Raw genomic sequence first — 287,556 nt, 5'->3', positions numbered from 1 at the left:
GACAATGAGGATGGTCCTCCTAAGAAGAAGAAGAAGAAGCAGGTCAGAATCGTGGTGAAGCCTACTCGGGTGGAACCAGCTGCTGAAGTGGTCAGAAGGACTGAACCTCCTGCCAGAGTGACTAGATCATCAGCACATTCAAGTAAGCCTGCACTTGCTTCTGATGATGATTTGAATTTATTTGATGCACTCCCTATATCTGCCATGCTCAAACACTCCTCAAATCCCCTCACTCCTATTCCTGAATCCCAACCAGCTGCACAAACCACCTCTCCACCACATTCCCCAAGATCTTCATTCTTTCACCCTTCCCTTACTGAAGCACCTCTCTAGAATTTGCTTCAGAACCAACCCTCTAGGTCAGAAGAACCTACCTCTCCCATCACCATTCCATACAACCCACTCGAACAACCAGAGCCTACCCACACAGAACCTGAGCCCAGAACCTCTGATCACTTTGTCCCAAGAGCATCAGAATGTCTGGCTCTCAAACCCACGGATACAGACTCTTCCACAGCCTTTACACCTGTATCCTTCCCAACCAATGTTGCTGATTCTTCTCCCTCCAATAACTCTGAATCCATTAGAAAATTCATGGAGGTCAGAAAAGAAAAGGTGTCTACCTTAGAGGAATATTACCTCACTTGTCCAAGCCCTAGGAGATATCCTGGCCCTAGACCTGAACGTCTAGTTGACCCAGATGAACCTATCTTGGCCAATCCTTTACAAGAGGCAGACCCTTTGGCTCAACAAGCTCACCCTGCCCCAGACCAACAAGAGCCTATTCAACCAGAACCTGAACCCGAACAATCAGTGTCTAACCAATCCTCGGTTAGATCACCCCATCCTCTGGTTGAAACGTCAGAACCTCACCTTGGAACCTCTGAACCCAATACTCAAATGATTAACATTGGTTCTCCACAAGGTGCCTCTGAAGCTCATAGCAGCAATCACCCAGCCTCTCCTGAAACCAACCTCTCCATAATTCCTTATACTCACCTCCAACCCACATCTCTCTCTGAGTGCATCAATATTTTCTATCATGAAGCCTCTTTGAGGCTCCGCAATGTGCACGGTCAGACTGACCTCAGTGAGAATGCTGAACGTGTGGCTGATGAGTGGAACAATCTGGGCACTTGGCTGGTGGCTCAAGTTCCAATTATGATGCATCTCCTGCATACATAGGGAAGTCAGAGGATTGAGGCTGCAAAGCAAAGGTTTGCTCGAAGGGTGGCTCTTCATGAACAAGAACAGAGACACAAGCTTCTTGAAGCTATTGAAGAAGCCAAGAGAAAGAAAGCTCAAGCAGAAGAAGCTGCACGTCAAGCAGCAGCTCAAGCTGAGGCTGAGGCAGAGCGACTTGAGGCTGAGGCTGAAGCTCTTAGATGCCAAGCACTTGCACCAGTAGTGTTTACTCCTGCTGCTTCTGCTTCCATTCCAGATTCTCAAGCTGCTCAGAATGTTCCTTCCGGTTCTGCTCAGTCAAGCTCATCCAGACTCGACATCATGGAACAGCGTCTTGACATTCATGAATCCATGCTGATTGAGATGAAGCACATGATGATGGAACTTCTGCGACGAACTGATAAACCTTAGTTTTTAGGATCTCTTCGTTTTTCTTTTTCTTTAACATTGTTTTATTTTTTTTTGTTAAACTCTGTTTCCTTTTATTTATTTATTCTACTTTATTCGTTTGTGATTCTATATGCATATCTATATATAATTGTGTCACATATGTTTGCAAAAACCCTTTTATTCATAATATTTTCTGTTTACATCATACATTCTTTATGTTTACATCATCCATTCCTTCCCTAAGTCTAGAATGGAGGATCCCTCCTCATTCTTCTGCACTCCTGGCGCTGCTCTGACCTATCCTTCTCCAGACGCTCCAGTGCATGCTGGATGTTGTTGAGCCTGTCCTTTAGCTCATCCCTCTCCAGAATCTCTTCTGCAGTCTTGAGCTTCACTTCCAAACTTTCTTTTTCTTCCAGCAGCTTGAGTTCAAGCCGGCTGAGTTCTTGCACCTCCTCCACGAAGGCAAGAAATTCCCTCAGGTCTCTCTTCACCTCTGGACGCAGGTCCTCTTCCATCAGTGTCTGTGTCAGCTCCGCGATGGTCGTTGTACCCTCTGGATGCCTGATGTTCAGGAACAAGTCCTCCTCAAAGGCCTTCTTCCTCAGCTCTTCTAGTGCTACGATGTATGATGCCATTTTCTTACTGAAACTTGTTCGCGGTGTGAAGCTTACCTTTCCCTCCAACACTTTTTATAGGCTTCATTTTCTCTCTGAAAGTTAATGCTCCTACGGTTTCTCGAGGTTAAGTTCTTGGTAACTGACCCTTCTCTTTACTCACTTGACCGGTGGTAAACGTTCTTCTCTTGCATTAACTCTTCTATTTATTTCGCCTAACTCTGATTCTTGCATCGTTTTCATTTCCTTTAAACTTAGACCTTCTCTAAGGGGGAGTACCTTGTACTTCAAGCTAAGTTTTTCACACCCCAAGCTTTTTGCTTATGACAAAAAGGGGGAGTAAACCCAGTTTTTGATGTGTAAGATGTGTTAGTGTGATTTATTTTTCTTTTGGAGATTTTAAGAGTTCCACCTTCATGACCATAGATGTGTCACTGGTCAAATACAAGGAATACATTTCACTTCTTCTTAAGTGATTATAAGTTGACTCTGATACCCAAGACTCTGATACCTTGTCCATGACTCTGATTACTTATGCGCTCTGATTACTCGATTTTCATCTATGTCATAAGTTTTTCACTCTGAACTCTTATATTATTTAGCTCAGAATCAAGACTTTACTAACGTTTTCATCAAGTATTAGATTCAGGGGGAGCTAAGCTCAGAATCAAGCAGTGACTTGAATTCAGAATGAGCAAGATAAACTATTCACATCAGGATAAGTCTTATTCTATATCTCTAAACTCTGAGTGAATTCAGTTTAATGTTTAAGAATTGTTCATCAAAAATCTTAGTTTTGTCATCATCAAAAAGGGGGAGATTGTAAGATCAAGTTTTGATCTAGTAGTACAACTCTATGTTTTGATGATTACAAGTTAACCTTTTGATATGAACAATTGTGGTACTCTAACGTGTTTTTCTGAGTGTGCTATTTGCAGGTTCTGACCTCAACTCAATCTCACACAAATCAGAAGCACTGTGTATAAAGAGTGACCCAAGCAACGCTTTCGCATTCACCATGTTCAGTATGAACAGTGGAAAAGCTTCAGAAGTTCTGAAGTTATACAAACTCTGATGTGGACTCAGTCACTAGAAGCTCTGAAGATCCAGAAGTTCTGATAACCAAGAAACACTGAAGGTTCAGATGTTCTGATGGTGTAGAAGACTCTGAAGATCCAGAAGCTGAATAGTGGAAACTCTGAAGTCCAGAAGCAAGAAACTCTGAAGGCCATGTTCTTCCCTCTGAGTTCAGAATCAGAAGATACAATGGTCAGAGGATCTGTGCTTTCCCTCTGACTCTGATCAACCGGCTTCACAAGTTCCAATATGAAGCATTCCCCTGATCAGAAGTCTCCTAGGTTTAAAGGTCGCGTCGCTATCCAAGTACAAAAGCTACTGTACCTTCCTGACGACCTACCTAACGTTCTCAGCCACAGCAGAAGTTGGATTTTCCAGAACTGCCCTCCAACGGTAGCATTTCCCATGCATCGCTCAACCCTAATCCTTGGAGTATATAAAGAGGCTGAAGACTGAAAGAAACGGCTAGAAGCATTCACATACGCAAGACATATTCAAAAATCTTCTAAGTTTTCTTTCATCTGAAATTCATTGAGTTTACTATTAGCTTTTTAGAAGCAAATCTCTTGTAAACAATTCTTTGATAAACAGTTTGTTTAGTTCCTTTAGGAGATCAAGGTTGATCGGATCCTAGAGAAGACTAAGAGAGTGAATCTTAGTGTGAGCTAAGTCAGTGTAATTGTTAGTCACTTGTAGGTTTCAAGTGCAGTTGTAACTCTTACCTGATTAGTGGATTGCCTTCATTCTAAGAAGGAAGAAATCACCTTAACGGGTGGACTGGAGTAGCTTGAGTGATTTATCAAGTGAACCAGGATAAAATCCTTGTGTGCTTTTCTATCTCTTATCTTTAGCACTTAAGTTCTCGAAAGATTTGTAAAAATCTTTAAGGTGGAAGTTTTATACTGAAAACGTTATTCAAACCCCCCTTTCTACCGTTTTTCATACCTTCAAGTATGTTTCAAAGGAGATGAAAGCATTCTATGAAGAAGCTGGAATCTATCATGAAATAATAGCTCCATATACTCCTCAGCATAATGGAGTGGCTGAGAGGAGGAATAGAACTATTGCTAACATGGTGAGAAGTATGTTGAGTAGCAAGAATTTGCCAGTGAAACTGTGGGGTGAAGCTGTATCTACTGCCACTTACATTCTCAACAGGTGTCCTACAAAAAGATTGAAGTCTTTGACACCTGAGGAAGCTTGGACAGGTCTGAAGCCAATTGTGAAACATTTTAAGGTTTTTGGATCTGTGTGTTATAGACACTTGCCAGATCTAAGGAGGAAGAAAGTGGACAACAAGAGTGAGAAGCTACTTCTAGTGGGGTATCACTCTACAGGTGCTTATAGGCTACTTAACCCTGTGACTAATGGTATAATCATTAGTAGAGATGTTGTTGTTGATGAAGAAATAACATGGGATTGGTCTGATGATGAAGCAGTGGGATCCAGTGCAAAAGTTCAGTTTAATTTTCCTGAGTTGTTACCTGATGCTGAAACAGATGTGAATGGAGGATCAGGTGAATCAGCTGTACAAGGAACTGTGAATCTTCCTACTGGTAATGTGGTTCAGAGGACTCAAAGATCAAGACATTTTCCTGCTAGGTTAGATGACTATGTGCTATTTCCTGACAATGAGGTTACACATGAAGGTGATCTGGTTCATCTAGCTTTGAATGCTGAGATTGAGCCAGTGAGTGTTGAAGAGGCTTTTCATCATGATAATTGGATCTTAGCTATGAAGGAAGAGCTTGGTTCTATTGAGAAGAATAAGACTTGGAGTCTTGTTGATTTACCAAAAGGGAAGAAGGCTATCTCTGTGAAATGGGTCTATATGACCAAGTTAAAGTCAGATGACTCTATAGCTAGGTATAAGGCCAGGCTTGTAGCAAGGGGTTTTCAACAGAAGGAAGGACTTGACTACACTGATGTTTTTGCTCCTGTGGCCAGAATGGAAACTGTAAGGATGGTTGTTGCTACTGCTAGCCTGAAGAATTGGAGGTTGCATCAGCTCGATGTTAAATCTGCATTTCTCAATGGACCTCTTGATGAAGAGGTATATGTCCAACAACCTCCTGGCTTTGAGGTTAATGGTGATGAGCACAAGGTTTATAGGTTGCATAAAGCCTTGTATGGACTCAAGCAGGCTCCTAGGGCATGGAACAAGAGGATTGATGGTTTTCTGAATCAGTTGGGATTTGTAAAATGCATCTCTGAGCATGGTGTATATGTCAAGAGATCAAAGAACACTGGAATGATCATAGTGTGTCTGTATGTTGATGATCTCTTGGTTACTGGGAGCATTGAAGATGAGATAGTTGAATTTAAGGAGAAGATGGAATCTGAATTTGAAATGAGTGACATGGGAGAGCATTCATTTTTCTTGGGAATTGAATTTCTCATAACTAAGCAAGGAATTTTCATGAGCCAAAGGAAGTATGCGGCTGAGGTATTGAAGAGGTTTAATCTAGCTGAATGTAATGTTGTAACTTCTCTAGTGGATTGTGGTACTGTTCTGACCAAGGCAGATACTGGGAAGTCAGTTGATTCTACATTGTTCAAGCAAATAGTGGGTTCTTTAAGGTATCTATGTTGTAGTATACCTGAAATTAGCTATGGTGTGGGACTTGTGAGCAAGTTTATGGAGAATCCTAAAGAGTCTCATTATCTAGCTGCCAAGAGGATACTTAGATACATTAAAGGAACCCTTAGTCATGGTGTGTTGTTTCCAGGAAAGGCTTACAATGTGAAGAAGAAAGTCACAGGTTATGTCGACAGTGACTGGAGTGGAGACAAAGATGATAGGAAAAGTACTACAGGCTATGTGTTTTTGTGTGGTGATGCACCAATCTCATGGTGTTCCAAGAAGCAGCCAATAGTAGCACTTTCATCTTGTGAAGCTGAGTATGTTGCAGCTTCATTTGGTGCTTGTCAAGCTCTATGGATTAACACACTGATGGAGGAAATTGGACTGAGAACTTATGGAATTATGAAGTTGCTGGTTGACAATAAGTCAGCCATTGATCTTGCCAAGCATCCTGTGGCTCATGGAAGAAGTAAGCATATAGAAACTCATTTTCATTTCTTGAGGGATCAAGTCACAAGAGGGAAACTAGAGTTGGTTCATTGTCAAACTGAGGACCAGCTTGCAGATCTGTTTACAAAGCCATTAAGGCCTGAGAGGTTTGCAGCTTTGTGTAAGAAGCTGAAGATTGTATCTGCTGAGAGTATTTTGAATTAAGGGGGAGTGTTGGAATTAATGGTAATTCAGATTAGGTCCTTGTCTTTTCAGAGAGTTCATTAGTTGGTCCTTATGAGTTTGTATGTTGTTAGTTGTGATCCCCATGTAATGAATAAAAGGCACTCACTGTGTGTGAGTGCGAAGAATCAATAATATTCATTTTTCTTCATTCAATCTGAGTCTCTTCTTTCTAAGATTTACTCCAAGATTCATTCTCTTTTTCTTGCGTTGATTGTTCCTAACCCTAGCATTGATTGTGATAATCAATTGTTTTCAAGGTGATTTCTGAGATTGAAATCCAACAAATAAAAGATAGTAATAGAAAATCAAAACAACAAAAACACTCATTGAATCAATAAATTCATCAAATTCATCAAATGATTCATGATCCATGATCTATAAAACCACTCGTTTTTAATTAATTTATATTTCTTGATTTCATAGTTCACACTTTTTAGAAAAAAGGCTTTTGTAGGTAATTTTTCAGGAAAGCCACCAGCTGAGTCGTTAGTATATATTTGATTTTTTGGTCTTTAATACAATAAATATTTTTTATTTTTGTGTCATTAACTAATACTCTAAGATATTGGTTGGAAGACAAGTTAGAGCAAAACATAACATACTATATGAATTATTTTGGTAAAGTCTGTGGTACCCATAAAATATTTTGGGCATGGTACCCGCATTGAGTAATTTAATAGATGATTATTATATTTTTTTTAGGTAAATTTTACATTTTCGCATTTTTTTAGGTACCATATATACCTTAATTTGAGTTAAGGTACCATAGCAAACACCATGAATTTTTCTATATTTAATGCATATTAAAAATAAAACAAAATGAGGCACAAGGTAAACAAAATGTATGTGTTGGTTGTAAAGAAAAAAGAGAAATCAAACAAAACAAACAGAATAAGTAATTATTTTTCTTATTTTCCTATGCCAAATACATAGTTGTTGTTAGTGCTCTTCCAAAATAAATACTGGACATTCACCAAATGTCCCTTTTTTTATCTTACTCATTTAAAATGTGAATTACTTTTCAAAAGGAAAAAAAATAACGAGTTACTATTATCAAATAGAAAAAAAACCAACTGTTATCTAAATATATTTATAGTTTATTATGTATAGATCGACATCTATACGATTGCAATACCACCATTTTTTGTATCAGTGCTTATACTCTTAACTTTCTCCTCTAAATTGAGTCATTTTTCAGGAGTTTAATTTTTTTAAGGTCTTCTGAAGAATCATTATTTCATTAGCTAAGGAATTATCTGTCAAATATTTTCAATTTCTTACTAACAAAGTATTAATTTTTTTTTTTACAGAAAACAATTATTTTCGAGTCATGCACATTTTCATCTTTATAAGAATAGCTCTCCCAAGGAGTTCCGTACACATAAAATAGTGTTAGCATGAAAACTAGTGTTCCTAGCTTTTCTCCCTTTTGGTAATCTCTAAGTCATTAACTTTATTTAATACAATCAAGGCCATTGAAATAAAATAGTGAGTTTGATCTTGATTATTGAACAGTACAGTACATATGTACAATTGAGTTGTACATGGAAACCAAATCATGCAGTAGCTGTCACTAATTGAGACATACAAAATATGACCTGTTTGATAATTGATGAACCCAGTCATCCTTGGTTTTAATTAATTAAAACCACATGGACTTAACTTCTAAAACAAAGAATGATGAGAGAGAGGGAAAGCTCTGACTTGCACTAATCACTCACATGTGAAGAAGGCCTAGGAGACCCAACTTGATGTTTAACTTGACTCATCCTAATCTGGACAACATTTTTTTGTTGCTTCTCTGATCTCATGCATGTGACATAGGAGAACCAAGTTTTCATTATAATATTCCTTGTTAACAACATAGTTTGAACCTTTTAATATTCAGAATCCTCAAGGTACAAGTCTTCTATAAATTGAAGGCATGCATAATGCACCAACTCAACATAGCTAGCAAGAGTTACATTGATTAATCCCTCAAATAAGCCAAAAAGATTCCTTAAAGGATCCAATATGGATCCACCAAAGAGGCCTAACAAGATCAGAGAAATTGTCAGGCTTCAACAGATCCTTAAGAAATGGAGAAGGGTAGCCAACTCTTCAAAAACAACCAGAAGTAACAGCAGCAACCACAAAACCAGCTTTCTCAAAAGAACACTTTCTATATCTGATAGAGCAGAGGGAGGATCAAGCAACTTGGTTCCCAAAGGTTATCTAGCTGTTTGTGTTGGTGAGGATCTCAGCAGGTTTGTTATACCAACTGAGTATTTGGGTCATCAAGCCTTTCACATGTTGCTCAGAGAAGCTGAGGAAGAGTTTGGGTTTGAACAAACTGGTGTTTTGAGGATTCCTTGTGATGTTTATGTGTTTCAGAGTATTTTGAAGATAGTGGAAGGAAAGGACAGGTTTTCTACTCAGAAATGTAGGTTTAGCATTGAAAAGATGATGGGGTACTGTTCCTCAAACCATCTTGCAGCTTATTCTCATCAGCCTCAAAGTCCAATGTGCAGATAGTCTGGATTTTTGACATTTTTATTCATTTTTGCTCTTTATGGAAGCTATTCCATGTACGAGGATGACAGTTAATCCAATAACTATATGTCAGATAACCCATTTGGGGATTATGAAGCAAAGAATACAACTTTCATTGTACAAATATGTTTAATTAAGATTTAGGACTAAACTGTTTGGTAACATTGCTACTTTTTTCTTTCCTCTTTTTGCACTAGATCTTGGCAACAAATATGTAAAACCTTTCCTTTTTCTTTCTTTTCACGGTGAAGTTTGTTGTTTTGCATTTGTCCACATCTTCAAGGAACACAACTCTCTTGCTGATAATTTAGCAAAGGCGGGGTGTTCTAGAGCTATTGATATGTGAGTTGTATTGTAGTTGTGTCTCTCTATTTTGTTTCAGTCCAGTATTGTATTTGAGACTTTACAACTATCTAATATTCTACAACTTGAAGTTTTGACATTATACAGTTCAAAATATAATATCTACTATCATGAAAAACAAGCATTACCAAACAAGTCCAGCGTTTTACATCCCAGAGGGAACTAGTAACCATGCACTATTTTGCAAAGTTCTCTTTACAAGCCCCCTCCTTTTCAAAGTGATATAACTAGATCAGTTATTGGATTTGGAGGATAAAACTATCGAATCAATAAAAAAACGTTTGACTTAAATGCATCAATAGAAATCTGAGCTGAAAGGTGACTTAAACATCCAAAGTTGAGTGTAGTTTCAAAACAGGAAAAGTTAAAAGCTTTTTGTCCTTGATTCTGAATAATACATGGTCTAAATTGTTAAGAGTTGCAGTTTTCTTTTTCATTTTTAAGAGCAAAATCTGCCTAATATTGATAAGAAACTTGACAAAACGGAGAAGGCCAAGCCAAGAGTTCAATTTGTTGTAATTGAAAAGGCAAGAAGTGTACTGTAGCTTAACAACCTTATATAGGAGAAGATTCTTTGTTAGAGATGAATTTAATAGCTTTAATGGTCTATAGATAGTATAGGAGAATAGAAGTAATCGTCTAGGAGTGGAAAATCTTTGAGATCTCAGAATGCCAAACTATGAGATAAACTGGACAGTAACATACTATTAACATATGGATTGTCCTGTCATCGTTTCCCTTGAATTGGATTCTCCCCCCATATGAACTTTGCTCTTGTAAATGCCAGTACCTAAAAAAATACTAAACTATAGTAACTTGCCTTGAGGTCTTGACATATAGTTTAAAATTTCTAAGTTACACTCTACATCAACAAACAACCAAGCATTTTCCCATTATATGGGATTGTTTGTATGAATTGCAAGATCCATAATACTCTGTCTTGTATTCGTTTCAGAGATAAACTATTTAGAATTGCATCTCATAAGAGTTTGCCTTATATTTTTCTTTGGTTTTCCTCTATTTCTAACTACTTGACTATCTTCTATCCGCTCAATCATTCTCACACCCTTTACAAATCTTCTTCAAACACGTCCAAAGCATCTAAGACAAGATCTACAACAAAATTTACAATAGTACTTACCTCAACTTTCTCTTTAATGATTATATTTTGAATCCTTTTCTCTTTAGTGATTATATGTTGAATCCTATCTTGTCTTACATAATCGCTTATACAAGGGAATATTCAAATATTTTCAACACCAAGTTTGCCCTATTCTTGACTTTTAACTGTCCAACATTCTACCTCATATAACATTGCATATCTTATACCTTCGCAATAATTTTTTCCTTTGTTTGAGTGGTAATTTTCGGGTAATTTTCCTCCACATATACAACCCAAAAATCCTCCTTTCATCTACCCTAACTATCCGAATCCTATGCTTGAAAAAATCTCCCTGTCTGCCCACATACCTTGTATGATGGACTCATGTTTTTTAAAATTTCTGATAGCAAGTTAGAAAACTTTCTACCGTTGATTTTAAAGGCAAAAAATCAACCATAGAGAAAAGCTTTAATGAGAGAAACTTCTACGAGTAGCTTATGAGTTTCAGAATTGATTATTAGAAAAAATAAGTTAATCCAAATATGCTAAGTGACATTCTATGTAAGTTAGGTTTTGATATACCAACAAAGTAAAAATGTTCACATTGTCATTTAATAATTTATTTTCACATTATTTACTAAATTTAACAACACACAAATTCTTCAAAAAAAAAGTTAACACTAAGAGGGCATACAATTTAAATTTGATTCACAACCTTCTGCCACGTAGTGTGTGTTTGGTTTCAAATCTGGAGAGGCCAAACGTGGATCCAGAAATCCAAAAGCAACTATTTCTTGCTTCTGCAAACGTGGATCAGGGCCAAACGTGGATCTGCAGAAGTTTTCCAAACACACACGTAGCTCACATGCGAGCATTCATTTCTACCCTAAAATCACATGTATATAGTGAAACTCGAGAAATTAGCCCTCGTTATCAGTGGTACATCACAGGACAAGACTTAAACTACAAGCTAGTGCAACATGTGGAATCTTAAATCTTCTATTAAGATGAAGAAGACTCTGTTAATCATAATGCAGCACATGGTTGAATAATCAGTGGCATAATTAATGTGCTCTGCATTCATCAATTTAGCTGCAAACACATTATTTAAAGGTTACTGGCGTTTATGTTTCTCAGGAAACTGTACTTTTACTGCATGCAAATCAGACATGTTGTCAATGAAAATGCAATAGATTCCATTCAAACAAGGAACAATAGTAGAGAAGTCAAATTCCCATGCTTAGATCCAAATTCAAGCACATGATATCTGTACATGTGTCCATTTGTAATCAGCTGGGAAAAATCCAAAGTTGTTCTAGAAGCTTAAAAGGAGATCACATGTTGCCTCCATATTTAAAAAGGGACAGAAGCACAAAAATGGTTAAGGAGGAGAAAATTTAACATATTAAGAAAAATCAACAATGTAAAATTGGAGGAGGCAGTATAAAACTTTTAAGGAATCAAATACAACATTCAAATACTATTCTATTAAGGAAAATTTTCTGGACAAGCAAAAAAATTCTCTTCAGAGGTGAGTGCCTCATTTATAATGCACCTGATTCCATTCTTGTTGCCCATTTTATGTGGGTGAAGAGGTCCTCCAAAAGTATTGACACAATAGAACTTTGAGTATCTTTAGGCATCAGTAGTCACCAAACTAGCAACCCTTAATTTCTTAAGTCTTAACCAAGGTTGCGCTCATGATTTAACTAGGATCAGCGTTATTTATTACAGCACATCTACTCTCTTCAAGATGGCAAACTTCAACTTTTCACAGGCTCAAATAGGAAGTTACACAACAAGTCAACAACATAAAGGCTATGTTTGGTTATCCATTTGCATATGTTAAAAGGGGCATTCACATGTACTTCAAGATAAAAAAGTGAAGTTCTTTTTATGGATAAAAGTCTATTCACATTACACTTAACTGTTATCCAAACACAAACTAAGCAAGACTTGCACAACCAGAAGCTACAAGCTTTCAACTATACCAAGTACTAGTGATTGAGAAGTTAGCAACACAATCAAGTCTGTTTTGTAACAAAAAACAACTGTTTTAAAATGTTAACATAGGATTCCCATAATATGCAGTTTATTGTGTTTCCTTTCGAGTATGGTTTTTAGTGTTTATTGTGTTATAACCAATTCAAACTGTCTATTTATAGAGCTATGAGAGTATCTGCTTTTTCTTCTTCTAAGTTTTGCTCATGCTACAAGGGGATTAGCTTCCAACTTAGGATTTCTAGGGCGTTAGGTACACGCGAGAACAATTTCCACCATGAATCCAGATTTCAACTTGGTTATATCTTTTTACCAAACTACAAAGTAAAATACAGAAGAGCGAAGGGAAGAAGAAAGAAAATTAAAAAACCAAGAAAAAGTGAATTACAAAGAGGCATTTTTATCACCTAAATGGTAGTTGTCATCACGTCATCATGTTCTACACAATCTTAATACGATGCAATGGAGGGCAATATAAATGTAACCTAAAGCAGAGTTTACCAGTATTTTACAGCAGGAATTTAATATATGAACCTGAAAAGTACAAGCTCAGTTGCTGAAGAATGGGGAGGAAAATGGGAGGGCTCAAAGATTTATGCAGTAAGATCAAGCTCTAAAACAATTACAAAATTAAAAAGGAAAAACAGCTGCAGGAACAACATGCAAACTGTAGCACATGCAAGTGATGAAAATTGAAAATAGAAACATAACTATAATGGGCTAAAACTTCAACTTTGACCACTTACTAAAACTTCAAGTGGGTCCAAATTTCGCATTAGCATTTAAAATTTCAGTCATTCCATTTACCAGGAAGTAAAAGCAAAGAGAGCGAGTAAACTGAATGGGGATTTTGATGAAACTAAACAGAATGTACTCCTGGATGAAAATTCTATCAACCTTCTATTATGAGCATTTATCTAGTTTCTAGAGTTGGAATTTTTTTGTCACATGTTAGCAGTTTGATAGAGAAGCATTTGCAAGATTCAAACCGCCGAGGGTTATTAGCCAAGGGGCCAACACTGACGAGTTACTCAGAATTTCTTTTCCACACTTGAAAATTGTGAAAACTCTACTCAGAAGATGTAATAAACAATAGGTATTCAAACAAGATTTTACTCTCCGTCTGATATCTATGGACTGACTGAATTAAATTCATTAAGAAATACTTAAAGGCTGGGGACTGCATAACAGATATAAATATATATATACTCTTACATCTTAAGTTATGTTTGTTTTTCAATTTACACATTTCAGAAAGTCAATTCATGTTCTCAAGATAGTCAAATCACATTTCTCAAGACTTGAAATGTGAAAGGAGCAATTGACTTGGAGAGCTTATTATTAAACAACATACATAGAACATGCTTGTTTTCCATTGGTAAACACGTGAAAGGACCAAGGCACTTCTTCAGCATTCCTTGCATTGCAAGAAATTGAATTTCAAACATGCACTTATTGGCTCACTCCTCTTACCTTTAAGTAACAGTACAGAATCTCATCCTCAACTGATCATTTTCAAATTATTCTTAAAAATGGAACAGAGTAGATCCAAAAATTATGGCACCATGACTCGGGACCTCTACTTGTGATCTAAACAACAACAACAAAAGTCTCATCCCACTAAGTGAAGTCACCTATACTTGTGATCTAAAAACTAAATAAATAAAACCCACAAAACTTAAACTGAAAGTTACAAGTGAATACTAGTTAGTATACCAACTACAAAGAGTGCATGGCAATCAATGAAATGTACAATTTATAGAATCACATTAGTTACACCAATGAGAAATACAAGTAAAATACATGACAATGAAACATTGAAGCTGTGAATTATCTCATTCTTCAACCTCATGACAATTAAATGCAATATAAGATATAAAAAAAGAAGCACCTCAGCGAGCACATTATATTCAGAATCTTCTCTCAGTGACTTGAAGGAGTGAAAAAAGCGACCCATTTGAAGGAGTTAACTTGATAAACTCTGAGCATCATTGAAATTTGGGAAAGTAACACATTTGAAGACCTTGCAGCTTGGACACAATACATATCCAACCTGCACCAAAAAGAGAATGAAAATTCAGTAAAGTGAATTCTGTGTATACATGTTGCAATGAGGAGTAATGTGATGGTGGCGGCGGTGGTGGCGGTGGTTGCTTACGGCTCTGCAAGAGGGACACCGGCGATAAACACGCTTGTTATCAGCTTTGACATTGGTTTTCTGGCCTTTACAGAAATCACAGAGTAACCATCCTTTTCCGTTGCAAGGTTCACACACGATGGTTGCATCTGAATCTGCATCAAACTTTGAAACAGATGAACAGTGTTAATTGTGAAATTGGGAATGAACAATTTGAAATTAAACCCTAATAGTAATTGAAGACAGATAGTTAGTACCTCACGATGTTCTCACCTGTTGGTGAATCGGAACGCAGTGGAGTGGTTTGATGAAGGAAACGCGGTGGTTATGGCTATGCCTGAGATTGGGAATTGAAGGGAGGGTGAGAGTGAGAGTGAGAGAGTAGGGTGAAAATGCAGTAGCCATTGATTTTTCTGTTGGATTGTGGAGTGTCAAGTGTGAAGGAGAAGAAGATTGGATTGTTTGATTCTCTTATCGTTTATCAACAAATTTTAACCTTGTTTTTCCCCAATAATAACAAGCCTGCCATTCCGCCATTATATGGGGTGACCGCCGCCGCCGCCGCCGCCGCCATTCCACTATTTCGGCCGTCATGATTTCGCCGGCTGCACCCTATGGTAAAACAGAGAGAAAGTAGCTCCAAACTATCCGGCAGGGCGCCAGTGACATGCTATGGAGACCAGCAGAGATTCACTCCTGCGCACCAGAATCTCCCCGAAGAGGGTTTTCACCAACTGAGATTTTACTGACCTTAGCGATTCGAACCTCAAACTTATAGGGAGGTGAGAGTTAAACCCATAAACTAAAGTCAGTTGTGTCAACCCATTCCAAAGACTTTCTAATTATTATCTAGAAAAAATACGTTTTATATAATCTAATAATGAATTCCATAATTTCTCGTTAATTATTTCATATGAACATGATGATAATGCTCTCCCTGTCAACTCAATCTATGGGCTGGAACGTGCGGAATTATTTTGATGGATTAGTATGAGATGGAATACATATTGTGTTCGTTGTATTAGATCATGTTTTAACTCTTGAGAACAATAAAAATAAGAAGTGGTTCTAATCTAACTATCTCCAATATAATATTTGATTTCCCGAATGAATCGATGGTTTTGTACAATGTTGACCTACGAGTCTACGACGGTTGTCCTGTTACCATTTTCGGTTGAACTTTCTTAGGCTGCTCAATGCTCATACTAAATTAGGAATTCAAAACAACTAGTTAGCATCCAAACAACTCTACATGTATCTACCATCTTCTTGTTGCCTATAAAAAAACCATCTTCTTCTTCTTTTCTTCCCAATTATTCAGCAATACCAAATCTCTCACATTGCTTTGTGAAAGTGTGTGCGTGGGGTTTTATGTTGGTACTAAGGGCTAACTAAAGGTGCCCACTAGGGTGGGCAAGTTTCAAAACCGGTCCACCAGGGTTAATTTTGTAATTCACAATATATTAAAAATTAAAAATATATAAAAAATAGAGATGTTGTCCCCCATGAGCATGAACAGTTGTCTTCATCACAACTCTGAACCCAGATTCAGGTAGTTGAACAACCTTCACGCACGGCCAGCGCCGCCGCCGTTGATGTACGGCCGTGTCGCTCCTCCTGCGTGGGAGCCGACGCCCTTCTTTCATGCCTTCGATCTCTCTTTCCTTCCTCTCTCCCTCTTTCTGTCGCACGTTTTCCCCTTTCCAAGATTGGGGACTTTTCTTTTTCCTGGAACTTCAATCCGTCACAACCGTTGTTTTATGGAGCTTCAAGTCGTTGATGCAGATCCATCAACAAAAATCGCATCTGTCATTTTACACAAATCTGAAATCCGGAGCTTTGGCATGTGAGAACCGCATCGTCTATTTCATAGATGTGAACTTTGATGGAGAAATTATCACGTTGTATCCATATTCGTAAAGTTTCATCACATCTCGCTCTTAGATTTACAGATCTAGAAACATGCATCAATTGGGTTTCTATTGTTCTTGTTCCTTTTTGCTGTGTTCTTTGTGAAAAAAAAACTAAGTTCACATCTTGCTGCATGTTTCCATTTATGTTCAAGGTTGTGTTTTGAGAACTTTGCCATTAGGGTTGGAATGTCACTTTACGTTTATACCCTTTAATCATCAATTTAATCCTAACCCTCCATCTAAAGAATATTCTAAGAATCTTGAATCCAATGGTGTTTAGTCACTGGTCCACCGATGGACCAGTTTGAAACTTGCCCACCCTAGTGGGCACCCTAACTAAAAACAAGTATATTGTCATTTCATTGACCATTTTCTAAGCTTTTGCCTTTTTGTTATTTGTGTTATTAAATAATGATTATTGTGTATAAACATCTCCAATGAACTTATGTTGTACTATTTTTTTGCAATTAAGTTTCATACACACCAAGGATGGAAATATGTTAGGTAAAAATAGGTTTTGCGCGGTTAAAATTTGACATGCGTTCTAATTTCACAGCCCAGGCCTGATCCGTTCTCTATCATGGGCTAAATTTTTAAATTTAATCTGACCTTTTCGATAATATGATTATGATTTAACCAACCAACCCATTTACGAGCTTAATATAAATACATCTTTTTCTCATGCACCTTTGACAAAAAAAAAATACATCTTTTTCTTAGATTATGAATGATATAATCGTGATTTGAAATGGCAGAAAGATATAATTTATGCGCTGGCAAAAAGATACAATTAAGAATTAAAAAAATAATAAGTATTGGTTTAGTGATAAAAATGTTAGATTCTAGGATAATAATATAAGTCTAAATTTTAAAAAAGTCATTTCTCGAGATGAACGGTTACCGCTTTTCAAACGGGTGGGGAAGTATAAAAAAAACTTGAAAAAAGAATCTATTGAAATCAAATTAATATTATATTCTTTAAGGCCCCTAAAAAAAAATTTATATTCTTTAAGAAAAATGACAAAAATTGTAATTAGTGAACAATTTGTCCATATTGTAAAGGAAAGTACGAAATGCCCTTAATGAGGAAAAGGCAATAATTATTTGTCCACACCTCTAAATTGAGGTGGAAAGAGGTGGAGGAGGAGAGAGATAGGAAGAAAAGAAAAAGTAAGAGAGAGAAAGTATAAGATGTGATAGATGATAAGAGGAGAGAGATAGAAATAAAAATAGGTGAAAATGAAGTGTATAAATAAGGAGGTGTGTATATATCATTACTTAGGAAAAGGAGTAGAGTAGGAGATGAACATTTTATGGATGATGTGTAGGCTTTGAGTAAACTACTCGAATATCCCTGTTCATATTTATAATGATAAAAAAACGGATTGTAATTTTGAAGTCTATATACTCAAACATTAGCTTTATTTACACATGTTTTCCATTGAAGTGACACGATATAAATATACACATATATTATATTATATTATATATTAAAAAATAACAGAATTTTATTTAGTAAACTTTTTTTTTGTCCCTATAACATTATGGGGCCTTTTGCTGACGCCAATATCCTATTAATTTTTTTTTTGAAAAGAATAGCCTATTAATTTTTTAGTTTGAGTCTCGTCAGTCTTTTATTAATGTCATATAAAATATGGTATGGTTACCTAATTATTTACTTGATCATCATGCCAGCTTGCTATCTTATATAATGGAATTACATATACTTTGTTGGATTATTCGTTTTAATATGATTTTGGAGCCTTGAGGAAATTACTCATGGGTGTCGATTGTGGGATAAAAAACAAGTATACTTTGTTGGATTAGTTGAGACTTGAGAGAATGATGCGAAGCGTAATTAACCACACCATCATATGCCACCTAGCTATTGTGATCACCAGGTAACAATATTAACAGCAAAAGTTACTGCGAACCTGCAACTTTCCCCTTGTTCTGTTGTTTTCATTCATCATAACACAACACGGTGAAAAACAGGTTCATAGCGTTATCAGACACTGGTCATTTATAAGGGACAGGTGTTGCTTCTTCTGCAACTAAGTTTCATGCAAAACAGCCACGACATGCAATGCAGCCTCACCTCCTGCCGCGTAATCTGCCACCAACACCACCTACACTGCTATCTATATACCACTCTCCTCTCTCAATCCTCACAACAACTCATTCCTCAACCTTCAACTCTCAAAACACAACCCCATCATAGTAGCATTGTTTCACAATTTTGGTTCCAACAACATGACTGATCAGGCAAGAACAGGTTCCTACGGTTCTTCCTATGGTTCCTCCTATGACACCAACATGAACATGAACATGAACATGAACAACAACCCTGCACCCTCACGCCAAACCATCAAGTTCTTGACTGCTGCAACCATTGGTATCACACTGTTGCTCTTGTCTGGTTTGATTCTCACTGGGACTGTCATAGGGTTGATCATTGCAACCCCACTTCTTGTTCTGTTCAGCCCCATTTTAGTCCCTGCTGCCATAATCCTGTCTCTTGCTGCTGGTGGTTTCATGTTCTCTGGTGGATGTGGTGTGGCTGCAGTTGCTGCATTGTCATGGATTTACAACTATGTCTCTGGGAAGTACCCTGCAGGTTCTGACACTCTTGACTATGCTAGAGGGATGATTGCTGATAAAGCTAGGGATGTCAAGGAAAGGGCTAAGGATTATGGGAACTATGCTCAGGGTAGAGCACAAGAGGCCACACATGGGTCTACTTATTAGTCACTCTTCTCCATGGAACATGCTTTGAGCATTGTTGTCACCCTTCTTCTCCATCTGCATGTTCTGGCCTTGTTCAAGTCCTGCTGTTTCTGTCTAGTTTGTTGTGTTCTATATATGTTGTTGTGGTTTCTGTATCCTCTGTTTGTTTTTGGGGCTAAATCTTTTCATCTTAATTTGTGTAATAAATCCTGTTATTAGTACTTGTAGCTAGCATATCTGCTCTTATTAAGATATGTAATGGATTGTTTCCTCGCTTAATGTTGCTGTATTTTTATGTCACTTTTTTTATTTCTCTTCTTTTGTTTAGAAGTTTCACGTTTAAAAATGGTTAGAGTAGCTCTCATCCTGAACTAGCTTTTGAGTAGAGGCCTAAACCGTATTTTCGAAGTCTATCACAGATCTGGTTATTGGAGACCATCTATATCTATATCTGAGCAACCAGCAGTAGTTTTATGCTCTAGATTAGCTTCAGCTCCTAGGCTCAAGCTTCAGTTTGGGTTTAGCAGATAATAAACTCAAGCTCGGGTGTAGCAGATTTGTCTACAATGATTGTGGTAGAAGGCCCAAGCTTCAGTTTATTATTATCTAGAATAGATAACTAATGAAACAGATTTCTAAAATAACAGCATAAATGAAGTTTTTAACATCATCACAAGCTGATAGAGAATGAGACAGCAAATCCTGGACTTCTACTTCTATTCCATGTAGACACCTCAACATTATGAAAGAGAAATCAGATAACATGCAAAATTAGAAGTTACAAATAATTTACAAAATTTTAACTTCAAATGCCCACATGAATTGACAGCACCGAAATATTAATAGGTAGCTGAATATCTATCTTAAATCCAATGCCATTTTGATGTCATCATTCGGTGAATGACATTAACACATGAATTGGAAACCATAAATATTCATAATTTGTGCTCTCCTGATCCTGAGGCTTTTAGAAGAATGGAATTGACACATGAATTGGAAACCATAAATATTCATAATTTGTGCTCTCCTGATCCAGAGGATTTAGAAGCCTTCCATTCTTTTATTGCATATTTGAAGGTCTGAGAGGATTATTGCTCTGTCTGAGACAGTTATTCCAACATTTATTTGTGATTGCTTTTGTCGGTGGTTGAAAGAAATTGACAATGTTTTCATGACTTCATTTTGGATTTGAAGTATAGATTTAAAACTTTATTGAATTATATAAGGGTCAGTTAATTCATCTAGACCTATAGACTACCAGATTTTAAGTTGTCAGCATTCAATCCCATCCATGAAATTTATGATAGATTTCTATTTTTAACTCCCATCTTAATAACAGAAGCAAAGCCATGGATGGTTGGTTAGTGATGGAAATAGGGGATGAAGTATATAAGCAAAATTGATGGAATGAAGATGGCATGCCTAAATATTTCCCTCAGGATGATACGCTAGCTGGATTATTGAGTTTCACACAATGTATCTCTCACTAGAACTTCGAAAATAAAAAATTAACATGTATCAATTGATGTGCAACTCTTTTCCATTTCATCTTCTCTCTCAAACATTTAAAGAAAAGCTTAGGGAGAAGGGGTCATAAATGAGGCTTCAGGAAATAATCTGAATTTGCTCATAAATACATATGCTGAAACCTTGTCATTGTAAAATACATAGCATGGAAATGCTTATTATATCAACAAACTAATGATTCTAAGAGAAAGTATAAGAGTGACTGACTAGTATGACTCTTAGTTGAATCATACATCAATGCACAGTGCACACAATGCAGAGTTTTTACAAGTTATAAGCATCAAGGTTCATGTGGCTTATCGTTTTCCTGCTTGTAGAAGGTTTCATACGTCTGAACTCTTGGCTTTGATTCGGGCAATTCCAACTGTTCCTTAAATTCATCGGTCATCTTGACAAAATCTTTCATGTGAACTTGTTTCCATTCCTTTCAGATAAAAAAATCAGAATATCAGAAAGAAAATAAGAATTTACTTCTGGAATAGGGAGGGATGCATGGAAAAGGGATTTAAGATTGAGTGTATATCCAAATATATATGCAAAGTCAGTAACCATATCAGCAGCAAGTCTTGTAAGTATGAACCCTTGAAGAATGTTTTAACATTAATATAATGAAATTGTGTCCATAAGTTAATTCACTCCTTAACCACAACATCAAACTTATGCTGCATTACTTTAATGAGCCAATAGCCTCGAAGAACAGAACAACCTATTCCATTTATGTTTATTAGCCATGAATAGAACCTGAAGTTTCAAGTACTTACATAGTCATAATTCTATAATAATTAACTAGCTTCAAAATCTCCACAAAAATGAAACATGAGGAAAGTAAAGGGAAACCATAGATGACGTTGGTCAACAGTGTACAAACAAATAAAATGTCATCCACCTTTAATTTGTTTGCACAAATAACAATTCCTACTTGTTCATCAAGGAACTTCAATAATTAGGTATCACTGCTTATTCAACATGTTACACAAGGTTTTAGACAAAACAGTTACATCTGATTTGGAAATCTCTCTACCTCCACCTACCCTAACAGGCTAACAGTATTTCTATGTCATTAGTGATACTCTGCCCAACTTAACCCCCTTTCCCTTTATCTGAAGCTCTTCATAATGTAAACATGATACATTTATAGCCAACAAAGGCTTGGGACTTGGGACTTGGGACTTGGGTCATAGTTAGATGGCATAATGAAACAATTTTCACAGCATAATGAAGAAGAAAACAGAAGAATAAATGTATTTGAAGATCATTTTATAAATTAAAAAAAGGCAAGCACACCTCAAATTCCCACTCTCCATATAAGTCAGGATCATCTTTGTTGCTCCAGACATAGGCGTAGACTTGCATCTTTTCAGAATTATCCTGTAGAATTAGTTTTAGCCTTTATATTTTGGACTATTCTGGAAGAACAGAATATAATGCCTTAGTGAAATGCAATATGACCATCATTTTTCATGAAAATTTGAGTTAAACATCAAATTAGCCTTCATCTTTCTAGCAACACTAATGTCAATTCTTCCATGCATGCAGGATTATCCAATTACCTCTTGAATGAATAGAAAGCAAAAAAAAGAAATTACTGAGTTAGACTCACCATCAAGAAAACCTCCACATCACTTCTAGTGTATTCAACATCCTCAAACTCATCTAATATATCTAATTCCAATCCTGAGATACCAAGAAGGACCTGAACAAAAACAAAAGTAAAAAAAAAAAAACACTATAAGCATGTTTAGAAATCCTTCTATAATTGATTCTTAAGCTAGCTTCCGAGTGTCAAAATTGATTCTGAGTAAAAATAAGTCGATCGAAACATCTTATCTAGCTTGAATAACCCTTTTGAGATTTGATTCAATAACAGGAAACTATATAACACAGAAAAATCTAAAAATTCAGATACATGCATCCATCTGTATACAATTAGATAGAGAGAATCACCCACCCTGCCAGTAACTTTGTTGTTATTCTGGACTGGTAGAATAGCGGGATAAACGCGACCTTTGATCTTGAACCTGTGACTGAAAAACAAGTAGTGAGATTGTTAGAGAAAAAATGGAATCAGATATGAATTGAGAGAAGGAAATGGAAAGAGAGTGATTACTGACTAGTCGGGGAGAGTTGCGGGTGTGGATGGAGGAACACGCTTCAGGAGAATGCGAACAACCTCATCGGCTAAGAGGCTTCCATAGACGAAGACGTTGTGATTATCGCCACCCATTCTCACTGGATTTCCACTACTCATCTTCACGCTCGTCATCTTCTCTTCACTTCCCAGCACAGCACTCACTCTGCTTCTAACAACTCATTCTCTATTATTTTATTTATTATTTTAATTTTAATTATTATCTTTTTTTTTTACAAAAATGGTTGAACTGGGAGAAAACACCTCCAAAATAACAGGCAGGGCGTCAGTGTCATGCTGGGGAGGCCAGTAGAGGTCCACTCCTAGAAGGAGCGCCGGAGGATCTCCCCGGAGAGGGTTGCCCATCAACTGAGATTTTACTAACTCTAGGTGAATTCGAACCCTCGACCTTTGGGAAGTGAAAACTAAACCCGAAACCTGAAGTCAGTTGTGTCAACCCATGTTCACATTTTAATTATTATCCAAAAGTGGCAAAATCACACTTGTAACTCATTTTAGAGTATAATTTTTATGCACTTTAAAAGAAATTATATTTACATCCAATCTAAAAAATAGTTACTTTTTTTTTTATGATGTATAAGAAATTTGAAATTAATGATAGGTCATCTATAATATAAGAACATTATCCATCATGGACTATGAGTGGACCCTTTTAGTAAAATAAGGTAATTGACCAATCATTTACAAGTTATAGAGTCATTAAAATATTTAGGAATGCCTCATGAGACATAACAAAATATAAGTAAATAAACATTTTTTTATATAATTTCCTCCATCAGATACGTGTTGATCATACAAGAATTTTTCTCATGGAAAAAAAAAAACATTAATGAAGAAAACAATTGCTTTTGGATTATCTTGCTTCTCTATGAAAATAATATTAAAAATATGCCATTAAGCATATTCTACTTTCACAACTAAAAAAAACTGACTTTATTTTCTTAATAACATATGTTAGGCACAAATCACAAAGAAATCAGGCAAATCGGTGTGCTGACCACCTAGCAAGAATTGGGCATGGGTTACAAGGGCTTGAGTTTAATCAGGAGCATGTTCCCTCTATTTTTCCCTTCCTTAGAGATGAGATGATGATGTTGGGGTTGTTTTCCCCAGATTAGTCCCCTAGTATGTTTGTTCCTTGGGCTTTCGTTCCCCTCTTGAATAAAAAAGAAAAGAAATCAGGTAAATTTTCTAATTTGTACTCCCTCCAATCCTTATTAAGTGTTCACGTTGAAGAAAAAATTGTGTTCCTGTATCTGTCCACTTAGAGTTTCAAGAGAGTATTAATTGATGTTTTTCCAAGAAATGCTCTTACAGAAACAATAAATGAAGAAAGATAAAATACATATTAAAGGGTTATATAAGAAAACAAATAATATTTTTATGAAAATCAACACAATTAATTACTTTCCTTAATTTGTGTGAACTTTCTCTTCCTGGACAGATAAATAGGAACGGAGGGAGTAAGACTTAAGATTTTAGAGCAATTCATGAAAAAATCACTACTTGCGTTTTCTATCATCCTACAGTAATAGGGGAATAATGTTGTATATACATCTCATTTCTACCCCTACCTTATGCAAATTGGAAGAGAAAAAAGATAAATGAGTGATATGATTTGTGATTTAGCCGGAAGTGCATAGAGAGATAAAAAGAAAAATGTATGAAAATGAGATGAAAAAGAAAGTAAGGTGTATAAGTATCATTACTCTTAATACTGACCACTAAATCTTGATACTTTTGAATTTTCAAAAAACATGTACCCACTTTGAATTTATGCTACAGAAATGAATCCCCAAATGTTAGGATTGTGAGCTTAATCATACGTAGCTTCCACTTAATGCAATCCTGCTTGAGCCAAGTAAAACACTAATATCGAGTACGCGCATGTTTGGACATAGGTATATTTTCACGTTGAAAGAATAATTGATTCTAAAAGATCTGAACACTGAACTCAAACATGCTATGCGAGTGTTTAGCACAACTACTGCCCAGGGTTCAAATACGAACTTACAGTTTAACCATATGCTTAAAAAAGGCATCAATGGTACATATCACAGGGATATAACAGGAAAGCAATATCGGACCAAACAATATAACCGATTAGACAAATCCGATAAGATTAATTCAGAAACAAGATGAACATAGAGGTATAATCTAGCCGAGCAAGATTCTTAATCATGGCAACTTCTCATATGTTCATAGGCTCTGGGGCACCGAGAATGTCCAGCAAAGAGTTTTGAGGCTCCAGCTCCTCATGCCATAATGGAAGTTGATCGCCAGGGTAGAAGTTCCTGGTCACTCCCTCTGAGTTTATCTACAAGGAATTCAAAATCACGGGGTGTCAATTTATCGTGAATGTCCAGTTAATACAAGGAATTCCTGGTCAATTTATTGTGCCAAGATGTCTTACTATGACGGTTCGGACCACCCCACCACTTGCACCATCTCGAGCAATGGCCAGTGAAACAGCCTTTTTCACCAAGTCCTGCCATACAACATCAAGTAGACTGTCAGCAATAAGTATTGAGACACCAATCTCACCCAAAAATAAAAATCATCCTCAGTTTCTAATAATAGCTTCTGAATTTTTAGACATCATCCATGTGGGCATAATAACAAAAAGAACCAGATAAGGTCCCAAATAAACGAACACCATAACAATTGTTTGGGCACACTAGGATCATTATTAGTTAACTTTAGGAAGGCAGAGGCAAGAATCAAGACCCATACCTCAGCTTCATCCTTGGTCATTCCATCTTTCCAGGCCTGGTCAAAAAACCCATACAAGTAACTGGAACCAGATCCTGCAGAAGACAACTTGCGTAAGCCATAGCTTAATAAACAAAAAATCAGGCATCCAAAGGAAATAGTTAACAGGATAGCAATGAAGGATTTAAGAAGAATAAGATGTATAGCAAGAGAAAAGCCATATAAAAGTTTGCAAGTCACAACAAGCTATGCTCCAAGCTATTCCAAATTGACATACAAGACTAGCAAGGTGATAAAACTAAATCACCAAAGATTCAAAATCTACCGCCTCCAACAAAAAAAAAACACACACAATTCTACAAGCCTGAGCAAACAGTAGAAGGATACATATGGAGGTGGGAAGAAATTTATCAAGTTCCATAATAAAATTAATAAAGAAATTTCATATAATATCTTCCATTACTTTTCTTCTTTCCCACCACATCAGAACAAAAGAGGAGAGTGGCCTATTAAGGGTTGCTTGGGTTTTTTTATCTTCTATCTTTTATTTCTACAAGTCTATAAACAACCTAGATTAACTTTTTCAAAGGTTACCCTGCATTAGTGATTCTAATTTCTAAGGAGCTATAAAGATCTACCCATAATCAAATATCGATATCAAGGTAGTCTGGGTAAGCAATATATACAGGGATCAGCGATGCTAAAAATAATTAACAAGAAAAAGCCTTATAGTTGTAAACATGTTTTCATAGTCAAATACCTCCAATAGCAAAAGGTTGTTGTACAATTGTTCCACCAAGTGGAACTCCAAAAATTTGACCACCTTCATATTTGTCCCAACCACCAACAATTAACCCGGTCTCCAAGAAATTCTGCCAATGAGAGTAGATTTAAAACAAAGCCATGTAATAATAGATTAATATATGTCAAAAAAAGCATAAAGAAACACTAAGAGTAGATCAGGCTACACAATGTGAATACACCTGTAAATTTTTCTTTTAGCTTAGATGTAAGCAAGACAGAAGAATATCATAGTAATACACATGTGATACTCAGGAAAAAAAATTAAGGCACGTGATAAAGTAACTTCCCCGTCCCCCTGTGCTGTAGGAAGACAGTAACCCGAAAAAAGTACAAGTAAAATCCTTAGAATGGAACCTTGTTGTTATAAGAAAGAAGTCGGACAAGGTTCGCAGCAACTTTGACTGTTGCAGGTTGTCCGAGCTGTATCCTACACGAAAATAAAACCAACAATCATGTAAACAGACACAAACATAGTCTAAAACTTAAGCTTACAAAAGAGAATTTCCCACTAGAATATACACAACCAAAGTCACTTACGTGTGTTGATGGAGGAAGTAGCGCACATAGTCAGAGACAACCTGAGAATCTGCAGCCTGTAATAAGAAAGCAGATCAGCATTTTCAGTACATAAAACTATGGTATTCAAAATCGCGATTAAAATCACTTAATAGCACGATTATGCGATTAATGGTGCCCTGGGCAATTTAAATCTAATCTATAATCGTTATCAGGCTTAATAGAGGCATAATCATAAGATTAATCGCACAATCACAACATAATCACTCCACATTTGTACCATAACCACACGAGAAAGTGTTTTTCTTTTTGTTATTTATGCTACATACATGAATTTATATGCATATAAATATAGGAAATTTGCTAAATCTTATGATTATGCGATTTGAGATTAATCCCCCCCCCCTCTTTCTGATTAAAGTCATAATCCCGATATGGACTACTATGCATAAAACAGTAACAGTTCATAAGAGATTCCATTATCATCTGCTGCAGCATTATAATACTAGAACACAGTGAGGGAGGATATCTAAAAAGAAGAAACAAAATTAAATAGCCAAACACTATGTTGGCCAATACATTCAGCCAAACATTTGGGGAAAGAGTATGCAATATCAACATAATGGGGAGTGAAGTGCATAATTGCATGAAATACATCACCAAATGTAAATATAACAGAATCAGAAAATCAAATTCAAGCAACTAACTAACTATATGGGTAAAGAGTAAAGCACCAGAAAGAACCACATAACAATTTGACCTAAACGCAATAGCCTTAGGATAGAAAGAGCAATACCGATCCAGAGCGACAGACATAGACATTGTCAGTTAGCTGTGTGATTTTGTCTGATGCTCGGTTAGCAACATACACTCCTGAAAGTGAAAACAGATCAATTGTTATTCCCAAAATTCACAACAACGAACTAATCAAATCTCAAGCAAACAAATTATAATGTTAACCTAAGGATTGAAGCAGTTAAAACCTAAATTGATTGAAGTTCGGTGAGTGAAAGAGTAGAGAGTGTTGTGAGAAAGAGAAAGGGAGGTTAGTTACCGGTGCTGGTACGAGAGTCGGCGCCGAGAACGACGCCGCCGTTGTAGGTGACGCCGATGATGGTGGTTCCCATGGAATGGGGAGCGGAGAGATCGAAATTCTGATCCATGATTGAAGTTAACTGCACAGTGAAACAGAAACAACTAGTCGAAGAAGAAGAAGGAGAAAGGGGGAAAAATAGTTGGATGCCCTAGTTTAGCTTGGGAAGAAGGAAAGGAAAAGCTAATTTCACGACTTGCCGCATAAGTTTTTATTTTCCTCAAAAAATTATAAATTACCTTATTTTATTTAGAATTTTTATGCTAAGATTCTTTTTCTTTTTTATCTTTATATAAAGTCGTTCTGAGCAAATAAATAATATAAATTCGTCTTTTTTTAGTATATAAATGTTTTTTTTTGTCAATGGTTTTGAATTGATTAGAAACAAAGTCACATACAATAGAATGCCTAAGCCCACCTTGACCTTACTCTGCTACAAACTAGTGGAATTACCCGTGCGAGACCCGAGTTACTTTTGTTATATGCAGTTTTATTTTCGTAATGTTGCAGCCAATGTATTTGTTTGAAATATACATCCAATTTTTTTAATTTTTTTTGAAATTTACATCCAAAATTGATATTTTTGTTTGGGTTTTTACCTTTCCAAACAATTCAATCGTGGGGGTCAAAATGGATCTTTCCCTGAAGTATTATGAGCTAGACATGTTCCGCAACAAATCAGGGTAAGTAAAATTGACTAAATATTCAAAACCAGATTCTGAGTTTTTATAAGGATTTCATCGGGTATTTGTATTTCAGATTCACCATTAATTGGTTGTCCAACCTTGCCATCACCAATAGCCAACAGCCATTCTGAAAATTCTGCTATATCTTTTGCACTTGAGCATGAAGATGCAAGAGTCTCATGTTCTTTTTCAAACAAAGAACTTCACGAAAAGGTCATAGATATGATGAATTTATTGTTGCATTGACGATATCTTGCCTAGATGCCCTTGGAATTACAGGTAAGATTTGCCTAAAATCACCGCCCAAAACCACAACTTTTCCTCCAAATGGCATGTTGGAGTCATATACCGAGGTAAACCTCAAAATGTATCTCAAGCACTTATCAAAAGCCTCGTAACACCATTTGCTCATCATATGAGCTTCGTCCCAAATGATCAGTTTCGCCTTTATCAACACTTTAGCATGAGGGATGTTATGCTTTATGTTGAATCCTCGGTTATAGGTATGAGAATATTGAACCTCAAATGTGTCATCCTTCCTCATGGCAATAAGAATGCAGCAATACCACTTGAAGTCACATTAAGAACAATATCACCTCTTGAGCGAATTGATGTTAAAAGCGTGTTCCAGACAAAGGTTTTACCCATACCACCTCTTGAGCAAGACACGAAGAAAAATCCACCTTTGTTTCCATAGACGGCGTTAATTATTTTGTCATACGCATGCCTTTGTTCGTCATTTATTGACGCGAGACATTGGTCTAAGTATTCACGCATTGCATTCCTATCATAATTCAACTCCTCTACAATCAGTCTTTGTCCAGCGTCTTCCACAACAATGTCTGACGGAACATGGAAACAAAATTGTGTAGACTCCTTCCATTGTTTTGTAGCATGTTCTCAATCTCAGCAAGTGCCAGGTTTTTTTTCTGATCATCTGTTAAATTCAATCCTGCAAACATATAAGTTAGATCAGTTTGGCAGGTTATGTGCAATTTAGAAAGAACCAAAATGAAGGAGATTACATGGGTAATCTAAGCGTCTTCTTTGTCTGTATAGAATATCAAGCTCTTGCAGCACTTATCCCAAACCACCTCAGGATTTGACATGTTGTTAGACATCAACAATACCACAAACAGTCTTCTAAGGTATTCTCCTGATGCCTAGAAGCTTGCCTCGTTTATTGCGTCTACAAATCCTGTATCATCTTGTAGCAAACTAAGAGCACAACACGCATCCTTAAAAGTATTGTAAGTCACTTATTTCACAGTGAGAATATCTTTATAACTTGTGCAACCTTTTTGAACATTTAAAAGAATCCTTAAGTAATAGTCTTCACGCATGATGGAGGCACATGTGAAATTCTACCTTTTGAGAAACCTTGTTTTCTAGGACGTCATTCTCTTGTATCATCTTTCCAAACAAATTTGGTGGGATAAAATATTCATATATAATGATTTTTTGAAATATGAACAATATTTATTGCTAAAATAAAAAATGGATGATGCAATTATAAGCCAAAGATAATTATACATACCTCATTGCAGTTTTTTAACTCTGCAATTGTCTTGTAAATTAATTCATTAAACACATCATTGCTCAATGAGTACATTGACGCCGCATGAGTTGTGGAAGAATTTCCATTAGGATTTTTCATGAGATATTTGTTTATATGAACATGTAGATGATAAAGCAATATCATTAACAACATTTAAATTAATAACTCAAAATTTTGCTAAGTAATTTAAATATATACCTTCTCTTAAGGTCTTGAACCGCAGGAATATCTAAATTTATCAACAATTTAGAGTTTTAGTTTGCGTTCGATACTCCCATCTTACCTGCAAGTTTCAAACGTTTAAATATATTTGCAAGATTTTAACTTTTTTTCAAAACAAATAGCCCAGTAAGATTTATAAATGTATATCTAAATATATTCCTTTTTTTTTCAAATCAATTAAACTAATTAATAGGTATTCTTGCTAGAATAAACGCAAATCACTTTTAATTTTCATCTTAAGTAATATTCTTTTTTTCATAAGATTATTTACGAATAAATGAATTTTGCAGTGAGGAGTAATTATATGTTTGTACCTTTGAACAGTTTCATTTTAGCCAACTGTAGAATAAGAACAATAAAACCATCGTGTCCCTCAGCAACATATTGTAAAAATTGTTGAGCAAAATCTTCTCATAGTATACAACTCAAGATTTCACTAGGTCCAAAAGAGTCAAAGGCATTGCAGCCAACCTAAAAGACTTGCAACTAAGCGGTGTCATAATGGCAAATTGCATGACTAAGAAAAGGAATATCACTCCTGATGAGTGTCCGAGCGGCCGTGCACTAGCAGATATACAATGAACAAAACATGTTGGTGATAAACCAAATATGCGTTTAAAATCCTCACATAAGGACTCTGATCTATAAACACATGTTCAGTCGTTCATTTACATACTGTTAATTCTTAACATTCACCTTGAGTTTTTTAAAGCTCTTGGATTCTTCTCACACACATTGACTTTCGCGTCAAAATATTTTCTGCAGATACCCTCAACACCTGCAATCAGCACCAACGCACTCTCCCGACACTCATGGTCGCGCCCCACCACTAAGATTGAGAGGTCATCATGTCTAATCCCAGAAGGAACAAATATATATAAATATACTAGCGAGGTCACCCGTGCAATGCACATGTTACACAAGTTATCATTTGCGTGATATTATATTTATGCAATTTTGTACAATTTTTAATTGCACAAAATATATAATTTATTATTTAATGAATTTTGATTTTAAAAAAATGATAATGTTAATTGAGAAAAATCTTTTGGATAGTAATTTTACAAAAGATTTTTTTAGTTTTAAACCATAATAACAAAAAATGAGACATCAAGCCAACTGGGGTCGGCACCACTGACTTTAAGTTTTGGGTTTAACTCTCTCATTCCCACAGGTCGAGGATTAGGATCTCCTACCCAGCTGGCGAGCAACCCACCTAGGGGAAATCCCTCGGCGCTCCTTCTAGCAAACTTTCGTGCAATGCTTGGGTACTTTTGTTTTGTGAGATTGAAAAAAAATTAAATTAAAGATAGAACAAATAAAAATATTTGAAACATCTAATTTTGAATTTTTTTAAAAATTAAGGCTTAAATGCACTTTTGGACCCTCATGTTTTAACTTTTTGCGATTGTCAGCCCTTATCTTTTCTTTCTACGAATGGGAACCCTATTCTTTCAAAACGCTGTACCGTTTACCCTTCCGTCCAAATCCGTCAAAAACTTGACGGAACACGCTGATATGGCCTTCCACGTGGATAAAAGGGGTATTTAAAAAATTGCTTAAATGCACTTTTGGACCCTCAAGTTTACATTTTTTGCGATTGTTGACCCTGATCTTATTTTTAGTTTGAATGGAGACCCTAATCTTTCAAAATGTTGCACCGTTTACCCTTCCGTCGGAAGGCCAGGTAAGTGGGTTCCGTCAAGTTTTTGACGGATTTGGACGGAAGGGTAAACGGTGCAACATTTTGAAAGATTAGGGTCTCCATTCATAGAAAAATAAGATCAGAGTCAACAATCACAAAAAGTATAAACTTGGGAGTCCAAAAGTGCATTTAAGCTAAGATTTAGAAAAAAAGATAGCTTTGTAACCTATGTTATTAGATACACACTAGGATTTTGACCCGTGCTATGCACGGGGTCTTTATTCATAATTTTTTCAGTTTGTAAACAAATGTATTGAACCTATCTCCTTTATCAAGTGTCATGTATTTCTAGAACACCATTTTTTAAGGCAAGCATACTATAACTACATTGTTTAGCTAGCATAACCCAAGTGCTAAGGCAGAATGTCGAAGCAAAAAATATTGATGATGAAAACAAAAATAATAGACTTGCATTGCGTTTAAGAGCTTAACCTTAAGGTTCATGCCATAATTAATAAAACATAAAACACAGCCAATAATCCATAATAGAGTGATACGAAAGCAGCTTGGTACATGTCATAGTCCAAATCTGAAAATACAGTCATTGTTTTAAACATATGTGTACATGTTATACCCGTGCGTTGCACGTAGGGTATAGTGTTTTCATTTCGAACATGATTATCTTGCTAAACACAACTTAATAGTTCGTTCATTGCCGGGGAAAAAATGTCACGTAACCTCATTTCTTCACATTGGAATGTTGGTAATACAACATCTAATAATTTTTGTTATTCATAATCACGTTTTATTGTATGCTACTATGAAACAATGGGAGCATAGTTGGTACACATCAGTTTAGTGAGCTCGTTCGCCCAAGAAAATAGAAAATAATATAAATGTGTGTGAATGCTAACTGAAGAGCTGGAGCAGGGATATATGGGGTCATTGAGTGCCTGCCTATTTGTACAAGAGATAAATCCATCATCAATAAGACCACATGCATTGATCTGTTCTCTAACTTCTCCATGAATGCCACTAAATTTCAACGTTCTAACCTCAGAATGTTGATTATAATGGTTAGGCAAAGGGTTTCTTCAGCTATACTGCAGATGCAAGGGAAGACTTTGTACATCTCTACCTCTTGTATATTTACTCCCAGCCTAGTTGTTGTGAATGGCAACACATCCAAAATCAATGGAAAGGAAATATGACCCTGCATTACCATCATTAATAAAAACAGCAAACCTCAATGAATATTCATTAGCAATTATATATGTTAGGACTGAAGAATTTCTATTCTCTTCTTTTTTGGGAGGATGGAAAAATGAAGGCGTCGAGGAAATTGAAGACCCAACATGCATTCAAGTACCTGCAGTTTGAAGGGCTCTCTGAAGTTACTCATATGAACTCTTTTCAACTGGATGCATAAAATCTGCAACCAGACAATGAAATGCATCAGCAGTTCAAAGATTAAACTACGAAATTGTATATTCTTGATAAAAATAGTGATACCAGCTCAGAGAACACAGTATGAATACCCTTGGGCACTGAGCAATACTTAGCTGCTTCAGAACATGTGAAAACCTATTTGACCAGGGTAGCTTCTTGAGATTAAATTTATTTCGCCAATTGCAGAGTTCTTGTTGAGAACATCTCCTTAGTCTTTCAAGTTCTACCTGAGTCAATTGCTAGATTAAGCAACCTAAGTCTATGCATCCCTCGGATGCTTTTACCTATCTCTAAATAAACAAAAGATTCACATAGGGATTACCTCATTTTCTTCCATTAAGGAAATATACTTGATTGCAACATTATGCCAACAGTGGCTACAATGATAGTTTTCAACATGTTCAGCAACAATGAACTGCTTCAGAAAATCCACCAGTGTACAACCAACTCTCTGTAATATTTCACATTTAATAATCAGGATTCAGGGAGCTACATGAGGCATGCAGCACATCAATTATCAAAGAAAATAACACCAAAACTCCAACATAAGTGACCAATTTTTTAACTTACTATGGTAAAACTGTCACTACAGGTGAAAGAGGCAAACAATCAAAATGTTCAAAGTTCATTGAGATCTACAAAAAGAATAAATATAAGTTAAAAGATTATCACAATTCCATTTAAAATAACAATAGTGGAATATTATCTCAGAAAACAGAAAACAATATTAATGTAGAGCAAAATTGAAATCAAGAGAAAATTATGCAATAACCAGCCTAAGAAAATCTATTAAAATAGATGTTTCATGTCCCACACAGACCAAGAACCTGGAACAATCTAAAAGTAAACTATGATGTCATAAGTAACTTGAATTGCATATTTGAAGTAACTAAGTGAGTTAACTTTAGTCATTTCAGCAACCTGCAGGCACAATAGGCCATGCCAAAGTCGTCTAAGCATGTGAGCTAATGAACAATAATTGTGACCAAAAGATTCATCCTTCATACTACTACCATCATTAAATCTCTCAACATGTCAACACTATAGTGCCAGAAAATCAAAAGTCACACATAAAACAGAACAAAAATTGAATTTCGTTTTCTTAGGTTGTAAAACCCAAGTGGCCAATAACTCCAATCCCTATACTTCTATTCATTACTAACCATTTCGAAATTACTAACTTTATTACTTCCTAGAGGTTTTACCAACCAGTTGTAAAGTTACCCTACAACCATTTCTCTCCAAATGCAACAGCATGAAATCAAAACTGCAATGCTCCTTGTAGCCAGTTATAGAATAATTTCAAACATAATACACCTCGGACAGAGATGCAGAATTGCAAAGTCATAGTTCCTTATGATTTATGAAAGCACTCTAATATCACAAGGAAGAACCATATAGTAAAGATGCAATGCAAATAAGGAGGAAAAGTTTATTACATTGAATTGATGATATTCTTTTGTACCTGAGATGAACAACTTCGACAGGTTAAACTGCTACCAAGAATCCCATCAAAAGGACCAAGGAAGAGTTGCTTCCATCTTTCCTGACCGCTTTTCTAGTCCCTCTGTATGGGAGCAATAATTCTATTATTAGAAGCAAAAACGTCTACTAAAGAACTCACATTTGGAGCATAGCAACCTCCAAATTCTTCCCTCAAAGAGCATAACAGATGAAGAAACACTTCAGCAGCATCCTACAAAAAAAACTAAGCATGAATGAGACAGAGAACCAGAACATAGTCAGTTGCTAAATGATTAAGGGGAAAAATAACTCTACCCGCTGGTCTGTTAGATTAAAGTCTGGATTGTAAAGGGACATAGCAAGTATTATGTCTCCAGACATAGTATGAACTAAGCTCTGCACATAGAGAACATTAAATTCAACTGCAAGCATATCACACAAGGATTCCCCAGATCTTGATAATCATAATTTAAAAAAAAAAAGTGAAAAACTCATTTCAATTCCAAGTACAAGCATCATTTATCAATTTAGGCTGCATTTGAATAAACAACTTAATTAGGTGCTTATGTCAATAAGCATTGATCGCTTATTCATAACCTTATTGAAATAATATCAAAATAGGTTATGGGTAGACATAAACATATATTCATAAGCTAATCTGAGCAGCTTATGAAAATAAGTTCAGAACAACTTATAGACAGTAGGTCATAAACTATTTACATAAACTACTTGTCTAAGCATCGATATTTGATACTATAAGATAAGCTCAAATGAGCTCTTTAAATCCTTCAAAAATAAATTTCAATCATTAAAATTTGAAATGCCTAATTTTTTGGTCTAACTAAATGAAGGGAAAATGTTAAGGGAACTCCATTCAAATCTGAAACGAACTACAATGACAGAAAAAAGGGTGCTACCTTGCAACAAAGCAGCCAAAGAAGCCGCAAGGGGCATGCTGTGATCGGTTTCGCTTTCAACCATGTCCTGAGTCCCACATTCTGCAATCACTCGGTGAAGAAACCCGTGAAAGAAAAAACAACTAGCGAGAGCCTGCAACAAAGAAAGAAATTCAAGATTTGCAGAATCCAAATTGAAGGAAGAAGAAGAAGAGAACGAACCTAACCTACAAAACAACGTTGAGGAAGAAATTGTTGCGGAGATTGTGCAAACCAGGGACTAAGGGCGGTTTCTCATTCTCTAAGTTGCTGCTATTACTACCTCTTGCAGTTCCAGAGGACCATAGCAAGGATTTCGCTTTGCCTTCCTTCAATGCGAATATCCCTATCGCACCAACTATGCTCCCATTGAGATCAATACAGTAGACTCAAGACCACACAACAAAAACAAATAAAAAAAATGAACTGATGAACGTATGAACGGATCAAAGTGTGAGTAGTTATATTTATAGACGCGAAGTGCAAGCTGTGGCCAGCCAAATTACAACTGTAAATGACTACGAAAATGGATTATAGCTAATAGCTGATAGCCTATGTGGTAGAGCAGGGACTAACAGACTATAAGGCAGCAGAGAAAATGAGTAGAAGATGGTTGAGGGGGAAAGTACCGTTGATTATAGGAAGAGCTGTCGGAGCATAGATAATAGACCAGCTCCTAAAGGATCGTCCTTCGATGCACCAGCACAGCAACAGCTGGCCGGTGGGATGTGGAACCTCCTACATCGGTGAAATAGTGCGCTGAGCAATAGGTGAAATAGGTGAAAGGGATAAGGATGAAGTATGGAGGACGAAGGGGGAGGGGATTCACGCGAAGATGAAATCTGGTTTCTAGAGTAGTACAGCTGCTAACCCTACTTGAAAAGATAGTATCCATGTATCCTAACGCAACCCATGAAAGAGCCAGGCCCCAAAAGCAACCTCAGTTGTAACAAAAAAAAAATGGCACTGATGAACAGTGAAATTTCATCTTGCTTTTTAAGTTAGTAGATAAGAGAAGTTAAAGAGGGTAGGTGACATTATTGCTTCAGATGAGCTTCAATGCTTATTTGTTGAGTACGGACTTAAAGATGACACATTCTGTTTCATTTTAGTTGCGCAAGATTTGTTGGAGTTGAAGAAGCTGGGTATAGAACAGAAACTTTGGGAAGCATCTCGGAAACTGATCAGCCTCCAAGCTTACCAGCTGATAATCATAAGCTTTCCACCGAACTGGAAGCATCGCCCTGATTATGGGAGTGATTTTGTCATATATGTACATTAACTTTTGCTACATTAGTTTATTTTCTATACACCTCTTGGGTCTTATACAAAGAAAGCAAAACTCTTCACATTGCAAGAGAAAAGTGGATTTTGTAATATCCAACTTCGTGAGTCTCAATATATCTTCAGTCTTTTTATTAAAATTTGCACTTCTGAAATCCCAGGTTATCAAATGAAAATGCCAAAATGCTCTAGGTATGCATAATGAGCAATAGAAGTTAAAATTCCCACAACGTACATCCCATAAGAGAGAGGAACTGGAAACTAGAAAGTTGAGTTACCAAAATCTTCTACTTATGAAGAATCGAAATAAGATAAATGACATATTATCTGTTGCACTATGCTATGCTCTCCGTGAGGTTGGAATTTGTGAATGAAATCATGGGGTGGTCACTGAACTTGATGGGAGAAAATCGATAAAAGCCCAGCTCTGTAAACTATCCACCTCTTTAGAGACAGTTATATATTAACCAAGATGATGTAGTTGATAAGAAATTAAAAAAGGATCAATTTTCACATCGACAACACAAGAGCACAAAGAAACCTTCTTTGAATGATTGACTTTAAACAAGTTAACTCAAGCATGGATACCCTTTGCAAGGAAACACATTTGCCAATCAAGACCATAAAAAATTGTTTTGCTTCACAGCATCGAAACCAACCTGTATGTACACAACTGGGAAGAGGGAAAAACCTATCAGTCATCCAAATACAAAATATGACACCAATACATAAAAATAAAATGCCAATAAATTATAGGTAGCACTTTGCAGCCTCGAAGTCAAACTGCCTTGGAATGGATTCACCTACTTCGTAGTTAAAATCATAGAAATCTAAAACAACACTTAAATAGTAAGGTGTAAGTGAATCAAATGAAGAAGAGACATGATTGGAGAGCACCCTTTGAAAACATTGAGCAAAGGATTAGCAAAAAACAATCAGACACGAGGAAAGTCATTTATCGGAAGACACAATTACAATTTTCCGGTACAAGCTTACACATGCCAAAAAAGGGGGAGGGAAATACTAATAAGAAGATGGAAACTAGGTGTGTTGGACCTGGTTGAAATGTTGAATGGACCATAAACCACTGTACCTGGTCCAGTTCAGATAGAAGGAGGGAAAAATTATGAATCAGAACAACGGCCTTTGGATTTGGATAGAAGGTCCTTTCCTATTTCTCAAGATTAACAAAAAATGTCGAATATTTCCTCAGCAAACTTTTGCAAACTCCTGTCCAAATCCAAAGGAAAGCAAATGTTAGAAAATAAGATTATCTTTTCTGGGTCATCAGGGAAAAGGGATTCCCTCACAAAAGTTTGCAACTTTGAACCTTAAAATCCAAAATCAACATGAAAAATAGACAAAAATAAGTTTTTACCCACGACCCATTTTCTAAAATCAGACTATTAGCATAAACACAGGACACACAAACCAAAGTTTTTACCCATTAAAATCAATATCTTCACATAAACACAAACATAATCAACTTAACAAATATTTCAAACAAATAAGGTCTAAAGCCACTGCTTTTCCCATCAGGTTCTCTCAAAAACCTATTCTTTAATCAACAAAGTACAATCTAGTTCATCCTACTAACAAAAGAAATCTAATGGAGAAGACAATCCCAAACTGAAAACAAAAAACTTCATTCAGAGGATCAAATTCAAAGGCAACTCATCTTGATGAGAGGAACAGATTGCATTAACGTTTAGGTTCAATATGAATTAAAAATGTATGCACCACAAAAATTTCCAATGATGCCACTAATACTCTATATACCAACCCAAATGAAACTTAGTTTCTGAATTCAATTTAAGTTCAGACAAAAAAAACTACTAAGATTTAGTACCTTGAAAAGTTGCAAGAGGCATATGAAAAATTAACAAAACTAAACTTAGATTGAGAAAAATTAAAACTTTATTACAAAATAAAACAATTATAGTATTAGAACCAGCAAATCAAAATTACTCAAAAGTCAAAATGTATGTATTAACAAATAGGCCTAGACAGATTCTTTATAAACATATGCAAAAGCCAAGTTTCAAGTCATGATACAGATAACTAGAAGACCTTGCAATTTTTTAAAAATAAAATGTGTGAATTTCATTTATTACCTCTTATTAGCGCTCCGATATGTTAATTTCAACTCCTTGGAAGAAATTGCATCTCCTATCATTGCCCCCCGTATTGGCCTGCCGGCCCTGCCCTACATGCCGATCGCGATCATCGGTACGCCTAGAAGATCTAGATCTGGATCTGTAAATTACAATATTAAAAATTATGATGTAGCTGATAGAAACTGAAAATTATGCATTGACAAAAAATATGGAAGATAAATGTTACCTAACTTTTTTTTTAATTTGTGCATCATAGAAAATGAATTGAAAACACCATTTCCAAAAATTATTTTCACCAGAAAAAACACAAACCAAACACACCCTAACCCTTTCAAACATGCAATTGAAAACAACCATCATCACCACTACATATGCTTTCAGTATATTACTCTAAACAACTTTCTCTCGAGACTCCTGATACAACAAAATTGGATTCAGCATGGTTACTTATCAATATGAAAATTCTAGATGAAATGGAAAAAATATGAAACTTTACCAAACACTATACGCCTTTCTAGTTGACACTATGATGCAAGCAAATAAAGAAAAATTGCAGCAATATGGTTCTTATACCAAAAATCAGCAGCACAATCGTAAGATAAGTACAAGGTATGATCGAATAAACTGAATTCTAGAAAGTCTATCACAAGAGTGTGGAGGAGTATTGTAGCCTAGTCTTTTTTACTTTTTGTCAGACATATCAACTTAAAACCCACCAGAAAACAATAATACAAAAATCAGCCTCACCTGCGCCTGGGCCTGGGAATTGGGCTTGGCTCACGCCCTCTACCATTAACACGGTAGCAGCACCTCCCCGTGATATGGCCACATTCACAACAAAGCATGTCATTCACCCCAGCCGCCCCTGGTCTAGCTAACTGCACACGGCTACCCTCAGCGCCTGCGCCATCCAAATTTTTCAAAATTAATCAATTTAAAACAACTTTCAAATCAGAGCATCGTGTAGAAAATTATAAATGTTTTAAAAAGTAGAAAATTTGTACCGTTCAAAGCCTGAACAACGGCTTGTGCGTGTCTCAGTTCCAGGAAGTCAGCATATGCGAATCCAGGAGTTACGATCCAAACACTAACATTATGCAATTAAACGAGTCTCAAAACCCAAACAGGAAATCTAGATCAAACCTAATTTGTATTAAGAAACAAGTCTCAAAACCCAAACAGGAAATCAAGATCAAACCTAATCTCATGTATGTATCAAGAAACGAGTCTCAAAACCCTAACAGGAAATCTAGATCAAACCCAATTTTATGTATGTATCAAGAAACGAGTCTCAAAACCCTAACAGGAAATCTAGATCAAACCCAATTTTATGTATGTATCAAGAAACGAGTCTCAAAACCCTAGAGCAAACCTAATTTCATGTATTATGGAACAAAAGCTTACTTCTATATAGGACCGAAGAAATCAAAGTTAGTATACAGGTCCTCATTGTAACGTTACGAGGAAGATTAGTTACGTATACACGATGCATAGTACCTGAAAACAAAAGATGAAAGCGCAATGAAGAATCTGACCAAAAAAGAAAACAAAAGATGAAATCAAGAGTAATGGAAGAATAGCTGTACCGATCGAATTCGTCTGAGAACCTGACCTATCCATGAAGAGAAAACGCGATGAAGAATCTGACCGATCGATGAAAAATCGCAATCGAGAGAAGATTGTCTCAATCGCAATCGAGACAAAAATCGCAATCGCAAACGAAATAGGGTTTTTCACAATAGCATTCGAGACAAAAATGGCAATCGCAAACGAAATAGGGATTTTCCCAATCGCATTCGACCAAAGTGACTATTTACCATGGTTTTTAAAACCGAACCGGTGATTGAACCGGTCAGGGCACCGGTTCACGGTTTAGTGGTTCAACCGAGGTTGAACCGCGGTTCTACTCATAATAATTAAATAATATTAATAGTTTAACAATTTGAATATAATTGAGTTATGTTAAATAATAAAAATAGCACATCACTATTGGAAGCGCTAGTTACAAGGTTTTCACCTCCCTTTCAATTGTAACCTCCATTGGATCTGGATAGTTTTCGTCTGTATCAGACAATACTGTATGTGAATCCGTAGAGTGGAGGAATTCTCATGAATTTCCTGGAGATTGGGCTTGATCGCCTTTAGCTTGATATCCCTTAGATTGTATAACAATTATAAAGGTTATTTTCTTCTCCAACCTACAAAAATCAAACTTCTCCCTTGTAAGAGGCTAATAAGAATGAGAAGGAAAATAATTCTGTCAGTAACATAATTGATTATGCTAACAGAACCGCAACTGAAGATATGAGTTGCTATGATAGATGTTTCAATTTGTAGTTTAAATCTCTAAGATAGACTTGTATTTTGTAATTTTGTTACCTTTTTTGTTATCAGATTATCAAGTTGTTAGGAACTCTTGTGCATAAATATAACTGGAAAGATCTTTCAAAACTTGCTTGTTCGAGGTTAAAACATAATAAGGTTAGAAGGCTCACAAAAATTCTAAATACATAAATCTAAAATGTGAGATGTGAATTAATAAAACTAGATGTTGACCTGCGCGTTGCGCATGTGCAGTAAAATAAAAAGCAGTATAATTTTTAGTAGTGAAATAAAGTAGTATGAATTTTTTTTATAGATCCCTCTTGAAAGTATTTTTAACGATCTAACATCTATTTTATGTCTGTCTATTGTGTCCCGAGAAATATTTAATTTTAAAAGGAACATATAAATATAAATAATATATACTAAACGTAAAAATGTGGTTTGTGATTGTGGGTGGATCAGATTTTAGCATAGTCCACAATAGAGCTACGTCTATTTTAGGTCAATTTATATATTATTGTCATCCTATTTCATGCACTCATGATATGTTAGTGGTTAAATAAAATGCAATTGTTATTTCAATCATGATAATAACATGTATGTTAAATAATTAACTATTTCGTAGTCATACTAAACAAAATATTATAATGAAATGTAAATGTGTTACATGAGATAAAATGAAAAATGAAACAACTCTTAATTGCGTTATGAAGTAGAAAATGAATTTGATGTTAAATAATAAGCTTAAATGCACTTTTGGACCCCCCAAGTTTATATTTTTTGCGATTGTTGACCCTGATCTTATTTTTCTACGAATGGAGACCCTAATCTTTCAAAATGTTGCACCGTTTACCCTTTCGTCCAAATCCGTCAAAAACTTGACGGAACCCACTTACCTGGTCTTCCGACGGAAGGCTAAACGGTGCAACGTTTTGAAAGATTAGGGTCTTCATTCAAACTAAAAATAAGATCAGGGTCAACAATCGCAAAAAATGTAAACTTGAGGGTCCAAAAGTGCATTTAAGCCTTTTTTTTTAAATCCCCCTTTTATCCACGTGGAAGGTCATATCAGCGTGTTCCGTCAAGTTTTTGACGGATTTGGACGGAAGGGTAAACGGTGCTGCGTTTTGAAAGAACAGGGTTCTCATTCGTAGAAAAAAAAGATAAGGGTTGACAATCGCAAAAAGTTTAAACATGAGGGTCAAAAAGTGCATTTAAGCCTTTTTTTATATGCATATGAAAAGATAGTTAACCTTATGTTTAATAATGAAAAAGAAGCATAATTTTTATACTTTTGCTTTAAGCCCGTAAAAGTATTGAGCTTCCCTAGAGGCAGTGGGTGAAGATTGGCAGTTGAGTCATATATACATGGCTACATACATTCATAATCAGTGTTCTGAAAACCAGATCGGACCGGCCGGTCGAACCGGTTCAATCGGGAATCGGATCATTGGCCGGTTCGGTTAGGGTAATTAAACCGGGATCACTGAATCGGTCTCTGGACCGGCGAACCGGTCAAGAACCGATAAAACCGATCTAAACCGACCGGTCTAAACCGGCTGGTCAACGGTTTGAGAAAAAATTATTTTTAGAAGGCTTAATTGCAACTTTGGTCCCTGACGTTTACCAATTCCACAATTTTAGTCCCCCACCTAATTTAATTACACAGATGGTCCCTTACTTTGCTGCCCGTCTGCAATGTTGGTCATGTCGTTTATTTGTTAACGGAGGAGGCTTACGTGGATGTCCAATTGAAGAGAGAAAGAAGGACTGAAGAGAGAGGGAAGCACGTGAGACCTGCAACAGTCATCTTCTACCCTCTTCCTCCTTAAAAAACAGAGCACCGTGAGGAAGATGTTTCGAAACTTGAGATTTAGCGAAAAGGGAAGAGATAAAGAACGAACGAGTACCTAGAGGCGAGGAAGAAGGTTGAATCAGTTGCTGGTCTCTTTCTCTCTCCAATTCAACTTCCACATCAGCTAAGTGACCATCCACGTAAACCTCCTCCATTAACAAACAAACGGTAGGACCAATGTTGCAGACTACAAGTAAAGTCAGGGACCATATGTGTAATTAAATTAGGTGGGGGACTAAAATCGTGGAATTGGTAAACGTCAAGGACCAAAGTTGCAATTAAGCCTTTTTAGAAAAAAAATTGTCCTCACTATGGGTTGAACCTGGGACATTGGAGTTCCAAAAAGGTTTGTATACCACTAGGCCACAAGTTCTATTGGGATAAATTATGTGTATTTTTATATTTATTATAAGTACATAGTGACTGAGGAAACAAATCTTGCATTCAAGGCACATATTTAACTTAAGTAACAATTTTTAATAATATATGCATATTACTTAACATTGTTATGAATAAAGAGTAAGCAAGTAAATAAGAGAGGAGAATAGAGGAACAAGAGATAGAGAAATAGTGTGATGGGGATGCTCTGCTAGTGCAAACTCCCTTGTATTTATACTATTAGGTTTAGAGTGTTGAACAAGTATACATGTGTGTCTGGCCCATGGACTCCTAACTCTGATGGGCATCCAAATGTTCATAACACTCCCCCTTGGATGACCATCCCTTGAGAATGTGTCTCATTAAAACCTTACTAGGAAAAACCCAGTGTGGGATAAAAACCTAGTGAAGGAAAAAGAGAACATCATTCTATAGTTCGTCTTTGTACATCGCCTCATTAAAAACCCTACCATGAAAAACCCAATGGGAAAAAACATGGTTAAGGAAAAAAGAGTACAATGCATTTTAATTGAAATCTTTAAGCCGACGAACTCCCACATTCTGCACAAGCTTTTCATATGTTGTAGTTGGAACTTGGAAGAGTCTTCGTAAATAAGTCTGCCAAATTATCACTTGAACGAATTTGTTGGATGTCTATGTCACCATTATTTTGTAGATCATGAGTGAAGAAAAGCTCCGGTGATATTTGCTTTGTCCATCTCCCATGATGTATCCTTCTTTTGATTGAGTAGTGCATGTAGTATTATCTTCATATATAGTTGTTGGCGGCATCTTTCAAGAGGACAAATCACCAATATCAAGTACGCATTGAATCACGAATCTCAGCCAAACGTATTCTCGTCTTGCCTCATGTAATGCTAATATTCCTGCAAGGTTAGCAGAGGTGGCTATCATAGTTTCTTTCACAGATCTCCATGAAATGGTTGTTCCTCCACATGTAAACAAGTAACCTGTTTGAGATATTTAGACAAATATCCAGCATCTGCATAACCAATTAGATTAAGCTTGGACATAAAGGGAAAAAATAAACTCATATCTAATGTGCCTTTAAGATAACGAAACACTTGTTTTCCATTCCAATGTCTTTGTGTAGGTGAAGAACTATATCTTGCTAATAAGTTAATAGCAAATGATATATCAAGTCGAGTATGACTAGCAAGATACAATAATGCTTTGATAGCACTAAGATATAGTACTTCAGGATCAATTAATTCTTCATTCTTTTCTCAAGGTCTAAAAGGATCTTTATTTACATTTAATGACCTTAAAATCAATAGAGTACACAGTGGACATGATTTGTCCATATAGAATCCTTTTAGTACCTTTGCAATATAAGTCCTTTAGTACATAAATACCTCATCCTTTAGATACTCAATTGATAAGGCTAGACAAAAGTTTCATTCTCAACTCTTTTATCTCAAATTCTTTCTTTAGCAAATCTACAACTTTTGTGAGCTCTTCTAGAGTCTCAATAAATCATTGTCATAAACATTAATTATGACATAAACAATCTCATATCTCATCATAAATATGCATGAGTTTGTTGGGTCATTTTGTGACCGTTCTTAAGAAAATAATCATCTAGATTGCCTCAATCTACTAATTTGTTCATTGTTGAGAACATGAATTGTGTGCTTTAGGCATCTTACAATCTTCAAGGAGTTTTATAGAGATATCAATCTCAAGTGAGCCATACCAATAAGTTGTAACTCCAAGTATCCACCACGATTGTCACTTGTTTGTCTTAAATATGACAACATTATTTCACTTTACTACAAAGACTCTTTAAGCCTTATCGTCTTTATACCTTTAGGGTATAGATATGAGGTCCAAAGACCCTTAAATTCAGCAAATGAATTGCTTCTTTTTATTTATGGTCAATCACACCCATTCATTTTCGGGTTCAAGATTCTCGCACATATTTCTAATATTGAGCGCTACTTCATCATGTCGACAATTCTTCATGTTCTTGGTTCATTGTGTTAACTTGTAGAGACATAATCATATGAGATCTCTTAAATAAATAATTACAGGTACCTGAACCTCTTCAGGAGGAATAAACATTTTTGTAGTCTCTACACTTTTCAAGATAGTTTGCCTCCTCAACAAGACCATCATCCTTCTCTAGGATATATATTTTTGAACCAAGTTTTAGGCATGCCTTAACCTAATAATAATGACAAATTTTCCAACTGGAATATCAAGTTAGAGAAGGGTATTTGCAGTATATAAGGAATTTAATAATTCCTTTTAGGTCAGAGAATGCATCTTTTGAACTTCTGGTTCATAATGCGAGTATACATATGCATTCTTTACAAATTTTCAGAGCTGCTTAATTTCCTCTCCCCCAATGCTGAGAAACAACAAGTAAGATATAAAATATATATCGGTACTGGCTCAAATTGATTACATAATCTCAGCTTTCCTCATGGTCCCACCTTAGTGCGTTGTGGTGGAGCGATTCAAAATATATAACGTACATTGAAAATTCTTAGATGAGAGATATTAGGTTCCTGATTATGAACCGATTGCAATGGGGAGAATTCTAATGAATTGTTGGCTTGATGCGTGTCAATGCTGCTAATTGCAATATCACATGTCCATAAATAAGGATATTTGTTCTCATATGTAATTGTCTAGCTATAAATATGAGGCATTTAATTAAACAAATCAGCAAGATAATTTGAATACGAACATGTGCAACTAGATATTCAAAATCATGTCATTTACCAACTTGATCAAGGTTGGAATTTTCACTCTATCAATATTGAGAGTTGATGACATATATTTGGTCATTTAGTCGATGCATCGATAAATTTATGAAATACTTAAATGACCCATAAAAAGAGTGAATACATGCACATGTATCGCATCTAATATACTCAAGAGTATGCGGGATTCAAACTCATATATTTTACCAATTATTAATTGGTAATGAGAACAAGATATAAGAATTCATTATATTGAAGAATCTTTAGGTTCTTTGATGGGTACTCATATGAATTCATATACTTTCGCATCATAAGACTCGGGATGGTCTAACCGGTCATGCATGCCAATCACATTCAATTTGTTCCATATATAGAACTTTATCATTCAAAATAACACTTCAATGTTTGAAGTAAAATTTTCTGGCATTTTAAATCCTTCAAGGATTTTCATATTTTCAACCCATAGTTTATCGTTACATCAATTAGATGTAAATAAAGTCCTCAAGACTTTCAAATTAATAAGGAATATGTGTACATGACAATTGTGTCACAAGATGAGTATTACATCTCATAATTTCCTTTAACTCATATCCATCGCATGGAAAACGCAATAGGTTTGACATATTTACATGTCTGGATTACTACCGATCCAAGCAATATCTAACAACAGTTTTTATATATCTCCTTATCTTTCTATACTTTGATACCAATTTAGGGGAAGATAAAGGGAGCAGAAAGCATGAGATCATGCGCGAATGTGAGACTCTAACTCACACTTCAATTCTCAACATTCCCCCCCTAAGTGTGAGTCACAACCATATTATTATGCTCCCCCTCAACAAACTATTAGCAGTTGCACTGCAATTCGCTTCATCTCCGTGTCAATAGGACATGTTGTCTGACCAACACATTGTGTCAAGAAGACTTTCGATATGAGGAGTCATTATCATTGTCACATCAACCATTAATTCAAATACCATTTTTAGGATTGCAACCGCATCTGGGGTTGTTTCTTCAAAAGAAAATATAAGATTATTGATCAATAGATCTTTTCAAGAGTGTCAATGATCCATTTTAAGATATTGCTTTGAAATTTCATAGGCTTCTTCTAGAAAGCCACCACAAAAGTTTTATTTCATGAAACAATACCGTATATGCCATTGGATGCCCTTCAGGGACATTTGACCATGCGTTGATCTAAATGATCACAACTTTTGCCATGTTTGTTGGAATATTCACTTCAGGAAATATCTCAATCCTTCCTTAATATAGCTACTTCTGTAGCTTACATGATAGACACATGTCTTTCAATCAACTTGATCATTTATAATGATAACGATATAGTTCTTCAGGAACTACAATATAAATATTGACAAAAGACTATAGAGTCTTCTTCTTTTGTTTATTTCAAAAGGCTAAGTTTGTTTAACTATTCCTTTATGATACAAGAAGGAAGTCCAAATATATGTAAATAAATTTGTTTATAAATAACTAAAATAATTTTATCACAAACTCATAGATTTATTCCTAAAATACTATGTTCATGATCTCATAAATATTTACACATATTAAAAAAACTTTAAATTCTAATTTTATTAAGAGTCCCAAAATCAATTGATATTAAATTAACTCTTCCCATATTATCTAGCCATAAATCAAGCTTTGCAATGTTCTGCATTTTTACTAAAAAAAATTAATCAGTTATTATAATGAAAAGACTGGAAAAAGCACAACTCATGTAAATTTTTATTTATTTATTTAGGAACCGTATCTAATTTATTGAAGATAAAAATAAACTCATCATGATCATATATCTTTTAAATATATATATATAATTTGAATTGAATTTAAATTGATTATAACAGAAATTAAATAAATGATTATATAAGCATAAAATTTTCATGGAGATAGAAAAAACTGATATTGACACCAATAAAAATACAACCGTGATCTAAATTTTTTTTTTAATTAGAAGATAGTATTTCACAAATCAATTATCATAAGAGAATTTATGTAACAAATCATATGAAAAGTAGTAAATTCAATAAAGAGATCAATTTAATAATATAATATATTTTATGAATCTTTTCTTGATCTCTTCCCATTATGATATATCTCATGACCTTTCTTTATCTCTTCCACTTCAGGTGGCAAGATTCAATAATATTTCATTCACATCAAGGAAGGAATGAAGAATGATCAAGTCAACTAAATCATAGAGTAATTTCTCTCAAACGTATCTAATAAATCGATTGAATCTTTTTGGGATTTAATATTCATATAGATTTCTAGTTCTCCAAGAACTGTTGTTTGTGTATTCATGCTATGGTACTTCTGGACTCATAGCTCAAAGAGAATATATCTTAATACAATTCTTATGGATTCGTAGGATACAAATCTTCATGATTCATATTTTAAAAATTCTACTACGGTACTTTCATACTCGTAGGTTACAAATCTTCAGGATTCGTATTGTAAAAATCAACTACGGTACTTCTGGACTCGTAGGTTATGAATCTTTAGGATTCGTAGTGTAAAAAAAATCAACTACGGTACTTCTGGACACATAGGCTATGAATCTTTATGATTCATTCAAAATAATTCAACAACTACAATGCTTTTGGATTGTAGGCTATGAATCTTCATGATTCTTTCAAAATAATTCAACTACAGTGCTTCCGGACTGTAAGCAAGCCTGATTCATGCAAAATAATTCAATTACAGTGCTTCTGGACTGTAAGGCTATGAATCTTCCTGATTCATGCAAAATAGTTCAATTACAGTGCTTCTGGACTGTAAGGCTATGAATCTTCCTGATTCATGCAAAATAGTTCAATTACAGTGTTTCTGGACTGTAAGACAATGAATCTTTAGGGTTCATGCAAAATAATTCAATTACAGTGCTTCTGGACTGTAAGGCTATGAATCTTCAGGATTCATGCTTATTACTATGGTACTTATGGACTCATCGATAAATGATTCGAAGAAGAAGGAGAAGGAAGAAGAAGAAGAAAAAATAAAAAATTATAACCTTCCACATGGATGTGGTACTTACTCTGAAAGTGGTACTTACTCTTTCACTTAGAAATTATGGAGAGACTATGGTGCTGATAACGTGTTATGAATAAAGAGTAAGCAAGTAAATAAGAGAGGAGAATAGAGGAACAAGAGATAGAGAAATAGTGTGATGGGGATGCTCTGCTAGGTGCAGACTCCCTTGTATTTATACTATTAGGTTTAGAGTGTTGAACAAGTATACATGTGTGCCTGACCCATGGACTCCTAACTCTGATGGGCATCCAAATATTAATAACAAACATATATTTGTTTTTATTTATCAAACATTAATATATATTATTTATTTATTAATATATAGAAGAAAAATAAATTTACAAGTATGTACATTTTAATGACATAAACTAAGTAATAATTTGAGTAAATTTGTAATATGATATTTCTTTTATTTTTATATTTAATAAAAAGTATTTTATTATAATTTATCAATAAGCTATTCATTATTCACTAAAATAACATATATTATCTATATTAATATATATGTAATGTATTATTTATATTACCACGGTCGAACCCCTGTTTGATCCCGGTTCGACCTTTGAACCTTGAACCTGTGCCTCGACCGGTTTGATGACCGGTCCGGTTTTCAGAACATTGTTCATAATAGATTGGCAACTCCTATGGAGCCAAACTTTATCACATCTAAATTGTTAGGGACAAATAAATTGAAACTAGATTAAAGTTGCGTTACTCAGAGGGAGAGTTTTGGATCCCGTAGTGGTTCTATTTGGCGTGAGAGAATAAAAAAGAAACTAGAATAAAGCATCACACGCATGGTTATTTATATAGAGTAAAATATTATATTTTTCATTCACATTGTTGGTGACTTCATAGCTAACACACCATGAATTTAAAGGTCGAATCTATCTCTAAAATTAAGATTACCTCCGACAGAAATGCTTCGAAGATAGTTGTCAGGATAATACGTCTATGGAGGGTCTCCAACGCTAAAGATCCTCATCAACCTCACTTTATTTACATGCTCCTCATGGATGGTAATGTCTATTTTATAAAATTTCATGTTGAACGTTTTTAACCTTACTTTACCGAAAAAAAATACATATTTGTATCAATATCTATGTATGTCAACATTTTTCCCAACCAAAACAATGACTAACTTTTTTGGAAATAAGTTTTAATGATTCTATAATATTTTTCAGGGTGACAAAATTCAGGCTACAGTCTGGAGTAGCCACGTTGCAAAATTTGAGTTATCCTTGAAAGATGGGTTTTGCTACGAGATCGGGGGAGCCATCGTCACTATCAATAATTACAAATATAAACCTTGCACTCATTCATGCATGTTGTTTTTCAAGTTGACCACCTCTGTTAAATTAGTTGAAGGTTTGCAAATTCCCTTTTACTGGTTTAACTTCACACTGTATCTGGTTATTTTTCTGAAAACTGCATATCCATATCATCTTTCATATTTTCATGCAGATGCCATAGGTGTTGTCGTAGCTAAAGGTGAGCTATCAATTTTCAACAAAGGAAATACAACAGTCAAGTCAAGTATATTATTGTTGATCTCGATGCTCTAGAGTAAGTTTTATAATTTTATCTTTTTGTGAATTTTTAAATTTTAAAACTATCTATTTACTTTAGCGATTACATTCCAGCGAAAGTGAAATCTTGAGTTGTACGCTGTGGAAAGATTTTACTCAACAATTTATACAGTATGTTACTGAGGGACACGATGATTTTGTTGTTATTATTCTGCAGTTGGCTAAAATGAAACTGTTCAAAGGCACAAATATATAATTACTCCTCATTGCAAAATTCATTTATTTGTAAATAATCTTATGAAAAAAGGAATATTACTTAAAATGGAAATTAAAAGTGATTTGCGTTTATTCTAGCCAGAATACCTATTAATTAGTTTAATTAATTTGAAAAAATGAATATATTTAAACAATTAAGTTGGTCACCGTTGCTGTAGGAAGAGGCGACGAAGAGCAAGATTGTGGTCGTACATAGTTTCCTACCAGGGGTCACCGTTGCTGCCAACTCTGCGTCAAGGAGGAGGTGAAGATGAGATTGTGGTCATAGTAGAGAGCTCCTGGCCTCTGTTGGGAATGGTCTGAACACCACTCACTCCGTTGTCGCTGCTGTTTTACGATATTTCGACGTCTGTAGGAGGAGTTTCTCCTCTTAAAAGGTTTGTTGCTTCGAATTTACAAGTTTCTAAAATTAGGTAAAACTTAGAAATTTGAAGGACCAACCCCGGCGAAGGTCGTGAACTCTTTGGTATGACCACAATCTTGCTCTTCATCATTACCTCCTCTTGAGGTTGGGGTTGGAAGCAACGGTGGCCCCAAATCTTGCTCTCTATTGCCTCGTTCTTAAGGTTGGGGCCGGCAGCATAATGGCCCCAACGGAGGTTGGGAACTCATAACGATCACATAAAATAAAGTAAGAATAACAAAAAAATATGGATGCACTTATTATGTTTTTAAAGTATAATGATTTTTTTTTAAGTATGATCATATATTTAAATCATTAAACCGTTGTGATTATACAGTGTATTTTAAATTTAGTTAAAGCTTTATGTAAAATAGTCAATAAAATACATGATTAAAAATTTATTTTAATAATTTCTAACACTATACAAAATAGGAGAAAAGTGAAAATAATATGACTATTATTTAGGCTTAAATGCACTTTTGGACCCTCATGTTTAAACTTTTTGCGATTGTCAACCCTTATCTTTTTTTTTTCTACGAATGAGAACCCTATTCTTTCAAAACGCTGCACCGTTTACCCTTCCGTCCAAATCCATCAAAAACTTGACGGAACACGCTGATATGGCCTTCCACGTGGATAAAAGGGGGATTTAAAAAAATGGCTTAAATGCACTTTTGGACCCTCAAGTTTACATTTTTTGCGATTGTTGACCCTGATCTTATTTTTAGTTTGAATGGAGACCCTAATCTTTCAAAACGTTGCACCGTTTAGCCTTCCGTCAGAAGACCAGGTAAGTGGGTTCCGTCAAGTTTTTGACGGATTTGGACGAAAGGGTAAACAGTGCAACATTTTGAAAGATTAGGGTCTCCATTCGTAGAAAAATAAGATCAGGGTCAACAATCGCAAAAAATATAAACTTGGGGGTCCAAAAGTGCATTTAAGCTAACTTTTCATAATTTTTCTTGGGTTTTTATATTTATTTTTTTATACCGATACAAATTACTTTTAATATTTATGGATATGTTTTTGATTTTTTGTTTTTTCAAAATTATTATTTCGTGAAAATATATACTTTTTGTATAATATGTGGAATCAAATTAGTTTTAATATTTGCGGATATTTTTTTTATATAGAGTTTTTTTAAGAAATCAAATTAGTTTTAATATTTACAGATATGGTCTTTTTTATATATAGGATTTTTTGATTTTTTTATAACAATACAAATGACTTTTAATAGAATTTGCTTATGTTTTGTGATATATCATGGTGCTTGTGGTGTAAAATTTTTGAGAGGGAAGGTGTGGCTTGGTGCTGCCCCAGGAATTTGCAAACGGTTTTATTAGAATGGGGGGAGTTGCGGTCCAAATCTGATCCCATTTTGTGGGCTTTGATTCCATATTCTTTATGCTGGTCTATTTGGTTGGGGAGAAACAAATTAATTTTTCAGAATCAACTGCTCAGATTTGAAGAGGTTTGAGATATTCATATAATGCGTATTTTTTGGTGGGTTTAGAGCTGGAAGCGCAATTGTCCGTATGCTGCGGTTGATTTTATTCAAAACTTTGTGGAGGTGCGTGTGGAGAGGCAGTAGCTGCAAGGCGTTCGTGTTCATGGGAGCCTCCTTGTGTTGGGTTGTATAAATTTAATGTTGATGGTTCAGCTAGGGGGGCGCCTGGGGTGAGCGGTGTGGGTGGTGTTTTGCGGGATAGTGAGGGGACTTTTATTGGACGGTTCTCGAAGGCTACAAGCTTATTGTGGGCATATGAGGCGGAAGTTAAGGCGATATTATCAGCGCTGCAATTCTGTAAGGAGCATGATGTGACGAATGTTTTGATCGAAAGCGATTCAACGCTTGTTGTTGGTTGGGTGAGTAGTAAACAGAATAGGCTCTAGAAGCTTCTAAATGAATTGCATATGATAGACATGTTGATGGTGGATGTGGGTTGTGTGGGTGTGGTCCACATTTTTCGTGAGGCTAATGACGTGGCTGATCTTTAAGCAAAGTCAGGTTGTGATAGAGATGTCAAGTTGTGGGAGAGGTTGGCGTAATGGATGTTTAGGTGGTCTTTGGGGGTTCGTGGTGTAAGCTCATTTGTGCTGGTTCATGCTAAGACTGGTTGGTGCTGCCATAGTTTTGGTGTTTTTTTTTTCTCTTGTTGGTGTGTGCTGGTTTTTTTGTAGCAGGATGCATTCCTTTCTTAAACTGGTGGCTCTTAAGGGAATTCAATGTTTTTGCTGTCTCGCTGTTGCTGCTATTCCGTTAGCTATTGTTGCTGTTTTACTGATGTTGTTGTTGTTGTTGCTGTTGCTGTTGTGTTGTTGCTTCCTGTTGAAATTTGTTGCTGTTGCTGATATTATTGTGTTGTTGCTGGTGTTGCTGTCACTGCTGCGAAAATGGCTGCTGTTGCTGAAGTTTGTTTATTGTTGTTACTGCCGGTGCCTATGTCTGTTGCTGCTACTTTTCATAAACCTTCTTGGGCCTGCTGTTGCTGCTGATTTCCATGGAAAATGAAATAGTTTTGTGATGTAAAAGTCCTTGTTTTGAGCTAGTGTTACACTTGTGATTTAAGGTTTATAGTGCTTATTTGTACTTGTGCAGAATGACTACTCCATGTGGTACTCTTTTTCCTTGCTTGGTTTTTATCCCGTTGGGTTTTTCCAAGTAAGGTTTTAATGAGACTCCTTCTTGGTTTTTTGCCTAAGTCATTCTGTGGGTTGGTGGTGGGTTTTTAGCACAGTTCAGGTCTCTTCGCTTACTTCTACTTCTGTCAGTTCAGGTTGTACTTGACTCATGCCTAGAGTGTTTACTCAGGCTATTTATTATAATATTCATTCCATTTTCAAAAAAAAGAACAAATGACTTTTAATATTTACGGATATGTTTTTTATATATAGGGTTTTTTAAGGAATCAAATTAGTTAATATTTACGGATATGGTCTTTTTTATATATAGGGTTTTTTTTTATATTTTTGTATGCGAATACAAATTAGTTCCAATATTTACGGATATTTTTTTATATATATATAGGTTTTTTTGAATTTTTTATACCAATACAAATTACTTTTAATATTTACGGATATGTTTTTTTATATAGAATGTGTTATTGGTTTTTCGTTTTGGAGGGAATTAAGATGATATGAGAGTGCCACGTGGCAGAACATTTTAGAAAAAAAAACATTCTTTTAGTATATTAGATAGATAGATAGATATAGATAAATAGATAATATAAATAATGAACTTAGACACGTGTAGACAGAAGTCAAGGGCGAAACTAACAAGGTTTTAACGGAAAACAAGCAAAGAACAACGAGGATCAAGGAAAGAAGGAGCGTCCTGAGGCGCATATTAACTTGTTCTAAGTCATATATGTTCTTGACCCCTAGAGGCTGCCTGAGCTAGGTTGTGGGCCTGCTCATTACCTTTGCGAGCCGCCCATGTGAAGGTTGTCCCATGAATTTGGTCTGAATGTCTTGGACAATATGAGCTACTTCCCAATCCATTCTCCTCCCTCTTATGAGCGAGATTAGTGTTTGACGAAGGGGTCAGGATTAATCTTCTTAAATGAGTTATAATTCTTGTGCTTGAGTCACCCCTTGCAATGAGTGCTATTGCTCCCCTTTTTGTTCTAGAGTCATACGCTGCTACATCCACATTGATTTTTGGGGTGGATGCCAAACCCTGGACGTTGGTTCCCTTTGTTCCCCTCTAGTAGTGGTATTGGAGGTGGATTCGTCATACTCCTCATTGAGCGCCAATTGGACTTTTGTGACTACTGTTGTTGGGTTTGGGGACTTGTCTTGGAAGATACATTCATTCCTTTAATTTCTTTCCAAATGGCCCAAGCCGTGTGCGTAATGATCTTTAACCCCAATTGCAAAGCATTTGGTTGTGATCTTAGCCTTTCAATCATTTGTCTTATCCAATCTTCGAAGCTTTGTTGCTCATCCCCTTCCCTGACTATTTGAAGTTGTGATGCAAACCAGACAGGTGAGGTCCATGGGCAGTTCAAGAGAGCATGAGTAATAGTTTCCGGTTGAGATTGGCAGAGGGGACAAACATTGCTCGGGCAGATGTTCTTTTTGTTCAGTTGCTTCTTTCACAGGGAGGGCCATTGAGCAGCATTTCCACATAAAAACTTTGATCTTCTCTGGTGTTTGGATGCTCCACATTGTCTTCCACATTTTTTCCTTGCTCCTCACTGATCTGCATTTGGGCTTCTTCAGCAATTTGAAAGACTTCACTGTGGCCAACTTGATATCCAGTCTTAACTGAGAATTCTCCGGCCGTCTTTTGAGTGTGGCCAATATAATTGGTCCTCGAGATTCAAAAGGGTGACTGACACTTGGCAAATCTGGAAAGCTTGTTGCCTCTGGAACTGTTGTAGAAGCTTGGCCTGTATCACTATCTCATTTTTCAAACTTACACTAATATGGGTTATGCAGCACCAAAGTATAAATATTGAAGTCCACTCAAGGAACAAGTATAAGAGGCAGCCCGTCAAAATCTCCACTGAGCAGGAAAAACAAAAGTCCATCAAAATAACACGTACAACACATCCCCAAACAAAAAATATCTCAAAAAATCAATAAAAGCTACACAAAAAGGACTCCCAATAGCTGATAAAACGAGCACTCAGATCAACACCACTAGGATGCTTAAAAAGAGAACATCATTCTAATTTTATTTACTGCCCCTCTAAGCTTGAACATCGTTGCCCGTAACACCTCAACACAAAACGAACTCGTGAAATCTTTGAAGTTGGACACGGAGTCAAATAAGGATTTTTTCAAGAGGAAGATTCCAAAAATAATGGGATAGGTTACTCATATTCACATTTTGTGACTAGGAAAATAAATTGCTACATAAGTGATCGGGAAGACCAAGCCACTTGGAGAGCGGGAGTGGTGGAAATGGGAGTGAAGAGATGGAGGGTTAGCGGGCTGGACGATCCCGGGAGGGGCTCCTGCAAGGGACTCCGATGTCAAAGTAAGTATGGGAATCAAGTAAGTGTGAAGTGAAGTGAAGAGAATAATGTACCTTAGTGTGGAGAAGGAGCCTCCTTTATATACACGCAGGGATATTAGGATTGGAGCCATGCAACGTCATGCATGGTCCGTACAGGTAGATTCAGGACCGTTGGATCCTCTGCTTCTCCTGCTGCTAACAGTGATCTAACGGTCTAGGATTTCTTGGGATCCACACCCAACCACCCTAGTTTCGTAGGGTGGTGGGCCTAGGTTAACTCCTAGGTGGTGGGGTCCCGGTGTCAGGGTCCCGGTCGTCCGGTATGTGGTCAGGCCTTACCGGGCACTAGCCTCGGGTCGTCCCAGTTGGACGCTCACCCAAAGTCGTCCTAGTCGGGCACTAGTCACGGTCGGTGAACGTCCCGTACTATACCGAGGCCGCGGTTGGCCGGTTCGAGCGGTCTCCTAGTCGTCCATTTCCGGGGTTTCTCGGAATAGTAGTCCTCCAGCTCTGGTCCACTGCCTTAGTGGAACTTGAGTTTGGGAGGGGCTCCCCTAGAAAGGGGTTGTTTGGGCGGCGTCTTGTTGTCTTAGCCGCCCTCTGTTAGGCCTCACCGGAACAATAAGCTTTAGGACACCGTAAGGACCGTTTTAAATGAAACATTTTTTTTCAATGACTAAAACATTTGCATTTTATTTTCAGGTACCATTTTATATTCATGTGTATAAGTTCGGGATCAAAAACATATTTAATCCTAAATAATTTAATAAATAAAATATAAAAAATTCAATCAATTGATCTTAAATGTGATTGGTCCACATAAACCATGGGTTATTTAACCCAAATTTTAGCATGGGTCATTTACACTACCTCCAAATAATGTTGGTTGAGATTCAAACTTATTTAAAACTGGTGGGGAAATTGTCTCCCAAACACATCAAAATCTCATCTTCGAGTCATTTTACTTGCTAACGACTTCCATCCCACAAAATTCCTATGAACAAAGTGTTAATAGATAGATACTATTTGAATTTCAAATATAAAATAAAAATAATAAAATTTGGGTAATTGATATGTTAAGGGGAATCGTAGATTCGTAATGATATATCCGCAGTCAAATAGTCTATTAATTAAAAAATGTAACTAAATTTTAAATATGTGATTAGTTAATTTTTATAGTAAAAAAAACTTCAACCTGATCATAAAAATTTTAAATGTTGGATTAGTTTAAAAAAGTAACTGAATTTTCAAATATTTGATATTTGTTGTATAAAAATTAAGATAATTTCTCAGGGTACTATCTAAATTCTAAAATTGAGTTTCATACATTTTACCTTATTTTTTATGTTTTTTTATAATAAGTTTTTATAATTTGAAATCTAAGTATATTTCACATTCTAAATAATGAATTGCAGAGATCCAAACCTCTAATCTTTTGGTGTAACGGAGCAGAAAACACTGAAAAATAAATTGATAGAATTTTATAAGGTAACTAAATTAATATCAGACACAATCAAGAAAACGAAAAAAAAAAATGTGTGTTTTATCATGAGTGGATACTCTTATGTTGTATTTCGTATGAGTGATTTCGAAAGGTGCGGGTTACGGAAGAGAGAACTTAAGACCATCTTTAACCATGATATTCACTAAAGTATTTACATTTTACATTTTACAACTCTCAATAATGACACACCATCTACATCATTTTATTAATTTTTACTCAAACTCAAGTACCCAACAACTCTTAAAAGTTTATATAAAAAATTATTTTATTAATTGCAAGTTTTATTTAAACATTTTTCATTAAGCAATAATAAATGCAAACACATTTTTCATGACTAAATTGAGTATCTACTCTCACTAGCCATGTTGGAATTAAAAATATGCTCAAATGGTAATAGATATTGGTGGGAGCATGTATTTGACATTACACAGGGTCGTGTACAGACATTTTGGGGCCTAAAGCGAAAAATGTTCAAGAGTTTATTTTTACAAGAAACTTAGAATAATATATAAAATATTAGTTTGTATATTAATCTTTTAGCTTTTTGAGCTGCAAAATCATTTATCTAAATTTTATAATCAAGCAATTCTAACATTTCGCTTTCAATACATAAAATAGCTCACCAATTCAATTTCAATTTTGAGAAACTTTTTCAACAGTAACTATTACAAGAATTGTTAATAGAACTCTATTGGTAATATATAATTATGGGTATCAATTTTAATAGTTAGTAACCCAAAAATGCATCCATTATGATTCCTTATTTTTGGTATAGGTATTCCAATTTGCTCATTACCCAACTCCATTCACTATCCATTACTTAGTTTGTACCAAAACCATAGTAATTAAAAAAAAATTGGGGCCTAAATTTTTTTTGGGGCCTTAGGCTATTGCTTTTTTTATCTAATGACTTACACGACCCTGACATTACATACTCCTATTGGAGATGCTCTAAGTGCAATGATAGTTGGTGTTGTTTGTCATGGGAAGTGAGAAAGTGTGATATTCCACAGGATTTCCACCACTTTTTCTAATCTTCTCAACTTGAGAAAAAATGTTGGGAAGTATGTTGCATTTTTCACATTTTCATTAATGCCCATCATTAACTTCAATCCATCTCACTTTCCATTAGCAACATAGCATGCTGTTAAGGAGTTTAGGGCCAGTATCAATAGAAAGCTCAAGCCATGCTGTGGCAGGCCAATAGCAATAACAAAATTTAGCTTTGTTGGACCCCAAACTTTCCTATGATATACTATTATACTATGTACCAATCCACTCACCCATAGTATAACTATTGGTTTATCTGGAGCAAGAGTTACTAGTAACGTGCTGTTAAATGCACTATTAGGGAATTGTTATTCAGAACCCCCTCAATAGCTATTTAGACCTCTCAAAAAGTGCAAAAATATTAAACTACCTTTAATGAAAAAAAAAATCTTCACCCCACTCCTTACATTCTCTCTCCTCTCTCCTTACATCTTTCCTATTTCTTCCACCCACCACCACCACCCACCATCTCCGCCACCACCACAGCCACCACCGCCGCCGCCACCACCACACACTCCATCTTATGTTATTTTTTAAATTTTCAAACATTATGGAGTTGATTATGTCGTTTTAAATTTTTTCTATAATTAAACGCACTTTAAAAGTGTGTAGTTAAGACACTTTAAAAGTGCGTGACAAACCCCCCTTAAAAGTGCACGCACTTTAACGCACTTTAAAAGTGCGTTTTTTACGCATTTCTAAAGTGTGTGAGTCAGGCACTTCTAGAGTGCGTTTAATTGCAGAAAAAAATTTAAAAAGACAGAATCAACTCCCTAAAATTTGAAATTGTAAAAATTGACATAAGATGAAGGTTGTAGTGGTGGTAGCGGTGGTGGCGGCGATGGAGGTGGTGGGTGGTGGTGGGGGCGGAGGTGGTGGGTGGTGGTGGTTGGTGGAAGAAAGAGGTAAGGAGAGAGAATGTGAAGATTGGGGTTAGAATTTTTTTATATTTTTTTCATTAAGGGTAGTTTAGTATTTTTGCACTTTTTGAGGGATGTAAATAGCTGTTGGGAGGGTCTGAATAACAATTTTAACAGGACACCAGGGGTAGAATGAAATTGCATGCTCACACCACATTTTGGTAAGGATGCTAGCCAACCATTCATATGCTTTTTGACAACAATTTTCTCTATCTCATTCATTTTGTCCTCTCCGACTTTGAAATATTTAGACTTAGCAGCTACCATCATAAAATCCCTCATCAATGTCCCCCCTCCCCTAAACTTCTTTTTGAAGTTGGCATACAATCACCCTCCATTCTACAAACACCGACAATAGACCCTACAAAATGGGACTCATTTTACACCACACTCATCACTGCTATCACTTTCAAGTTTCATCATTATCCTTCTCAGTGCTGACACCACAACTCATGCATTTAGTTATCAACTACTCCATTCACCCACCCCAGCACTAACCACTAGGTCGAATTATTCCTTGACCTGTAGTATCCTCCAACTCATCACCAGCAACCTCACCATTCCCAGCTCCATCAAAAATCCCATCACCAACACCAATCCCACCAACCTGAACATAGCTTACAAAATTATCAACATTTCCACCAGATCGACCATTCAGTATTTACATCTCCATCACCAGTGTTTACATATGAGTGCTGTATATGTTCCTGGCAATTACTATTACTATTGATAGACAAAAATCAGTAGCTCAATGGCTTGCTTATCACGCCGTATTTTGTTTGAGCTCATCATCCAAATTTAACCGCACATATTAGATCAAGTAAACAAAGCTACCAATAGACAAAATCAAAGATTTACTCAACAAAAGTACGCATAGTGCAATTCAGTAGCATTGCCGTTAACTAGATAGAAAGAACAACTTAAAATTTACTCAACAAAAGTATGTGTTGCGCAATTCAGTTGCATTGCTGTTAACTAGATAGAAAGAACCAACATTTTTAACTTCTATGGTGTAAAATATCAGCATACATTCCAACTCAATACATCGTTTCTCTCACTGAAGCTAAGTAACATCTCAGGGAATGACTGACAAAGCCGTCAAAACTAGGGGTAGTGAAACATCTATGTTTTTATTCAAGTAATGAATGGGTTAGCAGGTTCCACAGTGAAACAGTTTAGTTGTCAAAGTCTGCATCAGATTCCAGTCATCTTAGCCTCTCAAGTCTCAACTATCCAAAGCAATAGGTTCCGGCATTGGGAGCAATTGAAGGGCTGGGATGGGTGCATGAGGAGAGTGTTGAATTTGCACTGGTCCGGACAATTTTTTGTCGTTTGGAAGTACATTCCCCACTCCAAGTACTTTCCTCACTTCATGGGCAAGTTCTATCACCATATCGTCCTCATGGCCTGCACACCAAACCTCTCAACTCATCAGAATGCATATAATAACAAGAAAGTGCTTGCAAATTTAGATGGGAAACCAGATTGTATTGGAGCAGCATGTATAGAATAATATTGACTGTAGATGCTAGTGACTAGTGAGAGAACTTACCAATATTATGCATGGCCTTTTCAAGAAGGAAAAGGTAGTCCCTGTTGTTTCCACAAGGGCCATGAGCAGTTGCTATTTGCCTGAATGGATAAGCAAAGATTAGCGGAACTGAAGGATAGGCCACCACTTCAACATAAAAAAGGGGTAGGAAAGTGTAGAGAGTGTAAAGTTATAAAATTACCTAGCCATGACATCCAGTGGAGCAGGTCCCAGGTAGTATTTGTTGTTAACTTTGTCTGGAGTAGATGTGAATCTGTATGAACACAAAAGATCTGTCAGCAAACTTGCCTTACTAAGTATGAAAATACCGTTTATGTAACTTAATATCATCAACAATAAGCTGAAGAAAGTTGAATACAATGTCTAATAACTTACACTATGACTCCAGTAAGAGCAGGGTGTGATGAATCTCCTTCCTAAAGAAAAGATACCAAGGATACCAAGTTAGAAGAAATAACTACCGAAGATAAAATTAACAATCACTTGCAAGTAATAAAAACACAAATTCAATTGTCTTGTGCAACTCACCTTGTAGAAGTCTACCAGAGTCTTATGATCATACTCACATTCTCGTCGCTCCAAATACTACACAAAATAAAAAACAAAAAAATTGAAGCCAAAAAGTACATAAATCATCAAGGTTTAAAAAAGTATGTGGATAATCAAAGTGTTGATTGCCATATTTGGTCTAACATCAGTCCTGTAAGGACATTTACATTTGGTATAACTTGTCTGGAAAATCATACAAAAATGGAATTGTGATTCTAAAACCCTGGACCAAATAATGCCCATTGCCCAGAAAGATAAAATTACAATTTACATTTACACCCTCCGGTCACTATTATAAGCAAAAAAGAAAGAAGTCATTCAATAAGTGATATGTATCTAGTTTATAATAATGACTAGATACATCATTTATTAATGAATCTAAAAACTTGTTTTTTTCTTATAATAGTGACGGGAGGGTGTATGTCATAGAGCTGATTTGGAAATTGTTTAAAGTAAAAATAGATTTACCTGCATAACCAATTTTTCCTTCTCAGGGCCTCCTCGAACACAATAAACTGCTCCCCACTGAAAAAAGGAACAAAAAATTGTAAAAAAAGTAAAGTCAACTTATATAAGAATAAAGCACTTTAAGACATAATCATCCATGAGAAGAAGCCTAGGATTCAACAATTAAATTACTAACACACCAACAATGGGAAAAAAACAATCAATTTCATAATGAGGAGTGGAAAACCTATATCTACAAAGTCCATAGGAATAGAATAAACACTCACGCAAATTTCTCCTTCTTTCTCCTCCAATGTGCAAGTTCTAGCAGGGTGTTCAGGTGTACCTCTGTGATCAATGCACGCTGCAAAATAAAACAGCACGATCTAAGCACCAGTGACAGCAAATTCAAGATGAATGAATTCAACACACAAAAAGTAGCCTTACCTAAATCAAACACACGTCTGTAATCCTTTATGTAACCAATAACCTTCTCATCATACTCAAATCCTGGGTTCCACACCAGTGAACCATATCCAAAAACCCAGAAAACCATGGCTGAATCTTACTTCTGAAAAACAAAGATTATTCACGAATTAAACGCACAAAATCATCAAACAATGCAGCAGGAATCAAAATCGATCAGCAATCAACGACATTGTGAGATTAGGGTTCTTACATGAGGATCTGGAAACTTTCCCGAGAAAACGAGGAAGAATTAACGGTGGAAAAGCACAAGAGAGTGTGGGAAAACGAGAGGAAATCGATGAATGAATAGGGTTTATTAGGGTTTCAGATCTTCCTCTCTCTGTTTCTCTCTCTAGCACTTTCTCTCTCTATAATACTCTTCCTCTTTCTCTCTCGGGTGATCAAGAAGGTGTGTGAGGCTTTCGACGCAGAAAAGCTGGCTATTTATGGCGTCAAGATTTTAACCAACGGCTCAACTTGTCTGTCACGTGACTCGCATTGATAAAATATAAATAACCCTTGATTAACTTAATTAGTTGCCAAGTTAAAAAAAGATAATTAGGCGTTAATTACTGAATTAACTGATAGATACATTGAACCTGGACAGAATGGGAGCGTTAGTTATGATCTTTCTATCTTTGGAATTGAATTAAACGTGAAAATTACTTTACCTGTTTTGCTGCCTCAAAGGCAAAGTTTGTTGGGTTCAATGAACCTGGACCTGTGGTGGGAATTTACTGCTTTGTGGCCTTTGCCTGTTTGGTAGGTAGTGATTAGAATAGATTGGATTAGAATATTGCAGCTAGCCGTGACCACTTTGTTTGAAATCCGTGTTCAATTGGGACGCCTAGAATTCAAAATTGTTAGCTCAATATTGCTTTCTAGCATCAAACTATTTGGTAGTAGTATTGCATTTGTAAAATGTGAAGTAATTAGCGTCCGTTTGATATATTTTTCATTGTTTCTATCATATCCTATCAATATCTTGTTCACCTCAAACGCATGATATGATAAGAGTTCTTATCATATCATGTCTTTATCCAATCATTTATCATATTTTGCTTTTATCATATCTAACCACCAAACGAGTCAAATGGAAGATAATCTGACAAGAATTTTATACTTTTAAACATTAGTTTAACCCAAATGACAACATTTGCATTGTAAGATTGATAGGATGACCTTTTAATCATTTATCATGTTTTTTTCCCTAAATTTTCATCAAAATTAATTTATTACCATGTTTGTGTGTGAGGTTGTGGTGGTCCACCAAGTTATTTGATTGATGATGTTCCGGTTTCTATTCAATTTTTGAATTTTTAAAATTAACTAGTGTTTTTTTACCCGCGCGTTGCACGGGGAATTTGTCTATTGTATTTGATAAATCGATCGATATTTTAAATTATAAAAAGTTTAAGATACTAAGGTAAGAATAATCATAATAAAGATGTAAATATTTAAATAGCATAAATTCAGACACTTAATTCTAGTGTTTTGTAAAGTTTTGTATATATGAGGTATAACTGAATTTTGTTTGTGAAGATGTATACCCGTGTTACATAAAAGATATTGTTTTTGTGTTTTAGATATGTAACAATACATAAATATATAATTATTGTTTACATTATTAAAAGTACACTTAAGTTATATAAAAATGTTTTTTTTTCACTCGTACAAATTTTCATTTTTCATGTAAAATGTTCTTTCCCGTGAGATTTCGTAACTCAAATATGTTAGCACTAATAAATTTATAGTACATATGTATTAATATTTTTTATTCCTCATACTATTCTTACTATCAAATTATTATAGTTATATACATATATAAATATAATTACTCTTAACTTTTCTTTACCTAATCTGAACGGTTCAACTTTTAACTATTCTTCTTCTTCCACCTCTTCCCTCTAATAGTATTGGATGACTCCAAGCTCTAAAATTCACTCATTAATATTCGACATTTCATTAGTGAATCATCAAATATATTCCATAAGTACTAATTGGATATGACATCATACCATCTAAAAATTCACATTTCACCTACTTCTTTGATCCCCTTGAAGTGCTACTGCATGAGATGCTTTTTTGACCTCGTAAAAGTGCTTTTATATGAGAAACAAAGGATCAACCTTAGTAAAACTTTGTTCTCATAGCAGTACTTATCCCACAGGTACCAAGAAGTATTACTACAATGTTCAATGCAGAGCTTGGTATATTTGGCAAAGCTCTGCTAACAACATAGGAATCAACCTTAATAGTCAAATTCTTGAGCCTCACTTCCACAATTGGAGCTTTACTCCTAAGTCCTAAGACAATAGAAATAATCAATCAGTTCAAATCATCTATATATTATATTGGGATCAAATACATGATTCAGTGATTTGATTTTACCTTAAACATAAATTTGACTGATTCTTCTAAAAGTTGATAAGAGGCATAAACAGTGGCTAAAAGCTAGGTTAGTCTCAAAGTAAAATGCTTGATTAGAAGGTTAGCCTCAAAGTGACACACAACTGACATAAAAGCAGTAAAAATGAATCTTTGCTGCCCTAAACCACCTTCTTAGAGAAGGAGAAAAGCAATGTAAGCATACTTGGAAAAAGGAGTAGACTTGAATCGGGACGGAACACAAACTTGACATCAATTGCGAGCATGTATGGTTTTAATTTTAACCATTCAAGAATTACCTCTCAAGTTGCTTCTAATAACTTATTTCTTAAACGGGAAATCTAATTCCCAAACCTCCATTGAAACAATGGTTAATCAGGGAATAGAGTTCCAGAAACTTGACCAAAATACTAAACATCAAATTGTTTTCCCATCTTAAGGGTGGAAAAGAAAATTTCTTCAAAAGGTGCATAATTTCTGAATGCGATCACTCCTTCAATTACACAAAAATAGTACTCCAAATACAACAATAGAAGGTTTTATATGAAAAGAACATACCTTTGTATAAGAAATAAGATGCATAATCAACAATGGTACAATTATCAAACTGACAAAGGTAGCATAGTCACTTGTTAAAAATAAATTAACTAACAATTATTGATCGTGAGAGATAGAATTTAAAAAATAAAACCAAAATAAACTTGGATGATCACTATTTCTCGCCATCCCATAAAAAAATGCAAAAAATCAGTTTGAAATAACATACCTTAGGTACAAACATAGTTGTTAGAGCCTTTAAAAATCCTCCAATCATCTATCCATCTTCTAATCGTGCTGAAACAAAGAATCCACACACACCTTTTAGGACCTTGCTGGGAGCAAGCAAGATGCATCCTCCAATCCAAAGAATATAGTTGAAGAATGTATCCAACATCAAATGCCTAAATCACCACAAACTACATTCATATCCAATCTGTTTACATCCAACATCAAAATCCTTCTCCAATAATGGTTATAATACACTGTTAGTCATATTTGTTTAAGAACCTAGTTGTATTTGAGTCCATGTTTCTGGAAAACTCATGCTTCGTGTACATGTTCAATTGTCCATGTATCTTGGTTGAGTGTGTATTTTAATATATTTTGAGTCGGTTATTGCTTTCTTTTATTGGTTATTAAAATTATAATGGAATTAATTAATTTATGATATTAGGAGATTGAGTTTGTTAGAAATAAGATATGATAGTTATATGTTTGCCTTTTGAATTTTAAGTCGAGTTGCAGGTACATATAAGAGATGAGATGGTTGATGCAGTATCTTAGTTAATTAGGAAAAATATTTTAAAATTTTGATATTTTATAATCTCAGCGCTACATATTTTATTTTTATATTGTAGATCATGAAAAAAATAAAAGGAGAAATCAGGGGATTCCGGTAAATATGCAGTAAATTAGCCTAGAGAATTTTCCTCATTTGAAGAGATAATGAAAACGGTTTCAAAATTTATTTTGAAAATAAATTTAGTAATGAGTAATCTAGGTAAATCTTAGATAATTAGAGCAAATATTTTGAAATATGGAATGACACGTGTCAACAGAAGAGAAACTTTCTAATGGAATAACACATGAAATTTTTTATAAACAAAAAATAATAAATTACCTAGTTTATCACCTAAAATAGAACGTCTCAGAATCAAGAGATGAGGAATTTAAAATTTTCATTTACATTAAATATAATGTTACATGGTGGCTGATTTTTTTTTAGTGATTTTTGCTAGTTTTTACTTTGATTTTACGTAATTTCTAGTCAAAAAAACGTTGATATTTCATGTTTATTTTTAATTCATGAGTGTATGATATATTTATTGAATGAAATAAAAAATATGAATTAAAGGAGTGTGCATCCTAGTATTTCCAGGTCGAATTTTAGAAAATATTTTTTTAATTAAGATAAAATCAAGAAATAAACAATCTAAATTCTAATCAAATAAAAAATTTAATAAAGTACTAATTAAAGATAAATAAAAACTACCAAAATCTAACAAATCCCAATAAAAACTCATAAAATTTCTCTCTATTTATAGTTCATCTCATCCTAGTACTAAGGAACTACTATAATAACATCTAACTAACCTAGTAGTCCCTGATTAATTTCTCCTTCTGTTACATCCTTACATGAGTTTGAAAATTTAAGTAAACACATTTCTCTTAGGTGATAAGTGGAAAAAATGTAGAAATAATCGCAGTCCGCAGCTAATGAGAAACTCTGCCAAATTCACCTAGCAACCATCAAATCTCTGTGTGTCCATGGTAGCTCTGTGGACCCTCAGCACCAGATCAGCTTCCTTTTTCCCGGAATTAACATTAAATAAAAATAAGACAAATAAAGAAAAAATCAAGAAAAACAATCTCAATCCTAATCAAATCTAAAATTTAAAAAGGTACTAATTAAAGATAGATAAAAACTATCAAAATCTAGCAAATCACAATAAAAACTTATAAAATCATAAGTTAAATAAAAATCCGAAAATTCAATAAAGACACCATAAAAAATTAATACTCTCAAAATAAAATAAAAGACCCAAGATAAAATCAAGAAATAAACAACCTAAATCCTAATCAAATCTAAAATTTAAAAAGGAACTAATTAAAGATAGATTAAAACTACCAAAATCTAGCAAATCACAATAAAAACTCATAAAATCCTGAATTAAATAAAAATCCGAAAATTCAATAAAAATACGATAAAAATTAATTAATACTCTAAAAATAAATCCAAAATAAAATAAAAGACCCACAGATAAAATCAAGAAATAAACAAACTAAATCCTAATCAAATCTAAAATTTAAAAATGTGCTAATTAAGGATAGATAAAAACTACCAAAACCTCACAAATCAAAAATAAAAATTTATAAAATCCTGAATTAAATAAAAATATGAAAATTCAATAAAAATTAATTAATACTCTAAAAATAAAATAAAAAACTCACAACATAAGAGAAAAACAAACATAAATTTTTCCTTTAGATTCAATACAAAATTGTTGGATGAAAAATTAACTTTAATTTTTTGTTTGAATTAAAAAAAATTGAAAGTTAATTTTTTTTTGAATCTAAAATTATTGTTCATAGAGAAATAGTGCATTCAATGTGTTGAAGAAAACTTTGTAAGAATGCAAGAAAAATATGATAAAATCATCCAAAAACACGACAATATGATTGACTGTTTATAGAAGATGCATATAAAGGACCAAACAATCAATCAATATAAATGGCCAGAAACTCAAATCAAATTCTCTCACATGTGCTAAGGAGATTACTACTGTGAAGGCATGACATGAATCTAAAAACTACACAGTAAATGTCATGTAAAGTCCAAACCTTTCAATGATAGCATCCCATGCTCCTTCTTCTAGATATCCCCATCAACCTTGACCTATCTTTGAGCCATCAAAAAAATTTGAAAATAGGAAGAGAAAATGATATCACTTTCCAGAATCATAAATCTAAAAAAAAAAGGAAAAAGTAATAAATGATGAGAATCCATACATCAAATTTTTCATCATAGATCGTAGCACCAACCTGAGCAATATCGTGAGTCTCAAAGGTAATCACACCGCTCTGCCATGAGATTAACCCCGTCATTACGAATATTTTCTTCAACCTACAAATCAAGGAGAAAAATCACAAATGTTATTTAACCCAAAAGTCCTGAAAATGTATAGAAGCCAATGTATAGAAGCCAAAGATATATAAGGACTCTGTTGAATATCTGTTAAGATTTAGTTTATTATTAATCTAACAAAGAGATAAAAAGAAACCAAATCTATCTAAACTTATCCCTATTTAAATAGATATTATCTCTATTTTAAAAAATTCAATAAAAATACCATAAAAATTAATTAATACTCTAAAAATAAATCAAAAATAAATTAAGATAAAATAAAGAAATAAACAACCTAAATCCTAATCAAATCTAAAATTTAAAAATGTATTTTTTTGTATTAGAATTCACCTTAGAATGACACGTGGAATTTGTTTTATGAGAATTAACGTGAGAATGACACGTCACTAAATTAGCCTGATGGAAGTTCTTCTTTTCTAATATATATTGATTGATATTGATTGATGTTATTATTTTCCCCCCACTAATATCATAAATCATTTTTATGGTCGAATATGTGTGGACCAACTCTCATCCCTCTTCCACTCGCAAATATTCTTATCGGCAGAGCTGCTAAAGATGAGGTTCCCAGCCATCGCAAGGCCCAACATCATGAGCTTGTGGCCTCCAAAGCGTTGTCGTCGTGTGAGAGCTTGATCTTCTAGCCCCACTCTCCAAAGTTCACCAGCCCATTGGAGGTAACGTATTAAACCACCGTCAGCGTCATCATGACATTCTTCTACTTTAGCAAAACCATGTCCAACATGTGCTTCATCTTCTTCCCCTCCCTCGCATTCTCCCTTCTACACGCCTTCACCGTCCCATCAACAGAGCCCGTGAAAATGAATTCCCCGAACGCTTCACTACATTAAGCTGTTGTGCGCGATGATGGAGTCTAAGCACTCAAAATTCACCACGCGCCACACCTTAACCGTCTGGTCCCAGGAACTAGAATACAACAACCTTTCTTCACCGTCGAGGCTCAAGATCTCAAAATTCCTCCTCCACCAAATTCTATCTTTGCCTGTTTAACTATGCAAGAGTGAATTGGATAAATCATTGAAAAAAAGGAAGGTGGTATACATTTATAATCTTGAACAAATAACAGTTAGTTAACAATTATTTGAGACAATGCAAGGACATAAAATATCCCCGCCGTGCATGACCTGGAAAACTTGTCAAAGCACTCTATCAAATCTCATCCTTTGTCGTCCACAACAGTGAACCTGGTGTACGTGGCAGTGGATAGTCCCCTCTACTGCAACTGCAACCCTCAAGGTGGGTTCTTCTCATCCAGGTGCATATTGGTCCTGCGGATTTGGAGGAGCAAGTGGAGGGTACTGATTGGTGGGAGAATGAGGACAAGATCTGGTGGTGGTAGTGGTTGTGGCAGAGGGCATGAGGGTTGGGGGAGGGACTAGTGAAGAAGATTTGTTGCAATTGTATAATTATAAGAAAAAAGAAGAACCTTAGTAACCCTTGTCAAAGATGGAATTGGCATGCGGAAGCGATCTTTGAAAGATTTGTTAATCCCTATTCCCTCCGTTGCTAATTATAAGACTTAGTTTTACATTTTCATGTTCATAAATATAGGACATTTTACAATTATTCAGCTAAAAGTATATTGTAGTATTGTACTCTTCCATATATACACCTTACATTAATTGTGTGTTTTCATTTCCAAATTGCTAATTACCACTTACTATTAATGCAATGATTATTAGTAAAAGAAAATAACAAAGGGTGAATATGGAAGAATATATGCATTTTTTTAAAATCAATATACCAACTAGACACATTTAGTATTTCCTTAATAAACGCAATTTTTTGTATTATGTCTTATAATTAAGAAAGAAGTATTAACTAAAAGTATATCTAGGGGTCATGCCGGCATATTACATAATTTATGGTCAAGAGTATAAAAAAAACACATTAATTTTAATTTTGTTATGAGAAAATAAAAAAAACTGGATTAATGTATCAAAAAATCTTATAAGGTTACCCAACTTTTTGTGTGTGTGTGTGCATCGGGTCTGGATCCTCTCTAGTGGATTTCTCTCGATTTTTCTCCAGTTGACATTTGTGGACCGCCACAAAATGTTTCCAGCTACCACAAAATGATGCTGCAAAAAATTGACAGAATTTGTGGCAACTGGCTACATTTTGTGGGGGTTCAAAACGGCCAGAAATGTCCACTGGAGAAAATTGAGAGAAATCTACTGGAGATAATCCCGGCCCGTGTGCATCTGATCCAAATTTTTAATCGAATTTTCACAAGACACCAAACAAGATAGACGCCAACTGGCTTTTTTTTTTGAACTCGACGCCAACTGCCTACTACTTTTGATCTGAGAAAAAAGTGACCAAAGCACCATGAAATTTTGGGTTGCTAGAAAAAATTGATCATATGATTAGTTTTTTATGAGACAATAATCAGTGACGTTGTGACAGTGTCGAAGCACGAGAAGCGGGGGATAAGGTGATTAATGTGATTGTTCTGTTTTACGTGATCTTGGAAATGGTAGGCATCGTTTTTATTGTGGGGGTTAATTTTAACACCCATCACTCAATTTAACACCCCACCCAAACATTTAATCCCCACACTACCTCCATTTTAAAGTTTAAACCTCACCTCTTTGCCTTTCCACGTTCCCCTTCCCTCTCACTCTCACTCTTGAAGCTCTTCATTTTTTTCTTCTTCCTCAGAACTTCATCAAGCTTCATCTTCATCTTCTTCTTCATTTCTCATTTTCCTCTTTCCCCTTTTTATTGTGTTCTCGGCGAAGCTTTCGCCACTTGGGTGGAGATACGTCGTTCTAGGTTTTAAAACCCAAAATATTATTTACCTTCTGAGTTTTAAACACCAGAATAAGTTGCATGCTATTTATGGTGATGATAGGGTCGCATCCTTGGCGCAGTGGTTATAGTCGTAGACGAGGATGGGGACAGAAACGTCGAAATATGGGTCACACCTGGTGGCCATGTAGGTAGCGTGATGAAGGGGGACCGCGTGTGACCCCTACTGCATCGCACTGGAAACATTGACGAGAGGCTAGTGAGCATAACGTACATGATGTTGGTCATGTGGAACAGGACCCGACCAAGTGGCATCTCCTTAGCAAAACCCAGAAGCACCACATGTACATGATGTTGGTCATGAAAATGTGTATGGTAATAGGCAGGGACGGATCTAGGTTATAGATGACTATGAGGGCAGGTGCCCTCACTTGATTTTGAGAACAATCTTTAGTAAAAAAATTGAGTGGTAAAAGTGTGTGGTTTTTTATGGCCCGCCCCTTTGGTAAAAAATGCCCTCACTTATGTTCCACTTTACTAAATGTCCTCACTTAGCAGTAAAAGTATGTGGTTTTTTATGATCCCTTTGGTAAAATATGTCATCATTTGTGTCCTCTTTGGTAAAAAAATTGTCCTCACTTTTAATTGTATATATTAATTTTTTTATGAATTAATATGTATATGTTGCCCTCACAACAATAAATTTCTGGATCCGTCACTGGTAATAGGTAGGGTATATGCAATGTCGCATTGAATTTCCTAAAGCCTACAAGCTTATTTTAAATTATAATTAATAGTAGGTTTTATAAATCTATCTATATATATGTAAAGAAGACTTGAACTTTTTTGCATTGATTACTTTACCTTTGTGTATTAAATACATTAGATAATAAAATACAAACTAAAAAAATAACTACATCTACTTTATTATTCATTATATTAATTAATAATTGTTAAACCTTTCAATTTCCAAATTAAAAAAAAAACTTTTCAATTTCACATATTGTAAAATGATTTTTAATAAAAAAATTTAAACTCTAATATATTAAAATTAAAATTAAAATTAAAATTTTAATTATTAATCCTAAGTTGATGAATTTAAAAAATTAACCAATTAAACTTATTACTAAATTTTACGTATAAATAAAAAATTAAGTACTAAAGATAGATATCATCTTAATAAATTATATATATATATAAGACATGAGCTCTACATTACTGGCAAGATTACATAAATTTTCATTTTCATATCAATTTATTATCGACATAAGGTTGAAAAAATGAAAAGATACAAAAATAGGACAAATAAATATATTTTAAATAAAATAAACATGTTAAATACTGAAATTTGTTAATGGTTGAATGCTTTTTGTAAATATATATTTTGGAATTTAATTTTAAAATGTGAAATGATTATGCATGTTGTTTAAATTAACTATAATGTAGTTTTTTGCTATTTTAAAATATAATTTTAAATTAACTTGTGATTTTTCTTAATAATGATATTAATAAATTATTGATGGATATTTTATGTTATTAACATTATTATTAACTATTAATTGTCAACTTTTCATTTTCTTATACGAAAGAATAACTTATTACGTAGTACTTAAAATAGTTAGAATATTAATTATCAATCATAAATTGAGAGAAAAAATCAAGAAATATATTTATATGCAGACAATTTTAATAATTTAAACTAAATTAAATAGTAGTAAAGATAAAACTTATTAATGAACAATCTAGAAAAATAGTTTCAAAATTAAATGAATGTCTCGATAAGATATTTACTATTAAATATACTGCATGTGTGTATTATTTGAAAAATAATTTCAAATATTTATTTTGATCTATTATATAGTACTAAAAATATTTTCTCAAGCTTTCTTATATTATTAATAATATTTTTTCTTTTCAAATTTTTTATTAAATTTCAGTAATATCCTTTATTTACATAAAGAGAACTCTAACTAAGTAATTTAATGCATCAAAAAAACTCTAAAACTATCTATTTCGATGTCTAAGAACAATAATTTTTTCTGTTATATTTTTATTTACGATATTTTTTAATATTATATGAAAATTATTATAGTGTGTTGCACGGGTATAATATCTAGTTTCTAAATAGAATTATATTCTTAATCCTATATACGCAGGGGCATGTCTAAAAGGGTTGGGGGGTGATCAGAATTTTAAATTCTTTGTTGATTATAAATATGTTTACAGAAAAGAATTTATTCTTAGTCCAGACCCTGAGATTTTATAGATTTTTTAATTTCATTTTGGCCTCTAACGGAAAAATATTGGATATGCTCTCGTATGTATATAACTAGGATAATAGCCCGTTACCGTGCGATGCACGGACGAACGATTCTATGAGTTATAATTTTTAATTCAATAATTTATAAAATAAATAGATTTATTTTAATAATGTTTGCAGCTATAAAAAGATAGGTGATATTAAATTATTCCTTAACTTCAGTGTATATTAGATAATACATGAACATTTGATTATTTAAAATGATTATATATTATTAATCTGAAATATAAAACAAACTCGTTTCAAACAAATAACAGAATATACCTAATTTGTATTTTTTTTTCCTTAGTTATAATAGGAGAAATAAATTATAGTGAAGAAAAAGTTTGTTTTTAGAATATTTAGTTAAATTTTATGATATTTTTATTGAATTTTCGGATTTTTATTGAATTTTCAAATTTTATGAGTTTTTATTGTGATTTGGTTGTTTTTATAAAAAAAAATTATAATATTTTTCTTTAATTTTTACTTTTTTATTTAATCTAGGTATATCTTAGATAATTTCGGTAAATCTTTTAAAATTCTCATATTTAAAATTACCTTTTAAAAATCGGTTTCAAGATTTGTTATGAAATTAAAATTTAGGTGAAGAAAAAGTTTATTTTTAGGTACATAAATGGTTTTTTTTAAATATTTTTAATATCAAATGATAATTAATCTGGAAGTGACACCTCATCAAATTGACATGAGAATTAATCTGAGAGTGACACCTCATGAATTGAAATTTAGAAATAAATTAAGATAAAATCAAGAAATAAACAACTTACATCCTAATCAAGTTTAAAATTTAAAAAAGTAATTTTTTATGAGAATTAATGTGAGAATGACACGTCACTAAATCAGCCTGATATAAGTTTTTCTTTTCTTATATATATTGATATTGATATTGATTTATCGCACGACACAGGTAATTTTTTAATAAATTAATTTTTAATTATAATAATTGAGTACTTATATATATATATATATATGGAATAATACAAAGATTTATTTATTGAAACATACAATTTTAATTAGTGAAACACTTATATGTTGTTATGATCTTCTCGTGTCCGTGCGATGCACTGAGAAATAATTTTACAATGGGATTGTCTAAATGACCCATGAAGAAGATGATCATTCTTCGAACTTAAGGTGTCATCTTATATGCCCCCTTCTTGCCTCTTGGACTGCTAGAGGGTTCTCTCCATCATTATGTGTATTTGCCTTGTAAATATGATGGTAATGGCTTTTATTACTTTTGGGGTAATTGGCGGTTATTTACGGCTAGAATCACAATGTAGGACATAGTCAATTACTGGTGGGTTTAATGCTTGGGGACCTAAGGGCAAGTCATTGAATGTTCTAGGGAAGGAAGATAAGAAGGATCATAACTCTCAAAACTCTTAAACGTGTGCGCTTATCGGGATTTAAGGCCAAAATTCGTTCGGGATGATCACATCCCTCCAAGCCCATAAGCGTATGCACTTATTAGTCATTGATGTCCAAATTCATTCGAGGGATCACCCAGCATCCTGCAAATCTATAATAATGACTAATTTTTAATTTTTGATAGATTAAGGGGCTAAAGCCCAAAAAATCAATTACATCAGTCTTGAGCGTATAACTCCATTAACAACATCTCTGATAAGAGAAAACAGAGTAAGGCATATTATTACTGCTAAAATTAAAACTTTGCATACTATGCCTGAAGAACAACCAAGTAATCTGCTCATTTATTCTAAAGACCAAGTGGAAACGCACATCCCAATTCAAACCAGTTATATGTGTTATTATTTGTTCTTATTGCATAGAAACAATTTTGAATTGTATTACAAAATATATTAAAGACATCGATCAAATATGAAAATGAGATTGTAAACTTCCATGAGAACTATTCTTAATTAATGTTTGATTTTTGCAAAACTTATAATGAGATAAGCATTTTTATATCGATTGTATTGATTCATAAGATTAAATTAACATATGACGATCTCTTTATATGTTAGGCCGTGAATAAAAACTCAATTAATAATTTAAAGATTGTAGAAAATTGCCAAGGGAGGATGTAAAGGTTAGGAAAAAATTAGAAAATAAATGAAAACTTGGTTGTGTATATAACTAAATTATAGTTTGAATCTTTATTATTTAGAGGTTGTACAAACACAAAAAGTCTATTCTTCTTCTAATAATTAAAATCTTAATCTACTTTAATATAAGTATAAAATGTCCACTCTCATTTGTTATATTTTAGCTTTAGTTTGAACCTTTGCATTTAGTTATTTTTGTATTTCATACCCTTGTGAATCCAGAGCACAGGAAGTAGTTAAAACATTGATCTCAAACAATCCTTTTTTCACTGTTATCATAGAACCTATATATAGGTTGGAATAACATGTATAACCCGTTCGTTAATACCAATTTGACCAGAAGAACTGCAAAAAGTTGAATTCCTCTTAGAGTATCACTTGAATTCACTTTTGACTGCAGCCTGCAGGACTGATGAAGTTGCAACACTTAAAGTCTGCAAAGTTTAAATGGAGAAGGCGATAGAACTACTGGAGGCACAACCACAAATAATTTGTTTATCATATTATAGTTTCAGCTGTTCAACTTTACAATGAACTAAAGGAGTGGAATCAAGAGAAATTGAAGCATCACACCCCTAAAATAAACAATGCAGATAAAGCAAATGACATCACAGTATGTCTTTCTTTGTATCCTCTCTAGGGTCTTTCTATGATACCAACTGTAATCTCTAGTTTAAGTAGTCTAAAAAAAATATAAACAACTACCTAGCATTGTGTGCAAGGTGCAACCGTTGGTAGCTTTGTGGAATTAGTTTTGTGGATTGTTAAAGCAAGTGGACATAAACTGTCCTATTAATTTAGGATGATAAGAAATAAATGCTTCATATATATGATGACTTACTATCTATACTAGATACAAAGCACAAGCCCTTAAGGAGGACAAAAATCCGAGGTGTCACTCTCTAAGCAGCTGTCCACGTGTCATATTCTCATACGGTTTTATATGGAAGTCCTTTAGTCTTCAGTTTAGCAGAACCAGTTTGTGCCGATTTCCCCATTGCGTTGGCCACAAATTTGATATGCTCAATGTCAATTACGGGTCTCGCACAAATCAAATCAGAGTTTCTTGTGCTCTCTTATCTCCTGTTTTGTATAAATTCAGTCCAAGTCAAGCGTATCAACCACACTCATTCACAAACAAAGCAGTTCACAAATCGACTCCCACCACCACTGAAACCCCCAACCTCTCCTTCGCCGCGAAGGACCTCGACGTCGCTAAATGGAAGGGCGACCTTCTTGCCGTCACCGTCACGGAGAACGACGTCGCCAGAAACAGCGACTCGCCATTCGAGAACCACATCCTCAACTCGCTCGACTCCAAACTGAACGGTCTCTTGGCTGAAGCCTCATTTCACCGGAAAATCCGGCCAGAAACGCCGCCGGGCTTGGATCTAAGAGACTAGCCTTGGTTGGTCTCGGCAAGTCCGTTTCTGGTTCTGCTCCGTTTAAAAGCCTCGACCAGGCAGTTGCCGCCGCTGCTAAGTCCGCACATGTCGCTGTTGTTCTCGCCTCTTCTCAAGGATTCTCTGCTCAGTCCAAGCTTAGGATTCTCTGATTTCTGTTTTGGCACAATATGTATGTCAGTATGTGTGTGGTGTAGTTGTTTTGTGAATTGAAGTTGAGTTGTGTGGTAGGGACTGTGCTGGGGACATTTGAGGATAACAGGTACAAGTCTGAGTTGAAGAAACCAGCGCAAACATGAGAGTCGGAATGGCCCGTGCAAACATGTTTCTTTAATTGATCCTGATTTTTGGTGAACTGTTATTGTTACACGAATTTGATAAATTATGAGGGTTTTGTTTTGTATGTATTATTTGGTATTGATATTGTTCATTCTTTTCACCATACACCTTCATTCTTTTATATAAACTGTTAATGCCTCTTGATTGTTTAAAATGGCTTTTGGTATTGACTTGCCTCTTGCCATGCACGGTTAAATTGTTTGAATGTGATGTAATTTTGGGTCTTACTTTCTTAAGTTGTTGATATACAGATTCCTTACTGACCTGTAGTGTATGTATTTTTCTTATGCCATATGGGTTTTTACTTTTTATTATCTTATTATTTGAGATCACTGTGCTTTTTCCCCTGGTTTTAGCCTTAGGAATGCAGATTCCATACAGACCTGTACCAGATGTATTTTTCTTATGCCATATGGGTTTTTATTATCTTATTATTTGAGATCACTGTGCTCTTTCCCCTGGTTTTAGCTTTAGGAATTATTGGTCACCAATGTGATATGCTAAGGTTACTTGATTTATAATTTTGAAGTTAGAGATAGGAATGACAGTTACAATTTTATTTTTTCAAAGATAAAAGTACAAAGAAGAATGTTATTTTATGCTTATGATTTGAGTTCCATTGGAGTTTTTGTATTCCATCATTTGTTACCAACTAAAGGGTTTATCCAATTTGAAATAGAAGGTCCTTTGATGTTTGACGTTATGGTTACCTCTTTTTGTATCTTATATAGTTTTAACCAAATCCTCTAAGGATCTAATGCTGTCATGAAAAAACCAGCGCATCTTTTTTTTTTCTTTTTCTATGATTGAGCATTTAAGCCACTGCCCACTGGTTTTTTGTTTTGTTTAAAGTTAATTTGGTTATAATGTGCTGTGATTTACAGTAGATTTCATACTAAGATCTGGCTGTACTGATCCGTTATGTTTGGGATTTACTATAGTTTCAATGCAACTAGAGTGCTCAGTTCCAAGAAACAAATGAAGGGCAATTGTTATAAGTTTTGTCTCAAAGTGATTATTTCCATTTTATTCTTATTATTCTAATTGTTCTTTATAAAAAGATGTTAGTGTGGCATTCATATCTTTTGGGTGTTATATGACAGGTCAAGCAAATGTTAATTGCACTTCTTTGTGAGTCTGGAATGAAGTTGGCAAATGAGGTGATAGAAACAATTATTGACAAGGTGAGTTTTAGACATTATAGAATACTATTTAGATATGAATACTCATTTGTATTGTGAATATTGTATTTAGATAATGAGCCCTTTCTGTAATGGGGGATTGAATCAGACACCTAGGGATCCTGCTTACCTACAGTGGCCAAGTCCTACCATGATGTATGCACATTCATATGACCAATTAAGATATTAATTTTTTTATTTTGTTAAAATCACTAATGAGATGTTTTAATCGTAGAAATATATAAAAGTAATCAAGTTGTATGTAGAACTCAAATAATAAGGTGTAGGTGAAGCTATTTGTTTTAGGTAAAGAAAAATTTGGTGTGTTCTCTTCTACAGATGAATAGTGATATATATAGTATTTAGATACATTTTGAGGACCAAGTGATGTTATTAATCTTTTAATTGTACAAAGAGCTACTAAATATTTATGAACAACATGTGAATCATTTACTATAGTCGTTACATCAGTCTTTTGAGGCACTTGAAAAGACTTAAGTTCTATTCACTTCTCTTCTCATTTTCGGTTTGTTGTGATCTTTATTTTCATTTCTTCATTTGTTTAGATAAACAGGTCTAGAAACAAGTGCTTAGGAAAATCTATTAACAAAGGCATATGCAAGTTTTGGCTACAAACACTCTTCTATCTATGACTTCATTGTAGTTGAGTTTCTATAGGTTTCTTTTAATTTTCCTTTGTTTTACCATGGAGCAATTATGTTAGAAGATATAATTTTATTTCTAACTGATACTGGTTGGTTCACTTTAGGGATCATGGATCTCTGCTATGTGACAAAAAATGATGTGACTAAATGAAAAGGTGTTGTGGGTGGTTTGTATTGGTTTTGTTGCTAATCCATCTTTGTGAAAGTCATCTAGAGTTGCTCTATTAAATGGTGGATGATAGCCGTCCATTCTATCTAATGAATGTGTCTATTTCAAATCGCTTATGGACTCTTGCTTTTTATCTATTTGTGCACGGGTTGCCAATTTTTTTACTTGGTTTCATTCAAAGGTGATTTTGATAGATATGGATTTTGTGAATTATCTTCACAAAAATAGTAAATGGGGCTGAATGTGTGAGTTGTCATTCTCGCAGGATTCAATTCTTATCTAAGACTCAATTTTGCTTATAGTATACTTTGATGTGTTTCTTTATTTTCAGGACTAATTGAGACCACTTGCTCATAATCAAGTGTGATCTTCGTCCTAGATATCTCGGACTGCTTGACATAAAATTAATGGACAAGTTGCCTTCTAACATGTACAAGTCATTTCTAAGGCTTGAAGTGGATCTGATGGAAGTGGCAAGATAACACAAAGTGAAATCAGAAGTATAATAGATTTGGGGCAGGAGTCATGTTTGATATGTCCCTTCGATGTGTTTGTAGAAGCTTTATAATGGTGTGGGACTGAATGAACGATCTTCAGGTTCATTGCTCTTTATGCTCTCTTGGTTGTGTAGGTTTTTTGTGTCCTCTTACTGATGATTTTAAAACTTATGTTTTATGGGCAGAACAAATGGGAATGATAACAATGTTGCAGTAGAAGGTGCAAAGGAGATAGAGCAGAAAGCCAGAAACTGATTCATTGGCAACTAGGGATTCTGCTGTGTGATTTCCAACAAGCGAATATTGTGATTTATGATGGAAGAATTGAAAGTGGAGTTGGAGAGGATAGCAGGTTTACGAAACACAATGTGGTGATATCCAAGAAAAAGTTGATATATAACAGTGCAGCTTGATGATTTCTTTGAAATCATTTTCAAGTAGTTTTTAATAATGTGAAAACTGTCCTGTTTTAAAAACTCGGGATAGTAAGTCATCTTTTTTACTAATACATGCATTATTTTTAAATTCATGTTCTATGAGGCATTGCTCTGAATTTCCCTTTAATTTCATGTTCTGTTTTTAACTATGTTGTGTGTCAGTTTCACTGGTGGAGATACTTGGATTGCAATTTCAAAGAAGTCCGACATGAATCCTTTACTTCGGTCTTCGGGTGTATCAGAATGGGTTCGGTTCAGTTTTTAAGAACCATCTTTTTGGTTTGGTACAGTTCAATACGGTTCTTAGCTGAAACTGTACCATGAACAGGGCTACCCATTAGGGTGAGGTTAAATAATCCTTATGTTGTGTAGTATTTTGGTTTCCAAGTTGAGTTTAAATATGTTGTTGATAACCAATGGTAATACTGTAATAGGTGTTGATAACTAATGGCAATATAGAGTAAAAAATTTCACCTATATGAACGTTTAGAGGAAAATATTTTCAAGAATGTTGTTATACTCTTTATAAAGGTTGTATATGTGTCATATATGTAACCAATGTGATATTTCTAATATATCAACTTTTTAAATAATTTTAAGAGTTGATATGCACAAGCATTACAACTTAATTGTGAAAATAGAGCTCTTACGGGGAAGAACATTCACATTAAAATATTTTCAAGTTAAAAATAACAAAAATTAAATTTCTATATAATTTTAGATTTTTTTCGTAAGTTTAGAAGTAAATATATATAAAAATATGTTTGATCTAAAATTTGTGTCACGGGGATTGAAATAAAGTAACATGGATGCACATTTATTCATCACATAGTAAAATCTCTTACGGACAGAAATATTTTACATGAAATTTAATAGTGAAAATATGTTGTAGAGTGATTTAAAACATTAATATTTACATTAATCACTATGATTGATAGTCCTAGAATGATAGAACAAGTGGTAAGAGTTAGGAGACATATGAGTTTGACGTGGGAGGTCAAGGGATCAATTCTTGGAGACTAGAGAGTGCAAGGTATCTTTCCGATCAAAAAAATTAATATGATTGATAAGGAGCGTATCAAGTGAGAGCAATATTTTGAGAAATAAGAGTATTATATTGTGACCATTAAATCTAGCATTAATGGTCAAGATTAAAACATAAAGTCACATGATTTTTCAAAAAAAATCACATGATCATTAAATGACATTAAATCTCAACCGCTCATTTATAATTGTACACTCACGATTGATGCTCTCAACTCTCACAATAAACATTGCTTTCACTTGATACACAAGCTTCTTAATCGATATATTTCGTTGTTTATATCCACAAAATATGTAGATAATTATATTTTTTACAGTAAATAAGATTTATTTAATTCAGATGATGATTATTTGATTTATATTAATTTTTTTTTAAATCATACAATAATATATATTAATTTGTAATTATATTATTAATCTTTTAATAAAAGGACGTTAAAATTTTTTTTTTAATAAAACAATAACCGTGCAAAGCACGGGCTTTAATACTAGTAATAAACAATCATGAAAATGCATTCTGACAAGCCCAACAGTAATCAATATCTTAGTAACTCAACCATGCCCCACACAAGTAGCTGAAAAACCTAACTTGAAGTGAGAATATCTGTGTACAATATCTGTGTACAATATCATATTAAAACAATAGCAAATTCTAGAATCTGAAACTTATATAATTAAGTATGCCTACACTATCCCAATATTATGGAGTTTGCTCTCTCCAGGTGTTGTAATGTGTTTCCCTTGTAGACACCTCATAGTCAAGCAGCAAAAAATTAGCTATCTAACGAACGACCTGCCTGCCGTCACATTTGAAAGATTAACACCTACAAAAAAATTCTGTCTCAAAATCCATAGAACCAACACAGCAAACTATGGTATCCATTCTAGTTTTCAACTCGAAAACCAACTTGTTATAATTTTGATCATTATGATCCGGAGTTAGGCACAACAGTGAAGTAAGACACCTTCTAGACCAAATAATAAAACAAAGGATAGTCTGAATTCAACAACTTATTTTTGTTGCACAGCTTCAAATCAAATAAATATATGAACAACAATACAACCCTATACGACACTAAATTCAAATTCAAAAATATAATATATGTGTAATTTATTCTGCAATTGAATTTTCAAGATATATAGAGTTCAACTGTGAGAAATAGCAGTCCTTTATTTGTATATTATTCAATGACACACTACTCATGAAAATGACTGGTAAATAATTAGGATCATCAAGGACCTAGATATATCATAGCTCTTTATAGTTTTACATACATATACCACACTACATATTACCTATTTATTGTACATGTGTTCTCCTTCAAGAGGCCAGAGAAACACACACCTAAGAAAGGAAAAATAAAACTCCTAGCCAATACTGGCAACTGCATCAAATATAGCAGCCAAAAGGGGGGGGGGGATTAAGCAAGCTAGACCCACCAATCCCAACCCCCTTGATGCCATTGATTTTGTTTCAGTTCTAATAAATCATATAAATTATGGCAAACAAATGAAAGGATGGAATATGAGAGATAGGAATGATGAATTTCTAGGGCAATGCAAGATGGAATGAGAATTAACAAAACAATTCTTGCAATATTTATAGGTAATTCCAACTAAATAAACACATTGAAGAGAATACCTTCTCTCGTTATTTTCCTGTACTCCCATGTATTTCAGCATGTGAAAATGCAGCAAGGAAAAAAGAGATCCAAATCAATTTTCAGCCAAGTCACTTACGTATTTACTAATGTGATTTTTCTTGATGGAAGCCTCAATTTTCACACCCTGTAAATGACTGTAGTAATTGTAGGACAGAAAACTATAAAACAATAACATGCCAAAAATATAACCTCTGCATCATTTAGGACAAGATGCATAGCATGGTTTTGAGGAATCACCAATAGGACACATCCCCCACAAACGAAAAGCACAAATCTTAGAGAATCAACATCAAACTTTCAAAATCTAAAATTTACATATTACTCTACTTAAGTACTAACCATGTTACCATCATCAAGTCTAAAAAGGTAACTGCATCTGATTCCCATCTTCTCATCCTGATGTTGTCGTATGTCAGTAGTATGTGAGACAAAACCAGATTAGTTAATTCATCCAATAAAAAAGAAATAGTTTTAAAAAGACAATAAGAAATCCAATTACCAATGGGAAGACATATGACAAATTGACAATTCACGATCCAATGTTAATATAAATCTATAGTCACCGAGAAAATATTCAAAAATGAATGCGGATATAAACAACTTCCTTTTCTATGCATATTAATTTCTTATATTATTATTTCCTAATCTCCTTATGGACATAAATTATTATATTACTTACAAAGTTTACCCTCTTAATATGAATCCATTGCTCTAATCTCAACAATGTAATTATGTAACATTTTAGATTACATGGTTCATCACAATAAAAGCATTAGAAAAAAAAGATCAAAACCAAAATGGAATTCAACTAACCATGGTGGGTTTGAACTACTTCAGCTTTTGCAAATTTTTCGGTTCAATCTGATGTTTCTCCTGTTCCTAGCCTGGACATAAACTCCTGGGTTCACCTGTCCAGAATTATCACCCATTGATGCAGATCAAAACAGAAAGCTTGAAACACTACAACAAAACCCAGATACTGAGATGAATGCAAGCAGCAACTGAAACACACCCCTATTTATGCATATGTGATAATAGATTTCAAATTCAAATACAGCACATATTACTGCAAAAGGTGACAGTCCTGTCTCGTAGTTTCTAGTGAACAAAAATGTAATCTTGAATGAAACACCTTCAATACTTTCAAATTGAAAAAAAAATGATAAAACTGGTATAAGCCACAGTGCTGAAAATTAAAAGGGTAGACAGTTTATCTTGTCATATGCTTGGTTGCACTCTTTCTACTGCAAACTCATTGCATATGGTTTTGATGGTTCAGAAACTGGGCACATCTCCCATACTCGAACGGCTCTTACTTTAATCCTCCATGTATCCCTTCCACCACAAAGAGTTTCCAATCTACTGTTATTAGTTCCAGCTGAATGAGACATTGATATTGGTATTAAGATAAGATATGCAAGAACAAAAGCACAAATAAAATCCTAACATATCTCAACACAAATGACAGGTAGCTGAATGTGAGAAAAGATTAGCAAGGAGTGCCTATTTATAGAAAACAACTTATATGAAGATGAGGGAACTCCCTTCAACAGTGCCGTATTGGTGGGTTTCAGCAAAATCAGAGATGAATTGACAACACCTACCAAACAAATACGTATGCTGACATGCAATGAAGAAAAAAATTACATTCCCCCAAACATCAATGGCAACCAAAATGAGGAACAGATCGTGAATGATGAAAGGAAGACGCCTCAGAATTTAGTAGACCAATTTTTATCCATAGTTTTAATGAAAAACATATGATCATGATCATATAAATACAAAATACACAATATATATAAGTATATAAAATCACCTATTAGAATCCCCTTTGCTATATTACTTCCCTGTTATGTGTTAAAAAGACACTTCCATTAACTAAAAATTCAAATTCCTTGAAGGTGCTCCAAATTCAAACTATCTTATGTCTGTATTGAATGTCAGAGAAAGATTAAATGTCTCACAAACTTCAGCCAGGTAGAAGCCAGTCTTATCCTTGAAAAACTCTGGTGCAAAAACAAAGTAACCCTCAAGAATTATGTGTGTGAGGCCAATAAAGGCCCACCAGCACATTAACACTCTATCAACTTTTGATTTCTTAGGAAGGCGTCTTGGGAAAATTCAGTCATGTAAACAAAATCAGAGAAACCTAAAAAACCATTTCCACCTATCAGAGGATAGATATTCAAATTGAAATGATAATGGAATGCCATAACAAAGTACAGACAACCTGATCCTTGAACTTTGAACTTGCAAAGAATGATATTGTTTGAGTACCTAGTGAAGAGCTTAATTGAAAGAAAACATACACTAAAGGATAAAGGAAGTGATAAAACATATAGATTGAGCTGAGACAGTGTAGGCCAAACTGATATGGTTTCTTTCATGCACAAACAATAAAATTGGCTTGTAGAAAATTTCAGTCCATGATTCTAGTTTGAAGCAAGTAACCATCTCCATTAAAGATTATCACATATTGTCAACAATTAGAAAGCATGATATAATGGTCACAAGCAGGACAACAAATAGCCGAATAGATCCACAGAATATATGGCAATCCCACTTAGATAGTAAATGATCAGAACAGTGTTGAATAACAAATCACACCACAGAACAAAGTTAATCACACATACATTCATATATTTTAGCCTCATTATATATTCTTAACCAGAGAACAAAAAAAAGTAAGGAAGGAACACATAACACATCACATAACTTGAATCCTACACTTCTCAGTGCTCATCTATTCATCTTATGTGTGACAAATGCAAATAAAGATTCGGAAAAAAGTAACATGGAATGAAAAGTTGACCTATATTCAGTTTTGTTGTCATCATTGACATTGAACTATTTTGACATTGTAAGTGAAGGATTTGAAACTGGACCTAGTTTACATTAAAAAAAGTATCTTTTTCTGATAAATAAGCTAATTTCACTAATGGGTCGTTATTCAATTACACAAAATCGATGTATTTAAAAATTTACATTTCACTGAAATCTCAGAATTGCAGAATTTTTCATTTCAACCTCAAAATCGCTGGTCAATATCATTGAATTAGAAGAGAAAAAACGAAAAAAAATGAATGTAATGATGAATTGAAAGGAAAAGAGAGAAAAATGGTTATGGGGTGAGTACCTGAGAATATCCAGATGAAGGAAACGACGAGGAGAGTGGAGAAGGCAAAGACAGAGAGAAGGGGATTCAACGCTCCAGCCATTAAAACCAGCAATTAAAACCAGCAAGAAAACACAACAGAATATGAAAATGCACAAATAAGTTTGGATACTACAACCCCAAACAAAGGAATGGTGGTATTTATAGATAGCTTGGGATGGAGATTTAATATAAAAAATCAAGAACCCATAACTCTACCAGTAGATGGTCATTGGAATAGGGATAGCTCCGGCCAAGACCCGCCACGATCGGGTCTCGCACAAAATCGAAACCAGATTCATGGGAAAAAGATGTTCAAATCAAAAACTTGCAAACTACCCATTTGATTTAGCTCGGAGGAAAATCCAAAGGGACCAGAACCTGAGGGTTTTTGTGCCTAATCAAACAGCTATGCCATCATAAAAATGAAATGCATGAAAAATAAAATTACGGTTTTGAATTTGTGATCAGGAACTGTGTGGATCGAATGGGGGAAGGAGAGTAACAAAAGATGCAATTTCTCTACCGTAGGATAAAAATAAAGAATGAATGGCCAAGATGCAAGCTTCAATGGTGAGTCATAAGTTTACAAAAGCTGCAATTTCTCTACCGTAGGATCAAAATGAAGAATGAATGGCCAAGATGCAATTTCTCTTAGAAATAGTGCTTTTCAAACTGTCCATTAAGTGTATGTAGATGTAGATGTAAACACTAGATAACAACCTATGAGAAGAGGGTGGATTAAGTTTTCAGTAATATTGTCAAATTAAAATCGCAAACTCTCAATTCTTGAAGTAATAGAGGCATATATTGAAAATTAAAATAAATTACTCAAGAGTTAATATCAAACGCAATGAAATAATAGAGGTATGAAAATGCTGAAAGTAAACAGTAAAGGATGAGGAAATTCACACTATCATGCATTCTGGTATCAACCAAAGGCTACATCTAGTTCGCTTTTTTGATTTAGGAATTTTTTCACTATGTAAGTAATGTTCAGTACTTGCCTCACACCAAATTATATGATAGACTATGGATGATCCGATTCAAATGACATTTTACAAACACCAAATACTATAGTGGAAAAATAAGAAGAAGTTTTACCACGAGTCAATGACTCAGGGTTTCAATTCTCAAACTGTTAAAGTTGAATCATTTTCAAGAATCACTTTCAACCATAATATCACCAAAGGCTCATAGTTTAATGGTTTATAACGTTTGACAGCATTTTCACCCTTTGCAAATGTGAGTTGTGTTTTAAATTCAAAGCCTAAGCATGATGTTTAATTATTTATAGTGTAGAAAAGCACTATAAAACAAGACACTGATTTTATTTTTGTTTTGTTACAAGAGGAAGAGAAACAGTACAATGGTTAAATGATAAAAAAGGATACTAGTGATTTTTTTTAAATCATACAACAACGTTCTTGTAGCAATGTAATACGTTAATTTCGAAAAGAAAAAAAAAAAAACAATGTAATACGTTGCCTGTGCTTCCAGTTTACTCAAACGTTGCCTTGCTTTCATTTCAAAAAGTTTAGAACCGTCTCGTAAAGTCTCGTAGAGACACAACCTTTTAAAAAATAATAGTAATAATAATGGTATAACAGAGAGAAACCATCTTCGAGTTGCTTAACTATTGAAATTTAACTGACCTCACAAAATTCAAACCATCAACCTCTGAAGAGATAAAAGTTGAACCCGAAACCTGAAGTCAATTATGTCAGCCCATACTGACACCTTTGGTTTATTTTATCTTATTCAAGAATTCTTTTAACTAACATAGAGCATGACTACCAAAGCATTGTTTATAATATTTAAACCAATATAAGAATGACTTTCACAACATCATGTTTAAAAAAATTAAAAATCAATTCAAAACTTCATGTACCTGATGTTAAAAAAAAACTTAAAACCAATATACAAACGTATACATCACGTAAAGATAAAAATTTTTAAACCAATATAGGTTGTGTTTGGTTGAATGTAAATAAAGCTTTTTTCTCTTTCACGTTATCTGTTTTGGAATTCGGAAATTGAACACGATTTACAAAGTCAATAAAAGCCTGTTTGGTGGCTATCCAAACATACACATACAAATTCCTTGTACATCACGTTAGTATAATGTTCTCAATTTCATGACCTAACCTATTTCAATTCATACATAGAAGTGAACGGTCTGACATATTTCCATTCCGATATTAATTAGCACACAGTCTTTTTTGAATTGATTTATATTAATTTGCTATTAATATACTTTATGAGATTTTTCAATATTTTGTGATGGAATTATATATGCATCAGTAATTTATAATTCTCTGTCTAGTAGTGTTTTCATAAACGAATAGAGATGATTTGAATTGGTCCAGGATTTCCTATTGCATTGCACAATTAACTGACGCAAATTAGGTTAAGAGAATAGTTAACTTCATCAGAAATGAACTTCATTCACATTATAATAGTGCTAGAGTTTTGATTAAGCCAAGATGCATGCTAGTTGACTTTCGAAAATAATAATTTTTTTTTGAACAGTTAAAAAATTATAATTGTTGGTAGGATAAGTGTGTTGTATAGAATATGGTATAGATGTCATGTTACTCGAGATATTAGTCGGTGATAAAGATTGATAGTTAAGTTTTCATAATTTTTTCAATATTAAATTTAAAGCTTGATTTTTTTAAAGTGTAGGGAATGTGCTGTGCTACAGAAGAAGCAGGGGAATTGAGTTTGGTGCCCCACCCCTTAGGCTTTGCACCCCACTTTATTAAATACGGAATTTAAAGTTCCGTATCAATACGGAAAATAAAATTCCGTATCTGTTTTAGTATATAATGAGTGGTTGAAAATGTGACACGCATGCTTAAATACAGTACGGAATTTTAAGTTCCGTATTCAATAGGGAGAATACGGAATTTTAAATTCCGTATTTGATAAAGTGGGATGCCAAGCCCCATAGGTGGGGTGCCAAACCCAACTCCCCAGAAGCAGCACTTTTTGAAAGAATTCTGCTGCCTCTTCATGGAGTCAAACATGTCTCAGTGATATTCCCTACCCGAACAGTCACCGTGGTTCATGAATCATAATGTATTGATGTTCTTCTAATTTCTGAGTCACAAATAGGTAAATTATATGCATATTATTATATTTTCTCTGAAATACACAACATGAATTTTTAAACCAGAAACCAATTTGAATTTCTAAAATGACTATGACACCGGTGTGTTCAAGAGCTGTGAGAAAGACGCGCGACAAGGATTCAGGTAGCTCTCTCTCTGAGAATCCGAGCGACACAGCACCTCTAAATCTCCTTCGCCGCCGGAGACTTCAACGCCACCGTCGAGCCAAGCCTAAGTCTGTTATCATCACACCGTTCTGTTCACAGATGCGCCATCGAGAGCCAAGGGAATTTTTAAGTGCTCACCATGTGTTCGATAAATTGTCAATATGAGTTCAAGTGTAATTAAACGAAATGAAATAACAATTTGTGCTTTGTGTGCATGTGTGAATGCCTTTTATTGCTAAAATTTTTTGTTAACATCATGGTAGCTTTGCATTTAGGGCTACTTTACAAGCCTGTGATGTTGCTATTCAATCTGAAAGCATTGAAAAGCTAAATGTAGTAGAGCTGAAATTCCAAGATATCATCAATCCTCTCTCACTTGATGCTTCCACGGGAAGATTGACAACATGGATAAAAAATGGAACTTGATTCAACACTAGGATTGATGATCCCCAATGCTTGGTCAACTGCTAAGGAGTTAAAAATGATGAAAGATTAGGTGAATTGATGGTGACCTTAGCCCCTTCCTTTCTATGTGTTTTTGTTATTTAGTTTAATGAATATGAAGGCTAAGAAATATTAGATGATCATTACAACTTTCAAATAGTTTCTTGGAGCAATTTAATTCAAAATCACTATTACTTATTGTCATCATTATTCATGTCTAAGGTACTAATCGAAGGAAATTGCAAGGAGCTGCTACAACACTTTCAGATGCTATGCTTACGAAGTCTCCCAATATGGCTTACCTCCCTGGGGGAATCAACTTGCTTATGGCTCTTAATGCTCGCTATTGATTGATGTGGGTAATTTAACTCTGTACATTCCAACTTCTCTCAGGTTCGTTCAAATTTGAAATTTTATTCCACTATGGAAATATGTCATTTTACCTCTCAAGCGTTTATGATTTTGTTTATGCTGGATTTGATGGCAAACTATGCCATAGGTTCTGATTCCGGGACTAGAAAGTGTTGGTTGATTATAGTTCAATTATCAGCTGCTATAATGAGAAGACCAAAGAAGAAGATCTGAAAGCAATGGTAATTCATGCTTATTATTTTACGAAGACACTATAAGTTTCAGGAATTTGATTTATGGCTAATACTGCTTCATCATTTAGCAAGTGGATACGACAGTTTTGGGCCTTTCACAAGAAGAGGCTGAAAATAAACCATCATACATTGCTTCCATGGGAGTGTACATATTCAAAATGGTAATACTTCTTGATCTGTTTTGGGATAGATAATTATCTATGAAACTGCGAGAGATTTCCGTACAGTTAATGAACTGAACTATAAGTAAATAATTTGGTCCTGTTTCTAGCTAGTCATTTCATTTAGGTGACACTTTCCAATTGCAAATGACTTTGGATTAGAGGACATTCCTGCCTCTGATAGGGAGTAATTTACTTCAAAGTGTTTAAAGGGAATTGATAACTTATGATTTTACCCATGGGGTGGTGGCATTCATCTTTCTTTTAGTTGTATTAGCCTTCTTGAGTGCTAATGTAATATACACATTACACAATGTAGACTTGATCACCTTGGTCATTTTCTATTTGCAGTATTAGAAAGAAAGATAAGGGATTCAGGTTTCATCCAACCAATGAAGAGCTCATAAGTACTACCTCCCACAGAAGGTTCTTGACAGCTATTTCTATGCTATAGCCATTGCGGATGCTGATTTGCACAAGTGTGAACCATGGTATTTTCCTTCTGAGACTCTTCTCAATGAGTTTTAGTTCCTCTATTGTTTTTATTTTTCAGCATTCTGGTACCTTCAAATTATGCAATTTCTTTTCCTTGCTTTTCAATGTGTGGAGGGCCAAAATGGGTGAAAGGGGTGGTATTTTTTCTGCATGAGAGATAGAAAATACTGAACTGGTCTAAGGACAAATAAGGCCGCATGCAGAGACAAAGAGATGTACAGGACAAAGACACTAATTGGAATGAAGAAAACATTGGTCTTTTCCCTAATCATTATTTCACTATATCTTACTATTCCCATCAACAGAGTTTAGAGTTATTCTGTTTTGGAATTTTGGTTCTTACTTGATATTGAGCACCAATGTTGGATTATATATGTTAGCAATCGTTATATTAGTTATGTATGGTGAATTAGTACTCTAACAGGGGCTTTTGTCATAATAGGGAACTCAAAAAAAGGGTAACTTTGCCGAAATTTTGAATAAATTAGCGGCTAGTTCGTTATTAAAATACTTGGAATTTTAAATAAGAAATACTAGAGGGCACAGTTCAAAAAATACTTTTACATAATTTATTATTCTTGAGCTTTATCCCTTGTTCTGAATTGCAATTCCCAACTATTAGTTCTTGTTTGAATTATCATTTTCTATGCTAGATTATTGTCATATTCATTGTGTGAACTCACTTCATGTCTGTTGTTAATGTGATGTTGTCGAATGCTTGCTGCTAGGCTAGCACTCTGCTCTTGTTATTGGTGCAGAGGAGCTTCATTTTGATTTTTGAGTATCTTGGCAGATTTTTTCTAAATCTCATTTATATGTGAAATGTTAATTCAGATCTGACTTTTGGATTCAGTTTGTGCTCTGGCTGAAACTTTTTGAGCTTCTCTTCTCTTTCCTAACACTTGTGCAAATAAGAGATAATTTATAGATTAATCAATAGCAGAAATAATATATGCGTACACTTCATGTGATGTGATGTTTTTGGCTCTTCTTATGCAGGCCAGTTAGATAGAGCTGCTCATAGAATGGGTACAAATATCATTCGTATTCAGGAACACATACTAAACCTGGGATGCTTCTGCCAATGCTTTCTACTTATTTTAGGTATCAATTAGATAACATCTAATGTCTGACGACCTTTGTTAATTTTATCACTTTCAAGGCTTTTTGTGCATGTTGCAACTCAATTATATACATATATATATATATATATATATTGATTAGTTTTGTTTTGTGAATTGGAACTGTCACATGTGTTTTGACAATTGATATAGTGCTTAATAGTATCATCAATCTCTAAATGTTTAAACTTGAATTTGGATCTAACTTGCCATTTTTGTAAATAGTGGTTGTTTGTTGAACTAGATATAGTAGGCTTACCTATAATTTTGTTTAAAGGATATGTTATTTTACAGCGTTTCTTTAAAGAAAGCGCTATATAATGCGTATATTCTACAACGCTTCTTTTCAAAATGCTTACATGATACAACGCTTTTTTAAAGGAAGTGTAAAAGCGTTGTAGAACACATACATGCTACAACGCTTCTTTAAAGAAAGCATTATGGAATGAATACATACTACCGCGCATTTTAACAATAAGCGCTGTAGGATGTCTCATGTTCTTCAGCGCTTTTAAATAAGCGTTGGATAGTACTACAACGGTACGTTCTACAGCGCTTCATAAGCGTTTTAAAACTGAAAAAATAAGCGCTGTAAAATTGAATTTTAGGGGGAGGATGAAGAGAAAGCGAAGTCTATTAGGTTTTTTTTTTCCTGTCATACACACAAATCATTGCTATGTTTTTTTTTTTTTGATCAAAAAATCATTGCTATGTTGGAAAATACATAACTTGCTACAAGAAAACATTGCAACTAAATACCAATGTATACTATATGATGCATTTCATAAATATAAGTTTTGTTATCTTCTGATGTAGAAAAAAAATATATGTTTTGTTGAGTATTATTATTAAGATTTAGTTTAGAAATAGATTGGATTTAGATATAGTTTTTTATTGTAGATTACTATCTTTTAGATTTTAGATAGATATAATTTTGATCTCTTTTCTACATCTATATATTGTACAATTAAGTTTATTAATAAATAATACACACAAGAAATATTTATCATATTCAAATATGGTATCAGAGCAATTCACACGTAACATTAGCCATAAGACACCAAACTCTTCTTCTGCGGTTGGTCTTCAGCTATGGAGAAAAGAGAAAAATACCAAAGAACAAAGTGTCGGTGAAGTAACCTATACCGAAACAAACATAACTGGGAAAGCGATGACAGACGTTAAGGGGGACATCAAAACAGATGCAAAACAGAGCACCTAAACTTCCCAAACCAAACAGATGCATAACATAGCACCTAAAAGAAACCAAACATGACCAACAATGAGAGACGGCACAAGAAACTTCCAAACATGGTCAAAACAATAGACCCACAAACCAAAAGTCATCAATGAAGGTAACATAATACTTAAATCCTAAAACTGACGTAACACGATTTGGACCCCAAACATCAGAATGAACGAGGTCAAACGGTGATACTGTGAGACTACTAATACTTGATGGAAAGGATGCCCTAACATGCTTTCCAAGTTGACATGACTCACACTCCAAGTCTTAAAAGGTTGAATGGTTCCGAAGCTTTCTCATTTGAAGACATTGGAGTGTGAGTCATGTCAACTTGGAAAGCATGTTAGGGCATCTTTTCCATCTAGTATTATTAGTAGTCCCGCAGTATCACCGTTTGACCTCGTTCATTCTGATGTTTGGGATCCAAGTAGTGTTACGTCAGTTTTAAGATTTAAGTAGTATGTTACCTTCATTAATGACTTTTGGTTTGTGGGTTTGCTATTTTGACCTTGTTTCAACGTTTCTTGTGTCGTCTCTCATTGTTGGTCAGGTTTGGTTTCTTTTAGGTGCTCTGTTATGCATCTGTTTGGCTTGGGAAGTTAGGTGCTCTGTTTTGCACCTGTTTGGACGTCCCCCTTGACGTCTCTCAGCGTTTGCCCAACTTTGTTTGTTTCGGTATAGGTTGTTTTGCCGACCCTTTGTTCTCTGATATTTTTCTCTTTTCTCCAAGGTTATTAAGACCGGACCGGTGATCAAACTGGTGATGGTACTGGTTCAAGGTTTGTTGGTTCAACTGTAATTGAACTGTGGTCCAACCGGTATTATCGCTATAAATTAAATAGTATTGTTTTAAATAAATATATAATGTAAATATTGAATTAAAAAAAGGCAATGTCTATAATTACACACCATAGTCAAAATTACAGAACTAAAATAATAGACACAAAATAACAACACATAACATTAACAATATTCATCATTCAAAATTCCAAAATATACTAAAATAACAAATGTTATCAACTATCATAAATGGCCTATAAAAAATGTTAACTATCATAAAATAATAATAAAATTATATTACTCACAAATTTAATTCAACATGACGTAATATGTTAATCAATGGGAACCTGCAAAAACTCATGCATCTTTATTTCTTTTGGGTACAAGAAGGTAAAGAAAAATCAAAGGGAAAGGAAATAAAAGTTGTGTGAAATTAGATGGTAATTAAAAAGGAAAACTCAAGCATCCGTGGGTTTCAAAATAAAGTAAGAGAGAGAATTTGATGGTGATAATACCAAAAAGTTGAAAAAGGTGAAAGACTTTTGCAGCTGTTACAGAAATCTAATTCCAACTTCAGACAAAATTAGCTGCGTGAATTCAAACGTCTATGGCCCCCACTGCATTTAACCAATCGATCAAAGTCGTGCCCTCAAATTCTTATCACGCGCGTGGGTTTCTTTTTTTCCAGTCAAAACACTGACCCGGTGTAAACCGGGTAACCGTCGGTTTTTCCCGGTTTCACCGGTTCCCTTCCGGTTTTATACTCCACCGGGTACTGCTGCTCATCAGACCGGCCATGGTACCGGTTCACGGTCCTACCGGTCGAACCGGCTGGTCCGGTCCGATTTTGATAACCATGCTTTTCTCCATGGTTGAAGATCAACTGCAGAAGAAGAGTTTGGTGTCTTATGCTTTTTCCGGATCTCCTACCATTACCTCGAAAAAGCTAAATGGAAAGAACTACTTGAGTTGGCGTGATGTTGTTGACATTTGGTTTGTTGGTCAGAGATTATTTGACCATCTTTCTTCCAAGGTTTCTGACATTGCTGATTCTAAATGAGAAGACTGGAAGAAAGTTGATGCTCAACCCGTATCCTTGTTATGACAGTCGATTGAATCGAGTTTGATGTTTCACTTTCGCACTTATAAAACTTGTTATGACATTTGGAAGACAGCTGAAACATTTTATGCTAATGATGTTCAAAGACTTTATGAGACAACTTGAGGTATGTCATCTCTTCATATTAGAGATTCTGATATGCCCTCCTATCTGAAGAAGACTCTGTCTCTTTGTGATGAAGTCAAACTGATGTTGGAAAATGATGATGTAAAGGAAATGAAAAAGAAGATTGATAATATGCTCATGGTACTTGTTCTCCATGGCCTCCATAATGACTATGAATCTATTCGAAATCAAACTCTAAAAAATCCTGATATCTCTACAGTTGCAGAGCTTATTGGTTGTTTGATTAGGGTTCCACCACCAGAGATTGATTCTCACACCGCTTTTGAGTCATCTGTTTTGGCCTCTAACTCCTTTGGTTGAGGTCGTGGAGGTAGAGATGGAGGTCGTGGTAAAGGAAGAGGCAATCTTCATTGTTCCTATTGCGATAGGGACAACCACACTCAGCATCGTTGCTACCACTTAGTTGGGTTTCCTAGCAAAACTGTCAATGTTGCTCAATCTCTGGTACATGCTACTGAACAGAAGCTCGAATATGAGGAATACTGTATTTCCGCTAGTGTATACAAGGAATTCCTTCAACTTAAGGCAGCTCAATAATCCTCTTCCTCAGCAACCGTAGCACATGCTGGTAATTCTACCCTTTGTCTCTCTCAATCTAAGGATCAACTTGCAGATATGTTAACTAAGTCCTTACGAGGTCCTAGGATACAATATATATGTAACAAGCTGGATGCATTTGATATTTATGCTCCAGCTTGAGAGGGAGTGTTGAGTATTATTATTAAGATTTTGTTTAGAAATAAAGATTGAGTTTAGATATAGTTTTATCTTTTTAGATTTTAGATAGATATAGTTTTGATCTCTTTTCTACATCTATATATTGTACAAATTTATCAATGAATAATACACAAGAAATATTTATCAGATTCAATAAGTTTATATTTACAAATTGATGAAAAAAATTTCATGTTACTTTAACTCCTATGTTCTTCCATATCATTGTATCAATCTTCATCATTTCTCAAATTACAATTATACTAGTGCTTTTTTACCCGCGCGTTGCACGGGGAATATGTCTATTGTATTTGATACATCGATTCATATTTTAAATTATAAATATTTAAGATGCTAAGAATGTAAGAATAATCATAATAAAGATGTAGATATTTAAAGAGCACAAATTTTGAAAAACACAGAAGTTAATAAACCAAAAGCTTTAATTTTTGCATATATGAGGTATAACTGAATTTTGTTTGTGAAGATGTATACTCGTGTTGCATAAAGGGTAATGTTTTTGTGTTTTAGATATATAACAATACATAAATATATAATTATTTTTTAAATTATTAAAAATACACTTAAGTTATAGAAAATGAAAATTTTTTTTAACTCGTACAAATTTTCATTTTCATGTAAAATGTTTCTCCCCGTGAGATCTCGTAACTCTAATTTGTTAGCACTAATAAATTCATGTCATAATTTTATAGTACATATGTATTAATATTTTGTATTCCTCTTACTTTTCTTATTATCAAATTATTATAGTTATATACTTATATAAATAAATATACACTCTTAAAATTTTGAAAATAATACTAAAGTTAATTATATTAAATTTATTCTATTAAAATAATATCAATTAATTAGTTTAGAATATAATGATTGTATAAAAAAAGTATAATGATACTTTTTATATAAAACAAAATCTCACGTAGATAGCATTATAGTACTTTAAAATTAAAACATACAATTGAAAATTATACGCAAATACAAACAACAACTACTTTTAGGTTTCAGAGCAGACTTAAATGCAAATCATCTTACTCAATGGATTCTCATTTATCAGAGAAACAAAATCTTATAAATTTCATAAATCAATATAGAAGGGAAAATTCTAGTGTTTTTTTACCCGCGCGTTGCACGGGGAATATGTCTATCGTATTTGATACATCAATCAATTATTTGATTATTTAAAATATATTAAACAACATATGAAATAGAAGGGTCTCAAATGCTAAGCAAAGTGGACCAAAAGACTTGTCATCTAAGCCTGATTGAGATCAAGATGAAATCGTTTCACATTCTTCATGAACATGAAAACAATGACACAAATAATAGATATAAGGAATCACCAATAAAGCAAACGATAAACACATATTATGGAAAATAAAGGATGTGATAGTAACACTAATCAGGATTGTAAAAGATAAATCATAAAGTATGACATCATTTTGTGTTTATACCAAGTCATCCAAGTTTGAGTCAATATTGCAAGGTACCTACAAAATTTATGAAATATATCGGAATTTTTTTTTGGTTTGTTTGCTCTGTCCTGTTTTCTTTCCGGCACTTTCTAGGTTTTCCTATCTTTCTGTCTTTGGGTTTCTTTTGTTTGGTTTTTGTCTGGCTCGATCTTTGGGTGTACTTTCGGGTTTTTTCCGCCGGTGTTGGTTGGTTTGTATTTCCTGCTTAAGAGTTTGCTCTCAAGCCTTTTGATATTATATATATATTTTTATCTTTAAAAAAAAAGTTTGACTTTTTTATTAGTAGTTTGTCAACACTACTTTAGTTGCATATAATAATAAAATGTGTAAGAAATATATATTGATTCGTCTACTTGAAGTTTGTCTTCTAAAGGAGAAGAGCCGAAATATATAGGGAATTTATGATCTTTTATAGTATATCAAGTAACAATTTTGTGTCTAAGGGTGACGACTGTCCTATTACGACAACGTGATTCCACCCTTAGTACATTCATTAAAAAATTATTCTTTTTTTGAAAATGGAAGAAATAGCACGTGATTCTTTTTCAAAAAATTCAACGTGTCAATACATTAGATAACAACTGTGATTCTGTTACATATTTAATTTTTTTAAAAAAAGTGATTATTAAACAATAGATGAAATAGAAGAGTCTGAAATGCTAAGGAAAGTGGACAAAAAAGAATCACCAGTAAAGTAGATGATAAATACATATTAATCATGAAAAAAAAAAAGAACGTGATAGTAGCACAAATCTGAATTGTGAAAGATAAATCATAAAGTATGACCTCATTTTTTTTTATTTCAAGTCATCCATGTTTGAGCCAATATTGCAGGGTGCCTACAAAATTTAAGATATATATCAGACTTTGTACATATTTGTTTTAATCAATAAAGAATTATTTCATTGTAAGGGAAAATAGAACGAACCTTAAACCGACAATAATATTTTTGCATCAGATGTTCATAAACTTATAAGATGTCATAGACATCATGTTAACAATGAAATAAAGTTAGGTCACTTAGAAGTCAGTTTGTATTAAAAAAACTATTAAGATAAAAAATTAAACTAACCACTCATATGTTCTCAAAAACTTCTTGGTAGACAACATTGCGCTTGGAGTTTGAAACTACCCCTTGTTTATCCCCTAGTGTTTTTTACCCGTGCGTTGCACGACAAATTGATTGTTGGAGTTGACATTAATAAAAAATATAACAAAATGTGATGAGTATAGAGAAATACGTGTGGTATAGAGTAAATTATATAAGTTGTTTGTATGAGAGCTGTGATAGTAGAGAAAGAATGACGTAGATTCTCTCCCATCGTTGGGTTAAATAGAGAATAAGAGAGGGAATTAGTTTGCCATGAATCGACATTTAAATAAAAATATCAAAATATAAAAACAATGATAGGCTTAGTAAATTAATAAGATTACTCCCTCCCAATAACCAAAAAAATTAATAAGATTACAATTGGAAAGCTAAAAAAATTGATCAAACTTTGTTCTATGTCTACTCAAAATGAGAAGATTGAAAAAATACATTGGACCCACAAAATCTGCCCCTTTATCTCTCATCCCTTGCCAATCAAACACACTAACTCTTATCTCTCTCTCCTCTATTTCTCTCTTCTCTTTCACTACCATATCAAACAAAGCATTAGAGAACCTAGTTGAATAGTTTAGCAAGGCTATAACAAAATGGCATAGGAGTTCTTGGAAAATAATTTTAAAATTTCTTTAAATTTTTTTTCAAATCTTATCCAATATAGCTTTTGTTTGAAAGTAACATATCCACTTCATTAGCATTCTTTGTGTGCAATCACCCTCCTCTCTCTCTCTGTCTCTCTATTCTCCTGCCTACAACTCATTTCCTTCTTCTAGCTTCTCATACCTTATTTCAAGTAGTGCCTTGATTTCTTTAAGGCATTTGATTCAAATTAGCCTAATTGAACCAACCAAAACACATAAAGAATAAAATTAAAAACAGACACATAAGTAGCTTCAAACCAATACATTAATCTTATGAATCAAATGCTAGACATAAAGAACTTTTAACTAAAAGGATTCATTCTCCTACCTCAGAAATTAAAAGCATTAAGCCACATGCTTTTCCTTCCCAAACTCTATCTCGAGCCTTTAATGTACTTCAACAATTCTTCTCTAATTTTTTTTTGAAATCTCCTGCATTCTTCATTCCTTAGCATAGTCTGAGAAAACAAATCATATTCCTTAGCATAGTCTGAGAAAACAAATCATAATATGTCTTAGATCAAGAAAATCATTTCAACCTACAATATTATATCAAGAAACTGATTTTGGAGCAACACGCGTCGGTAGATTGGCGGAACCATCACCTATAACCCGAGTCAAAATAAGATTAGACATAAACAAAACTATGCAAAGAAGGAATTTGAAGAGGAAAAGGGATAATGCTCACCACTTTTTCCGGCCAGCTCTCCAATTGAGTCATGGAACGTGACAAAGAGGGGAGTCGAAGCCATCATTATAAATTTAGTAAGGAGTAGTAGTAAATCTTCTTTCAAAATATAATTTATTTAAATCTTAGATAATTAGGAAAAATCTTTTAAAATTCAGGTTTCAAGATAAAATAGCACAACATAAGAGAGGCTATCTAACAAATTGACAATAAAAACAAAACAAAATCTTTAAAAAATATTTAATAAAAATACGATAAAAATTCGGATTTTTTTTAGAGTATTAATTAATTTAAGATAAAAATAAACAACCTAAATCCTAATTGATTTATACTCTAAAAATAACTCTAAAATAGAATAATATATTTCCTGTAGAATCACATACAAAGGAGAATCAAAAAACATAAAAAAAAATAAAAATATTGCAAAATTCCATATAGAATATAAAATGGACTCACCATCCATGGCTTCTAAAGAATCTCTTTTGGTGGAATATCTATAAAAAAAACCTGAAGAAAAGAATTTGAAATTAGCATGGCAAGTGATGAACGAAATTGACCTTGAAGTCAAACATGAGTGAATGAAAGTTAAAGGTAAAGTAAAATTAAATTGAAAAAAACCATAACATATTATGCAAGCAAAGGAAGAAAATAATTTGAAACCTCCATCTGCAACCTTCCCAATCAGTCCAAGGCAGCAAATCGGAGGGATGCGATTGCAAGTCGATGGCAAAGTGGTTCCGTTGAGAGATGAGACGATTTTGTGGGGGTGGTTCCGTTCAGTGGAGAGATGAGATGAAAATTGCATGGAGGAGATGAATTCCATGGAGGAGATAGTGGAGGTAGGCAGGGTTTTAAGAGGATTTTTGCTGATGGGATGTATTATTGATTTAAATCACTTATCACAGATTTTATATTAAGATAAAATCATGAAATAAACAACATAAATCCTAATCAAATCTAAAATTAAAAAATGTACCAAATAAATATAGATAAAAACTATCAAAATCTAGCAAATCACAATAAAAACTCATAAAATCAGGAATTAATTAAAAATCCGAAAATTCAATAAAAATACCATAAAAAATAAATAATAATATAAATTAAGATAAAATACAGAAATAAACAACATAACTCCTAATCAAATCTAAAATTAAAAAATGTACTAAATAAAAATAGATAAAAACTATCAAAATCTAGCAAATCACAATAAAAACTCATAAAATTCGGAATTAATTAAAAATCCGAAAATTCAATAAAAATACCATAAAAATTAATTAATACTCTAAAAATAAATCAAAAATAAATTAAGATAAAATCAAGAAATAAAAAACCTAAATCCTAATCAAATCTAAAATTTAAAAATGTATTTTTTTTATTAAGGAGAAATAAGGTAAGTAAAAATCAGGGCACATGTGGCAAGTGGGGCCAAGGAGAAAGAGCTTACATGTAAAATATTAGGTGAGAATTAATCTGGGAGCGACACGTCACTAACTTGGCATGTGAGAGCGACACGTCATGCTAGAAGTTGTTCTTTTCTAATATATATAAAATTTAAAATGTTCTAAATAAATATAGATAAAAACTATCAAAATCTAGCAAATCACAATAAAAACTCATAAAATCCGAAATTAATTAAAAATCCAAAAATTCAATAAAAATACCATAAAAAATAATTAATACTCTAAAAATAAATAATAATATAAATTAAGATAAAATATAAAAATAAACAACATAAATCCTAATCAAATCTAAAATTTAAAAATGTAATAAAAATAGATAAAAACTATCAAAATCTAGCAAATCACAATAAAAACTCATAAAATCCGGAATTAATTAAAAATCCGAAAATTCAATAAAAATACCATAAAAATTAATTAATACTCTAAAAATAAATCAAAAATAAATTAAGATAAAATCAAGAAATAAAAAACCTAAATCCTAATCAAATCTAAAATTTAAAAATGTATTTTTTTATCAAGGAGAAATAAGGTAAGTAAAAATCAGGGCACATGTGGCAAGTGGGGCCAAGGAGAAATAGCTTACATGTAAAATATTATGTGAGAATTAATCTGGGAGCGACACGTCACTAACTTGGCCTATGAGAGCGACACGTCATGTTAGAAGTTGTTCTTTTCTAATATATATAGATATAAATTTGCTTCCCAATTTTTGTCATTTTGTGCTTATTGTAGATTCATCACAGCCTTCCCCTGCTTCCCCAGGTGTTTTTGGCTGTACAGTAGATGAAAATATTGCAGGGTCTCTAGTATTGAGGGTAAACTGTAAATCAAGTCATCCAATGGCAGCTGCACTAGTGGAATATGGATTATTGCACTCTATAAAACCAGTCCCTGAAAATGTGGAGAATTTTCAAAATATTTCCAGGGGAAGGAATTTCTGGTACAATTGATGAGAGGGATGTCTACATAGGCAAAAAGAGAATTGCTGTCAGAGCTGGCTTTGCCGATTACTTCATGTCGGTCACTCCTTCCGGCGATCAATTGGTGGGCTCTGCCCGTGCCGTTACCTATTGGGGTCTCTTATCTTCTTAATCATTTTCCTCACAAATTGACTGTGAAATGTCTGTGTTAGCTGTAATTAACTGTGAAAGGTCAGCTGTGGAATTAGCTTAGACTTAGCTGTAAAATTAGCTACGAAAATTTAAAGGGTAGTGTGAAGATGCATTGTTTTCCTCGCATCTTCTACAGGCAAACAAGAAATGGACATGTTAGGACCATCCTTAACAAGAGTCTTAGAGTTAAAGGGTCGTGTGAACCTTAAGAGTGCCTAATATTTTTCCATCATAGATGAAAACACTCTTAAAAAAATGGTGTGAAAATTATGAACCGCACTAGTGACCGTTTAAATCTCTAGGTTAAAAGTTCAATTCTTATGAACCACACTTTTAGCGAGTTCGCTTTCATCACGCGAGATTGTCATTGTCATAGCAATTTAGTCCAAAAGATAAATTACAGAAAAGGTTTCACAGCTATTACTATTAACTTATTTTTTAGATGACCAACGTAGTAAAAGACATGATCCTCACGACTAACAAGAAAAAACAGCTTCTAACCAAAGCCACAAGCAAGATATATGGCCGGCCTAACCAGCTCATTCATTGCAGGAAAAACCTTGTCATTGTCACCCACAACACCATCAAACCATGACTCTTATATCGTTTTCTCAACATTCCTCCCATCCTTCATCCTCATTTTCTCAATTTCAGTTTCAGTTCCCATCTCTCAATTCCAATCATGTCTCATAAAACAGAACACTTCTTGTTTCTTATCATACTCTTCATGATAGCCACTTGTTTTGCACCATCCCATGCTGACACAGATGCACAAGTTCTGTTGAACTTCAAAAGCTTCTTGTCCAATGCAGATGATGCTTTAAACAACTGGGTGGAAAATTCTATCAGCGTGTGCAGTTGGAGTGGTATAATATGTGTCAATCAAAAACTTCATGGTTTGAAGCTAGAGAACATGGGATTAGGTGGCACAATTAGAGTAGACATTCTTAAACAGTTGTCCACCTTGAATACTTTTAGTGTCATGAACAATAGATTTGAGGGTCCATTTCCTGAATTCAAAGAGATTTTGACTTTAAGGGGATTGTTTCTTAGCAATAACAAGTTCTCTGGTGAAATTCCTGACGATGCTTTTCAAGGCATGAGAGGGTTGAAGAGAGTGTTCTTGGCAGAAAATAAGTTCACAGGTGAAATTCCTAAGTCCCTTGCTCAATTGCCTAGGCTTTTGGATGCGGACTTGCATGGAAATGGTTTTCAAGGTAACATACCGGAGTTTCAGCAGAGAGATTTCAGAGTGTTTGATTTATCTAACAACCAATTGGAGGGTCCTATTCCAGAAAGCTTAAGCAACGTGGGTCCAAATGCATTTGCAGGTATTATTTTGTTTTTATTTGTTCTTGCTCATTATATCAAATTCAAAACAAATATCCAATTTCATCGTTAGACTTTTTTTTTTTGAACTGATTCTCACTACTTCACAAAAAACAAACTTTTTCCCATCTCTTGTTCTCGCTATATACATCATACATAGAAATCTTCTTGTATATTTGAAACTTTTGATGTCATTGTTGTTTGTTCATCCCTCATTTTAGTAGTGATTTTAACTGTTCAAGTTATTGGAAAATCCAATGACATATTTTGGTAACATTGTAAACGTTAGAGTCTTAATAAAAAAAAAAATTAAACTACAACAATGGTTTATCAAAAGTCCAACTTATTCTAGTTATGAATCTCATAATTTATTATGTCCACTGCAGAAACAACTCTCTCTAGCTTCTTCACATAATTGATTTTGGGGCTAAAATAAATTTTAAGTCAATTGTCAAACATTTACAGAACCAACTAAAAGTAATTCTAATCAGGTGACTTAATACTAAGGCTCCTAAATATGGTATCAAACACACAATCAATTCATTATCCTTGTAAGCTAATTTTTCTAGTGCAAATTAACAGGAAATCAAGGTCTATGTGGAAAACCTGTAAGCAACCCCTGCAGCAGTAGCAGCACCCCACCATCCTCTGGTCAAAACCCACCGTCAGATCAAAAACATGAAAACAAGAAGCACCACCATCTTCTTATCACTATCATTGTTGTGGTGATTGTGTTTGTCCTGGCTTTAATTCTAGCCCTCTTGTTCCTTCGTTACCGTCGGAGCCAAACTGCAGATGAAAAACCAGTGTTGATCCACCATGCACAACCCTTGCAACAGTCCCAGAACACCAGTACAGTTTCCATTGAGATCAAAGACACAGCAGGTGAAGCATCCATGAAGATTGAAGATGGAGACTTGAACTTCGTTACCAACGATAGGGAGGCGTTTGATTTGCAAGACTTGCTCAGGGCCTCTGCTGAGGTTCTGGGCAGTGGCAGTTTTGGATCCACCTACAAGGCCATGGTTGTGAGTGGACCTGTTGTGGTGGTGAAGAGGTTTAAGCACATGAATGTTGTTAAGAAGAAAGAGTTCTCTGAGCACATGAAAAGGCTTGGAAGGTTGTCACATCCCAATCTGCTACCTCTTGTTGCATTCTACTATGGAAAAGAAGAGAAGCTTCTGGTTCAAGACTTTGTTGAAAATGGCAGCTTGGCTAGTCATCTTCATGGTATGTATATAAATAATATGATCACATTAATTTATCTTAGAACCAAATATAACATTTTCACATTTATACATGGTTTGAAAAAAATTATTATTGGAATACAATATAAGAACATTCATATATTTCCATTGAACAATTTAAACTTTCGTGGAAATTGTTTCATGACATAGTATCAAAACCTGTCTTCTCATAAAAGTTGAACGTTTTAAAAGTTTTTGAGACAGTTGCTCTATGACATATTCATATATAGACTATGAGTGTGTTTGGATCAACGTTGTCTATAATTAATTTGGAAATAACTAACTTTTGTAAAATTAATTATGATTAACGTGAGTTGAAAAGTGGTATGATTTATGTTTCAATATGTTTAAGAGAAAAGTGATTTCTGTAAGATAATATTGTGAAATCGAGTTGAAAAATCTCACAATTGATTATATTATGCATAAACTACTCTTTGTAACTTAAGGCATAATTGATTTTGAGTCTGAATCAATTCTCCAAAATTGTTGACTCTCAAACATCCAAAATTGATCTTACTTTAATTGATTCTGAAGCTGTGCAAACACACACTTAATTTGCTTAGATGTATTAACTAATGGACTAATGGTACACATATGCACATTGATGACAATATATTGATATGATATTGCAGGCAGGGGAGGTAGTGAATTGAACTGGCCAACTCGTTTGAAGATCATTAAAGGAGTAGCAAGGGGTTTAGCTTATCTTTACAGAGAGTTTCCTGATCAAAAGACACCACATGGTCATCTAAAATCGTCCAATGTTTTGCTAGACCATAAATTTGAGCCTCGTTTGACAGAGTATGGACTTGGGGCAGTGGTGGAGAAGAAGCATGCTCAGCAGTTCATGGCAGCAAACAAGTCCCCAGAGAAGGAGGGGCCAGGTGAGAAGAGTGACGTGTGGTGCTTAGGGATCCTGATACTGGAGGTTCTGACAGGGAAGTTCCCAGCAAACTATGTGAGGCATGGGAAGGAAGGGAGTGAGGAATTGGCATTGTGGGTGGAGTCAATGGTGAGGGAAGGGTGGAATGCAGGGGAGGTGTTGGATAAGAGCATAATTTCAAATGGGGATGGTGGTGAGATGGTGAAGCTGTTGAGGATTGGGATGAGTTGTTGTGAGTGGAGTGTGGAGAGTAGGTGGGATTGGAAGGAGGCAGTGGCCAAGATTGAGGAGTTGAAGGAGAAGGATTATCAAGAAGATGGAAGTGAATTTGAAAGTGAAAGGGATCAATATTTGTCCTCATCCATTGATTCAGGGATATGATGATGATGATGATGATGATGATGATGATGATGATGCATCTTTGTATGAGAGATGAAGAAAGCAAGGCAATGAGTGAACAACAGCACATCACATAGGAAATTCAGTCACATGATGAATACATATCTGTATTCACTATTCAGTGTTATTCTAATATAAAAAGGATTAAAAAACAATATTATCATCACATGTAAAAAAAGACATTTTTTTACTATATGTTATTTTTTTCATTGAAAGATGTAATAAGAGGAGAAAACCATAAGATATAATCTATTGTAATATATAAAGGTCGAATTGTAATATGTAGTTTATGTCTTTTGCTTCACACGCGCCATCGTATGAGGGCTTGTAGATAATTCATCTTCCACCGTTATAAATATAATTTAATTTCCAAACATAACTAACATAATAAATAACTTTAGGTCCCTGTATGATAGCTCAAGTGATAGGAGTAGGAACATATGAGCTGGGTAGGGAAAGGTCCAGGTATCGATTCCTAGCAGGTGCAATTTATCTTTCCGATGTACCAAAAAATAAATAAATAACTTTATTTTTTTATAAAAACATAAATTATAGACTTATTTATTTATAATGACAATAACTAGTGTTTTTTACCCGCGCGTTGCACGGGAAATATGTTTATTGTATTTGATACATTAATTAATACTTTGATTATTAAAAATATATTAAACAACGAATGAAATAGAAAAGTCATAATTGATGAGTAAAGTGGAGATAAAGACTTCTCTTCTAAACCCGATTGAGACCAAGAGGAACTCGTTTCACATTCTTCGTAAATATGAAGACGATAACACAAATCATAGATATAATGAATTATCAACATATTAATCTTAAAAAAAATTAATGTGATAGTAGCACAAATCAGGATTGTGTAAGATATATCATAAAGTATAACATTATTGTGTTTATTCCAACTAAGTGGGGATGACAATGGGTATGTACTATAGTACCATCTCCATACCCGCGTTTTTAAAAATTACATGTACTCGTCTCCATACTTACGTGGGTAGCAACTCGAAGCTCCCACCTTTAGACAATTCAATGTCATTACAGGAAGCTATCCATCTTTGCCAAAATCTAAATCTATGGAAGACAATGGGTCTCAAAATCATAGGGTACCCGCAAAAAATACCCACTATGAGTATGGTAAAAAACCGCTAAATGGGTATGAGGTTGAGTATAGATAATTACCCGCGAAAAAATAGTGGGTATGGGTGCGGGTATGGGCACTATAGTACCCAACCGGCACCTATCCGCACACATATGTTATTATTATTATTATTATTATTATTATTATTTGGGAATATATTAAAAAATTAACTTAAGCTATAGCTTTCAAACTCACTCTTTAAAAAAAAAATTTGGGATATATTAATTAATACTCTAAAAATAAATAATAAATAAATTAAGATAAAATCAAGAAATAAACCACCTAAATCCTAATCAAATCTAAAATTTAAAAATGTATTTTTTTTACTCTAAAAATAAATCAAAAATAAATTAAGATAAAATCAAGAAATATACAATATAAATCCTAATCAAATCTAAAATTTTAAAATGTATTTTTTTTATGAGAATTAATCTGAGAATGACACGTGTTATTTTTTTTCCAATTAGTGAATATTCTGCACCCTAGAAGATTTTCTTTTCCTCAATCCTTTTGCTTTTGATTAAGAAGAGAAAAGCAGGAATCCTTGAAGCATATGACATCTTACAATTAGTTGAAGAACAAAATCAATTCATGAAGAAGATTGAAACAAAAACCCAAAATGAAGTCTTGAAGAATAAAATACCCTCCTTCAGCAATTTGAAAGGACTGTGGTGAAAGAATTGTATTTAGTGTATTTGTGAATCTTGGGGTGGAACCCTTGTGAAACAAAAAATCAAAGGCACATTTGAGTCAAGAGAAACAAAAAATGGTGTATTGCCCCATATGTGCGCACCCCAACAAATTATCTATATATGTGAGAAAAAAGCAAAATAATTCTCCCACCCAAAATAATTGTGGTTACTTCACCAATAAACTTATACTAACAATCAATTTAAATTGAACTTAAGGAAATATATAGAGCAAAGTAAGATAAGTCACCCAATTGACATACTAAAACATGAGTATATGCAAAACTAATGAGTTTGAGGAAAACATGAACCAACCTTAAGAATGAGCTAAACATACTCATGAAGATTAAATGTGAGCTCTTCATATGCTTTCATCAATTTGAGTGACATGTGCATCATTAAAAAAAAAATAGTAAGTTGTGCATAATTCACATACAGTGCAAATAGTATGCTTATACACACAGCTCAAACATGAAGAATAAAAACGGGCAAAATTTGAGAAATGAATATAAATCCAGGCTATCCTAAGTTTCGTAAATTTCTATAAATTATACCAAAATCTGGTTTAGAATGGTTTCACACGCATGAATTTCTACAAACTATACTAAAATCTGGTTTAAAAAAATACAAAAGCGGAAGAAGAACAATAGAAAAAACATGACATCAGAATCAAAACATTACGTCTTCAACAATGATTCGTCAAAGGGTCTATGCAAAAAATTGTAAACTTTTGGATCAAAACACACAAAATATGTGAAATTTAAGAATCCAAGATTGAATTACGAACAACGGATAAACTAAAATGACACAAACCATCAATCACAACATGATAAACTCTTCTTCACGTAACATCATCTTAAGGCATACCTCTGTCCTGATCGCGACATGTGGCAGAGGTAGAAATAGCAGTTATCAAATCTCTGCGTGTCCATGGTAGCTTTGTGGACCCTCAGCACCAAATCAACTCCCATTTCTTAGAATTAGCATTAAATAAATATTAAGATAAATTAAGATAAAATCAAGAAATAAACAACCTAAATCCTAATCAAATCTAAACTTTAAAAAGGTACTAAATAAAGATAGATAAAAACTAACAAAATCTATCAAATCACAATAAAAAACTCATAAAATCATGAATTATATAAAAATATGAAAATTCAATAAAAATACCATAAAAATTCATTTATACTCTAAAAGTAACTCAAAAATAAAATAAAATATTTCATGAAATTAAAATTAAAAATAAACAATAAATAAGGATAGATAAAAACAATCAAAATCTAGCAAATCACAATAATAACTCATAAAATCCTACATTAATTAAAAATCTGAAAATTCAATAAAAATTAATTATTATACTCTATAAATAAATGTAAAATAAAATAAAATATTTCCTGGAAGTAAAATTAAATAAATAATAAGATAAAATTAAGAAATAAACAACCTAAATCCTAATCAAATCTAAAATTTAAAAATGTACTAAATGAAGATAGATAAAAACTACCAAGTCTAGCAAATCACAATAAAAACTCATAAAATCCTGAATTAATTAAAAATCCGAAAATTTAAGAAAATTTAATTATATACTCTAAAAGTAAATCTAAAATAAAATAAAGTATTTCCTGGATTTAAAATAAAATAAATAATAAGATAAATTAAAATAAAATTAAGAAATAAACAACCTAAAACCCAATCAAATCTAATATTAAAAAAGGTATTAAATAAAGATACATAAAAACTAACAAAATCTAGCAAATCACAATAAAAACTCATAAAATCCCGAATTAATAAAAAATTCGAAAATTCAATAAAAATTAATCAATATATTCTAAAAATAAATTTAAAATAAATTAAAAGACCAAATCTTGTCTTTTATATAAAAAAACGATGAATCTTTCCTCTGCTAGGATTCCTACCCCTTCTGTTTCTCCTGCGCCGTCAACAACTAATCTAGGAGGAGCGGCGGGTGGCGGCAGCTCTCTTCTAGCGGTCGGTCTCGCAGAGGACGATGAAGCTGAAGGAAAATACGGAGAAGAGACGAGAAGAAGTGGGTCGATTTTTGTGGGGAGGTACACTCTGTTCGTGGATGGAATTTCAGAGGCAGTGGGATATTCCCAAATCAGAGCCCTTTTTTCTCGGATTGGGAGGCTTGGGAAGGTTTTTGTGCAGCGACACAGGAAGATCGGGCGAAGATTCTGGTTCGGGTTCGTCCATTTCCTTTCAAGGATCCATGCTGAGATGGCGGTGGCTCAGCTTAATGGCACGAAGGTCGGCAGCTCTCATCTTTCCGTGACGGTGGCGAAGTTCCCACTGACGATCGAGTCAACGCTCCAGCTTCAAGGCTCAAAAGCCTTGGTTTCCAGTTCGAGTGGAACCCTCTCTGGCTCGCAGAAGGTGAATGGTAAGGGGGCTGGGTCAGGTCTGTTGTCTGGTTTGTGGCGAGATGTAGTTTCGGGCAATCTCGGAGTGCGGCGGAGGCATGTTTTATCGGAGGCAGAAGACTGCATGTTTCTGGCATCTTGGAGGAGCTGTGATGAGGTTGTTAGGCTGCCGGAGGAATTTCTCTTCCCGGAGCTCGCCTCTGATCGGTGGTCTGTGGGGGCTCATCTCGAAGAGATAGAGGCAAATAGGATGCCGGTGGATCTTCTTTTTCCTGAGTGGCATTTTAGGGAGAACAACTTGGATGGTGGTGAGGGTCTTTCTGTACAGGAAGCTAGGATCCAATGTCAGGACGTGGGTAGTGTTGCTGCCACAGCGTCTGAGTTGCTCCCCTCTTCCTCTTCCTTGGCTGGACTTGACTTTCTTGGTGCTGAGTCGCCTTGTGAGGTCGATGGTCTTGTCGTTGTTGACTCTGCTTTAGGATCATCGGGGATGCCTACACGACGAGGTCGTCCTAAAAAGGCTCGGGTTGGTGCTACTGCCTGTGTTTTGGTCGTTGACCCTGGGGAAGGGACTTCTAAAGGTTGTTGTCCTTTAGAGAATGTTTCTCGCCCCCGAGGGAGACCTTTGAAAGGAGCTAGCTCGTCCTTGGATTTGGCCCCAAGCTCGAGGGAGGGTGTTTTGGATCCTTCAGAGAATCAACTGGTGGTCTTTGATTCTCAGAGGCTCAAGGGTCCTGCGGGTGTTATGACGCGGGCGAGAGCGGCGTTGGCCTTAGGGGTTCGATTAGGATTGTCTTATTCTTGCTCTGATGAGGAGGCTCTTCAAGGTATAACAGCTAATATTAGCTCTCGTGGGTTAGTTAGTGGTGATTAGAGGGTGCTTGTTGGCTTGCCCGGGGCTCTTTTTGGTGTTTTTGTCTCCCCTTGTTGGCTTAGGATCTTTTGGGTTTTATTGGTTATTTTTTGGGGGGATGGGTATAGTGAGCTTTGTTTAGCTTTTTGGTGTACTAATCATCTTTTGTTATATATATAATTCTCCTTTTGCTTTAAAAAAAAAATCAATCAATTATTTTAGAATATATAAAATTAAAACATATATCAATTGAAAATTATATCTTCTAAAATAATATCAATTAATTAGGTTATAATATATAAAATTAAAACATATATCAATTGAAAATTATATCCTCTAACAAATTGACACGTGGAATAATTTTTATGAGAATTAATCTGGTGCTGACACGTCACTATGGAAGTTCTTCTTTTTTAATATATATTGAAAGAAAATCTGACGTGTCATTCTTCTAGCATGACGTGTCGCTCTCACAGGCCAAGTTAGTGACATGTCGCTCCCAGATTAATTCTCACATAATATTTTACATGTAAGCTCTTTCTCCTTGGCCCCACTTGCCACATGTGCCCTGATTTTTCCTTACCTTATTTCTCCTTAATAAAAAAAATACATTTTTAAATTTTAGATTTGATTAGGATTTAGGTTTTTTATTTCTTGATTTTATCTTAATTTTTTTTATTTATTTTTAGAGTATTAATTAATTTTTATGGTATTTTTATTGAATTTTCGGATTTTTAATTAATTCCAGATTTTATGAGTTTTTATTGTGATTTGCTAGATTTTGATAGTTTTTATCTATATTTATTTAGTACATTTTTAAATTTTAGATTTGATTATTTATGTTGTTTATTTATGTATTTTATCTTAATTTATATTATTATTTATTTTTAGAGTATTAATTAATTTTTGCATTTTTATTGAATTTTCGGATTTTTAATTAATTCCAGATTTTATGAGTTTTTATTGTGATTTGCTAGATTTTGATAGTTTTTATCTATATTTATTTAGTACATTTTTAAATTTTAGATTTGATTAGGATTTATGTTGTTTATTTCATGATTTTATCTTAATATAAAATATGTGATAAGTGATTTAAATCAATAATACATCCCATCACCAAAAACCCTCTTAAAACCCTGCCTACCTCCACCATCTCCTCCATGGAATTCATCTCCTCCATGCAATTCTCATCCCATGTCTCCCTTTAATTAATATACTCTAAAAATAAATAATAATATAAATTAAGAAAAAATCCAGAAATAAACAACATAAATAATCAAATCTAAAATTTAAAAATGTACTAAATAAATATAGATAAAAACTATCAAAATCTAGCAAATCACAATAAAAACTCATAAAATCCGGAATTAATTAAAAATCCGAAAATTCAATAAAAATACCATAAAAATTAATTAATACTCTAAAAATAAATCAAAAATAAATTAAGATAAAATCAAGAAATAAAAAACATAAATCCTAATCAAATCTAAAATTTAAAAATGTGTTTTTTTTATTAAGGAGAAATAAGGTAAGGAAAAATCAGGGCACATGTGGCAAGTGAGGCCAAGGAGAATGAGCTTACATGTAAAATATTAGGTGAGAATTAATCTGGGAGCGACACGTCACTAACTTGGCCTGTGAGAGCGACACGTCATGCTAGAAGTTGTTCTTTTCTAATATATATTGATTGATATTGATATTGATTAATTAATGTTGAGAATTTTTTTAAGTAGGTGATAATTAAGGATTCAAACAGATTCAGCAGAACCCTAAGTTCAACTTTGTGGAAATATAAGTATACAGAGCAAACACAAACTCTTGTTTCTAAGCCTACGACGAGGGAGTATTTCTCAAATAATTTGCCTCTCACTGCTATCTATACACTTTTCTTCACCTCGTCCTCTGATTCTAGTGAATACGTGCAACTGCTCCCTCAAACTTCACCGTGTTTACGTTCCATGACTCAAAAATCGCAAGGATAACGTCATAATTGAGGTCAGTAAAGTCTCCGAAGAGGGTAGATTCATCACTCGAATCTCCACTACAATCCTCACTTTTTGAATCCCAAATATTTATATTAATTCCTCACATAAGAAAGAAGAAATCCTTACATATTGTAAAGAGGTTGGAGCAGCTTCAATTGCACATTCTAAGTTAGGATTCTTATCATTATTTTCCTCACTTCAATCCATCTTATCATATCTTATCAAGCGAATCATAGTCATTGAAAATAAGAAAATGAAGTAGAAGGGAAAAAGGTGTATCGGTAGAATTTCATGGTTTGGAACTGGTTTGAAACTAGACAAAACAGTTCTTGGGAGTGATGCTACCAAGTTCTGGCTGGAGAATTGGATTGGAGCTGGATCTTCGGATCTAAGATATCACAGACTATACAATCTCTCGACCCAAAAACGGGAGTGTGTGAAATCAATGGGCAGTGGTACAAGGTGGGGCGTGGAGATGGAACTTCAAGTGGCGGAGGAGGTTACGTGGACGTGAGGAAGGGTGGTTAGAGGATCTCATGTCGAAATTGAGGGCGGTGCACTTAATAGAAAAAAAATGACAAATGGAGTTGGAGGCATGATGGGGAAGGGGTTTATACAGTTAACTCATCTTATTTGTTTTTGCAGGAACAAACTCTGGAGGAAGCAGACCAGTATTCAAACTGGTTTGGTCAGTACTTGTTCCTTCTAATGTTAGAGCATTTTCATGGAGGATGTTGAAAGAAGGATTCAGACAAGGAACAAGGCATCACTAAAGCACAAAGAGTGGGAGAGTGTGTTATTTGGATGACAATTGTGTGGACTGTATGGATACTCCGGAACAAAGTTATCTTTAATGGGGAAGAATTTGACAGCAATCAAGCATTAGAGCTGGTGCAATTGAAAGCTTAACAGTGACTACGTGCAAAAACGGATGGATTCACCTACTCTTGGTTCGAATGGTTGAGAAATCCAAGCTCTTGTATTCAAGCGTTATGAGGGGATGGCGTTAACAGGGTTTCCAATTCAAGCCTATTTTAAGGATGCTCACAATACTCTGTTGCAAACAGCGCATGGGTACTGTACAGTAGCAGGGAGTTATATATATTGAGGCTTAGCATGTCATTCCCATTCTGGTTTGACACTAATTTTACCTTTTTGTTTCTGTTATGTCATGTATTTCATGCTCTCTTTCTTTCTTGATTCTAGTTTCTTCTAGTCTATTTCTCATTGTATTTGGGTTAGCACCACTTGTGCTAAATTTTTTTTGAACATGCCACTTGTGCTAAATTGAATGCAATATTTTGGCTTATCAAAAAAAAAAATGATAAGACACGGGAAACTCATTTATCGGGAGGCACAACTACAATTTTCAGAACAAGGTTTCACATGCCTTAGATGGGTGCTTATAAAAAAAAAATGCCTTAGATGGAAACTAGGTGTGTTGGACCTGGTTGAATGGACCATAAACCGCTGGGCCTGGTCCAATCCAATTGAGATAGAGGGAGGGAAAACAATGGAATATCCCATTCTCTCCAGAAACGCTGTCTGTGCGCGCGCGCGCCACATTTCATCGATTTCCAATTCAAGGTCACTGTCGTCACTCTTCACCTTTACCCTAAACAAACGCAAATGCCCTAACTTCACCATTCGAGTTCCTCGATCGTTACAGTTACAGAAGAAAGAGCGAGTGGCAGTGGTAGCTAGGGTTTCTATGAGCTGGTCTAATGGCATTCAGGAACCTAGGGTTCTAGTTGCACCTGGTAAATTTCTCTCATTCTCATACACATTTTTTGTATTTCCATGTCAAACATTGTAACCAGTTTTTCATTGGATTTGTGAACTTTATCTGCATTGATTAGATAACAATGCTCTTGTATTAGGTTACAGTCATGTGTTGATGTTTTTTAATTTTATTCTGCAGATCCTGGTATAGATGGAAATTGTTCGGGACATATGATATTGCTCCGTCATCCCAAAACTGGTAAATACATGATTTATTCTAATTTGTCTACCTTGATTTCTTAATGTGTTGATTAGAGTTTGATATGGTTTTGTTTATAACATTATACTACTTTGCTATAAATCTTTCTTTAGCAATTGGACCTTATTATTTAGGATCTTTTATATGCTTTTACTGGTTTCACAGGGAATGGAACACAGTATCTCTTTGTAAATGGGGCACTTCAAGAGCTTCAATGGTTTAAGAACTTATATGGATCTTGGTTTTTGGGAGATTATACATGTGAAGGTATGTGTTTGATTATCTAAGATGCAAAGTAGGAAGCTAAGCATTTGCATTGTAATTTATGTTTCTATTTGCGTTAGGTACACTATTGTCTCTCATTAACATCTTATATGAGAAATCACATGCTTCTGCTTTTATTCAAGATAACTTTGTTGTTTCTGCTCTGCTTATCTTGTGTTTTTGTACTTCTAGGTCTAACCAACACTTCATAAAACCCTCCCTCTTCTTATCTTAGTCTGATTTAAAGTAATATGAATACTCTTGTTATGTTAGTATTTAGTAGTCCCTAATTCTCTATGTCTAAACATAAATTTTGCTGTCTGTATTTTGTTCTCGAACAGATGGTCGGATGTATTTATCCACACCAGTTGATCCTGTTTTCATCATGCTACCCATATTTGAGGAGGCTAGAATGAAGGTAATTTATGTTTCTTTTCAAGCATGGGAGTTGGATGATATTTCTTACTTCCATGTTCTTTTCCATCTGAGTTAATCCTTGGTCAAATGTTGCTGATGAATCAGAATAAAGTTTTAGTTGGACATATGACACTTCAGGTCTAGGGCCCACTCGCACTAATAAGTTTAACCATAGAGGAACCCACACACAAAGTTAAAGATATGCCTTGTTTATGAGCTCCATTAAACTACTTTTGAGGTGTGAGAATGGATTAATTAGGTCTATATTGTGTTTCTTTCCCTCCCAAAAAAAAATTATATGAATATAACTGGTTTCTTGACAATGTATACAGAAAAGGGATGGTGATCTTGGGAATTTCAGGCAATTGGATGAAATCTTGTATATTGATGGGTATCCTGGATATCATCAGTTAATGTCCACCGTGGAGAACTGTATGCAAGTAGTTTGTGAAGTCAAAGGTGACCCTATTCTTGTATGCCTTTCTATTTGGAATTTTGATTTGAAAGTTCTCTAGTTATCTTATGATTTAAGGAATTTATTGGGCAGCTTTTGAGGAAAAAAGGACAAGTTTGTTGTTGTCTTTGTGTCTTTCGTACTGGTTATGGTAGCAAGGAATGGCGACCTCATTCTTATGTCTGATGGCATGCATACAAAAGAAAGATCGCCCTTGCTAAGATGATATATTCATTATAGTGCTGATAAAAAAATATCTTATAGTTATGGAAGTTAATGTAATTGTGGTGATTAAATCCGCTCTCTTCTATTGGTGTGCATTTGCAGAAGTTGGATCCTTAAAATTCTTCAGGCTTGATGACTCAAAGGTTCTACGTTGGTTGTGCTACAAGGTTTGTTTATATTTCTTCTAAGATTCGTTTGAAATTGGAATGAAAAGATATTAAAGAAAATTGGATGAAAGGAAATGGAAAGAAGAGAAAATAAGCTAAAGAGAAATGAGTGGATATTAAAGTTGTTAGGATTTAGAGAAAATGGTAGGAAAGAAAAGTATACTTTTCTCTCTGCTTCTTTGGATTAATGGAAAGATGAGAGGATAGAAAATCTGTGAGATATATGATCACCGTGTTACCCTCTTTGTACAATCTTTACAAATAATATATCTTCAGTGTATAATCAATTAATATGCATGCTAATATATTACATATAGCTTAATGCCACACAGAATATAACAAATAACCATTAATCAATTACTAATATGTGCAACTGATTAGTAGATCAATAGGCTCTGAGCATGCATTCTTTAAATGATTATGTTGATATTAAACTATTAATCATAACCTGCAGACATAAATCATAAACGAGCAATTTCTCATGCTCACATCAACATCCTTCAACCTCTTCACTACTATCATGGTCTTTTTGACATCCTGCCCATATCCTTCAATGACAATGTTATAACAATTCCTTGGTACTGCACTTAATGACCCATGTGTAGAGGGAAGGGTTGTCAATAGTGCAATACAGCGCTGTGTAGCGGCTCCTGACCACTACTGGCCGCTGCATAGAGCTGCAGCCACTAAAGCGGCCTTCGCGGTGTGATTTCGCTGCTATTTGATGGCACTGACAAAACCTGAAGTGTTGTGAAGTTGATGTCAGGGCATTGTTTTTAGGGTTTTGTACTTTGGAAACATACTGAAAAAGGTTTGGTTTGACGAGGGTGAGGAAGAAGATATCTACAACTTTGATAGTAGTGAAGGTGTTAGGATCCAAGAGAAACCTCCACTTTGGAAGGTTTATTCTAGAAGGGAGTGTAAAGATAAGGGGAAGGCAGCCTAATTGTTTGGGCTTGGTTTAGTTATCTTTATCTGCGATTTCTCACTATGAAAGGCGTGATTTCTGCAACTGTATAACCTGCGCTTCGCGCCTCTTCCAAACATGGGAAGATTTCATTTTCTAGCACTTTTCTTGCCTTAGGTTTCTATTGCAGCTTTTCTTGCCTACATGTTCAATCCCCCCACCTAAACCATCCTTCAAAGGAAAAAGACTAGCATACACAATATAACTGTAGCTAATTATGTCATGGAGATATAATATTTACAGATAAATGTGTGAACTCCATGATGTTTTTCATGTGAATGTGACAAAACTGAAACATGACCCATCAATTCCATCATACCATAAAGAGAGAATTGTAGCCTGTCATCCGAGTTGGTTGTTAATACAAGTATCCATCTATAAAGCAACCCAAGAAATTTGTTCGCATATAGAGGATTTGCTTTCTAACTTCTCTATTCAGCTTTCGGTATATGTTTGGCCATCTTTGATTAAGTTGCTAGAAAACTTTTCATCTGTATTAAAGTTTTTTTTATCTTGATTTCTCTTATTTTAGGCTTGCCAGCTAAAACAGACACTACCCAAATTGGACAAAAACTATGCTGTTCAATCAGAGAAAGACACATGTAAAGTCTTATATATGTTCTGCTAGCTTTTAAGGAATTTTATTCTGTTCAGGTTAAGTTGGAATATGATAAATATTTTGTATATTGAAACGGAAAAGACTGAAAAATGGACCCCTTGAAATGCTTTCTTGTGCATCTGCTCTCGGATTTGTGCCTTTTACTGCACTCTGTATACATGCACAATGGTGATAAGGGGTAGGCATATTAGCAACTTGTGAAGTTGATGTTTCTTTCGTGTAAGTTAGTGGCTAAAATATTTTTGGACAGAAAAAATTTATTTCACAGTATAATGCATTAAAACATAATTATGTTACTTGGGTTGTTAAAATTGGACAACGGAAATTGGATAGCTAAATTTATCCTTTTGTTGATACATTATCTCCTTTTCTTCTATGTGAAGCTGAAAATCATGCTTGTGGTGACTGGTTTTTGTATTGTTTGAGGATCCTATCATTCAAGGATGCACCTCTTCTCTCCCTAATTATAGTTTGGTGCATGAACAATATGCCAATATACACATTAATGTTTCATTATTTGGTGCATCCTTCTCTCCGTACTTTAAGTGCGTCTCTAGTATTTTCATGTTCAGTTTTCCCGTTCATTAACGTAGTGATGTTACTGATGCAGTGGTTGATGCAGTCTCTATATTAGGAGAATATTTGAAGGAAGAACCTTGGTTGCAGCTTTTGTGCAACCACCTTAAGTAAGTGCTTTCAAAATATCTCATTATAAAGATTTTAACTTACATATTCCTTGTGATTATAAGAGAAACCAAATTGGGTTGGAATGAGACCCTTTAAGGAGATTTTGCTTTTTCAGGTTAAATTTGCTTGAGGTAACTGGAAGAACACAAGTAAACACAGAAGAAAGTAGCGCAGGTTTATATAATGAATCACAGGTATTTAATGGGACACGAGAAGAATGAGAGCCCGTATGGTTTACCTATTTATCTACCGTTAGAAAGTATGAAAATGAGAAAATAACATGCCCTGAGACACTTTTTTTGTAAGTAACAAGTTGTTAGTTTAACAAAACGTGCCTCGGGATAAAGTGCCTCAGGATCGTGATGTGTTATTTTCCTGTTTCATACCAAACGAGCTGAGTACTCTGGATTGTAATGGTTTGTTTACCACTGATGTGATCAGGAACCGAATGATGAAAAGAAGGCCCCAATTGCCAAGAAAGGTAGGCAAGCAAAGAAGACAAAACTAGAGACAGAATCGCATAACATTAAAGACATGTTTTCAAGAGCCTCAAGAAAGAAAAGCTAAATATTCCATTTTCCATTGAAGATGGGTGTCATTGTCATGTATTGCATCCTTTTTCTAGACCTGCGAGTAGTGGATAAGCACCGAGTCACCTCCTGGTTTGTACCATTCGTTTAATGTTATTTAGCTTGAGATGTTATCCTATTTATCATCAATTTCTATTTCACATGATGCAGCAGCAGCAGATATTATCAAATTTAAACATCCATAAAGGTTTTAGTATGTTATCTGATTTAATATGTATAGCGGAGTAAAACACTCATTTTGGTCTCCAATATAGCCTCGTATAAATGGAAAAAGTTACTGTCACGATGTATTTAACGTTGATTTTTTTTGGGTTTAACAAACAAGAAAAAAAAAAGAAACAATTTAAACCAAATTCGTGACCAGAAAAGATAAGTATTTCACTATTTATTAGAGTGATAAATAATAAATAATAATATACATATACAGGAAATAAAAATTAGATACACGTGTTTGGAGCTGTAGATGATAGCCTCCTATGCTGTCAGCATATCCGTTTCACAATTAGGGCATATGCTCAAATTACTGATATTTTTGTTGGTTAGTCAGGCCAAATGCCTCCAAATAACATAATCAACTAAATGAACCAATTCTCAGTGCAAAAGCAAATTCAACACAAATTCTAACATGAAGGTAAATAGAAGCCTAATGTAAGGGTTCAATGAATCTGATAGTAGTTTTTTCGCACTTGGACTAAGACACCATCCATTCACTCTAAATTAATATCTACCAATTTGGTTCAAAAAAAAAAAGCAACACTTCTAATTTTGTTAATTTTAAATTTCAGAAAAAATTAAATAAAAATAAATACCCATAAATGTTAAGTGCCCTTTATTTAAAGTAGGAAAGTGGGAAAGTGGTATTGAAAACGTTTCCCATTCCAATTCCAATAATGAAAATTAAGACTAGAAAGAAATAAGGGGATTTTAAGTCTTATTATAACCACAATCTCGTATATTTTGACAAAAATGGTATTTTGGGTATTTTGTCAAAATTTAGCATTAAAAAATTATAAATCAGATTAGATTAGATAACATGATATGATATCTTTTGGCCACGTCGAAAGACCTTTCATTGCCCCACCGTCCTACATCATCTCCTTCCTTCCTTCCGTCTTGGAGACTCAACCTCTTTCTTCTCCATCATTCTCTGTGCTGCTGCTAATCTTCTTCTTCTCCAACTGCAACTTCAAGGTAATTTCACTTCAAAAATTCATACTCTATAAGAAAAACACTCACCTGCTTATTTGCATGCAGCACAACATACACTCACCACTTGTTGGATTGTTTTTGCTGCTGTTTGAAAAAATTTCCCCTTAAATTATCATGCTTTGGTCCTTGATGTTTATGCTGTTATTGAATTCTTGACTCTTTACTGGGTTTGATGAAGTTCTATGCAAAAAAATCAAGTTTTTCTATTAGGACCTGTAGATATGGCACATGGGTACTTTTGATGATCATCTTCTTCTTCCCTCTCCTTTTTTGGCAAAAATGGAATTTTTTTTTCTGAAGCATGTCTTGTAGGTCCATTGAAATTCCACTTGAATGGAAATATTGCCAACTTATTTTTTTTTTATAATGATGATAGATAAGTAAGAACTAAGAAGAGATGTGTGTCCTGATAACATGTTTTGATTAACTTATTTTTTCTCAGAATCAATTCGGGGACGGGGAGTTTCTCATACAAAAGCTACTAGTGGCACACACTTCCACACACATCACTTCTTATCCATCATCATCTATCTAATTGCTGTTGGTCCCACATAATTAAACTTTCATGCTCCTATGTACTCTAATTCTGGCGCCTTACTAAGTCAGATGTTGAGATTTTTGACTTTTTCCCATTTATCAAGCCTTATCCTATTGAATTATAGTTTTTAAATCATTTTTTCATTAAAACCTTTGCATGATGTGAGAAATGCATCCAACTTGAGTTATGTGGTTTAGAGAATGAGATGCTGTTCCATCAGGAAGGCGTCTACGCTACCCTTTTGGCTGGTTTTGAATTCTGAAGCATCCTCTAGTGGAATATCCCCCATATTCGTTATCATAAGTGTTCATAATCACAAGTTGTTGTATTCTTCATTGAAGCTTACACACTTCCTTCCAAGTTTCCATTCTATCAATTTATGACCTCCAAGTTTGATTCATAAATTCATATAGCTAGAAGATTTTTCCACTCTGCAACCTTCCAAACTTAATTTGCAGGACTCCTTTGTACAACTGGTGAATTTTAAGATAAAGCTTAAGATTCTTTTGCACAGAATCTGAATTGCTTTTGTCTCCAGGTCTATCTGCCTTTGCAGAAATATAAACAAGTGTAGAAGTTATAAGTATTATTGATAAGGTAATATTATAGTCTATTTTTTATGTTACTTTTCGAGGCTCATTTTTCTCGTGATCAATTAGGTTTCAAGAAAGCTTGTGAAAAAAGAGAGGATAACATCTTGATCAATTAGGTTTCTGCAGCTACAATGGCAGGGATAAACTTTGAAGCCAAACATATTGACAGCCATGATGTTCTGAAAATACTTGCAGCTGAAGGTGTTGAGTACCTTTTATCTTGTGAAGGGAAGGTAGCTTATTTTCTGCTGAACCCTCTTTCTCTATTATGTGTGTTGTACTTGCTAGACAATAGGTTGATTAATTGATTCAGGTTCAGATCAACGGGGGCAGTTTAAGTAGTTTAACTTCTAAACCATCCTCAGAAAGTTCTCTTTTTTCTCTGAATAAGTAAAAAGGTTAAAATTCAACTTAATTTAAAAAAAATCCCAGCATTTGCGTAGTTTGTGATCTTTGTTATTGTAGCTAATGTTTGCTATCTTTGATTCATGAGGTTAGGTACCCTTGTCAGAATGCGATGGGAAAGTCATCTGCCTATTTTTCTCTGCCAACTGGTGCAGGCCTTGCAGAGCTTTCGTTCCCCGTCTGGTTGAACTTTATGAAACACTGAGAAAGAGGGGAATAAATCTAGAGATCATCTTCGTCTCCTTTGACCGCGAGGAAGATGGATTCAATGAACACCTCAAGAGTATGCCATGGTTAGCTGTTCCATTTGATGTAAATTTGCATAGAAGACTGATTGACAGATACCAAGTTGATCAAATCCCATCATTCATTCCACTATATTCAGAGGACTTAATTGTTGAAAAAAACTTGATTGAGTGCATTGAGGATTATGGTGCTGATGCATTTCCTTTCACAAGGAAGAGGCATGAGGAATTGAAAGCCATAGATAAAAGGAAGCGCGAAGAAGCAAATTTGGAAGAGCTATTGGCACACGAGGGACGGGACTTTCTGATCTCCGGAGATGATAGAAAGGTAGCCTAATGCCCTGGTTGGAGTTTTTGTTCAGAATCTAGTTACGCGTTACGTGCATATGACATGTCTCATTTTTGCAGGTACCTGTATCTGAGCTAGCTGGTAAAACCATAGGTCTATATTTCTGTGCCTACTGGTCTCCTCCAAGCCGTGCCTTTACCGCGCAACTTACAGATGTATACAACAATCTCAAGGCTACAAAAGGCAATTGCTTTGAGATTGTTCTAATCTCAACAGATAGGGACCATAAGGAATTCAATGTCAACAGAAGTAGTACGCCATGGCTTGCTATCCCATATGAGGACAGAACAAGGCATGACCTTTGTAGAATCTATGATATAAAGGGAATTCCAGCTTTGGTTCTTATTGGACCTGATGGCAAAGTCATTAGTTTAAATGGGAAGTTTATGGTAACCTCATATGGTGCAGATGCTTTCCCATTTACTGAATCGCGGATAAGAGACCTAGAAGCAGCTTTAAGAAAGGAAGGAGAGGCTTTGCCTCAACAGGTTGAGGATGTCAAGCATGAACATGTTCTGAAATTGGATATGGCCAAAGCATATGTGTGTGATTCCTGTAAAGAACAAGGGAAGTTCTGGGCATTCTCGTGTGATGTCTGTGATTATGATCTTCATCCAAGTTGTCTCGAAAAGGTCAACAAAGACCAAGATTGGTAGAGAATAGAACCACAGAAGTATGCAACAAGTGGTATTGAAGAGCTACTTTGTGGTGATGGAATTCAACTTGTCAAACGTAAGAAACTCATCAACTGCATACCTTTCTTTCCTATCAGTCTAAGTTGAGAGTATAATTAGTGCATGTTTGGAAACTACTCTATAATTGATTCTGAAGCTTGTATCAATTCTGTGAGTACCTTCTAGGTTTCAGAATCGATTCTGATAAAAGAGAAGTTGATCCAATTATGTAATTACTCTATGCCAGAAAGGTTAGGCAATGCACTTTATTTAAAAGAATGTATGGCTTATATTTAGAGCATGCCTGTATAATATTTTTGATATGACTTGATATATACCCACCATAAAATTTAATGGTGCAAAGAAAAAAATAGTGCTAATTTCACCTCATGGTAACGCTCTATTTCTAAGACTCCTCCTTATTGGTTGAAATCCATCTGAGTCCAAATGAATTGGAAGTCAGGCTCACTTCCTGAATATCGAGTAAACGATGGTGTTGTCTCTTTGCAATGGGCACACATGATCTAATGCATATCCTGAATTGTGTAGTACATGTTTATTTCAGTTGTTTTAAAAATTATAATTTAATCCAAACGTGAGTTGTTATTTTCTTCCCATAATAGTTAAAATTAGTTATATACTTATATTGAATATTTATCGCTTGTACAACTAAAGACACATCATGTCTTGGGTTGTATGTGTTATCTTTTGTTTAAGACGGTAATAACTTTGAGACCTTGAATTGCGTTGTGAAACTCTGCTAAAAAAGGCTTTGCCTTTGATTCAACCTATATTGAAATAAGGAGACATAAAAAAAAGAGCAGAAAACCACTTGGAGAATCAAGCTTGCTATACCATGAATCCACCTAAATAATTTACACTTAACACTGGAGATCACAATATTGAACAAATTTTAATTTTTCTTCAATGGGATCTTGTTTTGACTTATCACAAACCAATTGTGGTGTTTCTTCTCATCTCCCCAGAGTGAGGAAGTGAAGGACAACCTTCATCCTGCAAAAGTCAACATGACATTAGCTCATCATAGAAAGCAAGTTTTCAACACTAACACAAATAGAAAACGATTAGTAGACATTCGCACAGTGCAGACACCAGACACACGCAGAGTGGGAAGGAATGAGAAAATAGATAAATAATCAATGTGATATATATGATGAATGTGATAAAAAGAGAGAGATATAGGGAAAGATGGATGTATGGGGTGTCTAAGGAACATATATTGAAACTTACCAGCTGCAAAGAAACTTGTCTCTCATGGATCTTGATAGAGTTACCCAACGTTGAATGTTCTCTATTCTCAGCAAGTTCTCTTAGCCTGTTGAGTTCAGGTAGAATAACTTTGCCAAGATCAGGCCTGTCTTTCCTCCTTAACTCAGCACATTGGACTGCAATCTTTGCAAGGCTCAATGCCTCCTCTACTGGCCAATCAGGCACTGCAGGGTCAAGCAAATCAGCAAAGGTTCCATTCTCAATGGATCTTTCTGTGTTGTGAGCCAAGCCCATTGGTGGTCTCGCTGTCAAAATTTGAAGGAAAATGACCCCAAGAGAATATATGTCTGATTTCACCCCTAGCATTCCTGTTTGCTGGTACTCAGGATCTATGTAGCAGAATGTTCCTGCCGTGGATGTCATGCGATATTGCGTCACGGTGTCGGCCACGGATGGTGGGACTAGCCTGGCCAACCCCACATCACTGATCTTGGCCACGAAGTTTCTGTCTAGCAAGATGTTGGCTGGTTTCAAGTCCCTGTGCACCAGAGGCTCTGGTTTTGTCTGGTGAAGGAAGAGCAAGCCAGTGCCAATTTCAGCTGCAATTTTGAACCTTTGCTGCCAAGAAAGTGGGGGTGTGTTCCCTCGGTGAAAGAGGCGATCGTCCAAGCTTCCATTAGCCATGTACTCGTACACAAGGCAGCCATATTCTGGGCATGCTCCTAGGAGGAGAACCATGTTTGGATGTCTTATGCAGCTAAGTACCTCGACCTGTTACATAGAAGCAAGTCAACCAAGCACACAAAACAAAATTTCCACAAGTTTAGTGCAGCTGAATTTGTATAGTGTAGCATGTAGAGTGTTTTTTTTTTTTTGTTTCTCAGTTTACCTCTCGTTGAAACTGTGACCTTCCTTGTGCTGCATCAGGACGAAGAACCTTGACTGCAACAGGTGTATGGTCCAGAAGACAACTAAAAACTGGACCATATCCTCCTTCTCCAATCTTCCGGGACTCTGCAAAAAATTCTGTTGCAGCTTCAATCTCCTCGATTGGATACCTTCTATACCTGACATCTACATTTACCAAAGCATCGAGTACTTTTTTTTTCTCCTCTGATTCTCTAAGTGCTTTCATTTCTGCATTAAGTCTCTTCTCTGCTTCCAGTTCTGCAATCCTCCTTTGTGCTTCTGCAGCCTCCATAGCTGCTCTAGATTTGGCTTTCTCCTTCTCTGCAATTGCCAATGCAGCTTCCTCGGCAATCCTTGCCTCTTCCAATCTCCTCTCTTCTTCTAATTTCCAGCGCTGAAGTTCTACTGCCTGTCATGCAAAAACATGCATAAAATACTACTGATCTTTTGTAGAAATGAGCCAGATATTAGTTCATACCTTTTGCTGTGCTGTGAGTGCTTCTTTACAGGCTGTGTTATACATTTCCATTGTTTGCTTTAGCTCCAACTTCAATCTCCTCATTTCAGCCTCCATATCATCCTATAATTGCAGTGCAAGATTAGATTTTCCACAGGCTAATAGCAAATTAGTAATCATGAATAAGTAAATCCTTCCTTAAATAGGGCAAAATTTAGAACTAGGACCAACTGAAATTTTCATTGTCATTGATTATATATTCTCTTAGAATTCAGGCTATGCTTAACTCTACCCTAAAAGCTAGTTTAGAGGTGGTGATTGTTCTACACTTTATAAAGACTTTATTGTCCAAATCTCTAGGGAAATTGCTCTATGGCACGAAAAGAATTTCGTGTCTGAGCCTTACTCCATTTTGATTTTGATTGGTTATTGATTTCCAAATTTGTCTAAATCATTAACTTTAATGTATTACAAACAAACATGATTGGTTATGATTTTAATTCGTTGAATTCGTGAGTTAAAATTTTCGGGCCATGTATCATTGCTCAATCTCTAGTCAACGTGAGATCTTAATACTCCATCATGCCCATGATTGGACATCTGAAGCGTGGAGGTGGCAGGAGTGGACTGTTGATGACCTATTTATGGGTGGTCCTAATAAGCGGATTTAGGATAGACTCTCATATCATCTTATAATTCGGGTTAGACCTAGCTCTATCCCAAAAACTAGTTTAGGGGTGAGAATTGCTTACCCGAATTTATTTGCTTATGCCCCTAGTCAATTTAGGATCTTAACATATCCTTTCATTGGATGGTCAATAATATGTCAAAAATAAGACAGGTACCCTTGGGGAGGCCTAAGGAATACTGTCAGAAACATGTTCTATCAAAGCAAGTGAAAAGAAAATTAAATGGTATTATCAGACATGAGGATTGCAGGATATATAGCCTCTGCACCTTCTTGATGTCTTTACCTTCAAGAAAAAATAATTGAAAGTCTTCCTTTGACAAAATCTACCTAAATTACTAAATTCTTTTGGAGTCCTTATCAGTGCAGAAGCTAGCAATACTAATACATACTATGGCAGTGTAAAAAATACAACTTCACATTGCCATGTTTCCTTACCACAGCCTGTGCTGTAGAAGTAGAAAGCCCGTCACTATCAAATGAGAGTGATGAAAATTCAGGAGGAGTGCTGATTTCTGTAGACTTCCTTCCCTGATACATGGACTCAAAGCTGTAGTTGCCGTCCATGTCTGAGAAACTTGAGAGCCTGGAGTGGGACATCCCTGTATCAGGGTTGCTAGATAATGAAGAGAGCAAATGGTCTGTACTTGGTCTTCCAGAGCTCACAAAGGATATGTCTGAATCCTTGGAAGTCTCCCCATATGGTTTACCTTTGTAACCTTTCCTAGTGAGTGGTGACCTGCTTCCAATAGTAGATTTAATTTTTAGATTATCAAACAAATGCTATTTAACCATGCAAAGAAAGAAGTATGATATAAAACTACTCGTGTCTCCTTTACTCAACAACTTAAGTTTTCGGAATAGTTGGTTCATGACATTATATCTGAGCCTCTATAACCAAGTAGTCAATAGTTCAAAGTTTGATCTTTGAATTTTAGCACAAAGTAGGTAAATCTGTGCAATTTCAACGCTTTAAGTCCAATGAGTTATTGCGTGGGGAGGTGTGTTAAGAACTAGCTGTGTTATATAAAACTATCCATCTTTGAATTTTAGCACAAAGTAGGTGGATCTGTGTGCTATCCACGCTTTAAGTCCAATGACCTTTTGTATGAGGAGGTGCGTTAGAAATAAAATATAAAACCATTCGTGTGTACTTTACCCAACAACTAAAGCTTTTAGAATAGTTGGTTCATGACAATTGGAACATCTAGAATAAGACATTTGCTAAGTAGTAACTAGGTAGTGGTGTCACTGACCTGAATGTTTCTAATCCATCCTGCGATCTGCGTGGAGTTGCATCAATGGAATACTTTTCTTGTTCTAATGGAAAGAACATGCCTTAGTAACCAGGATAGTGAAATTAAGTATATACATATAGTACATGTGTGGTTTTTGAAGGGATGAATCTAACCTTTTACACTTTGAGGCAATGACACATTTGATTCTGATGGTGGGTCTGGCCTGATACTAACTTGACTACCCTGGAGAGGGACAATGGCTGGAGCAGGACGAGAAGCAGATCGAATTGATTGAATCTTTCCTTTAGAAATAACATAAACTGTAGTAAAATCTGGTGCCCCTTTTGTTACTGTTCCTGGAATATCTGATACCTTGAATCTTCTGTTGATAGAAAAGTTTCATTTAAGACATGGAGTACACATGATATACCTAATCTTCTAATTTAAGCTTTTATTCATAGTTAGTAATACAAGTTCAGACATATCATAAGTTGAAATGATAAGATGAAGTTTTATGCTATCTCATGTGGAAATATAACACAAACTGTCTGAAGCTTTGTGTTTATAATGACCACTTTCCTTATCATGGACACCTTGAATTACATATTGACCATTGATTGTGTTAAGACTAGAAGGTAGAAGTAAATATAGAGATGCGTACTTAAGCAAACCAGCTTTTGTTGAAGAGCCAAGAACCAGATGCTCAATTCCTGCATGAGCAGCATATTCAATTATAGCTTTGGATACATCTACATCTTCTATTAGGACATCCTTGCATTGTATCTATGTTCCAAACAACATCGCCACCAGAAAGGAAAAAACAAAAACAAAAAACAAAGAGATGATAAGATTCTAAAGCAATATTTGGAATACTAACATGAAAAACCATTGCCAAATTATTTGTTGTTTTCATTTTATCCTCTTATAAAAGAAAAACAGCTTACATCTTTCCGTGTGCAGAAGACACGGGATGGAAGGAAAATGCTTTTGTTCTGAGCATCAGGCTCTTTATATACTGATAAATTCTCACCACTATATGAATTGTTCCCTGGCCCTGCAATCAACAAGGTGAGAAATCAATCTTGTAGCCATTGGAGTAGCAACAGAAACAGGCTATGCCTATTGGTACGACAAAAAACTGCTCTTCTTTTGTACCTATTTCCCCCCTTTTTCTTGTCATGATCTCCTAAACATTAACAAGGCATAGGGAAAAAAATATACACAAATACTGTGAGGAGGCATAAGGATCCTGCTTCCGTGCAGTCGAATTTTCCTAACTTCACCGCAGTCACTACTTCATAGCCATATGATCAAGATTAGACAGTCTGAATTTAAAATCCGATTTCAGATGTATAATCAATCTCTTAATATCTAATTCATTGGATTTTGGTCGAACAATTGCAGTCATGACTGCAGTGAATTTAGGAAAATTCAAGTGTTGGAAATCCAGAACATGACAGGAATAAGGTAAGCTCACATGGGGTGAAAAGAGAAGGTGATGGAGAAAGAGAAGGTGTTTGAGTCTTGACATGGATGAGAATCACAATTGAATTTCTTGTGAGGAGATTATCAACAGCCCATTTGAGTGCATTTTGGCTCCCCTTATCTCTGTCTATTGCCACTGCTACTTGTCCATTCACACCATCCTTCTTGTCTGAGTGATTCTTTGGCAACCACATTCCTCCCTTTGCCTTTTGGTTCCAAATTAAACTCTTGCAATCTTCTTGTGCTCTTTCAATGAACACAAACCAAAGTAAACACACCTAGAAACCAAAAAATCTTATCCCCCTCTTCCTTGGTAAGAAACCATTAAAAGGTCCTTATTTCATTGCCATTTGTTCTGTTGTTCCCCAAATATTCCTGGATTTCAATCTTGACGAAACAAAAACCTTTGAATTAGGGAAGATACAGGATAATTGTTTGTTTTGAAACTCTCCTGTCCCTCCCTTAGCAAAGGACTTGATTTTTGTGTTTGATTTGTTTACTTTGTTAGTTTGTTGCAGTTTCTTTTGGTGGTCAAAGCTTCAAAAAAAAACAAAAGAATAGCATTTGATTTTTCTTTTTCAAGTAGCAGCCATTTTTGGGTTTACTTTTAGCTATTTTGAGCTTTTCTTTTCACGAATGTAACAACCATACAGATTGTTCTGTTCTATGTATTGTCTATTAACACCCATGAGAGAATGAACAAAAATTGCGGGTGATCTTTGACTTTGTCCTTCTAGCTAGGAAATGGAATCTAGTAACCAAACATTCAAACAATGTGTGATATACAAATTTTATCACAACTATTTTCACAAAAAACCTTGGACTAGGTTGATTAAAGTCAATTAAAAGTTACGCATTCATTGAATTATTTCAAGTTTCTTACTCTATTTGTATATTTTCCTAGAGTAAATTATGCATTTGATAGTATGAAGATTTTTACATTTATATATCTACCGTCAAATAATCAGCTTAAAAAACCTTCTTCGTTGTCATCTTTAAGGTATTATAGACAAAAATTTATGACATGCAACTTAAAATATATGTAGAGTAAAAGAATAATAAATAATCAAGATTAAAAATGACTAATAATAACTTGTAAATTATGTAAAGATGACACCGATGTCATCTGAAATCCGGTGACATGGAGAGGAACGTAAACTAACAATTTTGATTGGCTAAAAGTTCCTTAACAATGGGAATTTGAATTTGTATTCCAGAAAATCAAAAATAAAAGTAAAGTTAGGTTGATGATCTTGTGTTTCGTTGAAACATATAGCACTCCTCTTAATTTTACTATTCAAAATAAAATTAATTTCCCTACATAGTTATCTAAATATCGTTGAAATTTATTTTACATGCATACACATTCAATCTCATTATATAGAAATACACAAACACGTTAAAATGTTTAAAAAGATTATCAATTTGAAGAACTAATTTTACCCATTTTCTAAAATAATAATGAAACATAAAAGAACAATATAATAAACGATTATATTTCAAAACAATTGAACAGTCTTACAGTTCAGGCAGGGAACTACAATACTACACGTACCCGTGCAGCGTGCAGGGGTTAAAATACTAGTGTAGTGGACACACGTTTGTGTTTGTTGTTATACATTGATAGATGATGATCAAAGATTTTCAATGTGATATGATTGTGTTTTCACTTTAAATTAGTAAACGGTTTTCTAAAGATTTGGCAATTGATTAGTGAACCTTCAAACCTATGCATGCGCGTGTTTTGATCAGTATGTATATACATAACCTCATCACTCTCCTTAATTTGTTGCTCAACCCAGTGCACTCTCAGACTCTCAGTTATTACGGGCTTATAGCAGTCATGCATTATAACACATCAACTGTCATGCTAATTTGGTCATGTAGAGTACTGCATGCTTTGTGAAACATCAATGGTTGTGCTTAGCCTCAGCATAGTCGTGCTCTTTTTCTTTTATTGCTTTATTTTCATCTTTTACATGTTTTCTTATCTTTTTCATTTAATTCACATGTTACCTATCCCATGTGATATGAAAAGTAAGGGGTTAGCTAAATGACCATATAAGAGGTTACTTAACTCCACCCTAATGGATCAATATGATTATTCAAAAATAAAATATGAAAAATTTATTTCACTTATCTTATATATGATTGGTCCACTAACCCAAATTTTTTCAAATTGTCAGACCAAAGACGACGTCGTTTCTGAGTTTCTCCTCATCTCTCATGAATCCCTTTCGCGTGTATCTTCTTCCATAGTTCCACCTCCAATCAACCCAATCTGCAGTGCTATGCTTAACGTGTTTTCCTTCCCTTTCTACCCACTCTGTTGTCCTTCTTCATCACCTTCCTTCCAATCAACCCTAGCTGGCTTACTTTTTCCACCCACTTATCAGCAATCCATCAATTGCGTCTTTTCCGATTGATCTAAGGCTTTCCTTTCCGCCGTCAGTTGTTGTTTGCCAGACGATTTGTATATGGTGGAACCATTCACGGTTCTACATCTCAAACTACCCACTGTTCATTCGTCATTCTTTCAATACTGTTCATTTTTGTACCTTTTCGCCGATTTCGTCATCGGATGCGTCGTCTGCCGCCGGTTCACATTAGTTGAGTACCACACAGCATGGATTGGTGGAGCCATATCAACAGGTTAGCTTGCCTATAAATACTCTCATGGTTTTTCTTTTTCCCATCCTGCAGCATATGCGTTTGTTGCTTTCTCACGTAGACATTAAGCTCAATTTTAGTTGTTACTGGCTTTTCTTTGTGCGTTTTTTTCTACTGCAATGGATTACTGGCTTGGCGTGGTAGGAGTAGATGAGATTTGAAGCAATTCTGGCTGGGCTGTGTGTGTTGGCGGTTAATTGCGTGGGAATGAAGGGCCAACCTGTATGCGTTTTTTAAAGTTTTGATTGTACCACCTTCTGATTTGTTACTCTCCCCCCGTCTTTCTTTTCTCCACAGTGATTTTATGTGTTTGAGAGATATTCTAGCTTTTTTCATATGTGAATTGGCACTTGGTGTGGACAATTCAAGTCCCATTATGAATTAAATTTGAACATTACTTCAGTCTTGCGTATTTTCTACAATCCTAAAGCAAGACGGTATTGTCATTGATGCTTCTATCTGGAAGTTTTTGCCTGTTAAATGACTATTAATTCTGTTATATGAGGGCAGGGATCAACTTACTGGATTTGCAGGAAGCCAAGTATATAGGTTAACACAAACTTTGATTCTTTATGTGCAACATTAGGAACAGTGTTTGATCAGAACTGTTCAACTTAGACAGTAACAGGTTTGAAGCTATATTGAGACAGACTTTTAAAAAGTTTCATCCCAATATTGAGAAAGAAAGGGAGGAGGAAAATAGATATAAACATGGAGGATTAAAAGAGTACATTAGGATCAAGATAGTGACTAATTTCTTTTGAAGCTAATACTGAAAATCCATTTAAAGAACAAATCAGAGCCAGTTATTCTTCATTTTCAGTTGTGTCTAAATTGCAGCAAAACAAAAGCTAGGAGGTGAAAATTCCTGACTTATGCGTTATGCAGATAATTAGGGGTTTGAAGTCATGAACTGTAGTTGATAAAATCTTTGTAACTATTTTAGTGTTAGTATATAGTTTTGTAAGACATCAAAACTTTCTTATATAGCTCAAATAAAAACTTCGTTAATTTCATTTGAGATTTTAAAAAAAAGTACTGGCACACACACTGATTCTTAATGGATAGAAACATTATTTTCTAATCTCCTTAAAGTTGTATGACATGTTTCCAAGTTGTTTAATTTTGTTGCTAATTTGGTTTTGTCAATCTCATACTGTTGTAAATTATGAACAACTTTAGGTAGGTAACAAGTTCCAGAAAGAAATATAATTAATTTTAATCTCCACATCCATTTCACCAATATCTTCTTATCATACTTTGCATTTGTCTTTCATTTTTGATACACACAATACCTTATAATCATTCAGGGGAATGTATTTTGATGAATATAGATAATAATTTAACTATAGATTTGATGTAGTTGTTATTTATGTAGTGGAGAAGAACATGATGAAGGTCCTACTCTTAAGAGTTGTTTGATGAGTAGTTATACAAAATATGATAGGATTAGTAATACAATCATTAGATAAATAACAAGAGTGGGAGAGAGAGTTGGAATAGCTTCAATACTAGAAAAGGTGGTAGTGTTTGGTATTAGGTAGTTTGGGTACGTGTGGAGTAGAAGCATCTCTAATTAGGGTTGATAAGATGATAGAGAGCTCAGTCATTAGGGGTAAAGTAAGACCTAGGGAAAATTAAGGCAAAGTCTTTAAGAGAGATTTAGAGGTAAATGACCTATGCAAAAACTTAATATATGACAAAGCTTTATGGCTAGAGTGATTCATATAGCCAGCCGTGGGAAAAGGCTTTTTCTTTGTTTTATATTTTTTCATTTATTTATGAACTAGAAGGGTTTTATATTCTTGTGGTGCAGGTAATGTTTTATGCTCTGCACTATATATGGCAGGTGAATAGTTATAATTTTTTAGTCCAATTAGGATTAAGTACAAAATCAAAGCACATTACTGTCATGCAAATAATAATAGAACTGCTATGCAAATGTTTGTGGATTACTTCAGGGGAGCATTGGATCCTAAAACTCAGTTGATCCTTTGAATAATTCATGTTAAATAAAGGATGTTGAGCAGTCAAGGGCTCACAAATATAGGCAAGTAGACAATGTGATGCTTCGTTATATGAGCATGTGTTTTTTTCTGCTGTCTCAATGTTCTCTTAAGATTTTTTGTCCATTTATATTGCTTTATTTTTGGACATGAACTCTAATGGGTTTTCCAGTGAATTATTATAACCAGCCTGCTGTGATTGGTTCAATTTTTTAAAATAATCCGATTGTTTGGTTAATATTTTCAAATTTATTTTTTACTTGTCTAAACTATGTTTCGTGAAGGGGGTTTCTGTGCAAAGGGAAGAGTTTAATTGAAGGTTGGTTTACTCAAGTTCCATGGGTCATGGCTCTCTTCCAAAGTGTGTTTTTCAATTGGTATTAGTTGCTGCTTAAAAGATAAGGGTGGGAGAGGTGGGTAATGTAAGCTTTGGGTTCAAGAATTAATCAGTCATTTGATCCTTCAAAAAAAATATTGATTTTCTACTAATTTTGTGACTAACCTATGTGTTTCCCCTCTAGAAATTTATTTAGCATCATTTTCATTTTTTCCAATGTATAATTCTATTGATTCTTTAATAATTTCTGATAAAAAGCTCCAAATTAGAGAGAGATAGAGAGAGGGCAAATTATATCCAGCTGATTTATCAACAGTCACTTCCAAAGCTTTGTACTTCCTGTTTTCTGCCACACACATAAATCATGAGTGTAGCATATCTCATCTGTTATATAAACACAGATTAGAGAGATTGCTTATCATTACTAATTTCTTTGTTTATGTTCTGCAGAGTGTGAGATTGATTTATTGCTTTTAAAAAGTCAATTTATGAGACGGAGCATTCAAGGGAGTTCAAGTGATTTGGTTACCGGGTATATGGACTATGGAGTGGATGCCATCATAGAGCAGTGAAGAGGAAAAGAAGTAGGAACAAACTTCTACCAGAGATAGAATCAATTGCTTTCTTGATCTAGGTTTCTCCTTCCTCGACCTTTCACATTTTTTCTGTGAATTTAATTTACATTATGAATTCATTATTGATTTGGGTTCATGGAAAGTTCATGAGTTCTAAGTGAAAGTAACATAATCTCCTAGGATGAGAACTAACTAAAGAAAGAAGAAAAAATAAAAGGCAAATTTTAAGCTATTCTATGAATGATCAAATTTGAGAGCAAGTAAAAACAACTAAGCGTCATTGCGGCAAGCAAGAGATATAAGGTGAAGTAGAAAAGCTAAAACTAAGATATGGCCAACAAAATCAGAACTGATATCACAGTTTGCCTTCTTAGAGTCTCCATATCGTGTTTGATGTTGGCAATATATTTTCATGCTGTAAAGTTCCTACATTTATATCTTGGACCCCCCACCCCAAATTGACCCTCCGTGGTAGGTTCTCATTTTAACTTCCTGGGTTGCATAATGTATTGCACTTTTGAATTTATGCTTTTCATTTCTATAACTCCTTATGCACAATGTTATATCAAATATTGAGAAGAAAATTGATCAGAAAGTGACTGAGCTACAAAATAGGCAAGTAACTGCACTTCAGTTAGAGGATAAAGTGAGATCTTAAAATGGTTTGATGTCTGTCATAGACCAGTGTGTGTAGTGTGTGATTCTATGTCTTTAGAGAAGTAAATATGTATTATATTTTTATAAATTAGAACTGGCAATGTTTCTGAAATTTAATGGTGTATTGCAGAAATTGAAGCTCTAATGCATGAACTTGATGAGGAAGAGATGCAAATGGATGAATTAGCAAAGAGGACTATAGAAGTTGAAAGAATCCACTCCTTGAGATGTTGATGCTGCTAAACCTGTTGAAAATGGCTCATGACAAACTGCAGTTGTTAAACGTGATGAAAATATTTATACAAATATCGAATAGTTGGTTGGTTGTCTCATAAAACTATTGTTAGATAGGGATAATGAGTAATAACTTTAGTGTGATGGTGTTAGATGATCATACATGAGAGAATTTGATAAAGAGATATTTGAAGGAAAGTGATCATGAAAAGACTACATCTTCTCATTTGATATTGTGCTGAAAGACAAAAGACTTTGACTTGATATTCATGCAATGAATAATATTGTTAAACTATATTTCACCTTTATAAAAAAAATTTACTTTAGTAAAGAGATATTAAGTGTGAATATCACATAAACTCTAATTTCGAAATTTCAACTTTAATCTTTGGCCAAGGTTAATCAACTTTTTGATTGTGTGATTGCTAAATCATTGTCTATACTGTTATGCTCTCTCTTTTTTGTTTAATTAGCTAACAACCGACAAACTTTCAAATAGCTATGTGAACAACACTGTTTTTTAATCTTATCAGTTTTGTGTGACATCATTAAAATCTTCTAGGTAGAGAGATGTTTGAGCTGAGTCAAATTGAACAATTTTGGTCTCTAAAAGAAAGTTGTTTCCAGGGTGAGTTGTTTTTTTAGCTACCATCATAATTAAAAACCACAAAAGCACACATAACACACCTATACTAATTGGAGTGATTATGGCTAGACCAGTACAGGTTAACAGAATAACAATAAATTGCTGCAAAAATCTTTGGGCAATACCTACGGAATTTAAGAAACCAAGAAATCTAATTGGATTTGGAACTTTAAGGATTTAAGTGCATGTAACTTCACTTTTAAGGAACTAGGATCACGTCTTTTGCATTTTAATGCATGTAGGCTCATTTGCAAGCTCATGGAATAATTTTTTTATGACACTTCTTATCCACGTCCACCTTAAATATACACGAAGAGAAAATAGAGAAATGTGTGAAAATGAGATAGGAAAGAAAGTGAGATATGAATAAATCATTACTCTTGGATATGTATATAAATATTTTCTTTTAGTTTCAAATATCTCCCTCACAATCTAATATGTTATTACATTTCAGCCAATTTTTCATATTTTACAGTAGAGATTGCACCAAAGTGTAAGTCGACATGGGGTCAAACACAATTAACATTTGAAACTCATATTATTCATATATATAAGAAAGATAAAACATTTAAACATAAACATAAGATAATAATGATATATAAGTGTTTGACTAATTAAAATTGTATGTCTTAAAAAATACATACTTCTAAATAAGGGTTAATCATCTAATAGGTCCCTGTCTTTGTCTCGCCGTCTGAAATTAGTCCCTCCCCGGAAAATTTGCAAATCTGGGTCCTCTTATTTGTAAAGTGTGTGGAGCAGGTCCTCGCCGGAGGCCGGAGCTCCGGCGAGTGATGAATTGGTATGCTGACTGGATAAATGAGGCTGACGTGTCAAGGAAAAAAAAATAAAAAATTAAAAAAATTTACAAATCAGTTATATTTATTTAATTGACCCCTAATTAACCCTAAAAACTAACTAGTCCTAATTAACTTACTAACACTAATATGATTAACAAAGATTGTTTCCCCCAATTAGAAAACCTAATTTCCTAATTCCTGTAGAACCCAGAAATTCATTTCCTCCTCCTTCATCTTTTTATTCTTCTTCTTCATCATCACCAAAGGACCCATGAAAACCCAAACACCATCTGCAACCCCCACCCCAACACCACCTTCTTATTCTTCTTCTAAAGACAGTGATTGTTTGTGAGAGAAAAAGGAAAAAGAGGAAGGAAATGGCGATGCCCTTCAAATCCTTGCGTCGCCGCCGCAAGTCAACTTCTGCCGCCCTCGCGCCGCCGTGTCACCGCTCCTCTCCTCAGCCGCGTCGCACACGCTCCAGGTGCAGATCCAGCCACACCAACGCCCCACAGCCGAGCCGCGTCGCACATGCTCCGCGTTTCCAGATCCGGGTTGCCAAACAACCCAGATCCGACCCGCGACCTAGGTGGGGGTTGAAGCCAATATGTTTGCAGATTTGGAGTGGTGCTTGAGGCGGAGGTGTGGTAGCTTTTGGAGTTTCGGTTGCAGGTTCAGGTTGCAGGTTGGGTTGGGTTGGGGATGGGGGTTTCGGTTGGGAGAAGGAGAAGGAGAAGGAGAAGATGATGTTGCTGTTTTGTTGTGTTTCTTCTTGTCTGTGTTGCAACTACTACTTATGTTCTGCTACCTCCATTTTTGTCTGTATTGCAAATACCAAACGTTGCAGGCAGTGGGGAAAATAAGAGGAAAAGAAAGAAGATATGTGCTACAGTGAGGAGGAGGAACAAAACCACCACCATTTCTGGGTTTCTTGGCCACCACCAGCACTTATGGGTTTCTTTTTCTTGTTCTGTTTATGTTTGGGGCGGTTATGGTGGGGATGAGGTTTTGTTTTCTGGATTTTGATTATTTCTGGACTTAGTTATGATGATGAAGACCCTGGGAAATTAGATTTGGTGTTTTTGGGATTTTATTGTTTATTGTTGGGGTTATAATTTTTTGAAGAAGATGATGAAGAAAATGAAGATGAGTAATTTATTTTGTTAATTGATTATATTTTTTAATTTAATTTATTTTTCTGATGTGTAATTTATTTTTTATTTTTTATTTATTTTTAAAATCCACGTAAGTATTATTATCCCAGTCAGCATGCCTATTCATCACTCGCCGGAGCTCCGGGCTCCGGCGAGGACCTGCTCCAGACATATTGCAAACGAGGGGACCCAGATTTACAAATTTTCCGGGGAGGGACTAATTTCAGACGGCGAGACAAAGACAGGGACCTATTAGATGATTAACCCTCTAAATAATTGTAGTTTTTTTTTTGAAAGATAAAGGAATATATAATCATAACCACAAAAAACCCCTAAGGACAGCACCCTTAGGGAGGAAAGAGCCCCAAAAAGCGAGGAATCTAGAAGAACAAAATATAACCCTTCTATGCCGAAAAAAGGGATCAACACTGACCTAACAACCAAACCGGACATCAATGGGAAAACAAAAACACACCCAAGGACAGCCCCAAAACATAGCCCGAAAACTACACAAATCAAGCCTTGAAGTGATCTTCGTATACCTTTTCCAAACCTCGAATAGCCTCTACGTCGCTTCCCTCAAACTCAAGCCCCAAAACCTTGCCAAGAAGCCACGACTTTTTTGACCGAGAGAAGTGAGAGCCACCGCTCGCCGGAACAGAAGCCAACGAAGCCAAATGGGAAGAGCCCTCGTCGACACCCCGCACCGCCACGCAAGCCAGGGGGCTAGTTAACAGTGAAGTTCGTGAAAAATTATCCGTGCATCGTATGGACAAACGGGGATAATCCTAGTGGAACTAAAATAGCACCCGTGCGCCATAGGAGGAATAAAATACTAGTTAAATGTACATGATCGATCGTGGAGACATGTTTGCTATACACATATATAGCTGAACAGCTGATGATTACATGCATACATATGCTAAAACAAAATCCCAATGAATATACAACAAGATGATCTTTTTTTTTAAATGGAATGAAATCCGCGCGCATATATTTTGGATCCATAAATATCTGTGATATATAGACAACTGAAATAAACCAATAATATACAATAATATAATAGTCACAATAGAATACATGAGGAAAATAAAAACTCAAAAACACGATTCTGTGATCCCAACTGAAAATAGTGACTAGCTTCTTCATATAGCGTGTTGGAGGTAGAGGACAGTTGGACAATTAGACAGCTAATGCGCGTGCGTGTTTTCGATATATATAACCTCACCACTCTCCTATGTTTCTCATTAGTTGATGCAGTACTCTTAAATAGTTACGAGCTTATAATTCAGCACTAATAATTGTTTCTTTCTCCCTCGTACGTAGTACAATATGAAAGTTGTTACAAGTAATGGCAATGTCCAGGTTGTGTTTGCCACCTTGTGCATTATTCTACTTGCTACTGTGTTATCAGTAGAAGGGCAAAGGCGCATTGGTAACACTCTTGGTAACGCTGTTAAAGGTGTAGGTAATGTTGTTGGTGGCGTTGTTAAAGGTGTAGGTAATGTAGCTGGTAGCACTGTTCAAGGTGTAGGTAATGCTGGTGGTGGCGCTGTTAAAGGTGTAGGTAATGTTGTTGGTGGCGCTGTTAAAGGTGTAGGTAATGTTGCTGGTAGCACTGTTCAAGGTGTAGGTAATGCTGCTGGTAGCGCTGTTAGAGGTGGCACTAATGCTGTTGGTAGCGTTGTTGGAGGTGGAGGTCGCATTGGTGGACGTGCTAGAGGTAGCCTCAGTGGTGGTGCCGGTGGTAGTGGTGGAGGAGGGGCTGGAGGAGGAGGAGCTCGCACAAGTACAGGTGGGAAGCATTAGTATTGGAGTATGAGGAGGGGGTGGAGTGGGAGCAAGTGTTGGTATAAGTGGAGGCGCCTGATTTGGTGCTGGAGCTGGTTCAAGTGGTGGCTAGTAGCTTGACTATTTCTATGTGTGTGGTGATTGGGAGTTACTGTTCAATTTGTTTTTCTACTTTCTGTTTCTGTTTGTCATTTTTTAATCAAGCCATAATTAATGGCTCTCACCATTCTATATCTATATCACATGTAATGTTATGCTTGAAATCTGTTAGAATTTGTGTTTAGAATGCTGATTTGAATTTAGTGTGTTATATTTTATTTAAGGGTTGTCTTAATAAGCATTGACAAAAATTGGATTGAATAACCTTGATGAAGTGTTTCAATCATATTGTAACACATATCTTTATAATTTCCAACTCATTTCATTATTATTTTTATTTTAATAATATTCACTTATTTGGTACTGGTCCCTGATTTAAATTATCACTGAAATGGATCCCTTAGCCTTCCAAAAAAAAAACTGAAATGGATCCCTTAATTTGTTATCATGTGAGGTTTTCTATTTTGAAAAGGGATTTTAGAGTCTTTGAAAAGCAGTTAGTTTTCTATTTTGTAACTTTCTGAGCCAAAACACATTTTTCAATCAAAACGTGAAGGCATGTTTTTTGTTCTATTGATATTTAACTAAACAAAACTTGACACAAACATATCTAGAATTCTAAGTGAAAATAACAGCAAATCTAAAAGGGTGCAGTTTTGAAGAGCACCGAGTACTAACTAACTGCACCATTTCAGAATCTTGGTTGAGAAATAAAGAAAAACGTACTCCTCAGTCCTCAGGAAAGAAACTCTAGCATTTTATATTAAATGTTTACTATTTTATTATCGCTGAACAAACTCTCCAGAAATTTATCACTGCAGATATAGCGTATAGCGTACTAGCGCATCAGTATTTGATTCACGAAGAAGCAAATATTACGCCTTTCACAGATTAAAAGGAAAACAAGAAGCATAAAATTATCAACATGAACTTGTCTTAATATTCAATAAATATACAAAAACAATAATAAAAACTACTTAAACATGAAACTCTCTCTGCCCTTTCTAGAAAAACATAGATACCTTTTTTGGAGTCATCAAACCCTCGGAGTAGATCAAACAATACAAATTACAACACGACATAAATATTAAGTACATAATCATCAAGCCACAATACCTCAATAAAAAAACCCAGTTTGAAAAGGACAAGCTATTGTGTGGAAGCAAAGATAAATGTGATCCGCATCAATACCTCAACGATAGTACATAAGCTGCTGTCTTGATGAATTACCAGCATATCCATCATACATGGCTTGAGATGCCCCGGTGTTGATGCCCATTGAAGCGGGGGCTAGGCCGTGTTGGCCGGTCATTTGCAGAAGAGCTTGACCTGAAAGGCCAGATACAGCAGCCTGACTCAGGGCCAATTGGCGCTGATAGGCCAACAACTCGGCAGGAGAATAGCCCTGGTTCATCCCTGCAGTGGGAAGTATTTGATATGGTTGAGCAGCAGGAGGAGGTAGTGGGTTTGAAGCAGTTCCCGGAGGAGTTGGTCTGCTACCCCATGAACACTGCACAAATTAAGTGAACTAGATTTTAGTCACATGAAAACATACTACAAGCCTTTAAAAATAGGCAAGGTAGAAAGATTTAGCATTTAATTTGTAAAATGATGCTCTTATCGCATCCATATTTTATAATTTCCCATCAATATATCACCCAAAGACGACCTCCATCACACCTATCAGAGGTTGTTCACAGAGGTCGTTCACATTACTTCTTTTCAGTGGAATTTGATAGGTACCAGCAATTAACAACAAGAAAACTGAATGTATTGTTGATGAAGATCCCTAACCTGCCCAACGTAGGACTTAGGAAAATAGAGCTAAGAGATACAAGGTAGTAGAGACTTTTGATAGGCTCAACTCTCCCCTAAACTGATCCCAATTTCCAGAATGAATCCCTCTTGTAACTATCCTTTCCTTTTATAAGAAAGGTAACTGTCCAGCTGTTATAACTTCCCCTAACTAATTGACAGCTGACACAAACCCACTAATTGACAGCAACCTTCTAACTGATTCAGCTCATTCACTAACATCCTGACTAATACAATGATCTGTTAAGATCCTCCCTCAAATGTTCAATCCAACAGTTAAGCCATTAGTTGGCCTAATATCTAATTGTATCAGAAGTGACATAGTAGGAGGCATGGATAGATACAAGCATGTTTGTGTCTGTATGAGTAACAGCTATTAGCAAGAAAAAAAAAAGCAAGACTTACATCTACTCTGCAAAAAGGATAAACATCAACCCCAATACTGAAATGTCAATTAATTAGTCGACCAGATAAGCAACAAGTGAAAAACTTCTCACCTTCATAGTCTTCCCACGAACTATTCTGCCATTAGCCACCTGAATGGCCAATGCTGCTTCCTCATGAGTGTTGTATCTGACAAATCCAAAACCCTTATCCCGCTGAATTCGGACCTCCTCAATCACCCCAGCCCCCAGTGCATGGAACTGACAATGGAGTTCAGCTTGCGTTACCTGTGACCACAAACCAAAAATTTAGAGACAGGACAGGTTAAACATCAAGAAGTTTTGTAATAAGCAATTCATGATTTGTGATCATTTGCGAGACTATTATGACAATCAATCAGAGAAATACAATTCCATACAGTAGCAGATTTAACATACATTCATCAATAAGTAAATGCAAGAAACAAGTATTAAAATGCCAAAAATGGTTTTTACAAGGAAAACAAAATAAACCAGACCCCAAACAAAAAACTCCTAGTTGAGACTTGAGCCTAGTCAAACTATCAGTCAAGTCAGCACCAAGCACAAATCACGCTTGAAATTTGAATACACTAATTTAAATTCAAGACACTTATAATCCTTGGCAAGCCTAGGCATGCAATGTGTCCCTAACCACATGTAATTAGGCACTCCTACAGCTGCAAAGATTGCAGCCGAAAACTATCTTCCATTTGCTATGCAATTTTTCAGGCACTTTGGTTTTATTAATGTGATGAAGGTTCACAGCATAAGAAGCCCTTGGTTACTAAGTTCTATGTTAGGAGGAATAAGAAGAGTAAGACTTAGAAGGCTATTTCTAAGTCATAAATAGAATAAGAGAAATGAACTATGTTAGTTACTTTTAAATACAAGCTGTTGACAGTTGTAATTGCTGATGTCATGTTATTCTGTTATAGTTAGTTCTATGATTTGTATAAATAGGGAACTGCTCATTCTGTTAGAGCAGTTATTGATTGGGTAGTTGTTTGGGAGATTCTGGATCTCGAATTCCAGTGGTTAGGGTTCTTGTTAGTGTTCTTGATTCTTCTGTGTAATTCCTGAGAATTCAACCTCAGTTCTTGAGGATTGAGTCTCTGTTTTCTTCAATAAATCAGTAGCAGTTCTGTGAGTTCATCATAATGTTGAGCTGACAGTGGTAAAGCAAAACTAGAAATACAAAGGTAATTCAGATATATATATGTGTGTGAGTGTGTGTGTCATTGAAAATTTGAAATATATGCATGCCCTTAATAATTCCTCCAAAATTATGCTTAGAGCCAATATTAACAAACCAATCCCATTCCAGTTAATACATAAATATATTTTCATCTTTGTGAATAAAGAAGAAATTAAAAGATTCACACTGTAATATTTCATTCTTTCAATTCATTTAACTTACATCATGGGGAAGGTTGCCGACATAAACTGTGGTATATGAAGGATTGTTTTCAGGAGCCTCCTCATTGTTATTATCCTGACCTCCATCTGTAGAACACACAAAGAAAAAGGGAATTATAACTATCCGTCAGCAATCCTAAAGTTCCGAACTTGTCTACAAAAATGCATAGGAAACGGGGAAGCACTCAAGGCATGGGGCTAAAGGAGGTCCCAATTCTGAACTAATTCCAGTCACCGTAATCATTAGTTACTCCATAAACTTAGCAACAGAAACACTGTGCCACAGAAGTAGTAAAACATATTGCATTTGTGAAGTCTAACTCAAACTAAGTTAGCTTTGCTATTTGTATCAATCCAGGCCTTTCTTCTCTACTCTTTCCCTTTTGAACACATTATGATAACAATACATAATACCAAAAGCCCAATATACTAACAAAGCACACATCAAAACTGACTTCATACACATCAAGCAAGTAGAAATCCAGAGGCATTTACTAGAAGGTGAGGCTTTTGTCTTTTGTCTAACAAATATGGGCTGCCCAAATACACACGCTATTTTTATTCTTTATAGGAGTGGTCCTAATATAGCCCAAATCTTGAGAAGTATACAAATTTAAACTATAAACTTCATCTTTATTTTCATGGTTTTACAAATATGGGCTCAGGCGCATATCTTCTTAGAAAGGAATAGGATACCTGAAGATCCATTAGTAAGCACGACAGCATTTTGATTGTCACTGTTCTTCTCTTCACTAGAGCTTCCACCAGCACCCTTAGTTGCCCAGTTGCATCGTATTTGCCTATTTCCCAGCCATTTACCTATTAAATACAGAAAATACCAAAAGTTGGTAGGAACAAAGCAAATGACAACAGAAGCCGGGAACAAACAGCATGGGAGATAATAAAATGCCTAACCCGTCATATCATTTATGGAACTTTGAGCATCCTGCATATTGATTGCACAAAGACATATCATTTTACTAATTCAACACATAATCAACAAACATGGTGATACAACTGGCACCAAAAATGAGAAAGAAATCAGACTTAAGGAAAGGATTATTCAGTGCTGTATAAAAGTAGGTGCAGACTCATATGGATACAAACTCCCATAATTTGAGGTTCTGGATCTCTCCTCAACAAGTAACACACTGCCTAATATAGCCTATAGCCCCTTTAGCACCTTCTAAGAGCTCCCTAATTAACCACATTAAGCAGTCTGTAACAAAATTCTAACTGTACAGAACCAGAGTCTTCAGCCTATTTGGGCATCATCACTAGCTAGCCCACTAACACCTAGTTTCCAGTATATTCCAGTATATGGAATGAGAAATACCTGATGATCACGAAAAGAAACAAAACCATATCCTTTTGAGCGACCAGTTTTGTGATCCCACATAACCCTTGCATCACTGTCAATAATAAGAGAGAAGATGGAAAAGTAAGTTTTGCAAACAAAAATATCTTGCAGGATTCGGTAACTCGTCGAAAAGTAAATTCCCCCATATCAACTATCTTTCTTCAACTTCTCACCACTAACAATGACTAAAACAGTTGCTAGCAAAAAGAAGTACCTTGCACTACAAAAAAATGCAACAAAGAAAAAAAAAACAAAGCAATGAGGAACTCACGAACAACTAGGATAGACTGAGAAGCAAGCAAATAAAGTTGCATCAGTAACCTCTGGACTCAAATCACCAACAAATACATTGAAGTGACCTGATGATTTTAAACTAAAATTAAAAAAATATACAAATGAAAAAAAAAAACAAAAAAGATGCCCCCAAGAAGCAAAATAGTCAAAATCAACAATAAACAGCATGTGCTTAAAAGTAACCTGAGGTATCCTCCCTACTGCTATTGGCATATGCCCAATTGACCTTAAGTGCTTGCCCATATCTGCAAAAGGAAATAAAAAGAAAATAAACTAATGTGAAGTTGCCAACAGTAGAGAAAAACTCCAAGGAAATTGTAATATTGCATAATTAAAACAACATCTGTTATCTGTAGACTGTAGTCATTCCAGAAAATCCAGATGCAGAATGCCTTACAGTTAATATTCTACGCAAAGATGCCACAGAACCAGAATAAAAATCTATTAAAGATAATGCTTACAGTTGTCGTCCATGCAATGTCATTATGGCAAGGGCTGCAGATGCTCGATCATGGTAGTCCACAAAACCATAAGAGGACTGTAAGAGTAATTTCACAATAAAAAAGGCAAACAAGTCAGCCGAGACCAAAAGGTAGAGCAAAGATAGTAGGGATAAGGGCAAGGAAAACCATATAATATATAGTCAAGTACAGATACTAAACCAAGAGTTACTGTTGGGGGAATTATACTATGAACCACATAGCAGGACTGATTATACTGCCAATTGACATAACACAAAAGCAAGATGTAACGAAATTGATGCTTCTCACTCTCAAGCTCTCAATTTTAACCTTTAAGCATGCAAAACTCCTAACTAGAGAAGCCCATCTTACATTGTCAAGGTCGGTATAGACAACTTGTCATAAAGATTAAATAATAAATTACGTTAAAAGGAGAAGGCACTAGTCCTACAACCCCATCATTCATCACAGCAAGAGAGGATTCTAATTTCTAAAGAAGGAAGGCAATGGAAAAACTAATTCTCTGTTAGTGAAGGCCAGCTTCACCAAACTATTTTTGTACTGATATACATTCTTTTTCTTAATATGAAACATATCATTTAAGAACTCCATGAATGAAAACCTATTACCTTCATAGAATAAATATCCCAAGAGTTCCCTAAAAAATAATTCTGAGTGCAGTCTAAACCCTTATGCAAAGCAGAAATTAAAATAAGAAAAAAAAACTTACTCATCAGTACAAATAACCAACATATTCATTTTTTAGGAAAAATAGCAAAATTGTTTTATTTATCACTTTATTGAAACAAGGCTAGTTAAAAGAGGGAAATTGTGGGAAAAAGTACTAAAATGTTAATAGTGATCACTAACAAAGAAAATTGAGTTGAATATCAAAACAAACCTTTTCTTTTCTTATGAGCTTGCACCCAGCAAGAGGGCCAGCACTCTGAAAAACTTCTGCGAGAAGCTTATCGGTAACATTTACATGAATATTTCCTACATAACTGAAAGCATGCATTTTCTGATTAGTTAGCTGTCAAGGTGAAAAACTAGACTTCTTCAGGTAGGGATTATTTAATATCATATTGAACATGATTGGTATCAAATTTATCTCAGACATTCAGATCAGTTATGAATACCATTGTGTAAAGAAATTTGCATTTACAGTCTGATTTTAGGTATCTAATAGAAAACTGCCATACCTGGGCACAAAAATGAAACTACGGACAGAAAACATCTAAAAGCATAAAGAAATCTAACACTCACACACTACGGCAAGAAGAAGCATCAAAACCAGGAGGCAGATTTCCACTTGGAACGGGCTCCATCTGCAAATTTCCAGAATGAAAAAGAATAAACATAACGGAGTAAATAAAGTAAGGTTCAAGAAAGAAAAACCTTTAGGAAGCTGCCTTATCAGAAATATGACGAAAATGAAAAGTAGAAGAGAGAGAGAGAGAGTGAGAGAAAGAGAATGGTCAATAAAGTTAGCTCTGAAGAATCTGAGAATGATTGCATTATCTGAATTTAGCTACACTAAAATATATTTAGTGTTTGCACTTCTAACAGAGTCTAGAACCTTCGTATGATAACTGACTAAGACTAACAAGTAATAACTAACATATTCTGTCACCCAGATTCTGTTAGAGACACTAACTGAGCTTATGAGCTGTTCCTGACAAGCTACCAACTGTTTGACTAAAATCATTCATGTGTCTTCCCCCAATATAAGTTATATTAGACCCAAAATTCCACCTTCATAGCAACCACCCCTGAATTTCCACCTTATTGCGGCCACTCTAGGCTTCCCTTATTGCAGCCATTAGTTTTACAAATTCTATTGGTTCATATCTTCATGACAGAACATCAAAGCCTCTATGACCAAGTGGTCTGGAGTTCAATCCTCATTTCTCTCACTATTCTAATAAAAAGCTGAATTTGAGCACATGTTAGGTGGACTTATGCATTGTCCACTCTTTAAGCTCAATGGACTATTGCGTGAGGGGGCGTGTTGGAAATATAACATGAAATCATTCATGTGTCTTCACCCAATAGCTTAAGCCTTTGTGATAGTTGGTTCATGACATATGTTGAGACTTGAGATCCAACATTGATTAGAGATATGGAGATAACAGTTCTTATAAAGACTTTGCCAATCCTACCTTGAAAGCCAGCTTTAAGGCTTCAGTTCAGCCAATCCCAAATTCATATAAGGTATCCAAACCTATCCTAGATCGATATTAATTATTAGGCTAGCCACGTCTTTCCAAAAGCCAACATGGCCCCGTGGATTTCCTGGTACAATCTACCTGGCCGTGTGGCTTTTTCATATCTTCACGCTCCATATGTCTAGTCCTAGGCGTGAGGGGGTGTGTTGAAATCCTACTCAATTAGAGATATGACCAAAGTAGAGCTTATAAAGGCTTCCGCAATGCTCATCTCATGAGCTAGCTTTTCAGGCTGAGTTAGACCTAGCCTAGATTACATACACTAACATATACTCTAATAAGGCTTAAACAAACTCATAGAGGAGAAAAGAATTTAAACTCTATTATTATTAGTAACGGAATGAACTGTTTCTTATATGACTCTTAGTTAACAAACCAAAATATCGACTAAAAGGGTAAATCAATCAATTGAGTAAAACAATACTATCTCATATCAAACAAATATTTGTTGCTTTTTGTGTCTATAGGTGAAACATTCTTGACATATTTTAATAAACTCAAACTGCTTAAAGAAGTTTCGAAAAAACTGCTATCCATTGATACATCAAATACCTAAAAAATTGGATAAAAATAATTGCAAATCCAACAAATGAATTCGTCTCCTCTACAATGAGAAATAAATGTACTTTGACTTTCGAGAGAGAATGTAAAGTTTGTTCAAAATTTACTTTCTTGCTCTTTCAATCAAGGCCGCCAAAACGCATCCCTACTTAATCCAAAACAAATACTACAAATAACACGCCATTCAACAATACAAGCAACAATTATATCAAATTAACCATTAGAAGAGATAACTGCAACAACAACAACAACAATCATAAACGAGTAAAAGCAGGCATCATCAGAATCAAAATAGTTGCAATGACAACAATACAATAGAATAGATCAGTGCAAACTAGTTACATGAATTGTTAAAAATTGTCCGTACATTCGTGTGCCCTAATTTCTTAGTTTACAGGAAATAGAAGAACGCGAGAAAAAAGTGATGATTCTGAAAGGTTGACCTGAGACATGGCAGCGGCGAGCATGCCAGGGTGGTACATCTGCTGCTGCTGAAGCAAAGCTTGCTGCATGAGGGCTTGTTGTTGTTGTTGCTGCAACTTCAGCCTCTGTTGCATGTTCCGCTCGGTCACACACGAATCCTAATCCCGCGATTCAGATTCCTGATTCACAAAAACACAAAAATCAACCGCGCACAGATTACAATTTCGAAATTGAAAGAAATCATGATAATAATGATAAATTGATGAAGATGATGATCGTGAATCAGAGATTGAAATTGAAATCTGGAGGGGAAATACTCACTCACCGTGATTGATTAATCTGAGTCTGAGAGAAGAGAAAGGTGAAGAGGGTGTGGTGGCTGGTCCCAAATTGGCTTCTCTCTCTTGTCTGTCTCTCACTACTCGAAAGGCAATCTCAATCGATATCCATCCACTTCCAGACGAGTGTAATTCAACCCGTGGGTGTTCTCATCGGGTTAAACCCGTTTACCTACCTATACTCTTCTTTTTATATCTTTTTTTTTCGATTTTTTAATGAAAACAAATATTAACATAGATACGACCAAAAAATGTGTCGATTTTCCACAACTTTTCTTTTTCGGTTCCATGAAAAAATAATTTCACACAATTTTAAAATACCTGTAATTACAAAATAATAATAATAACAGTAATAGGATAAAAAATGAGTTTTTTTTTACATCGGAAAGATAAATTGCACCTCTCAAGGTCGGGTTGTCCAAAAAATCACTACCGACAGAATTCTGATTCAACCGATAAAACCGTCACCCGAAAAACTGAATTTGAATAACCCGTAGCTACTAATTGGTCGGTGAGAATTGACATAGAGAGACCTCTTACTTCTACTTGTTATTCACCTTAGATGATGTGGCATCTTTGCTTCACATCCCTGTCACTTGGAGGCGTTTCACGCTTCCAATGGTCGAGCAACCTGAGGTAGTCACTAGTTTGGCTTAGTTTCTTGGTGCCTCTATAGAGAAGTCATTGGCGGAGGTGCATAACACTATGGGTTCACGTCTGGTACTTGTGGCTCCAAGGGCGGTACAATGACACAATTGCAGATTTGGTTCTCTTTTGAACTTTACATTCTTATGTGTTGTTTCAATATGTACATTCACATTCTCATGCACATGCATGTTCATATTATCGATAGGTGGTTGGAGCATGCCACAAGGGTCGTTCTCCTATAGCTCATCGATTGCACCCTTTTTGCTGACAACAATCAGACATATATAGACATCTCATGCCTATCACTATTTCAAGATCAATAGAGTGTTGAGACATATGCATGGGGAGGCACCACCCTTTTATATTTGTATGAACATTTTGGTGAGCTTGAAAGGTACAAAACATATAGCGGGTTACATGACTCTCATGTAGGCAATTCTTAGTATGGAGTTGAAATTTTTATTATTTAATTGCGGACCTTATATCTTATACATTTGCATGTTCATATTACATGCATGAATATATTAGAGCTTCCCTACGTCCATTGTCTTCAAGGGTGTTTGAGAAAATTACATGAAGCACAAGCTCAGAGCAATCTAGTGGGCACACGTGAGGGTCGTGGTCTGGTTCATGAGAGACAACTTTATTTCGATGACATGGATCTGAACATCGTCACTTGACAATCATATGTTAGGAATAGAGAACGTAATCCATGGCAGCTCATCTCATTGTACTCATGTACATTCGTTATTCACATATCATATGACCTCATCGACAGAGAGAGTGCTCATACAATTTGAGCACAAGAAGGGGATCCCTTATTCCCCTCATGCCATTACTCACACACCACTGGGATACGAGTTACGTGTCATACACCATTCAAGCCATTGATTGAGGGGCTCCTGCTTCGCTTTCAGCAATGTGCTTACCCAAATACCTGGCATGGTATTGTCGGATATCACATCCTCCCCATGTACTTAAGAGCACACGAGGGCTTGATAATGTTTATGAAGCGAATGGTTTTTTCAGGGCAACTTACTTTTATCTATCATGCTTCAATCTACAATACACTCATTCTTATCTAATATGAAATTACGTTTTGCTCAAACTGGGCGGGTACATGCAAGTGTAGCATTGGTTGGCGATGGCGCTAGAGCAAGAACGTGGAGCACCTTCGGATGGCACATAGTCGATGACTTTGATGCATAATGCATTGGGCTTTGTTACACAAAGTACGATGGTCGATGACATATCTCAGAAAGAGGAAAGTTTACGGCGCATCCAACTCGATAATATTAATGTGTGCCACCAAATTTTTAAAAAGTCAATAGATTTCTAAGTACATTTCAGGAACTTAAGTTCTCAGATTGTAGCTAGAAGCTTCCTTCGTAACCTTCGGAACTTCTCCGTTAACTCCCCTCATTTTAGAGGTAAGATTTTTTCAAAAACATATTAAGAATCCGAAATCAAACATGCTTTTTAACATACCAAACATAAAATTCCAGTTAAAAAACATGAAAGTGTAAATAATGAAGTAGAGTACATTTAAGGAAATTACCACTTAAAAGGGGTTGAGAATTGATGTTCATGAGGTGAGAATATGAACTCCCAAAATGTAAAGTGAAAGCATGTGACGCCTGAATATAATAATGCACACAAATATGGTTGGTGGCAAGAAGAGGAAGACTCGCTGTCATGCACGGGAGTCTCCATCTCTGTACCGATTTTAGGGAAACCTCCAAAATACTATCACAATACTAACTAATTCCTTCCACTATTTCACTATTTTCTCCAACTTCCTCTTCACACTCAACTCCACTTTCACTTCCTTCCCTTTTCCTCTTCATTATTCATCACCAATCTCAATCTTCCCTGAAAACCATGTAAACTCACATTCAATTCACCAGGTACTATTTTAATATTACAATTGCATCATCTTCCTTCATTTTCACTCAATTCTTAGCTATATTATATTTCAGATTTCACTACTTGGATTCGATTCTGTTTTGCATGCTTTTCGTTTTCTTAGATTCATCGTGTTCATAGCGCAAGTTTTGGTAGGTCTTGACTTTAGATTTCATTGGATTCGATCTCAATTTTCGCCATGGAGATCCGTGCCGACGCTGAAACCGGTCCCTATTCAAGGTTTTTCCACATGCTCTCACTCCACTTTGTTGTTTTCACTGAATCCTAAAAATTTGCATTACTCCATGAGATTTTCAATCTTTGTAGCTGTTAACATTTGAATTTGAATCACTAGATGTTGCTGTTATTAGCTATGATTCTGTTTGATCGCAGTTTGGTCGCGGCAGTGTCGTATGGAATCGCTTCAATGGCCATGGTTTTTATCAACAAGGCTGTTCTTATGCAATATGCACACTCAATGACTCTCCTCACTTTGCAGGTGTTAATTGTTACTATGATGACCATTAATGATTACATATGGTGAATGTTGTTAATAACTGTATCTGTTTTTCTTAGCAATTGGCGACCGCGTTGCTTATACATTTTGGCCGGAGAATGGGATACACAAGAGCTAAAGGAGTGGATATTGCAACAGCTAAGCAGCTGCTTCCGGTTTCGATTTTCTATAACGCTAACGTTGCTTTTGCTTTGGCGAGTTTGAAAGGAGTTAATATCCCAATGTATATTGCTATAAAGAGGCTTACACCGCTTGCTGTGCTTGTTGCTTGGTGTTTCTTAGGAAAGGGGAGGCCTACAACTCAGGTACTGGTTTTTTATAATGTTCTTATTCAGTTAATTTATTGTTAATGTCAAAACTTTTACTTACTTTGTCACTTTATCAAGATAGTTTATGTATGATAGTTTAATTTATTGATTAAGGGTGCACAAAGATCTAAGAGTGCTCTTAGAAAAAGCATTTATGGTCTTTGAAGAGGCAGAAGAACCATTGGCTATAGAATTTTATTGATCTTAGTACCATGGTACTGCAGCAACAAAACTTTGATCTTGTTGTGGAAATATTAATCCCAAATGGATTCTAAAATTGGAGATGAAACCTTTTATAACAGTGAACAGGATCATTATGGTATGTTCATTTATCATACATTGGCATGGAGATCATATTAACCAAATATGTTGGTTTAATTCCAAAATTCTTAAATATCATTCGATTAGCCTTGTGTGCCTACTGCCTGATATGATGATTGGTTGTGTTTTATTCTTTCCCTCTCTTAAGCTGAGAAAGAGGATTTTGATATTTGATTTTCTGTCGTTTGCTTTTATTCTCATCAATTTTGTGTAAAACAGCCATTGTAGTATCTCAATGTAAATATAAATGTATTTAATGCATTGACTGAACTGCTGAAGTTTTGAATTGGCTACCAATTTTGGTAGTGTTTACACTCAATACGACATTCTATACATTTCTGTCAAATTTCAGGTGACTCTTTCAGTGATACTGATTGCTGCTGGAGTTCTCATAGCAGCCCTTGGAGATTTTTCCTTTGACCTTCTTGGGTATAGCATGGCCTTCATTTCTGTTTTTTTCCAGGTGATATGCTGATATTTCATTATCCATACTCTTATAATGGAGTAATGGCTCTGTAATTTTGCGCCGGTGCATGCTCTTCTCATCGTGTTGCCTACTCACCTACGCAGACCATGTACCTTGTGCTAGTGGAAAAATCTGGTGCTGAGAATGGTCTTTCATCAGTGGAAATCATGTTTTACAACAGCTTTTTATCTCTTCCATTTTTGATGTTTCTTATCATAGCAACCGGGGAATTCCCAAATTCTTTATCCATATTATTTGCAAAGGTCAGAATCTTCATGATTAAGCTACCATAGATTTAATATTTCAGACATTTGGCATCTTTTGTCTTTCATTCTAGAAAGTCCGATAAATTCAATGATTTCAATAGGAACTGCTGAAATGTCAAAAATAGCCTGATCTAGTTACTATAAGTTTATTTCCAACAGTAAATGATGTTCAGCACTTGTTGATTTCCTTGCAAATTGACTTTCTAAGTTAATGGACAATTCAAGAAGAATTACATCAGAACCAGCCTTCCCTTCCTCAGTCTGTTAATGTCCATTGAGAAGTTTCATACCAATTTCTAATTATTTGTTCACTCTAGATGCTAGAATATTGCTAGAGCCCAGAAGGTTCATTTCTCTCAAAGCTATCCCTATTCCTTACTTGAAAGGATTTGTGGAGAATCTGAGTTTGTTGGGATTGGGATTAGGCTAGACGGCTGAGGCTGAGATCACTTTATGTAAGGTGGGTGGGAGCCACTTATATTTTGGCGGAATAAGCTCAGGGGACGTTTACAGTAATAAAACACTTGTCTGTTTATAATATGCTTTATAAATACAAGTTAAATTAACAGATTAGTTGACTCAGTTTCTTTAGTTCTTCTAAATTAAAGTCCTGGCAAAGTAATTTCTCTAGTGGAAGTAAATGAAGGATCATAGCAACTTAGTTGTGATGGTTGACAAGTGAATCCATAGCTCGCAACATATTTTTTATAGGCAACACGTTTGCATATATTTGATGCTACCGCATCGCGGGGTCATGTATTATGTAATGATATATTGGTGTGAAATGAAGGCTATTATCTAACGTGAAGTTGATTTTCTTTGCAGAGTTATTCAGTTTCATTTTTGGCGATCCTTATTCTTTCATTGGTTATGGGCATCGTTCTCAACTACACCATGTTCTTGTGCACTGTTGTTAATTCTGCTCTAACTACAACTATTGTTGGCGTTCTCAAAGGGGTTGGTTCCACGGTAAGCTAGATCCTGTGTTTGCCATAGATTTTTCTGACGCAGAACAAAAATTTGAATTAAAATTGATTCATATACAATATTCATCCATCTTTTCTAAATGTTTTATTTGACTTGATTTATTTCTAGTTTTAGCTGCAATCATGATCTGTATCTTTTTGCTTCTTCAGACTCTTGGTTTTGTCTTACTGGATGGTGTTCAAGTCCATGCTCTGAATGTGTCTGGATTGGTTATCAATACTGCTGGTGGTGTTTGGTATTCATATGCTAAATATCAGCAGAAAATGAGTAAGACAGTGAAGCTAGTTACAGACGTGGAGGCTCATCGCACATAGACAGTGGCATTCAGGAGTTGTGATGAAAAGCAGCAGTTATATAGCGCATGTTTCGATGTGCGTCCAACTTCCACGTCTACCTTATAAATTGTGTTGATCCATAAGCTACAGGGTGTGGCTTCTTCGGTTGATATACTCGATTATCAATGAATGCGACGCAGAAACAAACGCTGTAATGTTTCTTTACTTTGATTTACTATGGTTGTAAACATTAGTTTCTTTTCCTCTTATAATCCATCTATATGTAAAAGCTGAAACACAAGTAATGGAGCTGCCACATCTTGTTTTGCCCATATCGAACCTTAATAGAAGTTTTCCGAGGGCCATGTTTCTGGCACGGTGAACACATACTAGTGTAGGAACTGAAGGCAAGGTCTTACGTTGTCATGGACTATGGACATGAGAGACCAGGATGATAAGATAATGATTTAGAAAAGCTCTTCTATTAACTTTTAACTAAATCACAAGATATTGGTCCAACAAAGCTACTTCTGATAACTTTAAAAACTTGACCCGAAAAAAACTTCTAACAAAATCATACTTCACCACATTATAAATTTGCTTACCTACAATTTGTCAAACACACAAATCTCTATACAATCCGATGATATTAAAAGAATTCAGCATCATGTCATACTTATTTTGCACAACAAATTAGAATGATGAAATGCAAGGGGACTGAAGCATAGCCCTATGCAGGTTAGAAATATTATCATTCTAACACGTCTCTCACGCAAGAACCTACTTAAGATTGGATAATACACACGTTTACTTACCATGTGCTAAAATTCATTTTTTTTCCTTTTATCAGAAAAATTGGGGGTGACAATGATAAAAGTTTAAACCAATTGATCATAGAAGCTTAGAAGATACCATATGAGAGAGATAAATGAGTAAGAGAATATCATTCTTTTATCTGTCTCTATAGTGTAGAGCTATGTTGCATGGATACGGGTACGGTACCGGGTACGGATACGAGTACGGTACCGGTACCGGGTACGGGTACGAGGTACGGCATTTTTTGAAAAACTAGGGTACGGGTACGCCAGTTATATATATATTTATATAAATATATATATAAATAGAAATAAAATGTTTTCTACCACTATTATTAATTAAAAATATCAAATCTCCTAAGGGTCAATACTTATATGAAAAACTAACATAAAAACCATCACAACCTAATGAAAATCATCAAAAGAATATGTAATACCTTAACATATATCTTCAAACACATACCGTCATAGATAATCTTAAGATTGAAGAAACATAACATAAGATTGAGTAACATTGAAGAGACATAACATAAGATTGTTCAACATAGACAGTAACACAAATTAAAATAGTGCAAAAGAGACAATACGATTGTTCAACACAACAAAACAATTAAACTATAGATTGTTCAACAACCAACAAGACAAAATCAAAGCTCTCTCAAACAGTAATGGTGTCATCATTCCCTTCTCCATCATCAGTGAACAAAAACGAGGTAGTTTTGAACAATTTTTTTTTTTTTTAAAAAGTATCCGGAGTACCCACGGGCGTACCCAAAAACGTACCCCAATTTTTTTTTTGGGTGGACTTGGGTACGTACCTGGTACGTACCCACGGCGTACCCATGGCGTACCCGTACCGGGTACAATGCGATTTTTGGAGTACCCATGCATCATAGGTGCAGAGGAGTAACAGCGAATAGTGTGGCGATCAATTAATACATGGCAGATTTTCCAAAGAAAAAGAAAAAAGAAAGAAGGTTTTGATTTGGCCTCTATACGCCCCCTACCTCGTGTACTGTCTGCGGTTCTCTTGAAAACCAAGGCTGGCTACGTGATGTGTTCCTAATATTTATTTTTTGGTAAAATATATTATTAAATTTACTTAAAATGAATATATTTGATCTTGATTCTAATTTTGAAATATTATAGGTGAAGTAAAGAACAACCTATGAAATGAATGTTCTAAGTAGTAAATAAAGTTTCTACAAAGCAAAGTAGTATAGGTGAAGCCAGATCAATAGTGTTTATATTGGTTTTGGGCAAACAGCTTCTTAGAACTCGTTTATGAGGTTAACCCTACCTTTAAAATTAGTTTAGAGAGGGAAGAATCATCTTACCCTGTACAAAAATTACTTTAACAATATATTTCATGATCAACGTGATATCTCAACAGTTTTAAAATTGATGCACGAGTTTGTACTTTACTTCAAGACTATATATATATATTTAAAATTGTTCTTGTAATTCCGACCGGATGTGGTGAATATCAAATGTCTTTCTATGAATCAAACTCTTGACTTAGGAGTTCAAGCAGTCATTTTTTACCGCTGCAATCGACACCTATTGAAGGAGAAATAGTTTTCCCTTTCGATAATTTCTTTTGCGCCATAGAATATATTCCTTTTACTTTTAGTTTTAGTGAAGAACAAGAAATCTAAATAAAAAACGATCACAAAACTTTCTCTCAAGTCTCAAGATAAGAATTATATCTAAGATATATTCCATTTACTTGTTGAAGAGAAAAAAAAGAAATCAAATTATGGAGTAGTAATTAAAAACTTGAAGGCCTAATTTTTTGGAAAACTGATTAGGGATCAAATTTACAGTACTATTTTAAACAACATGTATGGTTCACGAAGTCAATCCTCTTTGAGTGGGTGGTAAGACTTTTCATATCAAGTATTCTGCATTAATAATTGTGACTCAAAGCTTTGCTAAAACTAAAGCAATCACTGCTTAAATTAATATTTTATTATTCCTTCCTATTTATGATTTGGCCATAGTATCAGGTGCTATATATATATCATATATGAAATGGGCTAGAAGGTTGATAATGCAGTTATAATTTAGGCAGAAAACAGTTGCACACATGGTGTTGCTGGGAATGCAGTCGCACTGAGTCACTGAGTAACATACAGATAAGATAAGATGACCAAATTATATGTCCTGCTCCTGCAGCAGCTCCGCCCTGTTTTTCTCACATTTGAAATCCAGTTCAAATTGTTTTTTTGCCAAGATTTTACGTTGTCGGATCAGGCCGTCTAGGATCACATGCAGAGAAGCTAGATCTATGTAAACATTGACCAGAATCATGTTGCAAATATAATTTGGAACATATCTCAAATCAAATGTATCTTTCTTTATATTTTTTTTCTTAATCCTCATATTAGTTAGTCTCTGTCTTTGTGTCGCCGTCTGAGGTAGGTCCCTGACCGGAAAAATTTGTGCAAAAGGTCATCGTGAATGAAAAACGTATGGAGCCCGTCGGAGCTCCGGCGAGTGATGAATGGCACGCTGACTGGATTAATAAAGCTTACGTGGATTTAAAATAAAAATAAAAAATTACACATCAGAAAATTAAATTAAAATAAAAACCCAAACTAATTAAATTAAATTATACATCATTATTTTTTTTCTATTTCCAGAGAATCAAAAAATCTTCATCTCCTTCTTCATCATCTTTATCATCTCACATTCTCACCAACATCTTCTTCTCCATCCCATCATCTTCATCTCATTTTTTCAATACCCAAATTAAAAAACCAAGATCTAGAACCTCAAATGAGCAAAACGAGCCAAGTAACAGTGGTAGAAGTAGTCACATGCAAGTTCCCCACAATTTAAAGTAAACATTTTAAAACTTGTATCCAAGCAAAATTTCAGTCCTAGCAACTCTCGGGAGCACCAAAACTTCAATTTCAAAGGAATCAAAATTTCAGCAGGTTGCAATTATCCACCCAAGACACCACCTTTAGACACAATCTAACAAGACGCAAAACTCTAACCATAAAGGGGGTTCGATTCACTGAGCACAAATGTCACATGTATGAACAGAAATCTACTGGAAAACCACACCAGTGCTAGTTCTCAGATCTGGGCACCTCTGAATCTCATCAACCCCAACCCAACAATAAACCCAACAAACAACCTCAACCCTGCCTCTTTATCTTCCGAACCAAAAAACCAACCGAGGAACCCAAGCAAAAGAAAGAAAATCCAGAGAAAGAAAGAGAGATTCAAGGGAAAGATAACCATAAGTCCATAACCCAGATCGTACACAAGAACCCAGGTCGCAGGAGAACCGAAATCGCGAAAAGAACCCATATCCTTTGCAAACGCTGGTGCCTTTCTTGCGATCTTTGCGTCGTCTCCCTCTCTCACCTTCCCCCTCTTGAATCTCACCATCTTTTCTCTTGCATCGGGGGTTCTGATGGTGTTGGAGGGTTGTTCAATCCAGATCCAAGTTTCACACGCATCTTAGAATGAGAGGTGCGAAAATCTAAGGAGGAGGTTTCGGTTGCAGGTGGTGGTGGGGTTGGGGTTGGGGTTCTGGTCAGGTGAGGGTTGGGGTTTTAGTTGGAGAAGAAGAAGAAGATGAAGGAGGAGGAGATGATGTGATGAATTTCTGGGTTAGTTTTGGAGGAATTTGATTTTTTTTTTAATTAATTTGGGGTTAGTTTTGTTAATCTGTTTTACTTTTTGTTAATTAATTTTTTTGAAAGTAATTAAATTTAATTTTATGATGTGTAATTTTTATTTTTATATTTCCACCTAGCCTCATCAACACAGTCAGCATTCCACTTCATCGGAGCTCTAGGCTCCGGCGAGGACCTGCTCCAAACGTTTTGCAATGATGAGGACCTTTTGCACAAATTTTTCCGATGAGGGACTTAGTTCAGACGGCGACACAAAGACAGGGACCAATTTGAGGATTAAGCCTTTTTTTTTTTTGACAGAAAATGTATCTTTCTTTATAATTTTTAATTTCTTTCTTTTTTCTTAGTAAACTCTCTAACAAAACCAATTAAGTACAGTGGCGGATCCAGGACCCCGAGATTAGGGGGTTCAAATTTTATAAATGAACACATTGGTAAAAATATAATTTAAAACAACTTTAATATGTTTTATACATGATAAATTATACAAGTCATAATTTTGCAAATAGGTGGGTCTTTGGTGCAAATAGGTGCAAAACTTAGTCTACTAGTATAATTTAAAATTTTCAAGGGGTTTAAAAAAAATTATATAGGAAATTAAGTGCAATTTTTTTGGTTCAGGGGGTTCAGATGAACCCCCTCACCACAACATAGGTCCGCCCCTGGTTAAGTAGAATGGGAATAAAATTGTAATAACCAAACATGCATCTATTCTAACCTTAAAATATACACATATACCCATTTAAGTCATCGTGAGAAAATCATTTTAAAAGGTAAAATAAATTACTATAATGATTTGTTGAGAAAAACAATGGTTTGAGATTTAAAGAACACTATCTATAATGTGCTATACACATATGAGATTACAATCACAACTATTGATTTTTCAATCAACTGCGACGACGATGACTTATTTTACCCTAAGAAACGAGTTTCCTCAAGAAATATACATAGTATATATAAATTTATTTTTTAAACTATTTATTTTTTTGAAAAGAAAAGTATTATTATTGAATGAAAGAGCTTGAGATCATCCCTCTCAAGTAGGAAACAGGAAACAAGAAGAATAAACAGAGAAAGAACACCCTATAGCAAACCCCACAAAGGGTGACCTCTATCAATACCCGATTTGGCTAGAAAATCAGCAAGAGAGATTGCTTCTATAAAGATATGAAATGCCCCCAAACAAGAGACTTCCAACATCAAGAGGTCTATCTGATTTAGCTCATTAATTAGCTTTAGAGGGCTGTTTGCAGAATAATTCACCCAGCCTACAACAAGATAGCAATCACTCTCTAGAACCACATTAGTAACCGCAAATTCTTTACAAAATTTTAGCGCAACAAGAATAGCCTTAACTTCCGCCTCATAAGCCCAAGCAAACCTATTATTATTTTTTAAACTATTATAGTCTAAGTTTCCTTATAATTATAAAAAGTGAGATAAGTTTTTTAGTATGGTACAAGTATGTTTCACGAAAAGTAATTTTGTTCGAGCCAACAATTAATAACTAAATTATGGTGGGACTAGTTCTCTCACCTCATATGCATGTTATAAGTGAAATCATTTTGATTCTATATATTAAAATTGAGCTTAAAGTGATTAAAATTAAATTTTCTCCAAAGGTCATTCTCTATGCTAACTTTTCAACTTTGTTGTACCTTTTATCATGGTTGTCTGCATTTTAGCTAAGGTATACTTGTCTGTGCCAACATGTCGGACACGATGTTGTAACATCTTGACTATGACATGTGTCCCTGCGGATCTGATATGAGTTGACTGAGTTTTATGTGAAGCTGTGCTTTGATTACGTGGTATTCAAGCTAGGGTTGTTGAAGAAGCTTTTGTGTGCTATCTGGAATATATTATAGTGGAATCAAATCTGCTGAAGAGGATTTGATTTGGTTTAAATTGTGAAAGTTGTTATCTTTTGTTCAGATTTGTTACTGGTTTAAAAAATATTTGTTCTAGATATGTTTTGTGGACTCTATTTTGTACAAGCCCATTGAAGATCAAGGCATGCTGAAGAACTTCTATTTAAGGAGGCTTAGCCCTAGTTGTTAAGCGTGCGTTGGGCACCCAAGGATGGTGTTTTAGGGTTTGTGTTTGTGAGTCCTTGTTCTGTGAGTTTGTGTTTGTGTTTGTGAGTCCTTGTTCAAATCTTATTTGATAAGAGTTGGTTTGTTTTAGTTGAGTTGTAATCTCTTCAATTGTTGTTTGATCATGAGATCTGTCTTTACTCTTGTGTAAGTTTCAATCACTGTGGCAGTGATTGTGAGAGAAAGTGAGAGGGGGTTCTCATACTTAGGGGGAGACCTAAGTAATGAACCACGAGTAGGAATAGGTAGAAAGGCTGGGAACTGGGGCAGTTATGTTAAGACCTTTTTGTACTTGATTCTCTATAATAGTGGATTATCTTTCTCGGGCCGAAGCCCTTCAGATGTAGGTGATGTTGCACCGAATTGGGTTACCAATCCTCTGTATTCTTTATTGTTTTTGCTGGTTTAATACTGTGTTTCACTTCTACTATTATCTGCTGTACGTTGTGTCAGATGTCGTAGACATTTGGTTCGACATATGTCTTGTGCAGGAGCCAGAATTTCAAACTTCAAAAAACTTGAACTTAAAATGATTGTTTATACGTTATAGCTCTGGAATAATGTAAGCACAGGTTGCCATGAGATATAAACAATAACAGAAATTAATAACAGTAATAATACTTGAAGATACGAGCGGCGCATACACTTAATGTTTTTCCCTATCTTTCTTTTTTATTTTCTGCTCTAGATATCTGTTAGATGTATACACTACATGAATGCCTACAAATCATGTAAAAAAAATCATGAAAAGCCACCCATATAAGTATAACTGACATTGTTACTATTTATTCTTTTCCATCAAATTTTACCAACATATAAATACCTCTAAATTACCTTACCTCATTATATGGTGTAAATGCCCATTGCTATAAATACTTCCAATTATTTGCTTATCCATAGTGGTGGCACTTGATTACACTAGTTGGATTAGCATTAATTATATACAGGATTGCAACATATCCACTTGAGAGTTTAGCCTCAGGATCCAGCAGGAAAAGCTGTGCTGTCTGGTCCTTTCTCAATTTAATTTATCTGTTAAGATTTCATTTTGGTTTCACAAAGAGTAAAATGTATGCTAGAAAACTAACATAAAAAACTTGCACATTGCTTATCTTTCAGTTTTTTGTAACATGGGGTTCCCATTGAGGGACCAGAGATATTGTAAAAAGAAGAAAGGAATATTCCTGAAGGAGCTTCCATTTCTAACTAAACAATGTTCTCATATAAATAAAAAAATGCCTACATTAACCCCTCCAGGTCTATATTAACCTATCCAACACTTGCCATGCCCACCTTCATTATTGACTATTGATTGTGATTATGATTATCATTGTTAATGTCATCATATCAATAAATTTAAATTGTTAAGATTTGACACTGATGGCTAAGCTCATAAATCACATTGTTATCGGACTCCTTCTTACAAGTGGGTCAACAAATGATTTTTATTTGTAAAATAATTTTGTTTACATTACTTTTTCTTAAACCACTATCACTATACCACTCTTGTATAATGACAAAGAGACAGCTAAATTAAGAAAAAAATCATATGAAAAGAATTGGAAACCATCTTTTTTAGCACAAACTTGGATAGGTTTGCAAATACTTAGTTAAATCATTAACGATCGAACACTCTCTTTTAGAAAGTTGTGTATTTGATTCTTATTGTTGATATGAGAGTTATGTAGTAGATAATCTATTAGTATCAATTTAAGCGACCTATGATTTAAGAGATATACATTGATCTGAGTAGTTGACCGGAGCCGAATCTACCAAAAAATTTATTCAAGTAAAAAAAAACTGGGATATGTTAAAAGGTATGAAATTTATCCATTTTCAACTAGTAATAGTAACATTTTTTTTCACATAAAAAAAATTGTTATCTACCATTCTAACCATTCTAGTCAACCCTTATTTCAACTGTCTCTATCAGGTGAACTCATTGTTAAATGTTGTTAATTTTGATTACCTTGGCAGATTCCATGAGCATATTGTGGATTGGGAGGAATGGTTTATGTTGATTTATTGGGGGGAAACCCACTTGGAAGTTAGCATCTCACTCACTCACACTCTGTCTTACAGCTAGCTGCTGATACCTTCCCTCATAATGTGGCTTTCCAATGTTAGGTGTCTTCTAGAGTTCCTTCCTTCATACTAGTACAAAAACACCCTCACTCACTTCAAGTTTTTGCCTTTTATGTTCCACATTTTGTTAAATGCAGAGCCTTCAAGAGGGTTCCTTCACCTTCCAATAAGAATATGAAACCTTCCTTCTTTTCTCTTCCTTTCCATTGTTTCTCAGATCCAACTCTTTAGTGTTTTTTTGTTGAGAACTGTGAATCTGCATCCAAAAATGGCTCCTAGATTGGATTTTTCCAACTGGGGTTTCAAGGATTCAGAGAGAGGAACACCAGTGGTAGTGAAAATGGAGAACCCCACTTTCTCTGTTGTGGAGATAAACGGTGCAGACGCTGCGTTTAGGCCAGTAGAGAAGAACCGTGGCAAGAATGCCAAGCAGGTCACATGGGTTTTGCTTCTCAAGGCTCACCGTGCTGTTGGCTGTGTCTCTTGGCTCGCCACCGTGCTGTGGGCGTTGCTCGGAGCCATTAAGAAGAGGTTGATTCATAGGGAGAGTGAGAATTTGGATAAAGGGAGGTTACTGTTTAGAGTCATTAGAATGTTCCTGGTGACTTCAATGGTTGTTCTGGGGTTTGAGGTTGTTGCTTACCTGCAAGGTTGGCATTTTGGGAATCCTAGGTTGTTGCACATTCCTCGTACCTCGGATTTGCAAGGGTTGTTCCACATGGTTTATGTTGCTTGGGTAACGTTTCGCGCCGAGTACATTGCTCCACCAATTCAGGCTCTTACCATGTTTTGTGTTGTTATGTTTCTTATCCAATCGGTGGATCGTTTGCTTCTTTGCTTGGGGTGCTTTTGGATGAAATTCAAGAAGGTTAAGCCACAGATTGTTGGAGATCCCTTCGAGATTGATGATGTAGAAGGATCTGTGTGCAATTATCCCATGGTTCTGGTTCAAATTCCAATGTGTAATGAGAGGGAGGTATAACACTAAACTTCTGTATTCCATTTGTGCTGATCAAGTTGCTTTGTTTACATTAATTTTAGCTTTTCTTATTGTTTAGCGAGGAATAGATTTTGCAAATGTCATGTGTAGATAGAGCTTAGAAGTTTTGTTTCACTTTTTTCTAATGCTTAAAGAATTAGAAGAATCCACTTGAAAAATAAAAGGAAAAGAGGAGGGAAGTGAATTTGTACACAGCATCCAGGCATGTAGTACCATCTAGGTTGACACATGACACATTATAATTTCAAGATATAACTCCCTTAGGAATTATCTGCAACCTTCTAAAGTCAGAATCATGAATACTTTTCTGCACTATTAAAGCTGAATTGACTATGTTAGGTAATAAAAAACCAATGAGTGATTGGTTTAAGTGGTGCATGTTTAATTTCCTTAAGTAAGTTCTCATGTTTGAGTTTTGTGTATGGAAAAAATAAAACCCGCTGGTTGTGCTAGCCCCAAAAGCATGTCCAAGGTTCAAATAGGGTTGTCTCACGTGGAGAACATCTGTGTTAGGTTAAACAAATGTAGTATTGATAGCATTATTTTCTGTTTATGTAACTCATGGCACATCTTAATAATTTAGAAGATAAGTTTCCTCATGATGTTATGTTGTAGTGAGGAATTCTTAACTCTTTTAAGCTATCAGTGACAATGTGTCAACGAGTAAAACATATAATCTTTTTGCATACACTGGCTTTGTGCAGGTATACGACCAGTCTATTTCTGCAGTGTGCCAACTTGATTGGCCAAGGGATCGTTTACTGATTCAAGTACTTGATGATTCTGATGATGAGGACATCCAGTGGTTAATTAAAGCAGAGGTCACTAAGTGGAACCAAAAGGGAATTAACATAATCTATCGGCATCGCTTAATCAGGACTGGATATAAAGCTGGAAATCTTCAATCTGCAATGGGCTGTGACTATGTGAAAGACTATGAGTTTGTTGCAATTTTTGATGCAGACTTTCAACCAAATCCTGATTTTCTTAAGCAAACTGTGCCACATTTCAAGGTTAAGTGAAGATCATGAAACATGTTGTCCAGAAAACTTTATTGGAAACTTTGGTTAACATATTTTAAAACCTTCTTATTACAGGACAACCCTGAACTAGGTTTGGTGCAAGCTAGATGGTCTTTTGTGAACAAGGATGAAAATTTGTTGACTCGTCTCCAAAACATTAATTTATGCTTCCATTTTGAAGTAGAACAACAGGTCAATGGGGTATTCCTCAATTTTTTCGGTTTCAATGGAACTGCTGGTGTTTGGAGAATTCAAGCCCTAGAAGAGTCCGGGGGCTGGCTGGAGCGGACAACCGTAGAAGATATGGACATTGCTGTCCGAGCTCATCTTCATGGTTGGAAGTTTATCTTCCTAAATGATGTGAAGGTGATCATAAATTGCAGTTTTATTCCATCCATTTCTCCTTTTCTTATGGGTGCATCATATGACTGGTTGAGTCACCTTCATGAATTGGGTTTCCTATTTATCCTAAGATTCCTCTTGAATTCCTTAAATTACTAAATTTTCAGGTACTTTGTGAAGTTCCTGAGTCATATGAAGCTTATAGGAAGCAGCAACACCGCTGGCATTCAGGTCCTATGCAACTTTTTAGGTTGTGCCTTCCCGCAATTTTGAAATCTAAGGTACATCTATTACTCAGGTTGAAGTAATAAATAGAATAGTGATAGAGAAAAGCAAGTTTTGACAACTTGCAAGTATTGCTTATAATGCGCACTGCGTTAAAGGGCCTTATTCTCTTGCAGGTCTCAGCATGGAAGAAAGCAAACCTAATACTGCTATTTTTTCTGTTAAGGAAACTAATCCTTCCCTTTTACTCCTTTACCTTATTTTGCATAATTCTTCCTTTAACCATGTTTGTCCCAGAGGCAGAACTTCCTCTATGGGTGATCTGCTATGTGCCTGTGTTCATGTCATTCCTTAACATTCTTCCTGCCCCGAAATCTTTTCCTTTCATCGTTCCCTACCTCCTCTTTGAAAACACCATGTCTGTCACCAAATTCAATGCAATGGTATCTGGACTCTTCCAATTGGGAAGCTCTTATGAATGGGTTGTCACGAAGAAGGCTGGAAGGTCGTCGGAGTCCGATTTACTCGCCGCTGCGGAAAGGGAAGCCAAATCAATAGATCAACCAAAGATACATAGAGGAGCTTCTGATAGTGAACTTGTTGAGTCACGCCATTTCAAGGAACTCAAAGAAGCAGCTCCAACACCTGTTAAGAAAACTAATAAGATATATAAGAAAGAGCTCACTTTGGCATTCCTTCTTCTCACAGCTTCTGTGAGGAGTTTGTTATCTGCACAAGGAGTTCACTTCTACTTTCTGCTTTTCCAAGGTATTACCTTCCTTCTTGTTGGTCTTGATTTGATTGGAGAGCAGATGAGCTAGTTTTCATTCAATACAGCGAAAAAAAGTGTAGACGAAATGCAACTTCTGATTTACCATCCAAGTTGCAGTCCAGCAACAAAATCAGCAATGAAGTAAAGTTGAATAGTTTTTCCTTCATGAAATTCCTACTACAGGATCATTGATTGCACTTACCCAAAACAAAGCTTCCCTGTTACTCAACTCTATCCATTTTGCATTCACAGTTCACACTATATATCCTAAGTATTCCATAGGGAGCTGGTCATTGTAATCTTACAGATATCGAATTCTTGTTAATCTGTTTTAGGTAGGTGTATAAAAAAATTTCAGTTTTCTTCATTGTATTCTTGGGTTGTGTTTGGGATTGTAAGTTCTGATTCAGAGTTTCCAGTTTTACCATTCCAGATTTCTTAGAGCAAAGTGCATCTTTCTGTACATTCGTTAGTATCTAATGTAAACAATAATAATTTTTATTCCCTCTACTCTGTTTCATCCCTTTGTTTGTTTTGGTACTTGGGCAAACTTGCTTTTCAATTGCCTGACTATGGATTCCATCAATGAAATGGTGTCGGCAGGAAATAGCAAAGACAAGCTCAAGTGCATGTGGCCCCTCTAATACATTCATGTTCTTAAATCTATCAAGTAGACACTGAGATTTTCATCACTGACCCAACATGCTTTGTGCTCTTGACGGTACAACTTTTTTTGTCATCAAACATCAGATTAATGGCTGAAGCCAAGCCAAACGGCATTTACATATTAAGGGATATCAGACCCTAATCAGAGCAGTATAACAAAGTTACCACTAGCTAATTTCTACAAGTAGTTTACCAATTACAGTAGTGTAAGCACTTCAATCTGAGTAACATGAAAAAGTTTAGGATAAGCCATCAAAATAGTCTTCAAAAAGTAATTGTATATTTATGATACAATAGAAAGAATATAAAAATAAGCACGAGCAAAAACAGGAACTAATAGGACAATATGCCATAAACAGTGTAGTGTAATATACAGTTGGCATGTCAAGAAAGTCTAATATACAAGATGAAAATCACTTGGTAAAGATGTATGAGCTCAAAACACAAACAAAAGCAACTTCTAGCACAAAGTTGATGCCTATAGCCATCAACTGTGCTGACTGGGAATGGATCACAACTCAGCGAAATAATCTGGATAAGTATAGACTAATTGCATGTTTTGAAACACTTCTGCAATTAATTATGATGAAAGAGAAGCTTATCCAAAAACACTATGAGAGATGTAGCCCAAACAAAGCTTCTCCACCAACAAACAACTAATGCACACATATTATTTGAATGAGGAACAATACTTTACACTCATGAAGATGGTATGGATTCAGTCATCATCATGCTCTACTGAGAAGTCTGGCTCTTCAGGCTTTTGCAACTTAGGCATCCCCACATCCTTGATCTTCTGAACCCCTTTTCTTGTGTTAGCAGCAAATCTTGAAGCCAGTATAGTAACACCAAGGTTCTGTTTTACTTGCGCAGTGTTTGAACTCACAACACTATGCTCTTCTTCCCTTACTTGTTCACCATCAATGAAATACTGGGATTCCCTCCGGCTAAGAGTTTTCGCCAACACTCTCTTCTTGTACCGGCGCCATGCAGCTTGAATGAAGCAAGAAGCCCATGTCCTCCAATGATGAGAGTAGAAACGGAAGGTATGCTGCAATTTCTTGCTGTGGAGACGTCGAAACTGGTTGGCCACAAATTTAAGATCTTCTGCTCTTAATGCAAAGGCTTCCACTTCTACAAGGGCTTTAACTGTTCTTGTAGAAGAAGGCAAGTTGAGAGTGGATTTTGGAAGCAATGCCCAAGCTAGTAGCTCTTCTCCACAGAAATCACCAGGTCTTAAGGTAATTGAGTTGAAGAAACCAGTTCTACCTCCATTTGTAGTTGAGCTTTCAAGTTTCCCTCTAATGATAAAAAGCATCTCTGTAGCTGGATCTCCTTCTCTGACTATGTATGTGCCTTGAGTACTCAAGGATGATACCAATCTCTCACATATTGCATCAAGTAGCTGAGCATCCATTTGGGAAAAGAAGGGAACCTGTAATTGGTGGAGAAAGAAAGCCATTGCATGGTGTGTCATGAACTTCAAGAAACTATTCCATTTCAAATGCATGAGGAAAAACTGTTGAACGGTTTGATTTTATGCTCAGATATGAAGCCATGGATGCTTAGAAAGAACCTAAATTTCGTTTCAAAACCACGGTGAAGCCAAATCTATGATGAGCAGAAACTTTGCTTCTGTGCACCATGATTTTAGCTTCACCATGGTTTTCAAATGAATTTCCAAACATGCAAAGTCATCACAAAGAATTGATTTTCGATCCAAAATATATTCTGTTAGAATCGGGAGAGAAGCTTCTATGCTCAACATAATCAATTGTGAGTTTTTACAGCTAGATTTGACCATAATCAATTTAACCAAAATCAATTTTGATCCAAAATCAATTGTGACAATCCAAACTTGCACTTACACGTCTCACAAGGTCTAAGCAAAGGTGACGTTGGATGTCTCTTCTGAGATCTAGAGGAAGGCCTCTTACGATGGTTTCTTCATCAACCCCACGAGTTGCAAGCCACTTGTACTGAACAAATCTCCTCACACGCTCTCTGAGATGTGGTGGGAGCTGCCGATGGCTCATCCACTCTTCAGTGTCACGTCGCTTCAGTCTCCACTCTTCAAGCCTCACAGTAATAGATTGCAAATATGTCTGCATTAAAATTGAGCATGCTTAGATTATTTTATCAATTGAAGTTTCATCAAATGATGTAGCTATATGCAGAGGTTCTAGTTCAAATCAACAATGTCAAATAACAAAAAATGACAAGTTAAAGAGTTGTCCTTATGAATATTACCTGCATGTTGCCAATTAAGTGGGCAAACAATACCAGGCCCAGAATAGCTATGAGTATTGCAAATGCAGTTTCCCAAACGAATGTGCTTGGAGTCAAACCCTGGCCATAAGAACTGAAAATACAATGAAGAAAGAAATGTGATGTTCAGCTGAATTTCACGTCAAATATTCATCTCCAAAGAAAGTTAACTGAGTATCCAGACTAATGAGCGAAATCTCTTGCTTCAAGGTGAATGATTAACTTGGTTCTTGAAAGAAGGAAATACGTTCAAAAGTCCTGGTGTAAAAAGTCACTCAAGTTAGTCTAACTTGACCAGCGTTTTAGCTGACCAAATCAGACGTAGGGACTAACTCGGCCGAGATTTTATACATTCAGGGACTCTCGAACGTATTTCATTCTTCCAATCACTAGCTTGCCAGCGGCAGCACCGTTCATTCCTCTTGCCTCAGAAGAAAGAAAAAACAACATGGGATAAAGTCAGGAGTAAGATCCATCATCTTCTTTCAGCCAAAGCATACTTGCTGCATGTTAGCAAAACATAGAATCAAACCTCAAATTCTGCAAGCCCCACCACAGACAATAGAGGTACTTCTCAGTAAATGTGGAGGAGATAACATTATTTTGTATTGCATTGGCAAAGACTCCATAGTTGAAATTTGTGCTATTTTCTGGATTGCAGTTACCAAACACAGAAGTGGTATTTGCCCACTTCATGCGATCACCATGATCTAAAGTACTGCAATCCAAGTACTGAAGGACACATTTTACTGGTAGCCTTTCATTTCTGCATTCAGATTTCCAGCAACTAGCATGCCTTTCAATTGACAACAAGTACCATGATGCCCCCAAGACCTACAAGAAGAGTTGTACTATGTAAGTATCTGAAATGCTACAATAAGTTAATAAAGTATGTTTGATTACACGTTTAGAGCCATAAATTCAATTCTCATTAAGTGGTTGTATAGATGTTTGGCCATCAACCTAGAGAACTAATTTCAGTCCCAAAATCAATTCTGTGGAGAAGTTAGAAAGAGTAGGTTTTGCAGTGGACATAATAAATTGTGGGATTTTGTTACTGAATTTCACAATATTATCTTATAGAAATAAATAACTTTTCCCATAAATGTATCCAATCATAAATCACTTCACTTTCAAACTCACTTTTACCATAATCAATTTTATCAATTATGACAACGCTGACCCAAATACGCACTAACTAATTGAAACTGTCAATTACTAAAGGCAATTTCTGATTGAAGAAAACTTAGCATACATGACTAGCCAACATGTAAAGTAAGAGATTGTAAGCAGCTCCAGCCCAAGCTGTCTTTGTAACTACACCAGTTGCTTTAATAATCTGAGAACTTAATGGGAAAGTCAAATATAATCTGGGGACATATTGAAGCAGAACAATGAGTACAAGAGCATTGTTGGTATGATCAGCATGGGAGCTTCTTCTAATTGCTGGCATGATAAACCAAATCACCATCTGCCAACAAAGAAAAGCCAACAATGACATTAATTTCCAGGGAGTAGATATAAATACATAAAACCAAGCAAAGACTCCAAAAGGTGCATCAATCAGTTATTACATAAAACTCTTGCTCTTTGGTACTGCAAATTACATGGTAATAGAAACAAAATGTTAAGATCCTATTCCAACCTTGAACAGAAGGGAAAACCAAATCCATTTTATTATTAAATTTACTCGGTAATCATCAGTGGTTACCCCATGAAGAAGATTAAATTTATTAAAGCTTCCATCACACCACTATGAAGTTGTAATTAAAGATTAAGCATGTTATTACTAGTTTTCTACTAAGTAATGATACTTAGACACTCAAATACTGCAAACACCTCATTTTTCTCTCAATCTCTCTCTTGGGATGAAAGCCAAAAATAGGGGGGAGCGAAAATTGAACATGTATTCAACAAAATCAACAACCACTAATTAAGTGATATAGTGTGAAAAGATTTAAGAGGGCGAACACATAATGTGGTTTCGTCCCTGTCATAATACATCCCATTCATTACTTCTCTCTTCTCTTCCTCACTCACTCTAGGTATTAGTTGGATGTCTGCACTATGCAGACCACTACAAAAGTACAAATAATTTTCTGTTTCTACTTCCTATAAATTAAGCATAGGCAAAATCAGCTATTCAAGCAGATGAGATACCTGAGGAAGAGGCAGTGTAGCTACAAGATCTAAGAAGAACTCTGATCTCAAATACCTTGTAGCAATCAACTTTGGATCCATAACAAGCTCTCCCCTCCCAAAAACCCTTGAACTTGGTGCCACATAGGCAGTCCTGAACTTGATCACCATGTTCAGCAGGTAGAAAACATCAGCAAATGTTCTGAAACATGTCACAACAATTCCTATGTTCAAATCAGTAGCCATACATGTAGAATTCCCATTATTTGCTACTGAGGGGAGGTAGAAAAACAGGGGATCAACAAACAAAGCTAGCATGCAAGAACATAGGAAAGCTCTGTTCCACTCCAAATAGACATCACTACCAGGATCAAGAATCCTCTTCTTCCATGGCTCAAGATTTTCTGGGAAAACCTTAAATTTTCCAAATGTGAGGTTTCTAACATTCATTTTGCTCTTATCACCACTACCAATTTTGCATTCCGGATTCATGTAGACTTGGAATGGCTTTTCCCAAGAAGACTCAAGATTCTGTTTTTCATTATTGGAGAACCTGTAAGTTTATAAAGCCAATATTCAAATACATGCAACGATGTAATGGGAATGGAAAAGAAGAATAACAGAGAACATGATAGACACTTTACCTGACTAGCTTCTCTTTTTTCAGCTCCATTCTTATTTCTTATGATGAACTATTATCAAATGCTCAGATAGATACTGCTGTTAAGGTATGCATTGGAAGTTACTACATCACAATGAAAGAAAAGCAAACTCTACTGTGTCTTTTGTTTCCTTTGAACATTACCTGCTTCTCATCCCAACAAAACGTGTATTGTACTTCCACTAGAACAAAAAATAAGCTTTTGGATTTGGACAAAATGGTTTTGACTTGCATCAATGGAAAACGAAAAGAGTAACCACCAAAACGGCCTCCCACTAAGTGCACATTGGATATACTAGTATAGCAGGAACGTGGGAACCATGAAAAAAATATTTATAATATACATGGTGATAAAGAGAAACTTGTTGAGTCACTCCATTTCAAGGAACGTGCACATTGGTTATACTAGTATAGCAGGAAAATATTGATACTAACAGATCAAGTTTTCATTTTACTGCATTAGAAAAGGTTATTTTCAAATGAATTTTCTTTCTTGCACCAAGTTATCTCCATAGCCAGCAGTAATGAGACTAATCATCTAGAGACCCTGAGATCACATTAAGTGACAGACCTCTCCCCACAAATCTTTCTCCATATATACCGCTAAGGAATCGAATCATCCACTAAATACTTAAGAAGTTCAGCTATCTATCAACTATCAATGACTTTTGTAATTCTTGTTTATCTAAAAAGAGAAACTGAAGGGGGAAAAGCAACTAAAATAGTGAAAACTTGTTGTGGCCTGCACAAGAGGCAGACGTTGACCGATTATAAGAAGCAACCATTTTATAATTAAGAAAACTACTATGCAAGTAATCACAGCACACTCTCTCAGCATCCAAAATGAGGTAAATGAAAAGTAAAGTAGTATAAGTAATATAGTTGAGAGTGGGTCCTGAATCTTGACATTTAAGAGAATCTTCTCCACCCAGTTTATCTTGCTGAGCCTCAATCCACGGCAAGAATAATGTGATCTATGTGCTTGCTAAACGTGCAAGAAACTATTCAACATATTACATAGCTATTACCCAGTATTGGTCACAGTGGTTAAAATAATTGTTTGGCTCATAAATTAAAAGTAAGATCTTTAAAAAACACTTTTAAAAAGATATTTGACTTCAACATGCCCGGGTTGGAATTCCCTAAACAACTTATATTACATAAAAAAGAACACATTACACAAATTTTATAATGCTGCACCAATTTCCTAAACTTCATTTGAAAATAAGGTGAATCACATCTTAGTTGGATACAGAAATCAGGACCACTAAAGAGTATGTGTCAAACAGTAATAGTTTTATACTGCTGATTCATTTCATTTCTTTTAATAATTTCATCGTAAGCAACAAGGGCTATCTGAACTTTAATCATTTTTTAATCAATACTTTATAGTATTTTACACAGTTCAGAAATAGTCCAAATTCCAGGGTGTTTCGTTTTTTCTCTCAGTTCACGTTTCAATGCACTCCAATAGAGAAGCTTGTATCTATGTGTTCTGAAACACACTCTCTTCAATCAAACTAGTGCTATCCTTTTTTTCTTCATACTTATGTTAGATATCGAGAGTGAAGTTGTTTACCATTAGTAAATGGACAAGAGAAGAGGATCAGGTTTTTTCTTTTTATATAAAATAAATAAGGAACGCACTTAAATAAGAATTAAAAATAAAATAAATGAGAATAGAGATGAAGAAGGTGCTACAATCACAAGTCAAACAGGGATCGCCATAAGAATTAAAAAGATCTTAATAAGATCAATGGTGGTTCATCCAAGAACCCGGATAGAGACTAGCCGCACTCACTAGAGGAAATAAACCTCAATAACTAAATTCAATTCAAAGTTACCTTTAAATCTGGTTACAAAAGTACTTATAAAAACCAAACCTAATAAACTAAAGTACAATTTATCCAAATAAAACTAACAAGTTATCTAAAGAAAGAAAAAACCTATACTTACACAAATAAAAGAACAACTAACCTAATAACTTGGTTTTAAGTGAGTGGTTCCAAGCAAAGTTGGTGGAGCAATTTTTTCTTCCTTCTCTTCAAAGTACCACCTGATAAAGAGGCCACTCAAGCTCCTTCCTCTGTTGCTTCCTAAGCTCAATAACTTCAAGTTCCTCCTCCTCCATTTCTTCTTCTTCCTCCTCTTCCCTTTCTTCCTCCTCCTTCAAATCACCCCAGTGTTTTGTATTATCAACTGACTCCTCCTCATAGTTAGGATATGACGGTGGAGGGCCATATCTCTGCATATTAATAAGCCATGGAGGAGTCAATTCATCTCCCTCAGGCATACCAAGAGCTTCTTTCAATTCATGTGATAACACACCAGCTTTCAGTTTCATCTCCCTCAACTTCACCTCAAATTCTTTTCCTTCATGATACACCTCCCCAACAGAACTCAGTTTTGGCTTCCTCTGGTACTTGAAAAATGCATCATGTAGAACCTTGTAGTCTATCTCCATTCTCCCCAATTTTGATGGTTCCCTTTGCTTTTGTTTCAATCTAACTTTCTCAATTCCAGTGGCAGCAACAAATTCAGGAAGCTGAAAGGGCTCTATCTCAATACCTATTTTCCCCTGCAAAAATTTCCTCTTCCTACTCCAATGCCTAGGCACAGGTACAGTATTTCTACAAGATTTCAAAAACACCAGCAACTTTGGATCAGATGCAGTAGCATCCCACACTTCAACAACATCAGGCCTTGAGCAAATTCGTTTCAGTTCAGCAATTTTCATCCTCCGTTGAAGCTTCTTCTTCTTGTTTGAAATTCCTTTCTCTTTTACTCCATCTTCTTCTTCAGAACCAGTATCAGAATCAGCCTTCTTCATACCAGTATCCTTAGAACCAGCGAAATCACTAAAACTGAATTTCGTAAAGATTCTTCTAAATTCTTCATCCATGCCTTCTTCTTCATCTAGCTCTCCCTTCTCCGGTAAATACTCAATTTCAAACTGTTCAGCAACATGGTTTGGATCATTGTTCTTGTTAGCGTCATCAGCGGGTTTAGGCCACGGCTCTTCAGATGCTTTGTTCTTCTTCTGCTTACGGCGGCAGCGGTCACTCTCCGGTGACTTCTTCACGGTGGCGTAGGAAGAATTAGTTTCCATAACTACACAATTTTGGTCAGGTAGCGTATCTGTCACCCTAGTTGAAGGGTTTTGTGAAATCGCAGGGATGGGATTAACAGAATATATACAACTAGGGAAGTGACCGTTGATAGCGTGGGCTACAAGCAATGAAGTGGAGATATGTTTCATGTTTTAAGATTTTCTTTTCTTTTAAATTGTGTTCGAGCCATGCTTACCTAGGATTGATACCTTTCGATTGATCATGTGCCAAGAGAATAAAATAACACGGCTGATTGCTTAGTCCACCAAGCGTCTCGAGAGGGTGCTTCATGCTCTAGTTTAGTTTGCTTGCTTGTTAGATTTCCTCTTTCAATTAAAAATATTTTGTCTACATTCATTGATCTAAATCTCAAAGGTGATTAGAGAAGGAAAATAGGTTTAGTCTTTGTTTTACACAATCATTCAATAAAAATTCATCAATCTTTTGTTATAATTAGGTGATTACACTGAAAAATAAAGAGATGTGATTAAATGTATGTCTTCAATTTTTGCATGGTTAATACATATAAATTAATTTTTTACCTATGTCATAGGTCTTTTTGGACCGACGAATTATTGATTTCTAAATCTTTTAAAGTCTGCCAAGTTATTATCAACTGGCGATAGTTTTAATATTTGAAATTATCGAAGACTTTAGTTGTAATCTAGTGGTAACTAATCCCGCTAAAATTTACCGCCAACTTATCGACGGTAACACTGAGATTTTGTGACGAATTTCAGAGCACTAGTAAAAGGTCATTTGTAATACGATTTTTTCTCAGAGGTAATATATTAAATATGAAGTTAAGAAGTGGAGCTAACGCATCAAAAAAAAATCTACTCTCATTTTGTATCACATAAGAAACTTTGGACAATTAGAACACTTTTTATTCAACTTCCAAATGATCATTTTTAGTGATATTTTCGACTTCATTCAAGATTTTTTTTGAAAGCAAAAAATATATTGATGAGAAAATAAACATGATATGCACCCTCCTCAAATGGGATCAAAAATTGGTAAACCAAGAAACAATCAAGGCCACAGAGACAAGGAAAAGGCCCCAACCCCTAAAAATAGAATATTAAAAATACATAATGGAATATCAAAAATACTCCAACTCCATTCAAGATGTAATAGAATAAATATATTTTTACCTTTCATCTAACCTCTCTTTAAGATATATCTACACACATTTGAAGTCACATTAATCTATCTATTATAATATATAAAAGCTAAGCTGCAAGTTACATATATAACATTTCAGTTTTTGAGCCTATGTAATTTGTGCCACGTAAGAAAACTTTTATTGTACGATCACCAATTCATCAACTCTTACTCCATTGATTTTGTGATTTTTTTACATCGGAAAGATAAATTGCACCCCGTTAGAAATCGATCTCTGGACCTAAATATTCTAACCTAAAATCCTAAATCATAATCAATTCATTGAAAGGTAAATTGAAAAAAAAAACTTAATTAAAACTAATTAAATAAGCCTAAATTAAAAAAAAAAAAACAGTTTTGAAAACAAACAAAATGAAATCACGGTTCATCTTCCCCTTTTCTTCATCTTCTTTCCTCACCGGAATCTCTCCCTCCCAGTCTCCCACACTCGTCAATCCCAAATCCAGCAACATTAACCCCAAACCCAGAAACCTTCAAAACAACAGCAACAACAACATGAATCTTTTGACCCAAAAAAAAAAACAACATGAATCCCGCTTCTTCCAGTTGATGTTCCTGATCTTTGTTCCTTTTTCTTCTGTCTGCGTCTCTCTTTCTCTTTCTCTGGACCTCGACCGGTGCCGCCAAAGAAGAAGCGGTGGTCGGCGCGAATCGAGAGGTTGTTGCTCCTAGCTTCTAGACGGTGGTCGGCACGGTGATCAGTGCGAAGAGGTGGCTGGTGCGGTGGGAGAGATCGAGAAGCTTTTCTCGCCCCCTTTCCCCAAGTTCGAACCATTTCCTCCAATGACGGTGGAGGGAGATCGCGGTGGCTCCAGTGACTTGACGTCGAGGCTCTGGCGATGGAAGAAGGTGGAGGCCAAAGCTGAAGCTCATAAACGAAAATAGGATTGGACTCGATGAAGAGATTGTCTCTTGAAGTCCTTTATTTTCCACTCTCAAAGTTTTCATTTTTAGTTTGCTTTTTCTGTTAAAATAAAAAATAAATAATTATTTTGATTATAATTTAATATCTAATAATTTTTTACCAAATGAACAATTAATTCCTAATTTCCTGTAAAAAAAAATATTATTCTATGCCTAAAATTTGTCAATTTTTTTTGTTTGGTTTAGTGGTTAAGTCCTCTACTTTTGTTTTTAAAATTAGGTGTTTGGTTTTTGCTCTTGAAAAAAATAAATAATTTCAAGAGTGAAAATATAGTGATTTTATCGCTATTCAAATCAGATTCTTCTTTAAAAATAATATTTTCCATGTCACTTCCCCCGAAATTTAACATCTTGATAGAATTCACACTTTCCATTTTGAAAAAGAATTTAACGTTCAAAGTGTTAGAGTCTCACATTTACGATAGATGTGGTCAATCATGTACTTATAAATGATATAGCAAACCTCAACTATTGAGCTAGCTTTTGGGTTGAGTTAAACCTACCTAATTCTAAGATGGTATCCGAGCCTCTATGGCCGAAAGGTCTAGAGTTCGATCCTTGCTTCTCTCACTTTCTAATTAAAAAGTAGAATTTAACTAACCACATGGTAGGTGGGCCTGTGCAAATATTCACGCTTCAAGCCCAAATGGCTCTTACGTGAGGGAGCGTGTTAGAATATAATATAAAACTCTCAACATGGCTACAATTATCTAATAGTAAAAACCCTACCACTATAGCAAATACCTCAAGAAAAACCAGAAACATTAAAACATGCTAAGCATCAAGCTAAAAACCTAGTGTCTACCCACCGGATAAGTCCCCATTAAAATCGAAAAATGACGAAACAAGTCGTTCGATATCCACTAAACAAGGACCTGAACAGTGGAGAAAACAAAAGACCCACCAGCAAAATCCAGTAGTGCATAGACCCAGAACCTAAACTAAAAGCATAAAGAAAAGCTAAATGGAAGACCATCAACAACAGCAAAAGACAGCGCCAACAGAGCCTCAATGCCGACTCCAAAACCGCACACGCAACAACCAAACATCATTGGGAGAATCATGACAGCAAATCCACATCCAGTTTCACAGTAATCAATCCTCAAGAATGGCTTCTCAAAGGAAATGATTTGTTCTAATTAAAGGCACAAGTACTGCAATACTCAACAACACCTCCTTTGGTGACTTCACTGGATCAACGTTATGCATGGAGGAATGCTTATAAACCAAATTCTTTTACATGAACAACAACACTTCCACCCTCTCATGCCCTCAAACACAGCAAAAGCTCTACCAAGAGAGTCGACTGACCCAAACACCACCTTAGCAAGAGGACGAGAAAGACCCATCCGCACGCACCAACACCTACCAGGACCACCCCAAAGACTCGAGGAAGAAGACACACTTGGAAGCACAAAGAGGAGGTCAAACACCACCTACAACCGCTGAAGATGAACAGGCATCAAAATGGACCAAACACGAAACCCACAAAATGGAGACCACCATAACGCATCCCACGCAGCCATCAACGCCCGTCTAAATCTTCGTCGCATCCCGGCTCAATCCGGTCAGCCGCCACAAGTCGAGGAGTCAAATCTAGTATGGGAAGGAGAAGCACGACCAAGATCTCAAAAAAAGAGAGAGGATGAGAGAAAGGGGAAGAGGGAGCAGACGAAAGGGAGGGTTGCCACCGCGCCGCGGCGGCGGCCACCCATGAACAGGGACAGAGAAACGCAAGGAAGAATAGGGTTTTTAGAGAGAGAAATTTTGAAGTGAGAGGTCGTAGTTTTATTCTTTTCATTTCTCATGTCTGTTGGATATTTGCACTCATGTGTGAATGCCTACAAATCATTTCCTTGAATTTGTCCTCCTTATATGTATTCTTAAAAGAAGGGTCCGGTCGTGGTGTATGTGTGTGGACTCTTGAAAGTGCCAGACAGGTATTCAATTCTAGACGTGGAAGAGGAAACCAAGATCTCATGAACCAAGCAAGTTGATATCCTACCAAAGCTCATAAATAATAGGGAACAAAGAAGCTGCTTTAACACCAAAAAAGAATCTTGATACCACTAAGAGTGAAAGATGGACGTCTTCCTTAGCTATTCAAGTGAAGGACGGACTAACCATTTTTATTTGCCAAAAATAAAACAATAGCTGCATAACAATTACTATTTCCCTCTTACACTAGGCTGTTCAGTGACCAAGCAACATAAAAACTGGTTGCACATGCGTCAATTGTGACCTTGGTACCTTGCTATGAAACTTGTGCTTCGTCATGTTAATCATAGATTTCAGTGATCCATATAGTGCCTTTTGGTAATAACCTTTACGTAATGAAAAGATAAAATAAACTTGTAACAATTTAATTTGGCAAATAATTATCAGTAATGAAACAGTTCAACAAATTTGAAAATTAAGACAATATCCATATCCATGTAGGTAGCTACTGCTTAAAAGGATGAAATGAAGAAAAAGCTAGCAGGTGACAAAACTAATTTGTTATTATTTGAAGGAAAGTTTACAAGTTGCAGAGCGCCTCGTGCATGAGGATAATTTTTGTATATTCTTAAGATTTCCATGTGGATTTCCAGTGATGCTATTGCATATTGTCATCCTCTCTAAAAATCTCCCATTCTGCATAATATATTTTACAAATTGAAACTCACTTCTTGTGCCTCTATAATCATTTGGATAGCATCTTTTAAGGTGTAATAGAATGCATTCAGGAACAGATGGTGGGTATCGCCAATCTCTTAGTACGAGTTCATCAAGGTTGAACTCATGAAACCGAGACTGTTAACAATAAACATAAATTAAATAAATAAATAAATAAATGAAAACATGTGAAGAGGTGACAAAAAAGTAAAAATCATCTTAAGCCTCTGTTAAGCTAAAAATTACGAGTACTACGACTCTCGACACCATGGTGCAAAGGTGGGTTCTCGACAGAAAGGGTTATGGCGAAACCGGCAACTCAGCACACGGTGTCCCCCAAAGTCAAGTTAGTGAGAGCTATATCTCGACAAACTCAGCAGATGAAGAAATCTCGATCATCTTAATGGAAGAGGCAGTTACCGAGTAACAAGCAACTACAAACACGTGCATATACCCACGATGCCACGAATAGCAACGGTTGCCCACGACTCAGAACCATCCACGTGGCAATAGAGTCACGTGCGCGAAGACCACCGGCTAAACGTGGGGTATGGCGCCAAAATTCAAAACCCACGAAGCCATCATGCATTCAAGAAAAACCGCCAAGAACGTGGGAAGAAAGAACACTATAAATAGAGGAAGCAGCAACAGAAGAAAGGGTTCCCAACTCAAACTCTGAAAATCCACCAAAAGCTCCAAATGTCCGCATCAATGAGACTCAAGGAGCAAAACGTGATGATGGAGGAGTATGTTGCAGAACCAACACTTTAGTTTTCTTGTATTTAGGCTTGTTAATTCCCAGTTCCTTTATGCCTTTTCTTGTCGAGATCCACATCTCTTGTATCTTTCGTGTTACTTTGGTGTACGTGTTTCTTTGTAATTGACCCGTGCTTAATGAAATTCAGTTCTGTTTAAACCAATTCGTTGTTGTCGAAAAATATACACACACACACAACACTTTGGCAAAGCGTTTTCTCAAAAGGGCCCTGAATCTAAACTTCCTTTAGTCGAACTAAGAGGATATTTGTTTACCAAAAATCCATGTAAACAAATTGGCACGCCCAGTGGGACCGTTTTTGTGAAAACTAAGTTTTACATAAGCGTTTTGTGTGTTTTGTTTGCTGCATGCTACTTGGTATTTGTTACTTGCCCTGGTTGTGATTTACGTTTTATATGCACCTGAGAAGTGGTAAGACTGTGAGTATGGCAAGTAATCGAGGAAGAACCTCCCCTCAAGGGTCTAACGTGGGTAATCAGAGTAGCCCCGGGGGAAGTAGCGGTAACAATAATGAAGAAGTGTCTACTGGAATGGGGCATGGCACCACTATGCCAACCCAGAATGTAGCAATTTCTGCAGTTGCAGAAATGCCTGTATCTACATCAGTACAGGCACAAATTGTTCCAACGGTTACGAGGGAAAACATGCCTTATGGTATGCCTACGTCTATGATGCAAGGCATACAAGGCACGTATTCGACGTTCCCTGAAAATGTTCCCCCATTCAGCATACCCCCTTTTGGGGCAAATGGAACAATGCTAAATTTGGGGAGTCGAGTTAGCCCTCCTATCCCTGGATCTAGTTCACAAATTTATTTATCTACAGGTATGAATACTGGTTCACTTCAAGCCATTAGGCAGCAAGTAGATGATAGTAACCATGAAATGGTTAACATGTTATCTCGACAAATAGGTGAACTAATTAACCCTGTGCTCCAAAATAATAATGCCAATAATCAGCATTTGGCACGTCAGATGGATCGATTGGCGACAGCCCTGGGGGCACCAGTCGAAATCCAACCGGCACCAGGAGTTAACCAAATTCCAGTGCCTAACCATGTCCCCGCTCCTGTGCGCTATCAAGCGCCACAACACCAAAACATGGGGGCAAACCCTTTGTTCGGGGGAAACGAGGTAGTGCAACCACCAGTACAGAATGTGTACATGGTGAACAGGGATGAGCACGCTGATGGTGTACTAGAACGAATTCGACACCAGAATGCTGGGGGGCAACAAAATGTTGCTGCTGTGGTGGAACAATTGTTGAACCAACATGGTTTCAACGTGGGTTTCGCGAATAGACCCCATTTTGTGTCGGCCTTTACAGAGGAGGTCCTCGAATCAGAACTTCCTCGAGGCTGGAAGGTCCCCAAATTCACTAAGTTCTCGGGGGATTCAGGAGAGTCCACTGTAGAACACATAGCCAGGTACCAAATCGAAGCAGGGGACTTGGCCATCAATGAAAATTTAAAAATGAAGTACTTCCCGAGTTCTTTAACTAAGAATGCATTTACCTGGTTCACCACCCTCGCCCCTAGGTCAGTCCACACATGGGCCCAGTTGGAAAGGATTTTCCATGAACAGTTCTTTAGGGGAGAGTGTAAAGTGAGCTTGAAGGATTTGGCTAGTGTCAAAAGAAAGCCAGCAGAATCTATTGATGATTATCTAAACAGGTTTAGGATGCTTAAATCTCGATGTTTCACTCACGTCCCTGAACACGAGTTAGTGGTCTTAGCCGCTGGCGGTTTAGAGTATTCTATTAGAAAGAAAATCGATACTCAGTACATTCGAGATATGTCTCTGCTCGCAGATAGAGTGAGGCACATCGAATTGCTGAAGGCCGAAAAGTCTGAGGAAAGGGCCAAGACTACTAAGTGGCCAAAGAAGGAAAAAGTGGCGTATATAGATGCTGATCCAGTATGTCAAAGTCCATGTGTCTATCGAGAAGTTCCTGAAGACGTCGAATTAAATGATGTCAATCTGGCTGAACTCCAGCCAGGCGATCCCTATGTTTGTAAAGCATTGAAGCCACGTGAAAACAAACTTGGGGAGGAAAACCCCAAGAACACGATTCCTGCTGTGAAAACTTATACTTTTGATGTGACCAAATGTGATGCAATTTATGATATACTTGTGCCTGATGGTTTGCTTGTGGTCCCTAAAGACCAAAAACTTCCTTCTCCTGAACAAAGGAAAGGGAAGAAATATTGCAAATATCACAACTTTTTTGGCCATTGGACCTCACAGTGTGTTCGTTTCAGGGACCTTGTGCAAGGGGCATTGGACTCAGGAAGACTCAAGTATGATGAAAAAGTCAAAAGTCAAATGAAGATCGACTCTGATCCACTGCAGATAGCTGAGGCCAACTATGTAGAGCCTTTCTACATTGGCATGGTCGACATTTCCGAAAAGCTGGGCCTGGGCTTGACGCTTGGAGAGGCAAGAGAAGAAAACATAGCTGTCGAAGAACCAGAGGTCGAGAAAGAGGTGAGCTTGGAAGAGGTTTACCCCAAGGCTGGAGAAACCCTTGTCGAGTTTCTATCCCGGAGCAAAGATGGCGAGAAAGAAGTCATGCTGTGCCCTCGATGCAGCGCTGTTTTCGACAAATCCGCAGCCAAGGCCTACCAAGATTCAGAAATGAAAAGGCATTATCAGAGGAAAGCTCCTGTATCCAGGAGACTGAAGTACCCTCACGAGGAGTGGGTTGAGAGAGATCAAGAGCTCGATGGCCATAAAGGCCAAAAGTTAAAAAGTAAGGACAAGACTTATGTCCCTGATGCTGGGTTACCAAAAAATCAATGGTTTAAGCCAGCACCTCCAAGGCCAAAACCATACCCCAAGTGGCAGAAAATCGATTTGGGCCAGGGATCCTCTTACATCAACAATTCCCGTGTGTCGCGAAGCTACTCCTACGGCTCTGGGAACTACTATGCTCCTGAACAAATGACCAGGACTCAGTTCAGACGTTTTTTGAGGAAAAGGAAAGCTGAGAGGGAAAGAGGTGGCAAGTTCCGTTCACTATGGGACATAAAGCCAGAAGACAAATCTCGCAATGAACCTAGTGTGGCGTCGATTATCAATCAGCTAGACCACGTCATCAAACAGGGAACAGCTGCGCCACCAAACCCAGCCAAAGAAAAGGGAAAAGATGTTGCCGAAGATGAGGATGAAGACATGCTCGAAGATTTCGACGACAGTGATGGAGAAGACCTTAACATCATCTGCATAGTGTCTATCTTACCTGCAGAATTCGATAGAATCTCAGAGGTCACTGAAAGCGAGGAAGACTACTATGTCGAAGATGAACCAGATGACAATCCTTTGTGTTATTATGTGATGCAGAGAGGATCTGTCGAGGATGAAAGAGCTATCTTCCAAAGGCCAACCGAGCAAATGAAGAGCCATTTGAAACCGTTATTTGTTTGGGCCAAAGTCGAGGAGAAGGGCGTTAACAAAGTCCTTGTCGACGGGGGAGCTGCAATCAACCTGATGCCCGGGTTTATGCTCAAGAGGTTAGGTAAAACTGAAGCAGATCTAATCCCACATGACATGGTGCTTTCTGATTATGAAGGAAAGACAAGTTCTTCCCTGGGGGCAATCATGTTGAACATAACCGTAGGAACAATAGCCCGTTCCACATTGTTCATTGTGGTTCCTTCAAATGCCAATTACAATTTGCTGCTGGGAAGAGAATGGATTCATGGCGTGGGGGCAGTGCCTTCGACTTTACACCAACGTATATCCATTTGGAAGGCTGATGGAGTTGTCGAAAATGTACAAGCAGATCAAAGCTACTATTTAGCAGAGACAGGCTACGTTGGTAAGAAGAATTTCGAGAAGAGTTTAGCCACAATTGCTCCTCTAGACACAGTGGCTAACCAATACTTCAACCCCTACTCAGAGTACTCAGTAACGTTGGATCCCATCCGGAGCCTAAACCTCAATGAAGCATGCAAACCTGATGCCATGAGTGGATGACACAGTGATGAAGAAAAAGATGCCACTACTGGGTGGCAAACCAATGATAAAGATGATTAATTCGAGCATGGCTCGAATTTCGGCTTACGCAGCCGAAAACAAAATAAGAACGACCTTGGAGGCCGAAAGGATGGCCAAAGAAATGGCTATTGATGAAGCTAGTGTCTCAATCCTGCCTGTCGAATTGACACCTCAGGAGGAGGCAACAACAAATAAGGATAACCCGTGTTTGAAAGAAGACAAGCAGAGTGTCGAGGAATTCGAAGATCTGTGTAACTTAAGGCTGGACTGCATCTATGATGATAGTCCATTGGGTTTCGAGAAGCCAACGATCGACATTTCCAAAAAGATGGAAGCTCAGGACCCTTTGGAAGAAGTGAACTTGGGTGATGGCTCAGAAAGAAGGCCAACATATATCAGTGCTCTTATTGACCCAGAGTTAAAGGATAAGATGGTGAAATTACTCAAAGAATTCAAAGATTGTTTCGCTTAGGATTACGATGAAATGCCTGGCCTTAGTCGAGAGTTGGTGGAGTTGAAGTTACCCATCAAAGAAGACAAGAAACCAGTCAAGCAATTACCCAGGAGATTCCATCCAGATGTGTTGGTGAAAATCAAGGAAGAAATTGAAAGACTCCTCAGATGCAAATTTATCAGAACAGCTCGATATGTAGATTGGTTAGCCAACGTGGTCCCAGTAATCAAGAAGAATGGGAAGATGAGGGTTTGTATTGATTTCCGTGATCTTAACGCTGCCACTCCAAAAGACGAGTATCACATACCTATTGCTGAGATGATGGTGGATTCAGCTGCTGGTCATGAATACTTGAGCTTATTGGATGGTTACTCAGGTTACAACCAAATCTTCATAGCAGAAGAGGATGTGTCGAAAGCAGCTTTTCGATGTCCTGGTGCCTTGGGGACATACGAGTGGGTGGTCATGCCATTTGGGTTGAAAAACGCTGGCGCGACCTACCAAAGGGTAATGAATACCATTTTTCATGATTTCATTGAAACCTTCATGCAGGTTTACATTGATGATATTGTGGTAAAATCCCCATCAAGGGATGACCATTTATCCCATTTAAGGAAATCCTTTGAAAGGATGAGGAAATATGGCTTAAAGATGAACCCCCTTAAATGTGCCTTTGGTGTTATTGCAGGTGATTTTTTGGGTTTTGTGGTGCATAAAAAGGGTATCGAGATCAACAAGAACAAGGCTAAGGCCATTCTCGACACAAGTCCACCAACCAGCAAGAAACAACTGCAATCATTACTGGGAAAGATCAACTTCCTAAGGAGATTCATTGCTAACCTCAGCGAGAAGACCAAATCATTCTCCTCACTTCTTCGACTTAAAAAAGAAGATGTGTTCCACTGGGAAGCAGAACATCAAAAAGCATTTGAGGAGCTCAAAGAATACTTGTCCAACCCACCTGTGATGGCACCACCCGTGGGAGGAAGGCCCATGAAGTTGTATATCTCTGCCACGGACGAAACCATTGGAAGTATGTTAGCCCAAGAAGATGAGGATGGCAAAGAAAGAGTCATATTTTACTTAAGTAGGGTGTTAAATGACGCAGAAACTCGATACACTATGATCGAGAAACTGTGTTTATGCTTGTACTTCTCTTGTATAAAGCTGAAATATTATATAAAGCCAATCGATGTAATGGTTTTTTCTCATTATGATATAATAAAGCACATGTTATCCAAACCCATCTTGCACAGTCGAATTGGTAAATGGGCTTTAGCCCTAACCGAGTATTCACTAACTTATGCCCCACTAAAGGCAGTTAAAGGACAAGCAATTGCTGACTTCCTGGCAGATCATACTTTGCCTCGAGAAATCGTAACTTACGTAGGCATCCAACCTTGGAAGCTATTTTTCGACGGTTCCAGCCATAAGAATGGCACCGGAATCGGGATGTTCATAGTATCCCCAAGAGGCATCCCCACGAAATTCAAGTTTAGGATTAAGAGTAACTGCTCAAACAATGAGGCTGAGTATGAGGCATTAACATCAGGCCTCGAGATCCTGATAGCCCTTGGGGCAAAGAATGTTGTCGTAAAAGGGGACTCTGAGTTGGTAATAAAGCAACTTACCAAGGAATACAAGTGCGTCAGTGAAAATCTAGCTAGGTACTACACGAAAGCTAGTAATTTGTTGGCCAAATTCGACGAAGCTAGGCTAGGTCATGTTTCCAGGGTAGACAATCAAGAGGCCAATGAATTGGCACAAATCGCGTCAGGATATATGGTCGATAAACGTAGGCTAAAAGAGCTTATCGAGGTCAAAGAAAAACTAGACCCCTCTGACCTCAACATCCTGGTCATTGACAATATGGCACCTAATGATTGGAGAAAGCCAATTGTCGATTACTTGCAAAATCCTGTGGGAACTACAGACAGAAAGACAAAGTACAGGGCAATGAGCTATGTCATCATGGGAAACGAGCTATTCAAGAAAAACGTCGACGGAACACTACTGAAGTGTTTAGGCGAAGGCGACGCGTTCATAGCGATCTCGGCTGTTCACGATGGATTATGTGGTGCCCACCAGGCAGGAATCAAGATGAAATGGATCCTATTTCGACAAGGGATGTATTGGCCTACTATCATGAAAGATTGCGTGGAGTATGCCAAGGGGTGCCAAGATTGCCAGAGACACGCAGGGATACAACATGTGCCCGCAAGTGAATTACACTCAATCATTAAACCATGGCCATTCAGGGGATGGGCTTTAGACCTAATTGGCGAAATTAACCCATGTTCCTCTAAACAGCATAAGTACATCATAGTGGCTATAGATTACTTTACCAAGTGGGTAGAAGCAATCCCTCTACAAAATGTTACCCAGGACACGGTGATCGAGTTCATTCAGAATCACATAGTGTATCGCTTTGGGTTACCTGAATCACTCACTACAGACCAAGGCACGGTGTTTGTAGGTCAAAAGGTGGCATCATTCGCAGAGTCTTGGGGCATAAAACTCCTAACCTCGACCCCTTACTATGCTCAAGCGAACGGCCAAGTAGAAGCAGCCAATAAAGCATTAATCTCTTTGATTAAAAAACATGTCGGTCGAAAACCTAAACACTGGCATCAAACGTTAGGCCAAGTGCTTTGGGCTTACAGGAATTCACCTAAGGAAGCTACCGGAGCAACGCCATTTCGACTAGCATACGACCAAGAAGCGGTGTTACCAGCAGAAGTATATTTACAGTCATGCAGAATTCAAAGGCAAGAGGAAATTCCAAGTAAAGATTATTGGAATATGATGCTTGATGAATTAGTCAATCTCGACGAAGAAAGACTATTGGCGTTGGATACCTTAACCAGGCAAAAGGATCGCGTTGCTAAAGCTTATAATAAAAAGGTTAGAGCTAAATCTTTTATGCCCGGTGATTACGTATGGAAGGTTGTCCTACCAGTCGATAAAAGGGATAAACGCTATGGAAAGTGGGCCCCAAACTGGGAAGGCCCTTTCACAGTCGAGAAAGTACTTTTAAACAACGCTTATTCGATTAAAGAATTAGGAGGTCGAAATCGACAAATAACGGTAAATGGCAAATACTTAAAAACGTATAAGCCAACGTTGCATGAAATAAACATCGAATAAGGAAGCAAGAATAAGAAAATAAATAAAGTAAATTGCCAAACTCGAATGTTTTATTAATTAGAATAGAGCATTACAACTATGGCAAAGAAACTTTAAAAAGGGGGATTGGCCCTATAACTATCGTATTTGGCCCTAAGAGGCTCCATGCGCCTCAAGACATCCTCTTGTTGGGATTCCAGTCTCGATTTCTCCTGTCGAAGATCCAGCTCCTCACGGGCAGTGGAAGAAAGCTTGTCCACCAAGGCTTTCAGAGCTCCCACACTCCCCTCAGGGTCCGCTTGGTTCAGAGCAGCCTTCAACGCTTCAAATTCCTCCATCTTCTCCTCAATTTGGTGTTCAACAAAGAACACTCGAGCAGTAAGCTCCCGGTGTTCTTCATATAGGGGTACAACTTCATGCAGGAGGCCCAGAAACTCCAGGAGAGGGGTTTTTACAGAGGCAATAATATTCCTCTGCAAAAGCTGGTTAATGAGCCTGGTAAGCTCTTCAGCCAGAGAAAGAGAGGAATGCAATTCCCAAAACAGGTCTTCGTCAAAGGCCAAGCTCCGGATCTGGTTAAGAACACGACGGCTAGCCATGGCTGAAAGGGTTCGCAAGAGCAGGAAAGGAATTCTGGAAAAGAGGCAAGAGAGAGTTTGAAGAAGTTACTGAAGAGAAGCAACCAAAAACGCTCTATTTATAGTATAACAACAAAGGAGTGCATTAATTAATGGCAATCAGTTGCCAACTCTTCATCTTATGGTTACAGGCCATGTAGATTACCACTACCATCGTGAATAGCTTTGGCCTTTAATGAACAAAGACTTACATTGAATCAAAAAAACGTGGTATAAGATTGCAATAAATTGGTTCATTCCCCAGAAACCAAGCAACGACTACGTAAGGGGGTGCAAGGGAGTTTGAACGGTGCAACAATAAGTGAATAGCCGTCAGAATAAATGCGTAGTGGAAACTGAAAATACTTGACAAATTAAACGTCAAATTATATGGCCTACGTGCCAAAACCATTGTCGAAATATTACATGCACATCGACATCGAAAGCCATGGTTAAGATAGTGCTACCATTACATATAAAAGAAAGTCTTAAAGCAGGGATTTAAAAGAGTTCAAACGATCAGCAAAGGTGGCAATCTTGGCATCGAGATCCTTCTTCACGGCCTGGTCAACCTCCAACTCCTTGATAACATCTTTTGTCGAGATGATCAGAGCCTTGGAGTCCTTAGTAAGCACATCCAACTGAGCCTTCACAGCAGGGCCTTCCTCGACCAAATCAGCTCGCTTTTTCTCCAGCTTGGTGATCTCTCGATGCAGCTCCTCAAGTTTAGTGTCGACTTCAGAGATTTCATCTGCAATTAAAACCTTCCTAGCAGTGAATTTCTTGAAGTCCTCTTTCATTGCTGCAACTTGAGCTTTACCAGAAGAGACTTTTGCTTCCTTAAGGCTGACAGCTTGACCAACGTCCTTGACTTGATGAAAAGTGGCTGAAGCATCCACTAAGAAAGATTGAAGGTTGGCCAAAGCAGCAGCCTGATGAGAATCAAGTTTTTGGCCAAGAAGGAAGACGAGCAAATCCTTAGTGAAGGTATGAAAAACGGTAGAAAGGGGGGGTTTGAATAACGTTTTCAGTACAAAACTTCCACCTTAAAGATTTTGGCAAATCTTTCGAGAACTTAAGTGCTAAAGATAAGAGATAGAAAAGCACACAAGGATTTTATCCTGGTTCACTTGATAAATCACTCAAGCTACTCCAGTCCACCTGTTAAGGTGATTTCTTCCTTCTTAGAATGAAGGCAATCCACTAATCAGGTAAGAGTTACAACTGCACTTGAAACCTACAAGTGACTAACAATTACACTGACTTAGCTCACACTAAGATTCACTCTCTTAGTCTTCTCTAGGATCCGATCAACCTTGATCTCCTAAAGGAACTAAACAAACTGTTTATCAAAGAGTTGTTTACAAGAGATTTGCTTCTAAAAAGCTAATAGTAAACACAATGAATTTCAGATGAAAGAAAGCTTAGAATATTTTGAATATGTCTTGCGCGTGTATTGCTTCTTCTTAGTTTCTTAGCCGCTTCTTTCAATCTTCAGCCTCTATATATACTCCAAGGATTAGGGTTGAGCGTTGCATGGGAAATGCTACCGTTGGAGGGTAGTTCTGGAAAATCCAGCTTCTGCTGTGGCTGAGAACGTTAGGTAGGTCGTCAGGAAGGTACACTTGCTTTTGTACTTGGATAGCGACTTGACCTTTTAACCTAGGAGACTTCTGATCAGGGGAATACTTCATATTGGAACTTGTGAAGCCGGTTGATCAGAGTCAGAGGGAAAGCACAGATCCTCTGACCATTGTATCTTCTGATTCTGAACTCAGAGGGAAGAACATGGCCTTCAGAGTTTCTTGCTTCTAGACTTCAGAGTTTCCACTATTCAGCTTCTGGATCTTCAGAGTCTTCTACACCATCAGAACATCTGAACCTTCAGTGTTTCTTGGTTATCAGAACTTCTGGATCTTCAGAGCTTCTAGCGACTGAGTCTACATCAGAGTTTGTATAGCTTCAGAACTTCTGAAGCTTTTCCACTGTTCATACTGAACATGGTGAATGCGAAAGCGTTGCTTGGGTTACCCTTTATACACAGTGCTTCTGATTTGTGTGAGATTGAGTTGAGGTCAGAGCCTGTAAATAGCACACTCAGAAAAACACGTTAGAGTACCACAATTGTTCATATCAAAAGGTTAACTTGTAATCATCAAAACATAGAGTTGTACTACTAGATCAAAACTTGATCTTACAAGCTCCCCCTTTTTGATGATGACAAAACTAAGATTTTTGATGAACAATTCTTAAACATTAAACTGAATTCACTCAGAGTTTAGAGATATAGAATAATACTTATCCTGATGTGAATAGTTTATCTTGCTCATTCTGAATTCAAGTCACTGCTTGATTCTGAGCTTAGCTCCCCCTGAATCTAATACTTGATGAAAACGTTAGTAAAGTCTAGATTCTGAGCTAAAAAATATAAGAGTTCAGAGTGAAAAGCTTATGACATAGATGAAAAACGAATAATCAGAGCGCATAAGTGATCAGAGTCATGGACAAGGTATCAGAGTCTTGGGTATCAGAGTCAACTTATAATCACTTCAGAAGAAGTGAAATGTATTCCTTGTATTTGCCCAGTGACACATCTATGGTCATGAAGGTGGAACTCTTAAATTCTCCAAAAGAAAAATAAGTCACACTAACACATCTTACAAATCAAAAACTGGGTTTACTCCTCCTTTTTGTCATAAGCAAAAAGCTTGGGGTGTGAAAAACTTAGCTTGAAGTACAAGGTACTCCCCCTTAGAGAAGGTCTAAGTTTAAAAGAAAATGAAAACGATGTAAGAATCAGAGTTAGGCGAAAATAAATAGAAGAGTTAATGCAAAGGATGAACGTTTACCACCGGTCAAGTGAGTAAATAGAAGGGTCAGTTACCAAGAACTTAACCTCGAGAAACTGTAAGAGCATTAACTTTCAGAGAGAAAGTGAAGCCTATAAAAAACGTTGGAGAGAAAGGTAAGCTTCACACCTCGAATAATTTTCAGTAAGAAAAAAAATGGCATCATACAACGTAGCACTAGAAGAGCTGAGGAAGAAGGCCTTTGAAGAGGACTTGTTCCTGAACATCAGGCATCCAGAGGGTGCAACTACCATCTCGGAGCTAACACGGACACTGCTGGAGGAGGACCTGCGTCCAGAGTTGGAGAGAGACCTGAAGGAATTTCTTGCCTTCGTGGAGGAGGTGCAAGAACTCAGCCGGCTTGAACTCAAGCTGCTGGAAGAGAAAGAGAGTTGGGAAGAGAAGCTCAAGACTTCAGAAGAGATTCTGGAGAGGGATGAGCTAAAGATCAGGCTCAGCAACATCCAGCATGTACTGGATCGTCTGGAAAAGGATAGGTCAGAGCAGCGCCAGGAGTGCAGAAGAATGAGGAGGGATCCTCCATTCTAGATTATATGATGTAAAGAAATATGATGTAAACATAGAACAATTATGAATAAAACGAGTTTAGCAAACATATGTGACATAAGTATATAGATATATATGCATATATAATCACAAACGAACAAAAGAGAATAAATAAATAAAAAGAAACAGAGTTTAACAAAAGGAAAACGAAGTTAACGAAAAAGAAGAAAAAGAAGAGATCCTAAAAACTAAGGTTTGTCAGTGCGTCTCAGAAGTTCCATCATCATTTGCTTCATCTCAATCAGCATGGATTCATGAGTGTCAAGACGTTGTTCCATGATGTCGAGTCTGGATGAGCTTGGCTGAGAAGAACTGGAAGGAACATTCTGAGCAGCTTGAGGATCTGGAATGGAAGCAGAAGCAGCAGGAGTAAACACAACTGGTGCAAGTCGCTCTGCCTCAGCCTCAGCTTCAAGACGCTCTGCCTCAAGTCTGGCTTGTTCAGCCTGAGCTGCTGCTTGACGTGCAGCTTCTTCTGCTTGTTCTTTCTTTCTCTTGGCTTCTTCAATAGCTTCAAGGAGCTTATTTCTCTGTTCTAGTTCGTGAAGAGCCACCCTCCTAGCAAGCCTTTGCTTTGCAGCCTCAATGCTCTGACTGCCCTCTGCATGCAGGAGCTGCATCATAATTGGAACTTGAGCCACTAGCCAAGTGCTCAGATTGTTCCACTCATCAGCCACATTTTCAGCATTCTCACTGAGATCAGTCTGACCGTGCACATTGCGGAGCCTCAAAGAGGCTTCATGATAGAAGATATTGATGCACTCAGAGAGAGATGTGGGTTGAAGGTGAGTATAGGGAATTATGGAGAGGTTGGGTTCAGGAGAGGCTGGGTGATTGCTACTATGAGCTTCAGAGGCACCTTGTGGAGAACCAATGTTAATCATGGGAGCATTGGGTTCAGAGGTTCCAAGGTGAGGGTCTGAAGTTTCAACCAGAGGGTGAGGTGATCTAACCGAGGATTGGTTAGACACTGATTGTTCGGGTTCAGGGTCTGGTTGAATGGGCTCTTGTTGGTCAGGGACAGGGTGAGCTTGTTGAACTAAGGGGTCTGCCTCTTGGATAGGATTGGCCAAGATAGGTTCATCTGGGTCAACTAGACGTTCAGGTCTAGGGCCAGGATATCTCCTAGGGCTTGGACAGGTAAGGTAATACTCTTCCAAGGCAGATACCTTTTCTTTTCTAACCTCCATGAATTTTCTAATTGATTCAGAGGTATTGGAGGGAGGAGAGTCAATAACATTGGTTGGGAAGGATACAGGTGTAAAGGCGGTTGAAGAGTCTGTATCCGTGGTTCTGACAGCAGGACGTGCTGATGCTCTGGGAGCAGAGTGATCAGACGTTCTGGGTTGTGGTTCTGTTTGGTTGGGCTCAGGTTGGTCTTGGACGATTGGTTCAGAAGATAATGGGTCGTATGGAATGGTAAGGAGAGAGGTTGGATCTTCTGACCTAGAGGTTGGGTTCTGAAGCAAATTCCAGAGTGGTGCTTCAGTAGGAGAAGGTTGAAAGAAGGAGGATCTTGGGGAATGTGGTGGAGAGGTGGTTTGTGCGGCTGGCTGGGATTCAGGAATAGGAGTGAGGGGATTTGAGGAGTGTTGGAGCAAGGCAGAAATAGGGAGTGCATCAAATAAATTCAAATCATCATCAGAAGCAAGTGCAGGCTTACTTGTATGTGCTGATGATCGAGTCACTCTGGCAGGAGGTTCAGTCCTTCTGACCGCTGCAGCAGCTGGTTCCACCCGAGTAGGCTTCACCACGATTCTGACCTTCTTCTTCTTCTTCTGGGGAGGACCATCCTCACTATCATCATCATCACCATCATCAGGCTTTCTCTTCGTCTTCTTAACCAGAGGGACATCAGATTCTTCAGAGGATTCGTCCAGAACCATCTTCCTCTGAGCTTTCCTCTTGGGAGGAGAAGGAAACTCTGGAGCTGGCGGTAGTCTGCTGACGAAATCATCAAGGTCAATTTCGAAACCTTGAGCCCTGAGGTCTTCAACATAGCATCTGATGGCGTCAGGATTGTCCGCTTGAGTCCACAGAGGGTAGTCATTCAGAGGCATTCTTCTTCCTCTGATCTCAGAAGATGTGTCTTCATGAGCAGGAGCAATCTTCTTCTGGATTAAGCCCATCTTCTTCAAGGAGTTTGCAGTGAAGACATCACTGACAATTGTGCTCAAATCCTCTGTGCAACCAGCATTGATCAAATCTTGCACCAAGTTGCTTTCAATGAGAAAGTCTGAGAGCAGCCTCCCAAAAGGGATATATTTGATTGCAGACTTGATGGAGGCGGTGGTGCGAGACTTCCGGATGCATTCCTTTAAGTAGGAGAACAGGAAGTAGGGAAGGCAGATCTTCTCCTTGTCTTGAATGAAGAACAGCATCGCCTTCTGGTTGAAGTTGATGTAATCTGGGGAACTGCCCTTCGGTCTCTGATTTATGCAGTTGAGCAGGATCTTGTGCCAGATCCTGAGTTTGGGATGAAGATCCATCACCTTGTAACTCGTCTTGCCCGGTTTGAAAGTGGTGTACAGGGCCTTGTTGACTTTGTCTTTGGTGCTGGGTTTCAGCTTGGATTCCGTCAGTTGGAACCGATACCCATAAGCAGTTTCTGCTCCTAGCAGATTCACGAATGACTTCTCAGTGATAATGATCTTCCTGCCAAGAATGTGAGAGACCACTTGAGTGTCATCGCAGTCTGCGTGCTTCCAGAATTCCTTTACCAATTTCTCATACACCGGTCCTCGAAGTCGATTGAAATAGTTTCCCCAACCTTGAGCTTGAACTTCAGGACGAAGATCATACCCATTTGCAGCCAAGTTATCGAGGTTGAATCTCCATTCTGCCAGGACTTGGAGTTCCTCAGGAGCAAATACACAGTGAACGGCACAGCCCCGTTCTGCAATAGGAACAATCTGCTCTTGAGCTTGAACTTGTTCTTGTGCCGGGTTCTCAGAGCCCCTTTGACCCGTTGCCAAACCAACTTCCATGTGAGGGAACTGAGGTGCATCTGCAGTAGATCTTCTGGTTTGTCTCACCATTTTGAAGAGGTTGAAGGTTTGAGGTAGAAGATGAAGTTTGAAGGATGAAGAGAGATCGAGAGAGAAATCAAGAAAGAGGCGGTTTTGAAAAGCAGAGAGTGCGAGAGTGAAAACCGGAAGTGAACGAGAACGTGTGTGTATAGTGGGTTTTATCAAATAACCGTTGTTGATTCAAAAAGCACTTTAAGATCAACGGTTGGAAATTAAAGATAGATAGTAACAGTAAAATACACAATCACACACAGGAGATAAGCATATCTACACGCAATCATAACAGACTGTCACACGGGCACAAGGAACTATGCATCAGAAATTCTGACACACGTGTTGTTGTCTCAGCTTCAGAGTCAGTACCAGTGGGCACACACACTCTGATTGAGTTACCTTCTGGACTAGACATCTTCTGATCAAGAAGTATCATAGTCAGAGGTTCTGATCCATCTTCACTCTGGACAAGAGTCCATGTTTAGATTTTTCAGAATAAAATTAAATCTATCCTCTGCTAAGGGCTTTGTAAAGATATCTGCCCATTGATGGTCAGTATCAACAAACTTCAGAAGAAGTACGCCCTTCTGCACATAATCTCTAATGAAGTGATACTTTACCTCAATGTGCTTTGCCCTTGAATGCAAGATAGGATTCTTGCTCAACGAGATTGCAGCAGTGTTATCACAATAAATTGGGATATTGCTCTCAAGGATCTGATAATCCTCCAGCTGATGTTTCATCCAGAGCATCTGAGTGCTGCATATTGCTGCTGAGATATATTCTGCCTCTGCAGTTGATAGTGCAATGGTTGATTGCCTCTTGCTTGCCCATGAGACTAGATTGCTTCCCAGAAATTGACAATTTCCAGAAGTACTTTTTCTCTCTGTTCTATCTCCAGCATAATCAGCATCACAATAACCTGAAAGCTTATACTCTGATGTTTTCTTATACATCAAGCCAAGGTTAGTGGTGCCTTTCAGATACCTTAGGATCCTCTTAACAGCAGTTAAGTGGGTTTCCCTTGGATCTGATTGGAAACGAGCACATAAGTGAACACTAAATAATATGTCTGGCCTAGATGCAGTTAAGTATAGAAGTGAACCTATCATTCCACGATAGAGCTTCTGACATACTTTACCACTTTTATCTTCTTTCTCCAGAATGCATGTAGGATGCATTGGAGTCTTGGCCACTGTAGATTCCAGCATATTGAACTTCTTCAGAAGTTCTTTAGTGTACTTGCTCTGATGGATATATGTTCCTTCTGGTGTTTGATCAACTTGTATTCCCAGAAAGTACTTTAATTCTCCCATCATACTCATCTCAAATTCAGCCTGCATCATCTCAGAAAATTCTTTGCATAGAGATTGATTAGCAGAACCAAATATAATATCATCAACATAAATTTGCACAATTAAGATATCATCTTTATAAGTCTTGCAAAAAAGAGTTGTATCTACTTTACCCCTTACAAACTCATTCTCCAGAAGGAATGAGCTAAGTCTCTCATACCATGCTCTGGGAGCTTGCTTCAGACCGTAGAGTGATTTCTTCAATTTGAACACATGGTCTGGTTTCTTTTCATCTTCAAAACCTGGGGGTTGATGAACATAGACTTCCTCTGAGATATAACCATTTAGGAAGGCACTCTTTACGTCCATTTGATGTAGAACTATGTTGTGATTTACTGAGAAGGAGATCAACAGTCTAATTGCCTCCAGTCTTGCTACCGGAGCAAATGTTTCAGTGTAGTCTATTCCTTCCTGCTGGCTGTAGCCTTGAGCAACTAGCCTTGCCTTGTTTCTGACTACATCTCCTTTCTCATTCAGCTTGTTTCTGAATACCCACTTCGTTCCAATAACATGGACACTCTCAGGCTTCTTCACTAAGCTCCAAACATCGTTCTTGGAAAATTGATTCAGTTCTTCTTCCATGGCCAGAATCCAATCCTTGTCCTGAAGAGCTTCATCTATGGACTTGGGTTCAATTAAGGACACCAATCCTTTCAGACTCAGCAAGGTCTCTTCAGAGGGTCTGAAGGCAGATCTGGTTCTGACTGGTTCATCTTTGTTGCCCAGAATCAATTCCTTAGGGTGAGCTGCAGTGATTCTGCTCTTCTTCAGAGTTTGTGAGTTAGAGGGACCAGCTTCTTCCTCTGGTTCATCTTCCTCTGGCTCAACTTCCTCTGGAGCTTTGCCTTTGTCAGAAACATTAATGCTTAAATCTGCAAACTTTTCAACTAGCTTTGACTGGTCAGAGTCAAGCTTATCATCAAATCTAACATGAATAGATTCTTCAATAGTCTTAGCATCAGTATTATAAAATCTAAAACCTTTAGATCTATCAGAATAACCAAGTAATAGACACTTAGAAGACTTAGCATCAAATTTATGCAATCTATCCTTAGTATTGAGAACATAACAAACACAGCCAAAAGGATGAAAATAAGAAATGTTGGGTTTTATGTTCTTCCACAATTCATAAGGAGTCTTATTCAGAATTGGTCTCACAGAGATTCTGTTCTGAATGTAACATGCTGTATTTACTGCCTCTGCCCAAAAGTGCTTAGCCATGCCAGTTTCTTGGAGCATGGTTCTAGCCATCTCCTGAAGAGTTCTGTTCTTCCTCTCAACAACACCATTTTGTTGAGGAGTTCTGGGACAAGAGAAATCATGTGCAATTCCATAGGAATCAAACAGACTCTCAAACTTGTCATTCTCAAACTCTCCACCATGGTCACTTCTGACACGCACAATCCTACAAGTCTTCTCGTTTTGCACTTGAGCAATGAAGGTAGAGAACACAGCATGAGACTCATCCTTGCGGGTTAGAAACTTTACCCATGTCCAGCGGCTATAGTCATCAACGATAACCATCCCATATCTCTTGCCACCTATAGACTCAGTTTTCACTGGTCCAAACAGGTCGATATGCAGAAGTTCTAACGGCCTTGAGGTTGAGACAACATTCTTTGCCTTGAAAGGGACTTTTGTGAATTTGCCTTTCTGACATGCTTCACAAAGAGCGTCTGAAGCGAACTTCAGATTGGGTAAGCCCCTGACAAGGTTTAGCTTGCTCAGCTGAGAAATCTTTCTCATACTGGCATGCCCTAACCGTCTATGCCATACCCACTGCTCTTCATTAACAGACAGAAGGCACTTCACATTCTGAGCCTCCAACTCAGATAATCTGATCTTATAAATGTTGTTCTTCCTCTTGCTGTTAAACAGAACAGAGCCATCGATCTGACTTACAGCCCGGCAGGACTTTTGATTGAATATAACATCATAACCCTTGTCAGCTAATTGACTTATAGACAATAAGTTATGTGTTAAGCCGTCTACCAATAACACATTATCAATGCATGGACTACTATCTACACAAATAGTACCAGTACCAACAATTTTACCCTTTTCATTTCCTCCGAAGCCAACTTCGCCTCCAGGCTTAAGTTTCAGCTCTCGGAACATACGCTTTTCTCCCGTCATGTGACGCGAGCATCCACTGTCCAGATACCATGATTGGTGTTTCAGTGGAGCTATCAAGGATATCTGCAACATAGATAATCTTGTCCTTAGGTACCCACTTTCTGGGTCCTCTTTTGTTAGTTACCCCAGAGGTTCTGATCACCTTGGGTGTCTCAACATAATATTTTAAAGGAATATTTGCATGATATTTAGTCATAGAGAAAGATCCCTTTTTAAGAGGGTTTTTAGCAATTTTAGCAGGTACAGGATCAGGCAATATGGTACCAGAGGGAACAAAGCATTCATACAAGGACTTAGCTTTAGACACAGAAGGCTCATTTCTAATTGGTTTAGAATAGCCAATGCCATGCATTCCATTTCTGCTTACGCCATAGATCATTGAAGCCATTAAGCTTCTATCCACGCTTTTAGCTAGGAATCTTTGAAAAGACTTTTCATACTTAGATTCATTTCTACAATCAAAGGCATCACATGCAACAATTTCTTCTAACTTAGCAATCTGGTTCTTAAGCACAGAGTTAGAATTTACCAAAGCATGATTTTCATTTTTCAAATCAGAAATAATTTTCTCATGTTCAGAAGGAGTCTTGGAGACAGCAGATAAGTTCTTTTTCAACTTTTTATGCTTAGACAATAAAGAGTTATACTAATCCATAATATCAGACAAAGCATGTTTCAGTTCAGAGGTAGAGAAAGAAGCAAATACCTCATTTTCATCGTCTGAGTTAGGATCTCCTTCTGATTCTGAGTCAGAGTCAACAGCTTCCTTTGACTCTGATCCTTTGTCTTTGACAATGGCCATGAGTCCTTGGACTTCACCATCAGAGTCAACATCCTCTGACTCTGATTCATCGAATGTCACCATCAGACTCTTCTTGGTCTTGAAGTGCTTCTTTGGCTTCTTGTCTTTCTTCAACTTTGGACAATCACTTTTGTAGTGCCCAGATTCTTTGCACTCAAAACATGTGACTTCCTTGATTGAAGACTTCTTCTGGCCTGAGGACTCATACTTTCCTTTTGCCTTTCCAGAGCCTTTGAACTTGCTCTGCCTGTGCTTCCAGATGCGGTTGAGTCTCTTGGAGATCAGAGTCAGCTCATCTTCATCAGAATCTTCTGATGCTTCTTCAGATTCTTCTTCTTCAGCTTGAAGAGCCTTTGACTTCTCAACCTTAGCCTTTTCAGATTTGGATTTCAAGGCTATGGACTTTTTCCTCAGATCTTGCATCTCTGAGCGCTTCAGCTCATGGCATTTCAAAATGCTGATGAGTTCTTCTAAACTCATATTCTCAACGTCTCTCGTGAGCTCTATTGAAGTCACCAAAGGCATCCAACTTTCAGGAAGACACCTGATGACCCTTATGACATGATCTTTTGTTGTGTAGCTCTTGTTGAGAGGTCGTATGCCAGCTACAAGCAATTGAAATCTGGAGAACATTTCTTCAATGGACTCATTTGGCTCCATGATGAAGGATTCATACTTTTGGATCAAAGACAATGCCTTTGATTCTTTGACTTTCTTGTTTCCTTCATGAGACATCTTCAGAGAATCAAAAATGCCTTTAGCAAACTCACGATCGGTAATCTTCTGGTACTCCTCATAGGAAATAGCACTTAGAAGAATTGCTCTTGCTTTGTGATGTTGTGAGTACAGCTTCTTTTGTTCTGCAGTCATCTCTGACCTTGGGATCTTCTTGCCATCTGCATCAACTGGACGCTCATAGCCATCCACAATAATATCCCAGAGATCTGCATCGAAACCCAGAAAGAAACTTTCCAGTCTATCTTTCCAATATTCGAACCTTTGACCATCGAACATAGGAGGCTTTGCGTTGTAACCATCTCTTTGAGTTTCACTGGTGGTGGCAGCCATTGTTTTTCACACCGGCCCGGATCACTGAACACTGTTAGGTGTGGTAATCAGAACTTGCGCTCTGATACCAATTGAAGGTATGAAAAACGGTAGAAAGGGGGGGTTTGAATAACGTTTTCAGTACAAAACTTCCACCTTAAAGATTTTGGTAAATCTTTCGAGAACTTAAGTGCTAAAGATAAGAGATAGAAAAGCACACAAGGATTTTATCCTGGTTCACTTGATAAATCACTCAAGCTACTCCAGTCCACCTGTTAAGGTGATTTCTTCCTTCTTAGAATGAAGGCAATCCACTAATCAGGTAAGAGTTACAACTGCACTTGAAACTTACAAGTGACTAACAATTACACTGACTTAGCTCACACTAAGATTCACTCTCTTAGTCTTCTCTAGGATCCGATCAACCTTGATCTCCTAAAGGAACTAAACAAACTGTTTATCAAAGAGTTGTTTACAAGAGATTTGCTTCTAAAAAGCTAATAGTAAACACAATGAATTTCAGATGAAAGAAAGCTTAGAATATTTTGAATATGTCTTGCGCGTGTATTGCTTCTTCTTAGTTTCTTAGCCGCTTCTTTCAATCTTCAGCCTCTATATATACTCCAAGGATTAGGGTTGAGCGTTGCATGGGAAATGCTACCGTTGGAGGGCAGTTCTGGAAAATCCAGCTTCTGCTGTGGCTGAGAACGTTAGGTAGGTCGTCAGGAAGGTACACTTGCTTTTGTACTTGGATAGCGACTTGACCTTTTAACCTAGGAGACTTCTGATCAGGGGAATACTTCATATTGGAACTTGTGAAGCCGGTTGATCAGAGTCAGAGGGAAAGCACAGATCCTCTGACCATTGTATCTTCTGATTCTGAACTCAGAGGGAAGAACATGGCCTTCAGAGTTTCTTGCTTCTAGACTTCAGAGTTTCCACTATTCAGCTTCTGGATCTTCAGAGTCTTCTACACCATCAGAACATCTGAACCTTCAGTGTTTCTTGGTTATCAGAACTTCTGGATCTTCAGAGCTTCTAGCGACTGAGTCTACATCAGAGTTTGTATAGCTTCAGAACTTCTGAAGCTTTTCCACTGTTCATACTGAACATGGTGAATGCGAAAGCGTTGCTTGGGTTACCCTTTATACACAGTGCTTCTGATTTGTGTGAGATTGAGTTGAGGTCAGAGCCTGTAAATAACACACTCAGAAAAACACGTTAGAGTACCACAATTGTTCATATCAAAAGGTTAACTTGTAATCATCAAAACATAGAGTTGTACTACTAGATCAAAACTTGATCTTACACTTAGCAGCATGGATCGCTTGAGGATCAGCTTGGATCTGGTCGAGAAACCCACTGGCGAAAACAATAGCCTTCAGCCGACCCACACTCTCCTCGATTTGCTGAAAGTTGGCCACCCCACTAGATTGAGCAGTCTCAGCAGTGGCATCAGCTTGATGGGGTGGAGAATCCCATTCCAAGGTGCCGTCGAGAAAGCCATCCAAAGCTGCCAGCGGGTCCTCCTCAAATAAAGTGTCGAGCTTTTCACTAGACACATGAGATGAAGAGCCACCCTTGGCTTGAGGCGAAGGTTGCACAGTGGCAGTCGATTTTGGGGGAGGCATAGGGTCATCATCCTTGCCTGGAAGAGGTTCTGCTTCGCGAATGGGAGAGGTTGCACCTTGAGTTTCCTACAAGAGAAACCTCTTTACTGCCCTTTTCGATAAAGTAAAATGCACATTAGAGGGGCCAACAGAACATGAAAAAATATAAAGATACCTGGCAAGCAGATTCCTTAGAAGGGCTTGAGTTGGTGGAGCTTTTGGAACGGCGGGGAGATTTGTGACTGGACTTGCTCCTAATCTTCCTCCTCCCCTCAGACGTCGAGGTCTTTTTAGCCGAAGATGCGGCCTTGGGAGGCTTCTCGACACCCTCAGCTTTAGATTTTGCAGGATTGGGAGCTGGAGAATTCTCACGAGATGGAGGATTGGAAGTGGAATGCTCATGGACATCAGCCTAAGAGAAAAAAACGAGAAACGATCAGGAAATCACAGGTTAGAATGTCACAAGGTACCCTCGAAAATGGAAAACATACCTGAATGACGGCGTCGCCACCACCTTCTTTGCCATCGACTCCTGGTTGAGCATCAGATGCCAACTTAGAAGCCCCACTGGTGGTGGAAACACCAGCCCCCTTGGCCCTCTTCTGACTGGCCGAAGCAGCAGGCTTAGGTTTCCTTTTTCGACTCTGTCGAAGAATACGTTAGTCCATATTCCAAAGAAATTGGAAAAAAGGGAAAAGTCATGAAGAAAGTACCTTGAGCTTGTCAGCGAGACTGACATTATCATCCTTATCATCATCATCATCGTCCTCAATCACGACTGGCTTGTCCTTAGAAGATTGAGCCACTGGAGAAATAACTTGAGGAGCTGGTTGGGTAATGGCTTCAGCTGTAAACAGAAGGAGAAATTAAAAGGTAAAACAGGAAAACCTAGGCCAAGTCGAAATATTACCTTGACCAATACGCATGTTCAGCGATATGTGGTTGAAGATTTCGACGGGCACATGATACGGAAAGTTCCACAAGTGGTACTTGGTCCAAGTCACTCGCTTTCGAGGAGGTAGAGCTTGATTGGCCAACACATTTATATTTACATGGTCAACCCATTTGGGCAGGACCGGTGGAAAGGCCAATGCAAACCTACTCGTGGGCAAAGATGGGAACCTAAAGCCAGTTTTTCGAATAACAAAAGATAGACCCTCCTCACCAGGAGGAACAACTAACTTGGATTTTTTGGCTTTAAATTCCCATTTTTGCCTCAATACCTGAGCTGCTTTTGCAACCGTATCTCGAAGGCGAAGAGTTGGATAATATACCACCCCAAAGAACTCTTGAAAGGATCGAATTTCTGCCAGGTGCATACCTTTGGTCTTCTTGGGATCCTGCTTCTGCAAAAGAAAAGCATCTGTCATGCATTGCAGACAATCTACGAGGGGCTTCGAAATTTGAGCCCAATACTCAGACCACCAGGCTTTGAAAGCATTAGTAGCATAATATGAAGGAGCGTAAATGAAGGGGCTCAGGTTGAGAAGCTTCTTGTTATAGAAATGAACAGTCGTGTCGAAAGCAGAAGCCCTCTTAATAGCCCCGGGGTACAGGACTAGACTCTTGTCAAACAAAGTGTTGGGTAGAACTTGGCTAAGCCCAAACTGTCGAGAAACCAATTGAGGGTTGTAGCCACATAGAGTGTAGACGCTGCTAGCAAAGCCTACAGTTAAAACCCTAGGAGATAAGAGGGTCCTCCAGAGTGTGATGTGGTGTTCCTTGGGCAATGCAGAATCAGAAGCATTAGGATAAGAATTCCTCAGCCAGAAAGGGCCACGAACAGCCTTGCTATAAGGAGAGAAACTGGAACGATAATGCTTCAGCTCGAGAAACATAGTAAAGTACTTTCTGAAATCAGCTTCAAAACTCGACGCATCATAAGCAGGGGTCAGGGTCTCGAGCCTATGGGCATCAATCCTGGTGTTAGAAACAGTTGGAGGATTATCTTGTACCGGCAGAAGAGATTCGAAGACGGCATTCAACCAAAGTTGAAACAGCCAAAGAGGTCCAGCTGCATTCAGAGAGACGGTCTTGGTATTCCGGATATCCTCGACAGCTTCATTCAGCATTTGATAGAGGTTGCCAAGGACAAGCCTAGCCATAGCGAGTTGTCGACCCTCGTGAAGTAGATTGGCTAAGGGCAAAAGCTTGGCAGGTATACGCAAAGACTTGGTGCAAAAAACATAAGCAGACAGCCAATACAGCAAGAAAGCGACATGTTCAGCATCAGACACCTCACCACTCTCGACATAATGGTCCTTAATGAATCGACTAAAAGAAATGTTGTCAGTAGGAATCGAGATGGGTTTAACAGTGGCAGGTGCAGAGTGATAATCATCACCAATGGGCCATAATCCGGTGATAGCAGCAACATCCAAGAGGGTGGGGGTAATCATGCCAAAGGGAACATGAAGGCAATTAGTGGACCTCTCCCAGAAATAAAGTGCACTCAACAGCATAGCAGGGTTATACGAGATTGGAGATCTCAACAGCTGAATCAAGTCGAGAATCCCGACATCCTTCCAGTGTTGCCTCTTATCTTTCTCAACCCTATCTAACCATTTCAGGTAGGCTTTGTCGTTAGCAGAGGGGTTAGGAGGAGCTGAACGAAAGACTCGTTTTGGGTCGGAAAGAAATGGCATACGGTAAGAAGGTTGAAATGCCAAAATAAGCTCCTCTCCCCTAACGCTAGGGTGAAATGATTCATGTTCTTCAGGGAGACTATTGGGCCTAGCATGCTTCACTACTTTCAAAGGACCCAAAATGGCGCGTAAAGTACCATTAACAGAGAAAGGAATGAGTACCTGGGATTTCCAGATAGCTCTCTTCTCTGCTTCGTTGGGGGGTTCCGGGATTGCCACGCGCTTGGATTCATCCAGCTTAAGCTCAGTGGCCAACGGAATGGTCTGCTCAGGATTGGAAGCCATTGAAGAAAACGGTAGATATTCCAGAGAAAACGGAAGAAGATGAAGTGAGAACGCTGGGGGAAGAAGCTGAAGGTTTGAGAAAAGAGTAAAGCTTGAACGAGGAATACCAAGAGGGTATTTATAAACAGAAGGGCAAACGGAACCCAGGCCGCATTGAGCAGTAATTTATAAAAATTTGGGGTCCAAGCGATTATTTTATTAGTTAACTCATGTCACCTCTCAGCTTTTTGGCATAGGTGAAATCATGGCCCTAAAAAGGCTATAACTGTCAGCTAGTGGAGAAGTCATCAGACGTTATGGCTGCTGATTGGACTTGAAGATCGAATGGTCGAGAGCACAAAGTATTTGAATCGTTGGAATCGAACGGCTGCGATCAAAAATGCTTGGTGTCTTCAAGCTAAAGCAGTCGACAACCAACATTCTTGGGGGGCAACTGTTAAGCTAAAAATTACGAGTACTACGACTCTCGACACCATGGTGCAAAGGTGGGTTCTCGACAGAAAGGGTTATGGCGAAACCGGCAACTCAGCACACGGTGTCCCCCAAAGTCAAGTTAGTGAGAGCTATATCTCGACAAACTCAGCAGATGAAGAAATCTCGATCATCTTAATGGAAGAGGCAGTTACCGAGTAACAAGCAACTACAAGCACGTGCATATACCCACGATGCCACGAATAGCAACGGTTGCCCACGACTCAGAACCATCCACGTGGCAATAGAGTCACGTGCGCGAAGACCACCGGCTAAACGTGGGGTATGGCGCCAAAATTCAAAACCCACGAAGCCATCATGCATTCAAGAAAAACCGCCAAGAACGTGGGAAGAAAGAACACTATAAATAGAGGAAGCAGCAGCAGAAGAAAGGGTTCCCAACTCAAACTCTGAAAATCCACCAAAAGCTCCAAATGTCCGCATCAATGAGACTCAAGGAGCAAAACGTGATGATGGAGGAGTATGTTGCAGAACCAACACTTTAGTTTTCTTGTATTTAGGCTTGTTAATTCCCAGTTCCTTTATGCCTTTTCTTGTCGAGATCCACATCTCTTGTATCTTTCGTGTTACTTTGGTGTACGTGTTTCTTTGTAATTGACCCGTGCTTAATGAAATTCAGTTCTGTTTAAACCAATTCGTTGTTGTCGAAAAATATACACACACACACAACACTTTGGCAAAGCGTTTTCTCAAAAGGGCCCTGAATCTAAACTTCCTTTAGTCGAACTAAGAGGATATTTGTTTACCAAAAATCCATGTAAACAACTAAACAAACCTGGCTAATGACAAGAAATTGAAGCTTGGGGCAATACTTGAGAAATTCCACCAACACAACCCAATCACGATTATAAGTGGGAAAGCCAAGTTCCATATGGGTTAAATTATGAAACATGTATGGGAATTGACCATCATGTGTGAGTTCAAAATAAATCTGCAAGAGTTACAATAACAAAAATCAAATATCCCATTTTCTATAAGAATAAAAAAGAAATCATGATGGACAAACCAGGGTTGTTAATGGCGGATAGTGTAACGCTACGCAATAACGTTATTGCGCCGCTATTAACAAGCATGAGACAAACCACAATACAATACCTCATGTATCTTCAAGACATGGACATTATTAACCACTTTCATCATAAAAGGATTTGTACTTGACCCTGAAATAGACTTTGAGATATTTGCTCTGACCAAGTTGGGCAAGGTATTAAACTCTCTGTGGGGAGACATATTCATCAAAAAATATATTCCTTGCTGGTCTGATATGGGCGAACCAAGTTATCATGTAATTGGGCTAACCCAATATCCTGTACTTAATGGGTCGGGTCACCCATAGTCTATTCAGGCTAAAACCCAAGCTATAAATAAAGGCACCGCCCAAGCGGTGGGGGGACCTATCATTTTACGCATTTTCTTAGTTTTTCGTTACTTTGCTTGCTCTCAGTTTGATTAGCCTAAGTTTGAGGTTCCATACCGGAACATTGGCGCCCACCGTGCGGCCGAAGGAACTTTTCCTAGGCTTCATATGCAGAAACAATGGTGACCCGATCTGGGGCGAACGGAGAGAGGAACCAAAATCCTCCTGATGGTGTTTCTCCCGACGTTCTCCTACGGATCATGGATGATCTCAATGATCTCCGTCAACACAACCAGCAACTTCAGAATCAACTTACTGATCTCAACCAGACACATGGGCTAAGAGAGGGCGATCGAAGGATGGCGGAAACGGTGGTGGATTTCCAACCCTTCACAGAAGAAATAGCAAACACTACCGTTCCGGACAACCTGAAGACGCTTGTTTTGGATTCGTATTACGGCGATACTGATCCTAAGAACCATTTGGTGTATTTCAACACGAAGATGGTTATTGTGGGAGCATCAGATGCACTCAAATGCAAGATGCTTCCTTCAACTTTCAAGAAATCGGCAATGATTTGGTTTACCACTTTGCCTTCACGTTCAATTGTGAATTTCACAGAGTTATCGGCGAAGTTTTTGTCTCAATTTTCAACCAGCCGTGCTCAGAAGGTTACACCAGCGACATTGTTTAATGTTCGTCAAGGACCAAATGAAACTTCATAGTCATATATGGGGCGATTTAATCAATTGTCTGTTCATTTGGAGGATAAGATGCCAGAAATTTGCATTGCAGCGTTTGAGTTAGGCATAAGGCCTGGGAGTTTGAACAGCAATTTAAGCAAAAAGCCGGTAGAGACGATGGCACAATTACGTGTGAGAGTTCAAGGATTCATAAGGGAGGAGCAAAGTGATCAAGTCAAGAAAAACCGCCCGAATGCGGCGTATACTGGACAACAAGAACAGTTTGAGGCGAAGAAAGGAGCAGTTACCGATCAGCGTTCAAAAGGATCGGCCGAACGTGGGGATAAAGGATACAATTACAGGAACCGTTATGATAACCGTTCTCAATTTAAACATCGTGCTCAACCGTATGGGACTCGTGGGTATGGACATTCGATGATGTGGACCCGGAATCAAAATGATCGTGTAACACCTTTGGCGGTTAATTTAACCGAGGCTTTACACACGTGCTTGGAGGCGAATGTAATCCGTTTTCCTCGGCAACCAAAACAACCAACAGGCAACAACGTGGATAAGAGAAAGTGGTGTGAGTATCATAGAATTTCGGGACACGACACTGATGATTGCTTCACTTTGCGAAAGGGGATTGAAAAACTGATAAAGGCTGGATGCATGCAACACTTAGCTGGGCGAAACAATTCAAATGAGGCAGAAACTTCAGCAAAGCGTGATGAAAAGGGAAAGGAGATTGATAATGATGAACAAAATAAACAGTCAGATGGAAAAGCGAAGGGACGGATTCATTCTATATTTGGTGGGTTTAGTGGCGGAGGAACTACCAATTCAGCTCGTAAGAGGTACGTTCATTCCATTAATGCTGTTTATTCTAACGATTGGGGAAGTTGGGCAACCAATCAACCCGATATAACTTTTACTGTACAACATTTTGAGGGAGTTCAACCTCATGAAGACGATCCAATTGTTGAAATGCTGAGAATTGCCGATTATGAAATTGAGAGGGTACTTCTGGATCAAGGAAGCTCGGCGGATTTGATTTATGGCGACGCTTTTGAAAAATTGGGGCTAACTGAATCTGATTTGTTGCCTTATGAAGGCTCTTTGGTGGGTTTTTCTGGAGAAAAAGTATTTGTTCGAGGTTATGTGGAACTCAAGACTGTCTTTGGAGAAGGGAAAAATGCGGAGACATTTGCTATTAAGTTTTTGGTAGTAAAATGTACTTCGCCTTATAATGTACTCATTGGGAGGCCTTCACTAAACAGATTGGGGGCGATAATTTCGACACGACACTTAACAGCTAAGTATCCGTTGAGCAAAGGAGGAGTTGGAGTTTTAAAGGCTGATCAAGTGGTTGCCAGAAAGTGTTATTCAGAAAGCTTCAAGCAGTATGGACATATGGGAAAGAAGGCAGTGAAAGAGGGGCATCGAGTATATGAGGTGAATGTAGATCAGACAGATATTAGTTTGGATCCTCATGATGGATTCATTGAGCACAAGATGACATCAGAAGAGGAAACTAAGGCGATCCAGATTGGTGAGCGAAACTTGAAAGTTGGTGTTAATTTAACTACAAGTCAAGAGAACAGGTTGGTAAGGTTGTTATCTGAGAATATGAATTTATTCGCATGGAGTGCAAAAGATCTTCCAGGAATCGATCCGGAATTTATTTGTCACAAATTGGCTTTAAATCCCGGGGCGAAACCTATTGTTCAATTCAAAAGAAAGATGGGCGAAGAGAAGGCAGAGGCAGTGAAGGTGGAAACCAACAAGTTACTGGAAGCTGGATTCATTAGAGAGGTTAAGTATCCAACATGGTTGGCGAATGTAGTAATGGTGAAGAAGGCTAATGGAAAGTGGCGAATGTGCACAGATTATACAGACTTAAACAAGCATTGTCCTAAGGATTCTTATCCTTTACCGAATATTGATAAGCTTGTGGATAGTGCGTCTGGATTCGGAATGCTTAGCCTCATGGATGCATATTCAGGGTATCATCAGATAAGAATGTATCAGCCAGACGAAGAGAAGACAGCTTTTATGACGAATCAGGCAAACTATTGCTATCAGACTATGCCGTTTGGGCTGAAGAATGCGGGAGCAACATACCAGAGGTTGATGGATAAGGTGTTTGACAAGCAGGTAGGGCGGAACATGGAGATTTATGTGGATGACATGGTGGTCAAGTCAGAGGAAATGATGGCACACTGTTCTGATCTTGAAGAGGCGTTTGGCGAGCTAAGAAAGCATAACATGAGACTTAACCCAGAAAAATGTTCGTTTGGGATTCAAAGTGGGAAATTCTTGGGCTTCATGATCACAAAGAGAGGAATTGAGGCAAATCCTGATAAGTGTAAGGCGATACTTGATATGCAGAGTCCAACCTCAGTTAAAGATGTGCAGAAATTAACAGGAAGGATAACAGCTTTGTCCATGTTTCTTCCGTGTTCTGGGGAAAAATCAGCACCATTTTTTCAATGTTTAAGGAAGAACAAAACTTTTCAGTGGACTGAAGAATGTGAAAGGGCGTTCAAAAGTTTGAAGGATCATTTGTCCAGCCCGCCAATTTTAGCCAAACCAATTCCAGGTATTTCACTGTCAATGTTTATTTCCATATCTGATAATGCAGTTAGTTCAGTTTTGTTGCAAGAGAATAAAGATGATATGAGGATCATATATTTTGTGAGTCACGCTCTTCAAGGAGCTGAGGTTAGATACCAAAAAATTGAAAAGGCTGCATTAGCTTTAATTATATCCGCCAGGAAATTAAGACCTTATTTTCAAGGCTTTCCAATTGTGGTAAAAACTTACTTGCCACTTCGCCAAGTTTTGCAAAAGCCTGATTTGGCCGGAAGAATGGTCTCCTGGGCTGTTGAATTGTCAGAATTTGGAATCACTTTTGAAAGGAAAGGTTTGGTTAAAGCACAGGTATTGGTGGATTTTGTCAATGAAATGTCTTCCAGTGAGAAAACTATGGAAGTTGGAGAATGGAGTTTGTCCGTGGATGGTTCATCCAATGTCAAGGGAAGTGGAGCCGGAATAATTCTAGAGGGACCAGGAGGCGTGACAGTTGAACAGTCACTTAAGTTTGACTTCAAAGCAAGTAATAATCAGGCAGAGTATGAAGCTATAATTGCAGGTTTGAAGTTGGCAATCGAGATGGGAGTCAAGAGCATAATGATTAAAACAGATTCTCAGATAGTCTCCAGGCAAATTCAGGGTGAATATCAGGCGAAGGATGCACAGCTGACTAAGTATTTACTGAAAGATCAAGGGTTGATAAAGCATATAGGCAAAGTGCGGGTCAATTATGTTCCGAGGGAGGAGAATACAAGGGCGGATATTCTGTCGAAGTTAGCGAGCACTAAGAAGCCGGGGAACAATAAGTCAGTCATCCAGGAGGTTTTGAACAACCCAAGCATTGAAGAGGATGAGACAGTGATGGTGTTGACTGTAGCGGATTCAGATTGGATGGGGCGTATCAAAAAGTGTTTGGAAGCAGAAGGCTCTGATTTGCTAAAATTTTCTAAAGACCAAGTTCGTGAGGCAAGTCATTACACATTGTTGGGCGAACAATTGCACAGAAGAGGGATTGGAGTTCCTTTGTTGAGATATATCCCTAAAGATGAGGCGGAAAGAATTATGTTTGAAGTTCATGAAGGCGTGTGTGCAAATCATGTAGGAGGCAGATCTTTGGCGGCGAAAGTGCTCATACTAGGATTCTATTGGCCAACTTTAAGTGGGGACTGTATGGACTATGTGAAGAAGTGCGAAAAATGTCAAATTTATGCAGATTTACATAGGGCGCCACCTGAAGCTCTTAGTTCAATGAGTTCATCGTGGCCATTTGCAATGTGGGGAGTGGATATCCTGGGACCGTTTACTCCAGCAGGTTCTCAGATTAGATTTGTTTTGGTTGCGGTAGACTACTTCACTAAGTGGATTGAGGCGGAATCGATGGCGAAGATAACAGCAGAAAAAGTCAGGAAATTTTATTGGAGAAAATTGATTTGCAGGTTTGGCGTACCAGCAACTATCGTCTCAGATAATGGAACACAGTTTACCAGCATGAGTGTGAAGAATTTTTGTGCAAAAATGGGAATTGAAATGCGCTTCGCCTCAGTGGAGCATCCTCAGACAAATGGTCAGGTAGAGTTAGCAAATAAAGTCATTCTCAATGGAATTAAGAAGCGGCTAGGCGAAGCTAAAGGATTGTGGGCTGAGGAGTTGATCACAGTGATTTGGGCTTACAACACTACCCCTCAATCCACTACTGGCGAATCACCTTTCAAGTTGACTTATGGGATAGATGCTATGATCCCGGTAGAGTTGCAAGATGTAACTTTCAGGGTGGCGACTTATAATGAAAACCAGAATGACATGAATAGATTGGTTGATCTCAATTTGACAGAGGAAATGCAAGCAGAAGTTCGTTTGAGGCAAGCAGTGGTAAAACAGAGATCTGAAAGGCGATACAATTCCAGAGTGGTTCCGAGGCAAATGAAAGTTGGTGATTTGGTGTTGCGTCGAAAGGCAAAGGGACCTGATGATTCGAAGTTATCACCTAATTGGGAATGACCTTACAGGATTCTTCGAGAGCTTGGTCAAGGGGCTTATCATTTGGAGGAATTGTCAGGGCGAAGGGTTCCAAGGGCTTGGAACGCACAACACCTCCGCTATTACTACAGCTGATTCGCCATTTGTGTTCTGTACAGTTTGTGTGTTTGTTAAGTTTGTAGCAGTATGTTGTGTTCAAGACTATGTTGGTTTTCAGTGTGTTGTTTAAGACTCTGTTTTGTGTGTAAGACTTAGTGGGATGCACTCTTTTCTCTACCCCAGGCGGGAGAGTTTTTAACGAGGCATCACACATTAATGAATAACAGGTATGCACTCTTTTCTCTACCCCAGGCGGGAGAGTTTCTAACGAGGCATAACCTTTAAAAATGTTCAAGTGTGCAACATTTTTCATTTTTGTTTTCTTGATTGGAAACATATCAACTTAGGTCTATCAATTGGGCGATGCCAGGCACTTGAGAAAGGTAAGACTCTTAAAATTAAAGCATTTGACCACGAATTTATAAGCACAATTTTAAGTTGGATTAAGCTTGTCCAAATTAAGCACAAGTCTCCATGCAAGCAAAACGATTGAATCAAAATGGGAATTTTCGATTCAACATATAACTAAGTTCGAATGAATTTTTTTGACTAAGTTAAAATTACAAAGGCCTTATGATTCCAATAGAAGTTGATTACTTAGAGATTTCTCTAGAAATTTCATAAACTTGCTTATGCAATCTCCCACTATACATGAATAGTAAACTGGGTGAAGTGAATCAAATGATTTACCATTATGTCGAAGTTACACGACTTTCCAATCAACAGTAGATTGGGCGAAGAAAGTAAAAGCAAGTCCGGGAGTAAAGGTTAGTGAATTGCAATGCTTTTGGTTTAATATTAATTTAGTCATTAGCCTTGAAGCGTTGGAATACGTGGTAAGTAACTTAGAGTATTTTATGTTTAATGTGTTCAAGTATCAGAATAAGAGTTGTAAGTGAAAGTATGACTAGGCAAAGCGAGTATAGTCATAGATTTCATAGATAAGATGTTAAGTCATGAAGGTTATGATTTTTTAGTGAGATAAGAGTTAGTGTGAAGAATGTTCTGTTAGAACGAAAGCTGAGGTAGAAGTTTAGATTCGGATTCAATTGAAAATATTAAGTCAAAAGTCAAGAGAAGTAGCTAATAAGAAAAACATATTTCATTAATTAACTGGCGGAGCAGTACATAGGTGGTCATAAGAATTAAAACATCACACAAAATACTAGGGGCTGAAACAAACAAACAAGAAACTTAAATACTAGAACATTTAGATATTCAGATACTTAGAACATTCAAGTTTAGTATGTTTCTCCTTCGCCTTCTTTTCCTTGAGTGTCGCCCTCTTTGTTCTTTTCTTCTTCATTCTTATCTTCTTCTTCTTCTTCTTCTTCTTCTTCTTCTTCTTCTTCTTCTTCTTCTTCTTCCTCTTCAGCATTATCGGGACTGATCAATTTTCCATCAACAATCCTCGCATAAGGATCGGAACCAGCAAAATTGATAGAAATTTCAGGATTAAGAAGAAGAATTTGTTCCTTAGCCTTAGCAAAACCAACCTCAAGTTGGTCAAGAACAGAGTTCTTTAGCTCTGCAATCTCAAAGTGTAGTTTGGAATTTTCAGTTTTCAATTCAGAGCTTGCAGAGGTCAATTCTGTAATTTCCGCCTTAGCTTTCAGGATTTCTTCATTTTGGGATTGGTGCGTAGTGTGCATTTCCCCCAGATTCTTTTTGAGATTCACATTCTCTGCGGTCAAATCTGCGATTTTCTTCTCATTAACTTTGTTAGCGTTGTCCACGAGCTTCATTGTGGCCTTCAAATTATTGATTTCTTTTTCCTTTTCTTCAAGTTGTTTGGCGGCAGAAATCCCATCAAAACCGGCAGTTTCAAGATCCACCATTTTGGAAATGGCAGCGATTTCCAAACCCTTGGTCATAAGGGCCTGACAAGCCTCTTTAAGCCCAATTTTCCTCATTTTCTCTCGGTCCGCCTCAAAGACTAGGTTAGTCTCTACTAAGGCGTTGACGTCAATCTTGGAATCCCACAGCGAAGTGACTTCTTCAGAAGTCAGTTCCTCAAACTCCTTCAACAAGTTTTTCCATGACGAAGGTGGAGCACTTGTGGTACAATTTTTGTTAGCAGCATTGGGGAATGGGTTTTCACCATAAATTTTTCCATGGAAGATTGGTTGACATTCTTCCCTTTGTTTGGCTCGGGCACGTCAGCTTTCCTCTTTTTCTTTTGCGGGCGATTCGATTCAGTTCCCAAATGACTTCCATCAGCCTCAGTCAAAGCTTTGGCTGGGTTTCTTTTCTCCCTGGCCGCCTGCTGCTCGCGGCGAAAGCGCAAAAGATCTTCATCTGAAAGGCGAGTCATGTTTGCTGAAACAAAAAAGAAGTATAAAACACAGGAATAAAGAATTGAAATACATATGAGCCAAATTCAAAGATGTTACCTATATATGCGCCCAATTTATTTTCAAAATGGGCATCAAGAAATTCGGTGAGATTCAAGTCAATAGTGGATAAAAACTTGCAATCTACCATTTCTCCGGGGGTCAGTGAATCCTCAGGAAGTTTGATCACAGCCTCAAATCGGTTAGTCCAGTAGAAGGGAAGCTTTGGTTTTCCGTCGTCAAAGTAGAAAACGTCTTTGCATTTGTCAGTTTCATTTAGCCTAAAGAATTTCCCTTTAAAATGCTTATAGTGGCTTCTGAATAAAGTGAATAGACCTTTCCCCCTAGCAGCAGCCAAAGAAAGGTATTCCCCTTTAACGCTTTTACCACTAGTCTAGAAAAAGTAGAAAAATTTGTTACTGGTGGGCTCTATGCCTAAGTGTTGGCAGAGGAGTTCGAAGGCTCTAATGTAAGCCCAACTATTACAGTGAAGTTGGGTGGGCGCAACATTTAAAAGGGTAAGGATGGAACAGGTAAAGTCTGATAGAGGAAGTTTACACTTAAGGTCAGAAAAGATGTTTTCAAAAAAGTAAGTGTGATTTCTTCCTTTATCATCACTTTGGTCGAAGTAGCAAGGTTCGTCAGGGGCGCACGGGACAATGTCAAGATAAACGTCTTGACCATCAGTGCGAAAAGTGTTGGAAGTGATTAAGTCCATTACCATTTTAGTGTTGCAGAATTTTGAAAACCTAGCTTTAACTTTACTAGAAACCCATAAATCAAGAGTAAGGGGAGGACGATTAGAGGCTTTAGGAGTTCTACGAGTGCGTTTAGCATCCATTTTGGGGGTAAATCCTGAAATTATAAGAGATTATGGTCATGACATGTGGATTTTACTAAGTTGATTTTCATGTGCAAGTTTGTTTTTAGGAAGAATGGTGTAAAAGTGCGATTCAAAGAAAGGATGAAGAAAAGGAAGAAAGAATCATGCATAGAAAGCAAGGAAGGAAAAGTAAGTTACCAGAAAAAGTGGAGGAGGTGGATGAATCTTCAAGGAAGGAATCTCTGGAAGTGATGTGATTGTGAAAATTTCCAGAAGATAAGAAAACTTGTGTGAAATTTGAAGGAAAGATGAAGGTAAATGAGAGAATGGGGAAGATGATATTTATAGCAGAGTGAAAACAGAGAGTGAAACGGTGAGGGAAAGCGCGTGTTTAGGGTGAAATCACGCGTCGTTCTGAGCCACACATTCAAACGTTTTGAATTCGTGGACCGGCGCGCCTTTAAGAGTGTTAAATGGTAAAAACCGAGGGTGCGACGTTTGATTTTAGGTTGTGTTGCTTTAGAGTTTCTTTCTCTTTCTTTCCTTTGTTAGTGAGTTTTAAATGGATAATGGGATGTAATGATGAGGGTGACAAATGTTACCGTGTATTTATTGTGCAGATATAGTATGATGGTTATGGCAGGTAAGGCTGATTTAAAGTGCACCATGACGCACAGTGAATACGAAGCGAACGAAGTGACGTTTGACGTTTGATCAGAAGCACATGGGAGAGAGGAAGAAAAGTTGAAAATTCTTAGTGTCGTTAATACTTGCATATTATTTAATTTAATTTATCAGTCATTATATCCAGGCGAATCATTTATTTGCAGGTGGACTAGAGCTAAAGATCGCCCTGATTATTGCTCTAGTTTATTATTCTATTGATTGTGTGTAACCATTTACATCCCGATTGGAGCCTATGCGCCCATATCACTTTATCGCCGAATCATTGTGGGCTTATATAAGACACTTTCGCCTTATTTATAAGTCTTAGTGTCTTGTGGGCTTGTGGTCTGATATGGGCGAACCAAGTTATCATGTAATTGGGCTAACCCAATATCCTGTACTTAATGGGCTGGGTCACCCATAGTCTATTCAGGCTAAAACCCAAGCTATAAATAAAGGCATCACCCAAGCGGTGGGGGGACCTATCATTTTACGCATTTTCTTAGTTTTTCGTTACTTCGCTTGCTCTCAGTTTGATTAGCCTAAGTCTGAGGTTCCATACCGGAACACTTGCTATCAAATCTTCAAGAACAGAACATCAGGAAAGAAGTTCAGCGAGACATCCACGCTGTCGGAGAAGCAATCCTTCCAGATGCAGAACTTTAAGGAAGGGGAGATCAACAGAGGAAAAAGTTGTTGTTTTCAAGTGTAACCCCTTCAACTTGAGAACCACGAGAGTTTTGCAACTGAAGATGGAAGACAAGTTGATGGGTAATTGGTACCCTAGGAAACGGAGAGCGACATCGAGGTGCTCAAGTCCTCCGCGTTACAAAGCAGCATTAGCCCAGATGGTGATATCGGAAGGGTCCTCACAGTATTCTGACAAACAGCGGAGGCGGAATATTTGGATGGGTTGGTGGGGATCTCGGGAGAGAATAAATCGATACACAGAATGAACAAAACGGGTATGGCGCTGCATGGTTCGTTGATAGTTGGCATCGTCGAAGTCCAAGGTGGAGATAAAGCGCCACAGTGGGATCCATCTCTTGGAGAGAATACTTGTTGCAACTGCTTCCTTAGTTGGGAGAAAGGAGAGTATGTAGCAGAGGATTTCGTCTGGTAAGCTGCTAACCCTATCCTCATCTCAATGCAAATTCATCACTGCGTTTGCTCTGGGGAACTAAACCTAAAGTTCGTGATATATATTGGGTTTTAGAATCTGACTTAATGCTTTGATGGAAACAATTATAGGCTTATATATATTGTTTGGGTAAATATTATAAAGAAGGAAAAAAGGCATAAAAATTTCTTTTATTATAGTTGATTGGATTAAAAAACTAGAAGGAATAAATTATATTTAACAAATACTTTTTAAATTCTTTCAATTAAAGAAAAATAAGAAAGTAAATAAGTGAGCTTGTGTGCTTTCGCTCCTTTCTCTTGCATGATACTTGAAATGAAGGTGTTTTATTAAATTGTTGTTTTGTGGTGGTTCGTGGTATGCACTACTAGAAAATAATCGAATTAAGACGGAATTTTGCGACGAAAAATTATTCTGTCCCAAAATAATTACTTAGTGACGGAATTCATGACGCTTTATCGTCGCAAAGATTTTTTTAAAAATTAATTTAACATTTTGGGACGGAATATTTATGTTGTCGCAATTTAGGGACGAACTTATTTTTATCGTCGCAATTTCGAGACAGACACTAATATTCCGTCCCCATGTAGCCATTTATTTTGGAGGGAAACATGGCGCCAACTTTTGCGACGCAATAATTTAATTAGTTCGTCCCAATTGGTGACAGACGTAGCAATAATTTTCCGTCCCGAATGTTTTTTTAAAAAATTATATTTGGCGGGACGAAATTTATATAAATCGTCCCAAATTAAATATTTATTTTGGTGGGAAACAAGGCGCCAACATTAGGGACGAAATCTTTTAATTATTCCGTCTCCATTTGTGACGGAATGAACGATAATATTCCGTCACAAACGATTTTTAAAATAGATTCGTTCTAGTGGGACAGAAATATATATCCTCTGTTGCTTGCTATATGGGAAGATGAGGATTATCAAACATTACGATGTGTGGCATCTGCAAATCATCATTCAGATACTGGTGGTTCATTACATACTCAAGGATCTATGGATCAATTTAAGCATGAACTTGAATTGGTGAGTTATATTCTTAATAGTTCTTTCATGAACCTTCATGGATTCCTGATTCTGTTAGATTTATTATCATATATATGACTTCTTTGTGAATTGATAGAGGTCTTGATGTTACCATTATATGCAACATTAACAGTGTCCAAGTAGTACCTTTGATTTTTTGAGACTGTTGAGTACTAATATGTAGCAAGTACTTAGAGTCGTAAGTAGATTTATATATAATTCTTGAAAGCTTAGGTTTAAGTGTATATATTTATGTGCTCTATATTTTTGGACGTCGTGTATTTAGTTTGTGACATGAATTTTGATTAATGCTTTGCAACGAGTAGGATGTCCAGTTTTAGAACTGATATTTATGTGATTGAGCTTATTTGCTAGTTATTATAATGGACTACGCTGTTCTACTGCTTGTGTTGAATTTTTTGGTGAACAGACTCATACTGATATTGAAATTGAAACCTTGTTTTTTTTTGCATTTGAACATTGTTTTTAATATTTTTAGCATATGTCTATATGTTTAAACAAGAACAGGCTAAGAGCTTGGGAAGAATGCCAAATAAGGGTCAAATATTCCAAAAGTGCCATCTTAGGAAGGGCACACAGACTTTTGTTGATAAAAGATCAAGTGATTCTTATGTAAGTACTATTGCATTTATAATGTAAGTGTTATCTAATTCAAGCATATCAATTGATTCTATATTAAAGAATCTTTCATTTTTGTCAGGACAACTATCTAAATCTTTGTTCACAAGCCGAGCCTCAATCACAAGCCGGTGATGGTGAGAGTTCTAGTCAATCAAAACCAATTGATTATGATGCACTTATGATTGAAGCAGTTGGGGGAAGAAATGCAAAGGGAATGGTATATGGACTTAGTTTGGATGGAAGGATGCGTGCTAAAGCATTAACTTCCAAATCACAATATGCTAACTATAGTGATATTGTCCGAGGTATGAGTGCTGAGGTTGAGGCAAAACTAAAACAGAAGATTACAGAGCAGCAACAAACAATTGATAATATAAGTGCAACCATTGCTCGACAAAATAAAATGATAGCTTTCTTTGCAAGACATGCAAACATTGATTTGGATGCAATGGATTTGGATGAAGATAATCCTCATGATGTTCCAGGAAGTGATGCTTCAAATAACAATCTGAGTGATGAATAAATTTGATGGCTGGATGGATACATTTTAGTATAAATCATGGTTGTTTATGTTTTGACTGAACCTCTATGTTTTTCATCTTTGAGATACTTAATTATACTCATAACAGGATAATTATGTTTAAGTTTGGATTTATTTATGGATGAAATTGTTTGAATATGATTGTTGTTTTATAGTTTGTTTTTATTTTAAAAATTTATAATATTTATTATAAATAAACAGAAATGAGTAATAAATACATTAATCTCAAATGAGATATTCTGTCCCAAAATTTTACATTTGCGACGGAACTATTTCGTCCCAACTATTACCGTGAAAATTGTTTCAAATCGTCACAATTTAGTGACAGAATATATCCGTCACAACATTTGGGACGAACTTTATTATTTTAATTTCTGTCGTGACAATTATTAGTATTTCTGTAACCAACGCCGTCGCAAAATTTGGGACGAACTGTGTTAGTTCTAATTCCGTCACAATAAAAATCACTATTTCCGTCATCAACGCCGTCCCAAAATTAATATTTTAAAAAACATCAATAATTAATATTCCGTCTCAAACTTGGGACGGAGTAATAGGACCCGTCCCAAAAAGTTTATTTCTTCCGTCCCCAATTCCATCACGCATTAATTAATTAAATGAATACAATTTAATATATTCTGTCCTTAATTCCGTCCCAAATGCGCGACGGAATAATAAATTCCGTCCCACATGCTTTGCGACGAGCAAAATCGCGACAAAATATTTTAGTCGCATATTCCGTCCCAAATTTATTTAGGGACGGAAATTTCAAATGTTGTGCGACAGATTTGTCCGTCCCAAAACAGTGTTTTTGTAGTAGTGATGATTTATGCTTTTAATTTCCTACTGAAAATTTAGTATAAATTGTCTATTTGTTGCTAAACTTGAATTGTTGGAGAAACTTGAATTTTACCATGGATATGCCGTGTGGTAAGTTCGCCCGAGTATGTGTCGAGATCGACCTTGATCAACCTGTTATTGGCATGGTGGGTCTCAGAGGCACATGGTATACGTTGAGTACGAAGGTCTCCATCTCCTATGTTCTCATTGAGGCTGCTATGGGGATGGGTGCGTTGAGCAGCCGGGGCCAAACGACAACATATTGGCTCAAAGGGACACATCAATGAATGGTGGCGGGAATCAAGGACCCTTCATTAAGCCTATTCGACGCCAAGAGACAGCTCACGGTGAATGGCTAGTCGTTGATAAGAGGCGTAAGAATCAAAACTGCAAGAAGCATGTTAATGACAAATCAATGAGTGATCCAACTAAGAAAGGAAAGGAGCCCGTGAAAGCAGCAGTTGTTTCAAAACCAGTTCTTGTTAACTAAGAGGCTTCAATTGTCTTTACTGCAGGTTTAAAACCAGCGACAATCATTAAAGCTGCAGGTACCACTAACGGCAAGAAACAGGTTAGGAGAAACCCACCAATCATTGAGGAACTTGGACGTGTGTCAATTAGGGATGGGAGCACTAAGGAAAATACCAAAGTGCCCCACTCAACCAAGTCAAGGTCAAATGCTTTTAGTGTTAGCGCGACGAGTGCAACAAAAATATATACCTTGAAGGATGGAACTCAATCAACGATGCCACTCCTTCACCAAGGTGGTAGTAGATACACAATTCTGGCTGAGAATGATGCAGAGAGACCATCCTCTTTTGAGCATGGGCAACATAGTGGTGTTCCACACGACGCACCAAGGCAATAGCCTTTTTCTTGGAGACCACCGCCACATCTGTTTCATTTATAGTGACATGATAAATGTGATAGCCTGGAATATCAGAGGAGCGGTTGGTGCTCGGGGTCAACGAAGGGTTAAGGAATTGATAAGTTCCTTTCATCCTTCGATTATTGCAGTGTTTGAGACACACTGTCAGTTTGAGAGAGCTTAAACGTTCTGGCAGGGTGTTGGCTACAAACTTGTTTGTGCGTCGGAAGCGGCGGGTCATAGTGGCGGCATATGGGTTCTCACACCTATCTCGAGTCCACTTACCATAGAAGCAATAGACGCCCATTCTCATATTGTTATAGTTTCAGTCCGTCGAGGATATGGCAAATGGCTTTGCTCCTTAGTTTATGCAAGCCCTAATCCATCAAGGAGAGATGAACTCTGGGGGTATTTGAGGACCCTTAGGCAACGTTTTCTGGACCCCTGGGTTACCTTAGGTGATTTCAACGAAGTATGCTCACCGGCAGAGGTAGTTGATGGAGATTTTTCAGACAATCGAGCGTTGAGAATGTTGGGAGGACTGCGAGTTTATTGACCTTGGTTTCACGGGGCCACGGTTCACTTGGCAGCGTAGCTTGAATGGTAGGAGAGTTATGGCTAAACGAATGGACCGGGCCTTGGGGGACATCTCTTGGCGTCACACCTTTTTCGAAAGCTTATGCCGAGCACCTCTCACGTGTCTATTCTGACCATTGTCCCGTCTTGCTACGGTGCACCTCGACTATAGGGCAACAAGGCTCTATCTGCTCTTGTGCTAATGTTGAAAATCTGATTAGAATGGGATAAAAATTGTTGTTACTTTTGGTTGTCTTGCATTTTGTCCAAAACAACCTGATGTCGAAGCAGATGTTGTGACATCTGCCTTTGTGTAGCACAGGACATCAGTCCATGACTTGGAGTGCTTATGTGTGCCATGGAAATCTGCTAAAGAGTTTATTGCGATTACTTACGCCTTAAGTAGTTATTTATGGGTTGGTTTTATTGTTGGAATAATCTCTGATTAAGGGATTCATTCTTATTGTGTTTGTGATGATTGACTTATGAACGCAGTCAACATTTATGGAAGATTGCGTTCTGATTTGTTGCTGTTGGACTGTTTGCTTCAGCCTCTGGAAACCCTAGTGTGGCTGCTGGAGCATATAAACATGAAGACCTAAAACGTGAAGACTGACTGAAGGTTTTGAGAGAAACAAATCAAGTGTTTTAGGGTTGTTATTTTTCTTAGTCCTTGTGTTTGTTGTGAACAAACCTTGCTCACTGATTCTATAAAGCAAGATTGTGTTATGTGTTTGTTGAGTGTTAAACTCTGATTGTTGTTGTTCTTACCAATCATTGTGGCAGTGGTTGAGAGAAAGTGAGAGGGGCTCTCATACTTAGGTCGATATACTAAGTAGAAATACACTGGGTAGATTAGGAAGAGAACTATGAGCTGCGGTGTTCATGAGTGTCTGTAGTTCCTACATCTTGAGATAGTGGATTTCCTTTCTTTGGGTGAAAACCCTCCAGACGTAGGTGAAGTTTCACCGAACTGGGTTAACAACTTTGGTGTAGTGCTTTGTTTATTTTATGCTTGTATTGTTTACTGTTGTGCAATTTTCGAAGCAATTGTTCCAGCATCGCGTAGAACATCTGACATACGGGAACTAGAATTTCAAAAATAAAGAATAATAAGATGCTTCGTTTTCATGCAGGGTGGTCAACTCATCCTTTGTATGAGCCCCTGGTGCGAGATGTTTGGGAGCGACCTCCTAGCTGTTTGATGGGAAAGCTACATAATATAAGAGAAGCCTCATTAACTTTCAATAGAGAGACTTTTGGGAGCATAAGGTTGAGAAAGAGGAGGGTGGAGAGACACCTACAAGGGCTGCAACAAGAGCTTGATGTCTGTCAATATGAGTCCATTATCCGTCTTGAAAGAGAGCTTAGGCAGGAATATGAACAAATTCTAACGCAGGAAGAACTGATGTGGTACCAGAAGTCAAGAGAGAAGTGGGTCAAGCTCCGAGACCGAAACACTAAGTTCTTCCACACATAAACAATCATCAGGAAGATGTTAGACCAAGATTTGGCTCTCTGTACATCTCTAGGTTTTGATAATAACATGTATATATTTTGAGTATGAATAACTTTGGTACTCTAACGTTTGCCTTTTGTGTATTTGACAAACAGGTTCTGATTCTGATTTAAAGGGGTTTTTCATCAAAAGTCAAAGACCAAAGTGTTGACTACCAAACCGCTTCTGCAATCAGTACGTTCCTTTGAACGGTAGTCAATGCTTCAGATGTTTTGAAGATTAAAGTTCTGATGTGGGCTCTGAAGAATCAAGTGCTGAAGACTATGAAGACCAGAAGTTCTGAGTGAACGGTCAAAGACTCTGAAGACTTGAAGATTCAGAAGACCAAAGAAAACTGGCTCTGAAGACCAAGTGCTTCCATTCTAAAGACCATAAGTTCTGAAGTGAACAGTCCAGAAGCTGAAGACTTGAAGTTTTGAAGATCCAAGCATCCTCGTGACTCTGACTAGTAGCTTCACAAGTTCATTTGAGGCGCGCCTCTGAAGATCAGAAGTCAACTGTAAAGGACAAAAGGTCATTATCAAATAGTATAATCGCAGTGTACTATTCTGACCAGTCTATCTAAGAGGATCAGCCTTGTACAATCTGGAAATTCCATAAGTACCCTCCAACGGATAAATCACTTTGTGCTTGGAGTATTTAAAGGCTGAAGAAAGGAAGAAAAATACTAAGACACTGAATTGCAATACAACCTTCATTCAAGCGAAAATCTCTTAGCAATCTTTTTCTTCATTGTTCTTATTTTGTTTACACTCTGCTTGTTTAGAAGCAAATCTCTTGTAAACACAAACCTTCAATCTCTTGATTGTATTTTCTTAAGGGACCGGTTAGGTCAGTAGCCTTGAGAAGACTAAGACTTGTGTGTCTTGGTGTTTGTTAGTTCATAGGATTGTTAGTCACTAGCAAGGTGTGCTAGTGCAGTTGTAACAACCTTTGATTAGTGGATTACCTTCATTCGACGAAGGAATAAATCACCTTAACGGGTGGACTGGATTAGCTTGAGGATTTGTTCAAGTGAACTAGGATAAAATCCTTGTGTGTTTCTCTCTTAACTCTTTACTTCTCATTCCTTGAATTCGAGAGTTCACATGATTTAAAAAGAAACTATTTTTACTACAAAACCCTATTCAAACCCCACTTTCTAGTGTTTTTCATACCTTCAAAGGAAACGAAATAAGATACATGGGATGTTCGTGAGAGAGAATGAATGGTGCACTGATGCGGAAACTCTCAAGGACAAGGCTCAATAGTTTTTCATTAACTTGTTTGCTAATGATGTGCAGGTACATAGAAATTCCATCATGGAGAACCCAACCCCAACTCTATCTTTAAAGGATAGAACGGATCTGGTTCGTCAAGTGTCTGTAGAGGAGGTTTGTCAGGCTGTCATGAGTATGAGCCCTTTTAAAGCACCAGGGGCTAATGATCTACATCAGATGGTGGACCAAGCGTTCCGTAAAGGTTGGGCAGATGATAACCTCCTGGAGATTCTCATTGTCCTTATCCCCAAGGTTGAGGATCCTCTCAGGTTCAAGGACCTAGGACCTATCAGTCTCTGTAACGTGGCTTACAAAGTTATCACAAAGGTGCTAGTCAACAGGTTCAGGCCCTTGTTGGCAGATCTGGTTGGACCTCTTCAAGGGAGCTTTATTCCAGGGAGAGGTACAAAGGACAACATCATCGTAGCACAGGAAGTCATGCATACCCTCCACACTCACAAGAGGAAAGGCGGACTATTGGCTTTGAAGATTGATCTTGAGAAGGCCTATGATCGAGTGAATTGAGACTTCCTTCGAGCCACATTGTATGATTTCGGGTTCCCTCCTTCAATTGTAAACCTGATCATGTGGGGTGTACAATTAGCTTCTATCTCCATCGATCTAAACTTCCACAGTTTACACCACAAAGAGGCCTCCGCCAAGGTGACACACTCTCACCTTACCTCTTTGTCATGTGCATGGAGCGTTTGGCCATCCAAATTTAGAAGTCAGTAGATGAGGGAGCATGGCACTCGATCAGAATAGCTAAGGAAGGTATTGGGATTTCTCATCTTTTCTTTGCTGATGACGTCCTTCTCTTTTGTCAAGCAAACAAGAAGCAATTGCAGGTGGTGGCGGACACTTTGAAGAGTTTTTGTGATGCCTCAGGTATGAAGGTTAACTTGGAAAAATCACGGATGTTTTGCTCCTCAAATGTGGATAGCAACATACAGCAGCGGTTCTCTGAAATCTTGGGCATCCAAAGGGCAGCTAATCTTGGAAAATATCTTAGAATACCGCTTCTGAAGGATCGGTTTACTAGACATGATTGCCCCGGTGGTGGACAAAGTTAACTCTAGGCTTGCATCTTGGAAAAACAAGTTACTAAATAAAGCTGGACGCCTTTGCCTCGCAAAATCAGTGTTAACTTCCTTCCCGGTTTACTCCATACAAGCACTATGGCTGCCATAATCGGTGTGTGACCAGATTGATAGAAAGATTCGCGCTTGTTTGTGGCCTAAAGGGGACAACAACTGTAGTTGGAATCTAGTTCCATAGGAGGAGGTGATTTGTCCAAAGGAACATGGTGGTCTTGGTCTCCGTAGTACTCGCTTGAACAATATTTCCATGCTCGGGAAACTTGTGGAGAGTTTCCTCCATGAGAAGGAGAAACCTTGGGTTATGGCACTAGCGCAGAAGTATCTCTGGAACTATATAGTTCTTGATGGTACCTATAAGGCAGGAAATTCCCATATTTGGCGAGGCATTGTGAAAGCTAAGGAGCTTCTAAAGGACAAGTTCATGCCTCAGCTCTGTGAGGGTTCAACTTCATTTTGGTATGATAACTGGCTCGGTAACAGAAGATTATGCAGTAGGGTCCTTTTCGTGAATATCACATATACAACATACATGATCTCTGATTTATGTTCATCTAATGGCTGGAATCTCGCTATGCTGTATACAAATCTCCCTGATCATGTTGTCTCAGAGATCCTGGTTGCCCCCGTCCCGACGGCACGCGCTGGGCATGACACCATTCGCTGGACCGACGTCAATGATGGACGTTACACTACCAACTCAGCGTATGCTTCCTTGGCTGAAACTCAAATCACTGACCCTGGTATTTGGAAGAAAATTTGGAAGTTCCCGGTCCCAGAAAAAATTCGTTTCTTTTTATGGCTAATCCACAAAAATGCGCTGCCAATGAATGAGAAGCGCCACTGGAACCATTTGAGCGCTGATGTCAGGTGCCCGAGGTGCGGTGATAACTATGAGGATCTTGACCATGTGTTCCGGCGATGCCCTCATGCCAGAGCACTATGGAGATAGTTTGAAGCTATACTAATTTGCATTGATGGAGGCTTACAGTTCCAGCAATGGGTTCAAACAATTCTGAAGCAGCGTGAGGGACCTTTGGCGGTAGCAGTGATGTGGTGGAATTGGAGATAGAGGAACCAACAAGTGTTTGACGATGAGACTTGGCACATGTCTCAAATTCTGAGGAACATGCTTCATGATGTTCGATACTGAGGGGAGAATACGCCTCAGCTTCTACAAACGGGGAACGGATTGTATGGCAGTGGAATAGGGCACTTTTTAATGGTGGACGGAAGCTGGGGTCCTATTAACCGACGAATGGGTGGTGCTGCGGTTTTGCGCGGCGTTGATGGGTCTTGGAGGTCCGCTGTCTCGAAGTATAGGGAGTTTGGTTCGGCTTTTAGAGCGGATCTTTGGGCGGTGGATTTAGGGCTTTCTCATGCTTGGAGCTTGGGCATACAGTCACTGGTTTGTGCTTCAGACTATCTGGAAGTAGTGTGTGTGCTTCAGGAACCTATGGAGATCAGTTCCTATTGGGACATAAAGGTCATCATGGAAGTGAGGGGTGTGCTGCAAAGAGATTGGACAATTTCTCTCATCCACATACCTTGTGAACACAGTAACGCTGTTGATTTTCTGGCAAGAAAAGCGGCGCGGGAGGGATCATCGCAGCGTGTGTGGGGGCAACCACCACCGGATGCTTATGCTTTGTTGTACTTAGACGTGTGTGTGTAGTTTGTTAGTTTGTTTAATTTTCCTCATGCAACCAAAAAATATTATTAATTTTAGGCTTAAATATGTTGGAGGTCCCTCTAAAAAAGGGGTCATTTGGTTAAGGCCCCTACAAATTTTTTTGGATGGAATAAACCCCTAATGTGAAAATAATATAGTGATAAGTCCCTGTCATGAGGTTACATTTAATTTTTGATGATTCTGCAAACGGCGGTGAAGTGGATTATATTTTTTGAAAATTATTAGGATGCCACGTAAGTAAATTATGGTTGAAAAAATAAAAAAAAATAAAACCCAAAGTAAAAAACCCAAGTAAAATCCCCAAACGTACTTGGGTTTTTTACTTTGGGTTTTTATTTTAATTTTACTTTTTCAACCCTCATTTACTTACGTGACACCCTCTTTAATTAAATAATTTTCACAAAATATAATTCATGTCAGCGCTATTTGCAGAATCATCAGAAAGTAAATGGAACCTCACGGCAGGGGCTTATCACTATATATTATTTTCACATTAGAGGCTTATTCCATCCAAAAACATTTGTAGGGGCCTTAACCAAATGACCCTTATTTTAAAGGGACCTCCAACATATTTAAGCCTTAATTTTAATAATTGACTATCTGTTAATTATGGTTCCCACTAGGGTGGACCATTTACATTTTGGTCCACCCATGGACCAAGGTTATATTGATAATCTACAAAATGGAAAATATATAAAAAAAAAATTAATTCCTAAAAAGAAACCCTCCTCCTCACTTACGCATCTGTCCATCTCTCTCAATCATCTTCAGTTTCTTCTTCTTCTTCTGGAAAATCCTAACTACCATGGCCTTCCTTCTTCTGCCAGTTCACCACCACCATGGCCTTCCTTCTTCTTCACATGGCGAGAGCTCCACGCCCAGATCTGAATAGAAGAGTGAATCAAACCCAGATCTAAACGGAGGTGTGAATTGAAACCAGATCTCTAAATTAGTTTTTTCATTCTACTTCCATTTGATTGGGAAGCTCCAAATGTAGGAAAAATAGGGAAACACATTCAGAAATCGCACAACAAAACACACCCACATTTGCAAAATCAACTTCAATCTAAGAGTGTGAGATAAAGAAACAAACTTTTCAAAGTTTCTTGCTTACCCATCAAAGAGAAGGAGATGAACAATGCTGCAAGGGTTTAAAGAACTAGTCTTTTTGTCTCTACAAGAACAAAAATCAAACCTTTATAGTACTAGTACTAGTACATTCAGAGAGTAAAAAGGAAAAATGGGTAGTAGTAATTTCTCTCAATCTCTCTGTATCTCTCTGTTTTTCGGTGTTCTGAAAATGAAATGGTTGAGTTGGACTCGGTAACTGAAACAGTAAACCAGATCTGTACTCCCCCAATTTCCATTCCACCTTTAACTTCAAATCCACCGATGGCCACACCAACAACTGCTCCTTCAACCAGATCTGTTCGTTCATTGGTTACTCTTTTTTTCTTTTTCTTTTTTCCTTCATATGATTAGTTTAATTGATTAAAGATGGAATTTTTATGCTGGGTGTTGAAGTTTTTCTTGCTGCGGTGAGAATATGAATCCAGCCTCACTTGCATGAAATTCTGGTGGAGGAAACCCAGATCTTCAAGAGTATGAAAGAGATTGGGTTTGGGGATTTTGGGGACAATTATACCTTTTTAACAGAAATTCAATCTTGGTCATTGATCTATAGAATATTCTTATATTCCAAGATCCAACGGTGGTAAATAATGGTCCACCGGTGGACCAAAAACAAAGTTGTTCACCCTAGTGGGAACCGTTAATTATATGGCAGCTGCCAATTTCGAAAAGTGAATAATGCAGGGCAACAATTTTAAAACATTATCCTATATTAAAAACAAATGATGGCGTGTACCTAGAATTAATTAGGGATCCCTTAGATCCAGATCTGTCGATGTCTCGTACTTATTTCTATCGGTTAAATAATATCATCCTACCTCATAATTTGGACAAAATTGGTGACACCAACTCAATAATATATGAGACACAAAGTAATGATATGCACACACCTCATTTTCTCTTCCATCTCATTTTCACATATTTTTCTTTTTATTTCTTTTTGCATTTTCTGTCACATCATAAATTATATCACTAATTTCTCTCATTTTTCTTCTTAAGTTAAGGTGGAGGTGGATGTGAATTTTTCTTCTTTCATTATTCGACACAAAATGAGACTTGAATAGAGTTTTAGAAAGTGATAGTAATTAGTAACCCTCTATTTCCAACTCTCTCACATTTAGTTGAATTTTTTTTAAAAACAGAAAAGTAAATTGCTCTCACCAGGAATCGATTTCTGGATCTCTCCTACCCAACTCATATGTACGTCCCCAACTCCTATCACATGAGCTATCTTATCAGGACACTTAGTTGAAATTCATGTGAGTTTTATGATTTTAAATTTTATTTGAAATTTAATTAATTAATGAGAAAATGTTGAATGAAGTATTAGAAAAATTCATATTTGTATCCCTTAATTAAATAAGTAAATAGTTAGTCACAATTTAAATGTAATGGCAACAATAACATTATTCTGATAATATGATTCTTTTTAATGCTAGATATTTTCTATATTAAGGCAGTTTTATTCAAATTAGATTTGATTATTTCATATCAAAAATTAAACGCGACTTTCTTTATAAGACTTGAACCCAAAAGAATATATGTTTAAGCTAAAACAATCATGTGTCAATCTATCTACCCATATTTAGCGGTGTAGTATGGCATTTTAAATTTGTTTGTTGAATTGCATCTCACATATTTTCATTATTTATTTAAATGTATACTTGATTCAAGTTGTTATTAATAATACTAAAATTACTTGTAATAAAAAAATACTAAAAGTACTCATGGATGCACGGCACCTCCTCACTCTTGATTCAAGTCTTTCTATATATATATTTGCAGTTTCTATTTTCTCAGTACCTTTCTCATCTCTAAGCTCTCAGCTATGGAGCCTCATTGCCTAATTCGAATATTTTTCTCTCTCAGTGTGAGCTAATTACATTTTTCTCCTTTTTACTGAATAATTTGATTTCTTCATCATCTTTCTTTTAGTAAGTATTCCACTTTTGAATCTGAAATGGATTTTTGCACGAATTTATTTAGTTGATGCTGATGACAACCCATGCTGCCTTACCTCCGGAAATTTACTGGAAAATGATGCTTCCAAGTACTCCCATGCCAAAAGCAATCGTAGAGCTACTGAGTAAGAAATTTAAGTTATATATATTGAAATACAATAGTCTATTAGTTTTACTTCTAAAATTTTAGTACTCAATTTCTAATTTTTCAACCCACATGTCATGTTGTAATCAGACTACACTTAAAACTGCATATAAGAACTTCATCTAAGTTTTTTCTCAATTATGATTAAAATGTTGTAAAAATAAATGGAAAGTAGGAAAATGGACAGTATTGATCATCTATGTGAATAAGTCCATCATTTCTTTTTCCTTCTTTTAGTAGGATATTTTCCCCCTTTTCCCTTCTCTATTTTTCTACAACATTGGCTAATTTAGTCAATTCCTATTCATTAACTTATGATGTTTGTGAATTCCCTAAAAAGAAGCATCCTTTCCTATGCCTTTGATTCTCTAAAGAAGGCGACGTTCGAAATTTGGAATAAAAAATATTTAAGCATGCTAGAGGACTAACAAAATGAAGTTCACCTATATATTGAGTATACCAGTCAATTAAATTCATTATGAGACATTGCAAATATATTTTTCTTTTAAAATAACTTAAAAAACTTACAGGAGGAGATGTGAGCATGAGGAAGAGTGCCGATACCTATAATCAATCAAAAGACGAACTCTCAAAACTTGGTGCTAAGAAGATTTTATCAGAAGATAATTTATTTTGGCTTCATGCGGGTAAAGCAACTCAATCAAAAGATCAACTTCTCATTTCGAGCCTTGGTGTTAAGGAGATCCCATCAGAAGATAATTTATTTTGGCTTCATGCGGGTAAAGCAACTCAATCAAAAGATCAACTCCTAATTTCGGACATTGGTGCTAAGGAGATCCCATCAGAAGATAATTTATTTTGGCTTCATGCGGGTAAAGTAACTCAATCAAAAGATCAACTCCTCATTTCGGACCTTGGTGCTAAGGAGATCCCATCAGAAGATAATTCATTTTGGCTTCATGCTGATAAAGCAACTCGACCAAAAGATCAAGTTCTCATCTCAAACCTAGGTACTAAGGAGATTCCATCAGAAGATAATTTATTTTGGCTTCATGCTGGTAAAGCAACTCGATCAAAAGATCAAGTCCCCATCTCAAACCTAGGTACTGAGGAGATTCCATCAGAAGATAATTTATTTTGGCTTCATGCTGGTAAGGAGACTCGGTCAAAAGATCAACTCCTCATTTCAGACCTTGGCACTAAGGAGATTCCATCACAAGATTCACTTTGGATTTCTGCTAGCGAAGAGGCCCAATCAAAAGATGAAATCTTCATCTCAAACCTTGATGCTAAGGAGATTATTCCATCACAAGAGAATTCATTTTGGATTTCCTATAGTAAAGAGACTCAACTACCCAGTAACGCAAATGGTCTTGAAAATCCTGGTTCTAGTAACCATCACTTGCATGAGGTTTCATCACGCGCAAGTTTCTTCCTAGAAGATCAACTTCATTCAAGCAACAAATTTTACATGCTCTTGAATAAGATAAGATCTGCAGCCCCATTGTTGCCTCGCCAAATTACACAGCAAATACCATTCTCACTAGACAAGATGAAAGAAATATTGGAGATGCTTTCTATAAAACCCAACTCAAGGAATGCTGAGATTGTGGAGGAAACCATTGGTATTTGTGAAGCTCCTGCAATGGATGGAGAGGAAAAATACTGTGCAACTTCATTGGAATCCATGATAGATTTCGCCACTTCTAAGCTTGGCAATAACGTGCATGCTATGTCAACAAATGTGCAAAAAGAAACTAAACTACAAAATCTTTTAGTGAAAGATGGAGTAAAGAATTTAGCAGATGGTCATGTTATTGCTTGTCATCCCATGACATATCCGTATGTTGTCTTTGGTTGTCATGAATTACACAAGACCAGCGCATATTATGTGCCCCTGGAAGGAGAAGATGGGGTTAGAGTCAAAGCAGTTGCGGTATGCCACAAAGACACATCAAAATGGGATCCAAATCATGTGGCTTTTCAAGTGCTCAAAGTCAAACCTGGAACGGTTCCAGTGTGTCATTTCTTCACTGAGGGCCATGTTCTTTGGCTTTCCAAGTAGAGTACTTAAATTTGATTTGTAGTAATGATATTGAGATATATAGACAAAGCAGATACTCAGTATACACTTCATTTTTCTCTTTATCTCTCTTTTCATTTCTCTTTATAAATGTCTGTTGGATGTTTACACTCATATACAGATGCCTACAAATCAAATTTGTACTCCTTATATGTATCCTTAAATAAGTGGACAAGTCTATGTAGTTCAATCGGCAAGAAAAATAGAAGTTCATATGAGGAAACATGTAGACTTAATTGCACTTTTGGTCCCTCACGTTTGCCTTTTGTGCGGTTATCGTCCCTAAAGTAAAAAAATAGCAAAAAACGTCCCTCACTTTGTCAAACGACAGCACTTTAGGTCCTTCACCCCTATTCTGTCCAAATTTTAACGGTTTTTGAAAAAAAAAAAAAAAAAACTTATTTTTTCAATCTTCTTCGTTCACCTTTAGGCTTCAACACCATCAAAACCCAAAACATTGAAACCTAATTTCTGAATCAACTCATTAATCTATTAACATTCATTTAAATCACAACAAAAACATGAAGGATCATGTAAGAGGAACGTAATGCTGGATATGCAATGAGAAGGCTTGATAGAACAAAATTTGGTAGAAAGGGGTGTTAGATTCCAAATCCATGATCCTTATAACCTTCAGTCTTGCTTACTTCATGTCACAGATTTAAAAACAACGATAACCTCTTTCAGGTTCCAGATCCAGGTGGGTGAAGAAGAACCCAATTCTTAGCATCCCTAAAAAACTGAGCAAACCCATGAACCAAGCACCCTTCTCCCCCTAAAATTGAAGAGAAATGGAAAAATGGCAAGTAGAAAAGAGGAAGAACCCGAGGGAAATCGAGGTAAAGAATGGGGTTTTCGATTCAACCATGGTTCTTCTGTGTAGTGCTCACAATCACAAGCGGGAATAGAGTCTAGTTCACTTCTACGCAAATTCAGACCCAATCTCTGTCTCATACTCAGATCTAACCAGTGCTAAAGAGGTGGGGTTGAAGGTGTTGGTGCTGGAGAATGATCTCGATTCATGCTTTTTCTGGTTTGGTGGAGGGGAAAGGATAATGTTTTGGTGGAGAAGGATCTCAATTCATGTGTTTTGCTGGTTTGTTGTAGGGGAAAGGCTAATGTTTTGGTGGCTTGTTGTTGATGATGAGTTTGTTCTTATTTTTTCTGGAAAATAATTGAAGAAGATGAAGAACATCATAAATTTTATGGGTTTTTCATTTTTCTATTTTTTATTAATTTTTTTCTTCAGAAAACTGTTAAATATTTGACAGAAAACGTTAGTTTTTTGACAGAATAGGGATGAAGGACCAAAAGTGCTGTCGTTTGACAAAGTGAGGGACGTTTTTTGCTATTTTCTTACTTTAGGGACGATAATCGCACAAAAGGCAAATGTGAGGGACCAAAAGTGCAATTAAGCCAAACATGTATTGTTGCAAGTGTTGAACTTTTCAAAGTGTAAACTAGTTCTGCTTGGATCCTAAATTTAGGCTTTTTGTCCTACCATATTGGTTTCCTACTGACTAATCAATTGATGCTAGAAAATAATATATGATCCAAGATGTATTTTTTTTTTTGGTCAAAGAAGGCTGGTTTCTATTCATAAAGGGCCAGGCCCAGAAAGAAACAAACAAGGGAGCAAGTCCATGTATAATGGGCAGTAATATACCCAAGTCCAAAGCTTGTTTAGGTTCTTCGTTGTTTATTTCAAAGCAAAGATGTATCTTAATTTGTGTGGGCATGCAATTATGTAGAAAGCACAATGGCAGATATTATTGTTTGGGCCTATTATTAGGAGATTCGACTACGAGAATTGGGGAAAAGAAGTTTTGCATCCTCTTAAAAATATCTACAAAACTCTATTTGAACGTTTTTATCAAAGAAACTAATAATCTTTTCTTTAAAACGAAGCAATTTTCAAGAACACAATTCAAACCCCCCTTTCTTGTGTTACTTATTTAAAACTCATGAGGTTCCTTCACCCTTGACGTCGTCGACTCCAATTCCTGCTAGCGGTGCACCTTACTTCACGCGTTCGAAAAAGACGTGGCTTCTTGGCAAAGTCTTGGGGTTAGAGTTCGAGAGTAGCGACGTAGAGGCTATTTGAGGTTTGGAAAAGGTTTATGAGGATCATTTCATGACTTGATTATTGGGTTAGCTCGGGCTATGTTTTGGGTAATCCTGGGTGTTGAGTTTGTTTGTTAGATCGGCTTTGTCCTTAGTTCGTGCGTAGATGTTTTCTTTGGTTGAGAGGGGTTTTCTTTTGTTCGTTGAGAGCCCTCGTTTTTATTGGGGTGTTCTCCGCTCCCTAAGGGTGTTGTCCTTAGGGGTTTTTTGTGGATAATAATACATAATCCTTTATCTTTCAAAAAAAAAAATTAGCCTTCAACAAAGGGGTTATTGTTGTCATTGGGTTGTTGCTTCTTTCTTGTTTTGTTTTTGTTTTAATTTTCTGCTTATATTTCTTATTCTTCCAAAATACTTATGTTTTTTTTGGAAAATTCTTTATTTGATAAAAAATGAAATTTTCTTATAAATTATATTCTTTTACATCTTAGTCCCCTTCTGAAATTTCTGCCTCCGCCACTGTAAGTTAGTGTCGGACATTAATTAAGAATGAATGAGAAGAAAACTTTATCCAATATGTAACTCATAAACTCAATATCTTAAGGGTTTAGATAAAGATGTGTTGTTTATTTCTCTTAATAATCTTTAGTGTTGACTAATTAGTGTTTTGAGCTCATTTGTCCCCACAAGAAAAAGAATCATATGATCTACTCCCTCTGTTCCTATTTATCTTTCCAGGAAGAGAAGATTTACACAAATTAAGGAAATCAATTAATTGTGTTGATTTTCATAAAAGTATTATTTGTTTTCCTATATTACCCTTTAGATTGTATTTTATCTTTCTTCATTTATTGTTTCTGGAAGGACATTTCTTGGAAAAACATCAATTAATGCTCTCTTGAAACTCTAAGTGGACAGATATATATGAACGCGATTTTTTCTTCAAAGTAGACAGTTAATAAGGAACGGAAGGAGTATATGTCAGTGGGAAGTTAAAAGTTACATCAGTACGTATAGCCACATGTTTAATTTGAATGCAAGAGTTAAGTTGCGGGCCAAAAAATGTTGTAGGAGCAGCTATCACGAGTGTGGTCTTTCCACTTCCTTGTGCTGTTCCTTTCCACTTGGCACATTAGCTGAAACACAGAGTCCGGTGAAAACCCGTCCATGCACGTCTTCATCTCATTTCTCAGCGATCTTTGTTGACAAGACCAGTTCATTTGTTCTTTCCCTATTTATATACACGTCCACTCCATGATACCATAGAGAATCCAATGCAAATTGACACAAATTAGATTTGTTTTGGTAATTGTTAGGTTGCTGATATATATTGGGTTTTAGAATCTGACTTAATGTTTTGCTGGAAACAAATAACAAATAAGATAAGTAATTCAACATATATATTTTTTGGGTAAAAATTATAAAGAAGGAAAAAGGCATAAAAAGTAGGGGTGTACGCGGGTATGGTTCGATCCGCGAATCCGATCAAATTGATCCGAACCAAACATATTATGGTGGGTTGAATTGGATCATTGGTTTGGTTCGGATTTTTTTACTGAATTTGATCACCATCAGTTCGGGTATCGGATTTGGGATTGAAAAATCGATTAATCCGAACCAACCCAATGAATTGAGAATTTTTTTACATTATGCTGAAACACTTTCAGTTCATTAAATTACATATTTATATTTCTATTAGGAGGATTCGTGTTAGAGGTGGCAACGTGAAGTGGAGGGCACTGAGATTGGATACTGGAAACTTTTCATGGGGTAGTGAAACAGTAACTCGCAAGACGCGTCTATTAGATGTGGTTTACAATGCCTCAAACAATGAGCTTGTGCGAACCCAAACCCTGGTCAAAAGTGCTATTGTTCAGGTTGATGCTGCTCCGTTCAAACAGTGGTACCTTCAGCACTATGGGGTTGATATTGGCAGAAAGAAGAAAACAACATCCAAGAAGGACTCTACAGAGGAGGGTGAAGCTGCTGCTGAAGACGCAAAGAAAAGTAACCATGTGCAGAGGAAACTTGAGAATCGCCAGAAAGATCGTACTCTTGATGCCCACATCGAAGAGCAATTTAGTGGTGGCCGATTGCTGGCATGTATTTCTTCTCGCCCGGGTCAATGTGGCAGGGCTGATGGGTACATACTAGAAGGTAAGGAACTGGAATTTTACATGAAGAAACTTCAGAAGAAGAAGGGAAAGGGTGCTGCAGCCTAATTTTGTGTTTTCCAAATTTCTTCTTGTCTTTGAGTTGGTTTTGTTGAAATTGGTACTGTTCAAGATGATGTTGTAGGATATTGTTAGTATGAACGTTTGACTAGTTTTATGCTAATGTCATCTGAATTTTGATTTTGGCCTTTTACATGATGCTGATAATCTACATATTTTCTCTATTCAATGTTTTGCAACTGTTGTTGCCGAATAATGACCTGTAAGTGCAAGGCAGATTGATTTAAGAGGCGAGGGATGCAAGTAACCCTTATTAGCTCTATTAGCTCTCGGATTTGAGGGTAATTGATAATCCAAAATCCGGTGAAAATTTCAAAAAAAAATATATTTATATTTGTATTAGAGATGTTAGTTTTATTTGAATTTTATGAATTGTGTCATTATTGAATGTTCCGTTCTATAAGAATGTTAGGGTATGTTTGGTTTGAGAAAACATTTTCTGTTTTCATTTTCTAATTCTATTTTGTGGAAATGATTTTCATTTTCAATTTTTTAATATTTAGAAAACGTGTTTGGTTTAACTTCTTATTTTTGATTTTCAGAAAATGAAAACATTGGAAATGTGTTTGATTAAACTATTTTTATGAAATCATTTTTGAATGATAGAAATATATTTTCACATTATTAATGAAAATTTTATGAAATACTTTTTAAGGTTAATGGTCAAATTAGTCCATAGTTTGTAAGCGAATTTAATTTTAGTTCATATGAGAAAAAATGACGTTTAGTTGTGGTAAAAAAATCGCCAGTATTATAAAAATGACCGTCATAAATGTCATTATTTAAATATATTTATCTATCAATCAGAAGAAGTTTATGTATAATATTATTATATATGTTTACAATACCTTTATTAACATATTTATTTATAAAATTACATTACATATGTTATATATTTACTAAAAACATCAATAAAATTTTCTACTATTTTCAGATGTATTAAAAAAAATCTCTACTGATTTAATCCAGTTATGAGCACCCAAAAAAAACAGCACAAATTTTATGCAAAGATTCAATATTGTAACTGTTCCGGTCTGGAACTATCAAGCAAGGGCTAACCAGTTTGAGAGCAAGCCAAGTAAACAAAGTAAACGAAAATGCGTGAAAATGATAGGTCCCCGCCGCTTGGGCGGTCCTTTTTTATTTATAACTTGGGTTTTGGTCCGGCTGGACCATGGGTTGCCCGGCCCATTTGATACATAAGTTTTAGTCAGCCCAATTACTTCGTCTCTACCAGACCACAAGCCCTCAAGACACTGAGACTTTGTGTAAGGCGAAAGTGTCTTTGATAAGCCCTCAGCTATTTACATCACATAAAATGTCAATAAAGGCGTATAAATTCAAATACTTATAAACCTTAACAAACACATAATGAACATCATCTTTGCGTGTTGAATCAACTTGTCACATCCACTCAGCTGTCACTTCATATGCCCTTACCGTGGCAGATTTCAAAGCCATCATTGCTTTTCCTGCCATAAATACATCAAGTAGATATCCTGCATATTTTTTGGAACTTGGTGCTACAACAGTATCATGCGTTTTAAAACTCCATTAATACAATCATCAAAATGGAAGTAAATGCAATAAAGCTGTTATTGAATGTATAAGCGAAAAGTTGTATCTTTTCTCGAAACGTCAACAATTTTGAAACGATTTTGAAACGTCAAATCCCCCGGGCTAAAATACCCCCTCAGTCTACCCCTGCAACAAATCCCATCCCTTCAATATTCAAATTTCTCCTACCAACGTGTCATTTTGATCCAATCGTCAGAACCCGTGCCTCGGGCCCACGTATGAAGGCACGCGTCCATTTGCTCACCATTTACCTCACCCTTTCATCTTCATTCCTTTGTCTATATAAATTCTAAAATTTCTACCCCACTTCCACACTTCATTCTTCCATATTCTTATTCTCCCTCTTACCATAGCTAACAAAAATTCAAACTTTTAGTCCTTCCTATTAAGTTCACTCGACGTTTACCATTTTCCACCCACATTTAGTGACACCATCTCCAGAAAGCATTCAAATCTTCATCGTTCCCAGGTAAATCCTTCTTCCCTTTTCCTTCTGCATAGTTACTACTTTACATGAACATTGGGGCATTTTCAAACCCAGAAACTTGAACTTTCTTCAACCCAGAAACTCATTATAAATCTTGAACTCTCTTCAACCCAGAAACTCATTATAAATCTCTTGCATGCTCGGTCCTACAACTTAACCCAACTACTTTCATCTTACTGTTCTAAAATTTTTACTTTCAGGATTCCTTCTGAAAAAATGGCTGCCAAACGAACACGTAGGGAAACTTCGCCACTTAATGTTCAAACCACTGCAGACTCTTTATGGGTTTCTAGTAAAATCAAAAAACAGTTTTCTAAAATCAATTCCTCAAAAGCTGTCATAGACTTAGTTACCAAATATAACTTTAGAAAAGATGGCCTAGATGCCCACCTGGATATACTTCCCTGTTCCCCTGACGAACCATGTTGCTTTGGACAGCCAGATAACCAAGGGCGAAATTTCACTTACCTCTTTGAAAGCCTCTTTTCCGACTTGAAGTACGAACTCCCATTTTCTGATTTCACCTGTTCTATTCTAACCCTGCTAAATGTAGCCCCTACCCAACTTCATGGTAATGCGTGGGCTTACCTGAAAGCCTTTGAAGTCCTCTGCTTAACCTTAGGCATCGAACCCACTAGCAACAAATTCTTTTATTTTTTTGAAACGTGTGGACGTAACGTTAGGGGCGAATATGTTTCGCTCGCTACGGCTAGAGGCCTGGGGTTGTTTACCCTTTTCAAAAGTCATTACAAACATTTCAAACGAAAGTTTTTCAAACTCCGTGAGTCTGATCGGTGTAAGGATATATTCTACTTCGATGATGGAAGCCCTCGATTCCCTTTTTATTGGACGAACCAATATGAGGTAATCATCAAAATTCCTGATGACGCATTGACACCTGAGGAACTAGTTGATTGCCGATTTCTGTCAAACCTAGGATTAAACCTTAATGATTTTATGACCGCCCTTTCTAAAAATCAAGTGGGTGTCTACATTGGTAAGGCATCCTAACTTACATTCTCCTTTCCTGCCTCACCTTATGTTTGTTGATATTTTAATGTTCCTCACTTGTTGCAGGCAAAATGGCTCGCCTATCAGAGGAAGATATCCTTCGTTTCCGTCGTGAACAACAAGCTGCACGAGAAAAGAGGAATCCCTCCAAGTCGCTTGCTGATCAAGACACTAGCCATTCCGGCACTGAAACGGGTCGCCCTACTAAGAAGAAGAAGAAGAACGAAGATCCGGCCTCTGCCAAAAGCAAAATCATCAACCAAACTTCTCTGGAACAATTTATGGGCAAAAGCGGTGCTCTGGAGGCGAACAAAGGATGTTCATCAAGCGGTCTGCCCCCTTGCTGGAAGAATTTATTGAAAGAATTTGAAGAATTGTCTTCAACTGAAGTAACTTCACTGTGGGACTCGAAGATTGACTTCAACTCTCTCGTGGAAACAAACTTAGTGTTTGAGGCGGACCGGGAAAAGATGAGAAAGATTGGTCTGAAAGAAGCTTGTCAAGCCATGATGACTAAAGGTTTAGAGATTGCTGCCATCTCTAAAATGATCGACTTAGAATCTGCTGGGTTTGACGGTCTTACCAACGCCAAACTCATTGAGGAAAAAGAGAAAGAGATTGAAAAAATGAAAGCTACAATGAAGTTGTTGGACAAATCCAACAAGGCCAATGAGAAAAAAGCCGCTGATTTGGCATTGGAAGTTGCCAATTTAAAGAAGACTGTTGAGGAGAACAAAGCTTCCGCTCAAGCATTAAGCGGAGAGAATGAAAAAATAAGGGCTGATCTCGCGCAACTGACTACAGTGCACAACCAAATTCTGAATGAGAATTCTAAGATGACAACGGAGATTACTGAACTAAAATGTTCCGTCTTGGATCAATTCGAAGCTGGCTTCGCCAAAGCACTAAATCAAATCTCCTTCCTCAATCCTGACCTGGCGATTAACTTGGAGGGTTCAAACCCTTATGCTCGCATCGTGAACGGTAAACTAATCAGCCCGGATAACGCGGATGAGGAAGGAAATGAAGAAGAAGAAGAAGGAGCAGAACAAGAAGAAAAGAATGAAGAGGGAAATGTCAACACCAAAGAAGGAGAAGGAGAGAACCACTAGCTGCAAGTCTTGCTCCTTTTCCTTTTAGCAAACTATGTAAAAGACCTCCGGTCTCTTTAACTTTCGTCCCTTTATTCCTTCACTTTTATGTACTGAACTTTTCCCTTAACGTAATGAATTTCCTTTCAGCACCTACATGAGTACTTCACATTGTACTTGTTTCGCCTAAAATCTAAAATTTCATAATTTCTATAATAACACTATCCCTAACTCACCCAAACAACTATCACAGAAACTAATTCTATAACCAAGCATAACTTTACTAAATCATCTAAGTTATCATATAACTTGAAAATATGCGCATAACATCACTTAGTTATTGAAATTATCATATAACTTCAAAATATAATTTAATGTAAAATGACATTTACTAACCTTCACCAAAATCGGTACGCCTTCATCATTTAGGTAAGTACGTTACCCTCACATTTTACTGTACATAGTAAAATACCCTTGAGTGAATCTCTTTAAATGTTGTAAAGTTTAAACTTAATCAACTACTTTGGAATCATAAGGCCTTTGTGTACATAACTTAGTCAAATTTTTCATTTTTGACCTAGTTATTCATGGAAATCAAAGTCAAAATATTTGATTTCATTAGTATGCTCGCGTGGAGACTTGTGCTTAGTTTGGACAAGCTTAAATCCAATTTAAGACTGTGCTTATGAATTCGTGGTCGAATGCTCTTGTTTTAAGAGACTTACTTTTTTCTCAATTGTCTGACGTCGCCCAATTGATAGACCTTAGTTGATAAGTTTCCGCTATGGGTAAAATAAATAAGTAAAATGATACGCCCTTGATCATTTTTTTTTTAAAAGGTTATGCCTCGTTAAAAACTCTCCCGCCTGGGGTAGAGAAAAGAGTGCATACCTGTTATTCATTAATAATTGATGCCTCGTTAAAAACTCTCCCGCCTGGGGTAGAGAAAAGAGTGCATCAAATTTAGTCTTACACAACAAACATAGTCTTAAACAATACAACCAACAAACGTAGACTTCAACACACACAAACTGAAACAACGAAACATAGTCTTGGACAAACATACACTGAAACAAACTGTACAAAACCAAACAAACCGAACGAACCACCCTGCACTTCAACTGTAATAATAACGGAGATGCTGTGCATTCCAAGCCCTTGGGACCCTTCGCCCCGATAACTCCTCCAAATGATACGCCCCTTGACCAAGCTCACGCAGAATCCTGTAAGGTCCTTCCCAATTAGGTGATAACTTCGAATCATCAGGTCCCTTTGCCTTCCTGCGCAGAACCAAATCACCAACTTTCATTTGCCTCGGAACTACTCTAGAATTGTATCGCCTTTCCGACCTCTGTTTCACCATTGCCTGCCTCAAACGAACTTCTGCTTGCGTTTCCTCTGCTAAATTGAGATCAACCAATCTATTCATGTCATTCTGCTCTTCGCTATAAGTCGCCACCCTGAAAGTTACATCCTGCAATTCTGCTGGTATCATAGCATCTACCCCGTAAGTCAACTTAAAAGGTGATTCGCCAGTAGTTGATTGAGGAGTAGTATTGTACGCCCAAATGACCGTGATCAACTCTTCAGCCCATAATCCTTTAGCTTCGCCTAGACGCTTTCTAATTCCATTGAGAATGACTTTATTCGCTGACTCCACCTGTCCATTTGTCTGAGGGTGTTCAACTGAGGCGAAACGCATCTCAATTCCAATTCCTGCACAAAAATCCTTCACAGTCATGCTTGTAAACTGCGTTCCATTGTCTGAGACGATAGTTGCTGGAACACCAAATCTGCAAACCAATTTTCTCCAATAAAACTTTTTGACTTTTTCTGCTGTTATTTTCGCCATTGATTCCGCCTCAATCCACTTAGTAAAATAGTCTATCGCAACCAAAATAAATCTGATCTGAGAACCTGCTGGAGTAAACGGTCCCAGAATATCTACTTCCCACATTGCAAATGGCCACGATGAACTCATTGAGCTAAGAGTCTCAGGCGGCGCCTTATGTAAATCTGCATAAATTTGACACTTACCACACTTCTTCACATACTCCATACAATCCCCTCGTAAAGTTGGCCAATAGAACCCTGCTCTGAGCACTTTCGCCGCCAAAGATCTTCCCCCAACATGACTTGCGCACACACCTTCGTGAACCTCAAACATGATTCTTTCTGCCTCATCCTTGGGAACACATCTCAATAAAGGTATTCCAATCCCTCTTCTGTACAATTGACCGCCTAACAATGTGTAATGACTTGCCTCGCGAATTTGATCCTTAGAAAATGTCAGCACATCAGAACCTTCTGCCTCCAAACACTTCTTGATACGCCTTATCCAATCTGAATCCGCTAAAGTTAACACCATCATTGTCTCATCTTCTTCAATACTTGGGCTACTTAAGACTTCCTGGATAACTGACTTATTGTTTCCCGGCTTCTTGGTGCTTGCTAACTTTGATAAAATATCCGCCCTTGTATTCTCCTCCCGCGGAACATAATTGACCTGCACCGTGCCAATCTGCTTTATCAATCCCTGAGCTTTCAATAAATACTTAGCCAGCTGTGCGTCCCTCGCCTGATATTCACCCTGGATTTGCCTGGAAACTATCTGAGAATCTGTCTTAATCATTATGCTCTTGACCCCCATCTCGATCGCCAACTTCAAACCTGCAATTATAGCTTCATACTCTGCCTGATTATTGCTTGCTTTAAAGTCAAACTTGAGTGACTGCTCAATTGTCACGCCACCTGGCCCTTCTAAGATTATTCCAGCTCCACTTCCCTTGACATTAGACGAGCCATCTACAGACAAACTCCATTCGCCAACTTCCATATTTTTCTCACTGGAAGACATTTCATTAACAAAATCCACCAATACCTGTGCTTTAACCAAACCTTTCCTGTCAAAAGTGATTTCAAACTCTGACAATTCAACAGCCCAGGAAACCATTCGTCCAGCCAGATCAGGCTTTTGCAAAACTTGGCGAAGTGGCAAATCTGTTTTTACCACAATTGGAAAGCCTTGGAAATAAGGTCTTAATTTCCTGGCGGATATGATTAGAGCTAATGCAGCCTTTTCAATTTTTTGGTATCTAATTTCAGCTCCTTGAAGAGCATGACTCACAAAATATATGATCCTCATATCGTCTTTACTTTCTTGCAACAAAACTGAACTAACTGCATTATCAGAAATGGAAATAAACATTGATAATGGAATACCTGGAACTGGTTTGGCTAAAATTGGTGGCCTGGATAAATGATCCTTCAAACTTTGGAACGCCTTCTCACATTCTTCAGTCCAATGAAAAGTTTTGTTCTTCCTTAAGCATTGAAAAAATGGTGCTGACTTTTCCCCAGAACACGGAAGAAACCTGGACAAAGCCGCTATTCTTCCTGTTAATTTCTGCACATCTTTAACTGAGGCTGGACTCTGCATATCAAATATCGCCTTGCACTTATCAGGATTCGCCTCAATTCCTCTCCTAGTGATCATGAAACCCAAAAACTTTCCACTTTGAATTCCAAACGAACACTTCTCTGGATTAAGTCTCATGTTATGCTTTCTTAATTCTCCAAAAGCTTCTTCTAGATCAGAACAATGTGCCATCATTTCCTCTGACTTGACCACCATGTCGTCTACATAAATCTCCATGTTCCGCCCCACCTGCTTGTCAAACACCTTATCCATCAACCTTTGATATGTTGCTCCCGCATTCTTCAACCCAAACGGCATAGTCTGATAACAATAGTTCGCCTGATTTGTCATAAAAGCTGTCTTCTCCTCATCGGGCTGGTACATTCTTATCTGGTGATACCCTGAATATGCATCCATGAGGCTAAGCATTCCGAACCCTGATGCCCTATCAACAAGCTTATCAATATTTGGTAAAGGATAAGAATCCTTAGGACAATGTTTGTTCAAATCTGTATAATCCGTGCACATTCGCCACTTTCCATTAGCCTTCTTCACCATAACAACATTCGCCAACCATGTTGGATACTTTACCTCTCTAATAAATCCAGCTTCGAGTAACTTATTTGTTTCCACCTTCACAGCCTCTGTCTTTTCTTCGCCCATCTTTCTTTTAAACTGAACAATAGGTTTCGCCCCGGGATTTAAAGCCAATTTGTGACATATAAATTCCGGATCGATTCCTGGTAAATCCTTTGCACTCCATGCAAACAAATCCATATTCTCGGACAATAACTTCACTAACCTGCTTTCCTGACTTGTAGTCAAATTGACACCAACTTTCAAGTTTCGCTCCCCAATCTGGATCGCCTTAGTTTCCTCTTCTGATTTCATCTTGTGCTCACTAAATCCCTCTCGAGGATCCAAAATGATTTCTGACTGTTCTAAATCCACCTCATAGACCCGATGCCCCTCTTTCACCGCCTTCTTACCCATGTGCCCATACTGCTTGAAGCTTTCTGAATAACACTTTCGAGCAACCATTTGATCAGCCTTTAAAATTCCAACTCCTCCTTTGCTCAATGGATACTTCGCCGTTAAATGTCTTGTGGAAATGATCGCTCCCAATCTGTTTAGTGATGGCCTCCCAATAAGTACATTGTACGGTGAAGTACATTTTACTACTAAAAACTTAATAGCAAATGCCTCCGCATTCTTCCCTTCTCCAAAGACAGTTTTCAATTCCACATATCCTCGAACAAATACTTTTTCTCCAGAAAAACCCACTAAAGAACCATCATAAGGCAACAAATCAGATTCATTTAACCCCAACTTTTCAAAAGCGTCACCATAAATCAAATCTGCCGAGCTTCCTTGATCCAAAAGTACCCTCTCAATTTCATAATCGGCAATCCTCAGCATTACAACAATTGGATCGTCTTCGTGAGGTTGTATTCCCTCAAAATCTCGCACAGTAAACGTTATATCGGGTTGATTGGTTGCCCAACTTCCCCAATCGTTAGAGTAAACAGCATTAATGGAGTGAACGTACCTTTTGCGAGCTGAATTAGTCATCCCTCCGCCACGAAATCCACCAAAAATAGAATGAATTCGCCCCTTTGCTTTTCCATCTGACTGTCTATCTTGACCATCGCCCTCAATCTCTTTTCCATCTTCAGTTCGTCTTATTGAAGTTCCTGCTTCATCTGAATTGCTTCGTCCTTCAAGCTGCTTCATATACCCAGCCTTTATCAATTTGTCAATCTCCTTCTTCAAAGTAAAGCAGTCATCAGTATTATGCCCTGAAATCCTATGATACTCGCACCACTTCTTCTTATCCACGTAACCCGTTGACGGCTTTGGCTGCCGTGGAAAACGAATAACATTCGCCTCCAAACACGTGTGCAAAGCTTCAGTCAAATTAACCGCCAAAGGTACTGCACGGTCATTTTGGTTCCGAGTCCACGTCATCGAATGTCCTGGCCCACGCACTCCATACGGTTGAGCACGATTTTTGAAATTAGAACGGTTAGCAAATCGGCCGTCATAACGGTTACGATTATTATACCCTGCGCTGCTACTCTCGGTCCATCCCTTCGAATATTGATCTGCAACCGCTCCCTTCTTCGTCTCAAACTGTTGTTTCTGCCCTGGAACCGCTGCATTCGGGCGGTTGTTCTTGATCCGATCACTCTGCTCCTCCCTGATGTACCCTTGTACCCTTTCGCGCAAATGCACCATTGTCTCCACAGGTTTTCTACTCAAATTACTGTTCAAACCACCCGGCTTCAAGCCCAATTCAAAGGCTGCAATACAAATTTCTGGCATTTTATCCTCCAAATGAACAGATAATTGATTGAAACGCCCCATGTAAGACTGCAAAGTCTCATTTGGTCCTTGACGAACATTAAATAACGTCGCCGGAGTTACTTTTTGTGCACGACTGGTAGAAAACTGAGACAAGAACTTTGTAGATAATTCAGTAAAATTGACAATTGACCTTGACGGTAGAGTGGTAAACCAAATCATCGCTGATTTTTTAAAAGTTGATGGCAACATTTTGCACTTCAACGCGTCTGATGCGCCTACAATGACCATTTTCGTGTTGAAATACACTAAATGGTCTTTTGGGTCTGAATCACCATAATAAGAATCAAGCTTTAACGTCTTCAAATTGTCTGGGACGGCGGTATTCGCTATTTCTTCTGTAAAAGGTTGAAAGTCCACTACCGTCTCAGCCATTCTTCGATCGCCCTCTCGTAAACCCTGAGTCTGATTGAGATCAGTGAGTTGATTTTGTAATTGTTGATTATGTTGACGAAGTTCATTGAGATCATCCATGATCCGTTGAAGAGCATCGGGAGGAACATCATTTTGTTGAACATGATTCCTCTCTCCGTTCGCCCCGGATCGAGTCACCATCGCGGTGAAAATTGAAGCCTAGGAAAGTATCCTTCGGCCCCACGGTGGGCGCCAATGTTCCGGTCTGGAACTATCAAGCAAGGGCTAACCAGTTTGAGAGCAAGCCAAGTAAACAAAGTAAACGAAAATGCGTGAAAATGATAGGTCCCCGCCGCTTGGGCGGTCCTTTTTTATTTATAACTTGGGTTTTGGTCCGGCTGAACCATGGGTTGCCCGGCCCATTTGATACATAAGTTTTAGTCAGCCCAATTACTTCGTCTCTACCAGACCAGTAACGGTGGATCAAAGAACTGAAATATGAATTACCAAAAAAAAAAACTGAAATATGGAATTCCATGAATTGCACTAAACGACAACCAATAGGAGAAAAAGCAGGTTTACTATTTTGTTCTAGACAAGAATCGAACTCGTAACACTGAAGAACAAAGAACCTTTTTAAAAAGAAGTTCCACTTATTTACAAAACTGCCACCGCGTTTCTACCATTTTCATTTTCAACGTGTTCCACTGAAAACGTCGGAAACGACAATTTTTTGTTTTCAAAATCAGACCCATTTCCAGAAATATTTTCGGTGAAATTGTTTTCTCAAATTTGAACAAACGCATTTCCAGCTCAATTTTCAATTTCAAGTGGAAATGAAAATAGAAAATAAGCCAACCAAACATTAGATTTTCTATATTTTTTAAAACTTTTCACATTATTAGAATAATTTTCGTGCATATTTCCAAATAATATTTTTTTATTTCAAATCTGATCATCCGAACCGAACCAATTCGATTGAGATCGGATTGGTTTGGTTATGGTTTAAAAGTAAAAATCATGAAATTCGAACCAACCCAAACCGAACATGTTTGATTGGTTAGTACATTTAAATACCTTAAATTCGAACCAATCCGGTCTGATTACAACCCTAATAAAAAAGTTATATGTAGTTGATTGAATTAAAAAACTAGAAGGAATAAATTATATTTTTGTGATTAGTAAAACTCTTTACTTTCTAAAAAAACAAATATTTCTTAAATTCTTTTCAATTAAAGAAAAATAAGAAAATAAATCAGTGATTTCATTTTTAATTGCTAATATTTACTTTGTTTTATAGTTTTTGGGGAAGAAAATAATTTCTTTCTTTCGTACCTATATAAGAAAATACTACAAAACTTTATTTTATGTTAAAAAAGTGGAAGAACGGATATAAGACACCTTCAAACTATTGAATAGCAAAAGCCCGCTCTTAGATAGGATTAGGGTTCATACCCTCGACCTACAAAGATGTGCGAGTTAAAGTTGGAACTTGTGACCAAAAATCAGGGTCAATAGGATATGGGAAAGTGATTGGAGCAGGGATCTCTTGCATAATACCAAAATGTCGAGCAAAGCATTTGAGGGAAATACAAGTCCGCATAAAGCCACTAAACAATAAACGACAAATTACAAGGGAGCTCCAGCTAAGAGCTCGTTCAATAAACTCAACATATGGAAACAAAAAGGTCATCTCTGAACCTAAAAGGGCTACCACGTTTGTCTTGATACGAATATAGTCGCGTCAAATCGAATAAGTCCATATTAAAAAATATCCAGTTGCCATAATAAGAGGGAGTTGCAAGGCAGGGATCATTGCAAAGAAATCTCCATAAAAGGACTGTCTCTGTTGGTTTAAAGGTCGGAAGCTGGAGCAGACCCCATTTCGGGGAAGAATATCATAATCCACAAATGAAGAAACAATAAAGGTCCCCCCCCCCCCCGGCAACTTTGAAAGTTACACTTTTTTCTACTTTCAAAATTGGAAGAACGTTAAACATGCATTTGTTGAAAAAAGAAAGAAAGAAGGAGGGAGGTCAAGGATAATTTTTTAGTAAAAGCATAAACAGAGTGGTGGCGATGCTCTGAAACACGACAATCGAGGAAGATCAAATAAAGTATTTGTAGAGCTAATACAAGAGAAATGTGTGATGCTCGGAATTGGTGACAGATTCTTGATTCTTATCACTGGCACTTAAGAAGTTCGAATAGGAACTAACGTCGCAACCAAATTTGATGCCCACATTAGTTGGCAAATCGTGCTAATTAAAAGGGAATATGAAGCTAATAATTGGCGTAGACAAGAAGCCGACAAAACCAAATAAAATTGTTGGATTATAGCGGGTGTTGCGTTTGAAAAGCATTATCATGTCATAGATTCGCAATTATTTTTTTTTTTGGAGTTTTCCTGTAGCTGAAGCAACTTGCGTAATCCAAGTCGAATACCCGGAGATCCCGTTGCTTTTTAGCCACCCACGAACGCTTTTAGGGCATGCAACAACAAAGTACCAATGACAAGTAATCGAAGGTTGGAAGTCCTAGATTCGCAATTATTATTTTTTTTTTGGAGTTTTCCTGTAGCTGAAGCAACTCGCGTAACCCGAGCCAAATACCCAGAGATCCCGCTGCTTTTTCGCCACCCACGAACGCTTTTAGGGCATGCAACAATAAAGTACCAATGACAAGTAATCGAAGGTTGGAAGTCATCTGGAGCGACAAATTCGATTAACATTAAACGAATATCAGTAAGATTTTGAGTATAAGGACAAAAAAAGTGTGTGAATGAATCCAAACCTATATTTTTCTTTTGATTGTAATAACGATCTCAATTAAACAAAATTAGAGTTTCCTTCGAAATTTACACTGCTAAACTTTTTGGTATAGTATATAGTTCTCACAATTTTTCGATTCGAGAATGATGAATGTCAAATATCTCCTCCAAAAAATGCAGTTTTTTTTTGTTTAAGACATGTGTCCTCTTTCGGAGGCAATCTTGTTCGAGCTGAGAACATCCACATATTGGTGAGGCTAACTTTCACAGCGGGGTTTTTTCCATCCACAAGACTCGAACCTGAGACTTTGCTTAAGGAGAATCAAACATGTACCACCTGAAACAACGTAGTCAAACTTTTTTTTTTTTTTTGAAATGGAGTCAAACCTAATTCTATAAAAAAAATTTCTTTTTACAAAGTTAATTTCATCCGGCAAAAAAAAACAAATATGGTAATTAAAGATACAAAACAAAATAGGAAAAAGACAAATATTGTTGTATGTCATATTGGGAAGATTCATCCAGATTCACCCCTCGATAAAACCTATGCAAAATCATCCCAGGTCCCACCCTGTATAGCTCATCAGATATGTTTTCATCTATAAAATGCCAGCAAGGAACACACTCAGCATCATCATCCACATCACTATATAACTCACCTCACCCCCACATCACAGCCACAGTAAGAGAGTGACTGAAGTGAAGTGAGCCTGAACCATGGACAATTCCCAATTCGACGTGATCATCATCGGTGCCGGCGTCATTGGTAGCGCAACCGCCTACCAAGCCGCCAAAAGGGGTCTCAAAACCCTCCTCCTCGAACAATTCGACTTCCTCCACCACCGTGGCTCCTCCCACGGTGAATCCCGCACCATCCGCGTCACCTACCCCCAGCACTACTACATCCCCCTCGTCCTCACCTCCTACAACCTATGGCAACAAGCCCAGGCCCAAATCGGCTACAACGTCCTGTTCAAGGCGCAGCACTTTGACATGGCCCCCTCCGATGACCCCATCATTCACGCTCTCGTCGAGAATTGCAAGCGCTACAACATCCCCCATGAACTCCTCAACCGCCGCCAGCTCGCCGAGAAGCTCCCCGGAAAACTCGACATCCCGGACGACTGGGTTGTCCTCTCCAACGAGTACGGCGGTATCATCAAGCCCACCAAAGCCGTCGCCATGTTCCAGACGCTCGCCCACAAACTCGGCGCCGTGCTCAAGGACAACGCCGAGGTGATCGACATCAAGAAAGAACGAGACGCCGGTGTCGCGGTCTTCACAGGCGGTGGTGAAGTATTTCGCGGCAAGAAATGCGTGATCACCGCCGGAGCGTGGGTGAACAAGTTGGTTAAGAAGGTAGGTGGGTTTGAATTACCCATTCAGCCCCTGGAGACTCATGTTTCGTACTGGAGGATAAAAGAGGGGCATGAGGGTAAATTCGTAATTGGAGGTGATTTTCCGACATTTGCTAGCTTTGGGAAAGTTTATGTGTACGGAACGCCAACGTTGGAGTTTCCGGGTTTGATTAAGGTGGCGGTGCATGCGGGTCGGGCGTGTGACCCGGATAAGAGGCCGTGGGGCCCGAGTGTGATGCTGGGTGAGCTGAGGGAGTGGTTGCAAGGGAGATTTTCCGGTGCGGTGGATTCCAGTGAGCCTGTGGTGAGGCAATCTTGCCTGTATTCTATGACTCCTGATGAGGATTTTGTGATGGATTTCTTGGGTGGGTCGTTTGGGAAGGATGTGGTGGTGGGTGGCGGGTTTTCGGGTCATGGGTTCAAGATGGCTCCGGTTATTGGGAAGATTCTGACTGATCTTGCTGTGGATGGGGGAACCAAAGAGGTTGACATGAAGTACTTCACCATTCAGAGGTTCAAAGTAGCTTCTAAGATTTAGGTGGGTGTGTGCTCTTGTATGTTCTATGATAATAAAATTCTAGTCTTTATTTTTCATGCATGTTTCAAATGTAGGCAATTAGCTAGGGATTGAATGTTGTTTCCATAATCACACCTTTTCTCATGTAATGTAGTATCCTTGTTTACTGGGTGTGATGAGACATGTTGATCCCTTCCAATTGGCAAAGTCATGATTCAAAAGTGTTTGGCTGCTAGGATTTTGTCATTGGTGTGCTTTATTAGTTAATTAATATAATGAGAAATAATTGTTCATGATGGCTTTGTTTCTTAGTGAAAAATGGCATCCGTTTGAATTTCTTGCTTGAAAGGGAGAGGTGACATCCTGACTAAAAACTAAAAAGTATGCAAGTTGTGAATGTGATTGTGGAATATAGTACTCTACTTAATCATTGAAAATAGACCATTTTGATTCCCCGGAATAATCTTTCTATTTACATATGTTCTTTATAGGATTTAGAATGTGTTTGTATTAAAGTTGTGTTAAAAGTGAAAGTACATTTTTCTTAATAAGACAAATTTGACATTTTAAAAATATTTACAGTGAAAATCGAGCTAACAATTTTTAACATACTTTAAAAACTTAAACAAACACACTCTAATTCGAGCGATTTCAATCTTTGTAGAGAAAACCCTTTATTAATTCCTTCACCTAGTCCAAGTTCTAACACAAAATGTGACAGCATACCTTATTGCTTTTTAATACAACAAAAATTCAGCTATTGAATTCTTTTTTTTTCTTTTACAGCAAAAAGATAATTTATTGAATGATTGAAAATACATAGTTTCAAAAAAAAAAAAAAGACATGAGAACAAGACACAATAAGCATGCCCCTAGAAATTCTTATTCATATATAAGTATTATATTGTTTATATCTTATACTATAAACTATTTTTAAAATTAAAAAGTGGCAATTCCTCTAGGTGACAACCTTCCAGTCATTTTTTAGTTTCACTTTACTCCTTTTTTTTACTATTCTTAGTAACCTGATGATGTCATATATTATACTATGCATATATTCATGATTTTTTTTTTGATAAACATATATTCATGAATCTTAAAATAATAATGTGTCTCATAAATATTTTAAATTTCAAATTAATGTATCTCATAAATGTTTTGAATTTCAAATATTAATGAATTCCTAACATTATGGACAACAAATTGATAAGTACAAAAAAATTGATCTCAAACTTTTTTATTATAAAAATGTAATAAAATTTTTATTAATTTTTCTAAAAACATTCAATCTCATGTATGAATAAAATCAAAGTCAAATTTAAATTTATTAACAATTAGTGTATAGTTTTGACTCCATAAATAATGTCAAATGGAAATTAAATTCAAATTATCTTCAACACTAGAGTAATGTCTTTAACACTAACATAATTCATTATATCTTATCCTATACTATATACTATTATTGTAGATGATGTCATGTTTATATTTTATAATTTTTTTGAGAATAACTAATGTATTAATATGCATTTAATAGTAATTAATGACATTGAAATAATTAACAAAAGTTAATTGTGACTTTTTTCAAAAATAACTACTGTATTAATTTGACATTTAATGGTTTTTAAAGAAATTAGAATAATTAACAAAAGTCAATTGTCACCTTTCTACCATCAAGATTATGCTGACAAAGTTTTTTTTAATGATTATGTTTATTTTTTACATTACAAAATAAAAAAATTGAATGCATATTTATATTTTCAGATTTTTTTAAAAATTTAAATAGTAAATAATTTTTTGAAAATAATTAATGTATTAATATTTATTAATGACATTAGAATAATTAACAAAAGTCAATTGTGGATTTTTTCAAAAATAATTATTGTATTAATTTGACATTTAATGATTGCTAATGACATTAGAATAAATCACAAAATTCAATTGTGATTTTTCTGTCATTAAGATATATGCTGACAAATTTTTTTTATGATTATGTTTATATTTATATTAAAAAAATTTAATGTAGCATCTTACGTTCAAACTGATATCAAATATGCTATAAAAAATTGATATCAAATAGTTTTAAATGATTGATTTGGAAATTTACTCAATAATTTTGTATTTAATTTCATGCTTTCGGATATACATTTGGAAGATTAAAAATGGTTTGCCATATTGATTCAAAGCATAAAAAATTAGGAAAAAAGGGAATTAGAATGTAATTCGCATTAGAAAAAAAATTAATTAGGTGATATATGTATTTAAAAAAAAAATGAGAGAAGGAAATATAAAAATGTTTGATGTATGCCGACAAATTACTCTTATTTCATCCGTGCATGGCACGTGATCAATACTAGTAATTAGATTATTTCGAATCGAATAACTTTTAATTGTAGTCCTTTGTAAAGTATTTTTCAGTCTTTTTGGATATACATCTAATACTTTTTCTTGCACGTGATTATTTTTTCTATTGTTATTTTCTTCTTTGTTTTTCGAAAAAACTAACCTTAGGGCGGGTACCACCTAGAGGAGTTGTTATTTTTTGTTTTAAAAATCGATTATAATATAGGATTCGTACCCTTTATATTCCGACCCATGCATGACACATGTTCAATACTAGTTTTATCTAAAACCAAATATCTAGTATTTTCTTTTTTGTTCGAAATACATATAATATTTTCAAGTTCTGATTTTCTCACTCTCTAATATTTTTTTTTTTGAAAATCGCTCTTTTTTTTTTGGTACATCGGAAAATTAACAAAAGTGATACAACAAAAGAAAGAAAGCACGGAAGTACTAAATTTTTCTATTTTTTTTGGACAAGTACTAAAATTTTCTTTAGGATTCTAAACATTTTTCGGGGCACAACACAACAGAAATACAGAAAGTAACAGCAGAGTGAAATAGAAAGCCCAATATTTGATTTGATAATGGACTCCCAAAAGTAACAAAGTGTTTAGGGCCGAATTGTATAACGGACCAAAAAAGGCCGAATCGTATAGAATACATAAAAAAAACAACAGTGACCACAAAAAAACATTACCAACAACTAATTATCATTAACAAAATAAATAATTAGCAGAAACAATATTTAATAGAGGTTAAATATTTAAAAAAAATGAAATATTTTTATTTACGCTTGCCTTTACCTTTTATGCTCATTTTTTATATTTTCTATTAAAGATATGGGATAATGTGAATGAATTTATATTATAATTACATTTCTTGAAAAATTAGTAAAAATAATTATTTTAAAATTTAACTTGAAGTTTTGAGTAATAATTATTTCGATTTTCCTTTATTTTTTTGGCTAAAAAGAGATTTTTTTGTTACATGGAGGGGCTAGGCCCCGGGGAAACAAAGCACAAGGCTCAACCAAGGCCAAGGAAAGGCTCTTATCAGCCATAAGAAGGCGATGACACTCTCCTAACGGAGAGTTGAGTCTATGCAATTCAAAAAGGGAAGCTCAGGGCTACCGTTGCGAGCCAATCTGCAACTAAGTTAGCCTCTCTATATACATGACATCATGTGATGTGTCCATGGAAAAAAATCCCTCTCTTAATAGCATGGATTAACTCCCTGAATGTATGAAAAACACTAGAAAATGGGGGTTTGAATAGGGTTTTGAAGTTTTAAAGCTTTCCCTCTAAGATTTTGATAATCTTTTCAGTATAAAGAACACAAGGTGCAAGAGATGAAGGATAGAGAAAAGCACACAATGATTTTATCCTGGTTCACTTGATAAATCACTCAAGCTAATTCAGTCCACCCGTTAAGGTGATTTGTTCGTTCATAAAATGAAGGTAATCCACTATTCAAAGATTGTTACAACTGCACTAGCACACCTTGCTCAGTGAATAACAAATATAAGAACTAGCAACACCAAGACAACCTTGTCTTAGTCTTCTCAAGAATACTGACCTCACCAGTCTCTCAAGGAAATACAAACAAAGTTTGTGAAATGTTTGGTTTACAAAGAGATGTTTCTAAAACAAGCAGAGGTAAACACAATAAGAACAATGAAGAAATATTGCTAAGGTATTCGCTTGTAGGTTTTCACTTGTATTGCACAATAGTTTCTTAGCCAATTTCTTTTATCTTCAGCCTTTTAATACTCCAAGGTTTAGGGTTTGAGTTTGTATCCGTTGAAAGAATCCATCCGTTGGAGGGCAATTCTGGAATTTCCAGAACCTGCTGTGGCTAAACATCGTAGGTAAGGCGGTCATAATAGTACACTTGCTTTTGTACTATTGACAATGACATTGCCTTAGCCTAGTTGACTCCTGATCTTGGGTGACGCTTCATGTTTGAACTTGTGAAGCAATGTGATTAGAGTCAAAAGGAAGCTTGGATCTTCTGACCTTCAGAACTTCTGCTTCTGGACCGTTCACTCTGAACTTCTGGTCTTCAGAATTTGAAGTACTTTGGTCTTGAGAACCAGCTTACTCTTGTACTTCAGAATCTTCACGTCTTAAACTTCTGGACCGTTCCTCAGAACTTCTGGTCTTCATAACTTTAGTGCTTGAGTCTTTCAGAGTCCACATCAAAGCTGTAATCTTCAAAACATCTGAAGCATTTACTACCGTTCATACAAACATAGTGATTGCAGAAGCGTTTTATTGGTTACTCTTGGGTCTTCAACTTCTGATGTTTGTAACTTTGAATCTGAATCAGAACCTGTTTGTCACACACTTAAAGGACAAACGTTAGAGTACCCTAATTTTTCATACACAATAATAAACTTGTTATTATCAAAATATAGAGTTGTTCCAAATGACCAAATCTTGGCCTTAAACTCCCCATAAGGACCGGCAACAGGATCTGAACCAGAAACCATCTTCATTGCTTCCAAACAGTCACTGCTAAAAAGAGATGTTATAATTTCAAATAAGAGCTAGTAAACAATAAGTTTTAATTTCAAATGTTACCTAAAATAGTATTTAGCGAGTGAGATTTTTTTTATTTTAATACATTTAGCGAGTGAGATGAGATATTTTTTTTGTTATAAAGAAGGGAAAAGAAACCCCAAACAGCAAAACTACGAAGGATCCACAGGAGGATCTGCAATAGGACAATTATCCTGGCTCAGGATGGAATGACATTCCCCGAAATGAGAGTCAAAATAATGAAGACCATGTTGGAGATCAAGACTAATCTTGGCTAGATAGTCCGCAAGAGAGTTGGCTATCCTCGGTGTGCGCTGGAAAACATTGGCCCCCTGATCCCTCTGCAGTTGGAGAATGCATGAAGCCACCTGCTCGTAGTGGTGAGAGTGCAACTCTGATAGCGAGCTCAACAGATTGATAACCTCTAGAGAATCTGACTCAACAATCACCTGAGGCAATTCCATGCCCATGGCTAGCTCCAAAGTTGTCTACACTGCTAGTATGTTGTAAATTCAGGTTCCCTCTGATCCGATTGTCCTGCACAATGCTGGGACGAGAGGTTCGATAACTACTTTACAGTAAAACAAAACTTAACAGCAGAAACAATAACACACAGTAATTGTTAACCCAGTTCAGTGAAAACTTTCACCTACGTCTGGAGGGTTTGCACCCAAAGAAAGGAAATCCACTATCTCAAGATTCAGGAATTACAGACACTCATGAACAACTCAGTTCATAGTTCACTTCCTAATCTACCCAGTGTATTTCTACTTAGAATCTCAACCTAAGTATGAGAGCCCCTCTCACTTTCTCTCAATCACTACCACAGTGATTGGTTAACACAATAAACAAGTAGAGTTTGAACGCAATCAAACACACAGAATCTCTCTTTGCTTTATAGAATCAGTGAGCAAAGACAGATTCACAACCAACAAAGGACAAAGCACAATTAACAAATCCTAAAACACTCGATCTCTCTCTATCAGCTTCGACACCTTCATGTTTTAGGTCTTCATCCTTTTATAGACTTCAGCAGCGGTAGCATGGGCTTTAGGGTTGGCACGGGCTGAAGAAACAGATTGCAGTAACAGCAATTCAAAACGCAATCTTGATACATTCGGTTTCTTATTGCACAAGTAAAGATAGAAACCAATCTTTTAACAAAGATTGTTTCAACAAATAACAACCCAACAAATAAACCCTTATGGAATAGCTACTTGCTCCTCAAGTAACTCAAAAACATATCTTCAGTAAATCTTCCGAGGGTCCACAACAGAAACACAAGCTGAGGACTGATGCCCTAGCTTCACGAGATCAGATGCCACGGCATCTGCTTCGACAAATGGTTGTTTTGACAAAATGCATGGCAACATGTTCCAACAATCTCCCCCTTTGTCAAATTTTGTCTAAAACAACTCACAATCAGAGAGGATAAAAACAAGAGAAACAATTCTCCCCCTTAGTCAGAGCTCCCCCTCAAACTGATGCATCTACACAACCAACTACCATACTTCAGAAGGCATAGTCGGAACATACCACTTAGCAGCACAAACACACAACCAGAAGTACAATCAGCCTTAGCACATGATGTCACCAAAATAGATCAGCTTGAACATCATCGTATCAGAAATACTACCATCAGAAGCTGACAGCACATGATCAGAGATACTACTATCAGAAGTAACGTTTCAGAAACAACGTTTCAGAAGTAATTGCCATAAGGAAAAAAAAATACTGCTATCAGAACATGCCTCTTGAAACAAACATAGCCATTGTCTTGAACTTGTCTTCAAATTAAACATTGAACTTGTCTTCAAATTAAACAAACCAAAGCTAACACTATCAGAGCTAACACGATCAGAAGCAACTTCACAGTAGAAACAAAAAACATTACAGCAGATAGAATCTTCAATCCAACTAACTACTCCCCCTTTTTAGCACAAATTTGCAAAGGGTGCATCCAAAAACAAAAGAAAATAGCACAAGATCAGAGCAAACTAGTCTTCAGAACTTGACTCCTCTCCAGACCCTTCTGCACTTTCTTCAGAACCTTCCACCTCTTCATTACCCGCTTTCTGAGCAGCTGTAGCAACAACACTGTGCTCACCACCTTGACATTCTTCTTCTTGAAGCTTGTGTAGCAACGCATCAACTTTGAGCTTCCTGGCAGTACTCACCCTGATTGTCTCCTGCAAAGCCTTGGAGACTTCCAGTAATTCAGCAATTATGGCCTTAGTTCCAGATTCAGTCACAGGAGAAGCAGATGTTCTGCTGGTTGGTAAAGCAATGTCTAGCACATGTGGCTCCAGAAACAAACGTTGATCCAAAGTGATTGGAACACCACGAGACATAGCCACATCATCAGCCCTGAGAATCTGAGGATGTTGCTTCAGTATGATCTCAGTAAGAAGTGAAGGAAATGACACAGGCAGCTTCACAGCACAAGTATCAACATGTTTCAATGTTTGCTCAAACACGAAAGTTCCAAAATCAAAAGCAAGAGACTTGCCAATCCTGTAGATCAACTTGGCGAGCGTTGCAGAAACACCAGAGGTATGCTGAGTAAGAACCCAATTCACAGCACCAATCCTGTTAAGAATAGCATACTTCACACTGAGATTTCCAGTAGACAACAACTTCTTGCTGGGCCACTTCTTCACATGACATGCAGTAAGCTCCTTGGCAACATCATCCATGGACACTTCTTCATCAACAAATTCAATAGCACTTCTGCAAAGTGCTTGATTGATCACAGCAGGTGAGAACATCACACATTCAGCCCGCACATAGACTTTCCTGAATTCTGTACTATCAGGAAGTCCTACATCAACAGAGAGATTCACCAAGAACTCTCTCACAAGCTTCTCATAGCACCTTCCAACATTCTGAATAGTCTTCATCAGACCCGCTTTCTCAATTAGTGCAATTACATCTCTGCATTCAAGAACACCAGAACCAACTTCCCTTTCCTTGGCCATTCTCCTCTTGCAAACAAACTTCCACTTCTGAACATTCTCTTCTAAGTGGAAAGACACTCTATCAATAGGAACAGTAGGAACATTTTGAGGAATACGCTTACCAGAAAACTTCTTTTTCTCAGAAGATCGAATGTCCTGGACATCGACTTCAACATCTGACTCAGAGTCTTCAACTGGAATCTTCCTCTTCTTCTTCTCACTGGGAGTCTTGTCTTCCTTTTGCTTTCCCTTACTCTTCACACTGGCCTGTCGTGACTTGTAGGTTATAGGTGAAGACTTGGATTTCTTTGATGGTGTAGGAGTGACTTCAGAAGAAGAACCCCTTCTTTTCTTCTTCATCCTCGCAGCAACACTATCAGCAAATGACTCAGTCAGAGGAACACCATCAGAACCATCATCAGAGATGTCCTGAACAGAGGCTGGAGCCTGGATTGGCTCTTCAGAATTGATATCCTCAGAGTTACCATTCTTAGGATCAGCATCCTTCGAAGAGGATGAAACAGAGATATCAGGCAGGGCATTATCCCCTGAATCTTCATGAGCAGTGGAATCCTTTCCAGGATTTTCTTGAGCAGAACTTTCCTTAGACCCAGATGTCTCAACATCAGGCACAACATCAGGGGGCGATTTCACAGGAGAATCATCATCATTGATTTCCTCTTTGTCAAGAACATCCTCAAGGATAGGAACATTTGGGGTTTTGCTGTTCTTGACCTGTGATTTGTAGACCTTACACGTTGGGTTTCTTGATCTCATCTTCTCGGGGGCTTTCTTGGACACAGAAGATGGTTGAGAAGAATCACTCTTCAAACCCATACACTTGACTCCTTTAGCAGTTCTTTCAATCTTGGTCTTGACAGATTCCTTCTTTCCTGAACTTTGAGACATGATGAATCGAGAGCAAATACAAACAGAGTACAGAACAATGAAATAGAATTGCAAATGTGAGATGATGAGTCTGGAAGAAGATAGATGCACACGCGGTTGAGAAAACACAATTTGCCCGTTGGAGATAGTTATAGGATGAGTGAACCACAAGGCAATCTTTTCTCTGCTGATGTCACAACGGCAGTTAATGATGACCAAAAATAAACTAGCCGTTAACACAAAGGAACACGCTGATTGCTATGCATCAGAAAAACAAATCCCTAGACTGCCTCTTAATTTTTCAAAAGTGATTGCATCAAGGGGTTTTGTGAAAATATCAGCCAATTGCTTGTCAGTTGTAACATGCTCCAAATTGACAATTTTATCCTCCACCAAGTCTCTAATAAAATGATGTCTAATGTCAATATGCTTGGTCCTGCTATGCTGTATGGGATTCTTGGAAATATTGATTGCACTAAGATTGTCGCAATACAATGTCATGACATCCTGTTCAACATCATACTCCTTCAACATTTGCTTCATCCACATGAGTTGAGTACAACTACTTCCAGCTGCAATATACTCTGCTTCAGCTGTAGACAATGAGACACAATTCTGCTTCTTGCTAAACCATGAAATCAGATTATTCCCTAGGAAGAAACATCCACCAGATGTGCTTTTTCTATCATCTGCACTACCTGCCCAATCTGCATCACAGAAACCAACTAAAGAGGAATTTGTATCATGAGTATAGAGAATACCATAGTCACTTGTGCCATTGATGTACTTGATAATTCTCTTGACTTGTAGCAGATGACTGGCTTTAGGAGCTGCTTGATATCTAGCACAAACTCCGACAGAAAATGTGATGTCTGGTCTGCTAGCAGTGAGATACAACAAGCTTCCAATCATGCTTCTATAGAGACTTTGATCAACATCTTCCCCCTGCTCATCCTTGGAAAGTTTGATGTGTGTAGCAGCAGGAGTTCTCTTGTGACCAGCCTTTTCAAGGCCAAACTTCTTGACTAATCCTTTAGCATACTTACTCTGTGATATGAACATAGAATCCTCCATTTGTTTGACTTGTAGTCCTAGAAAATAATTCAATTCACCAACTAGGCTCATCTCAAATTCAGATTTCATTTGTCGAACGAACTGCTCCACCATTGAGTTTGACATTCCTCCAAAGACAATGTCATCCACATAAATCTGTGCTATCATGAGCTTACCTTTGTCATTCTTCACAAACAAAGTTTTATCAATTCCACCCTTACTGTAACCATTGCTTACAAGGAATTCAGTTAACCTTTCATACCAAGCCCTAGGTGCTTGCTTCAAGCCATACAATGCCTTCCTCAACTTGTACACATGATCTGGATGATGTGGATCTGTAAATCCTTTAGGCTGTTCAACATAAACTTCTTCACTCAAATAGCCATTCAGAAAAGCACTCTTCACATCCATCTGATAAAGTCTGAACTTCAAGAGACAAACAACACCTAATAGGAGTCTTATAGATTCCAGTCTAGCTACTGGAGCAAAGGTTTCATCAAAATCAACTCCTTCTATCTGAGTATATCCTTGAGCAACTAGCCTTGCTTTATTCCTTGTAACTGTTCCAGTTTCATCTGATTTGTTCTTGAAGATCCACTTAGTGCCAATGATGTTTACTTCTTCAGGTCTAGGCACTAACTCCCACACTTCATTTCTTCTGAACTGCTCTAACTCCTCTTGCATAGCATTTATCCAGTATTCATCAGTGAGAGCTTCATTAACATTCTTGGGTTCTATCTTAGAGATGAAACAACTGTGAGCAATTATACTTCTGGATCTGGTAGTCACCCCTTCTTGAAGATTACCAATAATGTTTTCTTGAGGATGATTCTTCTGAACCCTGATTGATGGAGCTTTGTTTGATGTGATATCTTTGTCTTCCTTTTCATCAGCACTTGTTTCTGACTCATTGTCGAGGGCGGTTGCTGAAGCATCGGCTGGAACATCAGCACCATCATCATCTTCATTCAAAACTGTTTCTTCCTTCTTGCTTGGTTCATCATCCACAGTCACATTCACAGATTCCATCATGGTCCTTGTGCGAGAGTTAAAAACTCTATAAGCTTTGCTGTTCATAGAATACCCCATGAAAATTCCTTCATCACTTCTAGGATCAAGCTTCCTCTTAGGATCACGGTCTGCAAGGATATAACATTTACTTCCAAATATGTGAAAGTATTTTACAGACGGCTTTCTACCTTTCCATAGCTCATACTGTGTAGAGGATGTCCCTGCCCTGATGGTGACTCTATTATGTATGTAACAAGCAGTACTCATAGCTTCAGCCCAGGACTGGTGTGGAATCTTCTTAGCTTGTAACATTACTCTAGCTGATTCCTGGAGAGTTCTATTTTTCCTTTCAACTATTCCATTCTGCTGTGGAGTGATGGGGGCAGAAAATTCATGGCTAATACCTTCTGTTCCACAGAACTCCAAGAATTTTGAATTCTCAAACTCCCTTCCATGATCACTTCTGATTCTCACAATCACACAGTCCTTCTCATTCTGAAGTCTCATACATAGATTCTTGAATATTTCAAAAGTCTCTGATTTTTCTCTCATAAATTCAACCCATGTATACCTTGAAAAATCATCTACACAGACAAACACATACCTTTTTCCTCCCAAGCTTTCAACCTGCATGGGACCCATGAGATCCATGTGAAGCAATTCCAGAACCTTTGTCGTGGTCTGATGTTGGAGCATCTTGTGTGGCACCTTGGTTTGCTTACCAATCTGACATTCTCCACATAGCTTTCCTTCTCCCAAGCTCAAATTGGGCAATCCCCTTATTGCTTCATCTGCAAGAATCTTTTGCATGCTCCTGTAGTTGAGATGTCCTAGTCTTTGATGCCATACATTCACCTCATCTTCTTTAGTTAACAAACATCTGGAAACATGAGCTTTTTCTTCTGATGTCCACATATAACAGTTGTCTTTTGATCTGACTCCTCTCATCACAACTTTCTCATCATCAGTGGTCACAACACATTCTATCTTATTGAACTTCACATCATATCCTTGATCACACAGTTGACTTATGCTGATTAGGTTGGCTGTTAAACCATTCACAAGTAACACATTGTTCAAGTTAGGAGATTCTGTGCTAACAAGTTTTCCTATTCCCTTGATCTTTCCTTTAGCTCCATCTCCAAAAGTAACATAGTTGGTGGAGTGACTTCTGACGTCTTGCAAGAAGCTCTTGTTTCCTGTCATGTGCTTTGAGCAGCCACTATCAAAATACCAATCTTCCTTTGATGATGCTCTGAAGGACGTGTAGGATACCTGACATCTGACTTCACCCTTGGGCTTCCATTGCTTCCTCATCTGAACAGGCTTTTTCTCGTGCATCTGAGGATAACCATATAACCTGTAACAGTAGGGCTTTATATGACCATTCTTACCACAGTAGTGACACTTCCAAGGTACAGTTTTGTCAAGCTTAAGCTGGGGTTTCACATGCAGAGGTACATGTCGAGGCAATGAATCTGACAACTGATAATTTCTGGGCTTCTTGAATTCAGTTTGTTTTGCAGCAGACACAAACTTCTTTGAACCTTTCTGATTTTCTTTGTTTGCTGTTTTATAGTCAAAGCCAATTCCCTTCAGACTCCCTCCTTGCTTGCTAGTTTCTTTCAGAATTTCATCAAGCATATCAGAACCACTGTTCAACATTCTAACAGATTTGTGAGTAGCTTCAAGCTTTCTTGTCAGAGTTGCCACTTCCTCTTGAAGTCCTGCATTGATCAACACTAGATTAGCCTTTTCAATAACATCAGCATTATTAAACTTACTTTGCCATTCCTCCAGATCTTCCTTCAGCTTTGTGCTGAGCTCTTTCAGTCTTTCATTCTGAGAAACAAGTTGTTCTATCTCATTTTGCTTTTCTCTCACAAGTTTACATGCTTCTTCCCACTTGATGTGTAGCAGCTTGTAAGTCTAAGCCAGTTCCTCATCTGTAATGTCCTCATCACTTGTATCAGACTCATAGATGGTTCCAGAGAAAGCATTGACTTTGTTTGCAGATATCTCCTCCTCATCTTCAGTGTCTTCATCTGACCAAGTTACCATCATACCTTTCTTCTGCTTCTTTAGATAGGTGGCGCATTCAGACCTGATATGACCATATCCTTCACATTCATGACACTGCACTCCTTTATTCTGACCAGATCTTTCTTCTTCTTTGGTCTTCCTCTGTGAATTAGAAGGCTTGGGTTTGTTATCGAACTTCATGTCCTGGACATTAGGCCTGGTTCTTTTGTCAATTTTTCTCAATGCTCTGTTGAATTTTCTTGCTAGCATGGCCAGAGCCTCTGAAAGATTTTCACCCTCACAATCTTCATCATCACCTTCATCAGTGTTTGACACAAAAGCAATACTCTTATTCTTCTTCTCAGATTTTCCACTCAGTTTCAACTCAAATGTCTGCAAAGAGCCAATAAGTTCATCAACCTTCATGTTCTCGATGTCTTGAGCCTCCTCAATTGCAGTGACTTTCATAGCAAACTTCTGAGGAAGAGATCTCAAAATCTTCCTTACAAGCTTCTCATCTGACATAGGTTCTCCCAAAGCAAATGAAGCATTAGACAAGTCACGGACACGCATGTGGAATTCTGAAATAGTCTCTTCTTCAGTCATCATCAAATTTTCAAATTGAGTAGTAAGCATCTGAAGCCTTGACATCCTTACTCGAGTAGTTCCTTCATGTGCAGTTTTCAGAATTTCCCAAGCATCCTTTGCCACAGTACACGTATTGATCAGCCTAAACATATTCTTGTCAACTCCATTAAAGATAGCATTTAGAGCCTTTGAATTTCCAAGAGCAGCTTCATCTTCAACACTGGTCCATTCTTCTTCAGGTTTTTCCACAACAGTAGTAGAGGTGCCTTCAACCTCAGCCTTAGTGGGGTGCTTCCAACCCTTGACAATAGCTTTCCAAGTCTTGTTGTCAATTGATTTGAGAAAGGCTGTCATGCGAACCTTCCAGTAGTCATAGTTAGTACCATCCAGAATGGGTGGCCTATTGACTGATCCTCCCTCCTTGTTATCCATGAGAACTTGAATCAAACTCCCTGGAGCTCACCCAACCAGAACAGGGTGCCTGCTCTGATGCCAATTGTAAATTCAGGTTCCCTCTGATCCGATTGTCCTGCACAATGCTGGGACGAGAGGTTCGACAACTACTTTACAGTAAAACAAAACTTAACAGCAGAAACAATAACACACAGTAATTGTTAACCCAGTTCAGTGAAAACTTTCACCTACGTCTGGAGGGTTTGCACCCAAAGAAAGGAAATCCACTATCTCAAGATTCAGGAATTACAGACACTCATGAACAACTCAGTTCATAGTTCACTTCCTAATCTACCCGATGTATTTCTACTTAGAATCTCAACCTAAGTATGAGAGCCCCTCTCGCTTTCTCTCAATCACTGCCATAGTGATTGGTTAACACAATAAACAAGTAGAGTTTGAACGCAATCAAACACACAGAATCTCTCTTTGCTTTATAGAATCAGTGAGCAAAGACAGATTCACAACCAACAAAGGACAAAGCACAATTAACAAATCCTAAAACACTCGATCTCTCTCTATCAGCTTCGACACCTTCATGTTTTAGGTCTTTATCCTTTTATAGACTTCAGCAGCGGTAGCATGGGCTTTAGGGTTGGCACGGGCTGAAGAAACAGATTGCAGTAACAGCAATTCAAAACGCAATCTTGATAGATTCGGTTTCTTATTGCACAAGTAAAGATAGAAACCAATCTTTTAACAAAGATTGTTTCAACAAATAACAACCCAACAAATAAACCCTTCTGGAATAGCTACTTGCTCCTCAAGTAACTCAAAAACATATCTTCAGTAAATCTTCCGAGGGCCCACAACAGAAACACAAGCTGAGGACTGATGCCCTAGCTTCACGAGATCAGATGCCACGACATCTGCTTCGACAAATGGTTGTTTTGACAAAATGCATGGCAACATGTTCCAACATATGTTATTAACTCTGTATAGAAGACGTTAGCAGTACCAAGGATGCCAAGATGATGATCGAAACCTTTCAGCCAATGACCCTCAGCGTTGCGGATCACACCCCCACAGCTGGCGGTCAAATTACTACTCAAAGCTCCATCCACATTAATCTTCACCCACCCCACATCCGGCTTAAACCATCCTAAAACTGCAGTGTTCCCAACGGTGCAATCAAGGACTCCATGCACTTGGCCTTGTAAGTTCGTCAAAGCAGAGGGCAAGGGGGAGAGCGACGTTGTCTGCTCCATTCCCAGGGACTTCATCAAAGGCCAAATGTGAGTAGTGTTGTAAGGAATTTGACAGAAAACCCAATCGTTCCTCATCCGCCAAATCACTGAGAGAGCCGCAGCAAAGAAGCGTCCCCAGTCAATCCCTCTTCTACCTCGAAAGCTACCGGTTATGTTGTCAGTTACCCATGTCATCCAATCTGAGATGAAGAAGTTCCCTACCATGCAACCCAGTAAGGAAGAATCCTAGAAGGACCGAATTTCGCTACACTCGCGAAAGAGGTGGGCATAGCTTTCCGTAGAAGTTCTGCATAGTGGGCAAAGATCACTACTGCTCATATGTCTTCTGACCCTAATCTCATTAGTCAGGATACCATTATTGCATAAAGGCTTTAACTCGTTGTGGGCCTTGTAAACGCCAAATTGCTTTCCAAAGGCTTTAACTTGTATTTTTAATCAAACAAACTTAATTATAAATTTGTTCCTTCGAAATAAGATAAGGAAACGAACCAGGATAAAACGTGATTCAGCCAATTTACTTTTTTTTTATAAGTCAAATGAATATATTGAAATGAAGTACAAGGGGTAATTCAACCCAATACAACAGTATAAGAGTATAAGAAAAAGTAGAAAATAGAAAATTCAATGCAAAGAGAGCAGCAAAAACAAACACTTCTCTCACAAATAACCCCCGCTCTCCTTGAGGAAAGACATTAGAAACCAAGCCTTATTAAAACCTTACCAGGAAAAACCTCATTGGGAAAACCTGGTGAAGGAAAAAGAGTGCCAGTTTTCTAACATCAAGAGGAAACCCCAAGGAGAATTACAACACAAGCCCAACCTCATCTTCTACAATTGCTATCAGATATTGGTGTCCATCCCACAATCTATCCAAGCAATTCAGTTGCTCCAAATCACTTAGACACATAATGCAACTTTATATTGAATCATGAGTCTTTATATCCTCCACAAGCTAAACGAAAGCCACCCTGCCACAACAAAAGGAACCCACAAGCCTTTAACTTCTTTATCCACATAGCTAGATTTCAAGTCCTATTATTGGGAACCTTAGAAAGTCATTTCAACCAGCAATTCAACCCATGACAGCCCACTGTTTATAAGGACAACAAACATATACGTGGATTCGATTTCCACTCACACCACGAGTATGAAAAAGCGTCCAGCCGAGTCCTTAGCCACCGCCAAGCTGTCACTTGAATCTGTTCTAAAATTTGATCCTTGTCTAGCACACCTCCATTGAAAATAACCCTGTTACACAAACACCAAATTAACCATAAAACTGCCATCCAAATTGCAGTTTCCCCTAACTTTTGAGCTTTACTCCTCCCAATTGAAGAGAACTGCAGTAGGTGAACTTTCAGGTGCGAAACTTGAGCAGTAAAAACACCCAACCAAGCAAAGCATTCATACCAGATCAACATTGATTCCGAACAAGAAAACAACAAATGTGAACCTGATTCTTCCGCCAAACCGCATAGTGGGAAGATTGCTTCCAATGCAGTGTGTAATACTTTTCGCTTGAACAGATTGTCGCAAGTTTGGATTTTCCCAGTAGAACTCTCCAGACTCCTCAAACCACCTCACCTCACGGCCCTGTATATTCCTCCTCCACCGGAACGCCCATTGCCATACTCCATTCACCCATTTGCCCATATTGTTCACCTGCTCTCTTTTTTGGCATGACAGGTTATACAAACGCCTAAAACGAAGCTCCAAGCACCCTGATCCCGTCCAATTCTCTGCCCATAATTGCGTTTCATTGCCTTCAAATATCGTTTTCTGCACACTTTCTTGAAACCACGGCCAACCATTATCCACAGTAATCGATTGGATTCTTTCCACCAAGATGACTCCCCACACGAGTTGATATTTTCCTTGACCACCCTACACCATAGACTATCCGACTCAGTCAAAAATCTCCAATTCCATTTCCCTAGTAGTACCATATTAAATAATCTCCAATCCTTAATGTCAAGCCCGCCATGAGCCTTAGGTTTGCACACCTCTGACCACTTTACCCAGCTAATTTTATTATCAGCTTCAGAGCCTCCCCATAAAAATCTTCTCATGATTCCAGTACAGATTGACAACACCCCAACTGGATTTTATAAAAAGAGAGGAAAAATAATGGAAGAGCAGATAAGACACTCTGAATGAGACATACCCGTCCTCCATTGGATCATATTATCTGATTGAGATAAAGTTTTGAAAGGCACCTCGTTCAAGTTCGGACTATCCCACTTTTATGCTGCAAATCGCTATTCAAAATATTTTTTAACCTCATCCATCACCTTTGTGGTGTCCTCCTCCCAAATTCCGTCAATCATCAACCCTACAATCGAATTTGAGCGCCTACGCCAATTGATTAAAGAGTGAAAGTACGTTGTATTTTGATCTCCCTCCTTTAGCCACTGAGATCTGGATTTTTGATACAAAAGAGACTCATGATGCTTGAGAACTGACCAAAACTCACCATGTTCGATCAGTCATGTTCCTCAATAGGGCAATGTAATGGCAGATTGTCTAGCTGGTTTGGGTGCGTCTCTGCAGTGTTCTGTTACTGAGCTTGTTGTTCCCCCTAGAGTGGTGTTGCCTCTCCTGTCTTTGGACATGAATGAGCCTTAATTTCGTCGTTTAATTTTCCTATGTAAAAAAAAAAAAAAAAAAAAGAGTTCAGCAAATTGAAAATTTTCATATTACAAAATAAACCAACCTATGTGGTGTGTGGGAATCTTTATTATAGAATTGCAACTTGCTAATGGCAGAAGATCCAATAATTATTTCCCTAGTGTACAAAGCCCACAATGTTCCTCAATTTTTAATAAACAATTTAGGTCAAGGTTTTAGCATAATATACATTAAATATCATAAAATATACTTTTATGTTGACGGTGGACAAATGACATTTTACACAATGGGATGCCTTGTTGATTAATAAAATAAAGAAATAAATAGCAACTAAGTTAGACTTTGTGCTTGAGATTCTTCTTAGTTTTTTTAGTAATACTGAATACGTCATTTGATAACTAAGAAATAGCATTAAAAATTAAAATACAAGAGGTCCTCTCAAACACTAGAGAATGTCATAATTGCTTTATATATTGTCGAGATTATATGTAACTTGGGATCAAATCATCATTCATATCCTTTTAGCTATGTTTTATGTCGTTAATTACCTGAATCATCAAATCATTCACATTTTTACTCAAATTAATTATGCTCTTGTGGGTAATAAAACACTTTATTCGAGCATTTAAGGTAATTGTATACTTTTATACGATATAATTGACTATTATATATACAAAATAAAGTAAGCTTCAAAAAAAAATATACAAAATAAAGTATATATACATATGTACTCACCTTAAGATAAGGTTAGCTTATTTTATTTTTGATTTGGGGAATCCCTGGTAACGCGTGGTACGTATTGGATACCAATTAGGAAAAGGGGAGACAAAATCCCAAATCATGTTGATTAATTAATTTAGATTTGAAATAAGTGGTGGGATGAATAAAATACAATGTACCGTATGATATACAGATCATAAAGGAAAGATTTGCAAGGATTTCTTCTCCTACTAGCTAGATATGGTTAACAGGATTTAAAGTCAAACCTTTACCAATAAGCATTATTTAGTTAGGATGGGTCATGTGCATAAATTTTTTTACTAAACGGTATCTAAAAAATTAACAAATTCGAATAAAATTGAATGTTTTATTTTTATTTTGACATAACTATTTCTATCAAGAAAATTCTAAAACATCATTTGCAGTTAAATTCGAATAGCATTCTTCTTTAATTTATAGCGCGCTATTCATTATTATTTATTCTCAAAAATTGAGTGTTTGATTTCTCTGCTAATGCAATGACTGTATTAGTGAACGATTTATAAATAATGTTAATTAGAGACATACTTAATTTAACGGGTGATCGATGGTTACCCGATGCTAACTCACCTAAACTTTTAAGTTTTAAGCAATACTGCAATAACATGATTTTGGTTAGTAAGAGAAAGGCACCAAGAAAACAAATTAATAAAAAAGTATAACCCAACCTTCTAGATGGCAAATGATATTGAGAAGGTAGTTGATAATTGAATTTGACCATTTATTTGCAAGGAGAAGATAAAGCACGGACATAAAAAAATAGATTATCCTCCATATGTTCGACATATTGTTGGGTTGAAGAATTAAGCACATCTCTTCAAATCTTTAAATTATTAAAATCTTCCTTTTCATAATTTATATATATAGAAAAAAATAAGGTTTATATACATTTTTGGTCCTTAAAGTTTCAATGATACTTAATTTTAGACGTCTTTATAGGCTTAATTGCTTAAATTAATCTTAGTAATTTCAAAATTGAATAATTTTATTTAGTCAAAATGTTGATTTGTCATTCAAAAAGTAATGAAAGTGATAATGAACATATAACACAAGTTTTAACGTGTAAAGTGATATTAACTTGAGTTTAATTTCTATGCACCGACGGTGTACAAAGTTTTTACACCGTCAACCAATCAGATTTTAAGGATGTGAGAAAAATTTTCTTTTTATTTAATTTCATTAATTGACGCAACACATCCTTGAAATCTGATTGGTTGACGGTGTAAAAAAACTTTATATTGTGGATGCATCATCCTTTTTCTCTATTAACTTCTCATCATTCGCATGAAAAATTATAATCAACTTAATTTTTTTATTAAATGATAAATCAACATTTGGAGCAAAATTGTTCAATTTTAAAAGTATATGAATTAAAATCAAACAATTGATATTATAAAGGTTAAAATCACATATTTTATTTAGACCAAAAGTGTAATTAAGTTATATTTCTCATCCGCAAGGTGGCAAAGCTTTTTTTTTTTGTTTCCCAAGGTATCCCTACCGCCGATAGCCATGAAACTAATCATTCGAGACTCTGAGATCACATTAAGTGGGTATGTCTCCCAAGAAATGCTTCAAAAAGCCTTTTAGTACGTTTTGCATGGTCAATTTAAAAATCTAATACATTAAAACCAAATTTGTTTACATCACATTAACATGGCTATTTATATATTTTTGGCAAACTAAACTATAAATCTATGACAATGTGTATCGATCAATTCTTTCCCTATAAATAGCATCTTATTATTCTTTAAAGATTTGCAACCTAAAAAAAGAGCCTGAATTATATATGCGGGAGTTGATCCATTTCTATCAGTATAAGTTGCATAAAAAGTGTGTCTTAATTCACATTTTCTACTTTCTTAACTTTCAACACAATTTAGAAAGTCTCATGTCCTAAATTTATGCATTTTTTCATTTACAATTTCAAATATTTAAACCAAATTATTTTCAGCTTCCTATTATTACACATAATAGACTCTTAGACATTAGAATGCGATATTAATTAGTCCCCACAAAACAAACAAATTATGATTTCGGTCCATCATTAATTAGAGTCAAATTAGAAAAGGGAATTGTTATTTCAGACCCCCCATAGCTATTCAGACCCCCAAAAATCTGGAAAATGTCAAAAATACCCTTAATGAAAAGAGAAAATTTGAAAAATACCCCTCCCTCCATCCTCACCTTCTTCCTAATGCTTTGTTCAAACCCCCTCCCCCTCCCCTTCACCCCCCTCTCACCACATTCTCTTTCTTCTTCAACTGTCAAACCCACTCTCAACTTCAACACCCACATTGTTGCCGGCCACCGCCTCCACCACCCACGCCACCGCCGCTGTCGTCCTCACCCAAAACCATCACCAACGCCGCTGCCGCAGTTGTCGTCCTCACCCGACTTCTCCTCCCTTGTTGCCGTCGTCGTCTGTAAAGGTACTGCACTAATCCCGATCTAGATTTATCGCACTTTTAATAAGCGTTAGCACCGTACTATTTGTGTGCGTTAATGTCGCACTCTGAAAGTGCGACAGAGACGCACACTGAGAGTGCGTTTTTCTGTTATTATTATCCCGACGCAATGTTAAACCGCGTCTCTGTCGCACTTATAAAGTGTGTTTGTGACGCGCTTTATAAGTGCGATTTATACAGTTCTGGCCTGTAACAGAAACAATAAACAATTTGCAATTTTCGTTTTGCATTTCAGAATAAGTCTCCCTAAGTCATATGAAGTGTACATGCCACAAGAAAGGGTGGAAGAAAGGCAATTAGCCAATGTAGAAGATCGACATGATGTGTCAATTGCAGCGGACTACACAGAACAATTTACCACAGACAGGATATTTTCATAACCAATGAGTGAGTTTATGTCAAATAAGTTGAATTTATATGTGATGCGTATATATGTTAATATTCTGTAGGTTTTTGCTACTCGAGATGAGCTTTTGGATTGGGCTAAGAATGTAGGAAAGTAACTAGGCTTTGTGATCATTATTAGAAGGTCTGATTGTGGGAGTAAGGGATGTGGGAGTAAAGGCATACATTTGGCTATTTTGGTCTGCAAGATGAGCGACAAGTACAAACAGTTCAAGCCTGTGTTGATGCGGAAGGAGACAGGAACCAAGAAATGTGATTGTCTGTTCAGGCTCAAGGCGAGATACACATCAGAAGATGGTTTGTGGAGGTTGACTGTAGTACGTGGAGACCACAACCATGCGCCAGCCGAGACTCTGGTTGGCCATGCCTATGCCGGTCGCCTTACAAGTCAAGAAAAGGATATGGTGGGTAAAATGGTTGACAATAAAGTCAAGTCAGGTAACATGTTGCTGGCATTGAAGGATGTCAACCCTCAGAATCTGACTACCATACGGCAAGTGTACAATGAGCGGATGACACACATTAGGGTCAAGAGGGGACAATTGTCAGACATGCAGCACTTGATGAGGTTGTTGGAGGAAGACAAGTACACGCACTGGTCCAGAACTAAAGAGGGTTCCACGGTGATCCGGTCCTTATTCTGGGCCCATCCAGTTTCCATCCAACTGTTCAACCAATTTCCTACTGTTGTCTTGCTTGATAGCACGTACAAGATCAACAAGTATAGGATACCATTGCCGGAGATGGTTAGTATGACATCAGTTGGATTCACATACACCATTGCTTTTGGCTACATGTGCAATGAGCGTGAACCTGAAGTTACATGGGCACTTCAAAAACTAAGGGGGTTGCTACTTAGGGAGGAGGACATGCCTAAAGTCATGGTTACTGACAAAGACACTGCTTTGATGAACGCAGTTACAACCACATTCCCCACAGCAACTCACTTGCTACGCCAATTCCATATTGTTAAGTGTGTGAAGGCAAAGTGCAAGCTCACTATCAAAGACAATGAGATGTGGGATGATGTCGGGGACGCATGGAATAGAGTCATGTATGCCGAGTCAGCGGAGGAGTTTAATGCGAGCATGGACTTCTTACGTTCACTTTTTGGGGAGCCCTCTGACCTCATGCATTACATTAAGGAAACTTGGTTGTCGTTTAAGCACAAGTTTGCGAAGTATGCGATTGACCGTTATATGCACATGGGTAACACAACTACAAACAGGTACATTCTTAGACACTGAAATTTCATTAAGTATGCTACATTCATTAAGTATGTATTAATGTTAATGTTATACCTTTGCACAGGGTTGAAGGTGCACACGCAAAACTGAAAGCGTGCATCAAAGATAGGAAGAGTGACATGTGTGCGGCTTGGGCAGCTATACATAGGTGCACACTTCTCCAGCATACAAGGATTAATGCTGCTTTTCATGCAAGTATCTTCATCGGAGAGCACACATTGAAGGAGAAGTTGTACGACAACCTGCATGGTGTAGTCTCAAGATATGCGCTCATGTTGATCGCAAAGGAGAAAGCGCGCGTTGGAAAATGCGGCTGCACTATGAGGAGGACACACGACCTGCCTTGTTCATGTCAGATTGGTAGGATGGCCACTATTCCATTGACGGCAATGGACCAACATTGGAGGAGGCTTACATCAACATCTGCACCTGATGAATCCCAACCTGTTTTGGGATTGAGCATTGCGACAGAGTTAGAGGTCATTGTAAATATGTTTGAAGAAGCTAATGTTTCGAGAAGACAAGCTATCAAAGAGGGGCTTCGGGAGATTGCATACCCAGATCAGACTTCTATGTGTCCTCCTCCAAACAAGTTGCCTACAAGGGGTCGGCCTAATGAACCTAAGGGTTCTACCATACGCATTCCTTCATCTTGGGAGAATGCTGATGCAATAGCTGGGTCAAAGCAAGCTAGCAACTCATCAGCTCCACAAGGCAAGGGGCGTAAGACCCGGTCGGCAAAACGGAAGAGCATTCCTTTGAAGCAATCTGCACCTAAGAAGAGAAGCAAAAGGATTGCAAGCAACTCAGCTAAACTCACGCCACAGCACCCGAAAGGCAAAGTTTACTCGGCCAACTACATCCATGAAGTGCCTGAATTCCTCCGTGAATATGTCATTGACATTCCGAATGTTGAAGATGATGGGAATTGTGGATATATATGCATTGCTTCCTTGATGGGCAAGGGAGAACAAAATTGGCGTCAAGTCCTACAAGACATGATAAAGGAGCTTAGATTACGACAAGGTGTTTATCATGGTATGTATGGCACCAACACATGTTACGAAAAAGTACTACAAGCCTTGCATCTTGCTCCAAATGAGTTTGCAACGGAGGAGAAGTGGTTATGCGTGCCGGATATGGGCCACGTTGTTGCTACGATGTACCAGATTGTGTTTGTGACATTGTCGAATCGAGGGGGCGCCACCTACTTCCCACCCACCGGTCCAGTGCTACATCCGTTAGAGAACCAGATTATATGTTTACTCTTTGTCAACAACAATCACTGGGTGAAGGTACTGATCAATATTACATTTAGTATGAATTTACCTTACATTACATGAACTTTATGAGATACTTAACAATATTATTGATCATTTTGTAGGAGCTTATTTCAAGTGACTTTCCTTTGCCAACGGTTAATCCACAATGGATGTATCATTGTACTGTTGAAGCTCGTGGTTGGCAGCTACCATACCTGGATCGCATGATCCTATTCAACGAACTCTATCGAAAGGCAAATGTAGACATACATAAGATCGATGGAATCATAAATCTCGCTGAAGATTAGTTTCATGATGTTGTAGTAGTCCATTTGCAAATTTTCATATTAGTTGTAATGTATCAATGATAGATTATAATGTAACAGTTATGTTTCTGTTGAAGTTTATGTTTCTGTTGTGTTAAAGTTTCTGTTTATGTTGGAGTTTATATTTCTGTTTGTTTCTGTTAAGTTTCTGCAAAATCTCGCCCTTTAAAACTGTGTGACCAACACACTTTCAGTGTGAGATGGTAACGCCTTTCCAAAGAGCGATGCATATTACGCACTTTGTAACGGCGCGACTAACGCAGTTCACTAAGTGCGTATATGTGTCTTTCCTATGTATAGTCAGACACTGGGACATCAACTCTGACACTACTTAATCGCACCTTGAACGTGCGCTCGCAACGCATGTTCAAGGTGTGTCTACGTCGCTCCATGGGTATGTGCGATAGACACGCACTACAAGGTGCGTTCAAAAGGGGCATTTTCAAATTTCCGGTTTTTCATTGGGTCTGAATAGCTGTGGGGGGGTTTGAATAACAATTCTCATTAGGAAAACAATGCTTACATTTAAGAAAGTAGTATTGTTTTAGTCTTCGATTTACTCGAAGCTCCAACGACTTTATCATGTGTCTAGCGAGACTAATATCTCAATAAGACACGTTATAGCGTGTAATTTTTTTATCAATATCAATTTTTTTACATATTATTTTCAATTTTTGTATAATTAATATTAATTGTAAAATTTGAAATTGAAATTAAAATTACTGTTCAAAATTATAAAAAGTCAGTAACCGCGTGAATTCATAAGCATTTTTCCATCCATCTTCATGAGTAGTATGTATGAGTAGATGAACAGTCATCAAACCCAAAAGAGAAACTCATAATATTTTACAGCTACCAAAATCAAAATTTGCTCATTTCAGAAACACGCATAATTCTTACTTATATTTTCATCCTAATTAATTTAGCCTAATTGAAACATACCCCGAAAGTGTGGAGTTGATTTTCTAGATTTCGTTGCTACTAACTTTGAGTTCCACGCTTTGAAGTTAGGACCGTGGACCCACTTTTCAACGTTGAACTTGAACACACACACACATTATTCCTGATCTACCGTTCACAAATCTTCAAACTCATCTCAGCCCTTCATTTAATCAAACAAACAAAATCAGAATAAGAATATCATGTTTGACCTGACCCAAACAAACAAAAACACACACTCTCTCTCTTCTTTCTCTCTCCTCTCACCCCACAATATAAGTGAACCCTCTTCTCCATTTCCTTCACTCTTTTTCCAACATAAACAGAAAAAAAACCTGCTACTTCTTCTTACGACACCGTTTTGACTCTGTTCTGATTCCACCACCACAACCGGTGAAAATGACGGTGGAGCTCATGGGGTTCCCTCAAATGGACCAACAGAAGAAAGCAATTCAAGAGGCTGCAAACGAAGGCTTAAAAGGCATGGAGCATCTCATCAATCTCCTCTCTCACCAACCCTCTCATCTCCAAACAGATCTAACCGACGTAACCGTTTCCAACTTCAAAAAACTCATCTCCCTCCTCAACCGCACCGGCCACGCCCGCTTCCGCCGCGCACCTCTCCCCTCCACCCCCACTCCGCCACAACCTAATCCCATCGCCGTTCACCACCCTAAGCCCACCGTCGCACAATCCCTGACTCTCGACTTCACAAAACCCAACAACTTCTTGACCTCCAACGCTAAGTCGTTAGAGCTCGAATTCTCCAAGGAAACAACAACGTTTAGCGTCTCCTCCAACTCCTCCTTCCTCTCCTCTGCCATCACCGGCGATGGCAGCGTCTCCAACGGCAAACTAGGCTCCTCCATCTTCCTCACCCCGGCGGTCTCCGCCGGCGGGAAGCCTCCCCTCTCATCAACAACTCCGTCCAAGAAAAGGTGCCACGAGCACTCCGGCGATCCCTCCGGCTCCAACACCAAGTGCCACTGCACCAAGAGAAGGTACCCCGCGCTTCACCGTAGATTTCCCCTGATACCAAAAAAAATTGAAAATGGTTTTTGTTTTGTCCTTTTCCTCGTTACAATCGAAGCCAATTAATTATTTAATTAATTTAATTAATTAATTAACAAGTCTGCGTTAATTAGAATAAAAAGTCAACGATTTCGGTGGTAGTGCAGTTAGAGTCCTTGAATGGGCACGGCACACGTGAGTGAAAGTGACTACATAACGTTTTTTGTCTTTTACTGTTGACCATAGCACACGGTGCATGTTAGCAAAAGCAGCGTATTGTAAGATTTCGATTTTTAATTTTTAAATTTTTTTTTTTGAAATTTTCAGGAAGAATCGGGTGAAGAAGACGATAAGGGTGCCGGCGGTGAGTTCGAAGGTGGCGGATATTCCGGCGGACGAGTACTCATGGAGGAAGTACGGTCAGAAACCGATCAAGGGCACACCATACCCACGGTGAGGATCAGTGATGTGTTTGAATCGTGGCCGTTGTTTTTGTTTGACTTTGGTCAACGACATTTTACTGACGTTGTTTTTGTGTGTTTTGGTTTCAGTGGTTATTACAAGTGCAGCACCGTGAGAGGGTGTCCGGCGAGGAAACACGTGGAGCGGGCAACGGATGATCCGGCGATGCTGATTGTGACGTACGAGGATGAGCACGATCATGGGATTCAGACCGCGATGCATGATAACATTTCTGGTGCTGTGGGTTTCGTATACGAGTCAACGTAAGGTGGTAATTTGAAGGGAAAAAATATTGGGAATTTTTTTATTTAATTTTTTTTATTGGGAGTAGTAGGTAAAAGAGGGAAAAAAACATGAATGGGTTGGAACCGAGGTGGTGGTTGCAATGTAAATTTGTTTTGGATGAAAAGATTTTATCATTATCTTTTAGGGACTAATCTTACCTCTTGTGGTATTGTGATTTATTAATTTATTTGAGACAAATTTCAAGTGGTTTTAGTATATGTATAATCAACATCTTGGAATTCACTTCTCTTTCGGAGAATCAATTATGATATTTAGAAGCAATTTATAAACTTTCGTTTAGAATTGATTTTAGATGGATTCTTCTTTTTTTAATCAATTTTGATATATAGGAACTTCCACCCAAAATTGATTAAAATCAACTAATATGGATTTTCAATCACGTATTGAGTTATGTAGAAGTGGAATGCAATTTGGGATGGTTTTATTGGGTTGTTTTAGTGTGTTGAATGGGTCACCATCCTTTTTGACATAGATGTTGATAAACATTAGTAATTAACAGGTATCCAAAGAGCATTGATCTATAAAATATTTTACATAATGAGTTGTTTACCTGTATAATGGCAGAATTTTCAAAGACAATCTTTGCTACTCCATTTGACATGTAACGACATGGGTGAAAAAAGGTGTATAAAGAATTACAATCCGAGAGATTTGTAAAAGAAACTTTAAATTTACGGCCGTTTATTTTCTTGTTAAAAAATATGAAAGCGGAAGAATGACACATTTTAATGCACTTATTTTCTTTTTATGAAGTCGGGCGTATTAGTTGATGTTTATATTACTCTTGCTTAGTTTGGCTTGTTTTGAAAGTAAGAACTATTCAACCTTTGAAATGTGTATGAATTTGTGATTTGTCAATGAAGTTTACTCTACATAAAATATGAAGAAATTGGGAAGTGCTTATGGGAGCATAACATTATGGCATTTACCGTTCCTCCGTTATTGAACGATTCAACATTTTGGCTTTGAATTTGAATGCGTTGACTTTAACAAAAATAATAGAACTAAGAGCATCTCCAATGCTAGTTCTTATTTCTTAGTTCATAGCACTATTCATGTGGGCCCGTACTGCCACATGTGCTTAAGCAACTCTATGCACATTTTGCTCCAACCATGAGTTCTTAGTTCTTAGTTCTTAACACTATTCATTTGGTCTCACAATAACATTATAGTAGTAATATTTTTTACTTTCATATAATTTTGATTTAAATTTAAATGTTAATTCAATATCTAAATTAAATGAATTGATGAATGAGAGAGAAAAAATTAACTTTTCATACTAAGAACTCAAAAAGTAAAATATTTTATATAAGAACCTAGTTCTTATTTTTAAGAATTAAGAACTCCACGTCATCTCCTCCAATGGTTAAGAACTCAGTTCTTAGTTCTTAACTAAAAAATAAAAACTAAAAACCTTGCATTGGAGATGCTCTAATAGTTCTTACATCATTTGCTAAAATAAACATACACTCAATTCATTACCCTTATTTTCATGCCACATGCACATATATGATTCTTAAACCATACTATTATAAGTTATAACAGTGCATCTTTCTCTTTAAGAGTGCGACTTTGGCTCTTAAAGCACTTAACAAAGAGGTTCAACAAAACAATGCCAGCTATAACTCCATTTTCTAAAGTGGTTGACAAAGCTTATATTCCCACATCACACCTCATGATATTCCACCAGCACTACTAAATAAAAGTAACCTAAACGTGCCCCCAATTTCTATAATTTGACCTGATATTCTTGACCTAAAGTTTGTTGCAATTGTCAAATCTATGCTTATTCTTCTTCAAGCATATTCAAGAACCAACCATATAATAACTAGTACCCCCAATACAAGGTAATTGAAGCCCACTTTTCTTCAGTACCGTTTACATTTTATTAATATATAAACGTATATTTATTTGTTAATTACTTGGAAGACTTGTCAAGTCAATGGTTAATTAAATATTTATGTGGTTCTTAACTAATATTATATAATTATTTAATATGTGAGCTTCATGCATACACTATTAGTCATCTAGAAGGATTAATTTTTTTTTTTAACGAAAACAACATCATATTAAACTGGCAAAGATGCCAAAATATCAGAGTCTAGCTACAAGAGAAATGACCTCAGGAGGAACCTTCTCAATCTACACTAAACTGGCGAATGAGGGGGTATTCTTGGCCAAAATGTCTACAACAACTGGAAGAGATGGAGACTATCCGTCTCAAAACAAACCCGCCTAAGACCCAAGTCCACTGCGAAAGAAGCTGCCTGAAATTCTGGTTCTCACACAGGACAGGTGTCGAACGCGATGTTGGGACAATCGGTTCGACAATTGCACAACAGTACAGAAATTAAGCCACAACGTTTAATACAGTAGAAACAGCACAGTAGCAACAATAAATCACTAAAAAACACAGAGAATTGTTAACCCAGTTCGGTGCAACATCACCTACATCTGGAGGATACCAATCCAGGAGTCAATACACTATCAAATAATAGCTCTCAGGTCACATGAAAGTCCCTCCTATACCTAAGTACTCCCCCTTAGTATAGAGCCTCTTTTATGTCTACCACTATTACATAAGTGAATCTAGCTTAGCCCTTCTCCTCTAAGCTATGAGAAAACTTTCTCTAACCCCTAATGACCACTGCCACAACGATCAAGACATGTTTATCAATAAACAAATTTGATGAGATTACAACTCAACTAAACAAACCAACTCTAAGCCATATGATTATCAATGGAGGCAGTAGAGAGGTGTACAAAATAACAGAACAAGGACTCACAAAACAAAACCCTAAAAACTCAATCCTTGGGTGCCTAACGCACACTTTGCAACTAGGGTTAAGCCTCCTTAAATAGTCATTCTTCAGGTCTTGATCTTCAATGGGCTTGCACGAAAATAGAGTCCACAAAACAGATCTGGAACAAATCTTTTAAACCAGTAACAAATCTTATCAAATAAGATTTGAACAAAAGATAACAACTTTCACAATTTAAACCAAATCAAATCCTCTTCAACATATTTGATTCCACTATATTATATTCCAGATAGCACAGAGAAGCTTCTTCAATAACCCTAACTTGATTATCACGAAATCCATCCAAAGCTTCTAGAAAAATCAGCCAAACACACAGCAGATCCGCAGGGACAAATGTCACAGCACGATGTTACAACATCTGGTCCCACATCTTGGCACACACATACATTAGCTAAAATGCAGACAACATAAAAAAAAGGAACAACACTGCCCATTTGTACGCTAGAGCTTCAGCCACCATTGCGGATGATGCACGACCGAAGACAGCTGCTTAAGACGCAAGAACCAGTCCCTCATAGTTCCTCACCACCATCTCTAACTCCGCGTCCCGATCAGGAGCCCAAGTAGAACCAAATTTAATTTCACCACCCCCTGTTGTGGTCTGCTCCAAGCTGCTACCTAGACGTCTCGCACTCGCCATCGTCATACCCGCCACATCAAGCATCAAAGCACGTTGCAGAGTTGCTTCACAAGAGAAGGGTCGCCCCTCAAACACAGCCATACTACGAGCTTCTCAAAGAGCATAGGAAGCAGTCTGCCAACTAGCCACCACCCTAAGGTCCCCTGCCGAAATGATCAGAACCAGAAACTCTAGCATCGATGTGTATGACTCCATTCTCAGTGACATAGGATGACCAAACCAAAATCCACGAGCTACTGGGCACTCCAACCATACGTGAGCCACTGTTTCATCATGCTCAGCACACAAATAATCACGACCCGGAAGGAGAGAGCAACAGGCACACCAAGCAACATCCTTACACCTTGGGAGAGCATCAGTCTTCCAAAAAACCTTCCAAAGCTTAACTGGTAATGGGGACGTCATGGAGGACGCAGACATCAAAAACATGGCACCAATGCTTCTAACAAAAGAATAACTCAACTTGGATGTGTAAGCACCATCAACAGTACCTGGCCTAAAAAGGGAATCCTCCACACCTCCATGGACTGAAAGGGGGAGAGAAACAATCTGCAAAGCTGTATTAGGACAACAAAAAACATAATCAATCAATTGTTTATTCCATTCTCTACCTGAATTAATTAACATATCAACAACAGTTTTAGTATTCAATTCCATCATAAGATCTTCACTATAAATAATAGGGCATCCATGAGGCAACCAATTACCTCTCCTCACATCAACCAATTAATTTACCATTACCAATTTTCCACCTGCAACCTCGCTGAAAAATCCAACGTGTACCCCAAATACCCGACCAAGCATAGCTTGGACACCAACCTCTCTTGGCATTAACAATAGATCCATGTGGGAAATACACACCTTTAAAAACTTGAGAAAAAGCGTCTCTGGATGTGTATAAATCCGCCACCAATTTTTAGCCACAGGAGAAGTATTAAAAGCATGAAAATCCCGGAATCCAAGTCCACCATCACACTTTGACCGGCATACCTTATTCCGGCTAGTCCAATGAATGGATCTCCTCTCCACATTGCCACCCCAGAAGAACCTGAAAATAATGCCCTCAATCTCTGCACAAAGATTATTAAGAAGCATAAAGTAAGACATAACATAAGATAAAATATAAATAAGACAAAATATAGATGCTAAACATATGTGGATACTAATTTTTTTTAATAATAAGACAAAATATAAATAAGGTCACTCATTAATCATGATCAACTAACTCTTCATTTTTGTACTCTCAAAGATTTATGCAAGAAATGATGAAAATAAAAACAAATTCACAATTTTTTTTTATAGAAATGTTTCATTATATATATAGGAAATATACATAGAGGAATTAAAATATATTTTTATAAATAAAAACAATTTTTCTCTGACCACGCATACTTCATTATACTCCAATGTTAACTAATCAGAAACACAAAAAGTTGGCTCTAGTAAAGACGAATCACTTTCTTTTAAAATGTTGTGCGTTTGATTCCTAATGTCGATTTAAAAGTTGTATTGGTAGGCAATTTAGAAATACCATTGTAAGCGACCTATAATTCTGGAGGTCTAGCCTGACACAAAACCTACCCAGTTTTTTTTAAAAAAAAAAGCACGAAAAGTTAACTTTTTGGTATGTAAATCAAAACTCTAATCGCTACGTACCCCATTTGTGAAGTGAAGCATTGTATAAACTATAAACAAAATCCAAATATAGGTTAATTGGTAATTATTGTCTCTTTTTTTACGACAGAAGTATTGACCTGTAAAAATATTCCAAACGGGGGTAGGCCCAAACGTGTAGTGTGGATCCTAAAATCGCCATGGGCCTTGTATTCAGTTCAAATACCCCGGGCCGATTGAATATCACGATTTCTCCCAAATTAAATGTTTGATTTTCACAGACTAAATAGCAAATATGAAATGGAGTTTAGACCAAGATTTAGTCGTTTTGGGCTAGTGTTGTTTTGTAGAAATCAACGAAGTAACCAAGTAATGGACCCAAAAACGGAAATGGATGTAAGGTTTCAAAACAATTATTTATTTAATTACGAGTATTATCCATTCACGTGGGAGACAAAGGAGTCATCAATTCTCATACCACTTGTTGGGGAGACGATGGAGCTCATGGGCAGTGGCAGAACTAGAAATTTTTTTGAGCCCGGGCAAGATTAAGTCTAAGTCTAATTGCTCACACCTGATGTCTGACTTAAGATTTTAAATTGCGGTTGCGGTCGCAGTTTTAGGTGCTGCAGTTGCGGGCAATACGGTGTTGTGGCGTGAATAGCGTGTTGCAATAACTAATATGTGATTTGCAACTTGCAAGAATATAACAAAATAAAATAATATCATGTAGTTAATAAAAATGCTTATTAAAAATGTAGTTAATAAAAATAAATAAATGTTGTCAATTTTACATTAATT

At 36.7% G+C, this 287,556-nt stretch overlaps 21 protein-coding genes, 2 long non-coding RNA genes and 3 pseudogenes across 33 annotated transcripts; 15 read left to right on the top strand and 11 right to left on the bottom strand.

Moving 5' to 3' along the window:
- The first annotated feature begins 8,450 nt into the window (after positions 1-8,450).
- LOC130732187 (protein SMALL AUXIN UP-REGULATED RNA 9-like) lies at positions 8,451-9,224 on the top strand. Its single transcript, XM_057584291.1, has one exon. It carries the CDS (start codon positions 8,542-8,544, stop codon positions 9,040-9,042), a length of 501 nt encoding a protein of 166 aa, XP_057440274.1. The 5' UTR covers positions 8,451-8,541; the 3' UTR covers positions 9,043-9,224.
- A 5,009-nt stretch (positions 9,225-14,233) lies between these two features.
- LOC130727510 (uncharacterized) lies at positions 14,234-15,130 on the bottom strand. The gene is made up of 3 exons (XM_057578658.1): positions 14,937-15,130; positions 14,685-14,828; positions 14,234-14,579 (listed from the first exon to the last, which is right to left on the bottom strand). Exons 1-3 carry the CDS (start codon positions 15,066-15,068, stop codon positions 14,493-14,495), a joined length of 363 nt encoding a protein of 120 aa, XP_057434641.1. The 5' UTR covers positions 15,069-15,130; the 3' UTR covers positions 14,234-14,492.
- A 3,490-nt stretch (positions 15,131-18,620) lies between these two features.
- On the top strand, positions 18,621-19,581 carry LOC130732186 (oleosin Ara h 15.0101-like). The gene has a single exon (XM_057584290.1). The coding sequence runs from the start codon at positions 18,830-18,832 to the stop codon at positions 19,322-19,324; it is 495 nt and encodes a 164-aa protein (XP_057440273.1). The 5' UTR covers positions 18,621-18,829; the 3' UTR covers positions 19,325-19,581.
- A 1,326-nt stretch (positions 19,582-20,907) lies between these two features.
- Positions 20,908-23,124, bottom strand: LOC130732184 (AIG2-like protein D). The gene is made up of 5 exons (XM_057584289.1): positions 22,942-23,124; positions 22,779-22,854; positions 22,431-22,523; positions 22,115-22,198; positions 20,908-21,254 (listed from the first exon to the last, which is right to left on the bottom strand). Exons 1-5 carry the CDS (start codon positions 23,091-23,093, stop codon positions 21,111-21,113), a joined length of 549 nt encoding a protein of 182 aa, XP_057440272.1. The 5' UTR covers positions 23,094-23,124; the 3' UTR covers positions 20,908-21,110.
- Positions 23,125-24,905: 1,781 nt separating this feature from the next.
- On the bottom strand, positions 24,906-28,317 carry LOC130727509 (proteasome subunit beta type-6). The gene is made up of 8 exons (XM_057578657.1): positions 28,066-28,317; positions 27,808-27,884; positions 27,033-27,088; positions 26,850-26,922; positions 26,452-26,563; positions 25,713-25,786; positions 25,393-25,467; positions 24,906-25,296 (listed from the first exon to the last, which is right to left on the bottom strand). Exons 1-8 carry the CDS (start codon positions 28,172-28,174, stop codon positions 25,171-25,173), a joined length of 702 nt encoding a protein of 233 aa, XP_057434640.1. The 5' UTR covers positions 28,175-28,317; the 3' UTR covers positions 24,906-25,170.
- A 4,716-nt stretch (positions 28,318-33,033) lies between these two features.
- On the bottom strand, positions 33,034-34,166 carry LOC130710616 (ubiquitin carboxyl-terminal hydrolase 27-like; annotated as a pseudogene).
- Positions 34,167-61,362: 27,196 nt separating this feature from the next.
- On the bottom strand, positions 61,363-63,896 carry LOC130727508 (gamma-glutamylcyclotransferase 2-1-like). Its single transcript, XM_057578656.1, has 9 exons — positions 63,681-63,896; positions 63,449-63,572; positions 63,289-63,365; positions 63,023-63,079; positions 62,534-62,590; positions 62,381-62,421; positions 62,187-62,258; positions 62,006-62,085; positions 61,363-61,860 (listed from the first exon to the last, which is right to left on the bottom strand). Exons 2-9 carry the CDS (start codon positions 63,555-63,557, stop codon positions 61,679-61,681), a joined length of 675 nt encoding a protein of 224 aa, XP_057434639.1. The 5' UTR covers positions 63,558-63,572; positions 63,681-63,896; the 3' UTR covers positions 61,363-61,678.
- Positions 63,897-82,952: 19,056 nt separating this feature from the next.
- On the bottom strand, positions 82,953-87,383 carry LOC130727507 (uncharacterized). 4 transcript variants are annotated; one of them, XR_009015321.1, is made up of 5 exons: positions 87,242-87,383; positions 84,919-85,483; positions 84,445-84,501; positions 84,084-84,229; positions 82,953-83,265 (listed from the first exon to the last, which is right to left on the bottom strand). It is a non-coding gene; the product is annotated as an uncharacterized LOC130727507 (long non-coding RNA). The 4 variants fall into 4 exon arrangements; XR_009015322.1 differs by having other exon boundaries at positions 82,953-84,229; XR_009015323.1 differs by lacking the exon at positions 84,084-84,229.
- Positions 86,144-87,339, top strand: LOC130727506 (uncharacterized). The gene is made up of 2 exons (XM_057578654.1): positions 86,144-86,213; positions 87,239-87,339. The coding sequence occupies exons 1-2, from the start codon at positions 86,144-86,146 to the stop codon at positions 87,337-87,339; spliced, it is 171 nt and encodes a 56-aa protein (XP_057434637.1).
- A 2,867-nt stretch (positions 87,384-90,250) lies between the features above and the next one.
- On the top strand, positions 90,251-93,596 carry LOC130727505 (uncharacterized). Of its 3 annotated transcripts, none has more exons than XR_009015319.1 (6): positions 90,251-90,379; positions 90,488-91,038; positions 91,209-91,579; positions 91,660-91,752; positions 92,104-92,243; positions 93,247-93,596. It is a non-coding gene; the product is annotated as an uncharacterized LOC130727505 (long non-coding RNA). The 3 variants fall into 3 exon arrangements; XR_009015320.1 differs by having other exon boundaries at positions 90,330-91,038; positions 91,209-91,379; positions 91,486-91,579; positions 93,247-93,587; XR_009015318.1 differs by having other exon boundaries at positions 90,320-91,038; positions 93,247-93,589.
- A 10,642-nt stretch (positions 93,597-104,238) lies between these two features.
- Positions 104,239-107,992, top strand: LOC130732183 (pollen receptor-like kinase 5). The gene is made up of 3 exons (XM_057584288.1): positions 104,239-105,184; positions 105,765-106,412; positions 107,062-107,992. Exons 1-3 carry the CDS (start codon positions 104,536-104,538, stop codon positions 107,691-107,693), a joined length of 1,929 nt encoding a protein of 642 aa, XP_057440271.1. The 5' UTR covers positions 104,239-104,535; the 3' UTR covers positions 107,694-107,992.
- An 8,259-nt stretch (positions 107,993-116,251) lies between these two features.
- On the top strand, positions 116,252-121,336 carry LOC130727504 (uncharacterized). The gene is made up of 10 exons (XM_057578653.1): positions 116,252-116,529; positions 116,691-116,750; positions 116,916-117,017; positions 117,356-117,432; positions 117,764-117,890; positions 118,213-118,277; positions 119,777-119,846; positions 120,474-120,549; positions 120,666-120,744; positions 120,992-121,336. The coding sequence occupies exons 1-10, from the start codon at positions 116,283-116,285 to the stop codon at positions 121,115-121,117; spliced, it is 1,029 nt and encodes a 342-aa protein (XP_057434636.1). The 5' UTR covers positions 116,252-116,282; the 3' UTR covers positions 121,118-121,336.
- An 839-nt stretch (positions 121,337-122,175) lies between these two features.
- LOC130727503 (probable nucleoredoxin 3) lies at positions 122,176-125,476 on the top strand. 5 transcript variants are annotated; one of them, XM_057578652.1, is made up of 5 exons: positions 122,183-122,331; positions 123,426-123,484; positions 123,607-123,713; positions 123,979-124,458; positions 124,539-125,476. In XM_057578652.1, exons 3-5 carry the CDS (start codon positions 123,612-123,614, stop codon positions 125,133-125,135), a joined length of 1,179 nt encoding a protein of 392 aa, XP_057434635.1. In that variant the 5' UTR covers positions 122,183-122,331; positions 123,426-123,484; positions 123,607-123,611; the 3' UTR covers positions 125,136-125,476. The 5 variants fall into 5 exon arrangements, with proteins under 5 accessions (XP_057434631.1, XP_057434635.1, XP_057434634.1 ...); XM_057578651.1 differs by having other exon boundaries at positions 123,597-123,713; XM_057578648.1 differs by lacking the exon at positions 123,426-123,484 and having other exon boundaries at positions 122,176-122,331; positions 123,547-123,713.
- Positions 125,477-125,969: 493 nt separating this feature from the next.
- Positions 125,970-131,691, bottom strand: LOC130727502 (U-box domain-containing protein 52-like). The gene is made up of 10 exons (XM_057578647.1): positions 131,153-131,691; positions 130,620-130,729; positions 130,337-130,458; positions 129,849-130,057; positions 129,694-129,757; positions 128,876-129,176; positions 127,771-127,872; positions 127,273-127,701; positions 126,405-127,154; positions 125,970-126,167 (listed from the first exon to the last, which is right to left on the bottom strand). Exons 1-10 carry the CDS (start codon positions 131,352-131,354, stop codon positions 126,102-126,104), a joined length of 2,355 nt encoding a protein of 784 aa, XP_057434630.1. The 5' UTR covers positions 131,355-131,691; the 3' UTR covers positions 125,970-126,101.
- Positions 131,692-141,571: 9,880 nt separating this feature from the next.
- On the top strand, positions 141,572-142,048 carry LOC130710592 (glycine-rich cell wall structural protein 1-like). The gene has a single exon (XM_057559922.1). The coding sequence runs from the start codon at positions 141,572-141,574 to the stop codon at positions 142,046-142,048; it is 477 nt and encodes a 158-aa protein (XP_057415905.1).
- A 998-nt stretch (positions 142,049-143,046) lies between these two features.
- On the bottom strand, positions 143,047-151,575 carry LOC130727501 (RNA-binding protein 208-like). Its single transcript, XM_057578646.1, has 13 exons — positions 151,417-151,575; positions 151,112-151,270; positions 149,146-149,207; positions 148,781-148,883; positions 147,880-147,956; positions 147,602-147,663; positions 147,396-147,483; positions 147,101-147,176; positions 146,680-146,710; positions 146,461-146,583; positions 145,766-145,851; positions 144,442-144,615; positions 143,047-143,639 (listed from the first exon to the last, which is right to left on the bottom strand). Exons 2-13 carry the CDS (start codon positions 151,223-151,225, stop codon positions 143,322-143,324), a joined length of 1,314 nt encoding a protein of 437 aa, XP_057434629.1. The 5' UTR covers positions 151,226-151,270; positions 151,417-151,575; the 3' UTR covers positions 143,047-143,321.
- A 2,187-nt stretch (positions 151,576-153,762) lies between these two features.
- On the top strand, positions 153,763-157,507 carry LOC130727500 (UDP-galactose/UDP-glucose transporter 7). 2 transcript variants are annotated; one of them, XM_057578644.1, is made up of 8 exons: positions 153,763-153,984; positions 154,139-154,222; positions 154,376-154,481; positions 154,559-154,804; positions 155,481-155,591; positions 155,699-155,857; positions 156,686-156,829; positions 156,997-157,507. In XM_057578644.1, the coding sequence occupies exons 2-8, from the start codon at positions 154,182-154,184 to the stop codon at positions 157,159-157,161; spliced, it is 972 nt and encodes a 323-aa protein (XP_057434627.1). In that variant the 5' UTR covers positions 153,763-153,984; positions 154,139-154,181; the 3' UTR covers positions 157,162-157,507. The 2 variants fall into 2 exon arrangements, with proteins under 2 accessions (XP_057434627.1, XP_057434628.1); XM_057578645.1 differs by having other exon boundaries at positions 154,107-154,222.
- Positions 157,508-165,691: 8,184 nt separating this feature from the next.
- LOC130727498 (probable xyloglucan glycosyltransferase 5) lies at positions 165,692-169,648 on the top strand. The gene is made up of 5 exons (XM_057578642.1): positions 165,692-166,753; positions 167,482-167,790; positions 167,875-168,165; positions 168,309-168,422; positions 168,543-169,648. The coding sequence occupies exons 1-5, from the start codon at positions 166,046-166,048 to the stop codon at positions 169,185-169,187; spliced, it is 2,067 nt and encodes a 688-aa protein (XP_057434625.1). The 5' UTR covers positions 165,692-166,045; the 3' UTR covers positions 169,188-169,648.
- Positions 169,649-170,132: 484 nt separating this feature from the next.
- LOC130727497 (probable cyclic nucleotide-gated ion channel 14) lies at positions 170,133-175,149 on the bottom strand. The gene is made up of 7 exons (XM_057578641.1): positions 174,856-175,149; positions 174,233-174,764; positions 173,328-173,543; positions 172,605-172,906; positions 172,055-172,166; positions 171,673-171,909; positions 170,133-171,239 (listed from the first exon to the last, which is right to left on the bottom strand). Exons 1-7 carry the CDS (start codon positions 174,882-174,884, stop codon positions 170,523-170,525), a joined length of 2,145 nt encoding a protein of 714 aa, XP_057434624.1. The 5' UTR covers positions 174,885-175,149; the 3' UTR covers positions 170,133-170,522.
- Positions 175,150-176,682: 1,533 nt separating this feature from the next.
- LOC130727499 (uncharacterized) lies at positions 176,683-178,349 on the bottom strand (annotated as a pseudogene).
- Positions 178,350-182,593: 4,244 nt separating this feature from the next.
- Positions 182,594-221,280, bottom strand: LOC130710586 (F-box protein At4g09920-like; annotated as a pseudogene).
- Positions 221,281-233,205: 11,925 nt separating this feature from the next.
- On the top strand, positions 233,206-235,622 carry LOC130727496 (uncharacterized). The gene is made up of 3 exons (XM_057578640.1): positions 233,206-233,277; positions 233,394-233,493; positions 234,044-235,622. Exons 1-3 carry the CDS (start codon positions 233,236-233,238, stop codon positions 235,537-235,539), a joined length of 1,638 nt encoding a protein of 545 aa, XP_057434623.1. The 5' UTR covers positions 233,206-233,235; the 3' UTR covers positions 235,540-235,622.
- Positions 235,623-239,255: 3,633 nt separating this feature from the next.
- Positions 239,256-239,988, top strand: LOC130732182 (40S ribosomal protein S8-like). Its single transcript, XM_057584287.1, has one exon. The coding sequence runs from the start codon at positions 239,271-239,273 to the stop codon at positions 239,841-239,843; it is 573 nt and encodes a 190-aa protein (XP_057440270.1). The 5' UTR covers positions 239,256-239,270; the 3' UTR covers positions 239,844-239,988.
- A 13,589-nt stretch (positions 239,989-253,577) lies between these two features.
- LOC130727494 (probable sarcosine oxidase) lies at positions 253,578-255,096 on the top strand. The gene has a single exon (XM_057578639.1). It carries the CDS (start codon positions 253,646-253,648, stop codon positions 254,822-254,824), a length of 1,179 nt encoding a protein of 392 aa, XP_057434622.1. The 5' UTR covers positions 253,578-253,645; the 3' UTR covers positions 254,825-255,096.
- A 21,218-nt stretch (positions 255,097-276,314) lies between these two features.
- On the top strand, positions 276,315-278,943 carry LOC130710571 (uncharacterized). Its single transcript, XM_057559885.1, has 3 exons — positions 276,315-277,354; positions 277,438-278,668; positions 278,758-278,943. Exons 1-3 carry the CDS (start codon positions 276,315-276,317, stop codon positions 278,941-278,943), a joined length of 2,457 nt encoding a protein of 818 aa, XP_057415868.1.
- Positions 278,944-280,192: 1,249 nt separating this feature from the next.
- On the top strand, positions 280,193-281,901 carry LOC130727493 (probable WRKY transcription factor 17). Its single transcript, XM_057578638.1, has 3 exons — positions 280,193-280,901; positions 281,239-281,364; positions 281,463-281,901. Exons 1-3 carry the CDS (start codon positions 280,300-280,302, stop codon positions 281,638-281,640), a joined length of 906 nt encoding a protein of 301 aa, XP_057434621.1. The 5' UTR covers positions 280,193-280,299; the 3' UTR covers positions 281,641-281,901.
- The last annotated feature ends 5,655 nt before the right edge of the window (positions 281,902-287,556 follow it).

The sequence above is a fragment of the Lotus japonicus genome, chromosome 1 (assembly GCF_012489685.1).
Source record: "Lotus japonicus ecotype B-129 chromosome 1, LjGifu_v1.2".
Classification (NCBI taxonomy): domain Eukaryota; kingdom Viridiplantae; phylum Streptophyta; class Magnoliopsida; order Fabales; family Fabaceae; genus Lotus; species Lotus japonicus.
This window is presented reverse-complemented; position numbering and strand designations above follow the sequence as displayed.

What these genes read in the sequence shown, in the direction of transcription:
- LOC130732187 (XM_057584291.1), top strand. Translation starts at nt 8,542, where the DNA reads ATGGATCCACCAAAGAGGCCTAACAAGATCAGAGAAATTGTCAGGCTT.
- LOC130727510 (XM_057578658.1), bottom strand. Translation starts at nt 15,068, where the DNA reads ATGGCTACTGCATTTTCACCCTACTCTCTCACTCTCACTCTCACCCTC. An exon ending in GCGTTCCGATTCACCAACAG is followed by an intron (nt 14,829 to 14,936) that starts GTGAGAACATCG and finishes TCTGTTTCAAAG; the next exon opens with TTTGATGCAGATTCAGATGC. An exon ending in GGTGTCCCTCTTGCAGAGCC is followed by an intron (nt 14,580 to 14,684) that starts GTAAGCAACCAC and finishes TTTTTGGTGCAG; the next exon opens with GTTGGATATGTATTGTGTCC.
- LOC130732186 (XM_057584290.1), top strand. Translation starts at nt 18,830, where the DNA reads ATGACTGATCAGGCAAGAACAGGTTCCTACGGTTCTTCCTATGGTTCC.
- LOC130732184 (XM_057584289.1), bottom strand. Translation starts at nt 23,093, where the DNA reads ATGACGAGCGTGAAGATGAGTAGTGGAAATCCAGTGAGAATGGGTGGC. An exon ending in ACAACAAAGTTACTGGCAGG is followed by an intron (nt 22,524 to 22,778) that starts GTGGGTGATTCT and finishes GTTTTTGTTCAG; the next exon opens with GTCCTTCTTGGTATCTCAGG. An exon ending in ATGTGGAGGTTTTCTTGATG is followed by an intron (nt 22,199 to 22,430) that starts GTGAGTCTAACT and finishes CTAATTCTACAG; the next exon opens with GATAATTCTGAAAAGATGCA.
- LOC130727509 (XM_057578657.1), bottom strand. Translation starts at nt 28,174, where the DNA reads ATGGATCAGAATTTCGATCTCTCCGCTCCCCATTCCATGGGAACCACC. An exon ending in CGACTCTCGTACCAGCACCG is followed by an intron (nt 27,885 to 28,065) that starts GTAACTAACCTC and finishes TTTCACTTTCAG; the next exon opens with GAGTGTATGTTGCTAACCGA. An exon ending in ACAACCTTTTGCTATTGGAG is followed by an intron (nt 25,787 to 26,451) that starts GTATTTGACTAT and finishes TGTCTTCTGCAG; the next exon opens with GATCTGGTTCCAGTTACTTG.
- LOC130727508 (XM_057578656.1), bottom strand. Translation starts at nt 63,557, where the DNA reads ATGGTTTTCTGGGTTTTTGGATATGGTTCACTGGTGTGGAACCCAGGA. An exon ending in AGAAAGAAGGAGAAATTTGC is followed by an intron (nt 63,080 to 63,288) that starts GTGAGTGTTTAT and finishes TCCTTTTTTCAG; the next exon opens with TGGGGAGCAGTTTATTGTGT. An exon ending in GCTCTTACTGGAGTCATAGT is followed by an intron (nt 62,259 to 62,380) that starts GTAAGTTATTAG and finishes GTGTTCATACAG; the next exon opens with ATTCACATCTACTCCAGACA.
- LOC130727506 (XM_057578654.1), top strand. Translation starts at nt 86,144, where the DNA reads ATGTGTGTGAGGCCAATAAAGGCCCACCAGCACATTAACACTCTATCA. An exon ending in TTTTGATTTCTTAGGAAGGC is followed by an intron (nt 86,214 to 87,238) that starts GTCTTGGGAAAA and finishes TTATGGGGTGAG; the next exon opens with TACCTGAGAATATCCAGATG.
- LOC130732183 (XM_057584288.1), top strand. Translation starts at nt 104,536, where the DNA reads ATGTCTCATAAAACAGAACACTTCTTGTTTCTTATCATACTCTTCATG. An exon ending in GGGTCCAAATGCATTTGCAG is followed by an intron (nt 105,185 to 105,764) that starts GTATTATTTTGT and finishes GCAAATTAACAG; the next exon opens with GAAATCAAGGTCTATGTGGA. An exon ending in CTTGGCTAGTCATCTTCATG is followed by an intron (nt 106,413 to 107,061) that starts GTATGTATATAA and finishes ATGATATTGCAG; the next exon opens with GCAGGGGAGGTAGTGAATTG.
- LOC130727504 (XM_057578653.1), top strand. Translation starts at nt 116,283, where the DNA reads ATGGAATATCCCATTCTCTCCAGAAACGCTGTCTGTGCGCGCGCGCGC. An exon ending in AGTAGTTTGTGAAGTCAAAG is followed by an intron (nt 117,891 to 118,212) that starts GTGACCCTATTC and finishes GTGCATTTGCAG; the next exon opens with AAGTTGGATCCTTAAAATTC. An exon ending in GTTTATATAATGAATCACAG is followed by an intron (nt 120,745 to 120,991) that starts GTATTTAATGGG and finishes TGATGTGATCAG; the next exon opens with GAACCGAATGATGAAAAGAA.
- LOC130727503 (XM_057578648.1), top strand. Translation starts at nt 123,612, where the DNA reads ATGGCAGGGATAAACTTTGAAGCCAAACATATTGACAGCCATGATGTT. An exon ending in TTTTATCTTGTGAAGGGAAG is followed by an intron (nt 123,714 to 123,978) that starts GTAGCTTATTTT and finishes TCATGAGGTTAG; the next exon opens with GTACCCTTGTCAGAATGCGA. An exon ending in TCTCCGGAGATGATAGAAAG is followed by an intron (nt 124,459 to 124,538) that starts GTAGCCTAATGC and finishes TCATTTTTGCAG; the next exon opens with GTACCTGTATCTGAGCTAGC.
- LOC130727502 (XM_057578647.1), bottom strand. Translation starts at nt 131,354, where the DNA reads ATGTGGTTGCCAAAGAATCACTCAGACAAGAAGGATGGTGTGAATGGA. An exon ending in CTTCTACAGCACAGGCTGTG is followed by an intron (nt 127,873 to 128,875) that starts GTAAGGAAACAT and finishes CTGCAATTATAG; the next exon opens with GATGATATGGAGGCTGAAAT. An exon ending in GGTCACAGTTTCAACGAGAG is followed by an intron (nt 127,155 to 127,272) that starts GTAAACTGAGAA and finishes TCTATGTAACAG; the next exon opens with GTCGAGGTACTTAGCTGCAT.
- LOC130710592 (XM_057559922.1), top strand. Translation starts at nt 141,572, where the DNA reads ATGAAAGTTGTTACAAGTAATGGCAATGTCCAGGTTGTGTTTGCCACC.
- LOC130727501 (XM_057578646.1), bottom strand. Translation starts at nt 151,225, where the DNA reads ATGCAACAGAGGCTGAAGTTGCAGCAACAACAACAACAAGCCCTCATG. An exon ending in TCGCCGCTGCCATGTCTCAG is followed by an intron (nt 149,208 to 151,111) that starts GTCAACCTTTCA and finishes GGAAATTTGCAG; the next exon opens with ATGGAGCCCGTTCCAAGTGG. An exon ending in TTCCATAAATGATATGACGG is followed by an intron (nt 146,584 to 146,679) that starts GTTAGGCATTTT and finishes TGTATTTAATAG; the next exon opens with GTAAATGGCTGGGAAATAGG.
- LOC130727500 (XM_057578644.1), top strand. Translation starts at nt 154,182, where the DNA reads ATGGAGATCCGTGCCGACGCTGAAACCGGTCCCTATTCAAG. An exon ending in TATCCATATTATTTGCAAAG is followed by an intron (nt 155,858 to 156,685) that starts GTCAGAATCTTC and finishes TTTTCTTTGCAG; the next exon opens with AGTTATTCAGTTTCATTTTT. An exon ending in TCAAAGGGGTTGGTTCCACG is followed by an intron (nt 156,830 to 156,996) that starts GTAAGCTAGATC and finishes TTGCTTCTTCAG; the next exon opens with ACTCTTGGTTTTGTCTTACT.
- LOC130727498 (XM_057578642.1), top strand. Translation starts at nt 166,046, where the DNA reads ATGGCTCCTAGATTGGATTTTTCCAACTGGGGTTTCAAGGATTCAGAG. An exon ending in CAATGTGTAATGAGAGGGAG is followed by an intron (nt 166,754 to 167,481) that starts GTATAACACTAA and finishes GGCTTTGTGCAG; the next exon opens with GTATACGACCAGTCTATTTC. An exon ending in TCTTCCTAAATGATGTGAAG is followed by an intron (nt 168,166 to 168,308) that starts GTGATCATAAAT and finishes CTAAATTTTCAG; the next exon opens with GTACTTTGTGAAGTTCCTGA.
- LOC130727497 (XM_057578641.1), bottom strand. Translation starts at nt 174,884, where the DNA reads ATGGAGCTGAAAAAAGAGAAGCTAGTCAG. An exon ending in TGGGGCTTGCAGAATTTGAG is followed by an intron (nt 172,167 to 172,604) that starts GTTTGATTCTAT and finishes TTGTATTTTCAG; the next exon opens with TTCTTATGGCCAGGGTTTGA. An exon ending in GCTTAGACCTTGTGAGACGT is followed by an intron (nt 171,240 to 171,672) that starts GTAAGTGCAAGT and finishes CACCAATTACAG; the next exon opens with GTTCCCTTCTTTTCCCAAAT.
- LOC130727496 (XM_057578640.1), top strand. Translation starts at nt 233,236, where the DNA reads ATGGAGCCTCATTGCCTAATTCGAATATTTTTCTCTCTCAGT. An exon ending in GAATATTTTTCTCTCTCAGT is followed by an intron (nt 233,278 to 233,393) that starts GTGAGCTAATTA and finishes GAATTTATTTAG; the next exon opens with TTGATGCTGATGACAACCCA. An exon ending in AGCAATCGTAGAGCTACTGA is followed by an intron (nt 233,494 to 234,043) that starts GTAAGAAATTTA and finishes AAAAACTTACAG; the next exon opens with GAGGAGATGTGAGCATGAGG.
- LOC130732182 (XM_057584287.1), top strand. Translation starts at nt 239,271, where the DNA reads ATGCTGAAACACTTTCAGTTCATTAAATTACATATTTATATTTCTATT.
- LOC130727494 (XM_057578639.1), top strand. Translation starts at nt 253,646, where the DNA reads ATGGACAATTCCCAATTCGACGTGATCATCATCGGTGCCGGCGTCATT.
- LOC130710571 (XM_057559885.1), top strand. Translation starts at nt 276,315, where the DNA reads ATGAGCGACAAGTACAAACAGTTCAAGCCTGTGTTGATGCGGAAGGAG. An exon ending in GGTAACACAACTACAAACAG is followed by an intron (nt 277,355 to 277,437) that starts GTACATTCTTAG and finishes ACCTTTGCACAG; the next exon opens with GGTTGAAGGTGCACACGCAA. An exon ending in ACAACAATCACTGGGTGAAG is followed by an intron (nt 278,669 to 278,757) that starts GTACTGATCAAT and finishes ATCATTTTGTAG; the next exon opens with GAGCTTATTTCAAGTGACTT.
- LOC130727493 (XM_057578638.1), top strand. Translation starts at nt 280,300, where the DNA reads ATGACGGTGGAGCTCATGGGGTTCCCTCAAATGGACCAACAGAAGAAA. An exon ending in TGCCACTGCACCAAGAGAAG is followed by an intron (nt 280,902 to 281,238) that starts GTACCCCGCGCT and finishes TGAAATTTTCAG; the next exon opens with GAAGAATCGGGTGAAGAAGA. An exon ending in AAGGGCACACCATACCCACG is followed by an intron (nt 281,365 to 281,462) that starts GTGAGGATCAGT and finishes TTTTGGTTTCAG; the next exon opens with TGGTTATTACAAGTGCAGCA.